Here is a 288,358-nt window from a genome sequence, read left to right as displayed (position 1 = left end):
TGTGTATATGTATGCATATGTGTATGTATATGGATATATATATTTACCCCCAAAAATATATGGGGATTGGAAATGATGCAGACAATTACATTGATGGAAGCAACAATCTTTCCGCAATACTAAGCTGATCCAGCCCTTAAAAAAGAAAGAAAAAGAAAAGCGAACATTACCCAACTTTTGGCTAGCTCTCTCTTATCGGGAACGTTACATCGATTAGCAAAAGCTTGCCAAGTTCATTTACTTCTGTTGAAACGGGACAAAACAAAGTCGACAAAAATTTCCATACACACAACAGCTGTTATATAGCGATATGAGGTGGCTATTATATAGCACTATCTGACAGATAGCTAGAGCTGAGGCTAGAGCTGAACTGGTTGTAGTAGCTACTACTAGCTACGTTAGCTAATTAATTACCTAAAGTTACATGTCAGTTACACTACTAGCTCAGCACTGGTAATAAACACAAGTTGTTGTTTTTTCTTCAGTTAAATCAAACAGCAGTTCCCTTGCCAGCTACATCAGTCAACTAAGAGTGGCCAGTTTCTCATCTACTTGCTTTTACAACTCGGAGAAAGAACTCAACACGTACACACTGACAGTAGCTACCTCTGTTCAACTTTCCCGTGCTTGTCCTAAGCCAGCTTTTCAGAAGCTTTACCTTCACACATTTGGGACTGACCAACAAGTATCCTGAGTTTAAGGTATGCTATGGCTATGCATGCACCCTCAAACTCACTAGGAATACACCAATCATACCACATACAAATGTACAAGGCTAGACGCACAAAACAATCAGCCTACACTTTTTAAAAAGAGAATGAGATATACAGAGTTAGCTCAAATATCCAAATGATTATCTTTATATTCAAGCATTAAGCATATCAAAAGTATCAAAAAACTTCACACATTCACTTAACTTGAACATAAGCTACAACAATGTAAGTAAGTATAATACAAAAGTCGAAAAAGCACTCCTCTACAAAAAAAATGTAGATTACAATGTTCACTCACTAGTGTCCATAAAGCAAACAGCACAAAAATAAACACATCTATACACTGAGTCAATGAAATTGAACATTGGGTACATAACTGCAAGTATAATACGAAAGTCCAAAAACCATGCCTCTGTACAAAAGCTTTGACTCACAGCAAATGTTCTTTCACCCTTGTCAGCCTGTTAAGAGTCATAGCATAGCTGCTTCAGAGTAAGCAGTAAGTAATTACCACTAGTAAACCAGTAGGTGGCGCAGTAACCCACTGCTCTCTGCCATCTTGTCAATGATGTCATCTTTGTCAAGTCCCATAAGAATCTCCTTCTCTGTTGCCATCAAAAGGAACCCTTCAAGGTTCTCTTGAGTGAGGGAGGTTCTTAGGTGGTTTTTCACGAATTTCAGGGTGGAAAAGGTCCTCTCACAAGCCACCTGAGTGATGGATAGGGTGAGAAGGAACTTGTAGCCCAAACCAATGATGTGATACGCATCTGTGAGCAGATTGTATTGAGACTGTAGAAGATAACAGCATATCAGGCAGTTTTTACATGTGGAACAACTTCTGCTCACCAACTCCACACTTTCATCAGGATCCTCAAAGCCTTCCCCTGATTCATCACTGGCGGCGGCGGCCCTGCTGTTGTGCTCCTCCAATGCTGACTGTTTCAGTCTTTCCCACTGTTGTGCAAGGCTGATCAGTTCAGCCTGCAATGCCTCAAAAGTGGCATGTTCATCACATTCCAGTAAGCATTTGCTGAGCTCCTTCATGGCTGTCTTTGGAAGGCCCTTTTTCTCTGTTCTCAGGAAAATGCTTCGGATTCATGCAGGAGACATCTGCACACAGCACTGCATTTGCTGCATAACGGCGGTGAATACCTTCAACAACAGTGTCCAGTACCACATTGTGAATCTTGATTTTATAATCCATGTCAGCATTAGCAATGGGCTCGTCTTGGGCTGCAATGGGCTGCCAACTCACCTGGTTCTCTTCTTTTTTTTTGTTCTCTTCCCTGGGAGAGCAGTCTGAGCTTCGGCATCACAGTCCTGCTGCTCCTCCAGAATGCCATTGGCCGACTCAACAAAGTCGTCTACACCCTCAAAGTCTTGGGCACACTTTCTCAGGTTATCCTTCATTCCCGTCACCAAGAGCTGTGCTGTTACGATATCCATGCCACTTGTTTGCAAGTATTTAGAGAGAGGGGACGTCTGCTCAAAAATCCAGAGAAAAACCTCAGCTGTAAGTATGGTTTCATTCTTTAGGAGAGCATCCTTGTACCCTTGGGCCTTGCTTCGGATGGCAGGTTTTATGTTCACATCCTTTTCAATTCTTTCCATATTGATGACCACATCCGTGTAAAGTGCATGGTCAGGCTTTCCAAACCTTCAAAATACTTTCCTCAAGGCCTCGTCTTTGGCCCACCAGCGTGTTTCACCAATTACATCAAACCGTCTGTGTCTCCTGTCCTCACTGGTTTCCTCCCATAGCTTCATGCTCTTGTAGGAATCTCGAATGAACACTGCAATGTCATTCAGTAGTGAGAAAAGGGATTCACTTGCCACAACAACCCCAGTCGTGTCAGTTAGCACAAGGTTGAGTACATGTGAGTAACACCATATGTGTATTTGGTTAGGAGACTATCCTGTGAGCAATACAGAGAAGCCCCTGTATTGTCCCTGCATATTATCTGCTCCATCTGTTGCATTACCAACACACTGTTTGATATCTATGTCCATCTTCTCAAGGGTCTCGTGGACAACATCAGTGACATATCACAGAACTACTGCACACTGGTCTTTGGATGTTAAATCATGTGTTGTGTCCATTTGTATTGAGAACATCCCTGCCTTTCTCACTTCAACAGCAATTGTCTGCTGAATCAACATTCTGATGACTTCAATTACTTTATTTGCTGTTGTTTTGGACATCATAGTTACCAAGGACCCTCTTCCTTTACTTTCCATCTGCTACTTGCTCTTCTCAATGCAATCACTAACATGCTCTTGTAGGCAGACATCATATTTGCTTAGCAACAATATACACTCAAGAAACTTGATTGACGGCCATGTTTTCCAAGTTATATGCAGCTTCGTGTCTGTGTCCTCTGTAGCTAAGCCTACATTTACCAATAACTACATCAAACACACGTTCCATGCCCTGCCTCCTCTTTCTGACCTGGTCTCATTGAACTGACATTTGCTTATCACTCAGAAGGGTACGGATGTCTGCTGGCTCTGAGGAAAAAGGCTTCTGCACTTTCTCTATGGGTCTTGCCTCTCTCATGTTCCTGTACTCTCTGATGGGCATGTTTCCAGGCCTGCATGTCTCCTTTGACAAATGCACTATCACTGGCTGAAGGTTTTGCGAATGCAAGACATACTGAGCAGAACAAGGAGTGAGTTACTTCATTGTATGTCAGCTATTTTCTGTTTGTGCCATCTTTGGAGGGGAATACATTGGGAATGACTCTTCGAGGGGTTTGTTTTGGGTGGTCCTGAAAAAATAAGTCAAAATCCTTGGACTGAGGACGGGCAAAATAATCAAATGGATTTTCAGTGCTTTCGCTGTCCCTTTCTATTTTCCCTGTCCTGGGCTCTGAACCTCTCTCTCTGCACATCTGGTTGCTCTGCAGAATGAGATTAACATTGTAAAAAACCTAAACTTAAACTTGTATTACTAGCGCAGTCATCGATTGTATGCCCCCTGATTACAGTCCTACTGATAATCTCATAAATAAAGCACATATTTTTTTATATTTTTTTTACCCCCTTTTCTCCCCAATTTTCGTGTTATCCAATTGCTAGTAATTACTATCTTGTCTCATCGCTACAACTCCCGTATGGGCTCGGGAGAGACGAAGGTCGAAAGCCATGCGTCCTCCGAAACACAACCCAACCAAAAATGGCTGCAACATATAAATAAGCACACCAATAGTGCAGTGATTGAGTCAAATCTAACCAATCCACTCTACTTGCTTTCAATGAATGTCAAAAAAACAACATAAAACTACATGTCAAATACATGAGCACAACAATGTGTAGCCATGTGCTGATGGTTTGATCCAAACCTAAAGCGAGCTGGAGATACATCAATCTAAACGAATGGAGAGGGAGCTGGTATTAAGAAAACACCAAAAACGTAGCACTTTGAACTGCTTCTTAACACAGCGCGCCTCCAACCCGGAAGCCAGCCGCACCAATGTGTCGGAGGAAACACCGTGCACCTGGCTCCCTTGGTTAGCACGCACTGCGCCCGGCCCACCACAGGAGTCGCTGGTGCGCGATGAGACAAGGATATCCCTACCGGCCAAACCCTCCCTAACCTGGACGACGCTAGGCCAATTATGCGTCGGGCGCGAACCCAGAGACTCTGGTGGCGCAGCTAGCGCTGCGATGCAGTGCCCTAGACCACTGCGCCACCCGGGAGGCCCAATAAAGCACATATTAATCTAAAATCATAGCCTACATGTTTAGGTTTGTGCTCTTAAGTTGTACCTGCTCTGAGTCTGACTCTGAACTGACCACCATCTCCAGTTCTGCAGGAGCACCTGAAGCTCTAGTGCTACTGCTGCTTCCTTCTCCACCTTTGCAAAGAAAATACTCTATTATCATACTCACTATCATTAGTGTATCAGTAGTCTACATTAATACAGCTCTGGAAAAAATTAAGAGTGATCTCTTAATTTGGAGTGGTCTCTGAATTTTTCCCAGAGCTGTATTTTATTGTAGTAACTTGTAATGCTGGTACTAATGATCTTTGTGTCATACAGGCTATTGTGTTATGTTCATGATGTATTATGGTTACGTTACTGTAGCCTGTTTCGCTGTACAGTGTATGTGCACTTTCCCTAGCTTATGTGGCATGAGTCATGATTGAATGCTGGCAAGTCCATAGTCTAGGTTTACTATTTTCTTACTAAAGGGACGTTTTTGTTTGTTTACACGCCAAGAGTGTGCAAAGCTGTCAAAGGCAAAGGGTGGCTACTTTGAATATATTTTGATTTGTTTAACACTTTTCTGGTTACTACATGATTCCATATGTGTTATTTGATAGTTTCGATGTCTTCACTATTATTCTACAATGTAGAAAATAGTAAAAATAAAGAAAAACCCTGGAATGAGTAGGTGTGTCCAAACTTTTGACTGGTACTGTATACAAGATGGCAGCTTCGCATCTAGTCCTTAGGAAACTGTGCAGTATTTCGTTTTTTATGTGTTATTTATTTATTACATTAGCCCAGAAAACCTTTAGTGTTATTACATACAACCGGGAAGAACTATTGGATATCAGAGAGATGTCAACTTACCAGCACAACCAGCACTACGACCAGAAATACGACTTTCCCAAAGCAGATCCTTTGTCTGCACCTCCCAGGGCATTTGAACTAATTCCAGAGGCCAACCCAAAACAACGCCGCCGGAGCGGTCTTCTAGTGAGGCTTCAGATGCGCACACACCACCCACTGCTCCCGAATATATTACTCACTAATGTCCAGTCCCTAGTTAATAAAGTCAACAAAATCTGGGCAAGAGTTGCTTTCCAAAGAGATATCCGGGATTGTAACATACTCTTTTGCACGGACACATGGCTAGCTGGGTACATGCTCTCGGAGTCCATACAGCCAATGGGATTTTCAGTGCATCGCACCGACAGGAATAAACATCTCTCCGGTAAGAAGAAGGGCGGGAGTGTATGTTTCATGATTAACGACTCATGGTGTAATTGGAACTCTGTCCTTTTGTTCACCTGACCTAGAATTCCTCACAATCAAATGCCGACCATATTATCTCCCAAGAGAACTCTCCTCGGTTATCGTCACCGCTATGTATATCCCCCCGCAAGCGCATACCAAGACGGCCATCAAGGAACTTAACTGCACTTTATGCAAACTGGAAACCATATATCCTGAGGCTGCATTTATTGTAGCTGAGGATTTTAACAAAGCTAATTTGAGAACAAGGCTACCTAAATTCTATCAGCATTTCAATAGTTGTACACTAGCGAGTAACACGCTCGACCATTTGCTACTCTAACTTCCACGATATATACAAAGCCCTCCCCCGTCCTCCTTTTGGCAAATCTGACCATGACTCCATCTTGTTGCTCCCATCCTATAGGCAGAAGCTAAAACAGGAAGCACCCGTGCTTAGGTCTATCCAACGCTGGTCTAACCAATCGGATTCCACGCTTCAAGATTGCTTCAATCACGTGGACTGGGATATGTTCCAGGTAGCCTCAGATAATAACATTGCCGTATACGCTGACTCAGTGAGCGGGTTTATAAGGAAGTGTATAGGAGATGTTGTACCCACTGTGACTATTAAAACCTTCCCTAACAAGAAACTGTGCATTCACGCAAAGCTGAAAGCGCATACCACCGTATTTATCATGGCAAGGCGACTGGAAATATGACTGAATACAAACATTGTAGTTATTCCCTCTGTAAGGCAATCAAACAAGCCAAGTGTCAGTCTAAAGACAAACTGGAGTCGCAATTCAACGGCTCAAACACGCAAGTGTCAGTCGAGAGACAAAGTGGAGTCGCAATTCAACGGCTCAAACACGAGACGTATGTGGCAGGGTGATACTGGGTACGTAGTAATCTTTACTATTATAGCTGTGTTTACTATAGTTCTGTTGCACTACTTTACAGTGCAGACAATAACTATCATAGTTTCCACTTACTATCCTGATTTTCTTTGGAAATGTGCTTTTCAGCTATATTACACTGCGATATTGTCCAGTGTATAGCTGGGTTTACTATAGTTATGTTACACTACTTTACAGTACAGACAGGAACTATCCTAGTTTCCCTTAGAAACTCACATAACAGCTAGATGACACTGCTGGTTCCAACAAAAAGAAACTACCATTTCCAGTATGGCATCAAGTGCAGGCTTATGCAACTGTAGGCCTAATAAAACATTAACTCACATCATCACTCTAACTCTATCATCACTATTTTGACGATTGATTAGTTACAGTTAATTTGGGATTGAAAAGATCTAGGCATATAAACCAAATGTGATCATTCACATATTCTCCTGACAAACAATTGGACTATAAATACATAACGTTACCAATTAGTTTACCCTGGCCAGTTGGGCAGGGTGCATAGGCTGTATGCAGCTGCTATTATTAGTAGCCTACAGTTGATCAGACTGAAACATTTTCTCATTTGCATCCCATACAGCACGTCAGATCTCTTTAGGTCTAGCCTGGGCTGCTGCAACATTTATGTAAAGAGTTTTTGCTTGTGTCTGTCTGTGTGTCTAAATACGGAAGGAAAGTGGAACAAAATGCACTACGTCAACCTATCTTTTTAATCTCACTTTTAAAGGATGATGCGATGGAAGCGATCAAATCATTCTGAATTGATTTCGACATCCCAGAGAAGACAGTAGAAACGTCCATATGTTTAGCAAGTAAAGCATCGTAACATGCATTACCTCTGAAAGCTCCTTGCAGTTGCCCTTGTTAGCTGAACTTTCCTCTCAAGGGGCCCCTAAGTAAAAGCCAACTTTTGCCGATAAGCTGCTTGTGACCTGGTTTATTCTTACCTTCTCGTTGTGTTGCGCAGTTTGAATAAACTGACGTTCGTCCTTTACGTGATCGATGCAGCTTTTTCTCAGAAACTTGAATCTGATGTGAGCAATGAAAGGGGTTCTTCCAAAAAAAATCCACTTTGTTGTTAGCATTAGCTAGCCATTCTGTCTGAGAAAACTGCAATCTGGTTGGTAGCTAGCTACTTGCTATTAAAGTTAGCAAGGTAAATTTAAATAAATTGCACTAACGACACAAAAATACAGATGGAAAAACAAAACTAAATATACACTGAACATAAATAAACAATATAAAATATTTTAATGAGTTAAGGTTCATATAAAGGAAATCCGTCAATTGAAATTAATTCATTAGTACCTAATCTATGGATTTCACATGACTGGGAATTCAGATATGCATCTGTTGGTCAAAGATATATATTTTTTTAAAGTAGGGGCATGGATCACAAAACCAGTCAGTATCTGGTGTGACCACCATTTGCCTCATGCAGTGCGACACATCTCCTTCACATAGACTTGATCAGGCTGTTGATTGAGGCCTGTGGAATGTTGTCCCACTCCTCTTCAATGGCTGTGCGAAGTTGCTGGATATTGGCGGGAACTAGAACACGCTGTCCAACACGACGATCCAGAGAATCCCAAACATGCTCAATGGGTGACATGTCTGGTGAGTATGCAGGCCATGGAAGAACATTTTCAGCTTCCAGGAATTGTTTACAGATTCTCGCGACATGGGGCCGTGCATTATCATGCTGAAACATAAGGATGATGGCAGTGGATGAATGGCACGACAATGAGCCTCAGGATCTCGTCACGGTATCTCTGTGCATTCAAATTGTTATCAATAAAATGCAATTGTGTTCGTTGTCCGTAGATTATGCCTGCCCATGCCATAACCCCACCGCCACCAGGGGCACTCTGTTAACAACTTTGACATTAGCAAACCGCTCGCCCACACAACGCTATATATGTGTCCTGCGGTTGGACATACTGCCAAATTCTCTAAAACAACGTTGGAGGTGGCTTATGTTAGAGAAATGAACATTGAATTCTCAGGCAACAGCTCTGGTGGACATTCCTGCAGTCAGCATGCCAATTGCACGCTCCCTTAACTTGAGCCATCTGTGACAAAACAGCATATTTTAGAGTGGCCTTTTATTGTACCCAGCACAAGGTACTCCTGTGCAATGACCATGCTGTTTAATCAGCTTCTTGATATGCCACACCTGTTAGGTGGATAGATTATCTAGGCAAAGGAGAAATGCTCACTATCAGGGATGTAAACAAATTTGTGTAAAACATTTCAGTGAAATATTTCTGGGATCTTTTACTTCAGCTGATGAAACATGGGATCAACACTTTACATGTTGCATTTAGATTTTTTTTCAGTGTATAATCTACCTTCTCAGTCTCCGGTAGATTGAAGAAACTAATTTGAATTGAAAAATATCCTAGAAATGCTCAACTATCACTCTTCACATTCAATCTTTATCGAATATGTCACCAATTCACCAAGCTTCTCAACACATAAAACTCCAATATTGCCCTGTGGCACAACACCAATCCACCACACTGTTCATTCTCTGATCCTAATCCTATGATAGGATGGACAACATTTCAGTTCATGTTGCAAAAGCTTGGATTTGGTTGGAGGACATCCTCCGGAAGTGGTCATAATTACCATGTAGATCTATGGAAGGGTGTAAGGCCTATGAGCCTCCTAGGTTTTGTATTTAAGTCAATGTAGCCAGAGGAGGATGGGAAAAGCTGTCCTCTGGCTACACCATGGTGCTAGCCATTACTGCAAAACAATAATGTTTCATTCTTTTTTTTTTAACCAGGGCATGCGCAGCTGGTCCAGTACCTTGCCACCGTGTACCCTTTGACTTCCACGTCAAGCCTAGAGACTGCCAAGATGGAGAAGATCGCTAGCTCGCTGAATACATTATTCAGACTCCTTCACTTCTTCCACATTTTGTTACGTTACAGCCTTATTGTAAAATGTATTCAATTGTTTTTTTCCTGATCAATCGACACAATACCCCATAATGACAAAGCAAAACTGTTTTTTAGAAAATGTTGAAAATGTATTTAAAAAAATATACAAAAAAATACCTAATTTACCTAGGTATTTAGACCCTTTGCTATGAGACTCAAAATTGAGCTCAGGGACATCCTGTTTCCATTGTTCATCCTTGAGATGTTTCTACAAATTGATTGGAGTCCACCTGTGGTAAATTCAATTGATTGGACAGGATTTGGGAAAGCACACAGCTGCCTATATAAGGTCCCACAGTTGACAGTACATGTCAGAGCAAAAACCAAGCCATGAGGTCGAAGGAATTGTCCGTAGAGCTCCGGGGACAGGATTGTGTCGAGGCACAGATCTGGGGAAGGGTTACAAAAAACATAACAGAAATTCTGCACCATTGAAGGTCCCCAAGAACACAGTGGCCTCCATCATTCTTAAATGGAATAAGCTTGGAACCACCAAGACTCCTCCTAGAGCTGGCCGCCCGGACAAACTGAGCAATCACGGGAAAAGGGCCTTTGTCAGGGAGGTGACCGAGAACCCGATGGTCACTCTGACAGAGCTCCAAAGTTCCTTTGTGGAGATGGGAGAAACTTCCAGAAGGTCAAAAATCTCTGCAGCACTCCACCAATCAGGCCTTTATGTTAGAGTGGCCAGACGAAAGCTACTCCTCAGTAAAAGGCACATGATAGCCCACTTGATAGCCCGTTTACCAAAAGGCATCTATAAGACTCTCAGACCATGATAAAGATTCTCTGGTCTGATGAAACCAAGGTTGAACTCTATGGCCTGATTGTCAAGCGTCACATCTGGAGGAAACCTGGCATCATCCCTAAAGTTAAGCATGGTGGTGGCAGCATCATGCTGTGGGGATGTTTTTCCAACATCAGGGACTGGGAAACTATTCAGGATCGAGGGACAGATGAGCAGAGCAAAGTACAAAGATATCCTTGATGAAAACCTGCTCCGGAGTGCTCAGAACCTCAGACTGGGGCAAAGGTTCACTTTCCAACAGGACAACAACCCTAAGCACACAGCCAAGACAATGCAGGAGTGGCTTCGGCGACAAGTCTCCGAATGTCCTTGAGTGACCCAACCAGAGCCTGGACTTGATCCCTATCCAACATCACTGGATACCTGAAAATAGCTGTACAGCGACGCTCCCCATCCAACCTGACAGTGCTTGAGCGGATCTGCAGTGAAGAACGGGAGAAATTCCCCAAATACAGGTGTGATAAGCTTGTATCGTCATACCCAAGAAGACGAGGCTAAAATCGCTGCTAAAGGTGCTTCATAAAAGTACTGAATAAAGGGTTAATTACTTATGTAATTGTGATATTTACATTTATTTATTTTTTGCAAAAATGTCTAAACCTGTTTTGGATTTGTCATTATGGGGTATTGTATGTAGATTGGAAAAACCATTTAAACCATTTTACAATAATGCTGTAACGTAACAACATGTGGAAAAAATTAAGGGGTCTTGAATACTTTCTGAATGCACTGTATACTCACACTATTTATCTGCCATTTTTAGGTTAATGATTAATTCACTCAGTTGTGCATATCTTTCATGCTCAGAGGGTTGTAAACATAGGGATATGGAAAGATCCTTGTAATGGACGTCTTTATGACAGCATGAGCAGCGCCATTGGGAGCAACTGTATCTCCATTTTGTAGTACAACATTTCTTCTCAATGGCCCTGCCCATGGTAAAACTGGTTTTGTTTCAAGTGCACCCTATATCTACATGTATGGTTATTAAAGACATCTGATTGCTCTTCAAACGGACCGCTTCAAATAACAGTGGACAGGACATTAACTTCGTTAAGTATTTATTCTATACAAAGAGAAAGAGGGACCATACATAAACGGTAAGCCACAATAGCACAACTAACACAATCATTCAGAACAGGAACCACAGGAACATATTTTGCATGTTGGTACAGAGTGCATTTCATTGGTATTTTCCTGCTTCCTCTTACTCCGTTCTTCAATCTAATTATCTAATTAATAGAGTCTAATGGGATGTAGCTAGATAGTTCAGTCATCCAGTTTGTTATTGAGGGTGTATATGAGGCTTTCCAATATGGGTCCACATTTTTTGTTGTTGCAGCAATTACACCTAGATTACAAAACGTTCTTATATTGATCGACAATATTTACATTTCTCAATGATAGCATATGCATTATCGCAGAATGGTATTTGTCACAGGCAGTGGTGGAACTAGAGATGTATACATGGGGTGGCCAAGGCTACTTCAGGGGGTCCATAGACCATGACAGAAAATTAGTGTGTAACCCTAACCTGGCATCTAAGGAGCATGAATGAATCCTATGATTGCTGATTAGAGGTAGAAGGGATAATTCACTTAACCCGGAGTTCTTCAATGTGACAGATAGTGTGGTCCAGAAGGGTTACTTCACTAGAATTCTTTAACATACTATGAATAGTCAGTGTCTCTACCTCGGAACTGCAGCTCAATTTCTTTCTTTCTTTCTCTCTCTCTCTCTCTATCTCTCTCTCTCTCTCTCTCTCTCACACATACTGTACTCACATACTGGAGAGACTTAGGTCACTCTGTTTTCATGAATATATATTCTGGGTCTATAAGTGTTGAACATCCAAAATATTTTCAGAAAATAAGCTCAAGCACCAATGAGATAAGATAGCATGGGTGTTACATAAACTGCATAGTTTATTTACAAAAAATGTAATTGACAAAAAAACACTGCAATTTGACATACAGTTGAAGTCGGATGTTTATGTACACCTTAGCCAAATACATTTAAACTCAGTTTTTCACAATTCCTGACATTTAATCCTAGTAAAAATGATCTGTTTTAGGTCAGTTCGGATCACCACTTTATTTTAAGAATGTGAAATGTCAGAAAAATAGTAGAGTGATTTATTTCAGCTTTTATTTCTTTCATCACATTCCCAGTGGCTCAGAAATGTACATACACTCAATTAGTATTTGGTAGCATTGCCATTAAATTGCTTAACTCTGGTCAAACGTTTCAGGTAGACTCCCACAAGCTTCCCACAATAGGTTGGGTGAATTTTGGCCCATTCCTCCTGAGAGAGCTGGTGTAACTGAGTCATGTTTGTAGGTCTCCTTGCTTGCACACACTTTTTCAGTTCTGCCCACAAATTTTCTATGGGATTGAGGTCAGGGCTTTGTGATGGCCACTCCAATACCTTTACTTTGTTGTTCTTAATCCATTTTGCCACAACTTTGAAAGTATGCTTGGGGTCATTGTCCATTTGGAAGACTCATTTGCAACCAAGCTTTAACTTCCTGACTGATGTCTTGAGATGTTGCTTCAATATATCCACATACTTTTCCTCCCTCATGATGCCATCTATTTTGTGAAGTGCACCAGTCCCTCCTGCAGCAAAGCACCCCCACAACATGATGCTGCCACCCCCGTGCGTCACTGTTGGGATGGTGTTCTTCGGCTTGCAAGCCTCCCCCTTTTTCCTCCAAACATAATGATGGTCATTATGGCCAAACAGTTATATTTTTGTTTCATCAAACCAGAGGACAATTCTCCAAAAAGTACGATCTTTGTCCCAATGTGCAGTTGCAAACCGTAGTCTGGCTTTTTTATGTCGGTTTTAGAGCAGTGGCTTCTTCCTTGCTGAGCGGCCTTTCAGGTTATGTCGATATAGGACTCGTTTTACTGTGAATATAGATACTTTTGTACCCGTTTCCTCCAGCATCTTCACAAGGTCCTTTGCTGTTGTTCTGGGATTGATTTGCACTTTTCACACCAAAGTACGTTCATCTCTAGGAGACAGAACGCGTCTCCTTCCTGAGCGGTATGATGGCTGCGTGGTCCCATGGTGTTTATACTTGCGTACTATTGTTTGTACAGATGAACGATGTACCTTCAGTTGTTTGGAAATTGCTCCCAATGATGAACCAGACTTGTGGTGGTCTACAATTATTTTTCTGAGGTCTTGGCTACTCAATCAAGGGTTTTTCTTCTGTATTTATACAGTGGGGAGAACAAGTATTTGATACACTGCCGATTTTGCAAGTTTTCCTACTTACAAAGCATGTAGAGGTCTGTAATTTTTATCATATGTACACATCAACTGTGAGAGACGGAATCTAAAACAAAAATCCAGAAAATCACATTGTATGATTTTTAAGTAATTAATTAGCATTTTATTGCATGACATAAGTATTTGATCACCTACCAACCAGTAAGAATTCCGGCTCTCACAGATCTGTTAGTTTTTCTTTAAGAAGCCCTCCTGTTCTCCACTCATTACCTGTATTAACTGCACCTGTTTGAACTCGTTACCTGTATAAAAGACACCTGTCCACACACTCAATCAAACAGACTCCAACCTCTCCACAATGGCCAAGACCAGAGAGCTGTGTAAGGACATCAGGGATAAAATTGTAGACCTGCACAAGGCTGGGATGGGCTACAGGACAATAGGCAAGCAGCTTGGTGAGAAGGCAACAACTGTTGGCGCAATTATTAGAAAATAGAAGAAAATAGAAGAAGTTCAAGATGATGGTCAATCACCCTCGGTCTGGGGCTCCATGCAAGATCTCACCTCGTGGGGCATCAATGATCATGAGGAAGGTGAGGGATCAGCCCAGAACTACACGGCAGGACCTGGTCAATGACCTGAAGAGAGCTGGGACCACAGTCTCAAAGAAAACCATTAGTAACACACTACGCCGTCATGGATTAAAATCCTGCAGCGCACACAAGGTCCCCCTGCTCAAGCAGGCGCATGTCCAGGCCCGTCTGAAGTTTGCCAATGACCATCTGGATGATCCAGAGGAGGAATGGGAGAAGGTCATGTGGTCTGATGATTCAAAAATAGAGCTTTTTGGTCTAAACTCCACTCGCCGTGTTTGGAGGAAGAAGAAGGATGAGTACAACCCCAAGAACACCATCCCAACCGTGAAGCATGGAGGTGGAAACATCATTCTTTGGGGATGCTTTTCTGCAAAGGGGACAGGACGACTGCACCGTATTAAGGGGAGGATGGATGGGGCCATGTATTGCGAGATCTTAGCCAACAACCTCCTTCCCTCAGTAAGAGCATTGATGATGGGTCGTGGCTGGGTCTTCCAGCATGACAACGACCCGAAACACACAGCCAGGGCAACTAAGGAGTGGCTCCTTAAGAAGTATCTCAAGGTCCTGGAGTGGCCTAGCCAGTCTCCAGACCTGAACCCAATAGAAAATCTTTGGAGGGAGCTGAAAGTCCGTATTGCCCAGCGACAGCCCCGAAACCTGAAGGATCTGGAGAAGGTCTGTATGGAGGAGTGGGCCAAAATCCCTGCTGCAGTGTGTGCAAACCTGGTCAAGAACTACAGGAAACATATGATCTCTGTAATTGCAAACAAAGGATTCTGTACCAAATATTAAGTTCTGCTTTTCTGATGTATCAAATACTTATGTCATGCAATAAAATGCAAATTAATTACTTAAAAATCATACAATGTGATTTTCGGGATTTTTGTTTTAGATTCCGTCTCTCACAGTTGAAGTGTACCTATGATAAAAATTACAGACCTCTACATGCTTTGTAAGTAGGAAAATTGGCAAAATCGGCAGTGTATCAAATACTTGTTCTCCCCACTGTATATATATTTCAATGGAGAATTTAGCATTCAAAAGTGACCAAAACATCAGCCAAGAAGCATAGGAAATGAGAAGTGGTCTGTGGTCACCACCTGCAGAATCACTCCTTTATTGGGGGTGTCTTGCTAATTGCCTATAATTTCCACCTTTTGTCTATTCCATTTGCACAACAGCATGTGAAATTTATTGTCAATCAGTGTTGCTTCCTAAGTGGACAGTTTGATTTCACAGAAGTGTGATTGACTTGGAGTTACATTGTGTTGTTTAAGTGTTCCCTTAATTTTTTTGAGCAGTGTATATATATAGCATTCAAAAGTTTCTACACACCTACTCAATCAAGGGTTTTTCTGTATTTTTACTATTTTCTACATTGTAGAATAATAGTAAATACATCAAAACTATGAAATAACACATATGGAACCATATGTGTTTGTGAATCAAAAATCAAAACATATTTGAGATCCTTTAAAGTAGCCGTCCTTTGCCTTGATGACAGCTTTGCACACTCTTGGCATTCTCTCAACCAGCTTCACTTGGATTGCTTTTCCAACAGTCTTGAAAGAGTTCCAACATATGCTGAGCACTTGTTGGCTGCTTTTCCTTCACTGTGGTCCAACTCATCCCAAACCATCTCAATTGGGTTGAGGTCAGTTGATTGTGGATGCCAGGTCATCTGATGCAGCACTCCATCACTTTCCTTCTTGGTCAAATAGCCCTTACACAGCCTGGTGTATGATAGTACCACTAAGCGCAAACCAGATGAGATGGCATATCGCTGCAGAATGCTGTGGTAACCATGCTGGTTAAGTGTGCCTTGAATTCTAAATAAATCACAGACAGTCACCAGCAAAGCACACCATCACACCTCCTCCTCCATGCTTCACGGTGGGAAACACAAATGCAGAGATCATCCGTTCACCTACTCTGCGTCTCACAAAGACACGGCGGTTGGAACAAAAAATCTCAAATTTGGACTCATCAGACCAAAGGACCGATTTCCACCAGTCTAATGTTCATTGCTCGTGTTTCTTAGCCCAAGCAAGTATCTTATTATTGGTGTCCTTCAGTGGTGGTTTCTTTGCAGCAATTCAACCATGAAGTCCTGATTCACGCAGTTTCCTCTAAACATTTCTGTTGAGATGTGTCTGTGAAGCATTTATTTGGGCTGCAATTTCTGAGGTAACTTTGGGTCTTCTTGCGACTGCACTTGAAGAAACTTTCAAAGTTCTTTAAATTTTCCGGAATGACTGACCTTCATGTCTTAAAGTAATGATGGACTGTCGTTTCTCTTTGCTTATTTGAGCTGCTCTTGCCATAATATGGACTTGGTCTTTTACCAAATAGGGCTATCTTCTGTATACCACCCCTACAGTACCTTGTCACAACACAACTGATTGGCTCAAACGCATTAAAAACCTCTAGCGAACCGCTAGCGGGACACCTTTCGACAACATCCGTGGAAATTGGAGCGAGCCAAATTCAAATGACAAAATAGTAATATTAAACATTCATGAACATACAAGTGTCTTACGTCATTTAGAAGCTTAACTTCTTGTTAATCCAACTGCGTTGTCAGATTTCAAAAAGGCTTTACGGCGAAAGCATACCATGCGATTATCTGAGGACAGCGCCACACATCAAAATACTTTTAGAACCAACACAAGCTTCACAAAAAATCACAAATAGCGATAAAATAAATCACTTACCTTTGAAGATCTTCCTCTGTTTGCAATCCCAGGGTTCCCAGCTACACAATGAATATTCGATAAAGTCCTTCTTTATATCCAAAAACGTCCGTTTAGTTGGCGCCATTGATTTCAGTAATCCACTCCTTCAACATGCATACAAAGGAATCCAAAAATCTACCGGTAAACATCATCCAAACAAGTCAAACAATGTTTCTATACAATCCTCAGGGACCCTAATATGTAAACAAATTATAATATTTCAGACGGAAAGAACGGTGTTCAATAGGAAAGGAAAATAACGAAGAGCTCGCCCTCATTCACAAGCGCCAAAAGCCTGTCATTACTGATGAGCACACCTTGGAAAAACTACAATTACTTGTTCGTTTCTCAAGAAACAAGCCTGAAACCCTGTATAAAGACCGTTGACATCTAGTGGAAGCCATAGGAACTGCAATCTGGGAACTATCTTTTGTATAGCCCATAGGCTTGCATTGAAAAGGCCTGTGACCTCTAAAACAACATTTCCCGGATGGATTTTCCTCGGGTTTTCGCCTGCCATATCAGTTCTGTTCTCCTCACAGACATTATTTTAACGGTTTTAGAAACTTCAGAGTGTTTTCTATCCAATGCTACCAATTATATGCATATCCTTGCTTCTGGGCCTGAGTAACAGGCAGTTTATTTTGGGCACGTCAGTCAGCTGGAAATTCAGGATACTGCCCCCTAGCCTTAAGAAGAAGGAAATAAATTCCACAAATTAACTTTTAACAAGGCACACATGTTAACTGAAATGCATTCCAGGTGACTACCTCATGAAGCTGGTTGAAAGAATGTCCGGAGTGTGCAAAGCTGTCATCAAGGAAAAGGTTGGCTACTTTGAAGAATCTCAAATATAAAATATATTTTGATTTGTTTCAATGTTTTTTTTAGTTACTACATGATTCCATGTGTGTTATTTCAACGTTTTGATATCTTCACTATTATTCCACAATGTAGAAAATAGTAAAAATAAAGAACAATCCTGGAATGAGTAGGTGTGTCCAAACTTTTGACTGGTACTCTCTCTCTCTCTCTGTCTGTCTCTCTGTCTGTGTGTGTGTGTGTGTGTATATATACAGTGGGGAGAACAAGTATTTGATACACTGCCAATTTTGCAGGTTTTCCTACTTACAAAACATGTAGAGGTCTGTAATTTTTATCATAGGTACACTTCAACTGTGAGAGACGGAATCTAAAACAAAAATCCAGAAAATCACATTGTATGATTTTTAAGTAATTAATTTGCATTTTATTGCATGACATAAGTATTTGATCACCTACCAACCAGTAAGAATTCCGGCTCTCACAGACCTGTTAGTTTTTCTTTAAGAAGCCCTCCTGTTCTCCACTCATTACCTGTATTAACTGCACCTGTTTGAACTCGTTACCTGTATAAAAGACACCTGTCCACACACTCAATCAAACAGACTCCAACCTCTCCACAATGGCCAAGACCAGAGAGCTGTGTAAGGACATCAGGGATAAAATTGTAGACCTGCACAAGGCTGGGATGGGCTACAGGACAATAGGCAAGCAGCTTGGTGAGAAGGCAACAACTGTTGGCGCAATTATTAGAAAATGGAAGAAGTTCAAGATGACGGTCAATCACCCTCGGTCTGGGGCTCCATGCAAGATCTCACCTCGTGGGGCATCAATGATCATGAGGAAGGTGAGGGATTAGCCCAGAACTACACGGCAGGACCTGGTCAATGACCTGAAGAGAGCTGGGACCACAGTCTCAAAGTAAACCATTAGTAACACACTACGCCGTCATAGATTAAAATCCTGCAGTGCACGCAAGGTCCCCCTGCTCAAGCCAGCGCATGTCCAGGCCCGTCTGAAAATTGCCAATGACCATCTGGATGATCCAGAGGAGGAATGGGAGAAGGTCATGTGGTCTGATGAGACAAAAATAGAGCTTTTTGGTCTAAACTCCACTCGCCGTGTTTGGAGGAAGAAGAAGGATGAGTACAACCCCAAGAACACCATCCCAACCGTGAAGCCTGGACGTGGAAACATCATTCTTTGGGGATGCTTTTCTGCAAAGGGGACAGGACGACTGCACCGTATTGAGGGGAGGATGGATGGGGCCATGTATCGCGAGATCTTGGCCAACAACCTCCTTCCCTCAGTAAAAGCATTGAAGATGGGTCGTGGCTGGGTCTTCCAGCATGACAACAACCCGAAACACACAGCCAGGGCAACTAAGGAGTGGCTCCGTAAGAAGCATCTCAAGGTCCTGGAGTGGCCTAGCCAGTCTCCAGACATGAACCCAATAGAAAATCTTTGGAGGGAGCTGAAAGTCCGTATTGCCCAGCGACAGCCCCGAAACCTGAAGGATCTGGAGAAGATCTGTATGGAGGAGTGGGCCAAAATCCCTGCTGCAGTGTGTGCAAACCTGGTCAAGAACTACAGGAAACGTATGATCTCTGTAATTGCAAACAAAGGCTTCTGTACCAAATATTAAGGTCTGCTTTTCGGATGTATCAAATACTTATGTCATGCAATAAAATGCAAATTAATTACTTAAAAATCATACAATGTGATTTTCTGGATTTTTGTTTAAGATTCCGCCTCTCACAGTTGAAGTGTACCTATGATAAAAATTACAGACCTCTACATGCTTTGTAAGTAGGAAAACCTGCAAAATCGGCAGTGTATCAAATACTTCTTCTCCCCACTGTATATATATATATATATATATATATATATATATATTACTACCCAACTTTAGCAGCCCAATTGTAACTGAACAGGATTTGAACCCAAGGTATCCTGTGCTCCACAAGACTGTTAGCCGCCTAAGCTGAAGTAATGCATATTTTCTAGATCTGCTCTACTTCTGCACATATGCGAACTGGCAAACTGTTAACAGCTTTTTTTGTGTCAACATCAGGGGAATTGACAGAGGACAGCACGATGTGGAGGAGCCTGTCCAAATATGTCTGTGTCTTCTTCCTGCTGTCCCTGTCAGGCCTATTTTTCCTGTTAAGCATCATCAACGTTCTGGAGGTAAGGGAAGCCATCTGCACTCATAACAAGTCCAACCTCCTTTATTGCCCCCGAGTGGCGCAGCAGTCTAAGGCACAGCATCTCAGTGCGTCTCAGTGCAAGAGGCGTCACTACATTCCCTGGTTCGAATCCAGGCTGTATCACATCTGGCCGTGATTGGGAGTCCCATAGGGCGATGCACAATAGGACCAGCGTCGTCCGGGTAGGCCGTCATTGTAAATAAGAATTTGTTATTAACTGACTTGCCTAGTTAAATAAAAATACAAAATTATAATAATATTCTTCCCACATTGCTTCCATCACCATCTACCTCCTTTACCTCTCGATGAGCCGTGCTGTTTAAGCCCAGTTTTCATTGAAATTAATGGGAGCATTGCACGCTCTGCAAAAGTTACACTTTATGCAGCATGCCTGTTAGTGACCTTTACTTTTCTCCTTAGCAGAATCTGAACTGCCAAACAGTGTCAACATTATACCAGCTCCAGAGCAGCGTCCACACAGCTTTCTTTTCAGAGGCCCCTTTTCCTCTGGACCGCAACCATAGCTACTGTGGCCTCCTGGGCCAGGAGCCCTCACCCGAGGAGGCTCTGGAAGAGCGTTACCTCCTGCAGTCCATCGCCTGGCCAGAGCCTACGCACCATTCTGAGAGCATGTCCCTGGACCACACCAGTGATCCTGCACACAGCTTTTTTGTGATCTTGCCAGCAAGGGGCAGGAGTGAGTGGTATGTGGGAGACCAGCTGGAGGCTTTTGTCCAGATGTACGATTTTCAGGGGCATCCCAAGAGCCATGGTGGAGACTTCTTGCTGGCCCGACTGCACTCCTCTGAATTGGAGGCAGGCGTTGCAGGACAGGTGCTGGACCACAGGAATGGGACCTACTCTGCCATTTTCCCATTACTATGGCAAGGGTCTGCACAGGTGGAGATGACACTGGTCCATCCAAGTGAGGCAGTTCATGTTCTACGACGGTTACGAGAGGAACGGCCCGACCGGGTTTTCTTTAAGAGTCTCTTCCGCTCTGTAAAACTGTCCCAGACAACTTTATGTAACTTGTGTCTGCCAACAAGCCAGAAGCCGCTGTGCAATTACACAGACGCCCACACGGAGGAGCCCTGGTACTGCTACAAGCCCAAGCTGCTGAGTTGTGACACACGGATCAACCATTCAAAGGGAGGCTATGTGAAAGATCTGCTCACCAACAAAGAGAAATTGCTCTTCCAGAGGTTAGTAAGGTGTACAGTATGTGAGTGAATGAGTGTAAAAGTGTGTTTCATTTAATCACAGACTTTGTTTCCGACATATCAGATTTCTTGTTACAGTGTATTTATTTAACATTAACTGCTGTGTATTTATTTATTTTTTTTCTCAGTGGTGTAAACATCAAAGTTCACATTCATCCTTCAGGGTCTGACAGTGTCACTGTGCTGCCTGAGAAAAAAGGTAGGCGAGCAAGGAGATGCTACAGTAAAACTGTGTGTTTATCGGTTTTGTACTTCCTTGCCAGCCTACCTGCTATCCAGCTAGCTGCTATTAACTGCCACGTGGCTGTATACTTCAACCCTGGAGAGGTTCTGCGTGTGCAGGATTGTATTCCATCCCACTACTGCATCTACAGTAATGTAAGGCAGGGAAGCGCCAGCACTTTTGTTTCCATTGTGTTGAGTACCTGCAAAGTGATGATGCTAGCTGGTGCATCATGCTTGTGTTCCTCTTTCAGACAAAGCAGACGTGGAGAGAAGCAGCATGAAGATGGAACCTACCAGAATCACTCCTTCCGGGTATTACTTCCAAGGGTCATGGCGAGCGCTGACTGGTGGTGTAATACGCCAGTTTAACGACACCTCTGCCATTACTCAGTGTCTGAAGGGCAAGGTGGTGTACATGTATGGAGACTCTACTGCCAGACAGTGGTTTGAGTACCTCAACGACTTATTACCAGGTGAGTGCTGTCTGCAAGAAATGTGACATCTCTCACTTTCTGCTGCCTCAAGTGCTTTCTAACTCTATCTTCTGTCTTTCCCACTCCCAACCCTCCACTCATATCCCTCCATTGTTGTCACAGAGCTGAAGCAGTTTAACCTTCACAGTCCTAAGAATGTGGGGCCCAACATGGCGGTGGACAGCATCCACAACACCCTTCTGAGGTACCGTTGTCACGGTCCTCCAATCCGCTTCACCAATGTCATCGCCAGTGAGATGCGCTATGTAGCTAACGAACTGGATGGCCTGACTGGTGGGTCGAACACTATGGTGTTTATTAGCATATGGTCCCATTTCAGCACCTTCCCTGTGCAGGTCTACATTCGCCGACTACGCCACATTCGGCGGGCGGTGGTGCGGCTTCTGGACCGGGCTCCGGGGACCATGGTGGTGTTGCGTTCAGCCAACCTCCAGGCCCTGGACCCGGAGGTGAGCCTGTACAATAGTGACTGGTACTCATTGCAGCTAGACGGGGTGCTCAGGGCCATGTTCAGGGGTCTGGATGTCTTGCTGATAGACGCCTGGGAGATGACCCTTGCCCACCACCTCCCCCATGCCCTCCACCCTCCCCCCATCATCATCAAGAACATGATAGATATTATCCTCTCTCGTATCTGCCCATGAAGAGCTAACAGATTCTGGGCTGGATTCTGTATCGCTTAAATATCACGGAAGATCCACGTAAGAATGTTGCCTTAATTTCCAATTGATCTCACATAGGCAGTGTTTATTGTGAATGCAGTCTCCTCAACCCTCGGGAACATTGCCATTAATTGTCAGTCGCGCTATAAAGCAGATCTTCAGCGCTACGGATTGAATAGAGCCCTGAGTGAAATTATATGTCAGATTTCTCCATTAGTCAACACGTATACATATTAAAAAATGTCTAGCAATTCAAATTTTACCTACCGAACGTTCTGTTGATTTATCTTTTTCCATGTCAGGCTGAATGACCTGTTATGAATGTTACTCTCTCAAAATGTGGCTTGGAATGTAAAGAATTACCTGCACATTTGTCTGTGAAGATTTGCCTTATTCTCAACTCCGGAGCATTTAACCAAACTCAAATGTTCAAACATATAACTAAGAGGGAAATCACACAAACGAATAGGTGCGTATCCTGAAACTGAGAAACAATAGAACACAAACTTCCAGACACATAAACACAAAAGTGTACATGTGCACACACACACGTGTGGGCACACACACAGACACAAACAGACAAAATAATAATAATAATGTAATGGGAATTTTAATGTTTGTGCTTTTCTTAAAACACATTTCGGTCTTCTATTCATGTGCTGTTCTATTAACCAATTTCTGTGTTCATGCAAGTAGCTGACTGTACAAATCCTCACTATCAGTAACTGGAATTTGACAGTACGCCAGACCATGTTTTGAGAACGAACAAAAGATATCTCAGTTTCAAGGTCTCAGCTTAGAGAGAAAGAAGCCTCGTGAGGTATTGGTCGGTCACATGAAAGAAACAAAACGGTAATGATTAATTAATTATGCTAAATCATGCAAATGTAACTTGTCTGTGTATAGCCGTATATAAGACAACTGCTGGGTTTGCCCAGGCAGAGCTCCTGATTGGCATGTGTACTATGGTGCATTGAGTTGGTTGGAACCTCTCCAGCACGCTGACAATAAACAATGATTAATTTAAGATTGACTTTGAGTGTCCTTGTGTAAGAATTTCCATGACAATAATAATAACAACAACAATTTAATACTAATAATATTCATCATCAGTGTTTTAATCAATTTAGCACTAGTATAGAAATAATAAAGAGAGAACAGAAAAGTAAACAAACGGTTTATTTGTTTTGTTGAGTAATCTCTCTCCCCTCAGACACCCCTCTGATTTACTTTGCCCTCCCTTCTTCCCTCCCCCTGACATTCAAGTATATCCCAATACTCAAGTCTTTCTTTCCTCATCGTATTTCCTTCTTCACCACTGTTAGATGCGAGCACAGGAAAGAGATCCACCAGTGCATTTCACCTGTCTAGGCCTGTCAGATCAGCTGTTGTGAAGGAAAGGAGACAAAGAAAGGAAACCAATTAAGTGTATTGGAACAAAGCCATCCAGTGGTTTCACAGCATTGAGTTGAGACTAGAGAGAGACCAACCTGTGTGGTGACATTTGCAGGTGTGTCAGTGTCACTGCTTCACCGTTGGTCCAAGAGAACACCACAGACCGACATCATTCTGCTGACATCTGTCTTTTTAAGGTTGTATGATTGTGTCTGTCTGTCACTGTGTACGTGTGGATCTATGTGTCTGTGTGTGATGAATTGTGGTGTGTGTGTCAGAAACCAAGGTTCTTTATGATCCAAAAAACCACAAACACTGCTCTACAGGACTGACACCAGCAACACACCTAGGATTGGAACATACATTTTAGGACTTGATATATTCCTAGTATTCACACCCCTTGACCTTTTCCACGTTTTGTTGTGGTACAGCAAATTTAAAATGTATTAAATGTAGATGTTGTGTCACTGGCCTACACACAATACCCTATAATGCCAAAGTGGAATCATGTTTTTTGAAATTTCTTGGGTCAGTAAGTATTCAAGCCCTTTGTTGTGGCAAGCCTAAATAAGTTAATGAGTAAAAATGTGCTTAACAAGTCACATAATATTTTGTGTGGACTCACTCTGTGTACAACAATAGTGTTTAACATGATTTTTTAATAACTACCTCATCTCTGTACCCGACACATACAATTATCTTTAAGGTACCTCAGTTGAGCAGTGAATTTCAAACACAGATTCAACCACAAAGACCAGGGAGGTTTTCCAATGCCTCGCAAAGAGCACCTATTGGTAGACTGGTAATAAAAAAATAGCAGACATTGAATATCCCTTTGAGCATGGTGAAGTTCTTAATTACACTTTGGATGGTGTATCAATACACTCAGTCACTAAAGATACAGGCGTCCTTCCTAACTCAGTTGCCTAACTCAGTTACCGCTTAGGAATTTCACCATAAATCCAAATATGACTTTAAATAGCTTTAAATATATGAGTTTAATAGCTGTGATAGGAGAAAACTGAGGATGAATCAACACCATTGTAGTTACTCCACAATACTAACCTAAATGACAGAGTGAAAAGAAGGAAGCCTTTTCCATAATAAAATATTCCAAAACATGCATCCTGTTTGCAAATCAAATGTTATTGGTCACATGCACATATTTAGCAGATGTTATTGTGGGTGTAGCAAAATGCTTGTGTTCTTAGCTCCAACATTGCAGTAGTATCTAACAATTCACAACAATACACAAATCTAAAAAGTAAAAGAATGGAATTAAGAAATATATAAATATTAGGAAGAGCAACGTCGGAGTGGCATTGACTAAAATACAGTAGAATAGAATACAGTATATGCAGTGGGCTCCAAAATGACTGGCACCCCTGACTAGCAATGCACAAACAATACTTTAAAAAATAATTATAGAGAGGAACTCAAAATACCAACATGTGAAAAGTACTGTACTTTATTAATGTTGCAATGAAACCAACCCAAATCATACAATTATTTAATACAACATTTCACCAAAATCAAGGTTTCATAATTATTGTCACTCCTCATTTAGTACTTAGTGCAACCACCTCTGTGAAGTACAACAGCTTGGAGTCTTTTCCTGTAATGTTTGACAAGGATAAAGAACACATTTGGAGGGATTTTGGACCATTCCTCTATGCAGATCCTTTCAGGATCCTTCACGTTGTTGGGTTTGCGCTTATCAACTGCCTTCCTCAACTCAGCTCACAGGTTTTTGATTGGATTGAGGTCCGGCGACTGAGATGGCCAAGGCAGAACATTGATTTTGTTGTCACTGAACCATTTCTGTGTAGATCCTGAGGTTTGATTTGGGTCATTGTCTTGTTGGAAAGTTCACCTACGACCTAGTCTCAGCCTTCTGGCAAAGGAAACTAGATTGTCAGACAAAATTGCCTGATACTTGGTGGAATTCATTATGCAATCAATCTTAAACAGTGCCCCTTGGACCTCTGGAATGAAAACAGCCCCAAGACATCACTGACCCACCACCATATTTCATATCTCTGTTTCGACGCCAAACATGCCGATGCTGTATCTGACCAAAACGTTCAATTTTGGTCTCTTCTGACCAGAGCACTTTCTTCTAGGCATAATTTAAATAACGTTTGGCAAACTCTAAGCGCTTGCGTCTGTGTCTTGGAGTCAGAAAGGGCTTTCTTCTGGCAACCCTTCTAAAGAACCTGTGGTTGTGGAGGTGGTGTCTGATGGTGCTTTTTGAAATCTGGTGACCCCAAGACGCGGTTGTGGAGGTAGTGTCTGATGGTGCTTTTTGAAACCTGGTGACCCCAAGACTCTTGGGGGTTTTGTTGCTTCTCTCACCATCCTCCTCCCTATCCTGGGGGTCAAAATGCATTTGTGTCCTCTACCCGTGAGGTTTTCAACTGTTCCATATCTTTTGAATTTTTAAATAATTTCCTTGACAGTGCTCAGTGGTATATTCAATCGTTTGTGGATCTTCTTGTAGCCATTACCAGATTTATGAAGGTCTACGACCATCTGTCTCTTTTGAACTCCCAGTTCTTTTGTTTTCTTCATGGTGTTGGATGACAAAGGGATATTGCATGTGTGTTACCTAATTTTTATATCCTAGTGGAACCGGAAGTGATGTAATGGCTCAATATAGTTCCTTAAGACTTTGATACATTTAAATAAGTGGAATTTAATTTCTGGTTGTAGATGCTATTTACACTAATCTTTAAGGTTGCCATTAATTATGAAACCTTGATTTGGAGGACATAGATTTTTTATTAAATCAATAAATGATTTTGATGGGTGTCACGCCCTGGCCTTAGTATTCTTTGTTTCCTTTATTATTTTAGTTAGGTCAGGGTGTGACATGGGGAATGTATGTGTTTTTGTATTGTCTAGGGTGGTTGTATGGTTTAGGGGGTTAAGTAGAGTAGATGGGTTTGTGTTTAGTGTAGGTGTCTAGCTGTGTCTATGGTTGCCTGAATGGTTCTCTATCAGAGACAGATGTCATTAATTGTCTCTGATTGGGAGCCATATTTAAGACAGCCATGGGCACTAGGTTAATGTGGGTAATTGTCTATGTTCTATGTTGCATGTGTGCACTTAGTTCGGTTTAGCTTCACGATCGTTTGTTTTGTTCATTTTGTAAGTGTTTGTTTTTTCCCTTCATTAAAAGAAGATGTATTTTCCACACGCTGCGTTTTGGTCCTCTCTTCCACGTCAAGACGATCGTGACAGAATTACCCACCAAACAAGGACCAAGCAGCGTGTCAAGCAACAGCGATCGCAGGATTACAGGAATTGGGAAGAAATTCTGTACAGCGGAGGACCCTGGGCACAACCGGGAGAATATCGCCGCCCCAAAGCTGAGCTGGAGGCAGCGAAAGCAGAGAGGCGCCGGTATGAGGAGGCAGCACGGCAGCGCGGCTGGAAGCCAGAGAGGCAGCCCCAGAAATTTCTTGGGTGGGGGCACTTGGAGCAGTCGGCGAAGTTGAGGGATGAGTCTGAGATTGTTGAGGAGTTATTGGACAGATTGGAGGAGAGTGAACGGAGGGGAGATTATGAGACATTCGAGGAGTTGTTGACGAAATTGGAGGAGAGTGAAGAGAGAGAGCTGTTGGTTTGGCAGAGTATGCACGGCATTCGCCCTGAGGAGCGTGTTGGCTGTCCGATGCCACCTGTGTCAGTTCCTCGTACTCAGCCTGAAACTTGTGTTAAAGTTCCGGAAGATTTGATGCCGGCTATACACACCAGGTCTCCAGTAAACCTTCACAACCCGGTGTGTCCTGTTCCTGCTTCTTGCACTCATCCTGAGGTGCGTGTTCTCAGCCCGGTACCACCAGTACCGGTACCACGCACCAGGCCTATAGCACCTCGACAGTCCAATACGCCCTGTTCCTCTTCCCCGCACTCGCCCTGAGGTGCGTGTCCTCGGCCCGGGGACACGGCCCGGGGACACCAGTGCCAACACCACGCACCAAGCTTCCTGTGCGTCTCCAGAGTCCAGTACGCCCTGTTCCTTCTCCCCGCACTAGCCTTGAGGTGCGTGTCTCCAGTCCGGTACCACCAGTTTCGGCACCACGCACCAAGCCTCCTGTGCGTCTTCAGAGTCCTGTACACACTGTTCCTTCTCCCCGCACTCGCTCTGAGGTGCGTGCGCTCAGCAAGGTACCACCAGTGCCGGTACCACGCACCAGGCCTACAGTGCGCCTCGAGAGTCCAGTGTGCCCTGTTCCTGCTTCCTGCACTAGCCCTGAGATGCGTGTCCCCAGCCCGGTACCACCAGTTCCGGCACCACGCACTAGGCCTAATGTGCGTCTCCAGGGTCCAGTACGCCCTGTTCCTTCTCCCCGCACTAGCCCTGAGATGCGTGTCTTCAGCCCGGTACCACCAGTGCCGACACCACGCACCAGGCATACAGTGCGCCTCAGCCGGCCAGAGCTGCCCGTCTGCCAAGCACCGTCTGAGCTGCCCGTCTGCCAAGCACCGTCTGAGCTGCCCGTCTGCCAAGCACCGTCTGAGCTGCCCGTCTGCCAAGCACCGTCTGAGCTGCCCGTCTGCCAAGCACCGTCTGAGCTGCCCGTCTGCCAAGCACCGTCTGAGCTGCCCGTCTGCCAAGCACCGTCTGAGCTGCCCGTCTGCCAAGCACCGTCTGAGCTGCCCGTCTGCCAAGCACCGTCTGAGCTGCCCGTCTGCCAAGCACCGTCTGAGCTGCCCGTCTGCCAAGCACCGTCTGAGCTGCCCGTCTGCCAAGCACCGTCTGAGCTGCCCGTCTGCCAAGCACCGTCTGAGCTGCCCGTCTGCCAAGCACCGTCTGAGCTGCCCGTCTGCCAAGCACCGTCTGAGCTGCCCGTCTGCCAAGCACCGTCTGAGCTGCCCGTCTGCCAAGCACCGTCTGAGCTGCCCGTCTGCCAAGCACCGTCTGAGCTGCCCGTCTGCCAAGCACCGTCTGAGCTGCCCGTCTGCCAAGCACCGTCAGAGCTGCCCGTCTGTCCCGAGCCGTCAGAGCTGCCCGTCTGTCCCGAGCCGTCAGAGCTGCCCGTCTGTCCCGAGCCGTCAGAGCTGCCCGTCTGTCCCGAGCCGTCAGAGCTGCCCGTCTGTCCCGAGCCGTCAGAGCTGCCCGTCTGTCCCGAGCCGTCAGAGCTGCCCGTCTGTCCCGAGCCGTCAGAGCTGCCCGTCTGTCCCGAGCCGTCAGAGCTGCCCGTCTGTCCCGAGCCGTCAGAGCTGCCCGTCTGTCCCGAGCCGTCAGAGCTGCCCGTCTGTCCCGAGCCGTCCGCCAGACAGGATCAGCCCGAGCCGCCCGCCAGCCACGAGCAGCCCGAGCCGCCCGCCAGCCACGAGCAGCCCGAGCCGCCCGCCAGCCACGAGCAGCCCGAGCCGCCAGCCAGCCACGAGCAGCCCGAGCCGCCAGCCAGCCACGAGCAGCCGGAGTCGCCAGCCAGCCACGAGCAGCCGGAGTCGCCAGCCAGCCACGAGCAGCCGGAGTCGTCAGCCAGCCACGAGCAGCCGGAGTCGCCAGCCAGCCACGAGCAGCCGGAGTCGCCAGCCAGCCACGAGCAGCCGGAGTCGCCAGCCAGCCACGAGCAGCCGGAGTCGCCAGCCAGCCACGAGCAGCCGGAGTCGCCAGCCAGCCACGAGCAGCCGGAGTCGCCAGCCAGCCACGAGCAGCCGGAGTCGCCAGCCAGCCACGAGCAGCCGGAGTCGCCAGCCAGCCACGAGCAGCCGGAGTCGCCAGCCAGCCAGCCACGAGCCGCCGGAGTCGCCAGCCACGAGCCGCCGGAGTCGCCAGCCACGAGCCGCCGGAGTCGCCAGCCACGAGCCGCCGGAGTCGCCAGCCAGCCAGCCACGAGCCGCCAGCCACGAGCCGCCGGAGTCGCCAGCCAGCCAGCCACGAGCCGCCGGAGTCGCCAGCCAGCCAGCCACGAGCCGCCGGAGTCGCCAGCCAGCCAGCCACGAGCCGCCGGAGTCGCCAGCCAGCCAGCCACGAGCCGCCGGAGTCGCCAGCCAGCCAGCCACGAGCCGCCGGAGTCGCCAGCCAGCCACGAGCTACCCCTCAGTCCGGTGGCGCCCTCTGGGATGGTCTTCAGTCCGGGACTTGCTACAAGGGTCGCCGCTCCAGAGGCGCCACCAAAGCGGGTATTGACAATGGTGGAGTGGGGGCCTCGTCCCGCGCCCGAGCCGCCGCCATGATAGGGGCCACCCCGGACCCTCCCCTTCTGTTTCAGGTTCTGCGGCCGGAGTCCGCACCTTTGGGGGGGGGGGGGGGGTACTGTCACGCCCTGGCCTTAGTATTCTTTGTTTCCTTTATTATTTTAGTTAGGTCAAGGTGTGACATGGGGAATGTATGTGTTTTTGTATTGTCTAGGGTGGTTGTATGGTTTAGGGGGTTAAGTAGAGTAGATGGGTTTGTGTTTAGTGTAGGTGTCTAGCTGTGTCTATGGTTGCCTGAATGATTCTCAATCAGAGACAGATGTCATTAATTGTCTCTGATTGGGAGCCATATTTAAGACAGCCATGGGCACTAGGTTAATGTGGGTAATTGTCTATGTTCTATGTTGCATGTGTGCACTTAGTTCGGTTTAGCTTCACGATCGTTTGTTTTGTTCATTTTGTAAGTGTTTGTTTTTTCCCTTCATTAAAAGAAGATGTATTTTCCACACGCTGCGTTTTGGTCCTCTCTTCCACGTCAAGACGATCGTGACAATGGGTTCCATTGAAACATGAATAAAGTACCATATTTCTCACATGTTGGTATTTTGAGTTTATGTCACGTTCTGACCTTAGTTCCTTTGTTTTGTCTTTTGTTTTAGTATGGTCAGGGCGTGAGTTGGGTGGGTTGTCTATGTTCGTTTTTCTATGATTTTCTATTTCTGTGTTTGGCCTGATATGGTTCTCAATCAGAGGCAGCTGTCAATCGTTGTCCCTGATTGGGAACCATATTTAGGTAGCCTGTTTTCTGTTGGGTTTTGTGGGTGGTTATTTTCAGTCTTTGTGTGTCTGCACCAGACAGAACTGTTTTCGGTTGTTTCTTTGTTGTTTTGTTATTCAGTGTTCAGTTTTTGATTATTATTAAATATCATGAACACTTACCACGCTGCACCTTGGTCCTCACCTTCTTCCACCGACGACAGCCGTTACAGTTTATCTCTATAATTAAATTGTTTATATTTTTAAAGCATTGTTTGTGCATTGCCAGTAAGGATTACCAGTAATTTTGGAGCCCACTGTACATATGAGATGAATAAAGCAGTATGTAAAAATTATTAAAGTGACTAGTGTTCCATTATTAATGTGGCCAGTGATTTCATGTCTATGTACAGTATATATGGCAACAGCCTCTAAGGTGCAGGGTTGAGTAACCGGGTGGTAGCCGGCTAGTGATGGCTATTTAACCGTCTGATGGCCTTAAGATAAAAGCTGTTTTGCAGTCTCTGTCTCAGCTTTGATGCAACTGTACTTACCTCGCCTTCTGGATGATAGCGAGGTGAACAGGCCATGGCTCGGGTGGTTGATGTCCTAGATGATCTTTTTGACCTTCCTGTGTCATCGGGTGCTGTAGGTGTCCTGGAGGTCAGGCAGTGTGCCCCCCGGTTATGATGGTTTGCACTTTCAGTTTTGCTCGAATGCTGCCATCTATCCACAGTTTCTGGTTTGGGTAGGTTTTAATAGTCACCGTTGGAACAACATCTCCTATACACTTCCTGATGAACTCAGTCACCGTGTCCGTGTTAGCGTCAATGTTATTCTCAGAGGCTACCCGGAACATATCCCACTTCGCATGATCAACTAAAGTAAAACTGCAAAAAATGTGACAAATAAATTTACTTTGTCGTGAATTCAAGGCGTTATTTTTAAGGCATATCCAACACAACACATTACTGAGTAACACTTTATATTTTAAAGCATGGTGGTGGATGCATCATTTTATGGGTATGCTTGTCATCTGCAAAGACTAGGGAGCTAAGCACAAGGCATCAACCTAGAGGAAAACCTGGTTCAGTCTGCTTTCCAGCAGACACTAGGAGACAAATTCACCTTTCAGCAGGACAAATATACACTGGAGTTGCTTACCAACACAACATTGAATGTTCCTGTGGCCCATTTACAGTTTTGACTTAAATCGTCTTGGAAATCTATGGCAAGACTTGAAAATGGCTGTCTAGCAATGATCAACAACCAACTTGACAGAGCTTGAAGAACTTTTTAAAGAGTAATGTGCAAATATTGTACAATCCAGGTGTGCAAAGCTCTTAGAGATTTACCCAGAAAGAATCACAGCTGCAACCGCTGCCAAAGGTGGTTCTAACATGTATGGACTCAGTGGGTTGAATACTTATCACATCAAGATATATTAGTGTTTTATTTTTCATAATTATTTGACAAATGTTAGAATTTTCACTTTGACATTAGAGTATTTTTTGTGTAGATAATTGATAAACAATTACAATTAAATCAATTTTAATCCCACTTTAAGCAATAAAATATTGAAAAATTCAAGGGGTGTGATTACATTCTAAAGACACTTTATGATTTTTATATATATATATATATATATATATAGCTATTGAGATTAATATAACGTATTAATGCCTCATGAGCTTAGTTTAACTGTTTTACCCCCCATCAGAACCCAGAATATAAACCATTATCATTGCAAACAAACACTGTATAGCTTCAAAACATGGTTAACGCTACCATTTTGATCAAACGTATGGTCAGTTCAGGCATCCATAACCCAGTTATGAATTTGAGAGTGGTTACAGTCTCATCCCTCAGCTGTTTACTAAAAAAATTGGTGGGGTGACTGCTTTGATTTGAAAAAAATCTCATATTGCCGATGGGTTAAATTAAATTGTCATAATCTAAATTCCAACTGTATAGTATTTAGTAGGACGATTAAAAGGTAACTGTACTGCCTCTTTCGGCCTTTCTTCTACCTTTACCATTTCGGAAAATGCTTAAACTGGGGGTGGTGTGTTTTGAGTGTGTCATCTCTACCAGGGCCGGTTTCCCAAAAGCATCTTAAGGCCCAGGACTGTCCATCAGTGTACTGGTATCAGTATAGACGGGTTGATTGTTTAGCAACAAAAGCGATGCGTGTGCAACTATGGGGCAAAACAGACAGGGTTGGCTTAGACTGTTGACAACATGTAAATTATATTTCAAATCCAGATTTTTATTGAAAACATAAATACATTTGCACAATGAGCACTTGTTGTCTCTCAAATACATTGTTACAGTTGTTGGTTAGCTAGCTAGCAAATTTCATCAATATTAGCATGGACATGACATCTGTCAAAACACCTAAAAACAAGACGTGGTATCAATAACAAGATAAAATTAGATGAAACAAACCACCAACGATTCCCTTCATGACAGCTTCTTGTCATTGTTGCTAGCTATCTGACCATTCAGAATCACACCAATGCATGCCTTCTGGCCACATCGATGCAGGTGCATCATTTTCATGACGTTGTCAGCCAACCCGTCTATCTGTAGCTGTTGTAATGATTTGATGGACAAAATTACATGTTTTTAACTTACAATAATAAATGCTTTTGAGCGAGAGTCGAGTGGCTCGTGTCTATTCTCTTCAAATGTTCTTATGATTTTTGGCTGCACCTATTGTCAGGAAACATTTGATACATTCACGCATGGTAAACTTTCATAATCATATTAAATTAAGTAAAAACAGTTGCTTCGACCACGTTCATGAGCATCACTGTCCTTGTCCTGAGTGACAGATTCACATTCACTCTAGCACAACACATTTTCGGCCCCTCCTCACATATTCTGAACACTGAACACAGAACACTGAATACACCCGGATGCCATCCAGCCGACATTTCCTAAGGCCTAAAGTAAGGACAAACGGGCCATATTCAGAAAGTAGGAGATACTATTTTGGATCAGGTCCTCCCATCCATGTAATTATAGAAATGTTGATCCATAAACCAAACCTGATCCCATATCACCACCATTACCCTGAAACGCTTTATGAATATGGGCCCAGGACTTAATTAATTTGTGACACTGAGAACCATCAGACTTCTCAACACGCACACACACCAAGTTAGTCTGGGACTGAATAAAGAGTCCTGTTGACATTCTTAACATACTCTTCTTGACTTTTTCATTGTATTTATCATAGACCTATTTTTGACCTTTAACTTGCACTGTACTCATGTAATGTACAGTATTTGCAAGGACATTGCATACAGAATTGCTATGTAAGATTTTATAGCTTGTGTGGTCTATGGTTCTGTCTGTTTGTGTGATATATAATAATATACAGATGGTCATCTGTGTCAAGATGTGATCAGGAGTAGATTTTTTTGTTGGCCTTTATTTAACCAGGCAAGTCATTGAGAACACATTATCTTTTACAAAAACACCCAGACCAAGAAGGCGCAATGAACCAACCGTACAGTAAGCAGACAACTGACAATTTACAGACAAAGTAGCTATAGTTTAGATCCCTGTAATATGGATACAAGGTTATAGTACGATGAGCCTATTAGTCAATACTTAATGCTTTCCTTGTACCTATGTTTGTCCTGTGTAACTTCATGCTTTTCTTTGGGTGGTGAAATCTGTTTTCCAATGGAGTAGGAAGTTACATCTTCAAGCGTGCACTACCACTCAATACTTTTTTTTATAAATATCTATTGTTTAACACTTACTGTGTAGGGTGCCATGGGGTAAGACGCCCCCCCTAAGATCAATGTCTAATTGATGAAAAAAAAGCAACATTTTGAAAATAAATTGTAGGTGGATGATGGCCATGTATAGGGTAAACAAGCTAAAAATGAAAATTGACAGATTTTTCTTTATTTAATAAAATACTTTTTTTTTAGGAAAGGGGCATTTTGCCCTAACCCCTGTTCTGACCCTAACCTAACCCTAACCCCTATTCTAATCCTAACCCTGTCCCCTATTTGAACTCTGAACCCTAACCATAATCCTAATCATGCTAACTGGGGGTTAGCTAGCTTTGCTAGCAGACATTAGCTTATGCTAACCATCTGGCTAGAATTTATTTCATCTCAGACTTTCTGCTTGTGAAGTTGCTAGTTAGCTAACTGGGCTAGCCAGTGCCTAAATTACAGTTAATGATCAACCATAAAGGGGTGGCCCCCTCAAGGGGGCGTATCCTACCTGTGCTTGTTCTGATTGTTATAGTGTTTTCAGTTGAATTTGGAATCTATCGTTTTAAAAATAAAAAATAAATGGCATTTTGCCAAAACTAAAAAATATGCCATGCAATGATGTGCTGCTACTTCTCCATTAACAATCAACAGCTAGCTTGTCAGAGATCACGTAAAATGATAATTTTATCAAAAACGACAGATTTCAGCACCCAAAGAAAAGCTCATAGTTACACAGGACAAACATAGGTACAAGGAAAGTGTTATTTTAAAGAATGGACATTTTTACAAGTAGGCCTACCAACTGATAGCTACTTGAGTCTTGATGTAGTCGGTGGTGGTACACTCCGCCAACACTCATTGCTACTCAACTCCATTTGGTTGGACATTTAGTTGGAGTTAAGTTTACTAAGCTACAGACAAAGCAGACAATTAGCCTGTTTTAAAATAACTTAACACATTTAGGAAATGTACATATTTACAAAATGGATTTGGTGCAGAATGTGTGCAGGTGTGTCAGTATCTTATTGCACTGCCATCACAAACTTTTAACATTCAATGTGTGAAGTTTGCATTTGAATCAATATATCAATCCTACACACCTAGTTCCAGTAGGCCTATTAGATTTTAGAAAATTGGCATTAGCCCATATGCATTGCATTTAGCTTTAACATTAGATATTGCTAACAGATGCACTCTACACACACATACATTTTAATGTTGTTATTTTGCAGTATTATTGACTTTGTATTGTAGATATGTTATGGTAGAGTAGGGTATAATAATGTGTTGTGTTATTTATTGTTTATTGTATGTAATTCTGATTGGACCCCAGGTAGAGTAGATGCTCCCATGCCAGCAGCTAATGGGGATCCGGGAAATAAATACAAATACAAAAACACTAACCTTAAAATACGACCAATAAACACATGTTTGTATTCATGAATTCTTATGAATTCAACAACAAGGAACAATTTTGACTTTGTGGCTGTAATAAACCACACAGCACGCAGGCGGAGTTATCTTTCTCGAAGAAGTCATTGATTGGGCCAAATGACGCGCGTCACATGAAAACAAACATGTCTGACTTCCGTTTTGGAGGGTCTACATAACGAATAAATCATTACATTTGATCGTATTTTAAGCTTGCAGAATGGTAAGTGTTACATGAAAGGATTGTGCATATGTTTGCCATGTTTACATTTGCTCATGTTTTGCTTGCCACGCATCCGATCACACCAAAACATGAAAGTAGCCAGTTAGCGAGCATACGATACGTTCAGTCAGTGGTGGCTAGCTAGCCAACGCGGTAGCTACGTAGTTGAAGCTTTTTCCATAAGGAGACCGCGTATTTTCTGACAAAGTCTCTGATTAAGTCCATGAGCCAGATCCCCAAATGTGGGCCAACGATGTCTCATAGTGATTTGTTGGAAAACATGTGAGCGGTGCAGCAGTGTTAGCTTTCCCATATGGATTTGACCCTATGACAAACCATGTCAGTATACAACAAGTTATTGCTCGGAAAGCTTAGATTCACAGCTAACGTAATCCATCAGACACATTTTCGTAAAGTTCAGTTCAACATAACTTTGACCTCTAGGGTACATAAGAATTACCTGTACAAATGGCTTTAAAAAGGAAGCCCTGATGCATGTTTTACTTTGTTTAACAACTAGTTATGACAGGTCATGAAAATACCTTTCAAATTATAACAGCTACAACTATTCTAAATAAAAATTGGCCATATTGTTCCATTTACATTAGCATGTTGGAAGCTTAACTATATAATTCCATGTAATGGAATTTGGTAATAGAGGCACCAAATTGCACACGCAAAGCTAGAAAAAGGTTTTAAAAAGATGTGTAGATACAGGGTCAAAACAGAATGCATGCATTAAACCCACAGAAGCCTTTTTCCAATATGACCACCAAACATCTCAATGGGGTCTTATTGGACAATTTCACATGACCATACCTGTATGAAATATAATTGTAGTATGCCCAAAAATATATAAAAATGTTTATAGTGATGTAGAATACACAACCACATGAGCCAGGTGTGCCAGATATAAATATGTTCAATTATTCACATAATTGTGGTAAGAATGTGGCCATAAAGCTGTCTGAATCGCTGATTTCTGATCAATAATGTCAATATGTCATCTTCAAACATGTAAAATTGACATGGTACATGTGAATAGTCATGTATGTGAACTGATTAATATTGTATACTATGTTATCCTATAAACTGTTTTCATAAAACAGGACTAGAAACGTGTAAAATTCCATAGGATAAGTTTTCACGTGATGATGATGAGAGCAGCAAACCATTATACGTAGTTACTCTAAATTAAGATGTTTTCTTACTATGGGGCCATAGCAGTAATATAATTTGCTTTAACAGGCCAACACTAGATTTGACTATAATGAACAAAAATATTAACGCAACATGTAAAGTGTTGATCCCATGTTTCATGAGCTGAAATAAAAGATCCCCGAAATGTTCCATACCCACAAAAAGCTTATTTCTCTCAAATGTTGTGTACACATTTGTTTACATCCCTTTTAGTGAGCATTTATTATTTTCCAAGGTAATCCATCCAGCTGACAGGAGTGGCATATCAATAAGCTGATTAAACAGCATGATCATTACACAGCTGCACCTTGTGCTGGGGACAATAAAAGGCCAATCTAAAATGTGCAGTTTTGTCACACAACATAATGCCACAGATATCTCAAGTTTTGCGGGAGCGTGCAATTGGCATGCTGACTGCAGGAATGTCCACCAGAGCTGTTGCCAGAGAATTGAATGTTAATTTCTCTACCATAAACTGCCTCCAAGAGCGTTTTAGAGAATTTTGCAGTACGTTCAACCAGCCTCGCAACCGCAGACCATGTGTAACCACGCCAGCCCAGGACCTCCACATCCAGGCTTCTTCACTTGCGGGATCGTCTGAGACCAGCCACCCGGACAGCTGATGAAACTGAGGTGTATTTATGTCTGCAATAAAGCCCTCTTTGTGGGGAAAAACTAATTCTGATTGGCTGGGCCTGGCTCCCAAGTGGGTGGGCCTATGCCCTCCCAGCCCACCCATTGCTGCGCCCCTGCCCATCATGTGAAATCCATAGATTAAGGCCTAATGAATTTATCTAAATTGACTGATTTCCATATATGAACTGTAACTCAGTAAAAACGTTGAAATTGTTGCATGTTGCGTTTTTATATTTTTGTTCAGTATACATTGTAATGGAATGTACAGGGCAGGTTTATATTCTTCATAATGAAAACAGCTACTAGGATAACACTGTATATTATTTTAATCAGCTCACATCTTTGACTATTCACATGTATACTACCATTCAAAAGTTTGGGGTCACTTAGAAATGTCCTTGTTTTTGAAAGAAAAGCAAAAAATGTTGTCCATTAAAATAACATCTAATTGTTCAGAAATACAGTGTAAACATTGTTGATGTTGTAAATGACTTTTGTAGCTGGAAACGACTGATTTTTAATGGAATATCTACATAGGCGTACAGGAGGCCCATTATCAGAAACCGTCACTCTAGTTTTCCAATGGCACGTTGTGTTAGCTAATCCAAGTTTATAATTTTAAAAGGCTAATTGATCATTAGAAAACCATTTTGTAATTATGTTAGCACAGCTGAAAATGAAGGTTTCGTATGTAACCACGGTTATGTGAGCTATATGGATCACTCCAATATATTGGTATCAATCCGCAGCGGAGGGATACACCCGAGGTGAGTATTTACAGATTTACTCCCGTGTACACCTGTGTCACGGCTGGTGGTCCGCCCCTATATATATATATAGACTCCATGGCCGCAACACGTTCTCTACATCATTTTGGAGGCACCTCTAGCACCGTAGAGGATTGGAGTGATCCATATAGCTCACATAACCGTGGTTGCATACATAACCTTTATGTTTCACTATATTGGATCACTCCAATATATTGGTATACACGTACCAGATTAGCTGGTGCTATAGGGACCTGGCCAGCCAGCGGCGAAGTTCCAGCGCGGGACCATGATGCAGGAGCCGTCAATGTGGAAGGGGGTCCCGGCACAGTCCCCGGAAGGGGAGGGGACGCCCAGGACCTCTGAACCAACCGCAGATGGAGGTGCCACATTTACCCAATAGTTCCAGAGCAAAAGTGCAAGAGGAAGCCCAGCTGGCTGTAGCACAGATCTCAGCGAGGGGCACTCCTCTCAATAGAGCCCAGGATGCAGCCACACCTCGTGTTGAATGTGCCACCACAGATCCCAGCACTGGCATGCCAGCCAGGCGGTATGCTGTCGTAATTGTGTCCACTATCCAGTGAGAGAGCCTCTGCTTTGATAGCCGAGCCCCAGGACTCTCTCACCATAGCAGACAAAGAGCTGGTCTGTTCTTACTGACCGTGTTCACTCCACATAGGCAGCCAGTGCCCTCACAGGGCCACCACTGCCGGTGGTCGTAAGCAGACAGGATAAAAGGGATTTTTACATGCCTCTCTGACAGAACCTTCAGGAGGAATGAAGGGTTGGGGTGGAGAGATATACTCCTCCCCCCAGGGTCCACCCGGTAGCACTCAGAACTTACCGAAAGAGCATGGAGCTCATCCACCCTCTAAAACAAAGAGAGAATAGAGAAGTGTTTCAGGGAGGCAGAATCCAACGGTTCGAAAGGTTGCTTTGCCAAAGCTGCCAAGACCACATCCAGATCCCAGCTCGCCAGTGAGCGTGTCCTAGCTGGACGCAGGCGACGAACCCCCTTCATAAACCTGGAGACCAAGGGATGGCGCCCCACTGGCCTGTCTATCCACCCCACATGGCAAGCAGATATAGCGGCCAAATACCCTCTCAATGTAGAGGCTGCCAAGCCCTCATCCAAGCGAGACTGCAGGTAGTTGAGGACATACTGCACCCCACATGACTTGGGCACAACCTCAATACCAGTGCACCAAGAGCAGAACAACCGCCAGTGCAACTGGTATGCCGCGGTTGTAGCCGGCACCCTTGCGCTCTGCATGGTGTTCATTACACCCTCCTGTAGTCCTAAAATGGATCATTGGTGCTGTTCAGTGGCCAAGTCCACAGACTGAGGAGATGTGACCTCGGATGCCGCAGAGTTCCACCCGCCTGAGACAGCAAGTCAGGTCTCGGGGGAAGTTGCCAAGTTGTCCCAGACAACAGAGACAGGAGAAGGCTGAACCAGGGTCGTTTGGGCCAGTATGTGCCACCAGAAGCAGATGATGCTCTGCCATCCTGGTCCTGTCCAGCACAGCCTGGAAAAGGGGGAATGCGTAAAGCTCCAGCCCTGTCCAATCGTGAGCCAGAGCATCCAAGCCTGGAGTCCCTCGTGGCTCCGACATGGAGTACCACAAGGGGCAGTGTGCATTGTCCAGGGAGGCAAACAGGTCCACCTGCGCCCTCCCAAACTTGTCCCACAGGTGCTGCATCACCTGGGGATATAGGCTCCAGTCCCAAGGTGACGGACCCTTCCTCGAGAGCATATCCGCTGCCACACTCAGGAGGTCAGGTACGCTAGACAGCCCTAAGCCCAAAGAAGGAGCTCCCGTGCTATAAGATTGAGGCGGTGGGACCTCAGTCCACCCTGATGGTTGATGTAAGCCAACACTGTGGTGTTGTTCATTCTCACCAGGACATGTCTTCCTTTCAGATGTGGAAGGAAAGACCGCAGGGCCAGCAGTACAGCTCAGAGCTCTAGTGTATTGATGTGCCTGCCGCTCCAAGGGGGTAGCCAACAGCCGCTGGCTAACCTGCCCTTGCTCACACCCACCCAGCCGATCTGGGAGGTGTCTGTGCTGACCAGCTCCCGGCGGCACATCCTCAGCATCTCCACCCAACCTGAGAGAAAGGAGTGACAGCGCCACCTCAACAATGCCCTGAGGCCCTGTGCGGTAACCTGCAGCTGGCGGTGACGGTGGCGCTTTGGGTGCAGCCAGTGGGAGTTGAACCACCGTTGAAGAGGCCGGAGATGGAGCAGGGCCAGGGGAATCTGCAACGAGGCCGCTGTCAGCAAGCCCAACAGGCGTTGGCAGTGGTTGAGGCAAGATAAGATCGCCTGAACCCTTCTGGTAGGCAGGCGTGCTCTCATAAGGACTGAGTCCAGTTCCATGCCAATGAAGGCCACCCTCTGGGTGGGCGTCAGATGACTCTTCTTGTCATTTACAGTAATGCCCAGCCCACCGATGTGGGTCAGGAGCATGTCTCTGTCTGACAGGACCTGGGTCCTGGTCGGGGCACAAATCAGCCAATCGTCCAAGTAATGCAGGATCAACAATCCTCGGGACGTGAGAGGTGCCAGGACAGCGTCCATGCACTTTGTGAAAGTGCGGTGTGCCAAGGAGAGGCCGAAGGGAAGAACCATGAATTCGTAAGCCGTCCCTTCGAAAGTGAATCAGAGGTACTGCTAATCAGCTGGGTGAACAGGAACATGGAAGTACGCATCCCTCAGGTCCAGCTCCACAAACCACTGGTCCCTAGACACGGCCTGCAACACGCGGCTGGGGTCAGCATGTGGAACCTCAGTACCTTCAAGTACCCATTGAGGTTGCGGAGGTTCAGAATCGGTCGAAACCCTCCGTCTCTTTTTGCAACCCCAAAGTAAGTGGAGTAGAACCTACCTAGTCGGAATTGGAGTCGGTACCCCTCGAGCATTGTGGACAACACCCAGGGGGACGACACACCTTCCTTCCACTTTGCCCTTTGAGACCTGGAGAAGCGCCGAGGCCAGGAAAGGGTGTGTCAGGAGTCCTGCCAGGGCCCACCTCTCTTCTTGCACCCCGAGCACCTGGGTCTCCCAGGCACGTCCCTATGGCGGTGGCGGTTGACACCATCACACCTCTCACAAAGTGAAGCCTTAAGCTCAACCAAGCCAACAAGGCCACGGAGCAGCGGTCCGACGCCCTGGGAGAGCTTATGTCATGATCCCCTTGGAGGAATAAGAACTCAGTGAGGGATAAATGACCCAGTACCTCTGCAAAAACCGGGGAAGAACAGGCTGTTGCTTCACCGCACGCTGTGTCCCTTCCCGCTGTCATCCCTTAGCAAGAAGGCAACTGGATTGGGCCAGCCAGAGATGGCACCGGGAGGTAACCACCTGCACCATGGCCTTCTAGGCAGAGTTCCTCTGTCCAGTGTCTGTGTTCTTTTGCCCATCCTAATCTTTTCTTTTTATTGGCCAGTCTGAGATAAGGTTCTTTCTTTGCAACTCTGCCTAGAAGGTCAGCATCCCGGAGTCGCCTCTTCACTGTTGACGTTGGAGTTTTGCGGGTACTATTTAATGAAGCTGCCAGTTGAGGACTTATGAGGCATCTGTTTCTCAAACTAGACACTCTACTGTACTTGTCCTCTTGCTCAGTTGTGCACCGGGGCCTCCCACTCCTCTTTCTATTCTGGTTAGAGCAAGTTTGCTCTGTTCTGTGAAGGGAGTAGTGCACAGCGTTGTACGAGATCTTTCGTTTCTTGGCAATTTCTCGCATGGAATAGCCTTCATTTCTCAGAACAAGAATCGACTGACAAGTTTCGGAAGAAAGGTCTTTGTTTCTGGCCATTTTGAGCCTGTAATCAAACCCACAACTGCTGAAGCTCCAGATACTCAACTAGTCTAAAGAAGGCCAGTTTTATTGCTTCTTTAATCAGGACAACCGTTTCAGCTTTGCTAACATAATTGCAAAAGGGTTTTTCTAATGATACATTTTTCTAATGATCGCCTTTTAAAATGATAAACTTGGATTAGCTAACACAACGTGCCATTGGAAAACAGGAGTCATGGTTGCTGATAATGGGCCTCTGTACGTCTATGTAGATATTCGATAAAAAATCTGCCGTTTCCAGCTACAATAGTCATTCACCTCATGAACAATGTCTACACTGTATTTCTGATCAATTAGATGTTATTTTAATGGACAAAAAAATTGCCTTTCATTCAAAAACAAGGACATTTCTAAGTGACCCTAAACTTTTGAACGGTAGTGTACATATCCATTTTACATGTTTAAAGAGGAAATATTACAATTATTGATCATAATATGTTCATAAATCAGCGATTCTGCCAGTCTCATGTATTCTACATCACTATGAAAATGTCTGGGCATACTACAATTATATTTCATACAGATATGGTCATGTGAAATTGTCAAATAACAACAACTTAAACATAAACAATGGAGTAGGCCTAATGGCTAAATCCTGTGTGGTCATGATAACAGTAGGCAGTTATACTATCCCATTAATTGAAGTATTCATACGTCATCTCCCCCCAAAACATTAATACGCTATACTATTTAATGCTTACAAATTACCAATGAGCTTCTGGAAATTATACAGATTCAGCTTTAACTTTCTGACTTTATCATTATGTAGGTTGTCGGAAACATCATCTTACGCTTGAGAGGGTCTCTGGAGTTCAAGTGCCAGTTGGACAGCACAGATGGTATGTACTGTAGAGGGAATTCTGCCTGTGATTTACATTTCCTCTGTTGGTTATGCTCGTAAAGTGTGTGTGTGTGTGTGTGTGTGTGTGTGTGTGTGTGTGTGTGTGTGTGTGTGCGAGAGAATCCAGAAACATTAGCCCTGAACTAATGGGTATTTCATTAAACTCAAGTGTAAAAGTCAGAAATGGTAGTTCTAACGTTCATGTTTTCCACTAGCGCATACTGTCGGCTATATAGCTGATTTATACTTTTTATAATTTTTATTTCACCTTTATTTAACTAGGTAGGCCAGTTGAAAACAAGTTCTCATTTACAACTGCGACCTGGCCAAGATAAAGCAAAGCAGTGCGACAAAAAACAACATCACAGAGTTAGACATGGGATAAACAAAAGTACAGTCAATAACAATAGAAAAATCTATATACAGTGTTTGCAAATGGAGTAAGGAGGTAAGGCAATAAATAGGCCATAGTAGCAAAGTAATTACAATTTAGCAAATTAACACTGGAGTGATAGATGTGCAGATGATGATGTGCAAGTAGAAATACTGGTGCGCAAAAGAGCAAAAAAAGTAAATAAAAACAATATGGGGATGAGGTAGGTAGTTTGATGGGCTATTTACAGATGGGCTGTGTACAGCTGCAGCGATCGGTGAGCTGCTCAGATAGCTGATGCTTAAAGTTAGTGAGGGAGGTATAAGTCTCCAGCTTCAGCGATTTTTGCAATTCGTTCCAGTCATTGGCAGCAGAGAACTGGAAGGAAAGGGGGCCGAAGGAGGTGTTGGTTTTGGGGATGACCAGTGAGATATACCTGCTGGAGCGCGTGCTACGGGTGGGTGTTGTTATGGTGACCAGTGAGCTGAGATAAAGCGGGGCTTTACCAAGCAAAGACTTATACAGTTGAAGTCGGAAGTTTAAATACACCTTAGCCAAATACATTTCAACTCAGTTTTTCACAATTCCTGACATTTAATCCTAGTAGAAATTCCCTGTCTTAGGTCAGTTAGGATCACAACTTTATTTTAGGAATGTGAAATGTCAGAATAATAGTAGAGAATGATTTATTTCAGCTTTTATTTCATTCATCACATTCCCAGTGGGTCAGAAGTTTACATACACTCACTTAGTATTTGGTAGCACTGCCTTTAAATTGTTTTACTTGGGTCAAATGTTTCGGGTAGCCTTCCACAAGCTTCCCACAATAAGTTGGGTGAATTTTGGCCCATTCCTCCTGACAGAGCTGGTGTAACTGAGTCAGGTTTGTAGGCCTCCTTGCTCGCACACACTTTTTCAGTTCTGTCCACACATTTTCCATGGGATTAAGGTCAGGGCTTTGTGATGGCCACTCCAATACCTTGATTTTGTTATCCTTAAGCCATTTTGCCACAACTTTTGAAGTATGCTTAGGGTCATTGTCCATTTGAAGACCCCATTTGCGACCAAGCTTTAACTTCCTGACTGATGTCTTGAGATGTTGCTTCAATATATCCACCTAATTTTCCTCCCTCATGATGCCAACTATTTTGTGAAGTGCACCAGTCCCTCCTGCAGTAAAGCACCCCCACAACATGATGCTGCCACCCCCGTGCTTCACGGTTGGGATGGTGTTCTTCGGCTTGCAAGCCTCCCCCTTTTCCCTCCAAACATAACGATGGTCATTATGGCCAAACAGTTATATTTTTGTTTCATCAGACCAGAGGATATTTCTCCAAAAAATACGATCTTTGTCCCCATGTGCAGTTGCAAACCGTAGTCTGGCTTTTTTATGTCGGTTTTGGAGCAGTGGCTTCTTCCTTGCTGAGCGGCCTTTCAGGTTATGTCGATTTAGGACTCGTTTTACTGTGGATATAGATACTTTTGTACCCGTTTCCTCCAGCATCTTCACAAGGTCCTTTACTGTTGTTCTAGGATTGATTTGCACTTTTTGCACCAAAGTACGTTCATCTCTAGGAGACAGAATGCGTCTCATTCCTGAGCGGTATGACGGCTGCGTGGCCCCATGGTGTTTATACTTGCGTACTATTGTTTGTACAGATGAACGTGGTACCTTCAGGCGTTTGGAAATTGCTCCTAAGGATTGAACCAGACTTGTGGAGGTCTACAATTTTTTTCTGAGGTCTTGGCTGATTTCTTTTGATTTTCCCATGATGTCAAGCAAAGAGGCAGTGAGTTTGAAGGTAGGCCTTGAAATACATCCACAGGTACACCTCCAATTGACTCAAATTATGTCAATTAGCCAATCAGAAGCTTCTAAAGCCATGACATAATTTTCTGGAATTCTCCAAGCTGTTTATAGGCACAGTGAACTTAGTGTATGTAAACTTCTGAGCCACTGGAATTGTGATACAGTGAATTATAAGTCAACAATTGTTGGAAAAATTACCTGTGTCATGCACAAAGTAGATGTCATAACCGACTTGCCAAAACTATAGTTTGTTAAGAAATTTGTGGAGTGGTTGTAAAACGAGTTTTAATGACTCCAACCTAAGTGTATGTAAACTTCTGACATCAACTGTATATACATACATACATACATACATACATACATACATACATACATACATACATACATACATACATACATACATACATACATACATACATACATACATACACACCCACTACCGTTCAAAAGTTTGGGGTCACTTAGAAATGTCCATTAAAATAACATCAAATTGATTGGAAATACAGTGTGGACATTGTTAATGTTGTAAATTACTTTTGTTGCTGGAAAAGGCAGATTTTTAATGGAATATCTACAAAGGCGTACAGAGGCCCATTATCAGCAACCATCACTCCTGTGTTCCAATGGCACGTTGTGTTAGCTAAATCCAAGTGTATCATTTTAAAAGGCTAATTGATCATTAGAAAAACCCTTTTTCAATTATGTTAGCAAAGCTGAAAACTGTGTTCCTGATTAAAGAAGCAATAAAACTGGCCTTTAGACTAGTTGAGTATCTGGAGCTTCAGCATTTGTGGGTTTGATTACAGGCTCAAAATGGCCAGAAACAAATAACTTTCTTCTGAAACTCGTCAGTCTATTCTTGTTCTGAGAAATGAAGGCTATTCCATGTGAGAAATTGCCAAGAAACTGAAGATCTGATACAACACTGTGTACTAATCCCTTCACAGATCTGCGCAAAACTTGCTCTAACCAGAATAGAAAGAGGAGTGGGAGGCCCCTGTGCACAACTGAGCAAGCTGACAAGTACATTAGTGTCTAGTTTGAGAAGCAGATGCCTCACAAGTCCTCAACTGGCAGCTTCATTAAATAGTACCCGCAAAACACTAGTCTCAACGTCAACAGTGATGAGGCGACTCCGGGATGCTGTGGGAGTTCCTCTGTCCAGTGTCTGTGTTCTTTTAACCATCTTAATTTATTTTTATTGGCCAGTCTGAGATATGGCTTTTTCTTTGCAGCTCTGCAAAGCTTGTTTTCTATTTGGCTGGCTACTCCATGTGCTTGTGGAAAACACTGATTTGGTATCAACAAGTACATTTGTTATTCAAATCTAAATACTACATGAAGCAGGAGGCCTCCTATAGGACACTAGCCTATAACCAGTCAGTTAGTGTTGGTATCTTTTGAAACCTTTGTTTTAAAATATGAGTACTACTTCATGTTTTGTGAAGTATGTATGATGTCTTATCTGTATCTTTATACACATTCACCATTGATTGCAAGGAAATCTGGTATCTCTGTTAATGGTCATATTGATTGTGTCTCTTGTGTCTTTACAGTACCACACGTACAAAAGGTCATCTCGAGGACTTTCGAGGCCCTCGGATCCCAGGTGAAAGCAGAATCGCTTGTTCTCAGTCTCTCTAGCAGTCCAGTTTTTCTTTGGCCTAACAAAGGAGGAAATGCAACAGCTGGAGAGATATCTCCGAACAGACCATGTAAAGATCTCCAACAGTTGATCCAGTAAGTCATCATACGTCACAATTTGGAGCCTCATGTTCTGGGAAAGTAGATTATAAGTGAAGTTGTTTTAGAGTCCACTATTTACCTGGTGTTGTCTTATATGGTAGTATGGTAATTAGATATTATTACTTAGTAACAGTAAGGTACCAAGTAGTTACGACTTATTTTGTGCAACTTAATGCATCAATTGCCTGCTATCTGTATGTCAGCCAACTACTGTAAGTTATTGGCCGAATTGCAGGTTTAGTGTCTCACATGATCATTGTGGAATAGAAACCAAAGTAAATGGAAAAAACCTCATCCTGTTTTAGGACAGATGACCAGGAAAGCAGTAGAAAAAAGTCTGCAAAAAAGGACTTAAAAAATCCAACAGCAGTAAGTGTGCTGCTTTTATACCTTAAAAATAGTATACGGACATGAACTACTTCCTGTAAATCACTTCGCCACACATTTTCATGCCACTGTGCCACTTGTTTGTCATTGAAAAGATAATTTTTTAGTGAGGTTTTTAGTTTTCCTGTACCTCATATGTATTTTGTTGTCTGTCTGTCTGTCTGTCTGTCTGTCTGTCTGTCTGTCTGTCTGTCTGTCTGTCTGTCTTTCTTTCTTTCTTTCTTGCTTGCTTGCAGGGTATCATAAACCTGACCCTGATGACCGAGGTGACAGAGCCAGGCGTCCACTCGGCACCCACCCTCCTGAGAGGAAGTAAGAAGCACCACCTCCTGCAAACGACTCTGCCCATGGACTGCGTGGTCAGTGTCCTTTCCAGCGAGAGCATCTCTGTGTATGTCATCCTCAATCACTCTAAAGGAAACAACATGATTTGGTTCCACGCAATTTCAATGAAATTAGACACAGGCTTTAGGAGAATAGAGTACATATTTTTATTATGTCAAACTATATCAAATGTCCAATACCAGAACGCTAAGGTAAACTGATAGATAAGTCAATCAATAACCACCAGAGATGTAGTTAGTTCACAAGACAATACAACCACAAACAGGGTGAAACAAACAAAAGAAACTCAGCCTGATATGATCTCAATTCAAACTTCCTTATTCGCAAGGGACAATTTGGTTGTTTAGTTAACCCAAAAATATTTTTAAGTTTAAACCTGGAAACCAGCTCATAATGTTCAACTGAATCAGGCTCTAAATCTTTTTGTCTGTTGTACATGCAGTGTCTGTGGGACCCTAGTGGGGGCGCTGTGCAGTCAGCTGGGTGACATGGAAAAGGTGGCTCTGCGGCACATGAAAGGGACGGCCCTGCTTATTCCCCAGCCGTTTCACTTCCTCCTTCCTGCCCCTGTGGGCCTGGTGACAGTGGTCTACCCAGCGGGTGTGCCCGACAGCCAGCTGGAGACGCGACGCAAGGCAAGGGAAGAATTCCAAACGGACCCCTAGCCCCTACTATGCTACTCCTAGTACTCTACACTTGTGTATATGTGAAATGCTATGATAGGTATTAAGCAATATGGTAGCAGTGGTGTACTTAAGTAAAATACTTTAAATATTTTGGGGGGGTTATCTGTACTTTACTATTTATATTTTTGACAACTTTTACTTCACTACATTCCTAAAGAAAATAGTGTACTTTATACTCCACACATTTTCCCTGACACCCAAAAGTACTCGTTACATTTTGAATGCTTAGCAAAACAGAAAATGGTCCAATTCACACACTTATCAAGAGAGCACCCCTGGTCATCCCTACTGCCTCTGATCTGGCGGACTCACTAAACACAAATGCTTCCTTTGTAAATGATGTCTGAGTGTTGGTGTGCCCTTGGCTATCCATATATTTAAAAATACAAGAAAATTGTGCCTACTGGTTTGCTTAATATAAGGAATTACTTTAATTTTGATACTTAAGTATATTTTAGCAATTACATTGACACTTAATTCTATTTAAAACCAAATACCTTTAGACTTTTACTCAAGTAGTATTTTACTGGGTGACTTTTACTTGAGTCATTTTCTATTAAAGTATCTTTACTTTTACTCAAGTATGACAATTGGTTACTTTTTCCTCCACTGTATAGTAGTAGCTCCACTATTTCCCTTGACAGGCTATGTGGAATATTGCTGTCCACTTATCTCATCTCTACAAAGAGGCAAAATGGACACCTAGCCCGTACCCCTAGACCAGGGTTCTCCAACCCCAGTCCTATTGAGCTTTTGCAGGCTTTCCCTCCAGCCCTGAAGTAACACCTGATTCAGCCTATCATCTGGCCCAGACTGAAGACCATGATTTATTGATTAAGTGTGTTATTGATGGGCTGGAAGAAAATCATGCCCATCCAGTTGTTCTCCCAGAGCTGGAGAACCTACCCTACCTACAGTATAGATCTGAAAGGATATGAGGTGTTCGAAAAATGTAAAATAACTATGTGAAATATTATATATTTCTTATTTTGAAATGCTCTGAGTGACTGTCTAGTATTAGAGAAATAAAGTTGTGTACAGTACATGTATTTGATATTGCCGTTTTATGTCTGTGTAGGAGCTGCACAGTCTGTTTGAGCTGCCAGACAACCGGCCATATCTGAGAAGAGCCAACGCTCTACATTTTCCTGATGAGCCCTACAAAGATGGCTACCTCCGAAACCCTCATGTCCACCTGATTCACCCCGCCCTGGAGAACGGCAAGGTTGGTCAGCGCAAACACACACACTGTCACACACACAGTGTCACACACAATGACATGCTCTTATCTGTTTCTCCCTTGTGCCAGCCTTACTTGGTCCAGGGGGTCTATAGCTACCACCACTATATGCAGGACCGCGTGGACGACAACGGCTGGGGTTGCGCCTACCGCTCCCTCCAGACCATCTGCTCCTGGTTCCAGCAGCAGGGCTACGTGGAGCGGGCTGTGCCCTCCCACAAGGAGATCCAACAGGTAGGACTATAGCCTTGGCTCTTGCTCAAACCCAAATTGACCCTTAGCCTCGAACCCCATATACATTCATGAGTGTTGGATAGGTGTAAGGTCTACAATGTGATTTGGGCAAACTATCTCTTATTATACAGAACTCTCTCTCTTTGGTAAAGCTGTGGCTCTAAACTTGTCTATTGAACATATTCCAATAATGTGAGACTGTGAATTCGAGCCAGCAGGTAGAGCCTGAGTCCATGGTAAATAAGAATTGATAGGTGATTACAATGGGAGTCTTTCTCCTTTCCCACAAGTTGGCCTATAACTCTTTGACTGGTAGATAGGGCTATTATAAAATGCATTGTTTTTAATCACATTTTTACTACTGTCAATAGGATTCTATAATTCATAGCCATGTCAGCTAATAGTACCATTCTTTTTTTGAGTGTATATGAAAATCACTTTACAATTAAATGATTGATTAAAAATCAAGTTAATTCTTGTTATTTTCTCCCCATCGCTGTCCCACAGGCCCTGGTGGAAGTTGGAGACAAGCAAGTGTCTTTTTTGGGCTCTCGCCAGTGGATCGGCTCCATCGAAGTCGCGGCTGTGCTGGATCAGTTGCTGGGGGTCACCTCCAAGATCATGTTTGTGAGGTGAGATGAGGTGTGTGCGTATGTGCCTGCATGGATGCATGTGTGTGCTTGTGCGTGTATGCGTCCATGTAAATTCACCAGTCAGGGCAATGCAGAATGTTTCAGGTAGTTGTGTTCCATATTACATACTTTTTTGCTTAGTTTTCACATCTAGTTGTGTGTTTGTGTGTCCTAAAGCCAAGGGTCTGAGCTGGCCTCCAAAGGCAGAGAACTGGCCAACCATTTCCTTTCTGAGGGAACTCCTATTATGATTGGTGAGTGAAAACTGAAACTATTACAATGTAGAGACAATGATGACAGACTAATATTATGCACAAATCCCTTGTAGTGATTGTACTGCAGATCTGTTCAAATGATAAGATCTGGGCCCTGTCCGATGAGTACTTGCTACAGTACCACAGTCATACATAGTTTCATATAAACAGCATCTATATTTATGTGGTCAAATAAATAGCTGAATGCTTTTGGTAAACATTTTGGTCGACTCCCCTCACACGTAAATACTTCCAGTTTTTAGGTTGTGTGTGCATTGCACAGGCAGTCACATTGTCTAGCTTAAACAAAGTTACTACAAACATTGCTTGAAATTGAATCTGTTAATTTAAACTATGCAGATTTGTAATTTCCTTCTATTTTGCTCCACACCAGGAGGGGGTGTCCTAGCACACACTATCCTCGGTGTGGCGTGGAGCGAGACCACGGGCCAGATCCGCTACCTCATCCTGGACCCACATTACACCGGGGCCGAGGACCTGCAAGTCATCACGGACAAGGTACCGGATGGTGTCATGGAATCCTGGGGCAATATGTATAAACTGTTTCAGAATAGGAGTGCTGATCTAGGATCAGATCCCCTCTGACCATGTAATCATATTAATTGTGATCTAAAAGGCAAAACTGATCCTAAATCAGCATTCCTACGCTGAGGCGCTTGAGACATCCAGGCCCTGGTCCCAAGTTAGTCCAAGGGCGAGTTAATTAAAATGAAAGTTCAAGCCAAAATGAACGTTTGTCTGATGTTTTCAGACCTCATCTTTTGTGTAGATCCAGCTGGATACTTCAATCCTGAGTGTGCCTATCTTTCTCATCAACATCTGATACACTACCACTTAAATGTACACTACATGACCAAAAGTATGTGGACATCTGCTCGTCGAACATCTCATATCAACATCATGGGCATTAATATGGAGTTGGTCCAATTCATCCCAAAGGTGTTTGATGGGGTTGAGATCAGGGCTCTGTGCAGGCCAGTTAAGTTCTTCCACACTGATCTCGACAAACCATTACTGTATAGACCTCGCTTTGTGCACAGGGGCATTGTCATGCTGAAACAGGAAAGGGCCTTCCCCAAACTGTTGCCACAAATTTGGAAGCACAGAATTATCTAGAATGTCATTGTATGCTGTTATGCGTTATGATTGCCCTTCACTGGAACTAAGGGGCCTAGTCTGAACCATGAAAAACAGCCCGACCATTGTTCCTCATCCACCAAACTTTACAGTTGGCACTATGCATTCGGGCAGGTAGCGTTGCCTTGCTCCTAGGTGTTTTCACTTCAAAATCACAGCACTTACAGCTGACTGGGGCAGCTCTAGCAGGGCAGAAATGTGATGAACTGACTTGTTTGAAAGCTGTCATCCTGAAAGTCTGAGCTCATTCTACTGCCAATGTTTGTCTATGGAGATTGTATACCTGTCAGCAACGGTTGTGGCTGAAATAGCCATATCCACTAATTTGAAGGGGGTGCCCATATACTTTTAGTGTATGTCCACTTGCCCACAAGCAGTTGTATATGTTTGGTGATGGGACAAATGAACACCCATAGGAAAAGTTGTATTGAACAAAATGCAGGAAGTGGAAGAAAATTATGTAAATCAAACTTAGAGGAAATGTACTTATTTAGTCAAACTTCAGTATCTAGAAGCGCTGTATAATTGTTGCAGTATATATTCTCAAAAACTGCAATCTATTTGCCCTTCTCTACATATGTTATGACATTTTGTGTGAGAAAACCCAAAATGGAGGTGTTGTCTTCTTTCCCCAGGGCTGGTGCGGATGGAAGGGCCCAGAGTTTTGGGACCAGAACGCCTACTACAACCTCTGTTTGCCTCAGAGACCAAAGACCATATGAGTGTGTGTAGGTTTCAATGTGTGTTGTGTACAGGCACCTGTCCAACAGTATTACAACAAATATCTGAAAATAAATGTCAAAACATCTGAGGTGAAGAAATGAATGACTTTTTATTTCAGCTTTCATCTGTGACTGTAATGACAGTCGGTATTCTGTTTTTACATCAACATGCCACCATTGTCTCATTCATGAAGAAGTGTCTGCTTTTTATTTCATTTAGTCAAACCTATACACACTCCCCTACATAATCTCAGCATTTTGGATTTGAGATAGTACAGAATGTCACTTTTTATTTGGGGGTATTTTCATACATATCTATTTTACCGTTTAGAAATTAAAGCACTTTATGTATTTAGTTCCCCCATTTGAAGGTGTCATAAGTATTTGGCCAAATTCACTTCTAGTGTATTATAGTAGTCAAAAGTTTAGATTTTGGTCCCATATTCCTAACACACAATGACTACATCAAGCATATGACTACATCAAGCATGTGACTACAGACTTGTTGGATGCATTTTCAGTATATTGTGCACAATATAAATTAACGGTAAATAATGTATTGTCATTGGAGTCACTCTTGTAAAAAAAATTGACACCTTCAAAATGGGGGGACTAGATGCTTAAATTGCTTTAATTTCTAAACAGTAAAACAGTATGAAAATACCCTCAAATAAAAGGTGACATTCTGTACGGTCAAAAATATGATCTCGCATCCAAAATGCTGGAGTATAGAGCCAAATTAAAAGATATAGCTTCACTGTCAATAAATACATAGGGGAGTGTACCTCAAAAGATTTGCACTGTAAACAAAGGACTGTGTAAAGTTGATATGTACATCTGAAACTGGTGTCCACAGAATCAGAAGGTCCCATATTGCATCTGAGCATGAAATGCACACAGTGGTTGTTTACTTGTGATGGCTAGGCCCGGAGCCTATGCTGAGCACGTGCACACCTCAAGACAGTGGAAAGATTTCAATTGCATACACCTCGCATCATCGTCTCATTCTCAAAACCCATTGGATGAGAGAGGTCCCTCCCCTCTGACCTTCTCCAATGGGTATTGAAAAAGCGGGGAGTAAGCAATTGAGATTCTCCAAGTGTTTAGCCCTCTGAACCAAAGTCTAGGCAATAGCAGCGGGAGCTAACAAGAGTCCTAAGTTCTCAAAGCAAGGTTACTCATCACATGAGCGTAGTTTTCCGAACCATCTCCGCAACACACGTCTGCCTCTGTCACTGCAGGAGAAGGATGCATTCTGCTCCTATCCAAGTTAACCAAGTTAAGTATACTTGCCAATCATTGGCACACAAATACATAGGAGACTCACAGACACACCCCAGTAAGTGGTTAGGAACAGAGACGGGTCTGGTGTCAGACACAGTAGTGGGGACTTCGTCATGCATGTCCTGTATTGGACTTGGCTGAGAAAGCGTTGTCCTCCTTTTCGAATTCTAGAGGTGCATTGTTAAAATCACCAGTCTCGAGCCCTCTTTCTGTCTTGGGCCCCGGTGGCAATGAGTGCCCTCTTCTGTCCTGCTACCTTACTGCTCTGGGCGCCAGTCAGCGGGCATGCTACGGCCCCGGCAGGCATCAGAGGAGTGCTGCTGCTCGTCAGAAGTCGCGTCATTCGGAGTGTGTTCAGGAATCGTCCGCACTCCTCGAATCCGTACGAACATGCCAAATCTTCAGCGGTTCTGCCCTCGTTGTTGCAAAGTCTGCTCAGGAAAAAACATTGGAAAGGTCACAGATTGTAAAATCAACTGGCTGCATGGAAACAGTTGCCAAAATATAATGGTTTAAACTCATTTGAACCAACTTCAGCTCAGGTAATGCCATCAGTGTGTAGAATTTTATTTACAAAATTAGCATCAGTCCGAAAATAGGTATTTCATAGCTTAATTGGTAGAGCATGGCGCTTATAACGTCAGGGTTGTGGGTTCAATTCCGAGGACCACCCATACGTAAAATGTATGCACGCATGACTAAGTTGGCTTTGGATAAAAGCATCTGGTAAATATTATATATCAACATCTATGCAACTGTTTAGCGTGTGTGAAAGTTGACACTCACCCAAGTTGGGCATCACTGGCAACGAGTACGCTGATGCATTCCAAACTGCCGGCCTTGGCGGCTTTGTGCATGGGCGTCTCCCCATTGTTGTCCTTCAGCAAATATGAAATAATTTGGGGTAAAGAGAAACAAGTAAATAAAGACTGGTGTTTTGGATCAGTTGAAATGAGAACCTGTAAAATGAGCTTTGCCTCTGTAATTTTCTGGATCTTGAGCAATGGATCTGGTCAATGTGTTTGTGATCCCTTATTGAAGTTACACTGCAGTTACTGTGTCCAAAATATTAGCCTACACTTTACTGCAGTGTCACGTAACATCTTGCAACTATTTTGGGATGAAGAATGATATATCAATTGAAAGCTCACATTTGATGTGTCATGTTGGCCTTTTATTTAGAGAAATATATGCAAAAGCATTGGGCAAACTTATTGTATTGTTGGCCCGTGGACCAATCCCCCTCCCACTCAGTCAGGGTCTCAACTTACTTTTGAGAGTTAGAATTGTAGAATACACAAAGTGCCATTTTGAAATGTGGTTGTGCATCAGCAGTCTAGCCAGCTATTTAAACTTGTAGTAATCATGGTTGAATTGCCAACCATGGGCCCCCATTTCACTCTCACTCAAATATCATATTAAAAACTGCAAACATCTCTCCACCCTATGGCAAAATAAGTAGAATTGCATAAAATTCATATGCCACATGGCAAATAATTTATCTTAGAGCCCCAAAAGGCTTGGGTGAATGTGTGTGTGTATGTTTGAGAGTATACTGCCCCGCGAGCCACTGCGGCCCACATCCCCATCAAAGTTGCCCATCCCTGCTAAATACAGACAAGTGAATCTACCTGCTGATTGGCATCAACTCCCGTTTGCAGTAGCCATAGCAAACAAAAGGCTTGTCCGCTGCATGCCGCCAAGTATGCAGGGGACTGTCCCAACACATTGCTTGAGTTGACAGCATCTCCGCCTTCGAATAAGTTACTAATACAGTCCAGCTGCATAATACAGGAAACAAAGAATAACATAGATTAACGCTAGCTACTAGTATATTCCATCTGCGCCTACTCTGTTATTCTGAAACGTGTGCGTAAAAAATGGTTTCCTTTTCATATGGACCAGTTGGTGTCACATGAACGTGAATTGCGTGATAAATTGCGTTGTAAATAAACATATAGCCTAGATATGATGACTATGCATATAATGTCAGAGTGATTTGTGAAGCAAAAATATGGCCACCTTCTAAACATAGCCTAATTAGAGTTAGCCTTGCCTACAGATAATTCAGCAAATGACAAACCATGTCGAAAACTTGGAAATGCCATTTTTATATAATTATGGCCTACCTTTCCTTACTCTAACTAAACAACAAAAATAACACAGTAATGCAATATTAAATACATTGTATAAACCTGCAATGCCAAAGTTATAGGCTAAATAGTCTATAATGTCAATGTTATAAAACACATAAACAGGGCGGGTTGGGTTAAATGCGGAAGACAACTGCCTAGGTATCCCCCTTTCCCTTACCTGTGAGTCGGAATCGAGCAGAAACATTATCAGATCTAAGTATCCCCACTAGAGGTTTTTAACTTATGCGCACACAGCCGTTCCTTCGATGTAAATAAACCTATACAGTTGGTTGAAAGAACACAAACACGAAAGCAGGCTGCAGCCTATGCTCAACTGACACGTGACATTGATAATTTGTTCATATCCTAGTAGGAACTAGGAAACTCGGAAATGTACGACTTTCTAACTGGTTGTAGTTATACACGTGCTGTGTTCGGATAGAAAGTCGTAAATGTCCGAGTTTTCTTGTTCCGACTAGCACTCGAACGCAACATTACCATGCGCGATGAGCATGGATTTAGCCCGGCGCATGTATCCATACAGGCAGGTCTACCAGAGAGGATGAGGTTGTGCGAAACAACACGTACGCACAGGCGGTTGTAAGGGCGGGCTTGCTGGCTCATGTCAATCTGCTGATCTGGGCTCGAGAGCTTTCTGTTTACTCTATATTAATCGGCAAGTCATTTTCAGAAACACTTTCGGGAATTTGACCATTTAATTTTTTTAGAAAATGTAATATTGTTGAATGTTTTGAAAGCAATGTCTATATTATTTAGAAAACGCAGAGGATCAAGGAGTGTGTGTCAAATGTGGAATGAGTTTGTTCCTTTCTCCATTTCTGATGTATTTTAATTTCCCCAATTTGCCATAGGCCATTGCATTAAATTAGTTTACAAAACACATATGCCCAAGGAATTTGACAATAATTTTTCACGATTTTCCCTGAATGCATTATATCGACTGATAATTCATGTGCTTGCTTCAGTAAGAACAACTGTTTCCCCCAATAATCAGTGGTGGAAAAAGCACCCAATTGTCATAAAGTAAAGATATTTTCTATTAAAGTAACTCAAGTAAAAGTGAAAGTCACCCAGTAAAATACTACTTGAGTAAAAGTCTAAAAGTATTTTGTTTTAAATATACTTAAGTATCAAAAGTAAACATAGAAATAATTTCAAATCCCTTGTTTTAAGCAAACCAGACAGCACCATTTTAGTTATTTTTATTGACTATGGATAGCCAGGGGACTCCAACACTCAGACATAATTTACAAATGAAGCATTTGTGCTTAGTGAGTCCGCCAGATCAGAGGCAGTAGAGATGACCAGGGATGTTCTCTTGAAAAGTGCATGCACTAGACCATTTTCCAGTCTTGCTAAGCATTCAACATGTAACGAGTACTTGTGTGTGTCAGGGAAAGTGTATTGAGCAAAAAGTACATTATTTTCATTAGGAATGTAGTGAGGTAAAAGTAGTCAAAAATGAAAATAAATTAAAGTACAGATACTTTTAAGTATTTTTACTTTACACCACTGCCAATAATGTACTGCACTGTAAAGGTGTTACTGTAACAGTAACTAAACATTTTTTTTTTTTAAATACCGTATTTATCCCACAAGGGTGAATGGTGTAGGCAGCAGTGCAAATAGGTAAAACAACATAACAATTAACATATGAAACGATCATAACAACTGCCAAATACCTTTAAAATGTCACCCTGCTCTGCAACTAGGGGCTTGATTCAATCCGTAGCACTGAAGATCTTCGCTACAGTATGATAGAAATGCAAAGGTCATGTTCCCACATTAGCAGAGACTGCATTCACTGTAAACACTGCAGCTCTGTGCTAAATCCGAAATTAGCTTCGCTATAACTCTGAAATTTGGCGATTCGGATTGAATCGAGCCCTAGGTATGCAACTCGTATGGAGACGTGTTAATAAGTATTCAACTCGTATGATGGCATGTGTTATGGGCATCAGCAAACAGATGAAGGAACTATCAGTTGTTATGGGCAATGCAGCACGAGTGCCCTACCCCCACAACTACACCTTATTTTAGCAGCCCATACCAATAGCCCTCCTACATCCTGCAATATAGCAGCCTTCATCACCTGGAGCCTACAAGCCCCAACCAAGCCGAAACACTGATACCGGGAGTCAGCCCAACTCACTCCCCGGTGAGACCCTCTACAACCTCCCAAGTTGAACTGACACAGCTGGTTCCAGCTCCTCAAACCGAGTCCCAGTCAATCCAGCCTGTCCGTCCAACTTCACCGATTGGGCCACTACCAGGTCTAGACCCAGCTCAGCCTGCCCAGTCACCTACACGACCTGGGCCACAGCTACATCTAGACCCAGGACAGCCAGCCCAGTCTATGCCACATCCTGGGCTACAGCTAGCCTTAGACCCAGCTCAGTTTGCCCAGTCACCCTCACGACCCGGGCCACAGTAACCTCGTCCCTAGGCTATTGCGCACAGTGCATATAAGCCTGGGATATCAACCAAAGTTGGCTTTACTGGGAGTGACTATAGAATTATATAGGAGTGACCTGCTGAGTAAAGTATATGTCATTATTTAATTTTTGCGAATCAAGCGACTGCGAGGCGTGGCTCTGTGCTTGTGGTGTGCTAGGGAGAGGGTTAGGGGGAAGGTGTTGTGGGAGATGATTCCTGATGACTCCTTGCTGTCCCCAGTCCACCTGGTCACGCTGCTGCTCCAGTTTTAACTGTTCTGCCTGTGGCTATGGAACCCTGACCTGTTCACTGGATGTGCTACCTTGTCCCAGACCTACTGTTTTGGACTCTCTCTCTACCGCACCTGCTGTATCTAACTCTGAATGATCGGCTATGAAAAGCCAATTGACATTTACTCCTGAGGTGCTGACCTGTTGGACCCTCTACAACCACTGTGATTATTATTATCTGACCCTGCTGGTCATCTATGAACGTTTGAACATCTTGGCCATGTTCTGTTATAATCTCCACCCGGCACAGCCAGAAGAAGATGGCCACCCCTCAGAGCCTGGTTCCTCTCTAGGTTTCTTCCTAGGTTCTGGCCTTTCAAGGGAGTTTTTCCTAGCCACCGTGCTTCTACACGTGCATTGCTTGCTGTTTGGGGTTTTAGGCTGGGTTTCTGTACAGCACTTTGTGACATCAGCTGATGTAAAAAGGGCTGTATAAATACATTTGATTGAAATTTGATTGATGATTGGTTGGTAGATTAAGCCGGTTAAGCCCATGCCTATGCGCCAGGTGTTTAGAACGGCTCTCTGTAATGGCTAACGAAGGCCAAGTTTGACACGTAGGTCCACCAGACTCTTTTGGGCGGAAGTGTCTGGGACCTGGATTCGGGCACAACTACCTCTAGACAACAGCTCAGCCAGCCCAGATACCTAACCGGCCTGTGCCACAGCCACAGCTGTATAGGGAATATGTATACAGTGTTATTTCATTATAACCATTGACAGGCAAGGTATATTTTACAGGTATTATTTTGATAACCTTTATGGTATACTGTTATGGTCCACATGCTTATGTGCATTTCTCCACTTGTTCTGTATAAACCTATACAAATGGTGTCAGATAGTCTTCTATAAAATTATGCTGGAAGGGATGGCTGGATCCTAACCAAATGTGCTATTTTGTGTGTTTTTTTGCATTGTTTGTAACATATTTTGTACATAATGTTTCTGCCACTGTCTCTTATGCTTCTGGAGCCTCTGGATATCAGAACAGCGATTACTCACCTTAAACTGGACAAAGATTTCTTCTTTAACGAGTCTGACGCGGAGGATATACTGCTGCTCCCGGACCAGGCTCAAATCCCTGTCATTCGCATGAAGATGAGACGCCGCAGATCTGGGTGCCTTGTGAGAATTAGTCGGGGTGTGGGTAACCCGCCTCTACCATCCGTACTATTGGCCAACGTGCAATCGTTGGAGAATTAACTGGATGAGCTCCATTCGAGACTATCCTACCACCGGGATATTAAACACTGTAATATCTTATGTTTCACTGAGTCGTGGCTGAACAACGACATGGATAATATACAGTTGGCTGGGTTTTCCATGCATCGGCAAGACAGAACAGCTACCTCCGGTAAAACGAGGGTGGTGGTCTGTGTCTATTTGTCAATAACAGCTGGTGCGCGATCTCTAATATTAAAGATGTCTCAAGGTTTTGCCCGCATGAGGTAGAGTACCTCATGATAAGCTGTAGACCATACATTTACAGAGAGTTTTCATCTATATTTTTCGTAGCTGTATATTTACCACCATAAACCGATGCTGGCACTAAGACTGCACTCAACGAGCTGTATAAGGCCATAAGTAAACAAGAAAATGCTCATCCAGAGGCGTCGCTCCTAGTGGGACTTTAATGCAGGAAACTTAAATCCTTTTTTACTTAATTTCTACCAGCAATCTTTATTGCACTCCACACTGCCCTTTCCCACCTGGACAAAAGGAACACCTACGTGAGAATGTTGTTCATTGACTACAGTTCAACGTTCAACAACATAGTGCCCTCTAAGCTCGTCACTAAACTAAGGACCCTGGGACTAAACACCTCCCTCTGCAACTGGATCCTGGACTTCCTGATGGGCCACCCCCAGGTGGTAAGGGTAGGCAACAACACATCTGCCACACTGATCCTCAACACAAGGCCCCTCAGGGGTGCGTGCTTAGCCTATTGGGAGGAGGTCAGAGACCTGGCAGTGTGGTGCCAGGACAACAACCTCTCCCTCAACGTGATCAAGACAAAGGAGCTGATCATGGACTACAGTCAAAGGAGGGTCGAGCACGCCCCGATTCACATCAACAGTGCTGTAGTGGAGTGGGTCGAGAGCTTCAAGTTCCTTGGTGTCCATATCACCAACAAACTATCATGGCCCAAACACACCAAGACAGTCGTGAAGAGGGCACGACAACACCTATTCCCCCTCAGGAGACTGAAAAGATTTGGCATGGATTCTCAAAAAGTTACAGTTATACAGCTGCACCATCGAGAGCATCCTGACTGGTTGCATCACCGCCTGGTATGGCAATTGCTCGGCATCCGACCGCAAGGCGCTACAGAGGGTAGTGCGTACGTCCCAGGACATCACCGGGGCCAAGCTTCCTGCCATCCAGGACCTCTTTACCGGGCGGTGTCAGAGGAAGGCCCTAAAAATTGTCAATGACTCCAAGACACCCTAGTCACAGACTGTTCTCTGCTACCACACAGCAATAGGTACCAGAGCGGCAAGACTATGTTCCAAAAGGCTCCTTAACAGCTTCTACCCCAAGCCATAAGAATGCTGAACAGTTAATCAAATGGCTACCCAGACTATTTGCATTGACCCCCATCCTTTTTTTACGCTGCTGGTACCCCTTGTATATAGCCTTACTTCTGTTGATTTAGTAAATATTTTCTTGACTCTTATTTTTTTAACTGCATTGTTGGTCAAGGGCTGGTAAGTAAGCATTTCATGGTATGGTCTACACCTGTTGTATTCGGCGCATGTGACAAATACAATTTGATTTGAGCTTGTTTTGTTAACACCGCCTCCTTCGTTATCCTTTAAGTTGACGTCATGTCTCTATCAAAGACAGTACAGTTTTAATATAGGCAGAAACTGTTTATCCAACAGAAATCCCTGATCACATTTGTAGGTGATGTCATGGCGACGCTGGCTAGCTAAGCTCATGCGCAGAAACATTGGACTGGTCGTCTTGCGCTGGCATGCGCATATGCAGACGGCCAAATCAACGGCACTCCTTTAATATAAAGTTGTTTTTGACGAAAATGAAAACGTGTCCGTTTGGTATGTTTCAAAGCCATTTGGCCTGTGTGTCCATAGCTCTGCGCTGCCACCTAGTGGCGCTTATATTCCATTTTTTTCAGTTTTTTCCTACTGGTGCATTTTTTACATTATTTATTTATTTTATTTAACTAGGCAAGTCAGTTAAGTAAGAACATTTTTTTTTACAATGACGGCCTACCCAGGCCAAACACTAACCCGGACAAGCCATACTGGCTGGCAACGTTCTTATTACTTGCTTGCTAGCTAGCAAACTACGCCTAACTGATAGTCAAGTCAAAATGTGCAAAATGTGCAAAATGAGCAAAGTAGCCGCATTTGCATTTGTTTAAGCGCCCTATTGGTGCAGTGGTCTAAGGCACTGTATCTCAGTGCTAGAGGCTTGATTCCAGGCTGTATCACAACCGGCTGTGATTGGGAATCCCATAGGGCGGCGCACAATTGGCCCAGCGTTGTCCGGGTTAGTGTTTGGCCGGACTCTGCCCGGAATCAAAATGAATGACTGCCCAGAATCGGCCCAATGTATTTTCCGTCTACCGGAATTCAGAGGACTTTGCCGTCATCAAAACAGAATCCACTCAGAAGCGGCCCGATGCTAATTTAAATAAATGTATACAAAATGACCCGATTTAGTCATTTTATTTGTATTTTTTGATCACAGAAACGATGAGAAAATATGGAAAAATAAATAATGAAATGTTAATTATATAAAGCAGCCCGTGTAATCATCTGCCAGAGAGTTGCTCCAATCGCCCCGAGCCCCAAGTAATACATTTGAGCCAGAACTCACTACAGAATTGGCCCGAGCTCAATCCCCGCATCCTAGCCATAAGTAATACTGCCGAAGGCGGCCCAGACTCGGGCCACATGACGTCGGCCGAGTCTGACTCTCAGCCAGAATCGGCCCAGATCAACTGTGCTAGCTGGGGTAGGCCGTCATTCTAAATAACAATGTGTTCTTAACTGACTTGCCTAGTTAAATAAAGGTTGAATTTAAAAAGAAATAAAAGCTGTTTTCTAGTGACATATATTTGGATACATTCATAACAATGAGCTAATGGCATAGAAAATGTGTTCACTCGTCAGGACACTGTTGTTCAGAGGAGCTAGCCAACAACACAGCTACAGTAACACAATCACTTCAAACTGAAGCTGGAAAGACTGCAAATTAGCTGTGTTTCGTTTTTACCTTTTTGAAACACTTTTTTTGTATATATATCCATAAAAATAATGGCAGCTGATTCATGATTTAGATTGGCTGAGAATCCCTGCCTCGTCCCAACTCCCGACATGTTCATTACTATGGGACAGCAGGAGATCGGATTTCAATATTGAAACAATGTTGCAAATGTAGGAGACAGACAAGGTTTATACAAATCTCTGCTGTTGAAAACAAAATGTTAGTTTAGAAGAAATGTGAGAATGTCTGGATGCTTTTTATATTTGAGATCAAGTTTATAAATTGCCTGGATGGGCAGATGAGACGGTGGATTACGCAGTCAGATGGAACAGAGTAAATTGGCATTTTAACATCATAGATTTAGCCGGTCACAATTTGTGCAATAGACACCGGCTGGAATCTGGTTTTAACCAATCAGCATTCAGGATTAGACCCACCTGTTGTATAATAATCTAGTTTTCTTGCATTCTGTTTTATTTGTTGTGATAGGCTCATGTTTTACCAGTATGGCGTACCCCCACTACTTATTTTGCCATTACTTTCCCCCCACCAGCTTAATTTCACTATTGGTATTTAATTTTGCCCTATTCAGTTGTCCTCAATAGGCATGAGCTCTGATGCCTGTTCATGGTTATTTTAGTGACAGAACTCAGGCCATCGTGATGGATGGGGTTAAGTCAGAATTTCTTTAAGTACATAGAGGTGTACCACAGGGGTTGATTTTGGGAACTGTTCTCGTCACTATTTATACGAACACCATTGGTCAATCTGCTAAAAATGTGTAAACTTCATCCAAATGCGGATGACAATATTATGTATGCTATTGCCCTGACTGTTGTGTAGCTCCCTCCAGTAACCACGAGCACAACCGTTCCTTGATTTTAACTGGCGGCTTTATTCTGTAGATTTAGTCAGAATTATCACCTTCCGTGAGAACTATAAAGTAAATGAAAAATACAGTTAAGCACACTCTTACAACCTTATCTTACGAGTGACTTATTAGCTTGGTATAACTCTGAAGTGCTTACATACATAAACAGTTTAGCCGGCGCTATAACAGTATTAGATTAAACACATGAATAAAGGAAAAATACCTCATTGGCTGCTTATTACAGAAGGGAGGAAATCAAACTTCACACTTATTATTCCTGGCATGAATTCACGCTTCATCCTTAATTATTATAACGTTACCATCCTAACATATACGCTTCAAACTTTATGAACTACACCCGATGACATGAAAACTTAGCTAACACAGCGCGGGATTGCCTTCCCTCCAAAAGTGTGTTGCTACAATAAGGATCCCCGTTACAACAGTTATTAGCTACGTAGTTCCGCTTGTCTTATCATTTCCCCGCACAGCGGACACGTAAACAATTCAAACACAAAACAACGACATAACCTGTAAGTCTAACTGTCAGTTACATGTTGATCTTGCTGTGTCAAAACTACAGTCAGATTGTATAGCTATGCAAGAATCCCTTGCTGATTTAAAATTTGTGCTTAAAACTTCTACTTGCTACCAAACCCGGATCCGGGAGCACCCCCCACAGTAAAAAAGCTGACTAGCATAGCCTAGCATAGCGTCACAAGTAAATACAAGCATCTAAATATCATTAAATCACAAGTCCAAGAAACCAGATGAAAGATACAGATCTTGTGAATCCAGCCATCATTTCTGATTTTTAAAATGTTTTACAGGGAAGACACAATATGTAAATCTATTAGCTAACCACGTTAGCAAAAGACACAACTTTTTTTACTCCACCATTTTTTTCCTGCATCAGTAGCTATCACTAATTCGACTAAATAAAGATATATATAGCCACTAACCAAGAAACAACTTCATAAGATGACAGTCTGATAACATATTTATGGTATAGGATATTTTTTTTTAGAAAAATGTGCATTTTTCAGGTATAAATCACAGTTGTACATTGCAGCTGCATTCTGAAATAGCGTTGGAAGCAGCCGGAATAATTACAGAGACCGACGTCAATTACCAAAATACTCATCCTAAAACATTTCAGAAAAATACACAGCATACAGCAATCGAAAGACACAGATCTTGTGAATCCAGACAATATTTCAGATTTTCTAAGTGTTTTACAGCGAAAACACAATATATCGTTATATTAGCATACCACATGAGCTAACATCACCCCAGCATTGAATCAATGCAAAAGGGGTGATAACGTTATCGCCACCAAAATATATAAATTTTTTCACTAACCTTCTCAGAATTCTTCAGATGACAGTCCTGTAACATCATATTACACAATGCATATAGAGTTTGTTCTAAAATGTGCATATTTAGCATCACAAATCTTGGTTATGCTATGTAATCTGTCAAAACATGGCATGCATTCGGGCCGGCGCCATCTTGGAAAGGCACCTATGATTACGATTATTTATCGATTAGATTGACTAAAAAAATACAGGTTGGACAGCTAATGAAAGATGCATTGGTTATTAATGCAACCGCTGATTTAGATTTTTTAAATTAACGTTACAAGACATACATTGTGAGTTACAGCCAGACTAGTGCCGCAAAAAAATGGCCGACAACTGCGTTAAAATTTTTCCACATAAATACGGAATAAAATCATAAATAACTCTTACTTTTGGACGAGCTTCCATCAGTATCTTGGGCAATGTGTCCTTTGTCCAAAAGTATCGTTGCTTTGTTGTAAAACGACCTCCTCAACTTCAGAACTAGCAGCTAACGATAGCTACTCGGCACACACATGCCCAAATCGTCAAACGCAATACTAAGGAAATTCAGAAAAATAGCAATATACTCGTATAAACTGATATAAATCGGTTTCAAATAACTTCGTTATGATGTTTCTAACACCTATATCGAATTAAATCACAGACGGATAGATCTTTGATCAATAACGAGAGCTTTTGAGCATGCGATTCTGATGTCCTCCCTTGCGTCCTGGCGAGCGTCAAAAAGATGGGTCATCTCACTCCATTCCCTTTTATAAACTCTGAGAACCACCTAGAGACACCATTCCACTTCTCATTGGTTACTGACATCCAGGGGAAGGCGGGTGCAGTTCATTTCGATCCATAGGGCATACACAGAGCTTAAAACTGATCCGAGATCAGAGACTATTTTTCAGAGCTTCGCATGTCCTGTCATGAGTTTCGCTGTAGAAAGAGTTCTGGTTCACCCACAGACATAATTCAAACGGTTTTAGAAACTAGAGATTGTTTTCTATCCAATAGTAATATTAATATGCATATTGTACGAGCAAGAATTGAGTATGAGGCAGTTTAATTTGGAGACGATATTTTCCAAAGTGGAAACAGCACCCCCTGTATTGACAAAATTAATAGGGGCAAAACGAAATACATGTTGTTTTTAAAGTCACCATTGGCCTCATGAGACTACACATTGTAAGGTTCTGTATTTATTTTCTTAGTCAACCTCGTGTTCTGTTTCTGTGTTCTTGAACGTAGCCCTGTCTTTCATTTTTGTTCATTGATTTCACCTGTGTTAGTTACTCACCTGGTCTCATCAGCTCCTTATTTAGTTCAGTTCATTCTGTTTGTGCCTTTGTGAGGTATTGTTCGTTTTGACTCTACTAAGCCTTTTCCTAGCTCGTTTGTGAGAACCAGTTATAGCCTTCAGTCCTAGTTTTGATTCACCTGCCAGTTTGACTACCTGCGTATGACCATTGCCTGCCTGTGACCACGATTCCTACCTTCTGCGAAGGCGAAATGAACACCTGCGCGTGAATCTACACCTTTTCCTCCCTGAGTATTCATTACATATGTAAAATGCAGTGGCGGTTCTAGCTTGTATGGTTCCCTGGGTGCTCAGGCACGTACTTCTGAGTGGGAGACCTTCCCAGGCAGTAGCCTGCCAAGCTCACAAACTAGAATCAGGGCGCCCACTCCGACAAGGTTAATTGACCCACAGTCCAACACGGTGACATGATATCATTGACGTGACGTGCAAATGAGCGATAGAAAACCGATCGCACAAATGTCCCCATTACCAAATAAATTGTACAGGCGCCCCCCGCAAGATGCCGCCTAGACCAAAATCCGCCACTGAATTCATGCAAGCATGATTAAGTCACTTTGGGTAAAAGTGTCTGCTAAATGGCATATTCAATTTGACAAATCAACATTGAGATGTCGCACACTTCTGAATAATATTCTGGGATCGGGTGATTATCCTGGAGGCTGGAAGGTTCGCAAAAAGTACTTTTCATCTAAAGGGTGTCAGGCTGGGATGTCCTTCAACCTGGAACAAGGGGGAAGAAATTAACCTCACTGCTCAAATTTTAGTGCTGGTTCAAGTTGCTGAAGCCACAACTATTTTTATTAACCGTTTTGCATATTTTTAGTCTTTGTCAAGTTGTTTACGGTAAGAGTAGAATGACTTAGCTGCTAATATTAACCAACCCCAAAGGTGCAACACAATAGGGGAAGGAAAAGTGTCAAGAGAAAGTTAGAGAACGTTAGCTAGACACTCCATGCAACTAGCTAGCAAAACAGAATTAACAACAGAATGCACAAATAACATGGCTGGCTAGATTGAACAGTAATGTTACACAGCTGCATTTCCTACGTTTTTCATCAGATGTGTTTTACCTCCAAACGAGTCGGGCAGGACTGTTTTCTCCTGCCAAGCCAATTCAATGAAGTGAAACGCAATCTGGTGCCCACTATAGTCCCTGAAAACAAATTGGGAAACAATTTGTTACATGTCTTTAGCTGACTTGCAAGTTCACCAATTCATGATTTAAAAACTGTCCGGTTCTTCACAATTGAACATTGCTGAATCTACAATCAGTTAGTTTAGCTGTTCATCCCTAAACTGCCAATAAGCAGGATGAGTTAAGTTATTCCTTATTCTTCTGGAAAATTTTATCCCAAGCGGGGACATCTGTCCGCCATTAATACAGAAATGTTTTTGCTGTGCTGCAAGCTGTTATGGGATAGCCTCCCCGGCGAAGGATACATGTGATTGGGATCGCAGAAAGTCCTGTCTAGAAATTCAGCCTCAAAAGGCATCAAGCATCCTTATTATCGCCAGCTGATGTCCATAAATCATAAATACACACTCATTTCAATAGCACAGTTTATCACAACCAGTATTGGTCACCTCATTACTGTTCCCCAAAATATGATGTCGGTGTCCTGCTTGCAACCAAAGTCTTTCAAGATGTGTTCGCCCTCTGGTTGGTATTGTCTTTGCAACAACTTAGTCCTTTTTGAAACTGAAATGTCACATGTACATAAGTATTCAGTAATCATGTAATGGTTGTTGTTGTATCGATTGGGAAATGGGGATACATTTTCATAATGGGAAATTAATTCATCAATATATATGGAGAAACAGAAGACCTGGCAAAAAAATCTGTTTGGTTTAAATTCCCCTGCTGCAACTGCATGGTATTTGCAACTATAACGAGTATGGACTGTAATCAATTAAGACATATCAATGCAGTTAAACAGGTTAATGTCAAATAATGAATTATGTTGGCTTACACTTCTGGCACTTCCAAGGCTGTTTATTACTGTCATGTCAATCAGGTCATATACTTAGGCTATTGTAACAAGGCATATGCCAGCATTGTAGGCCGACTGCCTCTGCCCAGAGGCACACTAGGCTTTAATGGCAACGGCCGTTAGAGTTCACTTTGCCACGAATGAGCCCTGGTTAGAGTCCCTGTTGCAGCTGTCACTTTCATCCGCTATATTGGTGGCAGCATTAGGATCACGTCCAGCTCTCGTCTACTTATGTGATCTAGTGGTGGGAAGCATTCTGTTTTTCAACATTGTGTAATTATATTGATATATCTAGTGAACTGTCACACCCTGATCTGATTCACCTGTCTTGTGCTTGTCTCCACCCCCTCCAGGTGTCTCCCATTTTCCCCATTATCCCCTGTGCATTTATACCTGCGTTTTCTGTTTGTCTGTTGCCAGTTCGTCTTGTCCGCCAAGTCCTACCAGCATGTTCCCGTGTTTCCTGTGATCTAGTTTTTGTTTTTCTTAGTCTTCCCAGTTCAAACCTTTCTGCCTGTCTTGACCCTGATCCTGCCTGTCGTCCTGTACCTGCCTGACTCTGATTTGGATTACGACCCTTTGCTTGCCTTGACTTACCTTTTTGTTTGCCCCTTGTACTACAATAAACTCGAACTATCCGCCTCCTATGTCTGCATCTGGGTCTTAGCCTGAGTCCTGATATGAACAATGGATGAGCAACAATGGACATGACGGATAGAAGTAGTCACTACAGGTGTGATCAAGCCTTACATCAAAGTTGCCTGAAGTTGAATGGAAAGTGCTATGCCCTGACCAGTTACTGTCTAATTTACATAAGTTAACTTACCAGTGTTGACCCTAAACAAACACATTCTACACATTTACAAACTACCTGTTTTAAAGTGTTCTTACAACCATGGTGTTATTTTGTTACTGAAGCTTATATGTAAAATAACCTGACAATGATCCACATCATATTGGTAGACAGAAAATGTGTGTTATGCAGGTAAACACAACTATCCTTTTGTTAGGATGCAAATCAGTAATATGAATCAGTTGATCCATCCTGTTCCGATCTAATGGATGTAGGATTTTCTACGGCCTAGAATCGAGGCCATTCCCCCCATTCATTAAGAATTTAGCTAGGCCCCTCTTGGTTCTCATTGGCAAAGACTGAACTAACTTTAGGGGTTATATGTTAGACTCTCCTATACCACAAAGAACAAGTCCATATTATGGCAAGAACAGCTCAAATAAGCAAAGAGAAATGGCAGTCCCTCATTACTTTAAGACATGAAGGTCAGTAAATACAGAAAATGTCAAGAACTTTGAAAGTTTCTTCAAGTGAAATCTCAAAAACCATCAAGCACTATGATGAAACTGGCTTTCATGAGGACCGCCACAGGTAAGGAAGACACAGAGTTCCCTCGGCTGCAGAGGACAAGTTCATTAGAGCTATTAGACCCAAAATTTCATCCCAAATAAATGCTTCACAGAGTTCAAGTAACAGACACATCTCAACATCAACTCTTCAGAGGAGACTGCATGAATCGGGCCTTCATGGTCAAATTGCTGCAAAGAATCCACTACTACAGGACACAAATAATAAGAGACTTTGTCGTGGAAATTCTAATCAAAAGGAAGAGAGACTGCAGATTCTTCTAAACAACAACTTTTTATTATAAGATTTGCAAATCTGTAGCTTGTTAACAATCCCTTCAACAGTGCAGCGTTACGAGCCCCAACGAACAAGAGTTGGGTCTCAGCTTTTAGAACCTTTTTCTACAGGGCAGTTTATCAGGTGTGTGAGAGCATGGTGGAAACATAGCTCACAATTACAAACTGATAATGTCCGTTTTTGTTACTCCTTTCTGCTGATAGAATTGTCGCTGCTGCTCAAGCTAGTCTCTGTTATCTTCATATCTCCACATAGCTGTGCCCTTGAAAGATACGAAAAGAACAGGATGGACCAAAAACTGTGGTCACTGAACAGAGGCAGAGTGGAATATTTTTGTTGTTTCAACCGCCGTGTATTTGTGAGACGCAGAGTAGATGAACGGATGATCTCCGCATGTTTGGTTCCCACCATGAAGCATGGAGGAGGAGGTGGGATGGTGGGGGGTGCTTTGCTGGTAACATTGTCTGTGATTTATTTAGAATTCAAGGCACACTTAACCAGTATGGCTACCACAGCATTCTGCAGCGATACGCCATCCCATCTGGTTTGCGCTTAGTGGGACTATCATTTGTTTTTCAACAGGACAATGACTCAAAACACACCTCCAGGCTGTGTAAGGGCTATTTGAACCAAGAAGGAGAGTGATGGAGTGCTGCATCAGATGACCTGGCTTCCATAATCACCAGACCTCAACCCAATTGAGATGGTTTTGGATGAGTTGGACCGCAGAGTGAAGAAAAAGCAGCCAACAAGTGCTCAGTATATGTGCAGACTCCTTCAAGACTGTTGGAAAAGCATTCCTCGTGAAGCTGGTTGAGAGAATACCAAGAGTGTGCAAAGCTGTCATCAAGGCAAAGGGTGGCCACTGAAGAATCTCAAATTAAAAAATATATTTTTAATTTGTTTAACACTTTTTTGGTAACTACATGATTCCATATGTGTTATTTCATAGTTTATTCTACAATGTAGAAAATAGTAAAAAAAAAAAAAAAAAAAAAACTTGAATGAGTAGGTCTGTCCAAAGTTTTGACTGGTACTGTATATAGGCACAGCAAGCATCTAAAGGCACAGAAGTAGAGTCTGGTGGAACAGAGCAGCTCACTATCCTAAATCAAAGGCAATAATTTTACATACAATTCTTTGTTGTCCTATAGACGGTGTAGCGTAGCCATAGAAACAATCCCCCCCAACCCCCACTCTGTGCCTCCCTGTTATTGTCATGCAAATGACATGACAGTGACGAGACACCGGTTGATATGGTTTATTCCAATAATTTTTTTTCCCTATGTAGGGTCGGGGCCCTTTTGTTTAAGCATGTTATTCCTGCGTCTAACCAGGTTATTAAAACCCTGTGTGACGAATGGCGATTTCAGACATCGAGACTCAAGCTACACTACGAGGAGAACAGTAGCTTTGAGATGCACCAAGGCATCAGGCTTATCCCAAGATGATTATTGCTTACTGGACAGTCTCATTGTTACTGCCTTTGCAGTTGAGCACTCTCATTTTTCTGTTAGATGGATGAGGATTGCGATTCCTGTTGAATGAACACTACTTATAAAATGTGTAGCCTTATTCATATTTTTAAATGCCTCAGAGTTATAAAAGCCCAATTTACCCTGAGTATGAAACACCAGACTAAATTGACCCAATCACGCATATAGTGTTGAGTCATCCGCATACAGACACACATTTGTTCACACTTTTTTGTAAGATTGAAGAGATGGCAAATAGGAGTGGAAATATCATTCCCTATCATCCTCAGTAATTTTACATTCAAGTTGTCAGACCCAGGTGGCTTCTCATTGTTGGTAGACCATAATCATTTTTTCACCTCTTCCACACTCACTTTACGGAATAAAAAATGACAATGCTTGTCTTTCATAATTTGGTCAGTTATACTTGGAAGTGTATGTTCAACGTTTGTTGCTGGCCTTTCATGCCTAAGTTTACTAATCTTGCGAATGAAAAAATAATTAAAATAGTTGGCAATATCAGTGAGTTTTGTGATAAATGAGCCATCTGATTCAATGATTTTTTATTTTTTTTCAATTGTATTTAACCAGGTAGGCTAGTTGAGAACAAGTTCTCATTTGCAACTGCGACCTGGCCAAGATAAAGCAAAGCAGTTCGACACATACAACACAGAGTTACACATGGAATAAACAAACATACAGTCAATAATACAGTTGAAAAAGTCTATATACAGCATGTGCAAATGAGGTAGGATAAGGGAGGTAAAGGCAATAAATAGGCCATGGTGGCGAAGTAATAACAGTATAGCTGTCACGATCGTTGGAATAAATGGACCAAGGCGCAGCGTGCGTAGAGTTCGACATGTTTTAATAAATGAAACTCACCAAAACAAATACAGAATCAAACGAAACGTGAAGTAATGGAGTGCTCACAGGCACTACACAAAAACAAGATCCCACAAACAACAGGTGGGAAAAGGCTGCCTAAATATGATCCCCAATCAGAGACAACGATAGACAGCTGCCTCTGATTGGGAACCATACCAGGCCAACATAGAAATACAAAAACTAGAGTACCCACCCTAGTCACACCCTGACCTAACCAAAATAGAGAATAACAAGGCTCTCTAAGGTCAGGGCGTGACAATAGCAATTAAACACTGGAATGGTAGATGTGCAGAAGATGAATGTGCAAGTAGAGATACTGGGATGCAATGGAGCAAGATAAATAAATAAATACAGTATCGTGATGAGGTAGTTGGATGGACTATTTACAGATGGGCTATGTACAGGTGCAGTGATCTGTGAGCTGCTCTGACAACTGGTGCTTAAAGCTAGTGCGGGAGATATGAGTCTCCAGCCTCAGTGTTTTTGCAGTTTGTTCCAGTCATTGGCAGCAGAGAACTGGAAGGAAAGGCGGCCAAAGGAAGAATTGGCTTTGGAGGTGACCAGTGAGATATACCTGCTGGAGCGCGTGCTACGGGTGGGTGCTGCTATCGTGACCAGTGAGCTGAGATAAGGCGGGGCTTTACCTAGCAGGGACTTGTAGATGACCTGGAGCCAGTGGGTTTGGCGACGAGTATGAAGCGAGGGCCAGCCAATGAGAGCGTACAGGTCGCAGTGGTGGGTAGTATATGGGGCTTTGGTGACAAAACATATGGTGATAGACTGCATCCAGTTTGCTGAGTTGAGTGTTGCAGGCTATTTTGTATGACATCGTCGAGGATCGGTAGGATGGTCAGTTTTACGAGGGTATGTTTGGCAGCATGAATGGAGGATGCTTTGTTACGAAATAGGAAGCCGATTCTAGATTTAATTTTGGATTGGAGATGCTTAATGTGAGTCTGGAAGGAGAGTTTAGAGTCTAACCAGACACCTAGGTATTTGTAGTTGTCCACATATTCTAAATCAGAACCGTCCAGAGTAGTGATGCTGGACGGGCGGGCAGGTGCGGGCAGCGATTGGTTGAAGAGCATGCATTTAGTTTTACTTGCATTTAAGAGCAGTTGGAGGTCACGGTAGGAGAGTTGTATGGCATTGAAGCTCGTCTGGAGGTTAGTTAACACAGTGTCCAAAGAAGGGCCAGAGGTATACAGAATGGTGTCGTCTGCGTAGAGGTGGATCAGAGAATCACCAGAAGCAAGAGCGACATCATTGATGTATACAGAGTCGACCCGAGAATTGAACCCTGTGGCACCCCCACAGAGACTGCCAGATGTTCGGACAACAGGCCCTCCGATTTGACACACTGAACTCTATCAGAGAAGTAGTTGGTGAACCAGGCAAGGCAATTATTTGAGAAACCAAGGCTGTTGAGTCTGCCGATAAGAATGTGGTGATTGACAGAGTCGAAAGCCTTATCGATGGCGGTTAGGATATCGTTTAGGACCTTGAGCGTGGCTGAGGTGCACCCATGACCAGCTCTGAAACCAGATTGCATAGCGGAGAAGGTACGGTGGGATTCGAAATGGTCGGTAATCTGTTTGTTAACTTGGCTTTTGAAGACCTTAGAAAGGCAGGGTAGGATAGATATAGGTCTGTAGCAGTTTGGGTCTAGAGTGTCTCCCCCTTTGAAGAGGGGGATGACCGCGGCAGCTTTCCAATCTCTGGAAATCTCAGACGATACAAAAGAGAGGTTGACCAGGCTAGTAATAGGGGTTGCAACAATTTTGGCAGATCATTTTAGAAAGAGTGTCCAGATTGTCTAGCCCGGCTGATTTGTAGGGGTCCAGATTTTGCAGCTCTTTCAGAACATCAACTATCTGGATTTGGGTGAAGGAGAAATGGGGGAGGCGAACCGCTCTGGAGCAACGAACCGCCCTTGCTGTCTCTGCCTGGCCGGTTTCCCTCTCTTTATGTTTAGTTTATGTGTCGGGGGGCTAGGGTCAGTTGGTTATATCTGGAGTACTTCTCCTGTCTTATCCGGTGTCCTGTGTGAATTTAAGTATGCTTTCTCTAATTCTCTCCTTCTCTCTTTCTTTCTCTCTCTCGGAGGACCTGAGCCCTAGGACCATGCGTCAGGACTACTGGGCATGATGACTCCTTGCTGTCCCCAGTCCACCTGGCCTTGCTGCTGTTCCAGTTTCAACTGTTCTGCCTGCGGCTATGGAACCCTGACCTGTCCACCGGACGTGCTACCTGTCCCAGACCTGCTGTTTTCAACTCTCTAGAGACCGCAGGAGCGGTAGAGATACTCTTAATGATCGGCTATGAAAAGCCAACTGACATTTACTCCTGAGGTGCTGACTTGCTACACCCTCGATAACACTGTGATTATTATTATTTGACCATGCTGGTCATTTATTAACATTTGAACATATTGGCCATGTTCTGTTATAATCTCCACCCGGCACAGCCAGAAGAGGACTGGCCACCCCTCATAGCCTGGTTCCTCTCTAGGTTTCTTCCTAGGTTTTGGCCTTTCTAGGGAGTTTTTCCTAGCCACCGTGCTTCTACACCTGCATTGCTTGCTGTTTGGGGTTTTAGGCTGGGTTTCTGTACAGCACTTTGAGATATTAGCTGATGTACGAAGGGCTTTATAAATACATTTGATTGATTGATGTCTACTTCTGATAAGCCGCTCAGTAAAACAATCAAAACAATCAAGCATCCCAGAAAAGTGCAAATAAAGGCTATGAGGGGTGGCCAGTCCTCTTCAGGCTATAACAGAACATGGACAAGATGTTCAAATGTTCATAGATGACCAGCAGGTTCAAATAATACACTGCAAAAAGTCAGCTCTCAAAAACAAGAAAAAAAAGCAATAAAATGAGGGAAACATTACTTAAAATAAGCAAAATTATCTGCCAACAGAACAGGAAAAGTTTAACTTGCCAAAATGTTTTAAACAAGTAAAATGATCTAGTCTCAAAGAACGCAGATATCTTAAACCTAGTGCGTTCAGACTAAAAACAAGTAATTTGTCTGGATACAAAGAAAAGATTTAAGAATAATTTTCTCAATATGTAGGAAAATGTAGCAAATCCTAGTGCCATCATCTTGAAATTCACACCCTGACCGTAGAGATCTTTTTATTCTGTTTGGTTGGTCAGGGTGTGACACGGGTGGGAAACTCTATGTTCTTTGTTTCTATGTTTTGGCTGGGTATGGTTCTCAATCAGAGACAGCTGCCTATCATTGTCTCTGATTGGGATTCATACTTAGGCAGCCTTTTTTCCTTTTGTATTTGTGGGTAGTTGTCTTTGTAAGTGGCATTATAGCCTAAGTACGCTTCACGGTCGTTTCCTTTGTTCTTTGTTTTGTTGGTGACATTTATCAAAATAAAAGAAATGTACACTCACCATGCTGCACCTTGGTCCGGTCATTTCCACAACGACAGCGATCGTGACAGAAATAAGGCTATATGTTTTGTCACGGCTTTCTAATTCCTCCTCCTCAGACGAGGAGAGGCGAGAAGGATCGGACCAATACGCGGAGTGGTTAGTGTCCATAATTTATTAGCATCGAACTGAACACTATAATGAAACAAAATAACAAATAGAAAACCGACAAACAGTCCCGTGTGGCACAACGACTACACGGAAGACAATCACCCACAAAACACAAGTGAAACCCAGGCTGCCTAAGTATGATTCTCAATCAGGGACAACGATTGACAGCTGTCTCTGATTGAGAATCATACCCGGCCGGACACAAACCTCCCAACACAGAAAATACCACATAGACAAACCCACCCAACTCACGCCCTGACCAACTAAATAAATACAAGAAAAAGGAAAACAGGTCAGGAACGTGACATGTTTAGTAAATATATCTTAAAACAAGTACAGCTACACTAAAAACAAGTACATTTGTCTGGATACAAAGAAAAGATTTAATAATTATTTTCTCAATATGTAGGAAAATGTGCTTAAATTTAGAAATAAGGCAATATGCCCAGGAATTTACAGAAAAATAGCATATTGTGCTTAAAATAAGTAATCCTGACTAAGACAAATGTACTTGTACTACTTCTAGAAATGAGATTGGCTTGCTCTAATTTCTTTTCACTTCTTTATTGAGGACTCAGTATATCCAGAGGCTGATATGGGCAGAACAAAGGATGCAAAAACAACAACAAAGGCCATTGGTGGTCAAGGTGAAAATGTAAGACCAATGGGAAGATAACAAACATAACAGTGCTTTAAACCTTCTTATAATAAACAACAAACGCCCTGCCTATTTATTAAAGGTTATCGGATCGGTTCTCGGATGGGCCAATACACACAGTTCTGTTATCGGGACTGGAAATTTAAAAATGGTATTGTGCAACCCTAGTCAGTAATTAACTTTTTCCACTCGATCATAGCCTTTTTCTATGAAGAAGTCATGTCCCGGTCATGGATGGCGTCCGAGAGGACTTCTGTCTGCAGCACAGAGAGGAGTGTCGCAATGCACTTGGGATATGTGAGGTGAAAGGCGTAATAACACGCCATGAGATACGTCACGCTGGCATAGATGTCCTCTTTTGGGAAGGTCACCACAGGCATGGTTCCAATGGCCAGTACGCAGTTGGTTTCGCAGACATTCACGACAGGGCTGAAGAGTGGTCTCGCCTGAAGAAAGGTATTGGGCTCTTCTCCAGACTGACACAAACACAAAGAGAAAAACAAATATGACCACAAAGACAATTTACACTCTTTGTATGTTATGGTTAAGTAATAAATTCTAATACATGCACAGCGTTATTTAAACAAAAATGAATCCGTTCATGGAATTCTCCATTGTCAACAGAACCAGTAATTACCTTTGTCCAGCAGCGGTGGCTTCATGACCTTTTTGAACACTCCATAAAACTGTGCCTTGTTGTAAAAGGTCCCCCAGCGGGTCTTCAGTTCAGGTATGAAGCGGGAGTTCCCTTGATCGAGGATCCGCCGGAGTTCATCCATAACCTGACACAGACAGACAGACAGTGTAAGACTCTGTCTATCTAGCTGGAGGCATAGGAAGCATTAGCCTGGTTACTACCAGACCGAATTCTAGCGAGCTCACTGTTTTACATTTGCACGAAGTAGTTTACCCCCGTCTCTGCTTATGGCTTCTCACGCTGCTCAGTTCCCACACCGCATCTCATTTGAGATTCGGTCTAGTGTTAACCAGGCTAAAGAAGCATAGGCCTACTTAAAATTAATACATTTGCTTACATGATCCAGTTCTCTGAAGCTTGAAGTATCTTGGTAGGCCTGTCCTGCTCCTTAGTAGCATCAGAGTCGATGAAGGCCCGTCTTGCTTGGAATTCAAGGTCCAGGAGCTGGGAAACATCCTTCTGGTTGGGTCTGGCCTTGGTTTTGTACATCTCCTGTAGAGTTGTATAATGTCTGGTCTGGTTCTGTAGGCTCTCAGTAGTTTCTGATGCCAGAAAACATAACAAACCCGACCAATTAACATTTAAAAATGTAGACTGAAATTAAGACCAGTGATTCCGCTGGTACTACCCCCCCCAAACCTCTCATTCCACAGGAAACACTGACGACTAAACAGTCACTTTGTTTCTAGTCCCTCATTTAGAGTAGTAGTAGAAGTTGCATTTATACAGAAACACTATCCACTATTTAAATGTGTGTACTTACCACCCAACTGTTCAACCTCTGGGGTGATGCATCTAGATTGTGGGGATCTCTCCAAGATCAGGGTTGAGGAGGTGGATTCATCAGTCTCATCAGTGGACATCTCCTGGCTGCTCTGAAATCTAAGGCTTCGTGGCCTCTTTCTTGAAGGAGTCGCTCCCTACTTCTTTTTGGGGGTTGTCACATTCTGAATCCTTTTCAAAAGCTGCTTCTTCACAGATTCCTAAAAAACAACAAATTGTTTGTGTTATAAATCACATTAAACAAAATCGAATCCAGAAATGAAACGATACAAGCAGACACATGTTGCCCTGATTGATCTGGATGAAGCACATCCCTCCTATTTTGAGTGTCAGATGTTTGCACTTTGGCTGCCAGGTTCCAACAGTGCTGCGTTTAGAAACATGTGTTGAATACCTGAGTAGTGACTTACCCACTCAGCTCCACTGGTTGTAGATCTGTCCCGCAGCATTGGGTAGTACTCTATGAGACGCTTCGCCATTACAGTGAGTTCACGGCTGCATGGATACTGGAAGTCATCCCCTGCTGCTCTCTTAACGGAAATCATGCTTGTTACTAGAGGTCGACCGATTAATCGGAATGGCAGATTAATTAGGGCCGATTTCAAGTTTTCATAACAATCGGAAATTGGTATTTTTGGACACCGATTTGGCCGTTTTTTTTTTTTACACCTTTACTTAATCTTTATTTAACTAGGCAAGTCAGTTAAGAACACATTCTTATTTTCAATGACGGCCTAGGAACGGTGGGTTAACTGCCTCGTTCAGGGGCAGAACGACAGATTTTTACCTTGTCAGCTCGGGGGATTCAATCTTGCAACCTTACAGTTAACTAGTCCAACGCTCGAACCACCTGATTACATTGCACTCCAAGAGGAGCCTGCCTGTTACGCGAATGCAGTAAGAAGCCAAGTTAAGTTGCTAGCTAGCATTAAACTTATCTTATAAAAAACAATCAATCAATCATAATCACTAGTTAACTACACATGGTTGATGATATTACTAGTTTATCTAGCTTATCCTGCGTTGCATATAATCAATGCGGTGCGTATCATTGCTCCAATGTGTACCTAACCATAAACATCAATGCCTTTCTTAAAATCAATACACAGAAGTATATATTTTTTAAACCTGCATATTTAGCTAAAAGAAATCCAGGTTAGCAGGCAATATTAACCAGGTGAAATTGTGTCACTTCTCTCAGTGTATATGCAACAGTTTGGGCCGCCTAATTTGCTAGAATTTTACGTAATTATGACATAACATTGAAGGTTGTGCAATGTAACAGGAATATTTAGACTTATGGATGCCACCCGTTAGATAAAATACGGAACGTTCCGTATTTCACTGAAAGAATAAACGTCTTGTTTTCGAGATTATAGTTTCCGGATTCTACCATATTAATGACCTAAGGCTCATATTTCTGTGTGTTATTATGTTATAACTAAGTCTATGATTTGATAGAGCAGTCTGACTGAGCGGTGGTAGGCAGCAGCACGCTCGTAAGCATTCATTCAAATAGCACTTTCCTGCGTTTTGCCAGAAGCTCTTCGCTGTGCTTCAAGCCTATCAACTCCCGAGATTAGGCGGGTGTAACCGATGTGAAATGGCTAGCTAGTTAGCGGGGTGCGCGCTAATAGCGTTTCAAACGTCACTCGCGCTGAGACTTGGAGTAGTTATTCCCCTTGCTCTGCATGGGTAATGTTGCTTCGAGGGAAGAGGGGGGGGCTGAAATCACAGGTCCCAGAGGTGCCTGGTCTACACAGGTCTGATTCTTGACCCTGTACAAGACATACATTTATTCAATGGTAATTATAAATAAAAAAGAACACCACACTGTAACAACAACCTAACAGCAAACACCAAAACAACTACATCTTTAGATACATGTATTGTAATGATGGCCAGGAAATGCTACTTTGATAAGAGGAAACACTGTCTGCATGGTTAGATGAAATGTCTCCCAAATGTCAAAATCTAACATTACCTCATTTTCACCATGAGTAAATCTCCAAATGGTTCTCCTTCTGAAGAAGTGCTCTGGCCCGAGAAAGATCACAGAAATCCTCCTTAGAGAGGCTGGGCAGCATGTCTGTGCTTATATTAGCAGCTGAAAAACACATTTAACCACATGGTAAATAGTTAAATAATTAGCAACTAAATCATAGTTTATAGACGCAAAGTGTCAGGTTGATATAGGTTATGAGACATTAGCATACTGCCTTCCCCTTCCAGTTAATGCAGGAATGATTTACCAAGCTAGCTAATGTTAGCTAACAAAATTAGACTACCAGTATATCATTAACGTTGACGTCAATTACTTTAATCCAAAAAATAGTGCAAGCTAATGAAACTAACGTTAAGGCTAAATTGTCTCCCATATTGAAAATCTTAGGTAGTTAATCTTTGCCTGCCTAGCTAAGATTGTAGACAATGACTGACACCATCGATAATTTAGCTCGCCATCTTTGACGCCCTTTCTATTTATTTTCTATTGTAAATAGAAAGAGTGCCAAAGCTAAATAATCGAAGGTGTCAGTCATTAGGGCACATTTACACCTCATCAACACTATTTCTGGCAATAAAGCACTCTCAATCTAACCAAAGTTCAAGTTTTTTCAACGAATGGCCGTTCGTGCAATTATTAACTGCTAACAGTCAACGTTACCTAGTTAAAATTAGCATGCTAACTTGGTTTGCCAACTTTCCAATTCAAATGAACGTAAGCTAATGTTAGCTTGCTAAGGAGAAAGGTAGACGGGTATAAACAAATTAACATTACCTTTTAATACTGCGGTTGATATATGATCCATGCCTAGATATGTGTCATCCATTCCATCTTCATTCGTGGTGTTGTTAGATGACTCAAATATTTGGACCGTCTTTTACTTTTTAGTTATAGGCTTCCCTTATTTATCTAGATAATGTGATGAACGTACGTCCATTAACGTACGTCCATTAAGCAATATCACACGAGAGGGAGTGCTGAATATCAGCAATGCTGTGATTCGGTCGTAGGTATGAGGCCGCAGATAATAATATTCAGTATAACAGCACGACCGCGAGTGTGATATTGCTTTTATACAACAGTTCTACAAGCGCAATTTATTAGTTAACAGTAATAAGCGACAACAGATTATGATGTGTTTATTTATTTAATGATTTATTTGGCTCGGCCAACACACATAGTTCCACAACTGGACTGGGACACATAGTTCCACAACTGGTCTGGGACTGGACTGTTGCCAAGCACCACATATACATTTTCCTACACACTAGCTTGCTACTGCTACTTTGTGTAGGTCTACACGTTACGGTCCTCTCCTGACGACCATTCATAATTTAACTAAAATGTTATTTGGGGAAATATGTTCATCTTTGCGGTGCGAAGTTTGTTACAATTTAAGATAGATAACGATCGTTAATGTAATTAACGGTTATTAGAACACCTGTAAATCGGAGTGATACATGTATAGTTAAAAGTCCCAGTGCTGTTGTACTCTACTCCAATCAAATTACTGGTCGTATTATAAATACTTGTGAACATCATTTTCAGTTCTTTCCGCCCTTTTCATCGAAAGCAGTGGGAATGTTTTACTTGCGTTTGCTTTTAGTAATGTGCTGCCATCCTGTTAGAAGGTAACAGATTATTTTATTACAATAGTTAAAATGGATTGTCATTGTGTTCCATTGTGTTATTCGCCCCCTAGTGGAACTTTCTGGTACTTAAAGACTGTACGCAAACACGAAGTAGAGAATTCGTTTTGCACGCATAGAAGCAGCTAAAAACAACGCTGGGTCTTTCAGTGTAGTTATTTCTTGTCACGCTTCAGCCTCGGAAAATATTTATTTGTAAATTCGATTCAAGCATTTAGGTAGTGATGATAATCTTGTTATTGATAGAGTTGCTTACATATCAATGTTGGTTGGTTGCATTTACTCACACAAATTGCAATGCCTTTCATGTATGCCGTCAGCTGTATTACTTTGCTCGTGCGTCATGCAAACGAATTGTAAAATATACAATACTGTAGTTGTTACTGTTTCTAGTGTAATATGCTTTGTTATTCTACAGAGATGGTTGTACATTATTAGAGTAATGAAAGGAGTTAGCCAATTACCATATGAGTAACAATTAACTATATGGTTTGGCATCATGCCAGATGTATGGTACCTTAGCACGTGCTTTGTATTCATGCAACTTCAAATGTATAATGTACAGCTACAGTATGTCGGTGTGAATTGAATACTAAAGTATATTATTTTGCAGTTTCACAACATAAACGTTTTGATTGCACCCGACCAGATGAACAGCTATCGGAGGAAAGCCAAGTACCACCGGAACAAGTAAGTAACGTTAGCTAGTTAGCATTTCTTTTTTGGTTCTCTGGATTTAAAAACAAATATTTAATGAACGGACGATACACGGACCAAAGTCATACTGTCTGTCCATAGGCTATTCGATAATTTTAGCGATAATGACTCTTATGGCTAAAGCTGGGTTAATGTGAAAATAATCAATGATAAATAGGAACAAAACACTTAAATAGCTCTATTGGTGAAACTAAATACAATTTCAAATAATAATCTGTTTCTTTGATGTGTGGTACACAGAACAACATTCAACCCGATCAGCTTCTAGCTAACTCCAGCATCACTGATAAGCAACTCCATACATCTGACTCAGAGGGGCATTGAGCAACATGGAGCTGTCACAATGCAACAAGTAAGTTACTCGGTTGGTGGCAATCTACTGAAATTGACCATATTTTAAGTACTTAGATTTACTAATAGCATTCATAGTCAGTCTTCGCAACCACTTCTCCTATCACAAACATTAGACTTGTCATGAACTAGTAATGTCCAGCCCGCACATGTCCTGACATGTGATCTTTGATGAAAATGTATTTTCATCAAATATACATTTGATGATCCTAAAAAAAAAATGGACATTGAATGTAGTATCCTGATACTACATTCAATGTCCATTTTTTTTTAGGATCAGACAACACATGCCACTGCTTTTGTGATAAATGCCAGAGCCAAGTATTGTCTCTCACAGGTAAGATGCTTTTTTCTGAACAGAGCACAGCATTTGGTTTGTTACATTATGCAGAGCATTTTGTAGTGGTTCAGTGATGGTTGAGTTCATTCTCAGTGCTAGGTTATCCACCTTACTATTGTTGATCCCTTATGTTAATGAATATGTCATAAGCAAATCTGAATATCTTAGGTATACATGGTGTGTTCCAACCTCCATGATTGATGACTTCCCCACCTCTCTCTCTCTCTCATTTTCAGAAAGGCGTGAATGACATTGTTGCTGGGGTACAGAAGTATCAATCATCACTATTGGACAACCTCAGGAAGCAGATGGAGGCAGTGCTAAAGAAGCATTCAGGATGCACATCAGGTCAACTTGAAAAAGATGCAATGGATATATTTGACAATTTCATTGACCCTTTTGCTGGTGTTGCAACAACATTTAGACAGGTCAGTGTTATTAAGTAGCAGTTTAGCTGTTTGGACGCAGAGGAAATTCCAATTGCTCGAACCATATGCAGGATGAAATGTGGAGGATCAAAATACATTTTAATCAAAGATCATAAAATCATTTATGTACCATTAGTCAAAAGTCTAGAACAGTTCTTATCACACCCAAGGATTTTGTCAATGGTTGAAAAGGGAACCCAGATGTGCAGGGAAAGTTTTTTTCATGACATTGTTGATGGTGCTCTTCTAAAATCACATCCCTTATTTTCAGAGAAACCAAAGGCATTGCAGATTGTTCTTTACACGGATGAAATAGAAATTTGTAATCCACTAGGATCCTTTGCATCAAAGAACAAGTTGTTAATGGTGTACTCCACCCTAGGAAATATAAATCCAAAACACAGGTCTAAACTGGCTGCTATCAGGCTACTTGCCATGGCTAGATCAGCAGACCTCCGTCAATCTGGTGTAGATGTAATATTGAATAGAATCATGGAAGATATGGATGCATTGTACAGTGGGGTTAAAATGCTAACTATTAACAGAGATAACTATATATGGTGCCATGGTGTCTCTGTGGAGACACCCTGGCACAACATGAACTAGCAGGGTTCAAAGAGGGTGTGGGCTTTGCCTACAATAAGTGCAGACACTGTGAGTGTTCTTTTGAGGACATGCAGTCACACTTCAATGAGGATGCATATACTAAAAGGACATTGGAGAAGCATGTCAGACAGTGTGAAGAAATAGAAAAGGTACAGACGGACTTGCTTCGCAACAGCCTGAGAACAACATATGGGATCAATAGAAGGAGCAAGTTAGTTGAATTCCCAGCCTTTGATATCATACAACAAACTCCGCAAGACATTATGCATGTCATTCTGGAGGGTATAGCCCCACTGGAAATCAAATGTGTTTTGAATCATCTTGTCGTGTCAGGACAGATTGATCTGGACTCTGTGAATTCTGCTATTCTTGGTTTCCCTTATTCCCCTCTAGATGTTAGAGATCGGCCATCCCCAATTTCTGTTAGTACATTAACGTCAAGTGATGGTAAACTAAAACAGTCATCTGGGCAAATGCTTGTCCTGCTAAGGATATTACCATTTGTTTTGGAGAGTTTGGAAGTCAATGCATATATACAACTGATAATTGAGCTAATAGAGATTGTACAGATAGTATTTGCACCTGTTCTTTCCATTGTGACTGTGTCTAGGTTGAAGTTACTCATTGAAAATAATTTGAAGCATTGGAATGGAGCTTTGTCCAGACTGCAATGTTACACCTAAACAGCATTATATGATACATTTGCCATCACAGATAAAGTCATTGGGGCCAATGGTTAGATACAGTGGGGAGAACAAGTATTTGATACACTGCCGATTTTGCAGGTTTTCCTACTTACAAAGCATGTAGAGGTCTGTAATTTTTATCATAGGTACACTTCAACTGTGAGAGACGGAATCTAAAACAAAAATCCAGAAAATCATATTGTATGATTTTTAAATAATTAATTTGCATTTTATTGCATGACATAAGTATTTGATCACCTACCAACCAGTAAGAATTCCGGCTCTCACAGACCTGTTAGTTTTTCTTTAAGAAGCCCTCCTGTTCTCCACTCATTACCTGTATTAACTGCACCTGTTTGAACTCGTTACCTGTATAAAAGACACCTGTCCACACACAATCAAACAGATTCCAACCTCTCCACAATGGCCAAGACCAGAGAGCTGTGTAAGGACATCAGGGATATAATTGTAGACCTGCACAAGGCTGGGATGGGCTACAGGACAATAGGCAAGCAGCTTGGTGAGAAGGAAACAACTGTTGGCGCAATTATTAGAAAATGGAAGAAGTTCAAGATGACGGTCAATCACCCTCGGTCTGGGGCTCCATGCAAGATTTCACCTCGTGGGGCATCAATGATCATGAGGAAGGTGAGGGATCAGCCCAGAACTACACGGCAGGACCTGGTCAATGACCTGAAGAGAGCTGGGACCACAGTCTCAAAGAAAACCATTAGTAACACACTACGCCGTCATGGATTAAAATCCTGCAGCGCACGCAAGGTCCCCCTGCTTAAGCCAGTGCATGTCCAGGCCTGTCTGAAGTTTGCCAATGACCATCTGGATGATCCAGAGGAGGAATGGGAGAAGGTCATGTGGTCTGATGAGACAAAAATAGAGCTTTTTGGTCTAACTCCACTCGCCGTGTTTGGAGGAAGAAGAAGTATGAGTACAACCCCAAGAACACCATCCCAACCGTGAAGCATGGAGGTGGAAACATCATTCTTTGGGGATGCTTTTCTGCAAAGGGGACAGGACGACTGCACCGTATTGAGGGGAGGATGGATGGGGCCATGTATCGCGAGATCTTGGCCAACAACCTCCTTCCCTCAGTAAGAGCATTGAAGATGGGTCGTGGCTGGGTCTTCCAGCATGACAACGACCCGAAACACACAGCCAGGGCAACTAAGGAGTGGCTCCGTAAGAAGCATCTCAAGGTCCTGGAGTGGCCTAGCCAGTCTCCAGACCTGAACCCAATAGAAAATCTTTGGAGGGAGCTGAAAGTCCGTATTGCCCAGCGACAGCCCCGAAACCTGAAGGATCTGGAGAAGATCTGTAGGGAGGAGTGGGCCAAAATCCCTGCTGCAGTGTGTGCAAACCTAGTCAAGAACTACAGGAAACGTATGATCTCTGTAATTGCAAACAAAGGTTTCTGTACCAAATATTAAGTTCTGCTTTTCTGATGTATCAAATACTTATGTCATGCAATAAAATGCAAATTAATTACTTAAAAATCATACAATGTGATTTTCTGGATTTTTGTTTTAGATTCCGTCTCTCATAGTTGAAGTGTACCTATGATAATAATTACAGACCTCTACATGCTTTGTAAGTAGGAAAACCTGCAAAATCGGCAGTGTATCAAATACTTGTTCTCCCCACTGTATATGCGTATGCGGTCTGAGTCTAAACATTTTCTTTAAACAATGTGCTTCCAAGCTCAATTTTACAAATATTTGTAAGTCTTTGATCAATCAGAACAAAATATATAAAAGCTGCCAAAATGTTGACAGTTCAATGCACCCAATTTTTTCAAATGAAAGGGAGATGGGACCTGTATCAGAGGTTAAAGATCTACAATATTTACGTGGAAAATTGAGGGACATCCTAGGTTTCAATGAAGTAAACCATGCTGTGTAAGTCAAATGGCTTGTAATAAATTCTAATAAATACATAACTCAGAAGTCCATGATTGTAATGGGTGCGTGCTGGTGGCAGGGAAGTCAGGCGCAGGAGAGTGAACTTGGTATAAACGGAGCAGTTTAATAAAAATTCAAAAACTCCGGAAACCAACATATATATATAAGAGGGTGCAAAATCCGTCGCACACCAGAACATAACTAGCACCAATACATACAACAAACAATCACCGACAAGGACATGAGGGGAAACAGGGGGTTATATACACAACATGTAATTTATGGGATTGGAACCAGGTGTGATGGAAGACAAGACAAAACCAATGGAAAATGGATCAGTGATGGCTAGAAGGTCGGTGCCGTCGACCGCCAAACAAGGAGAGGGACCGACTTCGGCGGAAGTCGTGACAATGATCTTTGCCAAAGTACTGAATGGTAATATGCCAGAATTTGGACTGGTCAAAAACATATTTCTTGTTGATTCTAGGCTTTATTGTTTGGAATATCAACCATTTCAAACTATATGCTTTGATAGAAACGTCATGGCTTATCAAGTTGAGGTCCCACACCTTGCACAGGCCACTGAGTTAGTGGATGCTGAAAAGCTGGTTGATTTGACCTCTTATTACAGAATTAGCAACAAGAGCCAAACTTATGTACAAGTCAAATACCATCTTGGGGATGTAATAGAATTGTACAACAGTTCAAATTACTCATAGTGTGTTCCCCAGATATGAAAAGTGTACTGTCTTTGTTCTGTACTGTATTTTGTCTACATGATTGCTGTGCTGTGTGTAAGATTGACAATAAAAGAGTGAATTCCATTTGGTCATTATCTGTTCTTAATATGTGAAGAGATGAAAAGGATAAGATACTTGAAATAAGAAATTCTGACTTTGACAAAGCAGTTTTGTGCTTGTCAGTGTTGATCAAACAGCTTTATAATTCTGGTAATTCTAGTTTCGAGCATTAAATTACTCAGAACCAGTAATACAATCTCAGTAACAAGTTATATTATCTTATTAAGATAATTAAGGACAAAAAAGCTTGAAACAAGTTAAATGCTCCAACATAAAAACTGGCTGATAAGAAGAAATATCTTGTCAGACAAAAAACAAGCATATATTGCCTTGATTTAAGATATTTAATCTTACTTAGATTTAAATTTTTGCAGTGTAATAATCACAGTGGTTGTAGAAGGTGCAACAGGTCAGCACCTCAGGAGTAAATGTCAGTTGGCTTTCATAGCCGATCATTCAGAGTATCTCTACTGCTCCTGCTGTCTCTAGAGAGTTGAAAACAGCAGGTCTGGGACAGGTAGCACGTCCAGTGAACAGGTCAGGGTTCCATAGCCGCAGGCAGAACAGTTGAAACTGGAGCAGCAGCATGACCAGGTGGACTGGGAACAGCAAGGAGTCATCAGGCCAGGTAGTCCTGAGGCATGGTCCTCAAAGAGAAAGAAAGAAAGAGAGAAAAATAGAGAGAGAATTAGAGAGAGCATACTTAAATTCACACAGGACACCGGATAAGACAGGAGAAATACTTCAGATATAACAGACTGACCCTAGCCCCTCGACACATAAACTATTGCAGCATAAATACTGGAGGCTGAGACAGGAGGGGTCGGGAGAAACTGCGGCCCCGTCCGACGATACCCCCGCACAGGGCCAAACAGGCAGGATATAACCCCACCCACTTTGCCAAAGCACAGCCCCCACACCACTAGAGGGATATCTCCAACCACCAATTTACCATCCTGAGACAAGGCCGAGTATAGCGCATGAAGATCTCCCCCACGGCACAACTCAAGGGGGGGCGCCAACCAGGACAGGAAGATCATGTCAGTGACACACCCCTCCTAGGGATGGCATGGAAGAGCACCAGTAAACCAGTGACTCAGCCCCTGTAATAGGGTTTGAGGCAGATAATCCCAGTGGAGAGAGGGGACATGACAGTGATATTTATGTTTGAGCTGATAGTGGAGGGTGAGCTGCACACAGCCAACTTCCTATTAGGGCACACCACCTCAGTGCTAACAGTATAACTCTGGTTCATAGACACATGCTTACTGCATGCAATTGCTATAGGATCAATAGAGGCATTCAAGGGGCTTCCAATGCTCCTGGGATTATGTACATTTTCTGCAGCACTACGACAACTCAGCGACACAAAAGTAGGGATTATCTGAGCAGGGCTTGCTTCATTGATAAGTCATTGTCTCAACGCAGCCTTGAAATGTGTGGAAAGAGTCCAGGAGCCAAGATGATTTGGATGGACTTTGTCATGCCTGTAGAGCATCTTCTGTTTCCAGAAGGTGTCAAAGTTATCTATAAAAGGTATGCCAACAGAATGGCAGTAGTCTTTAAACCAGATATGAAGTGCTAAGGGCCTCCTGAACCTTTCGTATCCGCGACCCAGCGACGGCACGGGACCAGAGATAATTGGATGCTTTTCAGAGCCTTGGAATGGCAAGCCAGACAAAATTAAACAGGCCTATTTATCTAATGAATATGAATTCGGAGGGCAGAAATATTAAATAGTTCTTTAATAAATATATTTTTATTAAATATTAAAGCATTAGACCTCTCACTAAAGGCTTACATCATACAAAGCTATACTCAAATCCAAACTGTTTCTCTAGCAGATTAGTAAAAATGTCACCCTGTGTTGGAAAGGGCCTTTTTCCCTTTATTCAGATTACAACCTCTCACTTTCGGTATTTGAAAATGAAATGATCTCCAAAATATAGCTATTTTTAAAACAAGCGGACGGGGGATTTCTGTTTAATCCTCCAAAGACAGAACAAATATTACAACAATTTACATTGTCTAATTCTCTGTATGTTAATAATAATTAATTTTATATTGTAAAGTGGTTTCTTGCATCATACAACACAATACAATGCAATTTACAGTCGCCTATTTGGTACATCATGTTACAGACCAAGTAAAAAAGTATTAATATCAAGCCCTTCATAATGTAAAAACGTTTTTAAAAGTCTCATGCAATGTAGGCCTGCGTTGAACACCACATATAGGCTACTGTAGGCTATATCATAGAAACCAAAAGCTATTTCCATGTGAAAATGTTATGGGATTTGCTCCATTAGTTTTGTTGGTAGGCCTACATTATGCTCAGATAGACAGTAGCCAATAGGCTATTGTGGCTAAAACTGTAAATTCTCACAATGTTCAAGTTTCTGCTCACAAGACCTAAAATTTGCTCAGTGCCCCCCAAAATTGTAGGGAGCATTGGTCACAGCTCTATCGCAATTGTCAGCTGTTGTTAGAATGCATTAGATGGACAGTAACAGTCAGTCAGATTAGGCTCCAGATAAAACACTGGTTGATGTTGTCAAGCATATTCAGTTCATATCCATATTGTTAATATTCTTTTTGTGATTTAAATTAAGACCCCATCCCCAGAAGCGTATTCCAGCAGGCTATTGGACAATACAAGCAATTTTTACCTCTAAATAACCTCACTATTCATGTTGAATAAATTAGAATGTCAATTTCAACTAAGCAAATTGCTAAATCGTTCAGTTTACATCTTGCCTACATCTTGCCTAGGCTACTGTAGACTATCTGAAATTAGATGTAGGCCTATCAGGGGCTATAGGCTACCTGCATTTAGCTAAGCAAACCAATGGCAAAGTTGAATTGCAATCATAAACCAAGATTTGAGTCAGTAGCCTATGTCTATAGAAATGACAAGCCAATCTAGCAAATAGGCCATTTATAACGGGTTGTATGTAGTCTTAACATCTGGGACCTCCTGTCAAATTTATGCCAAAAGTAGACAGAGTTAAATCGACATCCATTTATAGAAATGATCTGGACTGAATTATCTTTTCTCTTGCAACATATTCAAATTCCTTTATTACTTTAGCTAACTCGCAATACTTATTATTTTGATGGAAACCCGATCATAACGTCATTACAAGTTACTTAGAAGATATTCCTTCTTAATTTGCTCGATTAATTTATGGAAAAACAGTTTATTGTGTTTAATGTGTCAAGTACTCTCTTGCTGCGCAAAAACAATTGGGATAGTTTTCAGGCCTTGGGTGTAGTTTTAGGGTCATTGGGCTAGAAATTTTGATAACCTGGCAACCCTGCCCACAGCGTCTAGTCTTCCGGAAAGCCACACTAAAAAGAAGACGTTGCTTAGTTACAGTAGCTATTCAACCCACACATATTTAGTCTAGCTTCGTTTCATGTAACGTTAGCAAACTACTTTCAATATGCCATTTAAAGTAACGTTACATGGAGACTGCTTGGTTATAACGGCATAGACTAAAAAACAAAGCTAGCTAATTAACCAACTGATTTGTCTTGAGTCATACATTTAGCGTGCATGCCAGGTAAGATCGTAAAAAAAACATGGCTAGTGTGCTTTATTGTAGCTAACGTTAGCTAGCTAGGTTAGGTGGCTGACGTTAGCAGAGCTTTCTTGATAGGATCAGCCGATGTGATTCGGTCTTTTGTAGGATACTGACTTGATAACGTTACAGTAAAGTTAACTGTCTGTCTTTATGCTAACTAGCTAACTTCCATTTGAGATGTGGATGTTTTACTTGAGTTAGCTAACGTTACTAGCTTTCCCATCAATCAAGGCTACACTGAAGCGTTATATGCAGTGTCCTGTAGTCAAATAAATTACTGAATGCAGAATGCCCAAGCAGAATTCCTTGGGTAACGTCACTTTGGGTACTGACTGTAAAAGTGTCAGTCTTTCTACTAGCTAGGTAACGTTAACTACTAGCTAGCTTAACAGTAACGTTAACTAGCTAACGTCAGTGATATCAAGGAACTTCCACACCTTGCTAACGTACACCTATTAACTGTTTTACTAGAGTTAGCTAGCTCTTCAATTAGAAATGTGGATGTTTTACGTTGATCAATAAAACTTGCAATTAAGTGCTAGATGCATTGTCCTGTGGTCAAATAAAATAGCTAAATGCCTTTGGCATTGGGTACTGTAAAAGTGCTTTTTAGACTTCCTTCACAGTTAGCTAGCTACTGTAGCTGACATTATGTAGGTAGCTAGATTGTGTGTACGAAGCCGTTTGTCAACAAATACAATGCATATAGCCTAAACATTGCTAATGCTGGTTTGATTAAATATGTCAATCATTGATGATTGGAGGGTCACCTACAGGCTACCGTTTCGAATTTAAATGAAGTATTAACCAGCTGAGAGTATCGAATATATTTTTTTTTAAATGTCCCCTTATCTCTCTCCAGTTCTCGACCAGAGTGCTGAGGGAGACAACTGTTATGTACAGCCCCAAAGAACTGGAGGGCGAGGTGGATCACTCGTTTTTCGACAGCGACGCTGATTGTGACAGCATCGGCAAAGAGCAAGGGAAGAGTGAAAGAAAGAGTGAAATAAGCTCTGAGGCTAGAAAGGAGCCAGACATCCAGCCGGAGGCTACACAGACAGAGCGGCGTAGTGGTACACAGAGGTCCGGTGGTGGTACTAGGGACCCTAGTCCTGCAGGAGTAATATTTCAACCGAGGACAGAGGAGAAGGGTCATGGCTTTGAGGCCGAAGACAGGAGGAGCAGGTCTTCTAGCATATCGTCCAATAAATCAGAGGTAGGCATGCTAATGGTGACGCTATTTGGTGAATGTTCTGTAAGAAAAGCATGAACAAGGATAGTCTGATGAAAATAACCACTGTCATCTTTTACCATTTCCATTGTGACTTTCCCCAACAACTTTAGCCAGGGTAAAGGTGAAGTCACAAGGAAAGGGCAACAAGTACTTTATTATAAAATCAGAATGCACCCTATCTGTAACCGATTTACAGTGCACATGCAGGCATAACAGCATGCAGGAGTAATAACTTGTAGTAGGCAAGTTGCAGGGCTCCCGAGGGGCGCAGCGGTCTAAGGCACTGCATCTCAGTGCTAGAAGCATTACTACAGACCCTGGTTCGATTCCAGGCTGTATCACAACCAGCCGTGATTGGGAGTCCCATAGGGCTGCGCACAATTGGCCCAGCGTCATCCGGTTTAGGGTTTGGCCGAGAGAGGCCGTTATTGTAAATAAGAATTTGTTCCTAACTGACTTGCCTAGTTAAATAAAGGTTAAATGAAAACATTTTAAAAGTCTGTGGCTTCCTCATTCTACTTTACGCCACAGGGTGGCATTATGTCACTCAATACAACTGCCCAGGCGTGGGGTACATTGGAATTGAGGCCTAATCAAAATCAATGTCAAGGAAGCATAATTATTTGAAAAAAAATACATGATTTAATCCTAAAAATGTCCATTAGAATTCCAATTGTTTTTATACAATACAGTACAGATTTAAAAGAAACAGTAGTCAAATCAAATGCAATCCTCATCATTCATGTTCTTAGTGATAATCATTTCAATAACACATCCATCAAAAGCTTGAGAACTGCTCCATGACCAGGGAGCTGAGTAAAACAAATGTCAAACCATGGTCTGTTGTAATATCTGTAGTAGTTGTAAACTATATTCACTTACCTGTCTATTCGGAGGTGAAGGACGGCAGCGGTGCAGAGGAGGTATCTAGCATCCACTCCAAGAGCTCCAGCGACATCCGCACAGCGTCATCGGCAGAGGAGCAGGAAGAAGGCGCCGATGATGATGAAGATGGCTATCATCAGAGTCAAGATGAAAGCGAGGAAGAGTCAGGGAGGCCACTGGGTCAAAGGTTCAAAGATTTATTTTCCTGATTATTTAGAAATCCCATATTTCCTTCTCAACATTTAAATCAGGCATACAATTTCTTATCTTCGTGTATTTATTATTTTATGTATTTATTATTTGTAAGTGACTATTGAGATTATAAATGTCTTTCCCAAAGGAGGCCTGGCCAAGATAGCAGCAAACAAGCATGTAACATTATGCAGGAGTGTCAAACTCATTTCGTGGAGGGCAGTGTCTGCTAGTTTTTGTTATTTCCTTTCAATTTGTGTCCATTTAAGACCTAAACAACCAGGTGAGCGGAGTTCCTAACTAATCAGTAACTTTAACTGCTGGTGCATTTTGGACTTATAACCCCTTTTAATTTTTTTTTTGTTTGAGCTAAAGACTTCTGAGTTGGACCGTTGGATGTGTTTATTTCGTCTGCATCCGTAGATACCAATACTGAATCAAAGAGGTGCGGGTGGCTGCCTTAGTTGACATCCACATCATCGGCGCCCGGGGAGCAGTTGTTGTTGGGGGTTAACTGCCTTGCTCATTAGTCTGTGATCAACGGAGGCTGAGCTAGAGCAGTGTTTGTGAGACAAGGGTGGATCCTCAAGGAGCCCGGGCCGGGTCTTACAAAAACGTCTGTAGAGTCCTAATGGTTTGAGCTACAAACTATTAAAAGATATCTACTCTGAGACTCTCACGAACATGCACATGTAACATGTTTTGCTTTATGATGTTCACAAGTTACATGAGTTGTTAGGTAAGGGGTTCTTCTACATAGAAGATCATAGGAAATCCCAGGACATAGTGTCTATAATACTGTAATAAGGTCACATAGTTGCTGTCACAAACTCCAAACTCCACACAGTTGTCACTGACTAGTTGGATATTCATTTGCTTCTGAGACTTGTTTTTTTTATTGACATTTTCAATAAATAAAACTCGTGAATGCAACTGTTTATTTCAAATTGTTTTGTGTTCTACTTGTAGCCCTGGTTGTCCTACAATGGTAAAACACTTCATTATGAGGCTAATTTTAGGGGCTGGACATGCAGATATATGAAAGTTGGATAAATGGATTGGAAATGGAAATGGAGCCAATTTTAGATGGGGCCTCAGGACTGATAGGGTTAATTGATCAAGTACAAGGGAGGAGTGAAAACCTGCACACACTTGCCATCCGTGGAATGATTTTGACACCTGTGCATTACAGACATCAAATCAACAGTATAGTGTTCCAATATGCAGGCAAAGCATTTGCATCCTCTGTTTACCAGGTTGTGTTCTTATCTAGACTGCCATGTCATTCAGTTGGATGGCTAAGCCTTTGTTTCGTGACTTTATATTTTGTTAACCCAAGGTTGATACCCGGACCTATTGGGACACAACATGGCATTCCCAAGAAGCCTGTCAGGAAGCTCCGCCACAGGAGCTTGTCCCCGTCTTCCACTTCATCCGAGTCGGAGACGGATGAGAGCTACAGCAGTGGGGAGAGCTGCTCCTCCGAGCCCTCTCACTCTGTGGACATGGTAGGATTATAACTTGTTCTTGTCTAACTGGCTTAGGCTAGTCATTCTCAATCCTGCTCCTGGAGAGAGCTGCCGTACTGCCCAGCTTTGTACGCATACCCAATGGTTACTTCAAGGAAGGGACGAAAGCAGGATGCATTTTAAGAGTATTCGCACAGGGTCCAGCTATTTGTCCCAGCTCAGCAGTGAAACACCTGGGTTGAATTCACTACGAACCAAACGGGCTGAAATGGGGAGGGACCTAATAAGAAACACGTTTTTGTAGCAAAATGTTTCACTACGGTTTGCACTAATGAAGATGAGGAAGGTAAGGGGGTCTTCTATATAGAATATCATAGAAGTCCCAGGACATAGTGTGTATAATAAGCTCACATAGTTGCTGTCACAAACTCCACACAGTTGTAACTGACTAGTTGGACATTAATTTGCCACTGAGCCTTATTTTTTTCACAATCTGTTGATAAGTTGAATCAGGTGTGATGGCACTAAGCTGGGACAAAAACCTGCAGTACTCAACTGGCACAGGAGTACTGAGAATCACTGCTAACTGTATGTCAATCTGCATAACAGTCTGGAAAAGGGCTTCAGCATCTGCTAAATGACTCAAATGTAAATGTAGGCACTGTTATGGTCGCAGTTGTTCAGTTGTTCAGCAGGAGTTAAGACACTCTTAAAATCCAGAATTTATCTCGTTTTAACATTTAAAACAACTCCCTGAATGCATCTTATTCTTCCTTCAGGTGCATACCGGATGCCCAGAGCCCTCTCCCAAGCCCGGTCTCCCAACCCACCAGACATCCATGCCCTCCTCCCCCAGATGGAGGCCCCCCAGGCTGGGCTCGGCAGCGCCCAGAGAGATGCCTCACACCACCGCCACCCTTGAAGAAGAGGAGGACACCGTGACTGATGTGACCCCACTGTCCACCCCCGACGTCAGCCCGGCCCAGTCCCTGGACCTGGGAGTGGGGAGGGTGGTGGTGGAGGAGGAGGGTGTGGGGCCTGGGGGTGTGGGTGTCAGGCAGCGGCAGCAGCATAGAGGGACAGAGGGGAGCGCTCCCACTGGTAACCTCAGCAGCATACCCCAGGAGGAGGAAGGGGGCTCCTGGAACCCAGATGTAGAAGAAGGTGAGGTGGGGAGAAGCAGGGGCTGAGGTGTGTGTGCGGGCGGGCGGGGGGGGTCAGTCCAGGAGGACAGGAGCTATCTGAGAAAGTGGCGGTTTACATATGTTTTTATAAATATTTTCATTGACATGCAGATGCTCCATTTGTAACAAATCAGACAGCTAACTAACAAAATGTTTATCTGCTGCTTCCTCCTCTGTCATCTCTCCCTCCTCTCTCTCTGAAGCTTTCCTCAGTCGCCTGGGGAGTGGCCTGGCCATCGACTGTCCCAGTGGAGGCAGGAACAGGAAGAATTACTCCTTTAGCAACGACGAGGTGCGGCAGATTGACCGGGAGAACCAGAGGCTGCTGCGCCAGCTGTCGCGCCCCTCGCCCCACTCGAGACCGGGTAGTACGGGGGGCACCAGCACCACCAGTAGCTCCCGGAGGAGGTCCAACGGAGGAGGAGGGGGTCCGCCCCCTGTCCGCCTCTACCACAGCGCCCTCAACAGGCAGCGCGAGCAGCAGCGCATCGAGAAGGAGAACCTGGTGAGTGTTCTTCTCTTTTTGTGTGTGTAACTTATCTTTTGTCATTGGGTGTTTGGCTTTATTGTTTCAAAGTTACATTGTGTTTATTGGGATTTTTGTTTATTCCAAGCTCAAATGAGTCAAATGAAATCAAATGAGTATTCAAATGAGTACTCAAATGAGTATTTGCCCCCTTTCTGATTTTTCTATATTTTTTAAGTTAAAGGTGGCACAACCAGTTTTTGAGTGTAAGGGGGCAATTACTTTTTCACACAGGGGATTTAGGTGTTGCATAACTTTGTTTATGAAATAAATGAAATAGGTATGTAATTGTTGTGTTATTTGTTCACTCGGGTTCCCTTTATCTAATATTAGGATTTGGTTGAAGATCTGATAACGTTAGCATCAAACGTATACAACAGTAGAGAAAATTAGAAAGTGGGCATATACTTTTTCACAGCACTGTAGCTGCGCCATCAGGGGCATATTATTGTATATTATGGTTAGAAGATCGCTATGAACTTGGCGCTTGGCTTCACCCTGTGATGTACGTTGCTGCAGCAAAAGCATTTTGAAAAACTAACTCTTTACTGCCCAGAACTGTTCCATGTTATGTACAGACTAAAAGTTCTACGTCCTTAAATGAGGCCTTGCTGGCTAAACCCAAAGTCTCAAACAATCCTTCAAAGGACAATATTTCTGTGAATTTTCCAGAAAACATATGTAATGGACATTTTGGTTCCTTTTTCACACAAACTGCTGCCTGCGTGCACACACTTTTAGTCCGAAAACTATAATCCTCTACTTGTGAGGCAGTGGAGGCTCCTCAGAGGATGAAGGGAGGACCATCCTCCTCAGTGAATTTCATAAAAATATTAATGGTAAAACATTAAATAAGTTATCCTTTTTAGATTAAACTATACTAAATATAATCACGTCACAAAATAATTGATTAAAACATACTATTTTCCAAAGAAGGTCTACATTAGCCTCAACAGCACTCTGTAGGGTAGCAACATGATGTAGCTGGAGAACAGCTGACATGTTGTCAACCCGATCAGAGAATTAATCTAGTACTGAAAGCATAAGCTACAGCTAGCTAGCACTGCAGTGTATAACATGTGGTGAGTAATTGACTCAGAGAGAGAGAAAGACAATAGTTTAACAGTTTTGAACAAATACATTTCTTCCAAACTGAAGGAGAAGCAAGAGAGAAATATACAGTGCATTTGGAAAGTATTCAGACCACTTCACTTTTTCCACATTTGGTTACGTTACAGCATTATTCTAACATTGATTAAATTATTGTTTTCCCTCCTCAATCTACACACAATCCTACATAATGACAAAGCGAAAGCAGGTTTTTAGAAATTTTTACAAATGTATTACAAAAAAAACTGAAATACATTATTTACAGTATTCAGAACCTTTGCTATGAGACTCGGAATTAAGCTCAGGTGCATCCTGTTTCCATTTATCATCCTTGAGATGTTTTGACAACTTGATTGGAGTCCACCTGAGGTAAATTCAATTGATTGAACATGATTTGGAAAGGCACACACCTGTCTATATAATGTTCCACAGTTCACAGTGCATGTCAGAGCAAAAACCAAGCCATGAGTTCGAAGGAATTGTCTGTAGAGGTCCGAGACAGGATTGTGTCGAGACACAGATTTCGGGGAAGGGTACCAAAAAATGTCTGCAGCATTGAAGGTCCCCAAAAACACAGTGGCCTCACTGAACCCCCAAGACTCTTCCTAGAGCTGGCCGCCCAGCCAAACTGAGCAACCGGGGGAGAAGGGCCTTGGTCAGGGAGGTCACCAAGAACCCGATAGTCACTGTGACAGAGCTCTAGTGTTCCTCTGTGGTGAGGACTCCACCAATCAGGCCTTTATGGTAGAGTGGCCAGACGGAAGCCACTCAGAAAAAGGCACATGACAGCCTGCTTGGAGTTCGCCAAAGGCACCTAAAGGACTCTCAAACAAGGTTCTCTGGTCTGATAAAACCAATATTGAACTCTTTGGCTGGAATGCCAAGCGTCACGTCTGGAGGAAACCTGGCACCATCCCTATCGTGAAGCATGGTGTTGGCAGCATCATGCTGTGGGGATGTTTTTCACCGGCAGGGACTGGGAGACTAATCAGGATCGAGGCGAAGATGAACAGAGCAAAGTACCAAGAGATCCTAATGAAAACCTGCTCCAGAGGTTCACCTTCCAACAGGACAACGACCCTAAGAACACAGCCAAGACAATGCAGGAGTGGCTTCGAAACAAGTCTCTGGATGTGCTTGAGGGGCCCAGCGAGAGCCCGAACTTGAACCCAATCTAACTTCTCTGGAGAGACCTGAAAATAGCTGTGCAGAGACACTCCCCATCCAACCTGACAGAGCTTGAGAGGATCTGCAGAGAAGAATGGGAGAAACTCCCCAAATACAGGTGTGCCGAGCTTGTAGCTTCATACCCAAGAAGACTCAAGGCTGTAATCACTGCCAAATGTGCTTCAACAAGTACTGAGTAATAGGTCTGAATACTTATGTAAATGTCATACTTCATTTATTTATTTTTGCAAACATTTCTAAAAACCTGTTTTTGCTTTGTCATTATGTGTACTGTGTGAAGATTGATGAGGGGGAAAAAAACAATTGAATCCATTTCAGAATAAGGCTGTAACGTAACAATGTGGAAAAAGTCAAGGGTTCTGAATACTTTTCGAATGCATATAGCCTACTTCTTATCCTTGGTAATTCTGTTTTCCAAGACAGGATTGTATCAAGGCACAGACCTGGGGAAGGGTACTAAAAAAATGTCTGCAGCATTGAAGGTCCCCAAGAACAGTGGCCTCCATCATTCTTAAATGGGTGGAAGTTTGGAACCACCAAGACTCTTCCTAGAGCTGACTGCCCGTCCATACTGAGCAATCGGGGGAGAAGGGCCTTGGTCAGGGAGGTGACTAAGAACCCAAGGGTCACTCTGACAGAGCTCCAGAGTTCCTCTGTGGAGGTGGGAGAACCTTCCAGAAGGACAACCATCTCCGCAGCACTCCACCAATCAAGTGGCCAGATGGAAGCCACTCCTCAGTAAAAGGCACATGACAGCCCGCTTGGAGTTTGCCAAAAGGCACCTAAAGAAACAAGATTCTCTGGTCTGATGGAACCAAGATGGAACTCTTTGGTCTGAATGCCAAGCGTCACATCTGGAGGAAACCTGGCACCATCCCTACGGTGAAGCATGGTGGTGGCAGCATCATGCTGTGGGGATGTTTTTTCAGCGGCACGTACTGGGAGGATCTAGGCAAAGATTTCAAAGGTGCTTCAACAAAGTACTGAGTAAAGGGTCTGAATACTTTTTTATTTTTAATACATTTGCAAAAAAAAGTTTTGCCTGTTTTGGCTTGTCATTATGTGGTATTGTGTGTATATTGATGAGGGGGAAAAAACAATTGAACAATGTTTTAAAAAGTCACTATGTTAAATTTAGCTCACAAAAATACGTGTTTTAGTAGATCGTTGAGAAATATTATATGTATTTAGCCAAAGATACATATCAGAATTTTGCCTTACTCAAGTCTCTTTCGAAATGCTATACTACTTTTAACAGCAAAAATTAAACAAAACTAAGATAATTTTGTCTTCCTTTCATATTTTACTGTATCCATTTTTTTTTTAAAGTGCGACTCCGGTGGGACTCGAACCCACAACCTTTGAATCACCTCACATTCACAAGCCTAGAAGTCCAATGCGCTATCCATTGCGCCACGGAGCCACCTGTTGCACGTGTGTGAAACTGAATCTTTTGGTGTGTGTGTGTGTGTGTGTGTGTGTGTGTGTGTGTGTGTGTGTGTGTGTGTGTGTGTGTGTGTGTGTGTGTGGAGGGAGTATGCTGTCTGAGAGCACAGGCCGGTCAGTGAAAGCAGACACAGTACGGCCATAGAGAGACGGTAGCAGGTGGCAGTGGACACAACAGTGGTGGCAGCACAGATTGACATTATATAGAGTTCAAGGCCAACCCCAACCTCTACTCCAACAGCCCTGCACTAAGAGAGATTTGTATTAGTATTTATTATAGATCCCCATTAGCTGCTGCCATTGCAGCAGCTACTCTTCCTGGGGTCCAGCAAAATGAAGGCAGTTTATACAATGAGAATTGTTTTAAACACTGTAAATGTTTAATTTAAAGGTTTTATGGTACAGATTACTATATTTAAAATAGGAGAGTCACGCCTATTCCTTCCTAGCGCTCATACAATTTTGGGGTTGGATCTTGTCTTAAACTGGTTTAGCACCTAATCTGCTGCTCTCCATACTTTATTTGAAGTATGGAAATATTAAACACAATCATGCACTGAGACATAAAAAAAGCATTCCATTAAAATAATCTTTGCTTAGGTGGTCACTGGTCACTAATGGAAAGTACAATCTAGTAAACCTCACATAGGGTGACGTGTCGATGCAGAAAGGGGCATCTTCACAATTGCACTGTTCAATAATATGGATTTGGTGTAATTGAGGGATTTAAGTATTGGGAGCAGCATAGTCTCTCTTGACTCTAGCACTGCTTTTAAAGGGATAGTTAAACTAATTTACATATTTAGATACAATGCCTTCAGATAGTATAAATAGCCCTTGACTTATTCCATATTTTGTTGTTAGTTTGAATTCAAAATTTATTAAATAGCTTTTTTTTCTCACCCATCTACACACAATACCCCGTAATGAAAAAGTGAAAACATGTTTAATTTTTTTTTGCTTTACATAAGTATTCACACCCCTGAGTTAATACATGTTAGAATCCCCTTTGGCAGTGATTACAGCTGTGAGTCTTTCTGGGTAAGTATCTAAGACCTTTGCACACCTGGATTGTACAATATTTGCCCATTTATTCTTTTCAAAATTCTTTAAACTCAAATTGGTTGTTGATCATTGCTAGACAACCATTTCCAAGTCTTGCCATAGATTTTCAAGCAGATTTAAGTCAGAAATGTAATTCCCCAACTCAGAAACATAGTTAGGTCCATAAATATTTGGACATTGACCAAGTTATCATTTTTTTAGCTGTCTATCACAGCACATTGGAGTTTAAATTAAATAATGAATATGAGCTGAAAGTGCAGACTTTCAGCTTTAATTTGAGGGTATATACATCCAAATCGGGTGAACGGTGTAGGAATTACAGTACTTTTATATGTGGACCAAAAGTAATTGGATAATTGGCTGCTCATCTGTTCCATTGCTAGGTGTGTGTTATTCCCTCATTAGTTCATTTACAAGTTAGCAGGTAAAAAGTCTAGAGATTTTAAGTGTAAATAATAACTTCACCATGCTCAAAAGTATATTCAAATCAAAATTAAATTGTATTTGTCACATTGAATTTAATTTATTTTGGGAAACAGACATATACAACAAAATGGACAATGTGGACCCAGTGGATATCACTTGAAAGTATTAATTAAAACACTTGTTTCCAAAGTGGTTCTCAATGGTAAAAACGAAAACGTATATAATGATTTAAAAGGCAAGACAAAATTACAAACAACCATAAATAAATTAATTTATATTGACATCCTGAAAAGTGGCACTATTCACTGCACTTCTCCCTAACCTTAAAAATCAACCATATTCATTTCACACTAAAACAATCTATTAATTGCAAATCATACCGATCCTTCAAATAAATACATCTGACCAGCAGTAGGGGGCAGTGTAGTGTTTTTTTCTTACTTAGACAATGTCCAAATGAAAACCTTTGCCTGCTTTTTAAAGCTATTTTTACTTTTTCTTTGCTTGATCTCCAAGGGAAGGGTATTCCATAGACAAATGACTCGCAGTACTGTTTACTCTTGGGATTTTACAAGACATAAGACTAGATCTGGTATTGTGACTGTGTTGGTTATAGAGTAGACCATATCAATGTGGTTTTTCATGTAACCTGGGGCACATTTAATAAGATGTCAAACATACGGGTCCCGTGTGGCTCAGTTGGTAGAGCATGGCGCTTGCAACGCCAGGGTTGTGGGTTCATTCCCCACGGGGGGACCAGGAATTAATATGTATGAACTTTCCAATTTGTAAGTCGCTCTGGATAAGAGCGTCTGCTAAATGACTTAAATGTAAAATATGATTAAGTTTAAGTTGGTCCACTCTGGACTCGAAAGGCAACAAGCCCACCTCCTGGAACTCCTGTACCCCCATGTGGGTCCTAGGGGGGACATTCAGCATATACCTGATAACATTATTTTGCATGACCTGCATTCTCTTTTTCAGCTTTTTGATAGCCCACTATACCAAGCAGAGCAGACATAATCAAAATGACACTGAATCAAGGTTGAGACGAGCAGTTTCTTAACTTTAGTGTTAAAATATCTAGTGTTACGATATAAACATTTCAATTTGTTCACCATTTTAGAAAGGATTTTAGCAGCAATCAGGTCTCTAGAAAGGGATTGATCTAGGGACACACCAAGATAAGATACTTGTTTTAGATTCAATCTCCTTGCCTGCACAGTTTACCGTTATCTTGTCAACCCTAAGCAATCTACGTTTTGTTACAAACAAAATCGATTCAGTTTTTCCCAAATTGAGTGACAATTTGTTGTCAGACCACCAATCTCTAACAAAATGCAATTCTTTACTCAGGGTCTCCTCAATGTAAACTGTATCCTTCCCTGATACCAGTATGGCTGAATCATCAGCATAAAGCAAGAGTTTGCACGTTACTGTATCTGGCATATCATTAACGTATATTAAATAAAATAAGAGAGGACCTAAAATTGATCCCTGCGGTACTCCACAGGATATTTCTTTGGCCTCTGACAGAACTTCACCAACATTACATACGTATGTTCTGTTGGTCAGATAAGACTGAAACCAATTCACTGCTACATAATTTAGACCCATGCATTTCAGTTTCATCAGGAGAATATCATGGTCCACAGTGTCAAAAGCGTTCTACAAGTCTAACATGACCATACCTGTATAGGTCCCCTTCTCACTTTCCTGCTTAATGTGGTCAAAAAGGTGGATAAGTATCAGTGGAATGAGCTGTTCTAAAACCAGATTGTAGTTCATAAAGAAGTTTGTGCTCAAGAAGGTATCCCTCAAGTTGATTAAAAACTTATCTCTCAACAACTTTGTATAAGGTTTTGAGGATTGACACAGGCCTGTAAGTTATTACATTTGTTTTACTGCTCTTCTTGTGGAGTGGAACCACCCGGGCTGTTTTGAGATCCTTGGGAAATGTACCACTACTAATAGAAAGGTTTACAAAATGCGTTATCATTTTAGCGGTGACACAAGCACTATCCTTTATGAATCTTGCACGGAGGTTATCCAGCCCAGTTGCGTTGTTTGTGCTCATTAAGCATAGTAGATTGGAAACTTTGTCCTCTGTTACCATGCACAGCTCAAACAAATAATTTGTGATACCTCTGCTATGGTAAAATTTGTTAATGAAAGACTAGCCATAGTGTCCAGAGCAGGTGGGTAACTTCTTAACCAGAGATGAGGCTATAGTGGTAAAAAAAATGGTCTGGTCATGACATAAAATATCATCAATATCCAGGCCAATACTACAGGATTTTACCTTATGGGGAGGTTTTGAGCCAATGTCCTTTAAAAGTTTCCACAGTTTACGAGGCTGATGTAAGTTGTCATTAACGACGTCTATATAATGTTGGGATTTGGCCTTATCCATTTTGTATCTTCCCTGGTTTCTGCAGTTAATATAACCATCATAAACTTGTTGTAGAGTTGTCCTTCTGCATCTGAATCTGGACCCTTTTCTTTATGAGGTCTAAGATCTCAGAAGTGATCCATTTCCCTGACTACTGTTTGATTTGAATTTGTTTCGTCGGAGCCAGAGAGTCTAGTGCAGACAGAAACAGATCTTTTAAAAAGATGCCAAGCTTGATCAACATCATCACAGTTTAGTACATGAGACGTTCTCTTGATCTGATACAATAATCAAATCCAAAGTTGATTTACTGTCAGTACAAACCCGTGTTGGCTCAACAATCAGTTGTTTTAGTCCAAATAACTGATTAAAGTTATACAGGGCATTTACTAGTGTACTTCTCTGGGGTGATAACAGCGATTTTTTATTTATTTATTTGTAATAATGACAATTACAACAATACCGAATGAACACTTATTTTAACTTAATATAATACATCAATAAAATCAATTTAGCCTCTAATAAATAATGAAACATGTTCAATTTGGTTTAAATAATGCAAAAACAAAGTGTTGGAGAAGAAAGTAAAAGTGCAATATGTGCCATGTAAGAAAGCTAACGTTTAAGTTAAGTCTAAATATTTCTGTTACATTGCACAACCTTCAATGTTATGTCATAATTACGTAAAATTCTGGCAAATTAGATCGCAATTAGCCAGGCGGCCCGAACTGTTGCATATACCCTGACTCTGCGTGCAATGAAAGCAAGTGAGGTGACACAATTTCACCTGGTTAATATTGCCTGCTAACCTGGATTTCTTTTAGCTAAATATGCAGGTTTAAAAATATGTACTTCTGTGTATTGATTTTAAGAAAGGCATTGATGTTTATGGTTAGGTACACGTTGGAGCAACGACAGTCCTTTTTCGCGAATGCGCACTGCATCGGTTATATGCAATGCAGGACATGCTAGATAAACTAGAAATATCATCAACCATGTGTAGTTATAACTAGTGATTATGATTGATTGATTGTTTTTTATTAGATAAGTTTAATGCTAGCTAGCAACTTACCATGGCTTCTTACTGCATTCGCGTAACAGGCAGGCTCCTCGTGAGGCAGATGGTTAGAGCGTTGGACTAGTTAACCGTAAGGTTGCAAGATTGAATCCCTGAGCTGACAAGGTAAAAATCTGTCGTTCTGCCCCTGAACAAGGCAGTTAACCCACTGTTCCTATGCCGTCATTGAAAATAAGAATGTGTTCTTAACTGACTTGCCTCGTTAAATAAAGGTGTAAGTTTCCTGTGTACCTTTACATTTACATTTACATTTAAGTCATTTAGCAGACGCTCTTATCCAGAGCGACTTACAAATTGGTGCATTCACCTTATGATATCCAGTGGAACAGCCACTTTACAATAGTGCATCTAACTCTTTTAAGGGGGAGGGAGGGGTTAGAAGGATTACTTTATCCTATCCTAGGTATTCCTTAAAGAGGTGGGGTTTCAGGTGTCTCCGGAAGGTGGTGATTGACTCCGCTGACCTGGCGTCGTGAGGGAGTTTGTTCCACCATTGGGGTGCCAGAGCAGCGAACAGTTTTGACTGGGCTGAGCGGGAACTGTACTTCCTCAGAGGTAGGGAGGCGAGCAGGCCAGAGGTGGATGAACGCAGTGCCCTTGTTTGGGTGTAGGGCCTGATCAGAGCCTGAAGGTACGGAGGTGCCGTTCCCCTCACAGCTCCGTAGGCAAGCACCATGGTCTTGTAGCGGATGCGAGCTTCAACTGGAAGCCAGTGGAGAGAGCGGAGGAGCGGGGTGACGTGAGAGAACTTGGGAAGGTTGAACACCAGACGGGCTGCGGCGTTCTGGATGAGTTGTAGGGGTTTAATAGCACAGGCAGGGAGCCCAGCCAACAGCGAGTACCTTCCCCCAAGCGGCTCAGCTGTTCCCGTTGGGAAGGTGGTATCAGGTGCCGGTAAAGTTGTTCATGGCCGAAGTTCACAATATGAAAGGGGAGATTTCCATCCACGTCTTTCGGTGTAGGTGGAACGGGAGTTTGGGATATCTCCTTGTTTGAATTGTAGAATAAATCATAAATGCCAAAGCAAAACTTCTGGCTAGAGCCATAATAGTGTTGCTGTGATAAAATATTTAATTTGAAGAATTTATATGCACTGTATGTTTGTTAGCTAGCTAGTCAACCAGTTTTAGAGGAATTATTCCATAATTTGAAACAACTAACTGCCAATGTGCCAACATTTCATTTAAACAATGCATGCAATCCACAGCCATGGCAATCCATGGCTAAAATCAGTTGATGAAAAGACCTAGACAAGTTGAATACAACAGGTAGACCTTGCCGTTAAATGCTTACTAGCCGTTAACCAACAATGCAGTTCAAGAAATAGAGTTAAGAAAATGTTTACTAAATAAACTAAAGTAAAAAATTAAATAAATTAGCACAATAAAATAACAATACCGAGGCTATATACAGGGGGTACCGGTACCGAGTCAATGTGCAGGGGTACAGGTTAGTCGAGGTAATTTGTACATGTAGGTAGGGGTTAAGTGACTATGCATAGATAATAAACAGCGAGAAGCAGAAGTTTAAAACAAAGGAGGGGGGAGGGTTGATGTAAATAGTCTTTGTGGCCATTTGATTAATTGTTCAGTAGTCTTATGGCTTGAGGGTAGAAGCTGTTAAGGAGCCTTTTGGACCTAGACTTGGTGCTCAGGTACCGCTTGCCGTTCGGGAGCAGAGAGAACACTCTATGACTTGGGTGACTGGAGTCTTTGAAAATGTTTTGGATCCTGGACTTCCAGACGGGCTGCCCCCTGGTGGTGAGGGTAGGTAGTAAAACATCCGCCATGCTGATCCTCAACACAGTGGCCCCTCAGGGGTGCATGCTCAGTCCCCTCCTGTACTCCCTGTTCACTCATGACTGCACGGCCAGGCACGACTCCAACACCATCATTAAGCTTGCCGATGACACAACAGTGTCACCAACAACAACGAGACAACCTATAAAGAGGAGGTCAGAGACCTGGCCATGTGGGGCCAGGACAACAACTTCTCCCTCAACGTGATCAAGACAAAGGAGATGATTGTGGGCTACAGGAAAAAGAAGTCCGAGCATGCCCCCATTCTCATCGATTGGGCTGGAGTGGAGCAGGTTGAGAGCTTCAGGTTCCTTGGTGTCCACATCACCAACGAACTAACATGGTCCAAGCACACCAAGACAGTCATGAAGAGGGCACGACAAAGCCTATTCCCCCTCAGGAAACTGAAAAGATTTGGCATGGGTCCTCAGATCCTCAAAAGGTTTTACAGCTACAGCTGCACCATCGAGAGCATCCTGACTTGACCACGCAGTTGTGAGTGAACAGTGAGTACAGGAGGGGACTGAGCACGCTGATGATCAGCGTGGCAGATGTGTTGTTGCCTACCCTTACCTCCTGGGAGGCGGCCCGTCAGGAAGTCCAGGGTCCAGATGCAGAGGGAGGTTTTTAGTCCCAGGGTCCTTAGCTTAGTGATGAGCTTTTTGGGCACTGTGATGTTGAACGCTGAGCTGTAGTCAATGAACAGCATTCTCACATTCCTTTTGTCCATGTGGGAAAGGGCAGTGTGGAGTGCGATTGAAATTGTGTCATCTGTGGCTCTGTTGGGGCGGTATGCGAATTGGAGTGGGTCTAGTGTTTCCGTAATGATGGTGTTGATGTGAGCCATGACCAGCCTTTCAAAGCACTTCATGGCTACCAACGTGAGTGCTACAGGGCGGGAGTAATTTTAGGCAGGTTACCTTTGCTTTCTTGGGCACAGGGACTATGATGGTCTGCTTGAAACATGTTGGGATTACAGACTTGGTCAGGGAGAGTTTGAAAATGTCAGTGAAGACACTTGCCAGTTGGTCCACGCATGCTCTGAGTATACGTCCAGGTAATCAGTGGCCCCATGGCCTTGTGAATGTTGACCTGTTTAAAGGTCTTGCTCACATCGGCTACGGAGAGCATGATCATACAGTCTTCCAGGACAACTGGTGCTCTCATGCATGCTTCAGTGTTGCTTGTTTGCTAGTTTGCAAGCCCTGCCACATTATATATTTTTATTTTTACCCGTCTACCAATAGGTGCTGTTCTTTGCAATGCATTGGAAAACCTCCCTGGTCTTTGTGGTCAACTTAAAATTCACTGCTCAACTGAGGGACTTTACAGATAATTGCATGTGTGGGGTACAGAGATGACGTAGTCATTAAAAAACCACGTCAAACACTATTATTGCACACACAGTGAGACCATGCAACTTATTATGTGACTCCTGAACTTATTTAGGCTTGCCATAACAAAGGGTCTGAATACTTAATGACTGAAGACATTTCAGCTTAAATTTTTTTATTCATTTGTAAAAAATATTCTGGAATTTATCTCAAAATGCTCATTGTTTGCAGTGATTAGATAAAGTTTGTCATCCTATATGTCAGAAAGTCACCCTTTTATCTCCAAAACTCGCACTGTTATTGTGCAATGAGCAGTGCTGGCTGGGACAGGCTGTACAGTACTGTAGATGTCTTGCAGTGCTCCCTTTAGCTCTTTCTTGCTCTCTCTCTCTTAACTCATCAAGAGGGGGAGGAGAGTTTCTCTCCCTCCCTCTATTCTTAGTGTTGTAATTGAATATACCGTGTGATGTATATACACCTCTCACATAAACTCACACACACACACACACACACACACACACACACACACACACACACACACACACACTCTGTCTCTCCATTGACAGATGGAACATTTGTCCAGCATTGGAGTTGTTCAGGGTAGTTGACTGTCCTTCTCACTCATTGTACACAATATAGTTTGAGAGAAGGTATCACTTTATGTGTAGAATCCCAAGTAGATGGTTTGTAGATGTTCAATTACCATCAACAACATTTCAACTAACAATCCACTAACAATAGCAGTAACCCTGACCTTAACCTAACCCTTATTCTAACCCTAGCTTTAGCAAGCAGTTGCATATCAACAGATAGTTTGACCATCTGTAGATCATAACTTGGGACTATCCAAAGTGTGACCTGAGAGAAATATGAATACCTTGTTCTTACCTGGCTCTATGCATATTTTATGATATTGTTATACACACTGTCTGAGAGATTGTATTGGTTTACACAAAACATTTTATATATATTTTCTAGCAAGGGGTTTAGATATAGTACAGGTCAGTTCTGCCTCCAATGAAATATGGGGGACCATTCTTAACCTTTCCCCTATTTCCATTCCTAGTTCTTCCTGACGGTCTCACTTACTGAGATTTCCTCTCCATAGGGTTTGTTGGTGGTAGTGTGACTGCATGTGACATTTTGAGCTGCTGGCTGAGCACTGGTTATTTTTACTCTCAATGGACCACGTTTTTACCTCTGCTTTTCATGGCTCACTATCCTCTCCCAGTTTCATTAAGGTCTCTGGTGGTAATGGCCTTGGAAACGTTTCTGTTTCTACATGAACTGTCTACTGACAGTGTATGAGAAGTCATATTAGATAGTTGAAATGTATAAAAAAATGCCATATGATCTTGCCACAATGACCCAATTTTTTTTGTTTTGGTAATGTGTTTGGCTAATACTTTAGTTTAATTTCCACTTTTATTTATCCAGTTTCTCATTGAAATAAAATATTTTTGCACTCATTGAAATATAATCTATTTGCAAGAGATCTAGCTATTGAACATGATCGGAGGGGTCAAGTAGTTTTAATTAGTGTGGACTGTGTCTAAGGAAGAGTTCATGTGAACTCATGCCATGTACTTCCAATAAGGTCAAGGTCATGGCTAAGGGCCAACCAACCAGTTAAATTAGGGAGAGGGGCCCAAAGCCATAAGTCAGCAAAGCGTTTCTCTTGTGTAATGTCAGAAGGAATGGTAAAGGGGTGTGGGGGGGGGGGGGGTTATGACATCATAGAACCTCATCTGCATGCTCATCTTATTGACCGGATTTAACCAAATCCATCTCTGAATGAACTACTGCGCAGCATAAGTTGAATAGTACTCTTTCTCTTTCTCTTACTCACTCACTCACTGACTCACTCACTCTCACACATACAAAAGCTGTGCAGTAGACATACGGTGTTCACAGTTAATGTACATATGTTGTGTTTTTAACTAACTACCAGCGCACATACTTTGCGGCTGTCGCAAATCAAAACATGTCCAGATACCGTCATCTTTTGTCAATCGTGTGTTACAGGTAGAGTCAGCGATATGACGTAGATGCAGAAAGTAAACAGCATAGTGGTTCAATTTTCGCAACAACTTAGCGCGTTGAAGCGCGAGGATCAACTTCGCCGCTGTTTTGGTGCCCTGGCTCATCTCAATATCTGCAGTGCTGCTCGTGGCAACATCATTTCGCTGAGTCTGCCTTTAAAGGGGCAATCAACAGTTGCTATATCCATTTTTTGACTTATAGTGCATTTGGAAAGTATTCAGACACCTTGACTATTTCCACATTTTGTTACGTTACAGCCTTATTTTTAAATCCTCATCAATCTACAGATAATACCCCAAAATGACAAAGGAAATACAGGTTTTTAGAAATTTTTGCAAATGTATAAAAAAAGAAAGAAATATCACACCTGTATTTGGGGAGTTTCTCCCAATTTTATCTGCAGATCCTCTCAAACTCTGTCAGCTATTTTCAGGTCTCTCCAGAGATGTTGGATCGGGTTCAAGTCCGGGCTCTGGCTGGGCCAAACAAGGACATTCAGAGACTTGTCCCGAAGCCACTCCTGCGCTGTCTTGGCTGTTTGCTGAGGGTCGTTGTCCTGTTGGAAGATGAACCTTCATCCCAGTCTGAGGTCCTGAGTGCTCTGGAGCAGGTTTTCGTCAAGGATCTCTCTGTACTTTGCTCCTTTCATCTTTCCCTCGATCTTGACAGTCCCGGGTGCTGAAAAACCACCACCATGCTTCACCGTAGGGATGGTGCCAGGTTTCTTCCAGACGTGATGCTTGGCATTCAGGCCAAAGAGTTTAATCTTGGTTTCATCAGACCAGAGAATCTTGTTTCTCATGGTCGGAGTGTCCTTTAGGTGCCTTTTGAAAAACTCCAAGCGGGCTGTCATGTGCCTTTTACTGAAAAGTGGCTTCCGTCTGGCCACTCTACCATAAAGGCCTGATTGGTGGAGTGCTGCAGAGATGGTTGTCCTTCTGGAAGGTTATCCCATCTGCACAGAGGAACTCTGGAGCTCTGTCAGATTGACCATCGGGTTCTTGGTCATCTCCCTGACCACGGCCCTTCTGCCCCAATTGCTCAGTTTGGTCAGGCGGTCAGCTCTAGGAAGTGTCTTGCTCGTTCCAAACTTCTTCCATTTAAGAATGATGGTGGATACTGTGTTCTTGGGGACCTTCAATGCTGCAGACATTTTTTGATACCTTTCCCCAGATCTGTGCATCAACAGAATCCTGTCTCGGAGCTCTATGGACAATTCCGTTTTTGCTCTGACATGCACTGTCAACTGTGGAACCTTATATAGACAGATGTGTGCCTTTTACAAATAATGTCTAATCAGTTGAATTTACCACCGTTGGATTCCAAGTTGTAGAAACATCTCAAGGATGATCAATGGAAACAGGATGCACCTGAGCTCAATTTCGAGTCTCATAGCAAAGGGTCTGAATACTTAAATAAGGTATTTCTGCTTTTAGTTTATTTTATACATTTGCAAAAGGAAATCTGAACCTGTTTTCACTTTTTCATTGTGGGGTGTTGTGTGTAGATTGAGGGAAAACAATAATTTAATACATTTTAGAATAAGGCTGTAACATGGAATGTGGAAGAAGTCAAGGGGTCTGAATACTTACCGAAGGCACTGTATATACCCATTAATTCTTGAAGAATATTACTTATATTTGCCTCATGAGCTTAGTTCAACTTTCATACCCCATCAGAACCCTAAATATGGGCCTCCCGAGTGGTGCAGTGGTCTAAGGCCACTAGAGATTGGTTCGAGTCCAGGCTCGGTCACAGCCGGCCGCGACCTGGAGACCCATGGGGCGGCACGCAATTGGCCCAGCGTCGACCGGGTTAGGGGAGGGTTTGGCCGGCAGGGATGTTCTTGTCCCATAGCACACTAGCAACTCCTGTGGCGGGCCGGGTACAATGCACATTGACACGGTCGCCAGGTGTACGGTGTTTCCTCCGACACATTGGTGCGGCTGGCTTCCGGGTTAAGCAGGCGTTATGTCAAGAAGCAGCTTGGCTGGGTTGTTTTTCGGAGGACGCACAGCTCTCGACCTTCGCCTCTCCCGAGTCCGTACGGGACTTGCAGCGATGGGACAAGACTGTAACTACCAATTGGGGAGAAAAAGGGGTACAAAAAATTTCATAAACAAACCCAAAATATAAGCTTGTTTTAAACACTGTTTTGCATTAAAAAAAACATGTTTAAAACTATAAGTTCTGTATCATGGATGGTCAGTCCTTGCATCCATAACTCTGTCTTTGAATTTGAGAGTGGTTATATTTCTACAGACAATTCATGAACATGCACCTGTGGAACGGTTGTTAAGACACGAACAGCTTACAGATGGTAGGCAATTAAGGTCACAGTTATGAAAACTTAGGACACTAAAAAGGCCTTTCTACTGACTCTGAAAAACACCAAAAGAAAGATGGCCAGGGTCCCTGCTCATCTGCGTGAACGTGCCTTAGGCATGCTGCAAGGAGGCATGAGGACTGCAGATGTGGCCAGGGCAATAAATTGCAATGTCTGTACTGTGAGACGCCTAAGACAGCGCTACAGGGAGACAGGACAGACAGCTGATCATCCTCGCAGTGGCAGACCACATGTAACAGCACCTGCACAGGATCGGTACATCCGAACATCACACCTGTGGGTCAGGTACAGGATGGCAACAACAACTACCCGAGTTACACCAGGAACGGACAATCCCACCATCAGTGCTGAGAGAGGCTGGACTGAGGGCTTGTAGGCCTGTTGTAAGGCATGTCCTCACCAGACATCACCGGCAACAACGTTGCTTATGGGCACAAACCCACCATCGCTGGACCAGACAGGACTAGGAAAAAGTGCTCTTCACTGACGAGTTGCGGTTTTGTCTCACCAGGGGTGATGGTCCGATTCGCGTTTATCGTCGAAGGAATGAGCGTTACATCGAGGCCTGTATTCTGGAGCGGGATCGATTTGGAGGTGGAGGGCCCGTCATGGTCTGGGGCGGTGTGTCACAGCATCATTGGACTGAGCTTGTTGTCATTGCAGGCAATCTCAACGCTGTGCGTTACAGGGGAGACATCCTCCTCCCTCATGTGGTACCCTTCCTGCAGGCTCATCCTGACATGACCCTCCAGCATGACAATGCCACCAGCCATACTGCTCGTTCTGTGCGTGATTCCCTGCATGACAGGAATGTCAGTGTTCTGCCATGGCCAGCGAAGAGCCCGGATCTCAATCCCAAAGAGCACGTCTGGACCTGTTGGATCGGAGGGTGAGGGCTAGGGCCATGCCTCCCAGAAATGTCTGGGAACTTGCTGGTGCCTTGGTGGAAGAGTGGGGTAACATCTCACAGCAAGAACTGGCAAATCTGGTGCAGTCCATGAGGAGGAGATGTACTGGAGTACTTAATGCAGCTGGTGGCCACACCAGATACTGACTGTTACTTTTGATTTTGACCCCCCCTTTGTTCAGGGATACTTTATTCCATTTCTGTTAGTCACATGTCTGTGGAACTTGTTTAGTTTATATCTCAGTTGTTGAATCTTGTTATGTTCATACAAATATTTACACATGTTAAGTGTGCTGAAAATAAACGCAGTTGACAGCGAGAGGACATTTCTTTTTTTGCTGAGTTTATAATAGTAATGGCTCATGTCCAGTGGATTTGTAAGGCTTGTTCCCTTTGACACTGTTGACAGATCCATTTTGTTTAACTGAAGTGTGCTAATGATATTACGGGTGTGCAGCATGCCTGCAGCTGCCTACTCTATCAATGACACTGGGCTGGCATAATCAAAATAGACAAAGTGGTCTGTATGTCATTTTTTGTGCACAATTTCACAATATTTACCTTTTTGAAAAACTATTAGCTTATACTGTACAGTCGTGGCCAAAAGTTTTGAGAATGACACAAATATTAATTTTCACAAAGTCTGCTGCCTCAGTTTGTATGATGGCAATTTACATATACTCCAGAATGTTATGAAGAGTGATCAGATGAATTGCAATTAATTGCAAAGTCCCTCTTTGCCATGCAAATGAACTGAATCCCCAAAAAACATTTACACTGCATTTCAGCCCTGCCACAAATGTACTAGTTGACATCATGTCAGTGATTCTCTCGTTAACACAGGTGTGAGTGTTGATGAGGACAAGGCTGGAGATCACTCTGTCATGCTGATTAAGTTCGAACAACAGACTGGAAGCTTCAAAAGGAGGGTGGTGCTTGGAATCATTGTTCTTCCTCTGTCAACCATGGTTACCTGCGAGGAAACACGTGCCGTCATCATTGCTTTGCACAAAAACGGCTTCACAGGCAAGGACATTGCTGCCGGTAAGATTGCACCTAAATCAACCAGTTATCGGATCATCAAGATCTTCAAGGAGAGCGGTTCAATTGTTGTGAAGAAGGCTTCAGGGCGCCCAAGAAAGTCCAGCAAGCGCCAGGACCGTCTCCTAAAGTTGATTCAGCTGCAGGATCGGGGCACCACCAGTACAGAGCTTGCTCAGGAATGGCAGCAGGCAGGTGTGAGTGCATCTGCACGCACAGTGAGGCGAAGGCTTTTGGAGGATGGCCTGGTGTCAAGAAGGGCAGCAAAGAAGCCACTTCTCTCCAGGAAAAATATCAAGGACAGACTGATATTCTGCAAAAGGTACAGGGATTGGACTGCTAAGGGCTGGGGTAAAGTCATTTTCTCTGATTGTTTCGGGCATCCGGAATAAGCTTGTCCGGAGAAGACGAGGTGAGCGCTACCATCAGTCCTGTGTCATGCCAACAGTAAAGCATCCTGAGAATATTCTGGGGTGGGGTTGCTTCTCAGCCAAGGGAGTGGGCTCACTCACAATTTTGCCTAAGAACACAGCCATGAATAAAGAATGGTACCAACACATCCTCCGAGAGCAACTTCTCCCAACCATCTAGGAACAGTTTGGTGACGAACAATGTATTTTCCAGCATGATGGAGCACCTTGCCATAAGGCAAAAGTGATAACTAAGTGGCTCGGGGAACAAAACATTGATATTTTGGGTCCATGGCAAGGAAACTCCCCAGACCTTAATCCCATTGAGAACTTGTGGTCAATCCTCAAGAGGCGTGTGGACAAACAAAATCCCACAAATTCTGACAAACTCCAAGCATTGATTATGCAAGAATGGGCTGCCATCAGTCAGGATGTGGCCCAGAAGTTAATTGACAGCATTATTGCAAATATTGACTCTGCATCAACTTCATGTAATTGGCAATAAAAGCCTTTGACACTTATGAAATGCTTGTAAATATACGTCAGTGTTCCATAGTAACATCTGACAAAAATATCTAAAGACTCTGAAGCAGCAAACTTTGTGGAAATTAATATTTGTGTCATTCTCAGAACTTTTGGCCACGACTGTATACCATTCGGTACCAGACAGTTACCAATGGTGTTGAATTATTTGCAGTACCTAAAGGTATCCATTGCTAGACACACAATTATATTATGATTTTCAGGTCAAATCTGGAAAAAGAATGTAAAATAGTGTTTTATGCTCTGCCAGTGTTTGAAAATGTTGATGGGCACCTACATAATGGCTTCATAACCCTCACCGTATTAATAGAGCAGTTAATAGGCATTTCATAGTTGCATACGTCACCTTATGACAACGACCGCAAGTTAATATTGTAGTTATGTCTTGCAATTGGTGTATGCACTGCGATATGTATAGGTTATGAATGTCTTAGGATGACATTATACAGGTACCTTTCATGGAAATTGTTACCACCATTTCTCACCAGGCTTTCCTGCGGAGGCTAGAGTCAGTGAGGCCCACCCGGGGCATGAAGAGGGCAGAGCAGCTGGCAGACTACCAGCGCCAGGCCGGATACCTGGGCATCGCCACCTCGCTCTCAGCCATGGACAGATCGCCCTCCAAGATGGAGCGGTCCTCCAGCAGAACGTCACCAGGTCACCTCTCTGAAGAACTGATGCTCAATAGCTCTCAATAGCCCAAAGACAATACTTATTTCTGTCATTCATTAAGAGAGACTAAATTGGCATCTTTTATTTTTGTTCTTTTAAAGGATCACTTTACTCAAAACATATTTTGGTATTTTTTCCATTAGTCCACTGTTAATATAATCCCTTTTTTTTTTTTGCATGTAATGTTTTCGAGATCATAAGAACTGAGCACTTCCACTGTAGCCAGGGCAAACTAATTTTCATGATTTCAAAAATAAATCATAGCATTCAGTAGTTTTTACATGATGAAGTAGAATCATGATGAGAAATAATATTAAATGTATATTCCTAAAACATAAGTTGGAAATGATACTGTTGCTGCTTCCTGTATTTTTTATATATACTATATACTGTAGCCGAGTGTCACCGGTTTTAAATGTCCAAATTCATAATCAATATGCTGAAATAAGTTGTGATATGTTGAAGACCAAAACATACATATTACTCCCTACTGTATGCACACGTGTCACACTTGTGTTCAGATTACTTGTATTTTGCTAAATTAGTAACTGCTCACGCATAGGGCTGTGGCGTCACAAAATTTTGTCAGCCGGTGATTGTCAAGCAAATAACTGCCGGTCTCATGGTAATTGACCATTAATTAACATAAACACATGTAGCATCTTCTGGCTTCAACACATAAGCCTGCAAGCCACTGATGCAGACCTTTGGAGCATCTACATTTTATAGAGTCTAATAAATCCATGTAATATAGCCTACACCATCACAATAAATCCATTATTTATTTTAGACAGGTCTAAAGAAACATGATATGAAGAAAATGTAGTCTATTTCAGAAGAACAGAATAGCATACTCTGAGTTGTCCTTATGTTTGGTACTGATCTGGCTATGCCATATGGCTGTGGGCTACACTAGTTCATTTAGCAGACAAGATTTGCTTAGAATTCCATGGAATTCTTTTATAGGGTTTTATGGTATTAAGAATACAATTGAATAAAATAAAATAAATATTTTCTCCAAACGATTTGAGTGAATGCGCACGTGGCAATTCTGTGGTGAGCGGTTAACAAAGAAACAGGTACTCCTGCTTAATTTAGAGTTTTATCTATGTAACTTTAGTTGTGATACAAGCGTTGGGCTATATGTTTTGATTTTTAATACTTTCTAAGGCTACATGATGCGACTCTAATGATGATTTGAAAAAAGTTGCATGAAAGGCATGAGCTCTGCTTAGTTTTTTGTGCAGGCTGTACACACTTTATCAGTCTCTCATTCACAATTTGACAAGCACTTGATAATGCCTCAAATTTCCCGGCGGCATCCCCTTTGTGTGACCGTACTGCGTACTGTACTGAAAGTGGCTGCTGATATGCACACTTTGTTTTTTTTATGAACAAATATTAAAATATAGTTTCTGAGTGAGACATCTGTGTTTAAAATGCACAAAATTGTAACAAATACTCACAGCTGTTTTTTTGTTTCCCTTTTTCCCACCCCACAAATGTCAAATGTGATGTACTGTTGTACTCGAATGTACATAGCCCATATATTTTTACATTGAGGGAGTTAAATTTGGGAGAAGGTAGTACATCATATGTGTAGTATAGTAATACTAGTATGTAATTAATGTAGTAGCAATAGTATGTAAATCAGTAGTACTATTGACACATGTTGTCTTGTTGTTTCATCATATGTGTAGTATAGTAATACTAGCATATAATTAATGTAGTAGGAATAGTATGTAAATCAGTAGTAGTATTGACCCCTATTGTCTTGTTTTTTTCTTCAGGAAAGAGCCCCAGGCCTGGCAGTACGAACCACAACCACCATAGTGCCAGGGCATCATCTGCCATCGCTACCACCTCCACACCCCTACCCAGGCACGCCAGTACGGCAGCGTCCCGAGCAGCATGGTCCTGAGAGCTGTGCTCAGGGAGGAGCCCCATTCCCCAACTCCCCCACCCCTTCCAAGTCCTTACCTATAAGTCAATAGTTGCCCCTAAACACTGATCCGAAGTCAGTTTGACATTCTTCCCCCAGATGGTTAAGTTGAGGTTGTTAGGAGTGTCCCACACAATGAAGGATCTGTGTCAGAGATGTGTGAAGCCAGAAATTGGTCACACTTTGTCCAAACTAAATCTCCATTGTGCTCTGATCATGCACTTGTCCAGTGATTCTGTTTTAGCCCTCAATACTAATAAATAAAGGGATCTGACACTGATTGTCTGTTTCCCAGATTTAGACTAAGCCTAAAATAACTTTCAATTGAGTTTTTCCTTGGAGCATACTTTTTAGTCCAGGAGTAGTAGGCTTCATTTAGGTCCGGAAAACCAGTCCTAAATGATGTAAGAATGATATTGTGTTGCCGTTATACAACCAGTCTCATAAAACTGCTTCACTATTGCTTCCCAGGACCAAGGCTAGCTGCTATAAAGTATTGTGAACTGTGCTTCTGTTGTAATGGAAGATATAGCCTGGCTATAGCCTGGATATAGGTAATATGGTTCAGCTATAAAAAAAAAAAACATTCCTTTGTCAGCTTAGCAGGTGGTGCTTATCAATATGCTTAGTGAATAGAGTAAGCACAAAGTATTCCATGCTGTATTTGCACTCTTGTGAAATATGTTCAAGTGGAACTTTTCTGCAATTTTTCTGTAATTGTTCTTACATTATGATGAATAATGAGAGAGATATATCTTTGTGGTCTAGTAAAGCTTTTTTAGAATATTATGGGAGAATTAGTCATATTTTTTTTTTATTGTGATCCTGTGCAAATTTCTTGACGTTTTCCAATAAAGCTGCTTGTTGCGCGCACCACTCATGTCTGTCCGTGGTCAAATGAGCTCAAACAATGTCCACAGGACTTTTCCACTTGTGGCAGCTGTCTTTTGTAGGCCAGTTAGCTGCATACCATCCACGTGGCAACAAAGACTGCCAATGCAGACACACTTAACAGGCAGCAAATCTGGCATGTTGTGGACATGAATAATTATCACCCACAATGACATAATGTCACACACGCACACACGATGGCTACAACAGCGGCAGGGAAAATAGGCCAGTGATTGGCTGTGTCATGGTCAGAAGTCCAACACGTGAGTGACATGTTAGCTGCCAGGGATGACTGACCCAGCACTATAAGTCATCAACAGAGAAAAGAACAAGGAAAATATTAACTTGTAGTTAATTAGTACTATAAGCTTACTCAAATAAATTGGTTTATGAGGGTTGGCACAGGAAAAGTTATACATTTGTATGTTGGTATTGCAAACATCAAGTTTGTTGGCCTTTTTTATGTCATTTATAGTAATGTGTATGTATAGCCTAGTAAAACCTGAAGTTTGAGAAAATGGGAGTAATATTACATTTGTATTGTATCTGTTATGTACATAACAAATACTATGAAGCATGGCAGCTGATGAGACACTGATATGATTCCCATCTAGGCTGGCTCCCAATAGAAGGATCTCTATAGCAGCCCAAGAAAATGGGATGGATGATATTTCTAACCCTATAATAGACCAAGTCAGAGCCTGAAACTAGTAACCCTTGCCTAAATGTTTTGATGTATTATGTTATACTGTATAATATGTTATATATTGTATACATTACAATATTTCAATAAAACTAATATGAATGACAAAGGAATGCACCAAAGCAGAGGGCTTAGTAGGTATTTTCATCTTTATTCTTATTAAAATAATGTTTATTGTGGTATGAGATATGACACAACACAGGAACGTAAGGCCCTTGGAAGACAGCAGCTGCTGTGAAGAGTACATTCATTTGACTTACTATGAGAGAAAGAAATAACTGAGGAGAGTGGATGAATCTTTGTTAGCAGTAGGCATGTAATTAAATGGAAAAATCCCTTTTCTGGACCAGTTTGACAGTCAACTGGCAGGCCTGGATGTGCGTTTTTCTGTACATCTTGGGTAAGATATATACAGGTTTCAGAGTCGGTGCGTTGCTCACATGAACAAATACACTGTGGCGAGAAGGATAACTAGCAACCAACTCCTGGGCTGGCTCAATAGAATACACATCTACCCCGATAATTCACCCAAGCTGTTATCATTATGTGATCCAATTAAGACATGTGGTGAAGGGTTTCCTAGGGAGTTGTGAATGTTTATGTGTACTTCTTGATCTCGTCGTAGAGCACCAAGACGAAGGCGCCGCCCATGCCTCGGATCACGTTGGACCAGGCCCCCTTGAAGAAGGCTTTGCCTCCCTCATTCTTGGCGATCTTCTTCCAGCAGTCGATTGTGCCAGTGTACATGATGTCCGCTATTGAAATCGACACATTGATCATTAAAATGCGAAATATAGGCCTACTGTAGGCAACTCAATGACAATTGCCATGCCTAATGTGCGCGTGCATAAAACCAATGGAATATTTCCATGGATAATTATTATTATTTTTTACCTTTATTTAACTAGGCAAGTCAGTTAAGAACATATTCTTATTTACAATGACGGTCATTCATTGATATGATTCAACGAGTAGGCCTACAACTATCTCACCTGATTTGCGTCCTGACTGCATCATCATACGACGTCTGACGGTGTCAAATGGGTATGAAATAATACCGGCGACTGCGGTGACGCTCTGGGCAATCATCCAGCTGACGAAGATGTGCGTGTTCTTGGGGTCGGGCAGCATACCTAGACGATGACATAGAGCAACATAATTGGGATTCTGCGCCTATTTTTTGTAAAATACAATACTTTAAACAACGTCCCAATTGCAAACAGCTACTTAGATTTATGATTTGACTTTAGCTCATGCTCCTCACCCTTGGCTGTGTCATAGACTCCAAAGTAAGCAGCTCTGTAGATGATGATGCCCTGGACAGACACGTTGAATCCCTGGTACAGGCCCTTGATACCGTCGGCTTTGTAGATTTTGCTGAGACAGCTGCCAAGACCGCTGAACTCTCTCTCAGCTCCGCTTTTTCCGATGTCGGCCGCGAGCCTGGTTCTGGCGAAGTCAAGTGGGTAAACGAAGCAAAGAGAGGTGGCACCGGCCGCGCCACCGGATGCCAGGTTACCGGCGAACCAACGCCAGAACTGTGTCTTCTGGTCCACTCCTCCAAGGAAGATCTTCTTGTACTTGTCCTTGAAAGCGAAGTTGAGGGCTTGGGTGGGGAAGTAACGAATCACATTGGCCAGGTTGCCTCTCCAGAAGGAGATAAAGCCTTGCTCTTTGGGAATCCTCCTGACGCAGTCCATGATCCCTTTGTACTGCATTTCCTTTGTGATTTGTTGGCTGGCATGTTGGACCTGGAGAGCAGAACAACAGAAGACAATACATTTTTCAATTTAGCCTCAATTCAGTAAGCCCCCCAAAAAAGCATGTCAATCGGATTTTATCATTGTACTTTAGGCCTACTTTGTGTTACGCAACTGAAGTTTGTCTTATAGCAAGAGCGTAACAATATTGAGTTTGTTGTTGGGACAAATTCCTAATTCACTTTAGTTCAATGATACTCACGGGTTTGTAGGAATGCATGTGTGCAATTTCTGTTATAATGAGCTATTCTCAGCGCTGTTGTATACTGGCCATTGCTTCATGTCACTTGAGCACAGTCTGTGTGTATTGGGTTGCATGCGTCTGGATAAATTTAGCTGTAGCCTAAACCAAATATCGCCGCTCTTATATTCAAACGAGTATCGACATTTTGGCCTAATTAATTATCATCCTATTAATCGAAACATAGCATTACGTGTACTTGAAATCAACATTGAAATATAAGAACGCATCAAATAAATTAACGTTATGTTATTCAAAATTCATTTTTCTTTTATGACCTGAAATTCATATGATTCGGTTTCTGTTCTGAACGAAAGGCCAAATCCTGAGTCCTATCGAATCCAATTAGAAAGCTCAATACCACCTTGGACAGCGACAAGTCATGTGCGTAAGAAACGTCTCCAAAGCGCTTTTCGCATGTCTTTCTTCATGAAAACCATTTGCCAAATGAATCTAATTGTATTACAATCTTACTCAATGGATTACCAATAATATATTAACTTTATGACAGAGACTGGAAAACAATTATTCTCACTCAGTCTTACCTGGAGCAACAACTTTACTCTCTCAATTGGAGCAACAGCTGTCTTGGAGATGGCAGCAGCAATGCCACCAGCCAAAAAGTCCTTAATGAAGCTAACCACCGCGTCCGACATGTTTTCAAGTTCCTCCTCGTGGAGTAGAGGTCAGACCCTAAATGTTCCAGACAGTCCTCACCAAGACACCCTCAAAGAAACCCAACGCCCTTCCAAGTGGACGAAGCGCCCCCATCCCGCCTAATATATCTGGGCTATATATCGCGAGAATTTGGGGGTGATGGATATGCAGACGGTCGAACAGATTGGCGAGGCTAAATAAATATCCTAGGTTAAGTTTCGAATCTTAGCCATGTCTATTAAATAAAGTGTAATAGAACATTTCGGGACTTTTAAAGGGCAAATTCAAGTAATTTTCCAATTACACAGTGGTGTTAGATAATAATTCGTATTCTGCTATTTAATAACATCACAACATCACAGCTATTTATCATTATTTATGCACTATTTATTCTTTAGGCCAAAGTTTTATCGCAGTTTAGGGTGGGCACCATGATACAGTGTGCAATTAACACATGGGTAGGCTAGCTTAGCTTTTTTATGTATCTTCATAATTCAATATAGGTCTTATTGTTCTGATAAAATGTGATTTAAGAGGTTAGGCCTGGCAATTAGGCCATCAAAATGCACACATTAACAGCGAGGGCGAGAGGGTGACATTGTTGCTGGTATGCATGCGACTTTAAATACTTTAACTTAGCTTGCCAACTTTTTAACATTGTGATGTTATTAATGATGTGGTGAGGATTTGCTTCATAGCCTGACCTGTAGCCTATGATGCGTTTTGAAGAGCCGGAAGCGCGCGCGTCTCCATTTAACAGAATGTCAATGTGACCTACAGCGCAGAAGTAGGTTATATGTGCTGATTATGGCCTTCTTTGTAATTATCATTAATTGTCAATGGAATTGTATTTTTCATATCTTCAGGCCTGTTCCTGCTAACAACGTAGGCTATTTAGGACAAGCTTTCACCCCTGGAACGAATGTATTCCTCCGTTTTGTATGCATTAGGCCAAAACCTTCAGCAAAACATGTTACAGTAGGTTCGTCGTTTTGACCATTTCTAACCTGTTGTTCCAGCTTTGAAAACAGACTCATATTCTTGCATTTCTCACACACAGGAAAGCATGTTTGATCGTTGCTTGGATACAGCCGAATATAGTCTCTTGCAGAACATTATGTAGCTTGTGACTTAACCAACACAATAGTAACCTATGAAAACAAAACATAAGCCCTGTAATTAAATGTACAAAAGGACCTGGAGTTGCTGCCAAAGACCCGCGTTGCGCCCACACCATTCACTCTCCACTTGGTTGCTGAGACAGTAACAGTCGAATTCAATCAAACTCTATTTTATTGCTATTTCTGGATGTCAAAACACAATCATTCTGTTTGCACAACAATAATGCATCAATAATGTACCTAAAATACTTTTTTTTAAACCAAAGAGATGTTAACGTATACACCTATAGCCTACTTGCTGTCTATAGTCTGTACTGTGTGGGAAGAATATAGCCTACTATTTTACTATAGGGTTTTCCTATACTTACAACCCTGATTACCGGGTTAATTATAAAATATCTGCACCAAGACCATTGCTTTGCCCTTTCACCTGTGACAAATACTAATGTAGGTGAATTCCAGCCGGATCCCATTGATAACTAATAATCTAATGAGTCTGTGTGGTTATAGAAGCCCACCTTGTTTCAAATTCCAGGCACAACGTTAATAGCCTATACATGCTCCTCGTGTCAGCCTTTCCATGAGACCTATGGCTGCAGCGCGGAGATCAAGAGATCCTGCACGAATAGGTCATGTGTGCGCGCAGGGGGCGTTAATTAGCCTACAAATGCGTCGCTCCGTCCTCGACTTGCATAGGAGCTTGACTTGTGCCCTGTTGGAATGGGACCAAATCCTACACGCACGTGCCAGCCCATTGCAATAGGCTAATTGCGCAAATTACGCAAATGGGTGGTGGGATTTATTATCACTATATGATTACAGTTATGCAACGAGTAATGCGAGTAATGCTCTCACATTTCCCTGGTTTTGCTGCACATTGATTTTAGCAGTTGTTTGCAGGCTGCATAGCAACTGCCATCAGTGCATTGCATTTTGACAGGCAGCAATACATATAATAGGCTATTGAAACCCACTCAAATAACTTTAAATGGGGCGAATGCTATAGGCCTACTTTAAAACAAGTATAATTAAGGTTGCATGTAGGTTACATTTCCCACAGTTCGGAAAATGTGTCTTAAAAAAATGAAATACCCTTACATTGATTACTTTTTGGAAATCCAACCAGTTTTCCACGTTGATTCAACTTCATCACATTGCATTTTTTTATTTAATTTTTTAGAAATGACATGTAAACAACGTTGATTCAACCAGCTTTTGCGCAGTGGGGTATTTCAGCTGTGAGACTATCAATTTGTCAAGTTGCACACATAAAAATACCACATAAAACCAAGAACAACACCATTGTTCTTTGAGTTGACAACTCCACCCCACCATTTACCACCGCACCAAATAAACTTTGGTGGAGAGGGCTGGAGTGCTTTCTGTTGTCTGTAGCAACCGCGCACCTATAGCCTATTCTGCAAAACCAATTCGAGTTGGAGACGAGGCACAAAAAGTTGACCTTTGCCGTCGTATGCAGTGAAGGAACTTCAGCATAGAGTAGCATAAGCTATCGGAGGAAGCATTAATAACGAATAGGCTGACGAAATAATAACGAATATAATTAAATAGGATTATTTTATGCTATCATCACCATGTGACATTTGCGACCGTTTTTATCCTGAAGTATGACAGATACAATGTCTAGACTGTCCTCGGTTGCTTCTCTTCGACTACCAGCCATTCAGCACCCGTTATCAATACTCAGAGACCCAGAAACCCTCTCTCTCAGAGGCTACTCCAGAGATTACGCTGGGAGTGACGAAGTTGTACCGCCGCTGTTGCGGGATGGGGGCCTCGACTTTGTTTTCCGAGGTCAAAACACAAGAAGAACCACAGGTTATCCGTATGACAATTCTCCGCCGAAGCAGAGCCGTTTCAGCCTGGTCTCGCAGCCAATCCCCGAAGGAGTCGAAGTCTCAGTAGCCCTTGATCCGGTTAAACCACGGCTGCCCATCTTTGGTGAGTAGCCTATTGCAATGTGATCTCTAGCTAAACGAATAATATGATGGAGAAATACTGCGCAACAAAGTTGAATAGTCTCTCTCTCACACACACACACACACACACACACACACACACACACACACACACACACACACACACACACACACACACACACACACACACACACACACACACACACACACACACACACACACACACGTGCGCGAATTCCTTTCAGTATCATAAACAGCACCAGACCAGTTTCTCTGGTCCAAATCTCCACGCGGTGGCGCCCTTCTACAAAAAAATGTGCGACGTTTGGCCAGGTGCTTCTGCTATTGGAGTTGGTAATTGTTGATTATCTTGGGAGGAATTTATTTTTAAAAAAGTGGATATGATCAGTGGTGGGAAAAGTACTCCGTTTTCATACTTGAGTAAAAGTAAAGATACCTTAATAGAAAATAACTCAAGTAAAAGTGAAAGTCAACCAGTAAAGTACAACTTGAGTAAAATTCTAAAAGTATTTGGTTTTCAATATACTTAAGTATCAAAAGTAAATGGATTTGCTGAAATGTACTTTAGCATCAAAAGTACAAGTAAAATTATTAACCATTTCAAATTCCTTATATTAAGCAAACCAGATGGCACAATTATATATATATATATATATATATATATATTTACTGATAGCCAGGGACACACCCAACACTAAGACATTATTTACAAACAAAACATTTGTGTTTAGTAAGTCTGCCAGATCAGAGGCAATAGGGATGACCAGAGATGTTCTCTTGATAAGTTTGGGAATTGGACCATTTTCCTGTCAAAATGTAACAAGTACTTTTGGGTGTCAGGGAAAATGTATGGAGTAAAAAGTACATTCTTTTCTTTTGGAATGTAGGGAAGTAAAAGTAAAAGTTGGCAAAAATCTAAATAGCTAAGTAAAGTACAGATACCCCAAAAAACAACTTAAGTAGTGCTTTAAAGTATTTTTACTTAAGTACTTTTTACACCACTAGATATGATAGACTACTAGGTCAAATCTCTTCGAATATGGCAAATGTAAAGTAAAACTCAATGTCTAGTGTTATTACAAATTCCATGAACTGCTGGATTGCAGGATTGGGATAAAGTTCCAATTCAATAATAGGAAAAAAGGGCAACTATTTTCAATAACTTCTCAATAAACTGAAAGGAATAGTAGAATATATTCATAAATTCAAATTACTCCCTGAACTGACTTCAAAATGGTAGATTTTTTACACCTATCCCATCAGATCGACTAGCCTAAATGCAATCCACAATGACTTTGTGACTGTGTGCACTAAACAGGAGAATGCCGATACCCAGAAATAATTATAATTAATGTGTTTAAATTAGGACTGGTGAACTGCAATGCAATTAAACAGAGTTTGCACTTATCAGGAGTGGTCATGATCCTGGTATGCTGTGAATGTGGTTGTGCTTTGGATAGGTCAGCGGGTGGCACCAGAGAGCAGGGGGAGCCGAGTCACCAGCATAACCAGTACCAGCATCACCAGTCAAACCAGTACCGTCAGCCAAACCAATACCAGCAGAACCAGTATCCTTACCAGAACTACTACCGCAGCCTCCTGCCCCGAGGCCCAGCTCAGGATCCAAGTGGACCAGGTACTGTCCATCCCTCTTTCCGCCTCTCTCCTTTCATCTGTTTTTTGGTCTCTTTTTCCCCTCTTTTCACTACATTTCACTCCATCTGACATCTCCTATTCAACTTCTCTCCATTTTTCAAGGGTGCTTATTCCTGTTCAACACTCAACGGAATGCTTGATTTAGGTCTAAGTCTGACCATTTGATCCGTATTATATATTCCAAGACCACAGACAGCTTCTTAGCTATGAGCTCGACAACAGCAGGATTGTGCAGGAAGTCAGACAGTGTTGCCCGCCTTCCACATCAAAGTCAGTCTCGTTCTTAGTTTAAATAACAGACACAGATATGATGTGGAGTTGGGGTCCGGAGTAACGAAAGGGGGTTCAGTGGGGTCCTTGGACCATGCTGAGGGAAAACCCATAGGTACCCAGAGAACCTCATCCCCATTGGTCAAGAATGGTTAACACAGCATACCCAGGGAGGAGAGGCGGGAGAGGTAGAGATTAGCATTTTGAGTGTGAGTGTGTTATGGCTGAGATCTGCAGATGTCAGACAGGCATAGCTGACCAGGTTTAGCTCTGTCTGGAACCAAGTGTTTTTCTTTATTTTTACTATTTTCTACATTGTAGAATAATAGTGAAGACAAAGCACAAATGCGCCCACGTAGGCATGCAAGTGCGCACACACACATACAGTTCAGTCGTACATAATATGCTGTACACTCATGCACAATGCAGTGTTCAGAGTACACCTACTGTGTGCACACATAGAGACACACACACCAAGGCAAACATAAAAATGCACAGACAGTCAGGGATACTGCCTGTCAAAAGGGATCCACAACAGTTATCTTAATACCCAAACCCCCTCCCTTGCTATTCCTTAGATCAGAAGAAGTCCCTTGATAATAGAGACGATGAACGTCAGTCAAAGTCCTAACCTACCAGCAGGAAGGGCTAGCCTGCCTATGACATCAGCATAGTTCCTAGTGGACGTCACTTAGCTTCCTCTGTTTTGTTGGATGTGAGATGTTGAGTCATTATTGTTTTGACATGGTCAAAGCTGTCAAAATGAATTTTTACGAAATGTTTCATGTTCTGATGGTTAATTGGTGTATTGAATGAACTAACAAAGTGAATGAACAACTGACCAAATGAATTAACAAATGAATGCACTGAATAGACTGAGGGAGCTATAGTTACTGCATTGATATCTTTGTGTTCTACCTCCAGCTTGAGCACGAGCTAAGGCAGAACATTCAATTGTTAGGACACTTGAACCTTCAACGAATGTTCAAGAACAACCATCCGGATGGAAAAGCACTGGCCAACAGGTTAAGCTTTGACTAACACGCACGCGTGCACACACACACACACACACACACACACACACACACACACACACACACACACACACACACACACACACACACACACACACACACACACACACACACACACACACACACACACACACACACACACACACACTTAAAACAATTATATTATCTACACAAAATCTTCTCCCTATACATTAACACCTACAGACACACAGCTACAGGATGTCCTTTATCCTATATGGTTTCTTGATCCCTCCCCTCTCTCTTGTCTATGCTCACAGAGATGTGTTGCTGATGATCCTCACCAAGTTTCTGGGCAGATTCATCACACTGCAGCAGTACAGCCAGTTGCTGCTCCGGTTAGTACATCAACCAAACTTAATAAATATCACATTTTAATAATATAGTGCATTCAAATGCATTTGTTGCAAAGTGCTGGGTAAAAGGGTCAGCGAGGTTGACAGTATAAAGAACAAACATAATAGAAGTCTTGACTCTATAGGGCGGCAGGTAGCCTAGCGGGTAGAGCGTTGGGGCAGTAACCGAAAGTTCGCTGGTTCGAATACCCGAGCTGACACGGTGGAAAATGTGACGATGTGCCCTTGAGAAAGGCACTTGACTCTAATTTGCTCCCTTACAGAAAGACAGAATAAACTCCTACTATGGCTGACTGTTTGAAACAACACATTTCACTGTACCTATCTGGTAGTACCAGTCAAAAGTTTGGACACACCTACTCATTCAAGTGTTTTTCTTTATTTTTACTATTTTCTACATTGTAGAATAATAGTGAAGACATCATAACTATGAAATAACACATATGGAAACATGTAGTAACCAAATAAGTGTTAAACAAATCAAAACATATATACAATTAGCTGTTCTTGCCATAATATGGATTTGGTCATTTACCTAATAGGGCATTTATTTTAAATTGCATTTATTTGGGCTGCAATTTCTGAAGCTGGTAACTCTAATGAACTTATCCTCTGCAGCAGAAGTAACTCTAGGTCTTCCTTTCCTGTGGTTTATGGTTTTTGCGACTGCACTTGAAGAAACTTTCAAAGTTCTTGAAATGTTCTGTGTTGACTGACCTTCATGTCTCAAAGTAATGATGGACTGTCGTTTCTCTTTGCTTATTTGAACTGTTCTTGACATAATATGGACTTGGTCTTTTACCAAATAGGTCTATCTTCTGTATACCACCCCTACCTTGTCACAACACAACTGATTGGCTCAAATGCATTAAGAAGGGAAGAAATTCCACATATTAACTGTTAACAAGGCACACCTGTTAATTGAAATCCATTCCAGGTGACTATCTCATGAAGCTGGTTGACAGAATGCCAAGAGTGTGCAAGGCTGTCATCAAGGCAAAGGGTGGCTACTTTGAAGAATCTCAAATATAAAATATATTTTGATTTGTTTAACACTTTTTTTGGTTACTACATGATTCAATATGTGTTATTTCATAGTTTTGATGTCTTTACTATTATTCTATGTAGAAAATAGTAAAAAAAAAAAAAAAAAAAAAACTTGAATGAGTAGGTGTGTCCAAACTTTTGACTGGTACTATATATATATATTTGTTTTGTCTAGCACACTCCTTTTCTAAAATCTGACCATGTGTGATGATGTTTGGTTTGATTCACTGAAACAAAACATGAACTAGCCTACAATGAACTTGCCATGTGTAATAGAGTCATCTAAAAACAAAACCAATGAACCTGGGTTGTGGTCAATTCAATTTCAACTAAATTCATAACTCAAAACTCCTCATAGAAAACCATGAATAATTCTTAAATTTGATCAAATCTAAAATAATCTCAATTCATCCCTGCAGTTAACTCCATCACTGGACTGAACCATACAGTAAAACATAACCTTTTTGAATCCTCCAGACTGCATTTGTCGAAGAAGGCAGCGATTAGCTTTGAGGAGCTGTGGGAGGCCATAAGAGAGTCTGGAGCAGGTGGACCAGCCGCTTGGTTTAATCCCACCCAGGACCCCAGCACAGCCCCACTCCTTGCTCCAGCTAAAGTCACAGCCTCCCAGACCCTATCCCTATTGCGGGGACAGGCCCAGAACAGGTAAGTCTGGATTGAGGACACCCATCCCCTAAATATTGTGAAACGATGCCGGATTCAAAACTTTGAATTTTCCAATTTAAATGATTATCCAAAATTCTTGCAACCAATATAATGTTATATATATTGGGGATACAACCATCCCAGCTCTGAAGATTTTGCTGTGAAGAGACAGAATCATTCGAATATTTGTTTTGGTACTGTCCATATGTAGCTTGTTTTTGGTTCCAGTTCCCGGAATGGCTGAAGAATTGCAACATTTACCTGGAGCTAACTCTGCAAATAGCAATGCTGGGGGATTTGAAAAGTCATAGTCAATTGATCAACAATATAATAATACTTTTAGAAAAACATTTTATCTTTAATTTACAATCTGTAGAAGCTATGAGAATAGAAAGGTAAAATGTATATAGTATGTAAAAGATGGAAGTAGAAGCCTAGCTGTTGTTGTCCATTAGTTTACTCCATTAGGGGAGGGGTGGTAGGGTTAGGAGAACATAAGAAAGGAAAATGTATAAATACATTTTATATTCTAAAATTGATGGAATTATGTTTTTTTCCTCACCAATCTAAACACAATGCCCCATAATAACATAACAAAAACAGGTTTTTAGAAATAAAAAAAAAGGAAATACCTTATTTACATAAGTATTCAGACCCTTTGCCACGAGACTCGAAATTGAGCTCAGGTGCATCCTGTTTCCATTGATCATCCTTGAGATGTTTCCACAACTTGATTGGAGTCCACCTGAGGTAAATTCATTAGATTGGATTTGGAAAGGCACACACCTGTCTATATAAGGTCACACAGTTAACAGGGCATGTCAGAGCAGAAACCAAGCCATGAGGTCGAAGGAATTGTCCGTAGAGCTCCGAGACAGGATTGTGTCGAGGCACAGATCTGGGGAAAGGTACCAAAAAATGTCTGCAGCATTGAAGGTCACCATGAACACAGCGGCCGCCATCATTCTTAAATGGAAGAAGTTTGGAACCACCAAGAGTCTTCCTAGAGCTGGCCGTCCGGCCAAACTGAGCAATTGGGGACAAGGGCCGTGGTCAGGGAGGTGACCAAGAACCCGATGGTCACTCTGACAGAGCTCCAGAGTTCCTTTGTGGAGGAGGGACAACCTTCCAGAAGGACCATCTCTGCAGCACTCCACCAATCAGGCCTTTATGGTATAGTGGCCAGACGGAAGCCACTCCTCAGTAAAAGGCACGTGACGGCTGCTTGGAGTTTGCCAAAAGGCACCCAAAGGACACTCAGACCATGAGAAACAAGATTCTCTGGTCTGATGAAACCAAGATTGAAATCTTTGGCCTGAATGCCAAGCGTTACGTCTAGAGGAAAACAGGCACCGCTCATCACCTGGCCAATACCATCTCTACGGTGAAGCATGGTGGTGGCAGCATCATGCTGTGGGATGTTTTTCAGCGCAGGGACTGGAAGACTAGTCAGGATTGAGGGAAAGATGAATGGTGCTCCACAGCGCTCACAGCGCTTAGGACCTCAAACTGGTGTGACGCTCCCCATCCAACCTGACAGATCTTGAGATGATCTGCAGAGAAGAATGAGAGAAATTCCCCAAATACAGGTGGGCCAAGCCTGTAGTGTTGTACCCAAGAAGACTTGAGGTGTAAAGGGTGCGTGCTGGTGGCAGGGAAGTCAGGCGCAGGAGAGTGAACTTGGTATAAACGGAGCAGTTTAATAAAAATTCAAAAACTCCGGAAACCAACATATATAAAATAAAATAAGAGGGTGCAAAACCCGTCACACACCAGAACATTACTAGCACCAATACATACAACAAACAATCACCGACAAGGACATGAGGGGAAACAGAGGGTTAAATACACAACATGTAATTTATGGGATTGGAACCAGGTGTGATGGAAGACAAGACAAAACCAATGGAAAATGAAAAATGGATCAGTGATGGCTAGAAGGTCGGTGACGTCAACCGCCGAACACCGCCCGAACAAGGAGAGGGACCGACTTCGGCGGAAGTTGTGACATGAGGCTGTAATCGCTGCCAAAGGTATTTCCACAAACTACTGAGTAAACAGTCTGAATACTTATGTAAATGTCATATTTCAGTTTTTTATTTTTAATACATTTGCAAACATTTAAAAAATCTTGTTACTTTGTCATTACGGGGTATTCTGTGTAGATTGATGAGGGGAAAAAACTATTTAATAAATTTTAGAATAAGGTTATAACGTAACAAAATGTGGAAAAGGTCTAGGGTTCTAAATACTTTCCAAATGCACTGATATATATATATATATATATATATATATATATAAAAAATATATATGGGGATTGGAAATTATGCAGACACTTACATTGATGGAAGCTACAATCTAAATGAAATGTTAAAGGTGATCTATCCCCCAATTTTGTGGTTTGTTTTATAAGTATAAATATTGTAAGTCATGCTATGCTTGTGCCGGGGTTGTACTTCAGACTTTAAGGAAAGTGTGAGTGTGTTATGGCTGAGATCTGCAAGTGTCAGACAGGTAGAGCAGATGGTTAAGTTAGCATCTCTATTGCCTTTTGAGAGCTGAAGTACTGTCGCCCCCCAGCCTAGAAATGCCTTGGCAATGCAGTGTCTAAATTCCAACATAGTGAAATCGTGATATTGGTTGTGACAGATACTGTACCACAACCCCAAAAACTACATTACTAGACCATCAGTTCTGAAATCTCTGGGTCAAAGAAGGCTGGGGATTGACTAACCCTGGAAAGATAACTCTAGACAAAAGGCAGGCTTAGGGTGAGTTAGCTACAAAGCTTTCGGGAAACTCACCCCCTGGATAGTTAGATTCAAACAATGCAGATCCAAAACGGCCCTTTCTGTTTTAAGTTAATGCTGACGCAATTCTCTCGCTTTAGAGCAATCTCAGTTCAAACTTGGTAGGATGCTTTAAACACTGGGCACATTCATACTCCCTTTCTATCGACAGAGGAGCCCAAAACCACAGGACTCAGGGGAAAGGAGATTATTTAAGTATTTACCTCTTCTCTTTGGTGCCATTGTCGGGGTGTCAAATGGTGTGTGTGTGTATATGTGTGAGTGTGTGTGGGTGGGTGTGTGCGCATGCGCAAGAGACAGTTTGTCATCAGCAGCTCTCGACCGGGGAGGTATGTGTCTCCCCTGTCAGGGCAAACTGGCAAACCGGCTGTGGTGGACAGACAGACAAACACACAGACACACACATAAACACATTCCAGCAGAGGCTGAGAAGGCCTGAGAGCCACCAGTTCAGAAATCCCCGTGACCAATTAGGAAGACCTGGAGACTCCTAGTCAGTTGGAGCAAAGAGAAGGGGAGAGGGGGAGTGAGAGACAGGGGGTGGGTGGGAGAGGGAGAGAAAGAGGGAAGAGTGAGGGAAAGAGAGCAGGAGGGGATTGAAAGGGAGGGAATACAAGAGAAAGAGGGACCAAAAAAAGAACAGCATGAAAAAGAGGCAGTCGTGTAAAGTAACTAAGTAGTAACTAAGTACTACTTAAGTCGTTTTTGGGAATAAGTGTACTCTACTTTACTATTTACATTTTTGACAACTTTTACTTTTACTCCAACAAATTAGAAAAAAATATATGTAATTTTGCTCCCATACATTTTCCCTGACACCCGAAAGTACCAGTTACATATCAAATGGTCAGGCAGGACAGCAATATGGTCCACTTTAAAAACCTATCAATATAACACGTTGTCATCCCTACTGACTCTGATCTGGCAGACTCACTAAGCAGAAATAAGGTGCTTGTAAATTATGTCTGAGTGTTGGAGTGTGCCCCTGGCTGTCCTTACATTTAAAAAACAAGAAAAATGTGCAGTCTGGTTTGCTTAATAAAAGGAATTTTATTTACTTTCACCTTTTACTTTTACTCAAGTATGACAATTGAGTACTTTTTCCACCACTGTACTTAAGTACATTTAAAACCAGATACGTTTAGACTTTTACACAAGTAGTATTTTACTGTGACTTTCACACAATTTTACTTGAGTCATCTTTACTTGAGGTATCTTTACTTATATTCAAGAATGACAATTGAGTACGTTTTCCACCACTGAAAGGAGGAGAGAGAAAGTAAGAGGGTGGAGAGAAATGGAACTCAGGAATAGAGAGGAGTTAGAGGGACAGATAAAACGGTGAGAGCAAGAGAAAAGGGTGAGGGAGAGAAAGAAAGAAAAACTCAGGAAAAGAGAGGAGTGAGAAGCACAGAAAGGATGAGAGAGAGAGAGAAAAGAAAGAGAGAGGGAGGGAGAGTCAAATGGTTGTGAACTCTTTAATCCCATTACCCCTTACTGATGTGTCTGATTGACAGGACTTTTTGCTCGCTTTCCATAAGGCTTTCACCCGCAGGCGTCCTAGTATTGTTATCTTTTGAAAATGTCTGTTAGTCAGTCACACTAGCAACCACCCTGTGGACACTAGGCTACATTTATAAAGTAAGTAAAAGTAACTAGCCTTGCACAAGCCTAGGCATTTGTGCGAGCCAGAATGGCTCATTGGAAATGGAAACTATCTGTTTATGTAGCGTGAGGCAGCTTGATGTACAAGTACACCCCCTGGACAGAACACTAGTCTATCGCAGGGCCTTACCCCCAATCCATCTCCTTAACATTTACAAAGTATTAGTGTCAAATTTCCCCAAAATCTACTTTTTGGTCACCACATATGAAGTCTATGCAAGTCTAAAAATGATTGAATATTTGGATATGACTACTTAATTGGAGTGACATTTGGAAAACAAAGAAGCAGTCTTTGTTAATAGAGATCGTACTGTATATCTGCAATATGAATGCAACCAAGAATCTGCAATGTTTGGTGCCTAAATAGTCATCATGAATCCAAACACACACACAGTATGTATATGTATTTGAATGTCACAGAAACATTTTCACTTTCCTTAGCTGAATGCTAGACCAAAGATAGCTAGACAAGAGCATCTGCTTACAGCTGACTAAAATGTAAATGATGTGGATCTCCCCACCACAGGTTCCTGGAGGTCATAGAGTCACGTCCCACAGAGCTAGACCTACAGAGGACCAGTTTGATTGTAGCTCCAGAGCTGAAGAGATGTCTTGCACAGTTGGGCCTCAACTTAGAGGACCGGGAGTTTGAGAAGCTTTGGAAGAAGTGTGTTTTCCCCCTCAAAATCTCTCTCTATATATGTATAAGTAATTTATGAATAATACGATGTGGTACATAAGTAATGATGATTTTTGAAACGTTAAACATTATCTACTGCATTTTCTGCATTTAAGTATGTGCATCAGAGTTGAAGTCAAATCAAATTGAAGTCAAATCAAATTTCCCTAAAAAAGCTGAAAAGGTGAAGTAATTTATTGAAAATGTAAAACAATAAATATATACAGTTGAAGTCGGGAGTTTACATACACTTTAGCCAAATACATTTAAACTCAGTTTTTCACAATTCCTGACATTTAATCCTCGTAAAAATTCCCTGTCTTAGGTCAGTTAGGATCACCACTTTATTTTAAGAATGTGAAATGTCAGAATAATAGTAGAGAGAATGATTTATTTCAGTTTTTATTTCTTTCATCACATTCCCAGTGGGTCAGAAGTTTATATACACTCAATTAGTATTTGGTAGCATTTCTTTTAAATTGTTTAACTTGGGTCAAACATTTTGGGTAGCCTTCCACAAGCTTCCCACAATAAGTTGGGTGAATTTTGGCCCATTCCTCCTGACAGAGCTGGTGTAACTGAATCAGGTTTGTAGGCTTCCTTGCTCGCACACACTTTTCCAGTTCTGCCCACACATCTTCTATGGGATTGAGATCAGGGCTTTGTGATGGCCACTCCAATATCTTGACTTTGTTGTCCTTAAGCCATTTTGCCATAACTTTGGAAGTATACTTGGGGTCATTGTCCATTTGGAAGACCCATTTGCGACCAAGCTTTAACTTCCTGACTGATGTCTTGAGATGTTGCTTCAATATATCCACATACTTTTCCTCCCTCATGATGCCATCTATTTTGTGAAGTGCACCAGTCCCTCCTGCAGCAAAGCAACCCCACAACATGATGTTGCCTCCCCCGTGCTTCACGGTTGGGATGGTGTTCTTCGGCTTGCAAGACTCCCCCTTTTTCCTCCAAACATAACGATGGTCATTATGGCCAAACAATTATATTCTTGTTTCATCAGACCAGAGGACATTTCTCAAAAAAGTACAATCTTTGACCCCATGTGCAGTTGCAAACCGTAGTCTGGCTTTTTTATGATGGTTTTGGAGCAGTGGCTTCTTCCTTGCTGAGCGGCCTTTCAGGTTATGTAGATATAGGACTCGTTTTACTGTGGATATAGATACTTTTGTACCCGTTTCCTCCAGCATCTTCACAAGGTCCTTCCTTTGCTGTTGTTCTGGGATTGATTTGCACTTTTTGCACCAAAGTACATTAATCTCTAGGAGACAGAACGCGTCTCCTTCCTGAGCAGTATGACGGCTGCGTGGTTCCATGGTGTTTATACTTGTGTACTATTGTTTGTACAGATGAACGTGGTACCTTCAGGCGTTCGGAAATTGCTCCCAAGGATCAACCAGACTTGTGGATTTCTAAAAAAAATTCAGAGGTCTTGGGTGATTTCTTTTGATTTTCCCATGATGTCAAGCAAAGAGGCACTGAATTTGAAGGTAGGCCTGGAAATAAATCCACAGGTACACCTCCAATTGACTCAAATTATGTCAATTAGCCTATCAGAAGCTTCTAAAGTCATGACATTATTTTCTGGAATTTTCCAAGCTGTTTAAATTCACTGTCTACTTAGTGTATGTAAACTTCTGACCCACTGTAATTGTGATACCATGAATTATAAGTGAAATAATCTGTCTGTAAACAATTGTTGGAAAAATTACTTGTGTCATGCACAAAGTAGATGTCCTAACCGACTTGCCAAAACTATAGTTTGTTAACACATTTGTGGAGTGGTTGAAAAATTAGTTTTAATGTCTCCAACCTAAGTGTATGTAAACTTCTGACTTTAACTGTATATATAGTACCAGTCAAAAGTTTGGTCCCACCTACTTATTCTAGTGTTTTTTTGTTTTTTTTAACTTTTTCTACAGTGTAGAATATATATTTGAGATTCTTCAACGTAGCCACCCTTTGCCTTGATGACAGCTTTGCACACTCCTGGCATTCTCTCAACCAGCTTAATGAGGTAGTCACCTGGAATGCATTTCAATTAACAGGTGTGCCATGTTAAAAGTTAATTTGTGTATTTTTTTCCTTCTTAATGCGTTTGAGTCAATCAGTTACTCAAATAAGCAAAGATAAACATAAGTCCATCATTACTTTGAGACATGAAGGTCAGTCAATCCGGAACATTTCAAGAACTTTGAAAGTTTCTTCAAGTGCAGTCGCAAAAACCATAAAGTGCTATTATGAAACTGGCTCACATGAGGACCGTCACAGGAAAGGAAGACCTAGAGTTACCTCTGCTGCAGAGGATAAGTTCATTAGAGTTTCCAGCTTCAGAAATTGCAGCCCAAATAAATGCTTCATGGAGTTCAAGTAACAGACACCTCAACATCAACTGTTTAGAGGAGACTGCGTGAATTAGGTCTTCATGGTCGAATTGCTGCAAAGAAACCACTATTAAAGGACACCAATAATAAGAAGAGACTTGATTGGGCCAAGAAACACCAGCAATGGACATTAGACAGGTGGAAATCTGTCCTTTGGTTTGATGAGTCCAAATTTGAGATTTTTGGTTCCAACCGCCGTGTCTTTGTGAGACGCAGAGTAGGTGAATGGATGATCGCCGCATGTGTGGTTCCCACCGTGAAGCATGGAGGAGGAGGTGGGATGGTGGGGGGTGCTTTGCTGGTGACACTGTCTGTGATTTATTTACAATTCAAGGCACACTTAACCAGCATGGCTACCACAGCATTCTGCAGCAATACGCCATCCCATCTGGTTTGCACTTAGTGGGACTATCAATTGTTTTTCAACAGGACAATGACCCAACACACTTCATGCTGTATAAGAGCTATTTGACCAAGAAGGAGATTGATGGAGCGCTGCATCAGATGACCTGGCCTCCATAATCACCCGACCTCAACCCAATTGAGAGGGTTTGGGATGAGTTGAACCGCAGAGTGAAGGAAAAGCAGCCAACAAGTGCTCAGAATATGTGCAAACTCCTTCAAGACTGTTGGAAAAGCTTTCCAGGTGAAGATAGTTTAGATAATGCCAAGAGTGTGCAAAGCTGTCATCAAGGCAAAGGGTGGCTACTTTGAAGAATTTAAAATCTAAACTATATTTGTATTTGTTTAACACTTTTTTGGTTACTACATGATTCAATATGAGTTATTTCATAGTTTTGATGTCTTCACTATTATTCTACAATGTAGAAAATAGTAAAAATAAAGAAAAACCCTTGAATGAGTAGGTGTGTCCCAACTTTTGACTGGTACTGTATATATTCAAACCACTTCATATACTGAGTGACTTCAATTCCAATGTTCACCATATACATGTATGCATGTTCAGTATTTCCTTTATGTATTCATGTACTGTCTGTGTGCATTGTATGAGGAAAACTGTAGTGGTACACCTCATTGTATGATTTTAGAAAAATATGTTGATGAACAGATTTGACAGCGAAGGACTTGGAGCCGTGAAAGTGAGAGGTTTGCTAAGGAAACTTGGACTGAGCCAGAGAAAGACCTCAGACACCAATGATAATAATGATCATCAAGTTTCATCTTCTATCAATGGTGAAGACACCAAAGGTAAGAACAAAGGAAAGACATTCTGCATCTCTTCATATTACATCAGAAACGGTATGAGTCAAAAGATGTGATGCTGTTCACCACATTTGGTAATGTCTCTTATTTTGTTGTTACTTAAACTTCAGTATTTACTAAAGTTTTGACTGAAGTATTACGTTTTTGCATAAACTTAAAGATGCAGTCCGGGATCTTAAGCACAACAAATTCGTAACATATTTTACTAATTGAATTCATAACATATCATATGAATTGCACACACACACAGACAATTTTTTGTTGTTGTAGACGTAACATATCAGACGAAATGGATTACATTGTATACAATTGGATGACGTAGTACACAAAAAACGGGAACCCGTTTTGGCTCGTGAGCACCACTTTCAAAACTGCTGTCTGAAATTATACAAAAGTTCTGGAGCATCACTTTAAGTATTACGTTTTTAAGTAAGTATTAACTATTGCATGTACAAACATCTGTCAACGTTTCAGTGGGTTGGAGCATGGCTCTTGCAACACCAGGGTTGTGCCTTTGAATCCCGTAGTGTAACACACTTAATGTAGGTGGCCCTTTCGTATGTTGCATGGATAGAAGCATCTGCTAAATGACCATATTATCAGTACTATTATCAAACATTACATCGAGAGAAAAAACAGTTAGTGATTGCTGTGACCAAGAGTTACCTATAGAGGGCACTGTAGTATCATACCAGTCAAAGGCACCTCACCCTTATAAAATACTGCACAGTTCTACATCTTTAATCCATTCAAAGTCCCCTAAATTAATATGTATCATTTTAAGTGATTGATGTTGGATATTCTTCTAATCTGAGTACCTCATAACCCCTATGATATTGAAGCTGTTACTCTCCAAGGTATGACTGGGTTAATATGCAATCCACAGTTGGGAAATAAGGGGCAATTTCCCCTGACATTAAAGGTGCAATTTGTAGGTTTTCCACATGCAAACAAGCCTTATTGTCTTAAATAATTATTCATTAATAAATTCTTTAATTAATTTATTAGTTAAGTTTAGGTACATGTAAATTCTTCAAATTTCGAGGGCCATGTGTCCGTAGCTGAAATGATAATTTCTGCGTGCCAGTGGGGCATTTTACAGTTTGCTCATTGATACTAAACCACTATTTTTCCTTTACACATCATGGCCTTATACTTTCAGCCAGACCCAGGGCCCTGTCGAAGTCGGAGGAGGAGCGTGGGGTATCCATCGCCATGGAGAAGTGGCTGAAGGACAAGTTTAGGGAGGGCGTCCAGAGAATGAAATCCCAGTTTGACCAACTGGATCCAGACCAGACCTGCAAGGTGAGTCTGTTGACAGCTAGGGATTGGAGACAGGTGAAGATTCAATATTGTTTCACTTTTAGTCAAACTATTGGCTTGGTATTGAACTGAAGAAAGAAATAAAGAAATTCAAACTATTTAAACTAGGTCTGTGTGTTTGCCGGGACATTTGTCTAGGTGGGCCTGGAGGAGTTCCTGCAGGTGCTGAAGATCTTTGGCCTGAATCTAAAAAGGGAGCATGTGGGCTTGTTTTTGGCTCGCTGTGGCCTGGGACTCAACAAGACAGGTGTGATCCATTACCCAGAGTTCCTCCGCATGTTTCAGGACCGCAGCGAGGAAGGGGTCACACACAGGATCCTATCCAACCCACAACACAGGTCAGAGGTCACAGCCAGACAGTTACAATCCAATGGGCAAAACTGGTTGTATCCTTGAAGTTTTTTTGTGACATTCTTGTCCAGTTGTAAACTGTTTTTTATTTATTTAACTAGGCAAGTCAGTTAAGAACAAATTCTTATTTACAATGACGGCCTACACCGGCCAAACCCGGACGACTGGGCCAGTTGTGCACCGCCCTATGGGTCTCCCAATCACAGCCGGTTGTCATACAGCCTGGATTCAAACCAGGGGGTTTGAATGCTTCACGTACAGTCGTGGCCAAAACTTTTGAGAATGACACAAATATTTTTATTTTCACAAAGTCTGCTGCCTCAGTTTGTATGATGGCAATTTGCATATACTCCAGAATGTTATGAGGAGTGATCAGATGAATTGCAATTAATTGCAAAGTCCCTCTTTGCCATGCAAATGAACTAAATCCCCAAAAACATTTCCACTGCAATTCAGCCCTGCCACAATAGGACCAGCTGACATCATGTCAGTGATTATCTCGTTAACACAGGTGTGAGTGTTGACGAGGACAAGGCTGGAGATCACTCTGTCATGCTGATTGAGTTCGAACAACAGACTGGAAGCTTCAAAAGGAGGGTGGTACTTGGAATCATTGTTCTTCCTCTGTCAACCATGGTTACCTACAAGGAAACAAGTGCCGTCATCATTGCTTTGCACAAAAAGGGCTTCACCGGCAAGGATATTGCTGCCAGTAAGATTGCACCTAAATCAACCATTTATCGGATCATCAAGAACTTTAAGGAGAGCGGTTCAATTGTTGTGAAGAAGGCTTCAGGGCGCCCATGAAAGTCCAGCAAGCGCCAGGACTGTCTCCTAAAGTTGATTCAGCTGCGGGATCGGGGCACCACCAGTACAGAGCTTGCTCAGGAATGGCAGCAGGCAGGTGTGAGTGCATCTGCACGCACAGTGAGGCGAAGACTTTTGGAGGATGGCCTGGTGTCAAGAAGGGCAGCAAAGAAGCCACTTCTCTCCAGGAAAAACATCAGGGACAGACTGATATTCTATAAAAGGTACAGGGATTGGACTGCTGAGGACTGGGGTAAAGTCATTTTTTCTGATGAATCCCCTTTCAGATTGTTTGGGGCATCCGGAAAAAAGCTTGTCCGGAGAAGACAAGGTGAGCGCTACCATCAGTCCTGTGTCATGCCAACAGTAAAGCATCCTGAGACCATTCATCTGTGGGGTTGCTTCTCAGCCAAGGGAGTGGGCTCACTCACAATTTTGCCTAAGAACACAGCCATGAATAAAGAATGGTACCAACACATCATCCGAGAGCAACTTCTCCCAACCATCCAGGAACAGTTTGGTGACGAACAATGCCTTTTCCAGCATGATGGAGCACCTTGCCTTAAGGCAAAAGTGATAACTAAGTGGCTCGGGGAACAAACATCGATATTTTGGGTCCATGGCCAGGAAATTCCAAAGACCTTAATCCCATTGAGAACTTGTGGTCAATCCTCAAGAGGTGGGTGGACAAACAAAACCCCACAAATTCTGACAAACTCCAAGCATTGATTATGCAAGAATGGGCTGCCATCAGTCAGGATGTGGCCCAGAAGTTAATTGACAGCATGCCAGGGCGGATTGCAGAGGTCTTGAAAAAGAAGGGTCAAAATATTTTGGGTGCAAATATTGCAAATATTGACTCTGCATCAACTTCATGTAATTGTCAATAAAAGCCTTTAACACTTATGAAATGCTTGTAATTATACTTGAGTGTTCCATAGTAACATCTGACAAAAATATCTAAAGACACTGAAGCAGCAAACTTTGTGGAAATTAATATTTGTGTCATTCTCCAAACTTTTGGCCACGACTGTATTATTAGCGACCACAGAATGTCTTTACCTGGTTGCAATCTGTTTATGTGACATCTCATTATCCAGAAAAACAGTTTACACCCTTCAGTGATGTCATTATTAGGCTACGCACTAACCCACTGACTGGTTCAATGGAACTGGTTTGTTCTTGTTTGTGGATGTGTGATTTGATTTTGTATTTCGTCCTCATGCCCTGAGGGGACTTAATCAAAGTTACAGATTGTATCTTTTACATGTAGTTTAGAGTTCGAGTTACGAAGGCTTCTGGAAGTGCACCCTTGAGCTGCGACTCTTAAAATGTTACAGTAACACGTGCCCAGAGTACTCCCGCTCACATCTAGCCTTCCTCTGTGCCACACTTATCAATTTATGCTTAAATGTTTAAAAGGCAGCAGAGGTTTACACTATGCTAGCTAGTAGGGTATTCAGAGGCTAATGTATTACTTTCCTGATTAAGGACCCTAAATTGGATAAAGTGGGACCAGCAAACATTAGCACAGATTAACTTAGTTTAGTTTACAGTCCCTTTCCCGGGGATGAGTTACCACGACGATAGCATACAGAAGTCAGCCGTCCTATGTCGGAGGTTATCTCTACCCAGATTAAGCGAAGTGTGTGTGTGCGTGCGTGTGTATGTGTGTGTTTGGGGGGCTGCTTGACATAAGACTTGTGAACAGGACTTGATGGGTGGGTTTTACATATCATTGTGTACTTTGGGCTTTGGGGTATTTACGTTGGGTTGTTGAACCCTGTAAACTGGAGTTAGGGATCTATGGTCACAACACAAGTACACTGAATAGAAACATAAACGCAACATGCAACAATTTCTAAAATGTTACTGAGCTACAGTTCATATAAGGAAATCTATCTTGTGTGACCACCATTTGCCTCATGCAGTGTGACACACCTCCTTCGCATAGAGTTGATCAGGCTGTTGATAGGGGCCTGTGATAGTGGCCCGGACATTTTCAGCTTCCAGGAAATGTGTACAGATCCTTGCATTATCATGCTGAAACATGAGGTGATCGCGGCATATAAATGGCACGACAATGGGCCTCAGGATCTCGTCATGGTATCGCTGTCCAATCAAATTGCCATCGATAAAAGGCAATTGTGTTTGTTGTCCGTAACCTATTTACATTTTAGTCATTTAGCAGATGCTCTTACCCAGAGCAACTTACAGGCGCAATTAGGGTTAAGTGCCTTGCTCAAGAGAACATCGACAGATTTTTCACCTAGTCGCAACGTTGACATCAGCAAACCACTCGCCCATACGACGCCATCTACAGTTGACACCGGAATTTAAACCCGTGAAGAGCACACTTCGATGCCAGTGGCCATCGAAGGTGATCGTTTGCCCACTGACGTTAGTTACAATGCCGAACTGCAGTCAGGCCAAGACCCTGGTGAGGACAACGAGAACGCAGATGAGTTTCCATGAGATGGTTTCTAACAGTTTGTACAGAAATTCTTTGATTGTGCAAACCCACAGTTTCATCAGCTGTCTGGGTTGCTAGTGTCAGACGATGTGGAGGTCCCGGGCTGGCGTGGTTACACGTGGTCTGCGGTTGTCGGTCCGGTTGGACATAGTGGCAAATTCTCTAAACTTATGTTGGAGAAGGCTTATGGTAGATAAATTAATATTCAATTATCTGGCAACAGCTCTGATGGACATTCCTGCAGTTAGCATGCCAATTGCATGCTCCCTCAACTTGAGACATCTATGGTATTGTGTTGTGTGACAAAACTGCACATTTCATAGTGGTCTTTTATTGTCCCCAGCACAAGGTGCACCTGTGTAATGATCAGCTTCTTGATATGCCACACCTTTCAGGTGGATGGATTATCTTGGCAAAGGATACATGTTCACTAACAGGGATGTAAACAAATTTGTGTACAACATTTGAGAGATATACGCTTTTTGTGCATATGGAACATTTCTGGGATATTTTATTTCAGCTCATGAAACATGGGACCAACACTTTACATGTTGCATTTATATTTTTGTTCAGTATAGTTTGTCATCATGTTTCATTGGCACATTAACCCTGCAGGTGTGCCTTTATGCTGCATTTGAGTACAGCCATCAGGCTACTGAACAGTGGGAACTAGTGACAATACATAGAGAACAACTCTGTATATGACGAGATGTATTGAAATTATGTGTGTTAAGATGTGTTGTATGCCGTGAACATGTGTCAAATTATGTTGTGTTTGTCTTAGTCCTGTAACTAGTGTGCCCACTATCTTGTGTTGAATATTGCATCATGTATCGCATCATATCGGATATCATATTGTATATCCCATACCATAAACTGGGTAGTTTGGGTCCTGGTTGCTGATTGGCTGAAAGAGCATTTTTTTCAGCTGTGTGTATATCAAACAATATACCACGGTTATGATGCAAAAGTACTTCTATACTGTTCTTTTTATGTCAGTAACCAGTTTATAAAAGCAATAAGGCACCTTGGAGGTTTGTGGTAGTATATGGCAAAGAGGAGTGCCTGGATACAGCACTTAGCTAAGTGCTGTATCCAGGCACTCCATTCGTTCATTTTGGTACAGTGCGTCAACTTCTCTGATTATCAGTTGTTTTCAAACACAAAGCATACCGGTATTACATTTTTGAAATGTCATAAACTATAAAACAGAATATATTTGCAGAACCAAAATGCCGTACTGTTTATGCAAGAACGGGTATTCGGACAAGGCCAATGTCTTCTTCTTAACACAGGTTTCATCATATCCAGGGGAGCATCAGCCACGCATCCACAGTCACCATGGTGGAGGCTAAACTGGCTCGACTCTTCCAGTCAGAGTACCTCGCTCTGTTAGAAATGTTTCAGTAAGTATAGAGTCACATGGTGACTCAACAAATAGCAAATATGAGCATATTGTAGCAGCTAGATTCACTACATGACTAAAAGTACGTGGACACCTGCTCGTTGAACATCTCATTCCAAAATCATGGACATTAGTATGGAGTTTGCTGTTATAACAGCCTCCAGTCTTCTGGGAAGACCTTCCAATAGATGTTGGAACATTGCCGCGGGGACCATTCAGTCACAAGAGCATTAGTGCGTTCAGACACTGATGTTGGCAGATTAGGCCTGGCTTGCAGTCATTCATCCCAAAGGTGTTCGTTGGGGTTTAGGTCAGGGCTCAATCAGTCAAGACAGTCACGTTCTTCCACACCGATCTCAACAAACCATTTCGGTATGGATCTCGCTTTGTGCACAGGGGCATTATCATGCTGAAACAGGAAAAGGCCTTCCCCAAACTATTGCCACAAAGTTGGAAGCATAGAATGTCATTGTATGCTTTAGCGTTAAGCTTTCCCTTCACTGGAACTACGGGGCCTAGCCCGACCCATGAAAAACAGCCCCAGGTAGGGTTGTGGCTGTCACAAATGTTCGTCAGCTGGTGATTTTCAAGCAAATAACTGTTGGTCTCACGGTAATTGACAGTTAATTAATATAAACACATTTAGCATCTGGATGCTTCCACACATAGCCTACAAGCCACTGATGCAGACCTTTGGAACATCTACATTTTAAAAAGTCTAATAAATCCATGCTATATAGCCTACACCACAATAAATCCATTATTTATTTTAGACAGGTCTAAAGAAGCATAATATGAAGAAAATGTATTCTATTTCAGAAGTACAGAAAAGCATACTCTGAGCTGTCCTTATGTTAGGTCCTGGGGCCGGATTCACAAAACCTTCTTAAGAAGAAATTTCTTCTTAAGTGCCATTTTTTCCTTAACTATAGTCTTAAGAAGAAAGTTACGAAACATTGCTATTCCTCAATAAAATTATTGGAAATGTTCTTAACAAGGTTTTTCCTAAGTTTCTCCATAAGAAATAAAGAAAGAAGGAATGGGATTCATGAAAATAATGCTTTAGAATTTCTTCTTGGAAATGTACTTAACTTTAGGACAGCTAAACCCTTGTCTTGAGACGAATGGATACTTTTGTGACCATAAACATTTTCTTGCGCCACAGACAGAGTTGGCTACCGGATATTTAAATACAGCAAGAATACAAATTAAACACGCATTATCTAGCTAGCTAGTAATTTACAATATACTACCATATTCTAGAAGTGTTAAAAAGCTAGCGCTATGTTGTCAATTTGCAAAGAAGAACTAGGCTAGCTTAGCTAACATTTACGTTGTTAGCTATGTTGGCTATAATGTCTTTACACTTTAGCTAGCTAACGTAGCTAATTAACTTACCGGTCGCACAGTCCCTCTACCACCATCTCTATGATGGACGACACCTTCTCCTCCAGCAGGTCCTCATGAATGGTCTCTCAGCTCCCTTCTTCTTAGCAGCCGACTTGATGTCGGACCACTTCCTTTTTACGGCGTCACTGTCTCTTGCCATACCCCCAACGGCAGAGACAGACTTGGCCACTCTCGTCCATCCTTTCTTTTTGGTCTCTGCAGTGACCCCACAGTTATCAAGTCTCCCCAACAGCAACCTTTTCCTGGGTGCTAAACTCAGCAAAAAAAGAAACGTTCTCTCGCTGTCAACTGCGTTTATTTTCAGCAAACAGCGTGTTTGCTGTTTGCTGAAAAGTGTAATATTTGTATGAACATGACAAGATTCAACAACTGAGACATAAATTGAACAAGTTCCACAGACATGTGACTAACAGAAATGGAATAATGTGTCCCTGAACAAAGGGGAGTCAAAATCAAAAGTAACAGTCAGTATCTGGTGTGGCCACCAGATGCATTAAGTACTGCAGTGCATCTCCTCCTCATGGACTGCACCAGATTTGCCAGTTCTTGCTGTGAGATGCTACCCCACTCTTCCACCAAGGCACCTGCAAGTTCCCGGACATTTCTGGGGGGAATGGCCCTAGCCCTCACCCTCCGATCCAAGATGTGCTCAATGGGATTGAGATGCGGAATCTTCGCTGGCCATGGCAGAACACTGACATTCTTGTCTTGTAGGAAATCATGCACAGAACGAGCAGTATGGCTGGTGGCATTGTCATGCTGGAGGGTCATGTCAGGATGAGCCTGCAGGATGAGCCTGAAGGGTACCACATGAGGGAGGAGGATGTCTTCCCTGTAACACACAGCGTTGAGATTGCCTGCAATGACAACAAGCTCAGTCCGATGATGCTGTGACACACCGCCCCAGACCATGACGTACCCTCCACCTCCAAATCGATCCCGCTCCAGAGTACAGGCCTCGATGTAACGCTCATTCCTTCGACGATAAACAACGTTGTTGCCGGTGAAGTCTGGTGAGGACCTGCCTTACAACAGGCCTACAAGCCCTCAGTCCAGCCTCTCTCAGCCTCTTCCGGACAGTCTGAGCACTGATGGAGGGATTGTGCGTTCCTGGTGTAACTCGGGCAGTTGTTGTTGCCATCCTGTACCTGTCCCGCAGGTGTGATATTTGGATGTACCGATCCTGTGCAGGTGTTGTTACACGTGGTCTGCCACTGCGAGGATGATCAGCTGTCTGTCCTGTCTCCCTGTACCGCTGTCTTAGGCATCTCACAGTACGGACATTGCAATTTATTGCCCTAGCCACATCTGCAGTCCTCATGCCTCCTTGCAGCATGCCTAAGGCACTTTCCCGCAGATGATCAGGGACCCTGGGCATCTTTCTTTTGGTGTTTTTCAGAGTCAGTAGAAAGGCCTCTTTAGTGTCCTAAGTTTTCATAACTGTGACCTTAATTGTCTACCGTCTGTAAACTGTAAACGACCGTTCCACAGGTGCACGTTCATTAATTGTTTATGGTTCATTGAACACGCATGGGAAACAGTGTTTAAACCCTTTACCATGAAGATCTGTGAAGTTATTTGGATTTTTACAAATTATATTTTAAAGACAGGGTCCTGAGAGAGGGACGTTTCTTTTTTTGCTGGGTTTATTTCATCCACCATCACTTCAATCTCTTTTCCTGGTAATCCATTTAGATTTTGATATAGCTAGTCTGATGTCTATAATGTGTGAAAAATAACAAAATAACCAAATCCGATCATCCCTGTCACATAGGCTTATTTATTGGTTTCAAGCACGTCACTAATGTCAATGCAACATAAGAAGATATTTACGTAGTTCTTAAGAAAGATATTTACGAAGTTCCTAAGAAAACTACGAATTCCTAAGAACATTTTGAAGAATTGCATTTACGAACTATCTTATAAATGTATGAACTTCCTATTTTTTTCCTTAACTTCTTTGGGGTAGGGGGCAGTATTTTCACGTCCGGATGAAAAGCGTGCCCAGAGTAAACTGCCTGCTACTCAGGGCCAGATCCTAGGATATGCATATTATTAGTAGATTTGGATAGAAAACACTCTGAAGTTTCTAAAACTGTTGAATGATGTCTGTGAGTATAACACAACTCATATGGCAGGCAAAAACCTGAGAAAAAATCAAACCAGGAAGTGGGAAATCTGAGGTTTGTAGGTTTTCAACTCTTTGCTTATCCAAGATACAGTGGCAATTGGGTCATGTTGCACTTCCTAAGGCTTCCACTAGATGTCAACAGTCGTTAGAACCTTGTTTGATGCTTCTACTGTGAAGTGGGGGCGAAGGAGAGGAGATTGAGTAAGGTCTCTCCCAGAGTGCCACGAGCTGACCATGCGCTGACCATGCCGTTCATGTAAGAGTTAGCTGCGTTCCATCGCATTTCTGAAGACAAAGGAATTCTCCGGTTGGAACATTATTGAAGATTTATGTTAAAAACAACCTAAAGATTGATTCTAAACATCGTTTGACATGTTTCTACGAGCTGTAACAGAACTTTTTGGACTTTTCGTCCGTACTTTCCGGTGGACTTGCACGCGCGTCGTGAGTTTATATTGTGTACTGAACGCGCAAACAACAAGGAGGAATTTGGACATAAATTATGGACATTATCGAACAAAACAAATATTTATTGTGGAACTGGGATTCCTGGGAGTGCATTCTGATGAAGAGTATCAAAGGTAAGTGAATATTTATAATGCTATTTCTGACTTATGTTGACTCCAACATGGCGGATATCTCTTTGGGTTGATTTGTTGTCTGAGCGCCGTACTCAGATTATTGCATGGTTTGCTTTTTCTGTGAAGTTTTTTTTAAATCTGACACATCGGTTGCGTTAAGGAGAAGTTTATGTAAAGTACCATGTAAAACACTTGTATCTTTTATCAATGTTTATTATGAGTATTTCTGTAAATTGATGTGGCTCTCTGCAAAATCACCGGATGTTTTGGAACTACTGAACATAACGCGCCAATGTAAACTGAGATTTTTGGATATAAATATGAACTTTACCGAACAAAACATACATGTATTGTGTAACATGAAGTACTATGAGTGTCATCTGATGAAGGTCATCAAAGGTTAGTGATTAATTGTATCTATATTTCTGCTTTTTGTGACTCCTCTCTTTGGCTGGAAATATAGCTGTGTTTTTCTGTGAATAGGCACTCACCTAACATAATCGTTTGGTTTGCTTTCGTCGTAAAGCCTATTTGAAATCGGACACTGTGCTGGATTTACAACAAGTGTATCTTTAAAATGGTGTAAAATACTTGTATGTTTGAGGAATTTTAATTATGGGATTTCTGTTGTTTTGAATTTGGCACCCTGCACTTTCACTGGCTGTTGACGAGGTGAGACGCTACCATCCCACATACCCTAGAGGTTAAGAAACTTCTTACGTTTTTTCGTAAGTAATATTTTGTGAATCCGGACCCTGATCTGGCTATGCCAAATGACTATGGGCTACACTAGTTCATTTAGCAGACAAAATTTGCTTAAAATTCATTGGCATTCATTTATAGTATGACGAATACAATTATACAAATCAGAATAAAATATAAATATTTTCTTCAAATGATTTGAGGGAGTGCGCACATGCGGCTATTTTGTGTTGAGCAGTTAACAAAGAAATAGGTACTCCAATATTGTTAATTTAGAGTTATTCATTTTACTTTAGTGGTTCTACAATCGTTGGGCTATATGTTTTGATTTTCAATACATTGTAAGGCTGCATGATGCAACTCTAATGATGATTTATTTTAAAGTCGCTTGAAAGTCATGAGCTCTGCTTTGTTTTTTTGTGCAGGCTGTACACACTTCATTAGTCTCTCATTCACAATTTGACAAGCATTTGATAATGCCTCGAATTTCACGGCGGCATCCCCTTTGTGCCCATAATGCACCCCAAAATAATCCATGCCTTTTGCAGCCAGTGACCGTTTTTCCCTTGCTGTGTTGTACCCTTCTCCTTGAGTGCTGCACGCTTTTAAGCACCTCTCATTCACATGGATCTCCATCAAGTGATCTGGTCTTTCTCACAGGCTACAAGTGAAGACAGACACATCGAGGATGCCTGTGTTGCAGCTAGTGTTAGGGGAAGACGGTGTTGTCAGTGGAGAAGGCACTGTGACCAAACTGCGTGCGTCTTTACCCAATTCCGAGGTGCATATTGAAGATATTGGAAGAACTGTCCATAGTACAAAAGTCAACCAATTCTATTCAGTGCAAGAAATAAATATTCAAAAAACATATTAATACAAATTAATACAACCACTAACATCAAAAACATTTTTACGCAATGTGGCTGACGTAACAGATCAGAACGTTTAGCTTAAAATGTTGATAAACTATTAGGCTATTTCTTCACATTATTGTAAGCGCAGCAATGCGCACATGGCAGTCGGCTATAAGGGCAAACGTTCCATTAGTGGGAAAACACCATTATCAAAAGTGACTGCAAATGTGATTATGCATGTAATGCTTTTATTATAAAGGTGCATTTTTATGGGGAAAATGATCTTCCCCAAACTTGAAACTCACACGCTGTTTATGTCTGCCAGTTAGGCTCTAAACCCCTTGTAAAGAGGATTAATGCTATTTGGCCACTTTAGTTGTGATACAAACCATATCAAAACATATATGCATATGGGCTAGGCTACATGACGTGTGCGACTATGATTCGAAAAATTAACACAAAAAAAGGCAGTTTCTTATGCTAGGCATCATTCAGTGAAAGGCTAATATTGTCACCCATCAGACTATTCTTGACTTAATATTGTCTTTACATATACTAAATAATATATGTGTGACATTTGTTTTGATTTAGAATGGACCATTATCATGCACCTGTCTCGAAACAGGGGCAGTGGAAAAAATTTATTTCATCTATGCACTTTAAAAGCGAATGGAGAACACTTTTCCTGTGGTTCATTTTCATGCCAGCCAGGTAGGCTATACTCCTGTTGTAAAGATAAACAATGTGCTTAATATTAGGAAAGTTGAGAAATAAATATAGTAGGACTAGCCTATAGAAAGCTGATGGGATCCTCCTATTTTTAGTAGAGGCCATCAATTGTATAGCCTATAGGAATGCTGCGCAACATGAGCTCATGGGCTCTCATGAAGTGTTTGATTTTCGAACATATCTTCATTGATGTCAGAGCGATTAGACTAGAGGGACAATAGAGTGCTGAGTACCAGGCAGTTAGCAAGTTTAGTAGGCTACTAATGACCATCAGCAGCATCATAGTTTGGAGAAGCCTAATTACGGTGACAAAACCGTCATGTGGAATATGACTGCCTTCATGACTCTTGACCGCTGGTGTGGCCTTAATACGATCACCGCAACAGTCCTAGCCCCAGACCATTATTCCCCCTCCACCAAACTTTATAGTTGGCACTATAAATTCGGGGCAGATAGCGTTCTCCTGGCATCCGCCAAACCCAGATTCGTCCATCGGACTGCCAGATGGTGAAGCCTAATTCATCACTCCAGAGAACGCGCTTCCACTGCTCGAGAGTCCAATGGCGGTGAGCTTTACATCACTCCAGCCAACACTTGGCATTGCACTTGGTGGTCTTAGGCTTATGTGTGCGGCAGCTCGGCCAAGGTAACCCATTTCATGAAGCTCCCTACGAACAGTTCTTGTGCTGGCATTGCTTCCAGAGGAAGTTTGGAACTCGCTAGTGAGTTACAACCAGGGACAGGCGATTTTGTTTTACGAGCTTCAGTACTAGGTAGGCCCATTGTGACCCACCACTTCACAGCTGAGCCGTTGCTGCTCCTAGACATTTCCACTTCACAATATCAGCACTTACAATTGGCCGGGGTAACTCTAGCAGGGCGGAAATATGACAAACTGACTTGTTGGAAAGGTGGCATCCTATGACGATGCCATGTTTAATACACCTGTCAGCAACGGGTGTGGCTGAAATAGCCGAATCCACTAATTCGAAGGGGTGTCCACATACTTTTGTATAGATAGTGTATGGTCATCTCAGTTGGTTCCTGTCTTTCTTTATTTCTCTCTCTGTCTCTCTCTTTCAATGTGCTTTCCAACAGTTCATTCAACAGAACATAATGGGGAAAGCGATACATTTTATAGTTTCAGATATACACTGAGTATACAAAACATTAAGAACACCTGCTCTTTCCATGACATAGACTAACCAGGTGAATCCAGGTGAAATATATGATCCCTTATTGATGTCACTTGTTAAATCAACTTCAATCAGTGTAGATGAAGGGGAGAAGACAGGTTAATAAAGAAGGATTTCTAAACCTTGAGACAATTGAGACATGGATTGTGTATGTGTGCCATTCAGGGAGAATGGGGAAGACAAAAGATTTAAGTGCTTTGAACAGGGTATGGTAGTAGGTACCAGGAGCACCGGTTCGTGTCAAGAACTGCAACGCTGCTGGGTTTTGCACACTCAACAGTTTCCAGTGTGTATCAAGAATGGCCCACCACTCAAAGGACATCCAGCCAACTTGATACAACTGTGGGAAGCATTGGAATCAACATGGGCCATTATCCCCGTGAAACGCTTTTGACACGTTCTAGAGTCCATTCCCGGACGAATTGAGGCTGTTCTGAGGGCAAGGGGATGCAACTCAATATTAGTAAGGTGTTCTTAATGTTTGGTATACTCAGTGTAGAATAGTTTTGAGAATGAGGCTTTGATTCTAGCCCTTCTGTGCAGCAGTGAATATAGACATACCAACTCTGCTCTTTCTCTCAGTGTTGTGTTTTAGTGAACCAAGCCTCCTCTTTACCCCTTTTCACTACCTTTCTCTACATTTCGTGTCTCAATATGATTGGGGTCACACGCAGGCTTTTGCCTGGTCAGAGGTCATAAACTCCTACATTTCACCATAGTCATACATCATTAAGAGCAAGCCCTTAAAGTGTATAGTACCTCTTCACTTCAGGAAATGAACCAGCCTATGTCCGCTGTTCCTTGCTGCTTTTCAATAGAAAACAACCTCTCCAAACTCAAACAACCTCTCCAAACTCAAAGCCCAAGCTGTCCTAATGCAAAAAAAAAAACGTAACTGACCCAGTCCCAAACGTTTGTGATTATCTTGAACTGTGAACTGTGAATACATACGTACTTGGCACAAATGTTGAGTGGAGTTCAACATGGAGGTCAGTGAAATAATACATCTGTCTCATTAACATTTGTCCTGGTCTTATTGAGGTGTTTTGTCTCTCCTACAGGAGCATTGATAAATGCCACAGGAGGGTGGTGAGCCAGGAGGAGTTTCGAGCAGCGATTGAGAGCAGGTATTTTGTCCCTCTCCTGTTCCTATCGTATGTTTTGGCTTTGTTGTATTGAGGTGCCCTTTTTAGACCATCCTTGGATTGTCCAGCTAATTTAATTTGAAGTGCATTGTTGTTTCACATACAGTACCAGTCAAAAGTTTGGACACACCTACTCATTCCAGGATTTTTCTTTATTTTTACTATTTTCTTGGCCAATTGTGCGTCTCCTCATGGGTCTCCCGGGCGCGGCCAGCTGCGACACAGTCCGGGATCGAGCCTGGATCTGTAGTGACGCCTCAAACACTGGAGTGCCTTTCTCTACATTTCGTGTCTCAATATGATTGGGGTCACACGCAGGCTTTTGCCTGGTCAGAGGTCATAAACTCCTACATTTCACCATAGTCAATATGTGCCACTCTTTTATAAAAAAAAATATTTCACTGTGTAAATTCACTGCAGTATTAGGCCTAATATTTAGCTAATGAATGGGTTGCATACTGTCTTCACGGTTCTCTTTGAAATTAGCACCCTGCCTCTCAACTGCCTCTCAGCTACAGCTATTCACCTTAGCTCTTGAAGTCCCAGGAAAAGCTAGATTACAATAGCTTGTTGTAGGCTACACTTCATTTTATTTACTACTGCTAGCATATTGAGGAGAGATTCCAGCTTGATCTTGCTTGCTAAATGTACACGATATGAGTAGCCTGCTAATGTACCTTTCTGGACCTTGTAAACTGTCGAGAATAGACCCATAACTGATCCAAATGGTTACATAACCAGGCCTAGGCTGTTATTTCCGCATGAAGCATTCAAAACAGGACGTTTGAGCGGGAAGAATCTAATTAGCTTACATCACTGCAGTTTACAGCCCTAGACAATATTTGTGTACTCTCTTGATAACAAAACATTCCTCATTGCATTATGTTGTTGTAGCCTAGGTAGAATAATTGTCTTGTCTCAAAACGTAGGCCTAATCAATAGTGGAGTTTTGCCTATCTGGGACTCCAGAGCGCAGCCTGGAAGAACGCACAAATCTGCCATTTAATATTTTTGTTACTTTTTTTTCTTACACTTTGACGGATCAATATTTATAGCCCTACTATTTATCTAATGAATGGCCTAATATGTAGCTGATATTTAGCTTCTTACTTCGAATATACATCTGTAGCCTCTCTCTTCTAGCTGTTCCTGTGCGCACTATAGGCAACGCAAGCCTCTACGCTATTCCTCTTCACGTGAAATCGCAGGAAAATCTATAGGCTACAAAAGCTTTAGGACATATCTTTTTAGCCTTTTTATACTAGGCCTTTTCGTGGCGAGAAGCAGGCTTGCTCTTGCTAATTGCTGAATGTGAAATAGGCCTAGGCCAAACGAACTGTCGGGGAAAGTTAAGGAGCTTTGGTGTGATCACTGGCAAGTGATGAGAACATTGTAGCATTAATGCAGGGACTGCCAGAGAGAAAGCACAGCGAAAAATAAGAACCAAACGAATTGACAATCATTAGAAAAAATGGAAATCATGATGACATAATGTAAAAGATGGCTAAACAGCGTTTGTTGTTGATTTGCTACATTTATTGAGTTAAGAAAAAAATTCATTACATGTACATTGAATAATTATTTGCAGTTGTCACTATGACAATGAACATAACCTGAAGCACTGAATGGTCTGTGTTACCACCGATATACAAGTTTTCTCTCTGAAAAATGTAGTTAATTTAATCTGATTGTCATAAGGTTCCATGACTTTGTCCACACAGGGCATCTGAACACACAAAATACATTTTAATGACTTTCATTACATTTTGGGTGTTTTACACCTGTGGTATTCCTGTCAAAATGACTGGTCATTAGATATGAACGGGTGAGACTACAATTAGTGAATAAAATTGAGTTCAGGCACTTGCCCATTCATCAGATGGACACACTTCCTCTCCCAGACCTCCACACACACACACACACACACACACACACACACACACACACACACAAACACACACACACACACACACACACACACACACACACACACACACACACACACACACACACACACACACACACACACACCTCACTCCCCTTCTTGGCTTCCATGGCAACCCCCACGGGAACCTTCCCCAATAGAATCTTTCCCCCATGGTAAACACACCTGTTGGCATTCTCTCAAACAATCGCAACATTGTTTCAATAATATATAGAACTTTTCTCGCAGCTCTGGTATACAAGGCTTTTTGGAAGTCTTGCTCACAATTCATTCTGTGGCAGCACAATGACCAAACGATAACTGTGTGTGAGGCTCTTGATCATATCTTTGATCATGACACTGGTGAGGAGGTGAGAGTCCTTGTTAAACTTTGACACAAAGTAGTCTGTGATAAATAGCACAATATGTTTCATCTGAGTATTTGTTATTGTCAAAATAATCCATACATTATGCTTTTTTTTACTCAAAAACGAGTTGTATGAGCTCAGGTCAATGAGGCCTACAGGCCATAAATAGCAAATAGAAGTTCAAACTTGTAATGTTCACAAGAACATAAGTTGATAAAAAAGATCTAACACAACATTAGGTGATAATATATGTATTGTTATGGATTTATAATCGGCTATAATGGGGCGGTCATTTTGTACCGGGAACACAGATTTGATGAACATGAAACGAACACAACAGCAGAGCAACAGAGGGTTAATATGCCTACAGCGTACAGTAGGATGCGTTAATCAGTTGACTGACAGGTGTAGGCCTACTGCAGAATGATAAATGGCAAAGGTCCGCTGGTGTGGATGCTCGCCAACGTTTATAGTTATGGATAATTTGTCGTTATAGTTATCGTTATAGTTATCATCCTTGGTGTGGATGGCCCTTTAGGCTATACCTTTTAAACTTTAAGCATTTACAGGCATTGGTTTTACTAGAAGATATCTCAAAGATATAGGCTTAACTATCTCACTATGTAAACTTCTTCCGCTATCATTAATACAAATTATTTCAGCCAGATGAGCAAGCACACGACGCTTCTACTGAAACTTCCATTTCTAGTTGAATTTGTTTAATTTGATTACATTACACCTATGTTGTAATTATATCTGAACGATACATTTATTTTTTGCTTAAATGATTGTGAAAGATGTCATCAATGATCACACCTTTGATGGGATAAAAATGATGGAAATGTGAAATCAGTGTAACGTACTGTAATTTACAGTACTGTAGCATATTACATTCAAATGGCAATTTTGAAACATGTTTCTTTCATTTTCTTGCTATTGGATTAACCCGTGTTGTTGAAATAACTAAATTGAGAAGATATCATTATTTTGTGTTTAGGTGATTAAATCGAGGATCTCATGGTATTCCACAGTAAACTTATATTTTGGATCAATGGTTGTGATGTCTCCAAACAAAGATTCATGCACAATAAGGTTTTGAACATACAACTTGCTGCGTTACAAGTGTTACCAGTTTGGAGTTTTGTAAATAGTTTTGAAAATTCACAACATACTTGTGAAAATAGCCCCAAAGCGATTGAAAAAAACAGTATATGTCCTCATGTAGACTAGATGAAGGTGTCTTCGTCTATATAACCCTCAACCATCCAGATATGTTGTTTAGAAAATGCCAAATTAATCTGTGCTAAATTAGTTTGCCTCTATGTGTATTTCTCCGGTTGACTAGTTTGAGGTGTACTGCATGTGTGCGTGTGTATATACTGTATATGTGTGTGTCTGCCTGCGTGTGAGTGTATGAGCATATATTTGTGTGTGACATCGTTGTGCACCATTAATCCTCTGATTGAGAGAGGATGTGTCCATCTCAATGTGATGGCTGGAGAGAGAGCTGATTGACCCTTGACCCGGCTGTGTGGGGCGAGGAGGGGGCCTTGTCAGAGGGCTAATGACCAGCGGCTGCTCAGGGGCATTGTGGGCCATGGCTAAGTGACTGGGCCGGATGACCACCCTCTGTTCTGACCCAATGCCTCTCTTTTGTCCCCGCTCCAACCCTTTTCTTGCACCGTTAACCCCTCTGGACACAAACATACACACACACCCTCTCTAGATTCGGCCTGGAGGTCGCGGAACCTGAGTTTGAACAGCTGCTGGACAGGCTGCCCCTGGACAAGGACGGAAATGTCCAGTACCCTGTCTTCATGGCCGCTTTCGACACAAGGTAATCCCCCCCGACTCACCCCCACCCCTTCTCTCCTTGACCACTCCACCATCCCTTCACTGGCGTTACCTTGCCGCCCCCTTTCTCTCTCTCTCTCTCTCTCTTTCTCACTCTTTCACTCTCTCTCTCTCTTTTACTTTCTGATTCTCTCTCTTCAGTGAAATCTCTTCACTCTGCTCCCTGAATGCAGCTTTAAAATGTAGTACGTCTTCACCCATTTCTTTTTATTTGTTGTTAATTAGCTCTGTCTCCATTTTCGGCACGTGTTGTAAACCTCCCCTAAACCAGCGATTCTCAACTGGTGGACCCACATTTTGGATGTGGGAGGTTTTGAATGGGTTGCGAGTGTCTGCGTAAAAATAGGACAAATACTACAGTCGGAACTTAAATGACTAGGTATAAAATGTGTATAAATGATACTGAACCTATATTTTAAAATTATTTATTCTCTCAACTATTTTGTGGTCTCAAAGCAGTGAGCTTAACATTCTTCATCGAGAATATGGGCAAAATGTAATTATTGACAATGTAAAAGGTGGGACTATTGTTCCCTTGTAATATAATTTGTACATTTACTATCAATATAGGATTAAACAAAGTTTCCAGATTGCATTTTTGCAACAACAAAAAAATCACGCTGCAAATATTGGATTGTGACTGAGACAACCTGGTTCAATTTGGGTCCTGAGGCAAAACCAGTTGAGAACTACTGCCCTAAACCACTATTATATAGAAATGGTGAAGTAAAGGGTTAAGGCTCTACAATTAACTAACATAGATCCTCTTTTAGTTATTGGTCTTGCACACTCATTTAGAAATCCTAAGTCTTGAATCAATCCTAGGAAAATCATATCTTAAAGTAATGTCAAATGAAGTACAATAGTAGCCAGTAAAGTTTTATGGAGAGGTTTATGGTCCAGTACTGTTCATTTATATTTATATATAATCATCCTCCATAACCTTTCAAACCTCAAAATAAACTAATATTGCTCTTCTTGCTTGGTTCTTTTTTTGGGGTTCATAATGGAATACGGAATAGAACCTTTTTTGTATTTTACATTCCTGTGAAACATTTTAATTCAAAGGATAATCATATAGAATAAAAAAATATATATGTTTAAACATATTTTGTACAAATTCAACTTGGAAAACTTGGAAAAAAACATTGGAGTTGTATGTATTCCCACCGCTGTAGCTTATTGTTTTTGTTTGCATCCTGAAACATTGCTGACATTGACAACTTTCAGAATAATATTCCACACTCAATTATTTGTTTTGATTCTCACATTTTTTAATATTCCTTTTAGACTGCAGAAGGCCAGTCAAAACATTTATTTTATTTCACCAAGTAATGTCTTGAATGTGGATTTGGATTCATAGTATTCAGCGTTTTTATATTGCCCTGTGTTTTAGGCTCTAAGAATCACAAACTACTTGGTAGTGTGTTTTCCTGGAAGAAGAACATGATTTATGAAAAATGTTATCTACGGTATAATAATCTTTATCTGTTTTATGACAAGAAGTCATTTAGATCCTTTTTATATTCTATATGATCATATTTCACAGGGTTGGGAAGTTGTCAGTCCTTTGTACAGATGTAGGATCTTAATTTGACCTATATTGTCACAGAAAGATAATCCTGCAGATTTGAACATTTAGTCCATAATGTTCCTCGATTGGTGTCTAGGCTATTAGCTGGCCGAAATAGGCTACATGAATGTGCAATACTGTTTATATAGCTATGTGTTAGTATGGGTTTTCAGTGAATTTGTTTAAATCACAAAATATACTCAGCAAAAAAGGAGTGAACAAATTAAGATCCCACATCTATAGATATCAATTGAATTCAGAGCAATTTTACTATAGATTAAATCCTGATATTACAGAAATAGTTAAGTATGTTATTATTTTCAAATATATAATTTTTCATCATTTATTCACTTATTCTCAAGTTGTTCCTATTCACTTGACACAAAGTTAGGATTGAAGATATATAGGTCAACAAGGTTAAACGTGATGGGCGAGTGAGAGGACAGCATCTTATGCACGTGAACCCCCAAGTTGCCTCGCACCATCCAATGAATGGCCAACAAAAACCATCCCAGTGTAAACGTTTCTTAAATTGAACAGGGTAATGAATTTTAAACTGCTATAGTAACTGCTCCCAGACATGTGGTTTTAGTGTGTGAGCGTGGGTGGGTGTGTGTGGTTCGGATTTGTGGATGTGTCTGTGTCTCTGTGTGTGTGTGTGTATGAATGTGTGAATGTGTGTGTGTGTGTGTGTGTGTGTGTGTGTGTGTGTGTGTGTGTGTGTGTGTGTGTGTGTGTGTGTGTGTGTGTGTGTGTGTGTGTGTGTGTGTGTGTGTGTGTGTGTGTGTGTGTGTGTATGTGTGTGTATGCACATGTGTGTGTGTGTGTGTGTGTATGGGATAAAGACCTAGAAAACCAGCCTGGCTTAGTTGACAGGTGACAAGGGTTATTTTGAATGGGGATTTTGTAATACCAACAGTGTGGAAAGGCCTGGGTACCAAGGGAGCCCTGAAAAGAGAGAAAGAAAACTTTTATGCTAGCAAAGGAGGAGAGAAAAGCCACCCGAGACTCCGGGGGACTTAGGATCTCCCTAATCAAACTGCTCCACTGTCTAGCGTGCTCATTTTTATTCAAACCGGAGAAAAAGCTAAATAATTTCAATCGGATTGATCCCCTGTGTCAGTGCCTGTGTGGTATTTTCACTCCCTTTTCTTCCTGTTTGTCCTCAACTTTGACATATCAGTCAGGCAGGGCCCTGGGCTGTCCATACAGAGGCCTGCTCCAGAGGCGGCTGAATGTTTGAAACGTTGGATAAATGGTTTTGGAATTAACGTCAGCTAATAACAGACCATACCCTTTTGGTTTGTGACACAAAACACAGTGAGAATAATTAACAAACTTAACTTATGTTCAGACAACTACTCCAAACAACTCATGTTCTCATTTCCCTATGGTATCGAGTACAAACCTAATCAATCTCAAACAACAACTGAGACAACAACAACAATGTAGTTCAATATACGCCAGCCAATCAGTGTGCCTGTTGTGTTTCTTCTTTGGTATTACATACACTCGCAAAGGCCATCCTTTTCAGTCCTGAGTGACATGTTTTGGATGGAAAGCAGATAACATATCAACCAGCATGAGACAAGATTCCCCTAGGTGCAGATAAAGGATCAGCCTCCCTCCCCCAATCCTAACCTTAACCAATAGTGTTGATTCACTAATATAATCTGATCCTAATTGTATTATTATTTAAAGGTTGATTTATTGATTGATTTTATTTGACAGTAAAAAATATATATACATACACACACACAGTACATACATTTAAAAAACATGGAATAACACAATAAAGTCAATTACTTATTTCCATTGTGGCCCCTTAAAGTGCATGGTGAAACACATTACATAGATACAGGAATTGATACATTATAGATACAGACATGAACATGGCTTCAGTCATCAGCCAGCTTTTGACATATGTATATCTTTTTTTATCTGGTTGGTATGGCTTTAAGTTGTTGTAGTAGTTTGTTCCACTCAACAGCAGCACTATATAGAAAAGTGTTCTTACCGGATAGTCTTACATTTGAAACAGTCAATATCAGAGTCTCTGGTGAACATCTCATAATAAAAGTAAAATCATTGGATAGGTAAGCTACATGGGAGCTGTGTCGGTAATAATTATGTGGACCAGACCAAGTTAAATTAATACAACCCTTTACTCTACAGATTTCCAGCCTAGCAGATTAAATTGCTCAACCTCCAGATTAGTACATAGAGTGAGTTTAAAGGTAGCGAAATGACGTAACACTTCACTCTCACACAGTCACTGCGCATGTGCACAGGCTAACTTCACACTGTGTACAGCGTGGTAGCCACGGGACCAAAACAGCGGAAGAGTTCAGCCTCGCACTTCAACGCTCATAGTTTTTGCAGAAATGAACCCACTATGCTGTTTACTTTCTTACTTTATATCTACCTCATATTGCTGAAACAAAACAAGCTTGTTTTGACTGGTCTGTAGTTTATTCTTTAGATGTTCGGGGATGCTGGTGAACCATGACGTGCACACATAGTCAAAGTGACACTGAACTAGCGCACCTGACAGAGTCTTTAGGATGTAGCCATCAAGACATTTTGAAAGCATGATTAAAAGTATGATTTTGGCATGAATTTGGCATGAAGCATGAATTTGGCCTGCAAGGTACAACTTTGGGTAACACTTTTTGACAAAAGGTTGCTATCTGTCGTATTTGCTGAAAAATGAATGCTTTAGAATTTTCCACACTTAGATCAGTTTCAACAGTGATTGGGTTAATGAGAGGCCGTAAGAGGGTGTGAAGGAGTAATTGGGATTTAAAGGACTTTAAACACCGCTGATGTGACATAGGCCCGTTGAACGGGTGGAGGCATTTACTCAGGCATACAGAGGCCACTCTCTGGCTCCTGGAATCCCCCCAAGAAAGATGCAGCCAACAACAAAAAAAGATGTCATCCTTATCCTCCGTCTCTTAGGTGGCGGCCATTACTGCTTAAACAGGCTCCGATTAAATCATCCAGTGTTTGTGTGGTCTTCCTGGTAAGGAGGAGAGGAGGGGAGAGGGAGGGAACGGGAAAACGTTCGGCTCCAGCTCAGATCCATGTGTGGGAACCACAGGGGGAGAAATCCACGCCAGGACACTTTGTCCCCCCCCCCACCGCCTCCCCCCATCCCTTTTTCTCTCTGTCCATTTTTGGGGTTTTCATTTTTTATTCATAGGGTGATAGGGGTGGAGGGAAGGGTGTTGTGGAGAGCAAGGAGGCAGAGGTGTGTGTGCGAGTGTGTGTGTAGGAGTGAGTGAGCGAGCGAGCGACCGTGTGCGTGTGCATATACGGATGTGTGTGTGTGTGCATGCAAACATGTATTGATGGTTGGGGCAATAGCAGTACAACTTGGTTTTAGGCCTCGGACCAGGGCCTATGGTAACAATAACAATGGCCACAGTGTTGTTGAGGGAGTTGCGTCCAGGACTTTCGGACATTCTTCCCATGTGAGTATAATCACTACTGGGAGGTAGCTCCATTAAGGATTACCATCTCATTAATAGTATCCATGACTTTTGTTCAAAGGCTACTTGTTGTAATGTTGCCTTGTGGATGACGCCTAATCCTCTGAGCCTGCAGCTGTAGGGAAGGAGAGGGGTATATCCAATCTCTCTCTCTCTCTCTCTCCCTCTCTCTCTCTCTCGCACACACTCTCTCTCACACTCTCTCACACACTCTCACACACTCTCTCACACGCACAGGGCATCTCCCAGTACGTCCCGGACGGCCTGGCGGGGATCAGGCCCCCTGAAAGACAGATACAAACAACAGTCAAATACAGAGTTCCCCCCTTTTCGGAGAAAAAGAAACATCCATTCTGAACTTCCACCCACCCTGATCCCCTCCGTAAAGCCAAAGCCTAGCCACCCTCCCCGTCCTCCCCCCAGTTACTCCCCTTCGCCCCCCAGTCCCCTGTCCCAGCGCTCCTGGCTCTCGTCCTCCCATTCAGGCCTCCCTTCTCCGACATGCACGGCACTCCTCTCAGATGGTGGGCCAGATTAGGAGTCGAACAATACAGTTTTCAATGTAAAATGTGCATCTAGTTAGGCTCTTTTTTATCCCTCCATCTCTACTCTTTTACCCTGGGATGGGATAGAGAAAGGGAATAAGATGACTATTCACCAAGTTATCTCTGGGTGTCTTGTCTCGGCAAACGATGGAGATTTCTCTTTATCTCTCTCTCACTCTGTTTTTCAGTTCGACGTTATTTACCACAGTGCAGAGGGAGCAGCAAGAATTTCAGTATCTCAGTTTTTATCTGTTTTGAAGTAATTTCTCTCAGCTTTGTATACGTACTGTATATGTATCTGTATTTACAGTGCATTCGGAAAGTATTCACTTTTTCAAAATATGTCCACATTGTTGCATTACAGCTTTATTTTAAAATTGATTAAATAGATTTTCCCTCATCAATCTACACACAATACCCCATAATGACAAAGCAAAAACAGTTTTTTTTCAAATGTTTGTAAATTTAGTATTCAGACCCTTTACCCAGTACTTTGTTGAAGCATCTTTGGCAGCGATTACAGCCTTGAGTCTTCTTGGATATGACGCTACAAGCTCGGCACACCTGTATTCGGGGAGTTTCTCCCATTCTTCTCTGCAGATTCTCTCAAGCTCTGTCAGGTCAGATGGGGAGAGTCGCTGCAAAGCTATTTTCAGGTCTCTCCAGAGATGTTCGATTGGGTTCAAGTCCGGGCTCTGGCTAGGCTACTCAAGGACATTCAGAGACTTGTCCCGAAGCCACTCCTGCATTGTCTTGGCTGTGTGCTTAGGGTCGTTGTCCCATTGGAAGGTGAACCTTCGCCCCAGTCTGAGGTCCTGAGCGCTCTGCAGCAGGTTTTCATCAAGGATCTCTCTGTACTTTGCTCCATTCATCTTTCCCTCGATCCTGACTAGTCTCCCAGGCCCTGCCACTGAAAAACATCCCCACAGCATGATGCTACCACCACCATGCCTCACCTTAGGGATGGTGCCAGGTTTCCTCCAGACGTGACGCTTGGCATTCAGGCCAAAGAGTTTCTATCTTGGTTTCATCAGACCATAAGATTGTCATGCTTATACACACACAAACATACATATAACTCACAAATGATGTATGCAAGTCAATTTTGATCAAGCCTGTTTGCCCCTAAAGAACTCTCAGACCTTCTTTCTCATGGTCTGAGAGTCCTTTGGGGGCCTTCTGGCAAACTCCAAGCGGGCTGTCATGTGCTTTTTACTGAGGAGTGGCTTATGTCTGGCCACTCTACCATAAAGGCCTGATCGGTGGAGTGCTGCAGAGATGGTTGTCCTTCTGGAAGGTTCTCCCATCTCCACAGAGGAACTCTGGAGCTCTGTCAGAGTGACCATCGTGTCCTTGGTCCCCTCCCTGGCCAAGGCCCTTCTCCCCTGATTGCTTAGTTTGGCAAGGTGGCCAGCTCTAGGAAGAGTCTTGGTGGTTCCAAACTTCTTCAATTTAAGAATGATGGAGGCCACTGTGTTCTTGGGGACCTTCAATGCTTCATAAATTGTTGGTACCCTACCCCAGATCTGTGCCTCGACACAATCCTGTCTCGGAGCTCTACGGACAATTCCTTTGATCTCATGGCTTGTTTTTGCTCTGACATGCACTGTCAACTGTGGGACCCTATATAGACAGGTGTGTGCCTTTCCAAATCATGTCCAATCAATTGAATTCACCACAGGTGGACTCCAATCAAATTGTAGAAACATTTCAATGATGATCAATGGAAACAGGATGCACCTAAACTAAATTTTGAGTCTCATAGCAAAGGGTCTGAATACTTATATAAAGAAGTTATTTCTGTTTGGTATTATTAATACATTTGCAAAAATGTCTAAACCTGTTTTTCACTTTGTCATTATGGGGTATTGTGTGTAGACTTTTTAAATTTTTTATTCATTTTAGAAAAAGGCTGTAACGTAACAAAATGTGGAAAAAGTCAAAGGGTCTGAATACTTTCCGAATGCACTGTATACTAGTACATACAGTACATGGAGCCAGGATTCCTAGTAGCACTCATAATGCAGCCTTTTTACTAGCAGTAAAAAGCAGCTTCCTAAATCTTCTATCTTCCATTGTTCAAAAAGTGAAAAGTATAATATTTTTTACCTCGCTGATTGTTGGACCCAGTTGTACTCCAATAGAAGGCCATCAAATGTATTTACTTAAATGAGTGAATATTTATTTGGCCTTCATTCAACTTTATATGGTTATATAGATTTCCTGTGTAAATTGAAGTGAGTTGCTATACAGTATTGTATATACATCTTTTTTTTCAGTTTGCTTGTTTTTTAACATATTGTTATTGGTCGTACTTGTGGTATTATTGTTGGCCGGGCTCTCTTGAGTGTTTCAGTTGTAGTCGTAGTGTTTTTTTCCCCCCTGCTACTTGTGACGCCATCTCCTCTGACCCCCTGACCCCAATAATACCCCAGGGCCCAGCCTCTGACATCACAATGACCCCTGTGCCATGGAAATGGTCACCCCATGCTGGGCTGGGTTGTACAACAGTAGCTGTGTCCCAAAAAGCACACTCCCTTGATAAGTGCTTCTGAAGACTACTTAGATACTAACAATAATATATGCCATTTTGCAGATGCTTTTATCCAAAGCAACTTACAGTCGTGCGTGCATACATTTGACGTATGGGTGGTCCCAGGAATCATACCCACTACCTTGGCGTTACCAGCGCCATGCTCTGCCAACTGAGTTAGAAAGGACCAAGTAACTTGGCAGAGGGCACTGCCAACCCAGCACTGCCCTCTCAGATGCCCTCCAATAATGGCCTCTCAAGCCCTTGTTTGTTTTGCCCCCCCAAAATATACACTTTTTGTTACATAGACAGAAAGCAGACTTGTTTTGTGGACTGGGTGTCCTAATTTATGAAAAGCCTTGTTAGATACCCTAGGAAAAGCAAAGACAGACAGACAGACAGACAGACAGACAGACAGACAGACAGACAGACAGACAGACAGACAGACAGACAGATCCTTTGCATATTGATCAGATCAACCAGAGAGTGTAGTTTAATAGTGCAAAAGATGTAGGAAAAATTTGCAAATGGCTAAATAGATTGTTTTGCGTTTGCGTACATCTACTTGCGAGTGTTTATGTAAAAGAGATGCTTCAGAAACACGCTTGATGAGTAACCTGACACCTTAAGACTTGTGTTGGCTTACCAAGATAATGTCTAGGCTTTAGTTCTGTGGGCTATCACAGTATTGTGACGGCAGGAGACCCGGGTGTGTGCGTTCCTGCATGCGTGTCTGTGCTGACTTGTGTTCTTGCCTGATCCTGCTGTGCTGTTGTTGGTGCCCTGGTGTCTGACCTGGATGCCCCACTGTGATGGCCACCGTGGGGTTACAAGGTTACCTAACCCCCTCAGCCTTTTCCGTTCACACTCTCCACACCTCTTCCTCAGTCCCTCATCCCTCTCTATCCTGGGCCGCACACAACACATCACTCTTACAACTACACTAGAGAATGCTCTTTAATTGGCTCTTTTTTTTAAAGAAAATAAACAAGATGTTTTTTTTATCTAATATTACTACTTGCATGAATTACTTGATGTTGAATAGAGTTCGATGTAGTCATGGCTTTATGTAGTATTGTGCGCCTCCCATGGTCTGTTCTGGATTTAGGGATTGTGAAGATACCTCTGGTGGCATGTCTTGTGGGGTATGCATGGGTGTCCGAGTTGTATGCCAGTAGTTCAAACAGACAGCTTGGTGCATTTAACATGTCAATACCTCTCACATATACAAGTAGTGATGAAGTCAATCTCTCCTCCACTTTAAGCCAGGTGAGATTGACATGCACATTATTAATGTTAGCTCCCTGTGTGCATCCAAGGGCCAGCTGTGCTGCCCTGTTCTGAGCAAATTGCAATTTTCCTAAGTCCCTCTTTGTGTCACCTGACCACACGACTGAACAGTAGTCCAGCTGCGACAAAACTAGGGCCTGTAGGACCTACCTTGTTAATAGTGCTGTTGAGAATGCAGAGCAGTGCTTTATTATGGACAGACTTCACCCCATCCAAGCTACTGTTGTATCAATATGTTTTGACCATGATAGTTTACAATCCAGGGTTACACCAAGCAGTTTAGTCTCCTCAACTTTCTCAATTTCCACATTATTGAGGTTTAGGGTTTCGTGAACGATTTGTCTCAAATACATACAGTGGGGAGAACAAGTATTTGATACACTGCCGATTTTGCAGGTTTTCCTACTTACAAAGCATGTAGAGGTCTGTAAGTTTTATCATAGGTACACTTCAACTGTGAGAGACGGAATCTAAAACAAGAATCCAGAAAATCACATTGTATGATTTTTAAGTAATTAATTTGCATTTTATTGCATGACATAAGTATTTGATCACCTACCAACCAGTAAGAATTCCAGCTCTCACAGACCTGTTCGTTTTTCTTTAAGAAGCCCTCCTGTTCTCCACTCATTACCTGTATTAACTGCACCTGTTTGAACTCGTTACCTGTATAAAAGACACCTGTCCACACACTCAATCAAACAGACTCCAACCTCTCCACAATGGCCAAAACCAGAGAGCTGTGTAAGGACATCAGGGATAAAATTGTAGACCTGCACAAGGCTGGGATGGTGTCAGGACCCGGTGCGAGAAACAGTCACTAAATCGGCAGAACCCAGAAGATGAGGCAGACACAGCAGTACTAGAGATGGTGGTTTAATAAAAAAAATAGATAACTTCCAAAATACAAAGAAAATCCACAAAGTGGTAAAAACAGCAAGGGAAAAAACAAACCTAAAAGACTAATACAAAATACAAAAGAACAAAACCAGAGAACCTCTGGAAAATCCAACAAGAGAAAAATATATGTTCACAACAAGGCTTGGGCTGGGGCTGGGTGCTAACATACAAACACTGAGCAAGGAACTAAGGAACACACAGGGATTAAATACTAACAAGGGAACGACATACAGGTACAAACAATAATAGAGCAAGGGAAAAACAAAAGGTACAAAAAAGGTGCAATGGGGACATCTAGTGACAAAAAACCAGAACAGTCCTGGCCAAAACCTGACAGAATCCCCCTCCTAGGAACGGCTCCTGACGTTCCTACCAGCCTTCTCAGGGTGGAGGGCCCTGAACTGACGAATGAGGTCAGGGTCCAGTATGTCCTTGGCAGGAACCCAGGAGCGCTCCTCGGGACCGTAGCCTTCCCAGTCCACCAGATACTGCCAGGACCGCTGCACCCGGCGGGAGTCCAGTATCCGGTGGACGGTATAAGCCGACTGGCCTCCGATGACACGGGGCGGAGGTCTGCCTGCCGGAATAAGGGGAGAAAAAACAACAGGTTTTAATAAAGAAATGTGAAATGTGGGATTGATTTTAAGGGATCTGGGTAAGTGCAGGCGAAAAGTAACGGGATTGACTCTCCTGGCAATCTTAAAGGGTCCGATGAATCTCTGGGACAGCTTGCGAGACTCCACCCGTAGCGGTAAGTTTTTTGTTGAGAGCCATACTCTCTGGCCGGGGTACAGGGTAGGACCGGGACGGCGACGTCTGTTGGCTTGTCGTTGGTACTGCTGAGAGGAACGCAGAAGATTAAGACGGGCCTTCTTCCACGTAAGCCGACAGCGTCTGATGAACCTCGAGGGTGAAGGCACTCTGACTTCTGCCTCCTGGTCCGGGAACAATAGAGGAGCATAGCCAAACTGACACTCGTGCGGGGATATACCAGTGGAGGAGGAGCACAAGGTGTTGTGCGCGTACTCAGCCCAAACAATGAAGGATGACCATGTGGATGGGTTGTTGGAAACCATACATCTGAGGGTGGTTTCCAGCTCCTGATTCATCCTCTCAGTTTGGCCGTTGGACTCCGGATGGTACCCTGAAGATAAACTGTCCGTGGCCCCTATGAGTTGGCAGAAGGCCTTCCAAAACCTTGAGGCGAACTGGGGACCTCTGTCGGAAACCATATCTTGCGGGATGCCAAAGACTCGGAACACATGGTTAATCACCAACTCAGCTGTTTCCTTGGCAGAAGGTAATTTGGTCAAGGGAACAAACCTGGCCGCCTTAGAAAACCTGTCGATGATGACTAGGATCGTAGTATTACCATGGGACGGAGGAAGGCCAGTAATAAAGTCCAGCGAGATATGGGACCAGGGTCGGTGGGGAATAGATAAAGGGTGAAGGAGTCCTTGAGGGCGGAGGTGAGAAGATTTGCCCTGGCAGCACACGGAACAGGCCTTGACGAAAGTGGCAACGTCTTCTTTTATGGTGGGCCACCAGAACTTACGCTGGATGAACTCCAAGATGCGACCTACGCCCGGGTGACAGGTGAGGCGAGAGGAGTGCCCCCACAGAAGGACTTGGGACCTTGCTGCCTTGGGAACAAACAACCGATTAGCAGGACCTCCTCCAGGGCCCGGTTCGATGGCTTGAGCTTGTTTCACGGTATCCTCCACTTGCCACGAGATCGGAGCCACGATCTTAGCGGCAGGAAGAACAGTCATGTCAGTATCTTCTCGAATGGCAGGAGAGTAGACTCGTGACAAGGCATCCGGTTTGAGATTCTTCGACCCGGGTCTATAGGTGAGAATAAACTGGAATCGGCTGAAGAAAAGAGACCATCGAGCTTGTCTGGAGTTCAACCGCTTCGCCTGCTGGATATACTCCAGATTTTTGTGGTCCGTAAGCACTTGAAACGGTTGAGAAGCCCCCTCGAGCCAGTGTCTCCATTCCTTCAATGCCATCTTAACCGCTAGGAGTTCACGATCCCCCACATCGTAATTCCTCTCGGCCGGGGTAAGCCGGTGAGAGAAGAAGGCGCAAGGATGAAGCCTCTTGTCTTCACCCCTCTGAGACAGGACAGCTCCAACACCAACCTCTGATGCGTCTACCTCCACCACAAAAGGTTCATCCGCCGTCGGTAGTGTCAGGATGGGAGCAGAGAGGATGCGCTGCTTGAGTCCTTGGAAGGCCGTCTCAGCTTCTCTTCCCCACAGAAACCTTGTGTTGCCACCCTTGGTTAAAGCTGAGAGAGGGGCTGCCACCGAGCTGAAGTTCTTGATGAACTTGCGGTAGAAGTTAGTGAAGCCCAGGAAACGCTGAACTTCCTTAACGGACTTGGGGGTGGGCCAATCTGCTACCGCCCCTACCTTCTTGGGGTCCATCTGGACTCGACCGGGTTCCACTACAAATCCCAGGAACTGTACTCGAGAGGAATGGAATTCACACTTTTCCGGCTTAACGTACAAATGGCTGTCTAGGAGGCGTTTGAGCACTTGTCTGACATGCTTAGTGTGTTCTTGAAGGGAGCTCGAAAAGATGAGGATGTCATCCAAGTAAACAAACACGAAAATGTTAAGCATATCCCTAAGCACATCGTTTATGAGCGCTTGGAACACAGCCGGGGCGTTGGTCAGGCCGAAGGGCATCACCAAGTATTCGTAGTGACCAGTAGGCGTGTTGAAAGCGGTCTTCCACTCGTCACCGGGTTTGATCCGCACAAGATGGTATGCGTTCCGCAGGTCAAGCTTAGTGAAGACCACTGCTTCCTGGAGCAGCTCAAAGGCTGTGGCCATAAGGGGTAGCGGGTAGCGGTTACGGACGGTTATGGCATTAAGTCCCCGGTAGTCGATGCAAGGACGTAATCCCCCGTCTTTTTTGGCCACAAAGAAAAACCCTGCTCCCGCCGGCGAGGTGGATGGACGCATGAGGCCTGCTGCCAGAGCGTCCTTGATGTAGGTATCCATAGCAGCTCGTTCGGGAGGAGATAGGGAAAAGATCCGACCCCTGGGGGGGCAGGTGCCCGGAAACAGGTCGATGGGGCAATCGTAAGGTCTATGGGGTGGTAGTTTGGTGGCCCTCTGTTTGCTAAATACCGGTTTGAGGTCATGGTAACACTCGGGAACTCGGGACAGGTCGATGGATTCTAGAGACTCGGGAGGGGAACTCGGGGAACTTGGGAAGATACAAGTGGCTTGGCACGTAGGACCCCACTGCTTGATAGTGCCCACAGACCAGTCGATGTGAGGGTTATGGCTGTGAAGCCAGGGGTATCCAAGGACGAGAGGGAACTCGGAACACGAGGTCAGATGAAAGTTCATCACTTCCTGGTGTTGGGAAACTGAAAGACGCAAGGGGGTAGTGACACGAGTGACAAGTCCAGATCCCAAAGGGCTTCCATCCAACGTAGTAACCCTTATGGGGTCACTTAGAGGTTCAGAGGGAACGCCATTCTCCTTCGCCCAGACACCATCCATGAAGTTACCTGCGGCTCCAGAGTCTACCAAGGCTTGAAGGGGAAGCTCGTGGTTGTTCCAGGAAAGGGTAACTGGAATGAGCAGGCGGGAGTTGGATGGATGGGAGGAGGTTATGTTTCCCGTTACAGTCCTCCCAGGCCTGCACGGGAGAGTGCGTTTTCCCTGGAGCCCGGGACACGTGGAGAGGAAATGGCCCGGTTTGCCGCAATATAGACAGCATCGCTCCCTCATCCGGCGGTCTCTCTCAGCCTGGGAGATGCGTCCAACCTGCATGGGTTCCGGTGGAGTCAGCGGGGATAAAGGTGGAGACTCGGAGCTGGGACCGATAGGAGCTAGGGTGAGAGATCTACGGTTGAGCTCTCTCTCTCTCAGACGCTGGTCTATGCGTGAAGCCAACTTGATCAGGGACTCGAGGTTGTCCGGTGGTTCCCGAGTGGCCAGTTCATCTTGGATGGTGTCGGAAAGACCCTTCAAAAAGCACACTGAGCGCCTCGTCATTCCAGCCACTCGCTGCTGCCACCGTGCGGAACTGGATGGCATAGTCCGTCATGCTGCGCCGACCTTGGCGGAGAGTCAGGAGCTGTTTGGCTGAGTCAGGACCGCTGGTAGGACCTTGAAACACTCGCTTGAATTCATCAGCAAAGGTAGAGTAGCTGGCACAGCAGGGACTTTGGGCATCCCACACAGCAGTAGCCCAGGCTAGGGCTTTTTCCGACAGCAGGGTGATGATATATGCTATCTTGGACCGGTCGGTGGGAAATGACGAGGGTTGCAGCTCGAAGGAGAGAGAACATTGGGTGAAAAACCCCTTACAACCACTCGGATCACCTGAGAACCGTTGGGGAGGCGGCAGACAAGGTTCAGCCAGGGGGTTAACTGCCACGGGCACTTGAATCTGATGAACTGGAGCAGAAGCGGTTGCAGGAGAAAGTTGATCAGAAATCTGCTTTATGGAAGTCATCATCTCCGACAGAAGTTGAGAATGTCCAGCCATTAAGGCCTCTTGCTGAACCAGAGCAGCTTCGTGACGTTGGACAGTCCCCTCGTGGTGGGACAGCATGGGAAAAAAGTCCTGGGTACTGGCTGCCTCTGGGTTCATTTTAATGGCTCAGTGTTTCTGTCAGGACCCGGTGCGAGAAACAGTCACTAAATCGGCAGAACCCAGAAGATGAGGCAGACACAGCAGTACTAGAGATGGTGGTTTAATAAAAAAAATAGATAACTTCCAAAATACAAAGAAAATCCACAAAGTGGTAAAAACAGCAAGGGAAAAAACAAACCTAAAAGACTAATCCAAAATACAAAAGAACAAAACCAGAGAACCTCTGGAAAATCCAACAAGAGAAAAATATATGTTCACAACAAGGCTTGGGCTGGGGCTGGGTGCTAACATACAAACACTGAGCAAGGAACTAAGGAACACACAGGGATTAAATACTAACAAGGGAACGACATACAGGTGCAAACAATAATAGAGCAAGGGAAAAACAAAAGGTACAAAAAAGGTGCAATGGGGACATCTAGTGACAAAAAAACAGAACAGTCCTGGCCAAAACCTGACAGATGGGCTACAGGACAATAGGCAAGCAGCTTGGTGAGAAGGCAACAACTGTTGGCGCAATTATTAGAAAATGGAAGAAGTTCAAGATGATGGTCAATCACCCTCGGTCTGGGGCTCCATGCAAGATCTCACTTCGTGGGGCATCAATGATCATGAGGAAGGTGAGGGATCAGCCCAGAACTACACGGCAGGACCTGGTCAATGACCTGAAGAGAGCTGGGACCACAGTCTCAAAGAAAACCATTAGTAACACACTACGCCGTCATGGATTAAAATCCTGCAGCGCACGCAAGGTTCCCCTGCTCAAGCCAGTGCATTTCCAGGCCCGTCTGAAGTTTGCCAATGACCATCTGGATGATCCAGAGGAGGAATGGGAGAAGGTCATGTGGTCTGATGAGACAAAAATAGCGCTTTTTGGTCTAAACTCCACTCGCCGTGTTTGGAGGAAGAAGAAGGATGAGTACAACCCCAAGAACACCATCCCAACCGTGAAGCATGGAGGTGGAAACATCATTCTTTGGGGATGCTTTTCTGCAAAGGGGACAGGACGACTGCACCGTATTGAGGGGAGGATGGATGGGGCCATGTATCGCGAGATCTTGGCCAACAACCTCCTTCCCTCAGTAAGAGCATTGAAGATGGGTCGTGGCTGGGTCTTCCAGCATGACAACGACCCGAAACACACAGCCAGGGCAACTAAGGAGTGGCTCCGTAAGAAGCATCTCAAGGTCCTGGAGTGGCCTAGCCAGTCTCCAGACCTGAACCCAATAGAAAATCTTTGGAGGGAGCTGAAAGTCTGTATTGCCCAGCGACAGCCCCGAAACCTGAAGGATCTGGAGAAGGTCTGTATGGAGGAGTGGGCCAAAATCCCTGCTGCAGTGTCTGCAAACCTGGTCAAGAACTACAGGAAACGTATGATCTCTGTAATTGCAAACAAAGGTTTCTGTACCAAATATTAAGTTCTGCTTTTCTGATGTATCAAATACTTATGTCATGCAATAAAATGCAAATGAATTACTTAAAAATCATACAATGTGATTTTCTGGATTTTTGTTTTAGATTCCGTCTCTCACAGTTGAAGTGTACCTATGATAAAAATTACAGACCTCTACATGCTTTGTAAGTAGGAAAACCTGCAAAATCGGCAGTGTATCAAATACTTGTTCTCCCCACTGTAACTTTTAGTTTTTGAAATATTTATCACTAACTTATTCCTTGCCACCCATTCTGAAACTAACTGCAGCTCTTTGTTAAGTGTTGCAGTCATTTCAGTCGATGTAGTAGCTGACGTGTATAGTGTCATCCGCATACATAGACACACTGGCTTTATTCAAAGGGAGAGGCTGGGAGAGGCTTCCATTAAAGAACACCCTCTGTGTTCTGTTAGACAGGTAACTCTTTATCCACAGTATAGCAGGGGGTGTAAAGCCATAACACATACGTTTTTCCAGCAACAGACAATAATCGATAATGTCAAAAGCCGCACTGAAGTCTAAAAAAACAGCCCCCACAATCTTTTTATCATCCATTTCTCTCAGCCAATCATCAGTAATGTGTGTAAGTGCTGTGCTTGTTGAATGTCCTTCCCTGTAAGCGTGCTGAAATTCTGATTGTTTACTGTAAAATAGCATTGTATCTGGTCAAACACTATTTAAAAAAAAAGTTTACTAAGGATTGGTAACAGGCTGATTGGGGGCTTTACTCTTCTTAGGTAGGCAAATAACTTTTGCTTCCCTCCAGGCCAGAGGGCACACACTTTCTAGTACGCCTAAATTGAAGATATGGCAAGCAGCAGTGGCAATATCGTCCACTATTATCCTCAGTAATTTTCCATCCAAGTTGTCAGACCCCAGTGGCTTGTCATTGTTGATAGACAACAACAATTTTTTCACCTCTTCCACACTTACTTTACAGAATTCTAAATACGGGAGGCGGATAGTACAGTTCTCAGATGATTTATTAGAAACACGGGGCAGGCAAAGGGCAGGCAGAGGTTCGTGATCAGGTCAGAGTCAGGCAGGTACAGGACGGCAGGCAGGCTTGGGGTTAAGGGTGGAGACAAGCACAAAGACAGGTGAAACAGATCAGGGTGTGACAGCTTGTCTTTCATAATTTGGTCAGATATACTTGGATGTGCAGTGTCAGCGTTTGTTGGTGGCATGTCATGCCTAAGTTTGCTAATTATGCCAATGAAAAATTCATTCAAGTAGTTGACAATATCAGTGGGTGTTGTGATGAATGATCCATCTGATTCAATGAATGATGGAGCGGAGTTTGCCTTTTTGCCCAAAATTTTATTTATGGTGCTGTCTGCTTTTTTACTATTATTTATGTAATTTATCTTTGTTTCATAGTGTAGTTTCTTCTTGTTTTTATTCAGTTTAGTCACATGATATCTCAATTTGCAGTACGTTTGCAAATCGGTTGTACAGCCAGACCTATGTGCATGCTTATTAGTAACTGGGATAAGCAATTTCATAAATGTGTCAAGTGCAACGTTTGGTTGCTCGTCATTACACACAACGGACCAACAAATATTCTTCACATCAACAACATAAGACTCACTACAAAACGTATTGTATGACTTCTTATTCACTATATTAGGTCCAGCCTTTGGAGCTTTGGTTTTCCTAGATATGGCTACTATTGTGATCACTACATGCAATGTGTGCCCTCTGGATACTGCTTTCAAACTAATTTCTGCAGCATTAGTAAAGATGTGATCAATACATGTTGATGATTTCATTCATGTGTTGTTTGTAACGACCCTGGTAGGTTGCAGGCACTAGTTACAGTTTGAAGCTTTATCTTGAGTGGGCAGCCTGATGAAAGCCAGTCAATATTTAAATCACCCAGAAAATATACCTATCTATTGATATCACATACATTATCAAACATTTCACACATGTTATCCAGATGCTGACTGTTAGCACTTGGTGGTCTATAGCAGCTTCCCACCAAAATGAGCTTTAACTGAGGAAGATTAACATGTAGCCATATTACTTCAACAGTATTTAACATGAGCTACTCTAAGATTTACAGGAATGTGGTTTCTGTCTTTTCTGTAGATCTTATAACCATGTATCTGTAATGCCATTACATCGCATTTATAAGACAACCAACCAAGCAGCTGGTTTCTACACGATGAGATCGTGCCGGTGTGGTGCCCTCCCTGAAAGCCAAGAGAGGATACATCTGTGCTGTGACAGACTGTCTAGACACGTTGGGACGAATATCCTGCCTTGCTTTGCTGTGCGGTGGAAGTTGGGGGTCGATATCTGCGCTGCGACATAACGTCTAGATGCGCTGGGCTTCCTAGCCCAGGATATCCCCCACCGGGTGGACTCGCCACCGGTGATTGGCGGATCTACTGGGCCCGCTGCTGCTTCACTGTGAGGTAGCCTACTGCAAGGTGACTGGGCGCAATGTCCAGATCCACACACTGGGCGAAATCCCTGTCAGCACATTCCTGCTGCGGCTGTTCAACGCGATGGCGTTCTAACACGGAACCCAAACCGGCTGCGCGCGTGCGCCATCGTGCATAAATTTATTTTGTCCAACTACACCAAACGCGATCACGACAAGCAGGTTAAAATATCAAAACAAACTCTGAACCAATGACATTAATTTGGGGACAGGTCGAAAGCATTAAACATTTATGGCAATTTAGTTAGCTTTGTCCTATTTAGCTAGCTTGCTGTTGCTAGCTAATTTGTCCTGGGATATAAACATTAGGTTGTTATTTTACCTGAAATGCACAAGGTCCTCTACTCCGACAATTAATCCACAGATAAAATGTACACCGAATTCCTTTCTCATCATCTCTCCTCCTTCCTCAGGCTTCTTTTTTACTTTGGACTGTATATAGCGGTTGGCAACCAACTTTATTGTGCTCAGTTCATCTTTCAATCACCCACATGGGTATATGCTCCTAAACACCATTGAGGATATGGCACGTGGTTATATGCACCTAAAAACCAATGAGGAGATTGGAGAGGCCGGACTTGCAGCACATAGAACCTATTTCTATTTTAGCGCCTGGCCACGCAGATGCTCGCTGAGGCGCATGAGCAGTGTGGGTGCAATGATTGAATAACATGTATGTGTACATTTATTTTGCAGCGCGAGCGGTGCGGTCAGCATGTAAGACAACAACGCGCTCAGGCACACACTTGGTTTCTAACTCTACTAGACCTGTAGGCTACAGCTGAACATTTTAATTTGTTTTCTTTTTGTTTTAGTGAGTTGTTGGATTAGTGGTTAAAATTGATATTTTTGTACAAATGGTTTTAATTGCTGCCTACATGGGTTGTGGCTCATTGCATAGTCTCAGCAATCAAAACCAATCTCATCTCTTTACCGCAGAGATACCGTTAAACCCTACTTTGACTGATGGTATATCAGCTTTTATCTTTCAGAGGGATCTCATTGTGTTACCATTTGACTCTTACTGTGACATGCTCATAAAACTTTCTCATCTACAAGGTTTGGTCTGGCTAAAAAAATGTGTTTGTTGTTTCAGATGACTGTAGCTTGGATTATTTTAAATAATCTAAGTGCAGCGAGATTTTAGGAAGCAACAAATCAAGGTGTTTCATTATTCTTCTGCTTTTGGTGTCAGGAAACATTCATCCAAAACCAATAAATTATTTTAAGAACTAGATCAGGGTTGGGACTGATGCATATTAATGTAAGGAAGCTGATGCTGAAAATGGTCATTAAAGTCTGGGTTCACACTGCTGACCAAGATGTCTTAGTTCTGTCTGACACCTGGCTTCAGAAATCTAAATCAGTCTATCGGCTTGGATGGTTATAATGTTTATCCATGTGACCGATGAAGTAAGGGGGTAGGTATAGCTATCTATATTAAAATTAGATATGTGGTTAGTGAACTAAGGTCTTTATCTAGTTTTTAGCATTGAACATGCAGTTATTGAAAGCTGTGAACTTAGAATTAATAGGATGTTATGGACCTCCATCTGCAAAAGTAGAATCCCTGGATTCTCTGGCTGAACTAATGCATGGTTGGGGGAAAAATTAAATGGTACTCATGGGTGATTTAAAGAGAACTGTGCAATAAGAGAACTGTGCAATACATTGAATTTTACTCATATTATAAATGCAGTCATAAGACTCAATTCAAAAGACATCTCTAAGTCAAGACGATGTTATTCTAACTAACAATCCACATAAATACTCGGCCGATGGTATTTTCCCTAATGATTTAAGTGATCATTGTGCAGTTGCTTGCAGTAGAGACACCAAAATCCAACATTTTACACAGTTCTGTGAGCTGACATTCCTGCATGAACTTTATGCATGCAACTTGGATAGGATTACGCTTATTCCAGATATCGAAGAGGCATTCTCCTATTTTCATTCCATGTGTTTCTACTATCTGTGATAAACACGCCCCTCTCAAAAAGTACCGGTTAAGAGGTAGAGACAATCTCTGGTTTACAGGGGAATTATCTGATTTGATCCATGAACAAAATACACAATGGGCCAAAGCCAGAAAGGGTAATTCCCGGGCTGAATGTCAGTTATTCAGGGCACTGAGAAATAAGTGCACTTTTTTATTTACGGAAATGCAAATCTAGCTTCGATTAGGAATCTACCAAGTCAAACCTCAATAACCTGACGAAATTATCGAAAACCATTAAATCCATGAATGCTAACACAAACTCCTCTGGTCTTCTGCTGAAATTGACCTCAAATTCAATGGAAGTGACAGACAAGAATAAACTGTTGACATGTTTAATGAGCTTTTATTTGATAATGAAGTCCTTCCTAACATCTCGAATGAGGCAGTGAATCAAATCAAATCGTATATGTCACATGCGCCGAATACAACAGGTGTAGACCTTACTTACAAGCCCTTAACCAACAATGCAGTTTTAAGAAACACATTATGGTTAAGAACGTATTTACTAAATAAACTGAAGTAAACAATACATTTAAAAAAATAAAATAAGGAAATAGAAAAATAACAATAAAAAAAAATAATAACGAGGCTATAGACAGGGTCAATGTGCAGGGGCACAGGTTAGTCGAGGTAATTGAGGTAATATGTACATGTAGGTAGAGGTAAAGTGACTATGCATAGAAAATAGACAGAGAGTAGCAGCAGCGTAAAAACATTACATCGCATTTATAAGATGGCGGCAGGGCAGTTTCGCTGAGCGTGTTGTGTTACACTGTTTGTTTAAAGTTTTTATTACTTAGCAAAGCCATTATAGGTTGCGAAAGTTGTCATTAAACAACAGGTAAATGGGGGTTAGCTGTAGCCATTTGGTTAGCTGTTCAGGAGTCTTATGGCTTAGAGGTAGAAGCTGTTAAAAAGTATTTTGGACCTAGACTTGGTGCTCCAGTACCGCTTGCCGTGTGGTAGCAGAGAGAACAGTCTATGACTAGGGTGGCGGAAGTCTTTGGCAATTTTTAGGGCCTTCCTCTGACACCGCCTGGTATAGAGGTCCTGGATGGCAGGAAGCTTGGCCCCAGTGATGTACTGGGCCAAACGCACTACCCTCTGTAGTGCTTTGTGGCCGGAGGCCGAGCATTTGCTATACCAGGCGGTGATGCATCCAGTCAGGATGCTCTCGATGGTGCAGCTGAAGAACTTTTTGAGGATCTGAGGACCAATACCAAATGTCTCCGGAGGGGGAATAGGCATTGTCGTGCCCTCTTCACAACTGTCTTGGTGTGTTTTGACCATGACAGTTCATTGGTGATGTGGACACCAAGGAAGTTGAAGCTCTCAACCTGCTCCACTACTGCACCGTCGATGAGAATGGGGGCGTGCTCGGCCCTCCTTTTTCTGTAGTCCACGATCATCTCCTTTGTCTTGATCATGTTGAGGGAGAGGTTGTTGTCCTGGCACCACACTGCCAGGTCTTTGACCTCCTCCCTATTTTATTTTTACATGTTTTATTTCACCTTTATTTAACCAGGTAGGCTAGTTGAGAACAAGTTCTCCTTTGCAACTGCGACCTGGTCAAGATAAAGCAAAGCAGTTCGACACATACAACAACACAGAGTTACACATCAAATAAACAAATATACAGTCAATAATACAGTAGAAAAAGTCTATATACAGTATGTGCAAATGAGGTAGGATAAGGGAGGTAAAGGCAATAAATAGGCCATGGTGGCGAAGTAATTACAATATAGCAATTAAACACTGGAATGGTAGATGTGCAGAAGATGAATGTGCAAGTAGAGATACTGGGGTGCAAAGGAGCAAGATAAATAAATAAATACAGTATGGGATGAGGTAGTTGGATGGGCTATTTACAGATGGTGTCACGGTTTTCTAAAATAGAACCCAGAAGCAGACTAGGACAAGGAGAGTAGGACGAAGGTGAGTATTTATTTACAAGTTTAAACGTAGAAAGATCCAGGTGGCGGAGCGGACAGCGGAGGTGAGTTGATGGGAGTGAATAGGCAGATCCAAGGGAGTAACAGAAGCCACCGACAACCAGGCAGGGATGGGGTGAGTGTTCCGGGTGAATGACTGTAGACAGAACAAACGGAGGTAAGTTCAAGGCAAGCAAGACGTACAAAACAACAAAACAAACTCTATCAAACTGGAGGCTGATACGCTGGCACAACATACTGTTCATGGCTAACGATCCGGCAGGGAATGGATGTCAGGTCAGAGCTTATGAAGTGGAGGGGTGATGATCAGGACCAGGTGTGCAGATAGCTGATGGGATACAGGTGCGGGTAATCAGAGATCTCCCAACTAGCTACGTCGCCCGGCAACCAGACAGGGTGCGTTCCAGGACACCGGAAAAACAATCCAGGACAGAACACAGGCAAAAACAGACTCAGGAAGCGGGATTCGTGACAGATGGGCTATGTACAGGTGCAGTGATCTGTGAGCTGCTCTGACAACTGGTGCTTAAAGCTTGTGAGGGAGATAAGAGTCTCCAACTTTCGTGATTTTTGCAGTTCGTTCCAGTCATTGGCAGCAGAGAACTGGAAGGAGAGGCGGCCAAAGGAAGAATTGGCTTTGGGGGTGACCAGTGAGATATACCTGCTGGAGTGCGTGCTACGGATGGGTTCTGCTATGGTGACCAGTGAGCTGAGATAAGGCAGGGCTTTACCTAGCAGAGACTTGTAGATGACCTGGAGCCAGTGGGTTTGGCGACGAGTATGAAGCGAGGGCCAGCCAATGAGAGCGTACAGGTCGCAGTGGTGGGTAGTATATGGGGCTTTGGTGACAAAACGGATGGCACTGTGATAGACTGCATCCAATTTCTTGAGTAGAGTGTTGGAGGCTATTTTGTAAATAACATCGCCGAAGTCGAGGATCGGTAGGATGGTCAGTTTTACGAGGGTATGTTTGGCAGCACGAGTGAAGGATGCTTTGTTGCAAAATAGGAAGCCGATTCTAGATTTAATTTTGGATTAGAGATGCTTAATGTGAGTCTGGAAGGAGAGTTTACAGTCTAACCAGACACCTAGGTATTTGTAGTTGTCCACATATTCTAAATCAGAACCGTCCAGAGTAGTGATGCTGGACGGGCGGGCAAGTGCGGGCAGCGATCAGTCGAAGAGCATGCATTTAGTTTTACTTGCATTTAAGAGCAGTTGGAGGCCACAGAAGGAGAGTTGTATGGCATTGAAGCTCGTCTGGAGGTTAGTTAACACAGTGTCCAAAGAAGGGTCAGAGGTATACAGAATGGTGTTGTCTGCAATAAGGTGGATCAAAGAATCACCAGCAGCAAGAGCCACATCATTGATGTATACAGAGAAGAGAGTCGGCCCGGGAATTGAGCCCTGTGGCACCCCCATAGAGACTGCCAGAGGTCCGGACTACAGGCCCTCCGATTTGACACACTGAACTCTATGAGAGAAGTAGTTGGTGAACCAGGCAAGGCAATCATTTGAGAAACCAAGGCTGTTGAGTCTGCCGATAAGAATGTTGTGATTGACAGAGTCGAAAGTCTTGGCCAGGTCAATGAATACGGCTGCACAGTATTGTCTCTTATCGATGGCGGTTATGATATCGTTTAGGACCTTGAGCGTGGCTGAGGTGCACCCATGACCAGCTCTGAAACCAGATTGCATAGCGGAGAAGGTACGGTGGGATTCGAAATGGTCGGTAATCTGTTAATTAACTTGGCTTTCGAAGACCTTAGAAAGGCAGGGTAGGATAGATATAGGTCTGTAGCAGTTTGGGTCTAGAGTGTCTCCCACTTTGAAGAGGGGGATGACCACGGCAGCTTTCCAATCTATGGGAATCTCAGACGATACGAAAGAGAGGTTGAACAGGTTAGTAATAGGGGTTGCAACAATTTAGGCAGATCATTTTAGAAAGAGAGTGTCCAGATTGTCTAGCCCGGCGGATTTGTAGGGGTCCAGATTTTGCAGCTCTTTCAGAACATCAGCTATTTGGATTTGTGTGAAGGAGAAATGGGGGAGGCTTGGGCGAGTTGCTGTGGGGGTTGCAGGGCTGTTGATCAGGGTAGGGTTAGCCAGGTGGAACGCATGGCCAGCCGTAGAAAAATGCTTATTGAAATTCTCAGTTATAGTGGATTTATCGGTGGTGACAGTGTTTCCTAGCTTCAGTGCAGTGGGCAGCTGGGAGGAGGTGCTCTTATTCTCCATGGACTTTACAGTGTCCCAGAACGTTTTTGAGTTTGTGCTACAGGATGCAAATTTCTGCTTGAAAAAGCTGGCCTTAGCTTTCCTAACTGCCTGTGTGTATTTGTTCCTAACTTCCCTGAAAAGTTGCATATCACGGGGGCTATTCAATGCTAATGCAGAACGCCACAGGATGTTTTTGTGCTGGTCAAGGGCAGTCAGGTCTGGAGAGAACCAAGGGCTATATCTGTTCCTGGTTCTACATTTTTTGAATGGGGCATGCTTATTTAAGATGGTGAGGAAGGCACTTTTAAAGAACAACCCGGCATCCTCTACTGACGGGATGAGGTTAATATCCTTCCGGGATACCCGGGCCAGGTCAATTAGAAAGGCCTGCTCGCTGAAGTGTTTTAGGGAGCGTTTGACAGTGATGAGGGGTGGTCGTTTGACTGCAGACCCATTCCGGGAGCAGGCAATGAGGCAGTGATCGCTGAGATCTTGGTTGAAAACAGCAAAGGTGTATTTAGAGGGCAAGTTGGTTCAGATGACATCTATGAGGGTGCCTGTGTTTACAGCTTTTGGGTTGTACCTGGTAGGTTCATTGATCATTTGTGTGAGATTGAGGGCATCAAGCTTAGATTGTAGGATGGGCGGGGTGTTAAGCATGTCCCAGTTTAGGTCACCTAGCAGCACGAGCTCTGAAGATAGATGGGGGGCAATCAGTTCACATATGGTGTACAGAGCACAGCTGGGGGCAGAGGGTGGTCTATAGCAAGCGGCAACAGTGAGAGACTTGTTTCTGGAAAGGTGGATAGTAAACTCTGCAGGCTATCTCTGCAGTAGATTGCAACCCCGTCCCTTTGGCAGTTCTATCTTGTCGGAAAATGTTATAGTTAGTGATGGAAATTTCAGGGTTATTGGTGGTCTTCCTAAGCCAGGATTCAGACACGGCTAGGACATCCGGGTTGGCAGAGTGTGCTAAAACAGAATAATCCGGCCTCTGCCGTGTCTTGAAGTAGATTGCGAGGTCAGATCCACAGAACTCACCTGAGAAGAGGGCTGCTGAGACACCGGCTGCGTGCAGGCCACAACAGGCAAAGGGACAGAGGTCTGATCCAGAGAGCAAGGCCCAGCGGAGGGGGGCCGCTGTGGTCCAGGATGTGCCCAGGCAGTTGATTGACTAGGACAGGGAGCGGTAGCTGGAGGGGCATCCACAGCCATGGAGGGAACACCCAAGTCCCCGGCAGAAGACAGCTGGTACAGGGGCTCCAAGCAATTTGAAGGTCTTAAGTCCGGACGCAGGGGAAGAAGGCAGACACGCCGAGAACGAATTTTCTCCTTCTTTCTGGGTCCGACACGCATCCATTTACGTTCACCTGGAGTCGAAAAATGAGCAGCCATTCTCTGGTTCATGCTAATAGAGGGGTGCAGTGGTGGAAATTGATCAAAGTCCAGGAAGGTTCCATTATGATCCTCTTGGATGTTTTGATTCCTATAGTCTCATAGATTCTGCACATCCCCACATTTGAATTTTCATAACATTTAGTGTAAGAGAAAGATCCCAGTTAGCACATTTGGCTTTTTGGAAGTTGTTAGATCGTATGTTTTTGGTTTGACATTGGTTATGGGAATGAAGCCATACATTTCCTGACCGGTAAAATGTATTTAAAACGTTCTGAGAAGAGAGGTGAACATTTAGCCTGTTCTGGGAAAATCTATTTTTAGGTTGCAGGTGGGTTCTGCAAACATTTTACTCTGGTTCCTTGAACGTTTTCCAGGGATGTTTTATTAAAGCTCTGAGAACGAAGATTATAGGTTATTTGGAGGTTTCTTAATAACTTCCTTGAAACTGAATGAATGTTTCAATAATACTTTTAATAACACTGCTAGCTTATTTTGTGTTAACTTTTTTGTACTCCAAGCACAGATAGGATATGTGGAAATTCATTTCCTTAGACATTAATCATGCAAACACATATTTTTTTTATTTTGAAACGATATCAGTGGGATTCAAATCTATAATCTTCTGTTCCCTATCCATGGAATTAGTCCACTGCACCACCAGGATGGAGCCAGCATGCTATGTTTTTTTACACATATAAAGCTGTTCATTTTAGACTATTCAGACAGACCCTATTTTAAAGGAAACAAACACTAATTAAGATCAGGTGTGGCCAATTAGTGGGTGCAGACAACACACCTGAACACACTTAACAAGATAGAGGATAGAGAGAGTTTTGTTGATGCTAAGAACGGAAGGTATGTAAATGTTTTTAACCCCGAGTCTAAGCCCTGTCTAAGCTGGGGGAGGGTTATACTAAGCTAAATGGAATTGTTTTAAGAAGGATCCTTTAGCTATTAGATTTTTTAGTTTAAGACCCCTTGAAGTATAAAATAGAATATCTAAAGAAATTATTTGATAAAAAAAATATTTTGGGCCTTACTGCTATTAACCCATACAAACACATTGAATAACATATTCACAACATGGAACAAAAACATCAAAAGAAAGTTGTTCTGAAGTTTAAGAAAGATCAGGAAACGTTTAAAAAATGTATTTAACCCCTTATTTTTGGGACTAAACAGTGTCCATATATACAGTTTATTCATTAATTTTTTTCAACTGGTACCAGGGGACCTTCAGACAAGTCTTGTGAGGCCTGTGGACATCCTAGAACAAAACATGTATGAGTTTGTGAGAGTCTCACCTTACCACAGAGGGATAATATTAGTGTGTAGCCCAAACTGTTCAGACGCTACAGAGAGAAGTTGGAATATTGGCTGTACTGACTTCAGATGAGTCCTAAGATGCTTGTGGGGGTCGAAGAGCAAAACAGAGACACCATCGTGTTCGCGAGAGTCTCATCTTTACATAGAGGGGTAATAGTAGGCAAAACCGTTTGGACTCTACAGACGATTTCCGGGATGTCTCATGGTTTGACAAACACGGTTCTAGCTCTGTCACATTTTACCGCAAATGCGAAGGTGTTATCTCTAGCTTAAACTGATAGATTTTTATGGGTATTTTTGTATTATGCTATTGTATTCACCCTTAGGTTAAATAGCATTCATAGAACGTTCTCTGAACGTTACAGAAGTTTTCTTGTGGTTTTTATGGAAAGTTTTCTTAACGTTCTGGAAAAATTTGAGAACATGACTAAGTAGAACCATTAGGAAACCTGTAGGAAACGCTATGCTGAAGTACCAAAATGTCTTAATGTTCTGTCAATTCTCACCAAGCTCGAAGAAATATATGGTTCTTAGAATGTTATGTGCTAGCTTGGATATGTCTGTAGTTGTGTGGAGCGGAATGCATAGTGTGAGTGGAATGCAGATCTGAGTTGAAATAGTCTAGCAAACACTTTAGGTGCGTTTGATTTGGCCTACCCGGCGCACTGGGTTTGCACTTTCGGGATCTTTCTATTGATAAAGTTAAATCAAGCGTGCCTAAATTATTTTAAAGAAAACCAATTCATTTCAACCCTGATCTGGTAGAATGAAATAGTGGATTGGCTTTTGTAAATTTCCAGCCTCTGCTTCAGACCTGTAGTTTAGTGGGAGTGTCACCTACGGCCCCATGTTGGTGTAAAGAATGTCCCCCCTCACCACACTTTACACAATAAACACACACACACACACACACACACACACACACACACACACACACACACACACACACACACACACACACACACACACACACACACACACACAGGTTATTGATTCAGTCATTCAGTTACTTGTGATAAAGTCCTCAACCCAACTAGCCTGTCAGCTCATATTTCAGCTTTGTTTTTTACGCCTGATTGGTTTTGTCCCGATTGGTCTCCTGATTGTGACCTCTGGCGCGTGACCTTTAAAACCTACAGTCGTCCCCAACACTGGCTCTGACACTGGCCCCGGCCCACAGCCAAAGGAGCCAAAGGCAGAGGAGTGGCTGGGCCATTTCTCCAGACAAAAGCTGGGCGGCAGGGGTGGCTGGGAGGACACACCAGCCCAGCCCCTCATGAGTCCAGCCAAGCGGACAGGGAGCAAATTAGGACCAGTGGTTTTTGTCTGCCCTTTCTTTTGGCTCCCTTACAGGGTTGACTGGCATGTCAAGTTTGTCAGGTGCCCTCAAACTGTTTGACCACATCACACGTCCTTTCAGGCTGCCTCAAAGCGTTTCATGTCTTCGTCCCTGATTCGTGTTGTCGCTTTGCGTATGTGCCTCGTTGGGCCACTGAAGCATATGTGTAGAAAAGGTGCAGGCTTGGGGGCCCCGACACAAAGCAACCCCTGCTTTTATTAAGAGACTCACTGCACTGCTACATTCTCCTGCCCTTTAAGACATTCTTCAAGCGACCTTTTCAAGTGAGAAAAATCTCCCAGAGCACAAAACAGTGCAATTGAGACTGAAATAATCTCTCTGTTAATTGAATTCCAGGAGAGGAGTTCCCAGCCTTTTCGAGGCAAGTCCTGCTGGATATTTGGGGCGTACAAACGAAGAACAGGAGGGGCTAAACGTGCAACTCGTGAATGAGGAGAGTGGGATTCTGGGACGGGGACGGAGTGTGGCACAGGTATATTGACTTTTCCTCATATCTTATTATGTTTTGCATATTAAAGACGCAATACTTTATGTAGAAATAATGCCGCCATTATCTAGTTCCTAAAGTTCTATCATCTTCGCCTAATTTCAGTTTGTGACAAAACAATGTACAGGTAACTACCAAGATAAAGGAAACACCAACATAAAGCGTCTTAATAGGGTGTTGGGCCACCACGAGCTACCAGAACAGATTCAATACACTTTGGGATAGATTCTGGAACTCTATTGGAGGGACGCAACACCATTCTTCCACAAGAAATTCCATAATTTGGTGTTTTGTTGATGGTGGTGGAAAACGCCGTCTTAGGCACTGCTCCAGAATCTCCCATAATGGTTCAATTGCATTGAGATCTGGGCCCAGATTCACAAAACCTTCTTAAGAAGAAATTTCTTCTTAACTGCCATTTTTTCCTTAACTGTAGACTTTAAAAAAAAGTTAAGCAAAGTTGCTATACCTCAAAAAAGTTATTGGAAATATTCTTGCGCTATTTTTTATGTTCTCCTTAGATTCTTGAAAATAATGTTTTTAGATTTGGTCTTAATTCCAATATAGCTAAACCCTTTTCTTAAACTCAATGAGTGAAGTGAAAAATACTTCCCTATTTATTTTGCTCAAAATCTAAAAGGTCCAACCTAGATTCAAGCCAATCTCTTAGGTAGTTGAACATGGTATTACTCCAACCTCGTGAAAGTGACAAACTGATAAATTTTTGTCAAAAACAACTTTATATCGAGGGAGTGCCATTGATTTTGACGACCTGGGCCCAGATTCACGAAACACTTCTTATGCAGAAACTTAAGAATGTTCTTTAGATAAAAATAAGAAGTTCATAACATAGTTCGTTAGTGCAATTCCTCAACAATATCTTAAGATTTAATGATTTTCTTCCGAGCTTCTCAAATATCTTCTTACAGATCTTCTTAAGATGTTTTTTGCTAGGCAACCGTTTTTGCTATCTAGCTAGCAATGGCAATCGTGTTAGCATATTTCTTACTGAGATTATCGTTCTAAAACATGTTCTTGGGTTGAAAGTAATTTTCAGATGGGGTTTGTGAGTGAATTAAACATGTTCAATTGCTTTCATGTGCTTTTTCTCTCACTGCCCTGAGTTTAAGACAAGGGTTTAGCTATCTTGGAATTAACAACATTATACAACTTTATTTTCAAGAATCAAATTTCTTCTTAACTTTATGCTTAAGGATAAACATAAGAAATAGCGCAAGAAAATGTCCAATAACCTTTTTGAGGAATAGCAACTTTGCTTAACTTTCCTCTTAAGTCTATAGTTAAGAGATCTCAGCCCTGGTGACTGAGATGGCCATGGCATAGGGTTTACATAATTTTCATGCTCATCAAACCATTCAGTGACCACTCGTGGACAGGGGCATTGTCATCCCATGGGGGCATAGCCATGGTAGCCAAAATAATGGCGTGCCCAGTATTTTTATTGATGGCCCTAAGCATGATGAGATGTTAATTGCTTAATTAACTCAGGAACCACACCTGTTTTCAATATATTTTGTATCCCTCATTTACAAAAGTGTTTCCATTATTTTGGCAGTTACGTGTATAGTGTAAAGCAGTGGTCACCAACCTGTCGATCCTTTCTGTAAAAAAAACAAAGGTAAAGCATATTTTTTGTTTTGCGCTGTTGACTGAAAGGTGCACTTGATTCAGCAGTTCTAACCTGCCGGGAAGGATTTTTCAACCATTTCATGTGTCTGAAGGTAGGATTCCGCCAACCCGGCAGGCCCAGAGAGCAAATCAAGTGCACCTATAGGCCTACCGCTGGCTAATCAGATAGTTCAAATGAACATGTCTGCACAGTTCCCTTGAGCTATAGACTGTAAAAAGAAGCCTTGAATGCAGAGCAAAGTTTATACTGTGAGATTTAACCCCCTTTAACCCCCTTTTCTCCCCAATTTTTTCGTGGTATCCAATCGCTGGTAATTACTATCTTGTCTCATCGCTACAACTCCCGTACGGGCTCGGGAGAGACGAAGGTCGAAAGCCATGCGTCCTCCGAAGCACAACCCAACCAAGCCGCACTGCTTCTTAACACAGCGCGCCTCCAACCCGGAAGCCAGCCACACCAATGTGTCGGAGGAAAACTTTGTTCAACACTTTTGTAATCCATAAAATGCGCATTCTCCCTACTTCCACTCACGCTACAACCAGCACTGCAGCTGCAATGAAGGAGTATAACAAAGTGTTCTGATAAGCTTGCATTGTTACTATTAGCGGCTTGTGTCTTTTTTAATATCAAGGAATATTTCACTTTCTTTGGTCATAGGAATAACAACATGAATTGGTGCATGAGGCAGAAATAATGCAGTGTGACTTGAGTTTGCCATCAGCTGGAAGACCGTGTCCCCTTTTCTCAGAGGAGGGAGGGAGAGTGGATGGACTGTGAGTCGGGTCACTTGGGTGAGAGGCAGCCTCACCGCTACTCACTCCCTCCCCTCAGACTGACCATCAGATGCAGGCCATCAGTCCAGCACAAAAAAGAAGCAAATTCTAAGAAGAACAACATTGGCAGTGCAATTCAAGCATAGCTAATATGCATGTATTGGGATAATGTATTGGGCCTATGGCCTACTGCACAAACATAACTGTTTTTAATTGGTTAATGTTGCATAGCTTACGTTTTTTTAAAGTCATGCTAAAGAAAAATCTGAGCGAAAGATCTCGGCTTGCATTTTCACTCAGAAAGTAAAAAGACGCAAAACCGGAACAGGAAGCATAGAAATAATGTTCTTCAGACTTGCCTTCAATGACAATGACAGATCTGTAACACACATTTCTATATGAATTTGGTCAGTTCACCCACAAAGCTACATTCTGGACTTTTAAAGGAAAGATTCACCCATTTTGAATGTTGTGTCATATTTGTGCAACTCTGAGCGATGTACTATCGATTCCCGGGGTCTTTTCATGTGTATCTGATCGATTCGTCATTAATGATTTTCCCTCATATGATGCATAACGTGCCATTCCGGCTGTATTTCTGCCTGCTTGAGCAGCTTTCCTACTTGCAGAGTCAAAATAAGAGCTTATGTTATGTATTATTATTATTATTATCAGCAGTAAAGGTAGTAGTAGTAGTAGCTGTACTACAATCTAAGAAAAAAAGGGTCTATCTCGAACCTAAATCGGTTCTTTGGCTGTCCCCGTAGGAGAAGCCTTTAAAGAACCCTTTTTGGTTCCAGGTAAAACCCTGATGGGTTCCATGTCGGACCCTTTCCACAGAGGGTTCTACATGGAACCCAAAAGGGTTCTCCTATGGGGACAGCCGAAGAACCCTTTTGGAACTGTTTTTTTCTAAGAGTTTTGTTGTTGTTGTATTATTATTAATAGTAGTAGTAGTAATAATAAAATGAGTTGTTGTTAATGAATGTGATACTGTAGATGTCATATGTTTTGCCAGATTCATAAGTTGACACTATTGACATCCATAGAATTCCATTGTGAATTTTAAGAGTGTATGGTGTAAATGCCAGATGTGGCACATTTGTCTCTTTTCAATAGCTGTTCCAGATCATCAAGGCCCTGGTGAAGAACCACTACCAGGCAGCAGAGCGAGTCTTTGAGAAGCTGGATGAGAAGAACACCAAACGTCTCAGTCAAGAGACCTTCTACCAGCTTCTAAAGAGGTACATTCTGCCTGTTTCGCAAATGGCACCCTATTCCCTATAAACTGCACTATATTTGACCAAAGTAGTAGACTATGTAAGAAATAGGATGCTATTTGTGACACATCCCTTGTCTTTCTCATAAATCATGTTAATTATCACAAAAACAAAATGATCATTATATCAACGTACAGTATATACTGTATGCGAATTTACATTAACATATATTCACACACAGTGGTGTAAAGTACTTAAGTAAAAATACTTTAAAATACTACTTAAGTTGTTTTTTAGGGTATCTGTACTTTACTTTACTATTTATATTTTTGACAACTTTTACTTTTACTCCACTACATTCCTAAAGAAATAATGTACTTTTTACTCCTTACATTGTCCCTGACACCCAAAAGTACTAGTTACATTTTGAATTCTTAGCAGGACAGGAAAATTGTCTAATTCACACACTTATGAAGAGACAATCTCTGGTCATCCCTACTGCCTCTGATCTGGCAGACTCACTAAACACTAATGCTTCGTTTGTAAATTATGTCTGAGTGTTGAAGGAATTTGAAATGATTTATACTTTTACTTTTGATACTTAAGTATATTTTAGCGATTACATTTACTTTTGATACTTAAGTACATTTAAACCAAATACTTTTAGGCTTTTACTCAAGTAGTATTTTACTGGGTGACTTTTACTTGAGTCATTTTCTTTTAAGTTATCTTTACTTTTACTCAAGTATGACAATTGGGTACTTTTCCCAACACTGTTCACACACAGTTTCAATTCACTGGTAAAGGGATGATGCCATAAATGTGACGGTAAAGACCCATGAATCACAACAAACACAGATCATTCCTAAAATGTGAAATGTTTCTCTGAATCGCTTATACTGTTTTTCTTCACTGTAAAATAAAATAAAAATGTAACTGTTTAAATGTCTAAGTTTGCTGGACTAAAACATGTTGAGCTGACATGGAATACTTTACTAACCGAGGCAGTTTGTTCACTTTAAGCTGGATTTAAAAAATGATGTTGTGTGAACTTACTGTAGGTATTGAAGTTTGACTTTGCAACTACAGTAGCTGAGTCAACCGCACAATGTGTTTAGTTTGCAGAACTAATTTAGACCCTCAACTTCGCTGCAACTGAAAATATTGTGTTTTGTTATCTAAAGTAATCATTTGCCATTTGACAGACATGATTTTCATCTTTATTTCCACAGAACTGAGTAATAGTAATAGTACTTCTAAATTAGTTTTAATTAATAATTTTTTACCTTTAAAATATGAATAATTGATTGGTGTTTAGATATAATGATATTATAGTCTATAACAAAAAGGCTTTTAATCTGAACATTTTCCCCGACAGAATAATACTATTCTTCAGGCAATGTCTTGGGAAATTACTCAAAATGCATTATATGCCCCCAGTTCCTGTGAGTATTTCTCAATGGTGTCACAGAGTTATGGAATGCATACTGCCTCTTTGTCTTACCACCGTGTCAAATCAACTGATTCATCTTTAGTACTTCTCAGATGTCACACAACCCTGTCTCTCCTCGTGACACAAGTGCCCCTTGTTGTGGCGCCACATGATAACCAAAGCCACCCTCGCGATACTCACACAGTCATACGCACTGATCTGAGGGTCGCTTTGGAGACCTTTTGTCCACAAAAACAATGGCCATCAGAAGCAGCACTTTCTCCTGGCAAATGATGCCTTAATTGTGGGAGTTAACAAGTCTGCTCTTTTTTTCCCATGAATAACAAAGCATTTACTGTGATTTTGTTTTTCTTGAGAGCACAGGCAGACAATTTTCTATGGCGTATTGCACGCTTGTTTTGGTGTTCCCATGTCATGCTCTGTTCTGCATTGGGCTCCATGTCTATCAGAATCCCACTACCAAAGAAAAGTGACAAAGACTGAGAGACTGGGGATACCTTTTCAAAGTTTGGGGAACATTTTGAAAAAATGTATTGTTCATTTATCTGAGTCTTCTTTTGACCCTTTCCCACTTGTTTTCTCCTTTATATCGTTTCCCTCCTTTATCTGTCTATTCATTTTTTGGCTGGAATATCCCAGTGGCTGCCCTAAATAGAGGTAGTGTTGAATAGAACATCTCCATGGATTTGCATAATCTCGGGCATTGGGGTTCTCAGTGCGGGTGAGCACATTGAGGGTCGTGCCAACCTCGAAAAGGTAAACCCTTCATCCCTTGGCAGGGGGGACACTCACCCTACCCTTCCAGAGTCTTAGTACAACAACTTAGTAGTCAGAATCCAGCAGGTCCACAGCTAATATACCACATCTAGCCAGTTAAAATGTTCCCTTCCGAGATACTCCCGCTATCTGTAATATTTTCCACTCAATCCATTTTTTTTTTTAAATGTTATATATATATTTTAGGCTTTGTCATTTGAAAACATTTTATATCTCACATATATCCATCTACATGGGTTATATAAAAATCGAATAACAAAAATAGTTAAATTATCAGGGTCAAATCTGTTTCTCTTCAAAGGACTTCTTTACTCATCAATAACATATTCTCAGGGAGCTGAGAGGCAGGCAGTATAACGGTGTAGACGTTTTTTTATAATTTTTTTTACATTTCTTACAGACCCATTCATGTCTGCTCTCTTACAGTGCTTCCCATTCTTTGGCCTCCGGTCGATGCCAACAAGGCCTAAGATAGCTGCTTGCTCTCTGATGGGAAACTGTTGCTTATGTGCTGGGTTGGCTGCCAAGTTTTGGCATTGTTATTGGTGAAGTGGGGAGTGGGGGGATGGGTGGGTGGGTGGGGGGGGTTTGGGCAAGCAAAAAGGGGGCCCTTAAACCCTGTGAGATAGTAGTTATTCATCTATATGTAGTGGGAATTGTCCCCCTCTTCTTTCTCCATCCCTTTCTCCCCCTTTTCTCACTCTCTTGTTCTTTCTCTCCCTCTCGCTCTGTCTCTCTCTTTTCATCTTTTCATCCTGCAGATTTGACATCCACCCCGAAGTGAGCCGGGGGGAGATCCGACATCTTTGGGTCACTTTGATTACCAACCAGGACAGGACGCTGGATTTCTTGCAGCTTGCGCGCCACTTTGGCTACTCTCCCAAGTCCTCGTGCTTTCCCAACGCCAAGCGCAGCCCCCCGAAGAAAGGGGATGAGAATCTCCGGCAGTGCTCCAGAAAGCTCCACTGTGTGTCTGACATACTTGCAGATGGAGTGCGTGCCAAGGTAGGGATAAGGGGGCAGGGGTGGGAAGATAAGAGCGGGGGTAGAGGGGACTTACAAAGCAAACAAGGGTAAGCCCCTATCGCCTTCAACACACACACACACACAACACTGTGCTACCCGCGTCTGTCTAATGGGACCTCAATTGCGAGCTTGTTTAAGGTTACAGCATCGTGCGTGTGTGTGTGTGTGTGTGTGTGTGTGTGTGTGTGTGTGTGTGTGTGTGTGTGTGTGTGTGTGTGTGTGTGTGTGTGTGTGTGTGTGTGTGTGTGTGTGTGTGTGTGTGTGTGTGTGTGTGTGTGTGTGTGTGTGTGTGTGTGTGTGTTAGGGGGACTGTTGGCTGTTGGGTGGGTATGAGAACAGGGGGCCATGGAAGTTCACTAGGGGGACTTGCTGCTCACACTCACCCAGCAGAGAGAGCATTGTCCTTCACGTGGGAGAACCAGAGGACCTCCACTGCTGTCTCCCTACCACCATATCCCCACTCATGTGAGCTTGGAGGGGGAGGCCACTCAGCTTTGGTGCAACTCTCAGAGAACCTCCCAACTGCCCCTTCCCTTCTACCTTCCCTGTGATCATGATAATAATAATCATCCCACTTTAAACAAAGCACAACTTTTAAGGATTAACGAAGCCTTTATAACCCCTTTTTTAAAGGATTGTGGAATTCCACTTACATATTTTCCAGATTTGAAATGACAGAGGAGGATACAGATTGTACAAACAGATTGAAAGGTTGGAGCTGGGTTTGAACCTCGATCTCTGGTGGAGAGAGTGATATAGCCGACATATGTGTCTTGAGCCAGGAGATTTACAACTAGACCACCGGCTCTGTACACCATAAACCATTTATAAGACCTGCTGTATGTAGATGCTTCCAAAATCTTTGGAAGCAAATATCATTTCGTATAGTCTCAGTTGGTACTAGATAGAACGTGGCCACCGCCCCAGTCTGTGGGGAAAACAACCTGTGGTTACCTATGTTACCCCATTGGCTCAGGAAAAAAATATATTGTTGTCTGCTTGTTTTAGTCAATTACAAAACTACATTTAAGTAAAGTACAGCATGTCTAAAGATTACTTTCCAACATTGCCTGCTCCCAGGCTTTATCACTACTTAGAAAAACATAATATTGTAGGGCTTCCCTCATGCCCCTTTTAATTTTTACTTGAGTCACTTTCTATTTAGGTATCTTTACTTTTACTCAAGTATGACATTTGGGTACTTTTTCCACCACTGCAAAGACGACTTGGCTCTGTTATGGAGAACACTCTCCATTGAGCTAGTAATTCCTTTCTTTACTTTCTGGATCTTAGGGAAAAGGCAGAGAGCTATCTGGTACTCTCGAGTCCATAAAGCTTTTGACTTTTCCTCGTCCCATTTTTTACTGTGATTAGCTACTGCCTGCTCTGCCTCCCCATCTTATGGGAGCGAGCAGGTGAGGAGCTTACTTCGCTCTTGACAACCCTCCTCCATGGAGCAGGGCCAAGACATACAGTACCAGTTACATAGCTGTCCTACTGCCCAGGATTATATACAGTATATACAGTACCAGTCAAAAGTTTGGACACACCTACTCATTCAAGGGTTTTTCTTTATTTTTCCTATTTTCTACATTGTAGAATAATAGTGAAGACATCAAAACTATGAAATAACACATATGGAATCATGTAGTAACCAAAGAAGTGTCAAACAAATCCAAATATGTTTTATATTTGAGATTCTTCAAATCCGCCACCCTTTGCCTTGATGATAGCTTAATACAGTCTTGGCATTCTCTCAACTCGCTTCACCTGGAATGCTTTCCCAACAGTCTTGAAGGAGTTCCCACATATGCTGAGCACTTTTTGATTGCTTTTCCTTTACTTTGCATTCCAACTCATCCCAAACCATCTCAATTGGGTTGAGGTAGGTGATTTTGGAGGCCAGGTCATCTGATGCGGCACTCCATCACTCTCCTTCTTGGTCAAATAGCCCTTACACAGCCTGGAAGTGTGTTGAGTCATTGTCCTGTTGAAAAACAAATCACAGTCCCACTAAGCGCAAACCAGATGGGATGGTGTATCGCTGCAGAATGCTGTGGTAGCCATGCTGGTTAAGTGTGCATTGAATTCTAAATAAATCACAGACAGTGTCACCAGCAAAGCACCCCCACACCATCACACCTCCTCCTCCATGCTTCACGGTGGTAACCACACATGCGGAGATCATCCGTTCACCTACTCTGCGTCTCACAAAGAAATGGCAGTTGGAACCAAAAATTTCAAGTTTGGACATCAGACCAAAGGAAAGATTTCCACCGGTCTAATGTCCATTGCTGGTGTTTCAAGCAAGTCTCTTATTCTTATTGTTGTCCTTTTTATAGTGTTTTTTTTACCTGCAATACCAGCTATTTTACCATGAAGGCCTGATTCACGCAGTCTCCTCTGAAAAGTTGATGTTGAGATGTGTCTGTTACTTGAACTCTGTGAAACATTTATTTTACCTGCAATTTTTGAGGCTGGTAACTCTAACAAACGTATCCTCTGCAGCAGAGGTAACTCTGGGTCTTCCTTTCCTGTGGCGGTCCTCATGAGAGCCAGTTTCATCATAGTGCTTGATGGTTTTTGCGACTGCACTTGAAGAAACTTTCAAAGTTCTTTACATTTTCCGCATTGACTGATCTTCATGTCTTAAAGTAATGTTGGACTGTCATTTCTATTTATTTATTTGAGCTGTTCTTGCCATTATATGGACTTGATTTTTTACCAAATAGGGCTATCTTCTGTATACCTCCCCTACCTTGTCACAACACAATTGATTGGCTCAAACGCATTAAGAAGGAAAGAAATTCAACAAATACATTTTTAACAAGGCATACTTGTTCATTTAAATGCATTCCAGGTGACTACCTCATGAAGCTCGTTGAGAGAATTCCAAGAGTGTGCAAAGCTGTCATAAAGGGTGGCTACTTTAAACAATCTCAAATATACATATATTTAGATTTGTTTAACAGTTTTTTGATTACTACATGATTCCATATGTGTTATTTCATAGTTTTGATGTCTTCACTATTATTCTACAATGTAGAAAATAGGAAAAATAAAGAAAAATCCTAGAATGAGTAGGTGTGTCCAAACATTTGACTGGTACTGTATGTATATATACACTACCGTTCAAAAGTTTGGGGTTACTTAGACATTTCCTTTTTTTTTAAAGAAGGAAAGAAAGAAGAAAGACATTCTACTTGTCCTCTTGCTCAGTTGTGCACCGGTGCCTCCCACTTCTCTTTCTATTCTGGTTAGAGCCAGTTTGCGCTGTTTTGTGAAGGGAGTGGTACACAGCATTGTATGAGATCTTCAGTTTCTTGGCAATTTCTCGTATGGAATAGCCTTCATTTCTCAGAACAAGAATAGACTGACGAGTTTCAGAACAAAGTTATTTGTTTCTGGCCATTTTGAGCCTGTAATCGAACCCACAGATGCTGATGCTCAAGGTACTCAACTAGTCTAAAGAAGGACAGTTTTATTGCTTCTTTAATCAGGACAACAGTTTTCAGCTGTGCTAACATAATTGCACAAGGGTTTTCTAATGATCAATTAACATTTTAAAATGATAAACTTGGATTAGCTAACACAACGTGCCATTGGAACACAGGAGTGATGGTTGCTGATAATGAGCCTCTGTACGCCTATGTAGATATTCCATAAAGATCAGCTGTTTCCAGCTACAATAGTCATTTACAACATTAACAATGTCTACACTGTATTTCTGATCTTATTTGAATGGACAATTTTTTTTGCTTTTCTTTCAAAAACAAGGACATTTCTAAGTAACCCCAAACTTTTGAACGGTAGTGTCCAATATATATTGCCTGACATCTTAGGTCATGGCGCTAGATGCTGTGTCCTGAGAAAGCCCACTTTCAGCATCTATCCAGACTGACTTGCTGCAGCCTGGTATAAGCGATGGCCCTATGAGAGCCCTGGGAGACCACATCCCAAAAGACCGTGCCCATGCCGTTTGGGGTGGAAGAGCTGACACACCCAGGAAAAAATGGGTGATGCTGTATGCATTCTCTCTTCCACCCCATTCTTTAGAAACTAAATCCACTAAACTGGATTATTTACTAAGTGACAGAAGCCAATCCATTTATCTAAAAAATTGCATTTCAAATGACTGACTTGCGACATTAACTGCTCTCAACATGTGCAAGAGGTGGCTCAGGGATTAGCCACTACATACATAGAATTTCCCCATCAGCTGGTGTGCGGTTAAATTGGGGGACAGACTAATTGAGCCTTTCCTCTGATTTAAATTCACACCAGACTTCTATGCTAACTTGGCTGAGTTTAGACATGCAGCCCAATTCTAGTCTTTTTTTCACAAATTGGTCTTTAGACTAATCAGATCTGAAAAAGATCTGATGTGATTGGTCAAAAGACCAATTAGTGGAAAAAAGATCAGAATTGACTGCATAATACATGACCAGTGACCCTTGACCCAACATATAGTGCCCTCCAGTTTACAAAACAAGTTCAAACATCCCTAGACATACAACATATACCGAACACATTAAATGACATAGCAAGGTAAGCCAAAACGGTTCCTACAAGGTAGGCTATAAGATATATGAAAACCATTGCATGTGGTATATACAGTAGAGTGTAGTACTGGTATAAATAGATGACAGCTTTGCAGTTTATGGTGATCATATCGAAAACAAAAGTTTATTTGAATTGTCACTTCAGCAAACTGTCCTGATTAAAAGACAGCAAAGGTATTTATAAGGAACTACTGTGACATACAATATATATACAAAAGTATGTGGACACATTTTTAAATGAGTGGTTTCGGCTATTTCAGCCACATCCGTTGCTGACAGGTGTATAAAATTGAGCACACAGCCATGCAATCTCCATAGACAAACGTTGGCAGTAGAATGGCCTTACTGAATGCCACCTTTGCAACGAGGCAGGCCATTACATTTCTGCCCTGCTAGAGCTGCCCCAGTCAACTGTAAGTGCTGTTATTGTGAAGGGTAAACGTCTAGGAGCAACGGTTCAGCCGCGAAATTGTAGGCCACACAAGCTCACAGAACGGGACCGCCAAGTGTTGAAGCACACAGCGCGTAAAAAATCGTCTGTCCTCGGTTGCAACACTCACTACCGAATTCCAAACTGCCTCTGGAAGCAATGTCGGCACAATAACTACTCGTCAAGAGCTTCGTGAAATGGGTTTCCATGGCTGAGCAGCTGCACACATGCCTAAGATCACAATTCGCAATGCCAAGCGTCGGCTGGAGTGGTGTAAAGCGCGCCGCCATTGGACTCTGGAGCAGTGGAAACGCGTTCTCTGGAGTGATGAATCACGCTTCACCCTCTGGCATCTGGCTTCACCATCGGACGAATTTGGGTTTGGCGTATGCCAGGAGAAAGCTACTTGCCCCAATGCATAGTTGCAAACTATAACGTCTGGTGGAGGACGAATAATGGTCTGGGGCTGTTTTTCATGGGTTGGGCTAGGCCTCTTACTTCCAGTGAAGGGAAATATTAACGACACAGTATACAATGACATTCTAGACGATTCTGTGCTTCCAACTTTGTGGCAACAGTTTGGGGAAGGCCCTTTCCTGTTTCAGCATGACAATGCCCCTGTGCACAAAGCGAGGTCCATAAAGAAATGGTTTGTCAAGATTGATGTGGAAGAACTTGACTGGCCTGCACAGAGCCCTGACCTCAACCCCAACATCAGTGCCCGACCTCACCATTGCACTTGTGGCTGAATGGAAGTAAGTCCCCTCAGCAATGTTCCAACATCTAGTGGAAAGCCTTCCCAGAAGAGTGGAGGCTGTTGTAGCAGCAAAGGGGGGACCAACTCCATATTAAAGCCCATGATTTTGGAATGAGATGTTCAACGAGCAGGTATCAGCATACTATTGGTAATTTAGTGTATCATTAATGATAAATAAAACAAACAAGTTGAAAAAGATTTCATCAAGTAATTTCAACACCAACTCAAAATATAAAATGTATTTTATATCTTGTCATTCTGATATATTCAAATCATAAAGCCAATATTTTCATTTCACAGGCTAGAGTATACTGTGCACATACAGTTGAAGTCGGAAGTTTACATACACTTAGGTCGGAGTCATTAAAACTCATTTTTTTCAACCACCACAAATTTCTTGTTAACAAACTATAGTTTTGGCAAGTCGGTTAGGACATTTACTTTGTGCATGACACAAGTAATATTTCCAACAATTGTTTACAGACAGATTATTTCCCTTATAATTCACTGTATCACAATTCCAGTGGGTCAGAAGTTTATATACACTAAGTAGACTGTGCCTTTAAAGAGCTTGGGAAATTATGTCATGGTTTTAGAAGCTTCTGATAGGCTAATTGGCATAATTTGAGTCAATTTGAGGTGTACCTGTGCATGTATTTCAAGGCCTCCCTTCAAATTCATGGGAAAATCAAAAGAAATCAGCCAAGACCTCAGGAAAAAAATTGTAGACCTCCACAAGTCTGGTTGATCCTTGGGAGCAATTTCCAAATGCCTGACGGTACCACGTTCATCTGTACAAACAATAGTATGCAAGTATAAACACCATGGGACCACGCAGCTGTCATACCGCTCAGGAAGGAGACGCGTTCTATCTCCTAGAGATGAACATACTTTGGTGCGAAAAGTGCAAATCAATCCCAGAACAACAGCAAAGGACCTTGTGAAGATGTTGGAGGAAACAGGTACAAAAGTATCTATATCCACAGTAAAACGAGTCCTATATCGACATAACCTGAAAGGCCGCTCAGCAAGGAAGAAGCCACTGCTCCAAAACCGCCATTAAAAAAAGCCAGACTACGGTTTGCAAATGCACATGGGGACAAAGATCGTACTTTTTTGAGAAATGTCCTCTGGTCTGATGAAACAAAAATAGAACTGTTTTGCCAAAAATGACCATCGTTATGTTTAGAGGAAAAAGAGGGAGGCTTGCAAGCCGAAGAACCCATCCCAACCGTGAAGCACGGGGTGGCAGCATCATGTTGTGGGGGTGCTTTGCTGCAGGAGGGACTGGTGCACGTCACATCATGAGAAAGGAAAATGATGTGGATATATTGAAGCAACATCTCAAGACATCAGTCAGGAAGTTAAAGCGTGGTCGCAAATGGGTCTTCCAAATGGACAATGACCCCAAGCATACTTCCAAAGTTGTGGCAAAATGGCTTAAGGACAACAAAGTCAAGGTATTAGAGTGGCCATCACAAAGCCCTGATCTCAAACCCATAGAACATTTGTGGGCCGAACTTAAAAAGCAGTTGCGAACAAGGAGGCCTACAAACCTGACTCAGTTACACCAGGTCTGTCAGGAAGAATGGGCCAAAATTCACTCAACTTATTGTGGGAAGCTTGTGGAAGGTTACTCAAAACGTTTGACCCGTTAAACAATTTAAAGGCAATGCTACCAAATACTAATTTAGTGTATGTACACTTCTGACCCACTGGGAATGTGATGAAAGAAATAAAAACTGAGATAAATCATTCTCTCTACTATTATTCTGACATTTCACATTCTTAAAATAAAGTTGTGATCCTAACTGACCTAAGACAGGACATTTTTTACTAGGATTAAATGTCAGGAATTGTGAAAAACTGCGTTTAAATGTATTTGGCTAAGGTGTACTGTATGTAAATGTCCGACTGTGTAATCTTGGCATTTCAAATCACATTACCAGCTTCAATTAAGCCATTTCATACCAATTTGAATTGCTTGAGGAAAGTGACTGGATGGGTGTAGCTCTTATCAGAGATCAACTACAACGGGGTATGATTGCATTTCAGAAATACAAGTGCAGTGACCCTTCTATGACCTAAACGAGCGCAGTGGGGTCTCATGATGGCATGATGACCCTCTACTAAAATTCCTCTCGACCGGTGCTGAGGAGACAGGGATTGATAAGACCTTCATTGCCCATGTGTATAGATTTGGGAATCTGTCTTTGCTTTTAGCCCAGAAGATGAGTGCAGCATCTGTGTCAATGTCTTGGATGACATCAAAGTATTTGCTTATCTGAGTAGAGATGCTTGCATCCTGGGCTGAGTAGCACTGGTTCCTGTGAGTTTGATAACGGGTTAGGAGCCAAGGAAATTTGATTGGGGGAGAATCCTTGGATCGATCGGTGCCAGCTACCAAATCCAGTGACGTTTCCCCATCCACTATGGTCTCGGCTTCAGTGATCAAGGTGTCTGGAAAAAATAAAGGAACAAAACAAACATAATTGATTAGGCTATCACAGATCTTTCCCTAATCTCATTTCGCTTGTAAGATTTTATGCACATTGATAGCTTGCTAGCAAACATCCTCGCCTATTGATTTATTATAGTAGCAGACTAACAGGATGCAGCAGCAATCTAAAAGATCAGACCGAAACATGCTGTGAGAAGTGATCGGGTAAATTATGAAGTGAGTGAACTGAGACAGCTTGCGTGAAATATGAAGCCAGTGAACGGTGACAGCTTTGCTTTATCCAATCAGAGCAGCAGGACCAACGTACAGCCCGCCTGGGTACCAACGCCCAGCAGCGCATTTGTCTTGGCCCCTTAAATTAGGTGGGAAAACAGGTAAACAGGCTCTCAATACTTTGCTGTTTGTGATTTTAAAACTCTGACAACTGGGCAATTAGGAAAAGTCAGGGAAGGAGGAGGACTTTGCTTTAAAAAAGGCAGATTTATTTTAATTACAAAATCAAACCGCAGGGCCTATGGCGGTTCTAGTGTAAGGTCCTTTTATGGCCCAGAAAGTGATCAAGTTTAAGCAGAACTGTTGTGTCGTCTCTAAGTGGAACACGTCGCTTACGCCCAATCTCTAAGCCTTTAGTTCCTCCTGAGACGTGTCTATTGTGCTTAAGATCCTTTCACAGCAGCTACTAGCCGCTGAAAAATGTGGAGATGTAATATTCCTCCATCTTTAGCTTTTCTACTGCCCTTGGCGTCCCTAAGCGTATGTGTGGACTGTGTTAGCCGCTGTTCACATCTGCAGTCTGCCCAGGGTTAATCTACCTAACCCCATCTTTGGCCCAGGTCAACTTTTTCTAATTGTCGCCATTATTTCCCTCCCTCTACACTGGCCTAGGTGGAGCTGTCATTGGATGAGTTGCGAGAGGAGTTCGAGGAGTTGGATCCTTATAGGACGGGGTTTGTGAGCCAGAAGGAGTTCCAGGAAGTGCTGAAAGGTCTGTGTGCGCACCTCGATGACTACGAGTGGGAGATGCTGGCTCGAAAGTTTGACATCAACAGGGATGGAAGGTGGGTGAATTGCCAGGAATTCTGACTAGTTGACATACAGGATGGCCTATCCCTGTTTAAGTTTTTTACACAAACCTAACATTTTTGCACAAACCTAAAATTGCTTCTAGAATCAGAGGGTGGATCTGGAACCATCAGACTGATGTTCCATCTGATTGTGCCTCAGCTACATTCCTCAAGTGGCTATGGCCAATGGTTTTGATCCTTATAACGTGAATAAGCAGCAACACTCCATCCTCAGGGTTTCCTTCGTTGAGTTCCTGAGGCCCTTTGGGAGACGGAAACAGCCGTGGAGGCATGGATCCAACATGGCCGGCATACTGCAGTTCCATAACGAAACAGAGGATCTGTCTGCAGAGAAAGGCTCTTCCTTGTGTGACCAAGTACCACTGAGCTCAAGACTAAGGAAGAAGGTACACTGACTAACTTTTAACCAGTGTGTTCTACCATAGATTTAGGATATTTCAATCCACTTCCATATCCTCATAGACTACAAGATCTAGTTAAACCCCATTCTGCATGATGAAAACCTTACACTGATTCAATTTCATAATGAGCTTTATCGAATAATTGCTGCTAAAAGAAAATTATAACACTCCTTTGGAAAAAGTTAGTTATGCAAGACTTCTTGAATGAGAACCATTATTAGTATTGGTTCTTTTTTCTGAACAATTGTTTTTATTGAGTCACATAAGCAGAACGATTAATAAGAATTACACTACAGTTTTATTAATGTTTTGAGTTGAAAACCTCCCCATCTCCCCATGACACCCTCCACCCAGCTTCAGCGGCAGGGCAAGATTCTGCGTCGGGCCTTCCGCAGGCTGGACAGCTCTGCCAGCGGCTACCTCTCCCCAGGCGAGTTCCGAGCGGCTCTGCGGCTGTGTGACGTACCCTTGGACCCGGAGGAGTACTACCATGTCTTGGCCGGGCTGGACCGAGACCTGGCAGGCCGGGTGGCCTATCGCCGGCTGATCCAGGACATACGCAAGAAAAGAACCTCTGGGACTAGAGTAAAGTAAAGAGTCATCCTCATCCCTCACCCAGCAAGCAAAGTTTGGCATGGGACGTCATAATGACGTCATTTCCGGGTTGAAATTGGTTTTTCTGGTTGATGTGACGTCAGATTAAACAACCAATTTAAGACGTATTTTCCTGGTCACTAAAAAGATGTCTAAATAATGTCCTTTTACAATCGCCTTACAACCTGACCGTGATGTTACAAAATATGCCTGCTGGGCAAATCAGCAGGGGCAATTTGCTTTGCATTAGGTTGTCAAAATGACATACAAACAACATTTAGACATCAAATCAAATGTATTGGTCACATACACATGTTTAGCAGATGTTATTGCGGGTGTAGCGAAATGCTGTACATGACTGTATTTATTTAAGTGTCACTCCACAATAATACAACCCAGCTAGCACATAATATTTTTGGTGAAAGTGTGGCTGTCCTATGGTTATTTTGCATACAACCTTCCCACAACATTCTGGGAATGGTGCAGGATACCCAGCTAGCACATAACATTCTGAGAATTATGTTATGGATTAAAAACAATGTTCTTCTGTGAGAATTTCAGTACTTCAGCATAACGTTTTCTATAGGTTTCCTCATTGTTCTATTTAAAGTAATGTTCTCAGGATGTTCAGAGAAATTTAAAAAACAACGTTCTTCTGTGGGAATTTCAGTACTTCAGCGTAACATTTTCTGCAGGTTTCTTCATGGTTCTATTTAAAGTCATGTTCTCAGAACATTCAGAGAATGTTAAGAAACAATGTTGTTGCTAGGACTTTCTGGCAGTGGTCTGAGTGGAAGGGGAAAACTGAAAACTAGCTGTTATTGACAGAGAGGTCTGGAACTCTCGTTCTTATTAGTCCATTAACTAATTTACCGCCTGGTGATGTCACCAGGCACTCCAGAAATTCATCACACAAAAACAGGCTGAAATTTCAAGCAATCTTTTCAAACACCTCTCACACTAAAAGGGCATTATCATAATTTTCATGATTTCACAATATTATTACAATGTCATAGTGTGGAAATATATACAGTGCCTTCTGAAAGTATTTACACCCCTTGACTTTTTCCACATTTTGTTGTGTTACAGTCTGAATTAAAAATGGAATAAATTGAGATTTTGTTTCACTAGTCTACACACAATACCCCATAATGTCAAAGTGGGATTTTGTTTGTAGATTTTTTATATTTTTTATAAAACATTTAAAGCTGAAATGTCATGAGGCAATCAATAAGTATTCAACCCCTTTGTTATGGCAAGCCTAAATAAATGTAGGAGTAAAAATGTGCTTAACAAATCGCAAAATAAGTTGCATGGACTCATTCTGTGTTCAATAATAGTGGTTAACATGATTTTTTAATAACTACCCCATCGTTGTACCCCACACATACAATTATCTGTAAATGTCCCTCAATCGAGTAGTACATTTCAAGCACAGATTCAACCGCAAAGACCAGGGATATTTTTCAACACCTCGCAAAGGACACCGATTGGTAGTGTAAAAATAAAAAAGCAGATGCTAAATATCCCTTTGAGCATGGTGAAGTTATGAATTAGGATTTGGATAGTGTATCAACAGGCGTCCTTCCTAACTCAGTTTACAGAGAAGAAGGAAACTGCTCAGAGATTTCACCATGAGGCCAATAGTGTAACGGGCTTCCTCCTTCTCCTCATCCGAAGAGGAGTAGCAGGGATTTGACCAAAATGCAGCGGGTTGTGAATACATATTGATTTAATAGACAAAACGGAAAAACACGACAAACACTTGAATAATTACAAAACAAATAAACGAATGTAGACAGACCTGGACACGAACTTACATACAACGTGAAGAACGCATGAACCAGGAAAACAGACTACATAAAACGAACTAACTAACAAAAACCGGAACAGTCCCGTGTGGCGTAACATACAGACACTGACACAGGAGACAACCACCCACAACGAACACTGTGAAACAACCTACCTAAATATGACTCTCAATTAGAGGAACGCCAAACACCTGCCTCTAATTGAGAGCCATACCAGGCAACCCTTAAACCAACATAGAAACAGACAACATAGAATGCCCACCCAAACTCACGTCCTGACCAACTAACACATACAACAAACTAACATAAATAGGTCAGGAACGTGACAAATAGTCACTTTAAAACAGTTACAGAGTTAAAAGGCTCTGATAGGAGAAAATTGAGGATGGATCAACAACATTGTAGTTACTCCAAAATGCTAACCTAAATGACAGAGTGAAAAGAAGGAAGCCTGTACAGAAAAAAATATTCCAAAACAAGCATTCTGTTTGCAATAAGGCACTAAAGTAAAACTGCAAAACGTGGCAAAGAAATACATTTTTTGTCCTGAATAGAAAGTGTTATGTTTGGAGCAAATCCAACACAACACATCACTAAGTACCACTCTTCATATTTTCAAGCATAGTGGTGGCTGCATCATGTTATGGGTATGCTTGTCATCGGCAAGGAATATGACTTGATCCCCAACTCCTTGACAGAGCTTGAATATTTTTATTTTAATAATGGACAATCCAGGTGTACAAAGCTGTTAGAGACTTATCCATGAAGACTCACACCTCTAATCACTGCCAAACGTGTTTCTAACATGTATTTACTCAGGGGGGTGAACACTTATCTAATCAAGGTACATCAGTGTTTTATTTTTTTATTAATCTTTAAAATGTCAAAAGGCACTTGCACATCTGAGATATCCTTGCCGCAGGTGGATGAATATGTATGAACTTTCCAAATTGTAAGTCGCTCTGGATAAGAGCGTCAGCTAAATGACTTAAATGTAAATGTAAAGGTGCATGGCAACAACTGAATAACATCCATTGATAAAGATGAGCAACTTCCATGTCTAAAAACATGTTTTAGAAATGTTTGGAAATGTATTGAAAATGTAATACAGAAATATCTAATTTACATAATTATTCACACCCCTAAGTCAATACATGTTAGAATCACATTTGGCAGTGATTACAGCTGTGAGTCTTTGGATTGTACATGGATTGTACAATATTTGCTCATTTGCACAAAAATGATTCAAGCTCTGTCAAGTTGGTTGTTGATGATTGCTAGACAGGCGTTTCGAAGTCTTGCCATAGATTTTCAAGCCGATTAAAGTCAAAACTGTAACTAGGCCACTCAACACTCTTCAATGTCGTCTTGGTAAGCAATTCAAATGTATATTTGGCCTTGTGTTTTAGGTTATTGTCCTGCTGAAAGATGAATTTGTCTGCCAGTGTCTGTTGGAAAGCAGACTGAACCAGGTTTTCCTCTAGGATTTTGCCTGTGCTTAGCTTAATTCCATTTATTTTTATCCTGAAAAACTCCCCAGACTTTGCAGTTGTCAAGCATAACCATATCATGATGCAGCCACCACCATGCTTGAAAATAAGGAGGCAGTTCCTCAGTGACGTGTTGTGTTGGATTTTCCCAAACATAAGGCTTTGCATTTAGGCCAAAACGTGTATTTCTTAGCCATTTCTTTTGCAGTATTTTGCAGTATTGAACATGCAGGATGCATGTTTTGGAATATTTTTATTCTGTATATTTGTATAATTTTTTTCACTCTGTCATTGAGGTCATTATTGTGGAGTCACTACAATGTTGTTGATCTGTCCACAGTTTTCTCCTGTCACAGCCATTGAACTCTGTAGCTGTTTTAAAATCAACTCAGGGATGTCACCATGAGGGCAATGTTTCCTTCCTGTCCTGCAGCTCAGTTCAGAAGGACAAATGTATCTCATGTGTCTGTGTGGTTTAGTACATCCTCCACAGCATAACTATTATCTTGACCATTCTTAAAGAGATATTCAATGTCTGATTTGTTATTTTTACCCATCTACCAATCACTGCCCTTCTTTATGAGGCTTTTCCCTGGTCTTTGTAGTTGAATCTGTGCTTCAAGTTCAATATTTGACTGAGGGACCTTACAGATAGATGTGGTATGTATGGGTGACAGAGGAAGCGGTAGTCCTTAAAAAATAATTTCAACCTCTATTATTTCACACAGAGTGTGTAGATCAATGACCCCAAAAAATCACAATTCAATCTATATCAATCCCACTTTGTAATGCAACAAAATGTGAAAAAAGACTTACAATACCCATTGTATCTGTTTCACTGTTTAGAAATGAAAGCACTATGTATCTACTCCCCCCAGTCAGAAGTATTTGGACAAATTCACTTAAAGTCTATTAAAGTAGTCAAAAACATAGTATTTGGTCCCATATTCATAATTTGTTCATGATTATCCATAAGTGTTCAGAAACATCTTATATTCTTATTTACAATAAAAGTGACGCCAAAATGATACAATACATTATTCACCATTCAGTTCCTATTGGGCAAAACATTATCCAAAACACAATTAAAACAAACTTCAAATGCATCCAACAAGTTTGTAGAGTCAAACGTTTGATGTAGTCATTGCGTGCTAGGAATATGGGACCAAATACTTAACTTTTGACTGCTTTAATACACTATTAGTGAATTTTTCCAAATACAAATAATTCTTCAAATGAGGGCACTAGATACATAGTGTTTTCATTTTCAGCGATAAACAGATATGTATGAAAATACCCTCATATGAAACATTTGATCTCAAATTGAAAATGCTTGAGGATAGAGCCAAATGTAAAAAAAAAAAAAATTGCTTCACTGTTCAAATAAATGAGGAGGGGAGCGTATATATTTCAGCCGGATCACCCGTGATTACAAGTCAGTATTTGACGTTGGGAGATGACGCGGAAACCGGCCACAAGGGGCAACAGTGTTATCTTCAAGTAGGTTTCGATTTTGTTATGGCGTTGTGTCTGCCTCTGATTCCAAAGGTTGCAAGTTTGAATCCAGTAATAGAATGTTGTTTTTCATATTTTTTGTTTTAAGCCTATCGCAAACCTTAACCGTTACCTTAACCATTCAGAGTTAATGCATAACCTTAAGAATTTGGAGTTAATGCCTGAACTTAACACTAACCTTAACATTTCAGAGTTAATGCCTTAACTTATTCTTATACACTTCGAAATTTGACGTTTGGAACAAATTTGAAATTTGACATTTGAGAATCATGAATGAACTTCTAATTCTGATGTGAGACTGTGAGAGCTAGAAGCTACATATATGAGTGAGAAGGTTAGACACTAAAATATCATACCCCAACCAAAAAAAGGCCAACCTCCCATGTAAGAATCTGCCTCTGATTCCGAAGGTTGCAAGTTTGAATCCAGCGATAGAAAGTCGTTTTTTATATTTTTGTTTAAGCCTATCCAAAACCTAAACTCTTACTTGTCTCCCGAGTGGTGCAGCAGTCTAAGGAACTGCATAGGCCGTCATTGTAAATAAGAATTTGTTCCTAACTGACTTGCCTAGTTAAATTAAGGTTAAATAAAAATACTTTTAACGATTGAGACTGTGAGATCTGGTAGATATACAGTACCAGTCAAAAGTTTGGGCACACTTACTCATTCAAGGGTTTTTCTTTATTTTGACTATTTTCTACATTGTAGAATAATAGTGAAGACATCAAAACTATGACCTTTTTTAAATTTTATTTAAAATAACACATGGAATCATGTAGTAACCAAAAAAGTATTAAACAAATCCAAATATATTTTATATTTGACATTCTTCAAAGTAGCCACCCTTTGCCTTGATGACAGCTTTGCACACTCTTGGCATTCTCTCAACCAGCTTCATGAGGTAGTCACCTGGAATGCATTTCAATTAACAGGTGTGCCTTGTTAATTTGTGGAATTTCTTTCCTTCTTAATGCATTTGAGCCAGTCAGTTGTGTTGTGACAAGGTAGGGGTGATATACAGAAAATAGCCCTGAACAGATGATCTCCGCTTGTGTGGTTCCCACTGTGAAGCATGGAGGAGGTGTGATGGTGTGGGGTGCTCTGCTGGTGACACTGTCATTGATTTATTTAGATTTAAATTTAACCAGCATGGCCACCACAGCATTCTGCAGCGATACACCATCCCATCTGGTTTGCGCTTAGTAGGACTATCCTTTGCTTTTCAACAAGACAATGACCCAACACACCTCCAGGCTGTGTAAGGGCTATTTGACCAAGAAGGAGAGTGATTGAGTGCTGCATCAGATGATCTAGCTGCCACAATCACCTGACCTCAACCCATTTGAAATGGTTTGGGATGAGTTGGACTGCAGAGTGAAGGAAAAGCAGCCAACAAGTGCTCAGCATATGTGGGAACTCCTTCGGGACTGTTGGGAAAGCATTCCAGGTGAAGCTGGTTGAGAGGATGCCAAGAGTGTGCAAAGCTGTCATCAAGGCAAAGGGTGGCTACTTTGAAGAATCTAAAATATATATGGATTTGTTTAACACTTTTTTGGTTATTATATAATTCCGTATCTGTTATTTCATAGTTTTGATGTCTTTACTATTATTCTACAATGTAGAAAATAGTAAAAAATAAAGAAAGACCCTTGACTGAGTAGGTGTGTCCAAACTTTGACTGGTGCTGTACATGTGAGTGAGAAAGATATCAAATATCCCCCCACCCCCCCAACAATGCTAACCTCCCCTGTTATTGTAATGGTGAGAGGTTAGCATGTCTTGGGGGTATGATATTTCTGCATCTGTAGCTTTCTCACTCATCATTATTCACGATTCATTCAGGACTATCCGTAATCATGGTGTAGAAGTGTTTAGAAACATATTCCATTCTTGTTCACGATAAAAGTGACTCCAAAATGACATAATACATTATTTACTATTCATTAGTATTAATCTGAAAAACAAACAAAAAATACAGCAATTGTTTGTGGTACCAAATATGAAACATTTGACTACTTTAATACACATGGAAATGAATTTGTGCCAATACTTTTGGTTCCCTAAAATGGGGGGACTATGTACAAAATGTGCTATAATTTCTAAACGGTTAACCTGATATGGATGAAGAAAATACTCTCAAATTAAAGCTGACTGTCTTTGTATCATTTCAAATCCTGTGCTGGAGTCCAGAGCCAAAACGACAAATAATATGTCACTGTCCCAATGCTTTTGGTGCTCATATGTAACAAACTCTCCATGTGCTTTACACTTGTATATTCCTTTACGCTAAAATCCGTTCAAAGTAGTATTTTGTTCAGTTTCAACATTCCTGTAAAGAGGGAACTTTGAAAGAGTGGATTGTGAAATTTCAGTGTGTGATATTAATACAAAAGATAAACATTCTCTAACCAGTGAGACATTCAAAGCTCACTCATTGAGATCAGTTTACATAACAATAAATGTTTTTTGGGGGGATCCTTTGTTTCTGTGTTCAATTTATTATTATTCATGGTGAGTGCTGTTGCTAAATCTTACTCATCTGGCTGAAAAGGGAGTCTTTTTTTCTCCGCTAAACTCTGTTTTTAGAGCACGGATTTAAACCAATATTGGGGCTGTTGGGACCAAAGTATTCTTTCAAAAGCCCTCCTCTTTTATCTTATTATCACTTTTCCATCTGCGTGGGCACTTTGTCTTTCTTCCACTTTTGGTCAGTAGCTGGCGAAGCGATGAACGTTGTCCATTTATCCATCCTCTAGTCCACACAAGGACACCTGCAGACCCCTCACTCTCTTTGCTTTAACTCGCACCCATGGGACACTCTGACTAATTAGTGTGTGTGTGTGTGTGTGTGTGTGTGTGTGTGTGTGTGTGTGTGTGTGTGTGTGTGTGTGTGTGTGTGTGTGTGTGTGTGTGTGTGTGTGTGTGTGTGTGTGTGTGTGTGTGTGTGTGTGTGTGTGTGTGTGAGAAAGTGTACTTGTTGGTGGAAGCAGGAAAGGAGAATGGTAGCAGGGCTCCCTGACCTGGGCAGAAGAGGGGAGAGGGCCTGGGGGAGAGGGGCCTGGGGTGCCCAGCAAGCAGCTTTAGTCCTTCCCTTCTACAGAGAACACTTTGATTTCATGGGGGTGATTATTTTTCTTCCGAATCACTCAAGGATGAAGCCCAAGGAACCAGAGATTGTCCTCCCATTCAGGCCCACCACAATGGGGCAACCCTAGCAAAAACCACTATGAGTTTCTCACTTTCTTTTTTACCTCTCTTTTCTCACCGCTCTTTTGGAAAGCAATACCATACAACTTACTTAAAGAAAGAGTGAAGGGACAGGGGTTGGGGAGGAGATTAGTTGAGTTATTGAGAGACAAGGGAAGAGCATTTAAGGCACAAGCTGGACAAAATCAGCTCCCTACTGGTCCGAAGACATTTTATTTTCTATGTGAGGGAAAGTCAGAGGCCCTGCCACAATTGAGTTCTCAGAGTCTAGCTAAAAGTTTTTCCAAATTGAAATGGGTCCAAATATTTTTAAAAGAAGGCTGAAATGGTCTAAATTTAAATTGAAGGTTCGAAGATTTTTTAAAGAATGGCAATAGGGCTGAAAATTGACAACATTTTCATGGACCATGGTCGAGGCAAGAGCACTTTTTTAGTTGGCTTGCAAATCCCTAGGTTGATTTTATCTCTCTGCGGATAAAATGGTTGGGCAAGAGCACTGTCCTCCTCCAATGTTGGATCAACAATGCACACTATGGCTCACTGACAATTGATAAAATTGTATGGAAATGAAGGGCAACTTTTAAACCAAGGTGGCCCTCATCTTGTTCTCGGAACTGCAAACCTTAATCCGACCCACAATGATGAATAGTCTACCCTAATTTGCCTAAATATATGGAAATTATGCAACCTGCCTATGCCCGAAAGTGTGTGAGAACTCTCATATTTCATCTGTAATCCTTGAAAATCCCATCATGAAGAATCCCCAAATCATAATCTTAAAAAACATTTGCATTACTGGTGTTGTGGAACATTTTCACTTCATTGTCAGAATACATCAAGTTACCTCTTTATTTCTTACTGGCATGAAGAACTGATCTTTTCCCTACTAACAATATTTCACCCATTATAACCATGAATAACAGTGTTATAACAGTGTAGATACAGACATGGATTGATATTTGTGACAAAAGACTGTTGTTGGTAATTGAAAGCTCATTGATAAACTTTAGCTTGGTTGAGGGAGCGAGGGGTGAATGGGAGCTAACATGCAAGCTTGTTTAAGTTAGGGGCTTAAAGCATGGAGTTGCCCCCCTTCCCAGAAACCCCTGTTTCTCATGATGTTAACAGACAGAGATGAACCCTTCCCTAGAAGAACCTCCTCTTTGAGAGAGAATGTCGACAAATCGTGTTTGTCATTTGAATGATATTTAAATATAGCTGGAAGTGCCCCTAGAAACCATTGCTTCTCTCTATGTTGAAACAAGGAGATTAATCCTTTCCTTTAGCCCTCAACCCTCTCTGGGTGTGAGAGAGAGTGTCGCAAAATTGTATTTGTTATTTGCAATCTATTTAAATATAGGTGGAGAAAACTAGGGAGAGTGCAACCTTGCATGATGGTAAAGGGCCAAGGGCCTCAGCATATCATACAATGCCATGCAAATTGGCCACTTGGTGGAGCTATAACAATTTATTTAAAATGGAAACTTTGAAAGGTCAGTCACCTCACCCCATCTGTGTGACATAGTCCTGGAATTTGGTACTCATTTCCCTCTCCTCACAGGCAACACATTTGCCTCAAGGACCCATAAAGTCCACCATGATGGATTTCTAGATGAAACTTTGTATATAGCATCTATGGACCAAGCTCTCTCAAGGCAATATTATATAGCACACATCCTAAGGGATATGAGTCTAGCTAATTTGTCAATTAAAGTATGGCTCAGCTTGGCCGCATGGTGACATTATTGGACAGGGAAAATCATTCATGCAGATTCATTGGCTTATTGCTGCCATATTGTTTGAGCAAAAGTGTTGGAAAATGTTGTGTTTGAAGATGTGCATCCATAGATAGCAGCAGTGCCTTCAGAAAGTATTCACACCCCTTGACTTTTTACACATTTTGTTGTGTTACAGCCTGAATTTCAAATATATTTTTTTATGCCACTGATCTACACACAATACCACATAATATCGAAGTGGAATTATGTTTTTAGTCAAATTAAAAACTGAAATGTCTTGAATCAACAATTATTCACTACAAGAGTCAATACAAGAGTCCTTCCTAACTCAGTTGACGGAGAGGAAGGAAACCACTCAGGGATTTCACCATGAGGCCAATGGTGATCGTTGACAAAAAAATACAATTAAATCCATTTTAATCCCACTTTGTAACACAACAAAATGTGGAAAAAATAAAGGGGTGTGAATACTTTCTGAAGGCACTGTACATACCAAATGTGGTGCTGACTGGTGTAGTGGTTCTGGGAGAAGAAGACTTTTAAAGTAGTCAACATCATTAAAAACAGTCCAAAATATGCATATTGCATGATCTGTTTCATTTGGAGTTCTGATATTTGGCAAGCGTGATAAGGAGCACAGATTTAGCTCATTTTAGGGTGGTGTGTCTAATTTGTCCTGATGGTGGCACATTGGGCCCACAGCTTGAAACCCGGCATTGCTGCTTGCAGCTATATTTTGTTATTTGCATTTGATTTAAATATAGGTGGAGAAAACTAGGGATGGATGGGTGGTGCACTGTGAATGTGCACCATTATTAATGGATCACCCAGGAAAGAAGCTTACTGTCAATCATGGTGTTGGAGTTCAACACACCATTGCATAAAATGACACTTATTCCAATCTCCTATTCTGATCGATAATATGATCAGCTTGTTAATTTGTGTTTAACCAAGAAGAAGTGCACAATAACTTATTGACTCCATCTTAAAAATGTGTAACCCGGGGCCTCCCGGGTGGCGCAGTATGAAATTTAAGAGTGAAAATTACAAACTTCAGAAGTGTTTTTAAATCTCAAATACACTACAAGTGTTTGTAATCCTGCAACAGGGTGGTCAGTTTTAGGTCGTACTTCACCCAGAAGGGTGCCAAAACGTTAGTTCAGCAATGAGTTATAATGAATAATATGTATTTGGGTGTGTGTGACTTTCTTAATTTTTTCAGTTTTCAATAGCCATTAAAAATCTTAAATTCATAGAAAAGCAACCTCCAGCATGTTTATGCCGGTACTAATGCTTTAATAAGTAAGAGGAGTAACTGATGAGGAAGAGGAAAGAAACGGTCTGATGAGGAAGAGGAGAGTAGCCTAACTGTCAACCTCAACATATAATTCATATTTGAGTTAACAAGAGTTCATTCTTCACAGAAGAAGAGAAGTCCCAGTTTAGTGAGTTAGTTCAGTGTTTATTTAATTGTAAGTGTCCTAAGGTCCTATCGACACATGATACTACTAGCCTATAGAGGTTAAAGACCAGTGGACCACGGTTGCTTGTCAACTAGCATCTTACTGGCAATTAAATAGGCCACAATCCGTGTCCACTAACATTGCTATACGCTCCAAAAATGCTAGGATATTCTGGAACTTGCTAAATAACCAGTTAAAGGACGTTATATATATTTCTTAATTCCATTATTTCACTTTTAGATTTCTATGTATTGTTGTGAATTATTATATGCTACTGCACTGTTGCAGCTTGTAACACAAGCATTTCGCTACACCCGCAATAAACATCTTCTAAATGTGTGCATGTGACCTATAAAATGTGATTTCATTTGATTAAAAACGGTTTGAATAAAAGGACCACACCCTTGGTTAGTTGAAAATAAGCTGTGAAAAAAAGTTAACTAGCCTATCCCTTTAAGAAATAAAAATATATATATTTTTGTAGAAATGGGCAGAGTTCTTCTGTAATAAATGATTTAGAATAATGAACAATTAGGCCTATTCATAATCAATAGACCAACGCTATTATACCATCAGGTTTTTAGGGAGGTTTTCACCAATTGATGAACAATGTGCGTTATAACACCACAAGAAAACAACAAACTGTGGGAAATACACATTTACTTTTCTATAAAAAAAGATGTATTGTACAGTATACAATATCCACAATCTTTAAGTATTTATTATGAACACATATATAAATAAAGACAACACAAAATGGTAACCGGATTCTATTTACAACGCGTGTTGCGTACTGTGCAAACTGAACGCATTCGCGTGCGGGTGGCCGTTGAAAAAGTTGAAGTAGTGATGGTCAAGTCCTTGCACTGGTGACAGGTAGCCACCATGGTGCTGTTGCGTCGGCGCGGAAAGCGGCACCGTTGGATACGAGATGGTCGGGCTGCGCGCCGTGCTGTGCCAAGAGAAGTGTCCGGGTGGGCTCTGCTGAAACACGGAGTCGTTGGGGCTGTGGCTCTGGAGTGACTCCGGGGAGGAGTGCAACTGGCACAGATAATCTGCCTGGTCTGGCAATGCGCCCATGGAGCCGAACACCGGCTCGGTGGCGACCCGGGACTTGGACTGAAGAAAGGCCAGGATCCTTGCGTACTTGATGTCTTTGGTCTCAACCCTCTCCTCCGTGGTCAGGTAGTGCACTAGGTTCTTCATGCACTCGTGGTAGCCGTAGTGGAAGTAGTTGGCGAACTCCCCCAGTAGCTCACCTAAAAGGAATCCGAAGAAGTGGACGATTAGAAAACACACAGAAACTTCAATATTCTTTAGGCTATTACATTCAAATGTGAGGATATATTTACGATATAGACTACAGTGATGATGATTGATATTCCGACGATAAATATGTCAACGAGACAGCCGGAATGGAGTCAAGGAAGGTGGAACAGGATACGGATGCGCTCTGGGTGAGAACCCCGGGTCTGTGCGCTTTGGAGCGGACAGGAAAACGCACCCTTTTCTCTGCCCCGGGGGAAGTCTGCAGAGTGCAGCGCTCGTAGATACTGAACTGTCATCTCCAGAATCTCGGCCTTCTCCAGCTTTCCAGAGTTCTATCATCAGAAAAAATAAGAAAAAAAAGATATTAGAAAAATAATATTACGTCGTTTAAATACACAAAATCAAACAGATGGCAGACATTATGTAGGCTACGCTATTTGTCACGCATAGCAAGGATTTAATGCAATGAGTAGGCTGAATAAGACATATATTTAGCCAATATAAAACGTCGAATAAGATCATTTAGGCAATTGTTTATGAATTGTGAATACGATTATTTAATTGTAAAACTGTACTGTATGCTACCTGTTTCGCGCGCGCCATTGGCACGGTTTTCCCCAGTTCGTTTAGGCAGCGGTTGATGCGATCTCGTCTTCTTTTTTCTATCACTTTATGGGAGATGGGAGTTCTCTGTTGAAAAATAACAACGCAAATGATTAGACAAACAAACATAATCAACAGTAGGCCATGTCTAAAGTGTATAGCTCTGGAAACCTAGAACAAAAAGCTGATTGAAACTAGAATGAAGACGAAACTACTTGGAAACAAAACGGCAAAGAGACGCATAGCCTTGCCTAGCCACCTTGGTGCGCTTTGGTGCACTAGAGCGCAACAGCGCTAGCGAGCATCACATGGACCAAGGCAGGTGCCAAGGCTCAAATACAACCATGGAGTATGGCACACATGTGCTTCGAACCGTCAATTATACTATTGCAGTGACAACTTCATCCACTTTTCTTCTTTAAATTAATTATTTACATTTTTGTCGTTTTTGCTAACTCAAATGTGTACTATATTGGTTACGTTTTCGCTTAAGTGCGCAAAAGCACAGTAGGCTATCCCATCAATTTTCATGGACCCACATTTCGCCTTTGACTACACATAGACATAATGATGGTACATTATGAGTACCAAAGTAAATTATTGTAATACATTTTAAAATAACGACTAGAAAAGGCCACGGTTTTCGAGTAGGTTTCCAACCCAGAGCGCAGAAGGTTGAGCGCCTACCTTGCGATCCTTCATCTTGGATGCCATCCTTTAGCAAAGTGCCGATAAAGTTCTAATTCAAAATAGTAATGCCGTGAGGCAGTTTGGATGTGTTCCTTAGCTTGTAGACTAGGTAGACTGAGAGGTGAGCTGAGAAGCTGCCCCTTATAAAGCGATCATCCGAGGGACTCCAGCATTCATGGTCTAAATTATTCCGTAGGATTAAAGAGCAAGCTTCTAGTAAATGTGTGCATTTAGGATCAGTTAAAGAACAAGTAAAAAGTCTGAAGCCATCGGCTAGCAGGGGGGCAGACTTGCTTTGTTCATCCACGTGGCTGTTCAAAAGACATGCACGTGATTACTTTTAGAATATTATTTGCATAGTAACAACCCAGGCGGGAAATGTGAATTGAGCGTTGGGTTCGCCTGATCCGACCAGGCGCAGTGCGCGCACTGAAAACAAAGCCGCCGAAAAAAGACCCCTCTTTCTTCCAACTCGCGTTTCTCACACGATCGCCTGTTTACAAATCCCAGCAAGCGAACTTAACTTCCATCCAAGCCCTGTCTGAGTTTTAAGGCCTGTCCAGTGCCATTAGAGTAATTAAGTAAGCCTTTAATAGGCTGTTCCGCCAAGTTCAAGGGAGATCTTTTGGAGACGGAGTCCCCCGTTTGTTCTCCTCGTTTCTCACACGACTTGGTGACACGTCCATCTTTTATGAGAGATGGCAAGCTTTTTGTTTACATTCTTTATTTCGTGGGAGTCCTAGGCAGGTGTGTGATGGGCCTGGCACACGAGCGTCGCCTGCGTACCGGCCGGCGTCTCCAGCAGTCTTCGGCACACGAGGGTTACCCACCACCGAGGACTCTTTGGAGAGGCTCAATTTGTATCCTATTATCCTATAAGAAAATGTCTATTGAGTCGAGTGAATAGTTTCATTGGCCTAAATTGTAATAATGCTGTGAAAGAAAAGGGAGAAATAAAGAAGAATGCAGCTGGTGTGAACGTGCATTATCCCCATCACCTGCGTCAGGGGTAGCCTGGAGACCCCTATTAATTTGCCTAATTTCGGTCAACTTAACAAACTTTGGGAGAAATTATTCTGGTATTGTTGTGAAGGGTGAAGCTTTCTGATCGAATTAAGAGCATGTTTTGATCCGGTAAACGTCATTAGAAAGAAAGAAACAATCGCGTTTAAAGGGGCCTGGGTAATGCGCCAAGTGGAGACGCCAAAGCGCAAACTTCACAAAGGAGCCTAGTAAATACCACAGGGTACTTTTGTACCCTCACATTGCTCAAGTTTTCCCCAACAAAGGGCATTATTTTATACTTGAATACATTTCGTACAACAATTGTCTATTTTCTTCAAACATATTTTCACAGCAAGTTTAACAACAGGTTTATTGTGTACGCTCCGTCTCACAGATTCAGCCTTGGGTCTCATGCGCCAAAACCGTTTGCTCGTCTGCTTTTTTTCATCAGTACGTTTTAATCTTGAAAGTTTCGCCGTGTTTCATATAATTGATCCGGTGTGCAACTTTGGAGAGAAAAAAAGAAATAAAAGAAATGGAGATTAAATAAAATATAAAGGATCCCAGGACTTCTAAAGTGTTGGAGACTTTTATAGCACCACGAGAGAAAGGCGCTGTTGAACAGGACTGGGGCATTAAATCCCATTACTTATATTGTGGATTTTTAACACGTCTTTATACATGTGGTCTTTGAAATAAGAACAACAACGTTTTTATGACTTTTTATGAAGTTTTATAGTGTGATTATTTTCTGTCGAAAGTCTAAAACGAGACTTTAGGAACTATAAACGTTGGTTAAAGACGATGCGTCATAGAGTTTTCTTACCGATCATTGACACATTTTATAACTATATTTAATTTTTTCAAACGTTAAATTACATGTTTTCTAATCACTGTGGTAAAAATCGAGTTATGAGTTTGCTAAATGATTTGTTATTGTCATTTGTACGATTTACATAGATGTAAAACAGTCATGGTGCGCTGGTGGATGTTTGGGCACTAGACTACTGCGTCTCCATGCTATATACTCCATATACCATAATGCTCCATACTATACACATTTTAAATGTTCAGATCAAGTGGGATGTTTAAAATAATGATAAATATGTTTTCATATGGCGTTATATTTTCAGTATTCTAACCACAATAAAAGAACTATCATATTCAGTCATCTGATGTATGAAGCCTAATTATTTATTAATACCATAAAATACAATAATTTAAGGGGAGCTCAGATTATATATTAGGTTCTGCATTAAACAAAAATAATAAGTGCATAAGAGCTGATCAAGTCCATGACAAACTCTAATATGTATTTATTTTGCAATAAATAAAAGAAAATGTAAGCACCAAATGCCTTATATAGGTCATGTAAAATCTACCTGGTCTCAGAGCATTTCATTATATTCTGTATGTAAATCAGAGACACACCATTTAGTATGATATGTTACGTTTTGTATGGGATGTATTCATTTTTGGATGTCCATTACCCAGTTCATATGATATATTATGAATTACAATTCATATTATATGTTACAAATTAGAAAAAGGTATATGTTAAGAATTTGCAAAACGTACAATATGTTTCAAATTTGGCTAGGTGGCTAACAATAATGTTAGCTAGGCTAGGGGTTAGGGTTAGGGTTAAGGTTAAGGTTAGGGTTAGTTTAGGAGTTTGGTTAAAGGGTTAGGGAAAGTGTTAGCTAAAAGGGTTATGGTTAGGGTTAGGGGAAGTATTAGCTAAGGTTAGGGTTAGGGGAAGGGTTAGCTAAAAGGGTTAAGGTTAGGGGAAGGGTTAGCTAACATGCTAAGTAGTTTGAAAGTAGCTAAAAAGTAGTAAGTAGTCAAAAAGTTGCTAACATGCTAAAGTTGTCTGTGATGAGATTCGAACTCGCAACCTTTGGGTTGCTTGATGTTCACATTACATGCTCACCCATCCACCCTGACCAACCATCCTACTTTTGTTTTTGTGTTAAGTAACCATCTGTCTTATGTAACCATTCAAAACTTAACATATCATACTAATTTGAGGGTCCCAGATTTACATTCACTATGTTACGTCTAGTCTGTGAGACCAGGCTGGTAAAATATGACAATAGATTATTATCTGAGCAATATAATACCACCGACAGCAAACACATAGTATTTTCTTAAGAAAATGCACAGTTATTCATTAGGAGTTGAGTCATATTAATTTTCAATCAAGGGAAGCGAAGTGGGCGGGGGACCATTGGGCGATGCAAGCATGGGCGAGAGGGAGTGAAGCTGGCGGAACCAAAGTTGGAGAAAACTGAACTTTATGCAAATAATCAGAGACATAGTTGTGCTATTGACCAATCAAAGCTCACTATAGCTTCCAGCCCCTACTAGCCTAAGTGGAGTTGCCATTTTAAACCTAGCTTCCTTTTCCTCTGAAAACCACATGTAGAAACTCTGCTCAGGCGTTTCTCTTACGCCTGCTACGTTAGGTTAAACCCCTACTGGATTAACTGTTGATACCTAACACTACCTAGTATACTTGCTAGCACCCACATAAGGGCAAAGCTATCATGGTTATCCAAATGTTCACTGAAAGTTAACATGAGTAGGGTTGATCCAAGCTTAAACAGTTTAGGTGCAATGGCAGGTTAGAGTGGGTGAAAGGAAGAAAAGATCTAGGCTACCTAACAGCCTGAATCCATGTAAAACAAAATCATATTGGCAGCGGTTGCATCCCACTGGGCACAGATGTCAGTTGAACGTCCAGTTTTGATTTAAATTTGGTTGTTGTTAACTAACGTGAATTCAGCAAAAAATGTCATACTGTCATTGGATTTAGGTTAAAAGTTGGGTGAAAAAAATCCCATAAATCCCATAATAAGTTGCATAGACTAACTATGTGTGCAATAATAGTGTTTAACATGATTTTTTAATGACTACCTCATCTCTGTACCCCACACATACAATTATCTTTAAGGTCCTTCAGTTGAGCAATGATTTCCAAACACAGATACAACCACAAGGACCAGGGGAGGTGTTCCAATGTGTCATAAAGAAGGGTACCTATTGGTAAAAAGGTTAAAAAAATAAGGATAAAAAAATATATATATATCCCTTTAACCGTGGTAAAGTTATTAATTAGACTTTGGATGGTGTATCAATACACCGAGTCACTACAAAGATACAGGCGTCCTTCCTAACTCAGTTGCCGGAGAAGAAGGTAACCGCTCAGGGATTTCCTTCCTCTCCGGCAAACAGTTGTAGAGTTTAATGGCTGTGATAGAAGAAAACTGAGGATGGCTCAACAACATTGTAGTTTCTCCACAATACTAACCTAATTGAAAGAGTAAAAAGGAAGAAGTCTGTACATAATACAAATATTCCAAAACATGCATCCTGTTTGCAACAAGGCACTAAAGTAATACTTCAAAAAATGTGGTAAAGCAATTATTTCTTTCCTGAATACAGTGTTATGTTTTGGGCAAATCCAATGCAACACATTACTGATTACCACGCTCCATATTCTCAAGCATATTTTTCATAAATGTAATCGTTACCACACTCCATATTCTCAAGCATATTTTTCATAAATGTAATCGTTACGGACTGAACAAACGGAATGGCTTATCCTAGAGGAAAACCTGGTTCAGTCTGCTATCCAGCAGACACTGGGAGATGATTCTCCTTTCAACAGGACAATAACCTAAAACACAAGGCCAAATACACACTGAAGTTGCTTACTAAGAACAGTGAATATTCCTAAGCAGCAGAGTTACAGTTTTGACTTAAATCTGATTGAAAATGTATGGCAAGACCTGAGAATGGTTGTCGAGCAATGGAGCTTGAAGAATTTTGAAAAGAATAATGGGCAAATGTTGCACAATTCAGTTGTGAATAGTGCTTAGAGATTTACCCAGAAAGACTCACACCTGTAATAGCTGCCCAAGGTGATTCTAACATGTATTGACTCAGGGCGTTGAATACTTATCTAATGAAGATATATTATTGTTTTATTTTTCATAAATGTTTAAGGCACTGTATCATAATCCCCCTGCATAACGTTATTATTGAATATTCCAGCAAGTACCATCACGTAAAATGAGAATCAACCAATGTTTCTCACTAAGTACAATTTAACATACTAATCAAACGAATGTACTAAACCATTTTTATTTTCTTTCATTACAATAATATTCTACTTATATAGGTTAAAAACCTAATTCTAAGAACTGCGTAGGCATATGAGGTAGTCAATATGTTTTCAACCTATTTCTGAAATTATTAGTTGTACGTATAAGAATGATTCTTACAAAACAAAAAAAATTCCAGTCCTTATGGTAATGAAGTGTCAACCACTGGACGCTGTGTTGTCATGCACTGCGCTGTGACCCGCAATGACCTATCGTGAGTCCCAGACACCAATCCTTTAGCTTCTCGCGCCACCCTGAGTCTGATCTGCCTCAGTTCACACGCTCACCATTGTGTGTGAAAATCAAATAAATAAAGAATACAAAAATAAATAATACATGGTGAAAATAATGATGGTTGATGCAAATCATCAATGTTATCATATTAATGTTTTTTTTTCAATCACTTTGGCACATTTTTTAGATGTATGTGGTACTAAATTAAAAAAACTAAGTACAAAACTCTAAACTGATAACAATTGTAATGCCCATATCTTTTGATTGCGCATTCTTTGCGTTTTCACACAGTTTTCCCCCTGAGTCATTCATGCAAAATCAAGGTATTCTGTGAAATACCATGAGAACATTTTGTTTAGTCACCAATCCATCAGATAATGAATGATAGGCTCACCATTTAGTCATTTTAACTAGGCTACGATGTAAATGTTTTTTCAATGGCTTTGGTGCTATTTTCAGAAGTATGCCTATGTGGGGAATTTTCAAAACTCCAAACTGGTAACCCTTGTAAAACAGCAAGCCTTGTATTCAAAACATGTTATGGTGTATTCATATTGTTTGGAGACATCTTTCACCACACAACCTTTGATCCAAAATATAAGTTTACTGTGAAATACCATGAGAACCTTGATTTAATCACCAAAACACAACATAAGGATATCTTCTCAATTGAGTCCTTTTAACAACCATTTAATCCAATAGCAAAAAATGTGTGTTTAAAAATTGCCCTTTGAATATAATATGCTACAGTACTGTAAATTACAGTACATTACACTGTTTTCACATTACACAATTGCACTACCCATAAACATTTCCTGAAAATCAAATTTCCATAATTTCTATGCCATGTGTGATCAAAGGTGTGATCACTGAAGATATCATTCACAATCAGTGATGCAACAAAATAAATGTATTGTTCAAATACACTGCTCAAAAAAATAAAGGGAACACTTAAACAACACAATGTAACTCCAAGTCAATCATATGAGTACTGTAATCAAATGAAACAAATTTAAGCCTGACAAGCCTGTCTTGAGGATTAGCAACACCGGAGGGTTTGATTTATTTTTAGGGCAGCCATATTCTACAGGCAGAACGCGGTCCAGATCCGAACCCAGAATGGGGTAAATGCGGACTGCGGGTTTCCCGACTTTAACAATTGTATTTATTTTTTAGGAACTCAGTTGGGCTTTCAATTTAATGCAGTTTGGGATTGCATGGGTCGCAAGGTGGGGCTTGGTAACTAAACCGATAAATTACAATATCCATACCTTTGCCACCTAGGAAATTTGTGGCAAAGGTATCTTCTCAAATAGTAGTTGAGTACCCCTTGGTATAGGGGATGCATTTGTTACATACTATACAGTAGACTACATCTCTGATTTGTAAATATATATAAATATTTTACTTACTGTGAAGTAAAATCCTAATAGTTATCATCATAATCAAAATGTGCTTACAGTTTTGAAACATAAGGACACATCGACAGATTTTTCACATTGTCGCCTCCGGTATTCAAACCATCAACTTTTCAGTTACTGGCCCAATGTTCTAACCACGAGGCTACTGCTGCCTGTAACCCCCTTGGGCCTTGTCTCAGGATGATAAGTTGGTGGTTGAAGATATCCCTCTAGTGGTGTGGGGGCTGTGCTTGGCAAAGTGGGTGGGGTTATATCCTGCCTGTTTGGCCCTGTCCGGGGGTATTGTCGGACGAGGCCACAGTGTCTCCCGACCCCTCCTGTCTCAGCCTCCAGTATTTATGCTGCAGTAGTTTATGTGTCAGGGGCTAGGGGCAGTCTGTTATATCTGGAGTATTTCTCCTGTCTTATCCGGTGTCCTGTGTGAATTTAAGTATGTTCTCTCTAATTCTCTCTCTCTCTCTTTCTCTCTTTCTCTCTTTCTTTCTTTCTTTCTTTCTTTCTTTCTTTCTTTCTTTCTTTCTTTCTTTGTTTCTTTCTTTCTTTCTTTCTTTCTTTCTCTCTCTCGGAGGACCTGAGCCCTAGGACCATGCCTCAGGATTACCTGACCTGATGACTCCTTAATGTCCCCAGTCCCCCTGGCTGGGCTGCTGCTCCAGTTTCAAATGTTCTGCCTGGGGCTATGGAACCCTGACCTGTTCACCGGACGTACTACCTGTCCCAGACCTGCTGTTTTCAACTCTCTAGAGACAGCAGGAGCAGTAGAGATACTCTGAATGATCGGCTATGAAAAGCCAACTAACATTTACTCCTGAGGTGCTGACCTGTTGCACCCTCGACAACCACTGTTATTATTATTATTTGACCCTGCTGGTCATCTATGAACATTTTAACATCTTGGCCATGTTCTGTTATAATCTCCACCCGGCACAGCCAGAAGAGGACTGGCCAACCCTCATAGCTTGGTCCTCTCTAGGTTTCTTCCTAGGTTCTGGCCTTTCTAGGGAGTTTTTCCTAGCCACCGTGATTCTACACCTGCATTGCTTGCTGTTTGGGGTTTTAGGCTGGGTTTCTGTACAGCACTTTGTGACATCAGCTTATGTAAGAAGTGCTTTATAAATACATTTGATTGATTTGATTGATTGTAATGGCAGGTTGTGAGCAAGTTGAGAAATATGTGTCTTACAGTTTCATTATCCTTATACAGTACATATGTAGGACAAATCATCAGAAATAGGGTTATTGGCTACTATGAAAACTTAGGACAGTTATGTATTCCATTTCTGCCGCATGCAACATTGTGCTAGATCACCTTTTCCACATGACTTGTAAACTGATGCTGTATCCCCTGCTTGAAATGAATCAGCTTACAGTGTATCATTGACATTTAGATAATGAGTGGGATATATTATTAAATACAACCCAGGTATTTCCGTTGTGCATTGTACAAACACAACACTATAATTCATAATGGTAGCAACAACACTCTAAGAAATGTGGTGTTCTACAAGGGTTCTTCCAAGATCATTAAAGTTTGAGAGACCTTAGGGTTCTTGGCACTGAAAATTACCCCCAAAAGGTTCTTCAAGAACCCCATAGGAGGTGGGGTTCATTGAGGAACCTCCTTAGTTGGTGGGGGTTCTTGCAGGAACCCAACCACCCAACTGAAACATTTGGATTTGAATATGAAAGGAGAGCAGGCCCAGACACTTAACTGAAAAATGTAAAGATCTCCTCAATTTAAGGTAAAGTTTGTCCCTTATATGATCTAAATTGATATTGTTTTATGATGATACCATCTTTTCATATTTGTGCAAATCTTTGTAAAACAAAAAATTGACAAATTTCAATGGATATCAATCAACAGAGGTAAGAATATGTATGCTATAAGAATATGTTGAAGGCTAGCTGTATTGGGTAGAGGTGACTGAACTGCTCACTTTTGTGTCTGTCTGCAGGTATACAGAGGAGGCATACAAAGGTATGTCAATTGGTATTGGTATGTACCATCCTTCTCCCTTACCTCTTCAATGAAAATCCCATAGGCCTCTACATTACGGACAAGGTATGTGCATGAAAACCATTATCAAAACAGTTTTTTTCATTCACTACAAAAACCAAGCTATCGTCGTGTGCATATTCTGTCGTGTGCATGTTTTGTTAATTAAACATCTGTACTATTTTTTGGGATTCACAGACTTCACCCTCCCTACACCTCTGATGGATATATGTCACGGCTGTCGTATGAATAATTGGACCGAGGCGCAGCGTGAGTAGAGTTTCACATTTTAATGATAGTGAAATTTCCAAAACAACAAAGATATAACAATCGTGAAATACATATCGCACATAGGCACTCATACAAAACAATATCCCACATCGCAGGTGGGAAAAAAAGACACACTAAGTATGATCCCCAATTAGAGGTAACGATCATCAGCTGCCTCCAATTGGGAACCATACACACACACCAACATAGAAATATAATACCTAGAAACCCCCTTAGTCACGCCCTGACCTAAAACACCATAGAGAACCCCGAGGGCGTGACAACATAACAGGAAACTTGTTCATCACCATACAATGCAAACTCATTCTGGCTATGGATATGGAGAACATCAACACATTAACATGTCACTAAAATCATTATTAACACTGACAACTAAAATATTGTATTACTGCTATGCATATTAATAATAATACTAATAGGGCAGGGGGGATAGTTCAAAAACGAACCCCAAAAGGTTCTTCTAAATGTTTTTTGAGGATCCATTAAAAGGGGTTCTTTGAAGAACCCATTTAAAGGGTTATTTGAATAACTTATAGGGGTTATTCCCACAGTTTCGATTTGAAGAACCCCTAAAGGATACTCCAGGAACCTTTTCTTTTTAGAGTGTAGAGTGAATCTTTCCACTTTGTCCTATTGAAGCACACTGGTGGATGGAGAATAATGATGTAGTACTTACAGCCACATCCATATATTCATGTCAAATTGATACATTTATGAGGTCAACATATAGAAATGTACAGTGTTCAGCAGTTATCTACTATACGTTAACTAAGCACTATTTCATTTGAGTTGAGTAGTTTTCCATTTTGAGCAGTTTGATTAGGTGATAATTGTATTGTTAACAAATGACAAGAAAATAATATTAAAAGTAAAGTGAATATTGCATTTTGAAAGGCAGATACTTTGATTGAATATGTATACTATCCAAATTGAAAGAGTGATTTTGTGCAATGAACAAGTGACTTTGTAAATGTATTTGTTTTACTCAGTCAAAATGTGCTTATAGTTTTGAAACATAAGCCATTTTGAGAATCTACTTAGATTTTTTTGCTTAGAGTTAAAATGTACAACATACTTGCACCAAAGTGTTGATACATTTTTTATCAGAAAAAAAAGCCTATTTTGTAGCCTACAGATGTCAGATCTTAATATGACCCATTTTGTCGCAGGAGGAAAACAATCCTGCTGCAGGGGGATTTGAATGAATATTGAATATTTAGAATCGCCAACAGGGGCCAATTAGAAATTATGTTTGCACTACCGTACCTATGGGTCTATGGTTTAAAACAATTCTAGCATTCACATATTTATGAATTTTATGCATTTTATTGCAATACCGAATAAAGTAATATGAAGTCAGCCATTCAAATAGATACTCTTCAGATTGACAATGAAATAATGACTAAATGATCCTCTATAGTTTAATCTTTAGATTAGAACCTTTTGTCTTTGACATTTCATTGAATAAACATAACTGATAGTCTGACATCAATGATTTGCTGAGTCTCACTTTGATGGGTCTTACTCTAGAGTGCGCCATTGGTCTGGTCACATTAAATAATGAGCAAAACATATAATGGGGTTCATCATTTTATCAAATAACAGTTTTCCATAATCAAACATTTATGGTTCGAAAGAAAGGCAAAGCTTTCCAATTATGTAAAATTAAAAGCCTGTAATTGAACTTAAAAAAGTTGATTGATAAAACACTTTGTACTATTGATGATGTACCTGTATGAAAGAAGCAAATGCTGTTAGGGTTATTCTTGGATATGAAATATTGTTATTACAGTATGAACAGATTCCAGTTATGACCACAATAGGAAGCATACATACATTGTAGACATTTTACTCTGTCATCTGTGTGGCCATGCACGCCTCCAACTCAATCATCAAGTTTGCAGACGACACTACAGTGGTAGGCTTGATTACCAACAAAGATGAGACGGCCTACAGGGAGGAGGTGAGGGCCCTCGGAGTGTGGTGTCAGGAAAATAACCTCATACTCACCGAAAACACTCACAAACTTTTACAGATGCACAATCGAGAGCATCCTGTCGGGCTGTATCACCGCCTGGTACGGAAACTGCTCCGCCCACAACCGTAAGGCTCTCCAGAGGGTAGTGAGGTCTGCACAACGCATCACCGGGGGAAAACGATCTGCCCTCCAGGACCTACACCACCCGATGTCACAGGAAGGCCAAAAAGATCATCAAGGACAACAACCACCCGAGCCACTGCCTGTTCACCCTGCTATCATCCAGAAGACGAGGTCAGTACAGGTGCATCAAAGCTGGGACCGAGAGACTGAAAAACAGCTTCTATCTCAAGGCCATCAGACTGTTAAACAGCCATTATTAACATTGAGTGACTGCTGCCAACATACAGACTCAAATCTCTAGCCACTTTAATAATAAAAAATTGGATGTAATAAATGTATCACTAGTCACTTTAAACAATGTCACTTTATATAATGTTTACATACCCTACATTACTCATCGCATATGTATGTACTGTACTCTATACCATCTACTGCATCTTGCCTATGCCACACGGCCATCGCTCATCAATATATTTATATGTACATATTCTTATTAATTCCTTTACACTTGTGTGTATAAGGTAGTTGTTGTGAAATTGTTATATTACTCGTTAGATATTACTGTACAGTCGGAACTAGAAGCAGAAGCATTTCGCTACACTCGCATTAACATCTGCTAACCATGTGTATGTGACCAATAACATTTGATTTGATTTGATTTGAAGGCAGACCTTGGTGGTGGATGAGTTGAGTTGACACCCATTCAGTTCAAAGTGCATTGAGCACCTCGTGGAAAAGCACTATAGAAATCCAATCCATTATGTTCATAATTATTGTTTGTCATCAGCTTAAAGGGGTAGAACATGTAGACCTACTGTCAGGGATGGCCCCCACATCAGCCCATTTTTCCCCCTTGTAATATTAACCTGAACTGCTCCATGGCAAGTCCATTCAACCTACTGTTTTTCCAAAGTGGGAAAACGTGAGAGATGGGATGTAGTGGTGGGTTGCTTTATGACTTTGCGGTTGTGGCTGCAGACTGGGTTCTGCACAGAACTATTGGCCAGATTTACCCAAGTTTGCACTAGATGCCATATTGGCACCTGTTTCTTTCAGTAATGGATAAAACCCCAAAAACAAATAACAATTATGAAACTGTCTTCATCTACACTATGACTACACATCTACACACATACACGTATTCTTTCTCAAAACTTTTATTTGCTATTCATGTACTGTCCTTTACGTTCGGTCCTCTGCAGCTGGTAGTTGGTAGAGCATGGCTTTTGCAACACCAGGATAGTGGGTTTAATTCCTGGGTTCTCCCATACGTAAAAATTGTATGCACGCATTACTGTAAAACTGCTAAATGGCATATATTATTATTATATTATTTCATAAAACAGGTGGACATGGAACATCCTTTTCTCAGACAAACAGTGTTGTACACAGATTGTACACACATTTTTTTAAACAAAAGAGTTAAAGCTTTTTAATCGGCCTTTAATGTACATATTTGGACAATAGTACGTTTTTTACTTTACATTCATTCCCCATCATTGGGATCAGCCACTGGCTTGGTTGAGGCACCTGCTTGGGATGTTGTTGACCAATCCTAGGGAATGTCACCAGCTCCCTCAGATTTCTCTGTGCTCTTTTGTTGAATGCTTGCTTCCATGAGTCGACACGCCACAATTGCTCTATTGAATTGGAGATCTGGACACTGATGGCCGGTCAAGAACAAGAACAAGTTTGTGTTCCTTTATGCCATTTATCAAATGGGATTGAATGTGTTTGATGATGTATATGTTGGTTTGTCAATATGTGATCAAACTTTGGATTCTTTTCAGGGAGCTTTTTGGGACAATAGAAGCACAGGTTTAGGGCACAAGGCTAAAGGGATTTTTAAAAAGGATTTTAAAGCGACATTAAAGCATAAATTAATCCTCTAAATGTTAGTTGTCACCATCAGATCACAGAGGACAGTGTGTGAGTAACTTGACTGCTGACTGACAATCTTAATATTAGTTGGTTGGATGAAGTTAAGTTAGGCTAGACAGCATAAGAAATTGAGCAGTTGGTTTCATACAATGTCCTTTACATACTGTAGGCTATAATGTCCTTTACCCTGGTGGAATATCATAGTTTGTCCGTATGAGAAAATTAATGGATGTCTGATAATGTGGCAAAACTGTGTTGTCAAAAACAACAAAAAATGTAATAAAATCCTAGGCTACATGAATTGCTCTGTTAAAGATTGTATTGAAATTGAATTTGGAACAAAATTGAACTTGTCGGAACAAACTTGCATCCGAAGCATCTTTAATAAACCAATAGAAGTTGTTTGAGCAAATTTGATCTGCAACTCTTTCGGTGATTAAATATTTATTGAATAATGTGACGTAAATAAAGTGTGATGGAATGTGCAAAAAATGGACGCGTACGTAACGTTCAATAAAAATTGTCCAATGAAAACACGCCTTTGAAATGCATGGGGAAAATATTAGACAGCATCACTGATTGGCCAAGCAGCTGCTTTACAAGAGAGATCCACTGTTGAGCGCTACATCCTCTTTAAAGATTGTGAATGGTTCACGCCTAGGAGGCTGCCTGACACAGGTTTGTTGGATGTTTAACTTTATGCTTTGCCTGTTCAATTATATTATTCCAAGTTTGTGCTCAATAACTATGTAAAAATAAGAAATACATTATTGTTTGTTTGTTTGCGCAATAACTGGGTCATTAAAAAAACAACAGTCGCTCAGTTTTCAAAAGGCGTAACGTTAGATGTCTGATGGTGGATTAACTCGTTTTAAATGTAGATAATATCCATCATATTATCAATACAGATTACGTGCACATCGCTGGCTGGATAGACTACGTATTTTAAGACGTAGGCCTATACAAAAACAATATTTATATTTTACAGGCGTTCCCTATTTCGTAGCATGCTCGGTGAATCAACACGTAGTCATAAAAATAGCTATCTGCTGTATACATTTTTCTTCCTGTAAACTATATATCAACTTCTTGCGACCGCAAACTGTAAAGACGAAATTTCTAAGGCAGTCTAGTGGAAGAGATTGAATAAAAAGGTCGTAAACTGAAAGGAGATACTACGTTTGTGAGACACTCAACTTTGTTTAGAAACGTTTATTATCGTGATGCGCGCTTTTAGGACTTGTGAAAGGATCCCGAATGACGCCATTGTTAGTTAATTCGCTAATATTGTAATATAAGTTTAAAAGGAGACAATGTATCCATTGTCAAACTCGTGTTGTGCCATCCCCGCCTTGTCATTTGCCTCGAGACAGTTTGCTGAGTTACTATCAGTGATTCTCGAAAAATATTCATAGGTTAATTTGTATACTTTTTAAAACTTTTATTTAAACAAGCAATATAAAATACAATATTTCCATTAGTAAAACAAAAGCGATAGGCTACTCCGATGCATAGAGAAAACAATTCAAATACTTTTGATTATTTTGGAATTAACAGTAACTTTCTTTATCATGTTTCATTTTAAAGTGAAATTGGGATACCCATTTAAGTGATCGTGCAAGGTTCTGTTGAAATTGCAATTTAGCAATTTATTTTCAAAGAGTAGCTCAAAGCCTATTAATGCTGCATTAGGCCTACTCAGGGTTTCAGTCTTAGTGACCTTCTCAAATGAAGGTTTCTTTTTTTCTTTCGCTAAACAGTTAATTCCTAAGCATTATTAAGCTTAGTACAGGTGGCAAGGTTTAGACCTGTTGGTGTTACTAAGTCTTCAATGTTCTTTGCCAGAAAGCTGTAATGCACACTTTCTTAACCCTGCCCAGGCCAGTCCAGGGTGGCTTCAAGTTCACAGCTATTTCAAAGACATACACTTGCTACCAATGGTTGTAGCCTACTTATTAGGCCCAAGTTCAAATAATGACAGGTGCCATTTAAACTTGGTTTGGTAGAACACCTGAACATTTGACATCATAAGCTAGGCCTATACCTGGCTCATTGTGGTACAGCAGACAACCGCATTAGAGGAATTGTGTGGAATGTTGCCTGGAGTCTGTTTTTACATTTACATTTACATTTAAGTCATTTAGCAGACGCTCTTATCCAGAGCGACTTACAAATTGGTGCATTCACCTTATGATATCCAGTGGAACAACCACTTTACAATAGTGCATCTAACTCTTTTAAGGGGGGGGGTGTTAGAAGGATTACTTTATCCTATCCTAGGTATTCCTTAAAGAGGTGGGGTTTCAGGTGTCTCCGGAAGGAGATTTTTGACATTGACTCACTGTCTGAGTGTGCTGCTTTTAACCAGCTCTCCTGTTGACAATATTCTTGCGATGCGAACCCTTTTTTCCACTGGATTGGTCTGCCATGTGCTTATATGGCGTAGCATTGTTCATATACTACAAAGGAGATAGTATTTTCTCAGTGTATTACAGTACCGCTGTTTTTTTTTTTTTTTTTTTATAGGTGAAAGGTGAATGTCTCTTATTGATAGTTGACTACAACCCCCAGGGGCAGTGTGTTCCCGAAAATCTGGAGTAGTCCGCATAATTAAAAAAGTTGCCAGTAGTAGCATGAATTCATGCCTCTTTGAATTCAGATATGAAGTGATGTGTTGACTGACAACCATGTGGCAACTTCTACAGAAGATCTTCTCATGCCTTTTACGATATATTACAAAGGGATTCTGGTTTGTATTTGTATGTTACAGATGTTACATCTCTCCAAATGTGCCACAAAAGAGATCCGGAAACATATTTTTTTATGTCCGTATGCATGAAGTAGGAGATGGACTACAAGATGGACCACACTGTGTCAATTTATACATTTTTTTATTATCAAAGGCGGAAATCCTCAGGAAGTTTAGGCCTTCTTGTTGCTTAATCTTCAATCTAACTGCAGTTAGCGGTCTAAAGTTAGACTTGACAGATTTTAAATCTACAATTGCTACATCCATTTGTGGACTTAAATTGAGATGTAATAATAACAACAACGCAAGCCTATGGATACACTTTCCTACTCATTCACTTAACAAGTGTAAATATTTGTATGATCATAACAAGATTCAACAACTGAGACACAAACTGAACAAGTTCCACAGATGTTTGACTAACAGAAATGGAGTAATGTGTCCCTGAACAAAGGGGGTGTGAAAATCAAAAGTAACAGTCAATATCTGGTGTGGCCACCAGCTGCATTAAGTACTGCAGTGCATCTCCTACTCATGGGCTGCACCAGATTTGCTAGTTCTTGCTGTGAGATGTTACCCCACTCTTCCACCAAGGCACCTGCAAGTTCCCAGACATTTCTTGGGGGGAATGGCCCTAGCCCTCACCCTCCGATCCAACAGGTACCAGACGTGCTAAATGGGATTGAGATCCGAGCTATTCGCTGGCCATTGCAGAACACTGACATTCCTGTCTTGCAGGAAATCACGCACAGAACGAGCAGTATGGCTGGTGGCATTGTCATGCTGGAGGGTCCTGTCAGGATGAGCCTGCAGTAAGGGTACCACATGAGGGAGGAGGCTGTCTTCCCTGTAACGCACAGCGTTGAGATTGCCTGTAATGACAACAAGCTCAGTCCGATGATGCTGTGAAACACCGCCCCAGACCATGACGGACCCTCCACCTCCAAATCGATCCAGCTCCAGAGTACAGGCCTCGGTGTAACGCTCATTCCTTTGATGATAAACGCGAATCCGACCATCACCCCTGGTGAGACAAAACCGCAACTCGTCAGTGAAGAGCACTTTTTGCCAGTCCTGTCTGGTCCAGCGACGGGTTTGTGCCCATAGGCGACATTGTTGCCGGGGATGTCTGGTGAGGACCTGCCTTACAACAGGCCTACAAAGCCCTCAGTCCAGCCTCTCTCAGCCTATTGCGGACAGTCTGAGCACTGATGGAGGGATTGTGCGTTCCTGGTGTAACTCGGGCAGTTTTTGCCATTCTGTACCTGTCCCGTAGGTGTGATGTACTGATCCTCTGCAGGTGTTGTTACACCGGGTCTGCCACTGCGAGGACGATCAGCTGTCCGTCCTGTCTCCCTGTAGCGCAGTCTTAGGCATTTCACAGTACGGACATTGCAATTTATTGCCCTAGCCACATCTGCAGTCCTCATGCCTCCTTGCAGCATGCCTAATGCACGTTCACGCAGATGAGCAGGGACCCTGGGCATCTTTCTTTTGGTGTTTTTCAGAGTCAGTAGAAAGGCCTCTTTAGTGTCCTAATTTTTCATAACTGTGACCTTAATTGTCTACCGTCTGTAAACTGTAAATGACCGTTCCACAGGTGCATGTTCATTAATTGTTTATGGTTCATTGAACATGCATGGGAAACGGTGTTTAAACCCTTTACACCTTTACAATGAAGATCTGTGATGTTATTTGGATTTTTACGAATTCTTTGAAAGACAGGGTTCTGAAAAAGGGACGCATCTTTTTCTTATCTCATTTCCATTCTTTTCACTTGTGAATGATGCCCAGCATGTGCAGTAAGGCAACTTTTTCAAATCATAGTCACACACATCATGTAGCCTAGCCCATATGCCTATATGTTTTGATTAGGTTGGTATCTAACTAAACGGGACAAATAGCTCCAAACGTAGCCTATAGTCCTAGGTCCCCTGGAACACCGTTAGAGAACACAGCCTACAGAGCCTAGTGAAACGTGTTCTTATAAGCCCAGTCACTGCACAAACACATGTGAAAACTGAGCCATTACAATGATAACTAGATGATACCAAAAACTATTTGTCCAATCTACTTAAGCTAAATATGTGGCTGCTCATGGTTCTGATTTTTGTGCAAGTAGAAAAAACATGTTGACTCACTCTACTTGTAGAGAAATGCCAATGCCATCCTCTTTCATGTTGACAACATGGTCTATGATTGTCATACAGGACACGCCTTTATATTTTGTTGTCCTAGGCTACCTATCTAAAATACTTGCTCGCTAGCCTAATTTCCTTTCATGGGCAACGTTAACTAGCTAACATTAGCCTTCTACATTTAGCTACATTTTGAACTTCCATCCTCTCAGTCCAGGGACACAATGTATGAATTTATGGTTTTGATCCGTAATCATTGGCTATTACGGAGAATAAAGTAAAACCACAAGTCCAAATCCCTATCTCCATCCATGGTTAATTTAGGAATGGGACAATTTTAGCTAGCCAGCCACCAGAAGACAATTCAACGAGATGCAACAATTCCAAGTTGTTTCTGTCAATTAAATATTTCTCTCAATGTGATGGTAGTGAAGCCAAATCCCAAACATTTTTGGGGGGAAGCCTGGCTTTTTTTGCATGGCTTATTTCTTTGCATCGGGAAAAATATGGCTTTTCTTTATAAAAAGACATTTCATGCAATTCTACTACACTTTATATGACTGGAGACACTAGCAGAATCTTTTTTAAATGACAAATTACAGGGTAGCCTACTCTGCTGACACAGACAAATGGCTCAATAAGAACTATGTTGTCCATATAATAGGCCTACAAGAAAGGGAGAGACAAAGTATATGATGTCCCTCTAAATAGGATGAGGAAATAATTCCCCCCCCAAAATAGTAAGTAGCACTGACCCAACAATGATGATAAATAGTGAATGTGCGCACTCACCTGGGATATTGCCGATGCTCTCCGCTGGTGCCAATAAGATGGGCTATACTGTTGTTCGCTCGGTTAAATTGAGAATTTTGATAACTAAAAGACAGATGAGTCGCCTCATTGTCTTCTCTTTACAGCATTTACTTTCCAAACCATGTTTTCCTGCAATTTGTATTATGAAATATTGCGATATGCCTGGCTTGGCCTCTCTACTTTTCAGACAGTCGCAATTTAACAATAACCTTCCCAAATTACGTCTGCTGCATTTCCTTCCGACTATGCAATACGATTTACAATCAAATGATTTTCTGTGGCCAAATCATGCTTTAGTAGCCTATTTTGAATGATTATTTTTTTTAACTTTTGTATAGACGAGAGTAGGCTATATATTTTTGGCAATTTTAATTCAATGTACTTTAGCAAAAGCTTCCCCTAGCCTTATGGATGCACTGCCTATGCTTGCATATTAATAACAACCTCATTCGCTATTTGAGTACAGGCTATGGATAACTTTTGTTGTTGTTGTAGGCCATTCTAAATAAAATAAATGGTTCCATCCATAGGCTATATGTAAAGACCAGATTAAATTAAGAATAGTCTGATCGGTGAGAATTATCAAGTGCTTGTTAAATTGTGAATGAGAGACTGAAGTGTGTGCAGCCTGCGTAAGAAGCAGAGCTCATGCCTTTCATTACTTTTTTCAGAAGGAGGAACTGTTTCATTGTTAATTGCTCAACACTCCATTGGAAATCTTTGGAGAAAATATCAGTCTATGTTCATTTGTATTCCTCATACTGTAAAATAATGCCACATAATTCTAAGCAAACTTTGTCTGCTAAATTAACTAGTGTAGCCCACAGCCATATGGAACAGCCAGATCAGGGCCTAACATAAGGTAAACTCAGAATATTCTGTTCTTCTGAAATGGGCTACATTTTCTATGTCATGTTTCTTTAGAACTGTCTAAAATAAATAATGGATTTATTGTGATGTAGGCTATATAAAATGGATATATTAGACTTTTTAAAATATAGATGTTCCTACGGTCTGCATCAGTGGTTTGAAGACTCTGTGGAAGCCAGGAGATGCTAAACGTGTTTGTTAATTAACGGTCAGTTACTTTGAGACCGACAGGTTCATGACCCTCTTTCCATTTAACCAGCATCCTCACCCAAAGAGCACTGACCGACACCGGGTGGACGTATATTTTTTTAAACTCCAGGTGTCATGTCATAGCTGACACCTCACTCTTTCTGCAGACATTTTTTATTCTTAATTCAGAGCAGATATTTAAGAGTTTATGGAAAACGTGGTCACCTAAAGGGGATTTTACTGAAATTCTGTTACCAAACTTTGTACCTGCACAGTACTTCCAATAAATGTGTTTTTGTAAATATGTCTGAAAATTGTTAAGTAGTCCTTGTGCATAGAGTTGTATGGTTCGTTACTTTTAAATGATATATTTTTTTTGCCATAGATATTAAGTGAGTTGCAATGCCGTTACCGTGGAATTGCCTGTCAGTAACACGGGTCTTATTGGCTCTTAATAACCAACCATGCTATTTTGTTAGTTTTTTTGCGTTGTTCGTATCTTGTTTTGTACATAGTGTTGCTGCTACCGTCTCTTATGACTGAAAAGAGCTTCTGGAAATCAGAACTGCGATGGCTCACCTAAAACTGGACCAAGAGTTCTTCTTCAATGAGTCAGAGGGGAAGGATATAATACAGACACCAGGCCCATATCCCCGTTATTCGCTGGAGAAGGAAACGCAGATTTCATGGAAAGAGATCAGGGTGCCTTGTGCAGATCAGGCGATGAGTGGCTAATCTGCCTTTGCCTTCCATCCTGCTAGCTAATGTTCAATTGCTGGAAAATAAATGGGACAAGCTGAAAGCATGTTTATCCTACCAACGGGACATAAAAAACGGTAATATCTTATGTTTCATCGAGTCGTGGCTGAACGACGACATTAAGAACATACAGCTGGCGGGTTATACACACTCGACAAAACAGCAGCCTCTGGTAAGACACGGGGCAGGGGCCTATGCATTTATTTAAACACAGAGATGTGTTCAAGCTCTCCCTCGATTCTTCTGATGGCATTGAGGAGTACACCACATCAGTCACTGGCTTTATCAATAATTACATCGATGACGTTGTCCCCACAGTGACTGTACGTACCCCAACCAGAAGCCATGGATTACAGGCAACATTCGCACTGAGCTAAAGGGTAGAGCTGCCGCTCCGACACTCGTCGAATGTAGCAGGGCCTGCAAACTATTACAGACTACAAAAGAAAACGCAGCCGAGAGCTGCCCAGTGACACGAGCCTACCAGATGAGTTAAATATGCTCGCCTCGAGGCAAGTAACACGGAAACATGCATGAGAGCATCAGCTGTTCCGGACGACTGTGTGATCACGCTCTCCACAGCCGATGTGAGTAAGACCTTTTAAACAAGTCAACATTCACAAGGCCGCAGGGTCAGACAGATTACCAGGACGTGTACTCTGAGCATGCACTGACCAACCTGGCAAGTGTCTTCACTGACATTTTCAACCTCTCCCTGTGAGTCTGTAATACTAACTTCAAGCAGACCACCATAGTCCCAGTGCCCAAGAACACTAAGGTAACCTGCCTAAATGACTACCAAATCATAGCACTCACGTCGGTAGCTATGAAATGCTTTGAATGGCTGGTCATGGCTCAAATCAACATCATTATTCCAGAAACCCTAGAACCACTCCAATTTGCATACTGCACCAGCAGATCCGCAGATGATGCCGTCTGTATTGCACTCCACACTGCCGTTTCACACCTGGACAAAAGGAACACTTATGTGAGAATGCTAATTCATTGACTACATCGCAGCGTTCAACACCATAGTGCCCTCAAAGCTCATCACTAAACTAAGGACCTCAGGACTAAACACCTCCCTCTGCAACTGGATCCTGGACTTCCTGACAGGCTGCCCCAAGGTGGTAAGGGTAGGTAACAACACATCCGCCAAGCTGATCCTCAGCACGGGGGCCTTTCAGGGGTGCGTGCTCAGTCCCCTCCTGTACTCCCTGTTCACTCATGACTGCACGGCCAGGCACAACTCCAACACTATCATTACGTTTTCTGATGACAACCGTGGTAGTCCTGATCGCCGACAACGATGAGACAGCCTATAGGGAGGAGGTCAGAGACCTGACCGTGTGGTGCAAGGGCAACAACCTCTCCCTCAACGTGATCAAGACAAAGGAGATGATTGTGAACTACAGGAAAAGGAGGACCGAGCCCGCCCCCATTCTCATCGACGGGGCTGTAGTGGAGCAGATTGAGCGCTTCAAGTTCATTGGCATCCACGTCACCAACAAACTAACATGGTCCAAGCACACAAAGACGGTTGTGAAGAGGGCACGACAAAACCTAATCCACATCAGGAGACTGAAAAGATTTGGCATGGTTCCTCAGATCCTCAAAAGGTTCTAGAGCATCCTGACTGGTTGCATCACTGCCTGGTATGGCAACTGCTCGGCCTCCGACTGCAAGGCACTCCAGAGGGTAGTGCGTAGGACCAGTACATCACCGGGGCCAAGCTTCCTGCCATCCAGGACCTCTGTACCAGGCTGTGTCAGAGGAAGGCCCTAAAAATTGTCAAAGACTCCAGCCACCCTAGTCATTAACTGTTCTCTCTGCTACTGCATGGGAAGCGGTAACGGAGCGCCAGGTCCAAGAGGCTCCTAAATAGTTTCTACCCCCAAGCCGTAAGACTCCTGAACAACTAATCAAATGGCCAGCCAGACTATTTGCATCCCCCCCACCTCTGGAATGCTGCTGCTATTATTATCGCTGTTATTATCTATGCATAGTCTTAAAGTGAATATCTACATGTAGGGCTGGGCGATATGACTATATAATATATATATTTATCGTGTGACGATAAAATGTCTATGGTATCATATTATGCTCTATCGTTTATTTCGTTGTTGTAAATCACACTCTTTACAGCAATATTTCTTGTCAATTGGACTACCCTTTGCATTCTTTCACAAAAAAACATGGAGGAGAGTGAATGTGACACAGAGTACGGCGACACGGAGCTCGTACCTAAGAGGGGCTACTTTGGTCAGATGGACGTGGTTTGGGTGTGAAGTCTGACACGGACCAGAAAACCGTCCTCTGCAAAATATTCCTCATGCCGGTACCGACAACGGGCTCAAACACCACTAACATCTTTTACCACCTACGCAAGATTCATGTGAAACAGTACGGAGAGAGTCTACGGATGAGACTCACAAAAGTACAGTCGAATGCTCAACACAAACCCCCCAACTCTGTTGCAGGAGGCTTTTGCCCACGGCACACCCTATGGCAAAGAATCACGAAGATGGAATGAGAACAGCTGCCGTTACAACTTACATCTGCAAAGACATGGCCCCAATTTACATGGTCGAGAAACGGGGGTTTCGTGAATTGGCGCTAACACCCGACCCAATGTACCAAATGCAAATTGATATGTGACACATTAATGCCAAAATAACACACAAAACAGGCAAGCCCACCCCCCCCCCCTAAAAAAAGTGTGTGTATATATATATATCTATCTATCTTTTATTTGCAGATTTTTATACATTCGTATTCTGTTCCATGCTTAATTGAAAATTTGCACCAAGGTTCTAAATAAAAGGAGAAAGAATCAAATATGAGAAAGTACCTTTTTACATGTTGAGTATAATTCAAAAGGTAGTAAGAAGTAGGCCTTTACATGTGGTAATTTTATATAAACTATTTATTCATTGAATTTACATAATGTGCAATATCGTAATATGTATCGTTATCGGGATATGAAATGACCTATATCGTGATATGAGATTTTGGCCATATTGCCCTGCCTACATGCACATATTACCTTTACACCGGTGCCCCCGCACATTGACTCTGTACCGGTTCCCCCTGTATATAGCACCGCTATTGTTATTTACTGCTGCTCTTTAATAATTAGTTATTCTTATGTCTTATTTTTAGGTGTTTTCTTGAACGGCGTTGTTGGGTAAGGGCTTGTAAGTAAGCCTTTCACTAAGGTCTACAGCTGTTGTATTCGGCGCATGTGACAAATACCATTTGATTTAATTTGCTGCGATGAACACAGACCAATTGCTCTAGTTTACAAACTTGTGATTGTGATTATCATGTGGAGGATTCTTGTCCTGTCAGCTTTGAAGTACAATGACAGCATTCATCCCAAACCATTCAAGTTAATCTGGAAATGGAGGCTTGTGGTGTGGAGAAAAAAACTCTTGGTCCTCTCTCGTCTCGAATGTTCGGCGTCTCTCACATGAGAATCTAGCACTTTCCGCTTCAGATTACGGAGCTCTCTCTCTCCTGTTCTCTCTCCCTCCCTTCTCACACCACTCTGTGGAACAGGGCCAAGGGTGCACTGCCTCTCCACCGTGACCTGCCTGCTCCGCTCGTCTTTGGCGGGGGTTACTAACGGCCAAAGCCCTCAGGCCACAGCAAGTCAGTGAGCCTTTATTTATACAACACTTCTACCAAGGCTCTGACCACGGCCTGGTCAAACAGGAAATCGGCACTCGGGCAGGGGTGAGCTGTAAGGTATTAGCGCGTCATTGGCGAGAACCCTATTCCGTTGAGTGTAATTTTAGAGCTTACCTGCTTACCTCTGTCTCTGTAAACGGCTAAATGGGCTAAAGCTGAGGAGATTAAGGGTGTTTAATGCTTTCCATTGATAGTTAGATGCTAAATGGATATTAGTCCAAATTGTTTTGAGTTTGTAGCATTTCGGTGTGAAAGCGTGGTGATTTTAAATTGTTTGCGAAGAAAATCAATAGTCCCTAAAAAAAAAAAGATGATAATGTATAGCCACAGTGGGATCGGAGTGCTGTAACGAACTGTTGATATAAAAATATGTATGAATGTGATTTATAAATATAACATTTGGGGTTTAGGCCTAATGGTTCTTCACCACTGGATGACAATTTATCCTGTAACACGAAGTCTTTTTGAACCGAGGTATGAACCGAACCGTGACGCATGGATTTACTAAACCTTTGCACCCCTACATTTTATTTGAATGTTAAGACAGCAGGTTTGGCGCTTTGTGTTTGATGTTACATGTAGAGAGATGCGTACAGAGCTATTCTCTTATGGATCATGGTTATGAATGGCTTTTTGACAAACGCACATGCAGTTTGAAATTGAACTAGGTTTGGGTCTGATTTTATAAAGTATGACTTTGAAATTGTCCTCTACCATGTTTTTAGGATTCATAGCCCAGACTCAGATTCTTAGGTGCAATCTGTAAATGTAATTTCCAATTAAAAGTGCTGACCCTGGTTTTGTTTGTAAATGGGTGTGATGGGTCTTGGCAAATAAAGGGATTCTACTATCTGTGGTTGAATCTGCAGTGTGTTGGTGGGAGCCTCATGGAAACTTGGCAGGTTAGGTAAGCCTGGTCCCACATCTGTTTGTGCTATATGGCTACAGTTAGGTGTGAGAATGACCATAGGAGTTGGCAAGATGGCACAAACAGATCTGTGACCGGCCTATGGCTAGTTTTGAAGCCATTTTAGCAGACTACTGTCTTTCGGTCCTGTTGACCGGGAGGCTGCAGTCACCGAGCCATGCCTGCAGTGCGGACAACCTTCCCTCACATTCACCCCTCCCCAATGTCCCATCTCTCTATGACCCTGTACAGTGTGGTCGTGACCCAGCACATTTGATTTCCTCTCGGGTCACCTGCTGTCCTCATGAATGCTGCTCTCCCCATCAAAGTCACTTTTGTGTCCAAAGCGGAGTGGGGATTGAGGGTGAAAGATGAGGCTGTGTCCGTGCAGGGCTAATTATAGAAGGATGGATCACTTTGCAGTTACCTCCCCACCCCCTACAGTCATTCCACAACTAGCCACCTCAGTCACACTAGTCTAGATTGACCTCCCTGCTCCCTTGCAGTGAAATAAATCTATTATGCTTCCCCCAACGTGTGTGTGTCTCGTATGTTAACAACTTTGTATGTATAGAATAACGATCCCCCTGCCCCTTTACTACAACATCCTCCAGAGCTATTTGTAGCTAATGCTGTTGAATTATCAATGAGGCATCAGCGCTTAACAAATCACAACACGCACGCACACACAGCCTATTCAATAACTGAATAGTGCATGGCGGTTTTGAGGGGTTTTTCTGTATGCCAAAGGTTGTTGCACTAGGCTAGAGTATCCATACTGTGCTAATTCAGGAGAGAATCAATATGCTACAGGGATGGTGCTGCTGATTTTCTCCAATTTATGGGAATTTTCACATCACTGAGACTGGAAGCCTGTTGGCTTTGGTCCTGAGAATTCAAGGTGGATTCAAGAGGGGCTTTTCAGGAAGGTGCAACGTTACAGAATTGCATCTTCCTGAATGTTCCTGGATGTTCTATCTCAGTGACCTCTATTTGAATTAGATTTATGTCTGCAATTGCCAGGTTCAGAAAGTCCCACTTCAATGAATACACTGTACATCTAGAAGTGGAGTTGCTGGTATTGTGACAGTGTAAGCCCTCTGGGCATTTCTAACTGTAAACAATTGAAACTGAGCTAGCACGCTGCTTTCATACACCTATAGCAGTTTAAATCCCTAGTCTTCTAAAGAATTCCCTTGACTTTAGCTTTAGAGGATGTGTTTCTGGACCAGGCCTTGGAATGGGCTAGGCATTGTATCTGAAGCAGGCCTAAGAGTGGGTAGGGGCTATCGGTTGTATCTGGAACAGGCTTAGGAGTGGGAAAGGTTTAAAAGCCTGGCTTCAGTACTTGGGCTAGTGTGCTTAATACAGATCCCAGTCGTCAAGCTGACAATCTCTGGGGCTTTCACTTCCTTGAAGTCTAACACTCTTAACCTGAATAGACTGGAGTGTCTTGTTTGCGTGCCTTTTCAGACCTGGGTTTCAAATACATTAAACATAATTTCTGTGCCGGTTTGAGCCTGTCTGGTTCGATAAACCAGTAGAAAAGTCCCAACTTCAAATCCCGCCCCATCTGGCACTCCAGGTAGACTCAATCAAATGCTCAAAATTGTTAATATATTTGAACCCCGGTGTGGTACCTGTCTATTGGTCTGTCTCAGGGGTAGGGGAGTTGACTTGGTTCAGAATAAGCTCATTCCTGGACCTAATCATGTTCAATGGAGACTTTCCTTTAAATGCTATTTGTGTCTTTGTTTGTGACTGGGTGTGAGATGGAAACACTTGAGGTAAACCGTTCAATATTTTTATTCTCTTTTTTAGTAAGACATACTGTACATTTCCATCTCTTTAATGCATTATAAGCATTTTTGTCTTATACACTGCATAATGCACCACAATGCATGATATAGGCGCTCATTGTTGCTTCATAGGAAGTGTTACCATTTCAAGTCTTCAATCTCCTTTTCAGATATGGGAAGTCACGCTTTCTTTTTTCTTTCTTTTTATATATACAGATCATCAAGCATATTTACTTATCGATCTATCATCTTAGTCCTGGTGTCATTGGTGACGTCATCTGGCTTCACTGCCCCGTGTTTTTCTAGAGTTTCTAGAAAGAGCTTTCTCTGAATTGTGTACGTTATAGCAAACTCATAGCTTTTATGACAAGGGGAAGCCATTGTCTACAGCCAAACTAAGCTACACTGAACAAAAATATAAATGCAACAATTTCAAAGATGTCAGAGTTAAATTTTGTATAAGGAAATCAGTCAATTGAAATAAATTCATTAGGCCCTGATCTATGGATTTCACATCACTGGGAATACAGATATGCATCTGTTTGTCACAGATACATAAAAAATATTATAATAATCAGAAAACCAGTCCGTATCTGGTGTGACCACCATTTGCCTCATGCAGTGTGACACCTCTCCTTCGCATAGAGTTGATCAGGCTGTTTATTGTGGCCTGTGGAATGTTGTCCCACTCCTTCAATGGCTGTGCGAAGTTGCTGGATGTTGGGGCCTCCCGAGTAGCACAGCTGTCTAAGGCGCTGCATCGCAGTGCTTGAGGCGTCACTACAGACCTGAGTTTGATCCCAGGCTGTGTCACTGCCGCCCGTGACCTGGAGGTTCATGAGGCGGGACACAATTGGCCCAGTGTCGTCCGGTTTAGGGGAGGGTTTGGCCGGCCAGGATTTCCTTGTCCCCTCGCGCTCTAGTGACTCCTTGTGGAGGGTCGGGTGCCTGCAAGCTGACTTTGTCTGCAATGTTTCCTCTGTCACATTGGTGCGGCTGGCATCCAGGTTAAGCGAGCAGTGTGTCAAGAAGCAGTGCGGCTTGGCAGGGTTGTTTCGGAGGACTCATGGCTATCGACCTTCGCCTTCCCCGAGTCCATAGGGGAGTTGCAGCGACGGGACAAGACTGTAACTACCAATTTGCTATCACAAAATCAGGGAGAAAAAGGTAAAAAATAAACTGTTGCTGGATATTGGCAGGAACTGGAACATGCTGTCGTACAGGACATTTTCAGCTTCCTGGATTTGTGTACAGATTCTTGCAACATGGGGCCATGCATTATGTTGAAACATGAGGTGATGGTGGCGAATGAATGGCACAACAATGGGCCTCAGGATCTCGTAGCTTATGCCTGCCCATACCAACACCATGGGACACTCTGTTCACAACGTTGACATCAGCAAACTGCTTGCCCACTTGACGCCATACATGCTATCTGCCAGGTACAGTTGAAACCGGTATTAAACTGTGAAGAGCACACTTCTCCAGCATGCCAGTGGCCATCGAAGTCTGTTCTTCGGCGTCATAACAGTCTGGTCGAGACCCTGCTGAGGACGATGAGCACTCACATGAGCTTCCCTGAGACGGTTTCTGACATTTTGTGTGGAAATTATTTTGTGAAAACCCAGTTTGTCAGCTGTCCGAGTGGCTGGTCTCAGATGATCCCACAGGTGAAGAAGCCAGATGTGGTGTGGCTGGCCTGGTTACACGTGGTTTGCGGTTTTTGAGGCGGGGCTGTGTCGCAGCCAGCCGTGATTGGGAGAACCATGAGGCGACGTGTAATTGCTCCAGTGTCGTCCGGGTTAGGGAGGGTTTGGCCGGCCGGGATGTCCTTGTCACATCGTGCTCTAGCGACTCCTGTGGCGGGCCGGGCGCATGCACGCTGACACGGTTGCAAGGTGTACGGTATTTCCTCCGACACATTGGTGTGGCTGGCTTCCGGGTTAAGCGTCAAGAAGCAGTGCGGCTTGGCGGGGTTGTGTTTCGGAGAACGCACAGCTCTCGACCTTCACCTTTCCAGAGTCCCATTGCTGCAACTCCCATATGGACAAGACTGTAACTACCAATTGGCTATGACGAAAAAGGGGGTAAAAAAATTATGGAGGCGGCTTATGGTAGAGAAGTGAACCTTGAATTCTCTGGCAACAGCTCTGGTGAACATTCCTGCAGTCAGCATGCCAATTGCACGCTCCCTCAATTTGAGATCTGTGGCATTGTGTTGTGACAAAACTGCACATCTTATTGTCCCCAGCACAAGGTGCTGTGTAATGATTATGCTGTTTAATCAGCATCTTGATATTCTGCACCTGCGAGATGGATGGATTATCTTGGCAAAGGCTGCTCAGTAACAGGGATTTAAATTTGTGTGTAAAATTGGAGAGAAATTAAAGCTTTGCGCATGGAACAATTCTGGGATCTTTTAATTCAGCTCATTAAACATGGGACTAACACTTTACATGTTGTGTTTTATATTTTTGTTCAGTATAGTTGATCCTTCTCTTGTCAATCCCCTACAGTTATCCTGTATGAATACTTTTTTGCATTGTATTCAAAACTTGTGCAGGGCACCAACAAGTAGCCTACCATTTAACAACCTGAATTTTACAATTTTATACTTTGAACATGGCTCAGGTTAACCACTCTTCTATGTTCGTTTTCATAAGTAAAAGTAGCTAGTAAGTTATACTCCATATTTTATTAACATCACACATCATATCCAGGAGATCTGCAAGAATGTTTCTGTATAAACCTAGATCGTCTGACTCATGCACTTGACTTGAAATGACTGAACCACATACCATTTTCTAGCTGTTGACAGCACTGTATTCTGTGCGTTCTGTGGTCAAACAGACCAGCTGGATTGTGACCCCCACCCCCCCCTCAGTTTTTTCCAATGTCTTCAGTTTTCTGTCTGAGTGGGGTGACTGGTGGGTGAGCGCTGCCATTGGCCCATCATCCTCCCAGGCCAATTATGGAGGGGCTGGCTGGAGGGGGAGAAGCAGTGGAGGGTTACCTTTAGCCTGGAAACGAGTCACAGCCAAGCCATGTGATGCCTGTGGCATGTCCCTTTTCCCTGCTCTCCCCGGCCAGCTGACTGAGGCGCGCACACATGTGTCTTACGTGTGTGTGTGTGTGGTATACATGCATACACAGACGCTTGTATGCACATACCACACACTTAGGAGAGTGGGCAGGTTGGTATGGAAATAAAGATAAGAGGGGGGCTGAGAGGGAAATGGCAATGGTTTTAAGTATAGCGAGCATTCGGCTGTGGTAGTTACCCTAGTCTTAAGAATTCCACCATTTTGTTTGACCTAAGCAGTTTTCCATATCTGGAGGTTGTTCAGTAAAAACAGCAACATTTACCCTCTGTACCTCTTCCTTGTTATAATCTCTAATGTCCCTGGCAGTGTGTTTGCGTCATGCTACCAGCTATTCCCGCGAATGGTCTACCCCGGGGCCTGTTTACGTGAGATTAGATTTTTCTTCATTAACATGTTTCAGATGTGATGGCTCTGCCATTAGCAACATTAGCATCCTGGACTAAATCTTCAATTACTATGATTGGGATCTATTGGAGCTTTTATGGTTAGGGCTGGCACGGTAATTCTATAATCGTGTAACCGACGATAATGGATGAAGACATCATGAAAATTAAAATGTTTTAATACATTAATTTTAGAAATTATATTAGTCGAAGTTTACATACACCTTAGCCTAATACATTTCAACTCAGTTTTTCGCAATTCCTGACATTTAATCCTAGTAAAAATTCCCTGTTTTAGGTCTGTTAGGATCACCATTTTTATTTTAAGAATGTGAAATGTCAGAATAATAGTAGTGATTTTATTTGAGCTTTTATTTATTTCGTCACATTCCCTATGGGTCAGAAGTTTAAATACACTCAATTAGTATTTGATAGCATTGCCTTTAAATTGTTTAACTTGGGTCAAACGTTTTGGGTAGCCTTCCACAAGCTACCACATTTTGGCCCATTCCTCATGACTGTAACTGAGTCAGGTTTGTAGGTCTCCTTGCTCGCACACGCTTTTTCAGTTCTGCCCACAAATTTTCTATAGGATTGAGATCAGGGCTTTTCCCTCCAAACATAACGATGGTCGTTATTGCCAAACAGTTCTATTTTTGTTTCATCAGACCAGAGGACATTTCTCCAAAAAAGTAAGTTGGTTGCTTCGACAATACCCCGCCCCTGAAGCAGCAGCACATGCAGTCAGGATTGAAGGAGAGGAGAATGTATTTAATTTAAAATATATATTTTTTATAACGATGGTCACTTCAAAACTTCCATGGCAGTCACAGCCCTATTCGTGGTTCTAACACAGACCGGCACACGCTTTTCAATGACTGCCTCCTTGAGCGGAACGCCAATGAGTGGCTCAGAAGAGCGTCAGCGCCTCATGCGCCTGCTGTTTTGAAAGGGGGGGTTACTTTAGCCTGGAAACTGTTATTCATAGTTGTGAGAACTAAAAGGTCTACAGTAGCTCAGTCCCCTCTGGGAGCAATTGCTACTACTTCAGGGATACAAGGTAAAGACTAACTGCTCTGCATCAGTAGAGGTACCTATCTCCCTTTTTTTTGTGGCTATTTTTCAATGATTGTCACAATGTGAATATCATTTAATTTTTTTTCTCTGACAGAAATGTGAACAAAGTCAAAATCATATTTTGAATATGTTCTTAGGCTAAAATGTGACTGCCACCGTTCTTGGAAGTCAAAATTGAGCCATCTCCCTGTCTAACTAACCATTCTCAGTCATCAATAGTGGCAGGCAGTCTAGGGGCAAAGAGCATAGGGTGACCTATTCACTCTTTGCTGTTTCTCTCTACCTCTCACTCTGATCTCTGTAATTGTGCCAAGACAGGATGAAGCACCTTTGAGACTGTAGTGCAGTTTCCCAATGGTAACAAACCTCTGTCCTGCAAAGAAGTGCTTTTTAAGAACAAACAGGATCATCAAAAAATATTCTGTCACAATTGAAGGGAAATGAGAGTAGAAGTGTAGTCGTCTTTAGATTTAAAGATCTGGAGACCAGATGCTGCTGGAATTGGTGTTGGAGGGCCAGTAGGAGGCACCCTTTCCTCTGGTCTAAAAAAATATCCCAATCCCCCAGGACAGTGATTGGGAACATTGCCCTGTGTAGGGTGCTGTCTTTCGGAGGGGTTGTTAAACGGATGTTCTGACTCTCTGTGGTCACTAAAGATTCCATGACACTTATCGTAAGAGTAGGGGTGTTAACCTCGGTGTCCTGGCTAAATTTCCAATCTGGCCTTCATACCATCATGGCCACCTAATCATCCACAGCTTACAATTGGCTCATTCATCCCTCTCCCCTGTAGCTATTCCCCAGGTCGTTGCTGTAAATGAGAATGTGTTCTCAGTCAACTTACTGGTAAAGTAAAATAGAAAAGTAATGCAACTTTCAGTTTGGCTGAATGTTGTTGTATTGACAGAGTTGTTGACATTGAACATGTTGTGAGGTGACTGTCCTTCACAGACTGTGACCTATGACGGTCACACTGGTCTCCATGTGGAGAGTGAGTGACTAGAGCCTCAGGGCCTTGTACTATAAACTTCTTCCTTAAGGTAATACTGTTCAAAAAATTATATTTTTTGTATTTTCATTGTTGGACATAAGACTGTTAACAACACCAGGAAATCAATTTTAATTTAGGAAATATGTTCCCAATTATTCCCATGCGTTATAGATGTTTGAAATGTTTTAGTGAAATATATCTGTTTGTGCTTCTTGTGGTCAATTTGCAGTCTACAAATTATTTTGTTTTTATGCTCCGGCACCCCGACCAGCCGCTCAAGAAACAATCGGCCCGCGGCTGATTATTGTTGACAATCCCTGCTGTAGAAAGTACCCACGCAGTTGTCACATGTTGCCTTATACCCTGGACTATCAATCCACCCCCTTTGCTTGGATCAATTAAACCGTGCTGGATCATGAGATTAATGCTGACTTCAAGGAAGTGTTTATACAGGGCTCTGGCCTGGTGTGCAGGGAAGAGGGGATTCCAGTGAGCTCACTATCAAAGCACTCCAAACAGGAAATGTCACCACGTCTTACTTCCTCACTAAAATGAGATGTGCCATGTGCGGGTGTCCTGATATCATGACGGAAACCTGTGTTCAGGATTGGTTTATGGAATGTTTAGAGTGTCAGTTTGACTCCCCTAAGGCGTTCATTATGTTTGCAAGTCAAGTGTATGGTGATGGGGAAAATAATATAATACAAGGAGCTATGAGGCCTCCCAAGTGACAAAGTTGTCTAAGGCACTGCAGTGCTACTGTAGCTGTGCCACTAGAGATCCTGCTTCAAGTCCAGGCTCTGTCACAGCCGGCTGTGACCGGGAGACCCATGGGGCGGCACACAATTTGGCCCAGCGTCATCCAGGTTAGGGGAGGGTTTGGCCGGCAGAGAAGTTCTTGTCCCATTGCACACCAGCGACTCCTGTGGCTGACATTGTCGCCAGGTGTACGGTGTTTCCAACACATTGGTGGGGCTGGCTTCCGGGATAAAAGTGGGCATTGTGTCAAGAAGCAGTGCGGCTTGGCTGGGTTGTGTTTCGGAGGACCCACGGCTCTCGACCTTCGCCTCTCCCGAGTCGTACGGGAGTTTCAGCGACAGGACAAGATTGTAACTACCAATTGGCTACCACGAAATTGGAGAGAAAAAGGGGTAAAATCACACAGGAAGCGGCGCAGGTCCTAATCCAGGCACTTGTCATCTCCCGTCTGGATTACTGCAACTCGCTGTTGGCTGGGCTCCCTGCCTGTGCCATTAAACCCCTACAACTCATCCAGAACGCCGCAGCCCGTCTGGTGTTCAACCTTCCCAAGTTCTCTCACGTCACCCCGCTCCTCCGCTCTCTCCACTGGCTTCCAGTTGAAGCTCGCATCCGCTACCCTACCTCTGAGGAAGTACAGTTCCCGCTCAGCCCAGTCAAAACTGTTCGCTGCTCTGGCACCCCAATGGTGGAACAAACTCCCTCACGACGCCAGGTCAGCGGAGTCAATCACCACCTTCCGGAGACACCTGAAACCCCACCTCTTTAAGGAATACCTAGGAGAGGGAAAAGGAATCCTTCTAACCCCCCCCCCCCCCCCCCCCCCCCTTAAGAGTTAGATGCACTATTGTAAAGTGGTTGTTCCACTGGATATCATAAGGTGAATGCACCAATTTGTAAGTCGCTCTGGATAAGAGCGTCTGCTAAATGACTTAAATGTAAATGTGTTGCGCTAAACCCTTTCTCTCCAATCTTGTTTACGTTTTTCATGAAATGTGTAGCTCTGTCTCAATGTTCTGGAGTGATTTCCTCGTCATTTCCGTCAGCTGCACTGGTGTAAGATTGTATGCGATGAAGGAAGCCTACTATTACTGTCGCTTTAAGCCGTCTACTTATTATAGGTGAGTGCAGGCAAAGGAAAGGAAGCCATTTGAGAGTAATGGGACCAACCAATTTCAGTGTTACCTACTATAATGTTTCTAGAACCAAGGGGATAAGATGGGTACAAACAATGTTGGTAATAAATGTAGCTCCACCCTCAACCAAAGCTCCTTGCAGTAAAACATGTCACCTCAAATGTGCTCAGTCCTCAGTGTGCGGGGTCGGCGAATGGAACCGGGCACTAGTCCTCCTTTGGCTATTATTGCTTTCCCCTATGCAGTTCTTTCATGTCTTTACATATTGAGGAGGTAGTTAGGTGCTAGGGGAGATGGAAATGTAACTTTTCAAAGACTACTGATATGTGTTGCACTAAATGTTTGTTCTCCTCTCTCTCTCTCTCTCTCTCTACAACAGAGAGAAGATGCAGGCCCAGGAGCTCCTGAGACAGCTGCGGATCCCAGAGATGGAGGATGTGCGCCAGTACATGCACAGCCTGCCCACCAACATGCTGATGGGTGTGGGTGCCCTTGCCGCCCTCACCACCTACTGGTACGCCACGCGGCCCAAGGCCCTCAAGCCGCCCTGCGACCTCAACATGCAGTCAGTGGCCATGGTGGTAAGGGATAGTTTTCGTTACTTTTATTTCTTTATGTTCAAATCCTAGTTTGCCCCTTTTTTAATGTTCCAGCACAAGTCCAAAGAGCATAGGTTTCCTTCGTTTCTGAGACAACTTGTGTAACAGCATAGGAGGAAGTGATGAGGAAATAATGGCTGGATTTGTCAACAAAAAAAGTTACATGTGACAAAAGACAACTGTCTATAGATGCATCAGTCTTCATTACTGTATGGCATTGTACTTGTCCACAGTAAGTTATTATTGTGTACATTTCTGAAGAGTGTTGTAATGTTTACATTTACATTTACATTTAAGTCATTTAGCAGACGCTCTTATCCAGAGCGACTTACAAATTGGTGCATTCACCTTATGATATCCAGTGGAACAACCACTTTACAATAGTGCATCTATTGTTAATGTTAACTTGGTTTAAGGCGGTTCAAAAGTTCAGACAGTTAATATGGGTGTTTGGACAATGTGTCCCATGTATTTTTAGTACTGTAGCCTTTGGTCTCTGTTTGCACAGGTTAATATACAGGTTTATTTTATTAACAACACTTTGAAGTGTTGGACCAGATTTTTCTCTTTCTACTTTCAAAATATTATATCCCAGTAACAGAGTAGGAGGCCAGACAACAAGTGTGCTTGTCTGAGCATGTAGTCCAAGACTATTTACATTTGAGTGAGTCACTGATTGTGTGTGTGCACTAGTACAGATTGAAGCATCTTAAGGGACTCCCCCGATTTCAATTGGATACCGAGTAAGTCTCTGTATTTATCTTGCTTAAGAAGTGAGATTAATGGGTGTGTGTGAGTGAGTGCACACACCCCGGTGTTGGCAGTGGGAGGACTTGAGAAAGCTGTTCCTGCTCTGGCCTACGTAAACACGAGAAGTTCTTTGCTGTGCCAGCACTGCATTCCTACAGTCCTCATCTGTTATTTTATGTGTGTGTCGAAGACAATGAAAATGTGTAATAGAATTGCGTTGTGTGGTGTAATGGAAAACACTTGTGTCTTCGTTTTCTCAGCCAGCCCTCTATTCAACGTACAATACAAAGTCATTATGCAGACACATACTCATATCATGATTCATTACTAATGGTAAATACTGGGGTGGAGGCAGTCTTCCCTTCTAGCATCTGCTGCCTGTTTTTCTAAGTGAAGTTTGAAAAGGTAAAAGGTCTGTCTTTGTCGTCTTTGAGAAGATGTAGCAGTGGTTTGAACACACATACACAAACCCTAATGATATACAGTTCTCAAAGCTGGTCACAGGAGGACCAGAGTAGGGTGGAGTTACACTCTAGACACTGATCTTGGGTCAGTTTAGCATTTTCCCTACAAATGTTTAAGGTTAGGATTGGGTGATCCTAGATCTGTACCTTGAGGAAACTTCACCCAGAGCGGAGAATCAGAGACCACAATAATGTAACTGGGCCTGTCAGCATGGGCCCCTTTGTCACCATGACAACCATCTAGGCTGTGTTCCATTCCAGAGAATTAGCCACCCCTCCTCACTCACCCCCCCTCTGTCCTTGTTCACTCCACTTCACCCAGCTACAACATGCCTCTTCTCTGCCGCCCTTCACTCTCACTCATTCACTGTGAGTGGAAGGTGACCAGTTTCTCTAACCTCAGCCACCCCAGGTAGCCTAGGTTACACTAGCTTTACCCTAGCTTTATTTAGTCATTTCAGATCATCAAAGGGAGAGTGAGCTAGGGTAGGAAACAACTTTCTGCAATGAAAAGCAGGCTTGTTTTGTCTAGTAAATCTGTGGCCAACTTCACAGAGCACATGGCAGTTTAGTAGAGTATTTGTTTTTGCTCTGTGGTTGACGGCTGCAGAAACAGATTGGCCATAGGGCAGTTAAGACAAATGCCAGATGGACTGGTCCATCTTAAACCCGTGGACATTTGTAAATATATATTTTGCATAGAACTATGCTAATTTGGTTAATAATGGGGGCCCAAAGAAGAAATACACAAAAAATGGGCCAAAGTATCTGGGCAAATTTTGGGTCCTTGGAGGGAAATGATTGAGGAGCAGGTATTGATAGAGAGAGAGAGAGAGAGAAGGAGTTTTTGACGTACACGCTGTACAGTTGCCCCACCCTCATTAATCAAAACAAATACTTGTTGTGTTCCTTAACCTTTTATTTAACTAAATAAAACATTTAAAGAAGAAAAAAAAGAGTATACTGATTTTTGAAATGCACTACGTAACCAAAAGTATGTGGACACCTTGTTGAACATTTCATTGCAAAATCATGGGCATAAATATGGAGTTGGTTCCCCCTTAGTCTCCATTCTTCTGGGAAGAATTTCCACAAAATCTTGGAACATTGCTGCGGGGACTTGCTTCCATTCAGCCATGAGCATTAGTGAGGTTGGTCACTGATGTTGGGAGATTAGGCCCGACTCGCAGTCGGCATTCCAATTCATCTCGAAGGTGTTTGATGGGGTTGAGGTCAGGGCTCTGTGCAGGCCAATCAAGTTCTTCCACACCGATCTCGACAAACCATTTCAGTATGGAGCATGCTTTGTGCACTGGGGCATTGTCATGCTGAAACCGGAAAGGGTCTTCCCCAACTGTTGCCACAAAGTTGGAAGCACAGAATCGTCTAGAACAGGGGTGTCAAACTCATTCCACGGAGGGCCTAGTGTCTGCAGGTTTTTGGTTTTTCCTTTCAATAAAGCCCTAGACAACCAGGTGTGGGGAGTTCCTAACTAATTAGTGATGTTAATTCATCAATCAAGTACAAGGGAGGAGCGAAAACCCGCAGACACTCGGCCCCCCGTGGAATGAGTTTGACACCTGTGGTCTAGAATGTCATTGTATGCTGTAGCATTAACATTTCCCTTCACTGGAACTAAGGGGCCAGGCCCAAACCATGAAAAGCAACCCCAGACCATTATTCCTCCTCCACCAAACTTTACAGTTGGCACTCTGCATTCGGGCAAGTAGCGGTCTCCTGGCATACGCCGAAACCAGATTTGTCCGTCAGACTGCCAGATGAGTGATTCCAGAGAACGCGTTTCCACTGCTCCAGAGTCAAATGGCGGTGAGCTTACACCACTCCAGCCGACGCTTGGTATTGCGCATGGTGATCTTAGGCTTGTGTGCGACTGCTCGGCCATGGAAACCCATTTCATGAAGCTACCGACAAACAGTTCTTGTGCTGGTGTTGCTTCCAGAAGCAGTTTGGAACTTGGTAGTGAGTGTTGCAACCGAGGACAGACAATGTTTTTGCGCTTCAGCATTCGCCGGTCCCGTTCTGCGAGCTTGTGACCTTCCATTTTGCGGCTGAGCTGTTGTTGAACCTAGGAATTTCCACTTGACAATAACAGCACTTAGTTGGCCGGGCCAGCTCTAGTAGGACAGTAATGTAACTGACTTGTTGGAAAGGTGGCACCCTAGGACAGTGCCAAGTTGAATGTCACTGAGCTCTTCAGTAAGGCCATTGTACTGCCAATGTTTGGCTATGGATATTGCATGGCTGTGTGCTTGATTTTTTAAATTCACATATTAGCAATGGGTGTGGCTGAAATGGCCAAATCCACAATTTTGAAGGGGTGTCCACATACGTGTGTGCGTATAGTGCCTTCGGAAAATATTCAGACCCCTTGACTTTTTCCACATCTTGTTTCGTTACAGCCTTATTTTAATATGGATTATAAAAAAATCCTCAGCAATCTACACAATACCTCATAATGACATTGAGAATAGGTTTTTATAAATTGTTGCTAAATAATTACAAAAAATATATATTTTTACGTAAGTTTTCAGACCCTTTTCTATGGGACTTGCAATTTGATATCCGGTGGATCCTGTTTCCATTGATCATCCTTGATGTTTCTACAACTTGATTGGAGTCCACCTGTGGTAAATTCAATTGCTTGGACATGATTTGGAAAGGCACACACCTGTCTATATAAGGTCCCATAGTTGACAGTGCATGTCAGCGCAAAAACCAAGCCATGATGTCGAAGGAATTGTCCGTAGAGCTACGAGACAGGGTTGTGTCGAGACACAGATCTGGGGATGGGTACCAAAAAATGTCTGCAGTATTGAAGCCCCCAAGAACACAGTGGGCTCATCATTCTTAAATGGAAGACCAAGAGCTGGCCGCCCAGCCAAACTGAGCAATTGGGGGTGAAGGGCCTTGGTCAGGGAGGTCACTCTGACAGAGGACTAGAGTTCGTCTGCAGCGCTCCACCAATCAGGCCTTTATGGTAGAGTGGCCAGACGAAGCCACTCCTCAATAAAAAGCACATGACAGCCTGCTTGGAGTTTGCCAGAAGGCACCTCAAGACTTTCAGACCATGAGAAACAAAATGTTCTGTTCTGATGAAACCAAGATTGGGAGACTAGTCAGGATCAAGGGACAGCTGAACAGAGCAAAGTACAGAGATCCTTGATGAAAACCTGCTCAGGAACACAGACTGGGGCGAAGGTTCACCTTCCAACAGGACAATTACCCTAAGCACACAGCCAAGACAACGCAGGAGTGGCTTTGGGACAAGTCTCAATGTCCTTGATTTGCCCAGCCAGAGCCTGGTCTTGAACCTCTCTGTAGAAACCTGAAAATAGCTGTGCAGCGACGCTCCCCATCCAACCTGACACAGCTTGAGAGGCTCTGCAGAAAAGAATGGGACAATCTTCCCAAATACAGGTGTGCCAAGCTTGTAGCGTCATATCCAAGAAGACTCGAGGCTGTAGTTGCTGCCAAAGGTGCTTCACCAAAGTACTGCGTAAAGCGTCTGAATAGTAATATTTCATTTTTTTTTATTTGTTATAAATTTACACTTTTTTGCTTTGTCATTATGGGTATTGTGTGTAGATTTATGGGGGAATTCATTTTTATTTTATTTTTTTTAGAATAAGGCATAAGAAAATGTGAAAAGTCGAGGGGTCTGAATACTTTCCGAATGCACTGTATAATGTATGTTCAAAGATTCATCCACCCAGGACTTATCCATCAACATTGAGGAACAAGTCACAGGCTTCATTAGGAAATGTGTTGGTTATACCCACAATAACAATCCGGACATCATACCCCAACCAAAATCCCTGAATAAATGAAGATATCTGTACAATGCTGAGAGCTCGTTCTGCAGGGGTCAATGTCAGCAGAACGAACCCCAATGACTCGGTGGCATGTGACTCGTACAAGGCAAGCAGTTAAGAGCTCTGTAAATCTATTAGGGATGCAAAAAGACAACACATATGTTCGACAGCTAACTCTTGTTGCATGTGGTAAGGACTACAGACTACAAAAGCAAATCCATCTGTGCGGTTCCCATAGAAGCCTCCCTCCCAGACAAGCTTAACAGTCTATGGTCGATTTTGAGGCAGAAAATACAGAGCCATCCAGGAAGACTCTCACTGCTCCGGATGTCCAGGTGCTTTTGTTCACCGAGGCTGACGTGAGAAACTCTCGAATTAATGAAGAAATACTCAGTCGTCTGCCCAGATGGCATCCCTGGCCAGTGTGTGCTGACCAGCTTCTCGGACATCTTCAACCTGTCCCAGGCTGTAGTGCCCACCAACTTTAAGGAGGCAACCATTTTCCCGGTGCCCAAAGAAAAACAAGGTGACATGCCCAAGACTCTCGCCCCGTTGCACTCACCTCGGTCGTCATGAAGTGCTTCGAGTGGCTGGTCATGGCCCACATCAAGGCCAGAATGCCAGGTACACTCCAATTTGCCTACCACTCCAACAGATCCACAGAAGATGCCTTTTTCATCGCTATTTACACGACCATAACACATCTGGGCAAGATGAACTCCTATGTGAGAATGTAGTTCATTGACTACAGTTCAGCATTCAACACTATTGTTCCCACCAAGCTCAGAACCCTGGGTCTGGACACCACCCTCTGCAACTGGATCCTGGACTTCCTGACCGGCAGGCAGACCACAAGCTGTAAGGATCGGCAACAATACCTCCTTCACGCTGACCCTTGAAGCAGCGGCCCACCAGGGGTGTGTTCTCAGTCCTCTGCTGTTCACCCTCAACTGCGTGGGTTTGCACGACACCAATTCCATCATCAAGTTTGCTGACGACACCATGGTTGTAGGCCTGAACCAACAACAAATCAGCCTATAGGGAGGAGGTGAGCTGGCATTGTGGTGTCATGACACCAACCTCTCCCTCAACGTCAGCAAAACAAAGGAGTTTATTCTTGACTTCAGGAAGCAGAGGAGGAAACATGCCCCAATCCACATCAACGGGACTGCAGTAGAGTCATATGTTTTTAAGTTCCTCGGCGTCCACATCACCGAGTACTTGCCATGGGCCAATAACACCTTTACTCTATGCGAGAGGGCGCAACAGCGTCTCTCCTTCCTAAGGCAGCTAAAGAAATTTGGCATGCCCCCCTGGGTCCTCCAAATACTACCGCGGCACCATTTTAACATACTGACAGGTTGCACCATGGCCTGGTACAGGAATTGCTCCGTCCACGAGTGCAAGGCCCTCCAGAGGGTGATGAAGACGGCCCAGTACATCACTGGGACCGTGCTCCCACTCATCCAGGACATCTACTCAAAACGGTGCATGAGGAAGGCACTCGCATCGAGGACCCCACAAGCTTACTGTCGGGTAGACTGTATCGGAGCATGAGGTCTGGTCCCAACAGGCTCAGAAGCTCTACAAGCCAGCAGACTGCTGAACACTTGAACTGGACTGACCATCTGCTCTGATTATTCGCAACTTATCACACATGCGCTCACTCGTGTCCACAAACACACGAGTCCCCCCCCCCCCCCCTTTTGCCCTCAGAACAGCCTCAGTTTGTTGGGGCAGGGACTACAAGGTGTGGAAAGCGTTCCACAGGACTGCTGGCTCATGTTGACTCCAATACTTCCCACAGTTGGCTGGATGTCCTTTGGGTGGCGGACCATTCTTGATACACACAGGAAACTGTTGAGTGTGGAAAAACCCAGCAGCATTGCAGTTCTTGACACAAATCGATACGCCTGGCACCCTGTTCAAAGGCACTTAAATATTTTGTCCTGGCAATTCAACCTCTAAATGGCACACATGCACAATCCATGTCTCCGTTGTCTCAAGGCTTAAAAATCCTTCTTTTAACCTGTCTCCTCCCCTTCATCTACACTGATTTTAAGTGAATTTAATAAGTAAGGGATCATAGCGTTTACCTGGTCAGTCTGTTATGGAAAGAGCAGGTGTTAATGTTTTTGTATGCTCCATTCATGCTGTTTATATTCATGCTACACTCACAGATCACAACTACTGCTACCAGGCTCTATTTATACTGATCAATTTATATACTTGCCCCATCCTTCTCCAATACACATGTAAATATTGGACTAAAATGTGCCTTCCTGTATTATACTTTCTGTTTATATTCTTATCTTTTGTTATTGTTGACTTGTTGAAGGAACCTGCAAGTAAGCATTTCGTTAGATGATGGGAACATGGGTTCCCATACATTTCCCAGACTAATAAAATGTGAACCCATGCTAACATGGGTCCTAACATACCTGTTGTTTTGCACTAAAGCTGTAGCCAAGTAAATAACCTGAAAGCTGTTCTGATTCTCTTGCTCCATAGAATACTTTTTACGTATCCATAAGAAAGGTTGTGTGTGTGTGTGTGTGACCGAACTGCCATTTATAAATATGACACACAACCACGATGATCAAGTTTCTGTCTCTTTGTGTGTGTGTCTGTCTCAAGTCAGCCTGAATTGTCTCATTGTGACCGAAATAGGATCTGGGGAATGCCTTTGTATGTTTGGCTTATTTCAACAAGCTACATAAAAGCGATTCCTGAGTGTAGCAGCTAGTCCACTTGCAAAATTTTAACACAAGGTTTACACACAGAGCATGACACTATTTACTCTCTATTTCAGTTAAGACATGAGACATTTGTTCATGGTTGGTTTGAATGCAGGAGGTTAAGTGGAATTATGAAATGTGTATTCAAAATCTTGGTAAAAATATTTCCTGCCTTTTTTTCAGACTAACATTCTTTATTTTTTTATAACCATTGTTTTTGGGATACACACAGTAAGCAAGCATTTTCTTCCTGCCCAGCAGTAACACTTTCATTTCAATCGATCCAGCCCTTGATTCATTGAATCAGGTGTGTTCATACGGTGTTGAACAAAAGCCGGCACATCCTGTGGGCCCCAGGACCAAGATTGAGTAAAACTGCTCTAATTGAGTGATGGGCAATGAATCTTCCCCCTGCAAGGACTGGTGTGGATGCATGCCTTTGTTCCAGCCAATCAGTTACTATTCTACTAATCACATAACCACAATCTTCAATTAAGAATTTGGTTATTTGAATTAGGTGTGTTGCTGCTTGGCTTGTACAGAATTCTGTTCTCACACCAGCCCTCACAGTGTAAGACTGTCCTGTCAACCCCAGTTCTAAGTGGATCAGTTATTTCACTGGCACATACTGTACACCTGGGTCCTGTTTTAGTAGGGCACACTGTAGCAAAATGTTTTTTTGCGATTTGCATTTCAAAATGTTCTTAAGACCCAACTTAACTATGTCTCTCTCCTCATAGGGTGACGGTTACGTCAGGCGGTCCATTCTGAATAACGACGATGAGCACATGACACACTACTACAGTGACGCGCGGACCATGTACGAAGTATTCCTCCGAGGCATGCGGGTGTCCAGTGAGTACTCTTCCACAAACAAATCAACAAACACAACCATTTCTTTTTTTGAGGGGGGGGTGGGTATATTTTTTACCTTTTCTTTATTTAGTTGAGGTGTAGACTCAAAGGACAACAGGCATGCAGCAACAGACAAGTCAGTCTTAATAGTAAGCAACCTTATTAGTAAATCAATATTTTGAGAGTTCATTTGAGTAATATACAGTTGAGGGAGATGTATGTTACGCTGATGAAAATAGTCTGTGTATATATTGCAAAAACATGGCAAGGTAAACCACAACACAATGATTTGGTGATGGTAATGTACCTAATTCAATTGCCATCACCACATTCCATATTATACAGTTATCATAGTCAGAATTTAGGGTTTCTTAACTTTTTCGTTAAAGTTGTTCTACTAAAACTGTTTGTCTGCATCATGCTATTATTTTCAGCAGCACACTATTGGGATGTGTGCATTATTCTCTGCTAGAATGGTGCAATCCTGCCGACCTATGGTTGTAACCAGACCTAGGTTCAAATACTATTTGAAATCTTTCAAATACTTTTAGCCTTAGCTTTTGTCTGCCTGGAGCGCCAGATGGAAGGATTTGCACGTGTGCATTCTATTGGGTCCATTGTGCCAGGCAAGCTCAATCAAGCACCGACAAAAATAAGTTTGAATAGTATTTTTACCCTGGTCTGGTTCTAACTGACTTTTGGCTTATCATAAAATCATTGGTATTCAATCATTGTATTGGTCGCGTACACAGATTTGCACGTTATCGCAGGTGCAGCAAAATGCTTTTGTTCTGAGGGACAACACTGGAGTAATAATGAGCAATGCAAACAAAATTCTACAACTTTTGTATTAAGTTGTGAGAAGAATATCGTGTAAGGACCGTGGTTTTCCATCAGTAAGCATATAGAGAACTGCAGTGAGTTTGTTGTCGTCACAAGGGCACTCACTGTCTTTTACTTTCCAGATGATGGGCCCTGTCTAGGATCACGAAAACCCAACCAGCCTTACGAGTGGCTGTCATACCGAGAGGTGAGCTATACTGCCATAATTTTTTTAGATGGAAAACGTAGTTCCAGTTGATTTCTCTTTGCGCAACGGACTTTAGACATTTTACAGCTAATTTGCTTAATTAGTATGTTCTTCAGTCAGTTTGAACAATTAAATAGGATATGAATAGGATATATACGCCATTAACAATTGAGAGATTTGCTTAGTGCCCATCTTTATATAGATGTTTTACTTTTTTATCTTTGTAATTCATAACAATGAATTCCCTCAAACCGGTATGGATCATATGATTGTTCAAATGGGGAAAAGTAAGAGTGTCTTTGCTATTTGTTTTGTGAAGGTTGCAGACAAAGCCGAGTGCATTGGCTCGGCTCTCCTCCACCGGGGGCACTCCCAGACTGGAGACAAGCATATCGGCATCTTTTCCCAGAACAGGCCAGAGGTAAGAGGAATGAGCAGCAACAATTCTTTCTCTCCCTCTTTCTTGCACACTTTTGCTTTCACTTGTGCGCACATCCCCTTTTACATATTGCCTTATTGTAAGGCAGGTCCTCACCAGACATCACTGGCAACAACGTCGCCTATGGGCACAAACCCACCGTCGCTGGATCAGACAGGAGTGCTCTTCACTGATGAGTCGTAGTTTTGTCTCACCAGGGGTGATGGTCGGATTCGCGTTTATCGTCGAAGGAATGAGCGTTACACCGAGGCCTATACTCTGGAGCGGGATCGAGGTGGAGGGTCTGTCATGGTCTGGGGCGGTGTGTCACAGCATCATCGGACTGAGCTTGTTGTCATTTCAGGCAATCAACGCTGTGCGTTACAGGGGAGACATCCTCCTCCCTCATGTGGTACCCTTCCTGCAGGCTCATCCTGACAGGACCCTCCAGCATGACAATGCCACCACGCACAGAACGAGCAGTATGACTGATTTCCTGCAAGACAGGAGGTGTTCTGCCATGGCCAGTGAGGAGCCCGGATCTAAATCCCATTGAGCACGTCTGGGACCTGTTGGATCGAAGGGTGAGGGCTAGGGTCATTCCCCCCCCAAATGGCTGGGAACTTGCAGGTGCCTTGGTGGAAGAGTGGGGTAACATCTCACAGCAAGAACTGGCAAATCTGGTGCAGTCCATGAGGAGGAGATGCACTGCAGTACACTGCAGTATTTGGTGTGATTTTGACCCTCTCGTGCCCCCCCCCCCCTTTGTTCAGGGACACATTATTCCATTTCTGTTAGTCACATGTCTGTGGAAGCTGTTTAGTTTGTCTGAATCTTGTTATGTTCATATAAATACTTAGACATGTTAAGTTTGCTGAAAATAAATGCAGTTGACAGTGAGGACGTTTCTTTTTTTGCTGATTTTAGTATATACTTTTAGCAAGAACTATTTCGGACCTGGCGTCAAACCTTGATACAATTTTACCCCTGTACTGATGTTACCATGTCCTCTCTTTCAGTGGACCATTTCAGAGCTGGCCTGTTACACATACTCCCTGGTGTGTGTACCACTGTATGACACGCTAGGCCTCGAGGCCATTGAATACATCATCGACCAAGGTATGTCACAGGGCAACCGCAAACACCATTTGGAACAAGGTCACAAAAGTGTGGACTGATATCCAAAATCCACCCCTAGACTTTTCCTTAGAAATATAATTGCTAGAACAGGAAAAGCCCCTTAGTCTATGGCAATTTTACTCATGGGTACCACACACACAATATTCTATATTACGGCAGTTATTTAGAGCTGAATGGGTTAGATGGATTCAAGTAATATGGTAGAAGTTCCAATTCAGAAAGCAAGGTGGGGCTATTACCATAGTTCTTACACCTATTGAATCCTTCCAGATCTACATGTGCTAAGGGGCTACAGTAGCTACATTCCACACTGGCAACATGTCTGTCTTGGCTTCCTCACCAGCTGTAGAATGAACTAGTATCAACCAGCAGACACGGCGGCCCTCAAATATTTGTTTTTGATATAGAAGTTATTTCAAACATTACTTTAGTTTGTCATATAAACTTATGAAGCATTATGATGCACTGAAATCTCACAATAACACTGAAAACGTAAAAGAGATGTAATCTGCATAAACTGTCATTAGATGACAAGTCATGGTTATTTCACTACTGTAGGCATTACAAGAACATTCAATTAATGTGTAACTAAATTCATTTCTCAGGACAAAAGACAGGACTATACCTCGCACCCTTACGACTGTCACGGAACATAAAAAAATAAGTTGACCATAAAAGGCAATAAATAACCCAGTGCCATCCCATGTTTTCAGCCGCCGTCTCTACAGTGATCTGCGACTTGGCGGAGAAAGCGCGGCTCATCCTGGACTGCGTGAGCGGCAAGGAGCACACATTGAAGACCATCATGCTCATGGAGGCCTTTGATGAGGAGCTGGTGGCCCGCGGGCAGCAGAGCGGCATCGAGATCCTTAGCCTGAAGGATGTGGAGGTAAGTTCTAAAATGTAATGTACTTCTATGTTTACAGTATTCATGTTTAGCCAAGGCTCTTATCCAGAGGCTCATTGAGAAAACCAGCTTGTTCGCGCAGGGTCCTCATTTTGATCTGTTCTCTAGTTTTGTTTTGTTTGGTTATGCATATCCCAGATATATGTTTTCTTATGTTAGAGAGCTAAAGTTTCAATGCGGGAAAAATGTAACTGAATTTCGTGTCATGTTTTCTTTACTGTTTCTTTGTCACCCTCAGGCTGTTGGCAAGGCCCACCACCACCAGCCATTGGTGAGTAGGAATGTACAAATCCATATTGCGGTTCATTCAAACAGTGGTGATTTTAATGAATCCCAAAGAAACAAATAATATAAGTAGTAGGTTATTACTCTGTCTTTTTACTATGTTATTTGTTTGAATATCTGGTATGTCTGTACTGTTAAAATAACGTGCTACTAGTTCTCTCTTAAATCTCTTTGTGGTCTGCTATAGCCCCCAACACCAGAGGACCTGGCACTCATCTGCTTCACTAGTGGAACCACAGGTGTGTGTGCATTAATTCTGCTTTCATGTCATTACTCTGTATTTCAGAATTTGCATATCCCACATTAAACAATCAAATGTATTTTATAAAGCTTTTTTTTTTTACATCGGTAGTTGTCACAAATTGCTTTACAGCTTCTACCCCCAGGGCATAAGACTGCTGAACAATTAATTAAATGGCCACCCGGACTATTTGCATTGAACCCCCCCACCCCTTTGTTTTACACTGCTGCTACTCGCTGTTTATTATCTATGCATAGTCACTTTACCCATACCTACATGTACAAATTACCAGTGGTGGAAAAAATTACCCAATCCTACTTGAGTAAAAGTCTAAAAGTATTTGGTTTTCAATATACTTAAGTATCAAAAAACATGTAATTGATCAAATATACTTAAGTATCAAAACTATTAATAATTTCAAATTCCTTATATTAAGCAAACCAGACACAACCATGTTCTTGTTTTTTTTAAAGTGATTTACAGATAGCCAGGGGCACGCTCCAACGTTTAGACATAATTTACAAATAAATGATAAGATTGTGAATTGGACCATTTTCATGTCCTGCTAAGCATTCAAAACGTAACAAGTGCTTTTGGTTGTCAGGGAAAATGTAAGGAGTAAAAAGTACATTTTTTTTAGGAATTTAGTAAGTAAAAGTTGTCAAATATAAATAGTGAAGTACAGATATGACCAAGTAAAAATACTACACCACTGCAAATTACCTCGACTAACCTGTACCCCTGCCCATTGACTCGTTACCGGTACCCCCTGTATATAGCCTCGTTATTACTTTTTATTTATTTAGTAAATATTTTCTTAATTCTATTTCTTGAACTGCATTGTTGGTTAAGGGCTTGTAAGTAAGCATTTCACGGTAAGGTTGTATTCGGCGCATGTGACAAATAAAATATGAATTAATTTGAGATACCCATCCTAAAACCCCATAGAATAAGCAATGCAGAGGTAGAAGAACTGGACCGGGGAAAACTCATTGGAAGGCAGGAACAGGAAGAAACCTAGAGGGGTGACCAGTCCTCTTCTCGCTGTACCGGGTAGAGATTTAAGAGTACCATTAAGGCCTGATATGTTAAAAGGTTCATAGGGGACCAGCAGGGTCAGAGAATAACCACAAAATGCTATAGAGCGTTCAAACACTTCAAGACTCTAAGGTCAGGCTTTTCATAGTCAGGGATTCAAAGTAGGGAGAGTAGACATTTTAAAAGTATGAACAGTCTTATTTCAAAAGCAACACAGTAGAAAAATAGGCCAGTACGCTGACATGTATAATGTAATACAAATAGTATGATAGTCAAGTGTGAAGGAACACTCACTGACATACTGTGTACATGCATGATCAGGAGGATGTGTGTTACACTTGGACCCTCGTGACAAGAATGATCCTGTTGATAAACTACTAATCCATTGTTTCCATGAATGGAGACTCTCCCACACACATATGAATTACTGACTCTTTTTATTAGTGATATTGTGTACTGAAAACATGAAGCATCTAACCTTCAAGATTTAATAAATGGTCACTTGTTTTCTTTTACTCCCAGGAAACCCAAAGGGTGGAATGCTTACACATGGCAATGTTATTGCCAATTGTGCTGCTTTCATCAAGATAACAGAGGTAAACTAACCACCCATTTGATTAATTTGTTCCTTGAATGGCTTATCAAAGGAAGTATAAGCATTGTAAATATCAAAAGAAATATAGGTATCGTGAAGTGTTTTCTTATAACAGTAAGTAGAATTTATTCAACCTGGTAACAATAGAAAACAAGTTCTTATTTGCAATAACAAACCTGGCTTAAAAACAGCAATTTTTATCTTAACATTTTCCTCTGCTTAGATGGGCAAGTAAAACAAAATGGGCACTTATTATGCTTAGTCATGTTAATATGTACTGTTGTATTCCACAATGTGTGGAAAGCTGCTATTTTCCAAGCCTTCTTTGCACTTCCTTACCCACCCCCCTGCTAAATGCCCTTTAAAATCCAGTCAGTTATTTTTTTCTCTCGCTCTTGTTCCTCAATCTTCATGTTGACTTTGACTTTCCTGTCTGTCCTCTCCTATCGTTCCCTTTTTTTTCCCTTCTTTCCCTTCCATATCTTTTTCCGCGCTGTCTACTCAGAGCGTAATCAAGCCCAGCACTAAGGATGTGCTCATCTCCTTCCTGCCATTGGCCCACATGTTTGAGAGGGTTTTTGAGGTAATGCAGTGCCTGACGCGGGTGGGTGTGTGTCTTCCGCAGGTGCACTGCATGCTGAACCTCCACGACATTCACATGTCCTACTTACCTCTAGCACACATGTTTGAGAGGGTAGTGGAGGTACGTACTGAAACTGACAGAATGACGAGAAGCAGGAACCCCTTGTTTCCTTTCACCCTTGTTAAAACTGAGACTGCAAGGATTGACCATCCATGATATCAACATTTTGAGTTTTAACCTTGTTTTGTGGCTATATAATGTTTTGTTTACATTTTCTTTGTTTATAAACATTGGAGTAAAATAAGTGTATATTTTGGATTCTGATGGGGTATGACAGTTGGACTAAGCTCATCAGGCTTAAGTTACATTCTTCAAGAATCATTGTGCGTGTTTGTGTGTATAGATAAATATAATTAATTTAAAAGGCCAAAAATGGATGTAGCAATTGCAGATTGCCCCTTTTTTAATACAGTTAATGTCAAATAATTGAGCTTGATTTAGTTTGCCCGCTACCATGGAACCAATGGAATAGTCAAAAAAGTGCAAACTCAAAGCTAGATCACCTAAACTTTATTGGAACATATTTGACACGTGTACTTGACAGTTAACGGACACTTCCTTTTTCGTCTGCCTCCTTCTCACACCTCCACCCTTCTCCAGGGAGTGATCCTGGTGCACGGTGCTCGGATTGGCTACTTTCAGGGGGACATTCGGCTCCTGATGGACGACCTGAAGACCCTGCAGCCAACAGTCTTCCCTGTCGTGCCCCGCCTGCTCAACCGCATGTTTGACAAGGTCAGATATACTGTAGACCCTGAGGGATGTTTTCAACAATAATATGACCGGATCATTTAGTACCAGTAGCTGGATTTATTTTAATGGGACATGCATAAAAGACGAATTCAAAAATGTCTTAAAATAGTTGTACATGTGTATTGAAACCTTATTTAAAGCGTGGGTGTGGGCAATGGTATGAAAACCAAGACGCTTCATAAACATTGCAAAGGTGGGTTGGACTGAATTTGACCACAAAGGTTTCAAATAGCTCAGTGGCCTAGATTGCTTTGCGGTTTGATATGTTGTTGAATACTCCTTCTTTGGAGAAGGGGTGGTAGGTAGCCCAGAGGTCAGACAGGTGGACCAGTAGCTGGACAGGCACTGGTTCAAATCCTGGGCTGGGCTATAAAAGAGCAAACTGAACTGTCAACCAATGGGCTGGTGCTTTCCAGATTGTTGCTATCCAGCCACTCCAGTTTTGCCCTTGATGAAGGCACAAGGTTGGGAGCTGGGCATAAGACCAATATCCTTTGCAAGATAAATAAGATTATTTTCTGTCTCTCCTTCAAAGATCTTCGGACAGGCCAACACGCCACTGAAAAGATGGCTGCTGGTTTTTGCCTCCAGGAGGAAGCATGCGGAGATGATGAATGGCATAGTCAGGAAGGACAGCTTGTGGGACAAGCTCATCTTCCAAAAAGTCCAGGTACCCATGGATAGGCACCTGATGGTCGTGCTAGAAAGGATGATGTTTACTTTAATGTTGCAACTTATATGAGCCAAGTTTAGGTTTCGGGTTCTGGGTGAGGGTTAAGGTTAGGAACGGCAGGTACCCTAGTGGTTAGTGTTGGGCCAGTAGCCGAAAGGTTGCTGGATCGAATCCCCGAGCTGACAAGGTAAATATCTGTCAAATAAAGGTTAAATAAAAAAATAGAAAATTGGATTGTGGGTATCATAAAGATGAGGGTTAATGGTAAAAACAATTGGTGGTAAGTGCCACACATTAGCAATTTTCATCATGGCAAATTTGTATGAAGCATTATAATGCCACCCTTAAAAGGATTAGCCCCTTTTAAAAAAAATTTCGCCTGAAATGACATACACAAATCTAACTGCCTGAAGCAAGGATATGCATATTCTTGGTAACATTTGAAAGGAAACACTTTGAAGTTTATGGAAATGTGAAGGGAATGTAAGAGAATAACACATTAGATCTGGTAAAAGATAATACAAAGAAAAACGTTTTTTCTATTTTTTTGTACCATCTTTGAAATGCAAGAAAGGCCATAATGTATTATTCCAGCCCAGGTGCAATTTAGATTTTGGCCACTAGATGACATCAGTGTATGGCGAAAGTTTTAGACTGATCCAATGAACCATTGCATTTCTGTTCAAAATGTTGTATCAAGACTGCACAAATGTGCCTAATTTGTTTATTAATAACTTTTCATGTTCAAAATTGTGCACTCTCCTCAAACAATAGCATGGTATTCTTTCACTGAAATAGATACTAAAAATTGGACAGTGCAGTTAGATTAACAAGAATTGAATCTGTCTGCCAATATCAGATATGTCTATGTACTGAGAAATGTTCTTGTTACTTACAACTTCATGCTAATGGCATTCGCCTATGTTAGCTCAACCGTCCCGTGGAAGGGACACCGATCCCGAAGAAGTTTGATTGTTTCCAACATCGTCCCCTATTGAATACCCCCACAGACCCCAAAATCGAAATATACTTTTATCTTAAGGTTGTGTCTGTCTATTGCAGTGATTCTCGATTGGTTTTGCCTCTGGACCCATATTGCACTAAAACTATACTGAAAAAATATATAGATGCAAAAATGTCATTGATTTTACTGAGTTACAGTTCAGATAAAGAAATCAGTCAATTTAAATAAATTCATTATGCCCTAATCTATGGATTTCACATGACTGGGCAAGGGCACAGCCATGGTTCGGCCTGATAAGGCATAGGCCCAGCCAATCAGAATTATTTTTTCTCTACAAAAGGGCATTATTATAGACCGACGCAGCCACTCAGACGAACCCGCAGGGGAAGAAGTCAGATGTGGCGGTTCTGGGCTGGTGTTACAAGTGGTCTGCGGTTGTGAGTCTGGTTGGACGTACTGCCAAATCCTCTAAAACAACGTTGGATGCGGCTTATGGTAGAGAATTAACATTAATTGGACATTTCTCCAGTCAGCATGCCAATTGCATGCACCCTCAACTACATATTTTAGTGGCCTTTTATTGTCCTCGGCACAAGGTGGACCTGTGTAATGATCATGCTGTTTTAATCAGCTTCTTGATAAGCCACACCTGTCAGGTGGATGGATTATCTTGGCAAAGGGGAAATGCTCTCAACTTGAGAGAGAGAAGCTTAATGTGTGTATGGAACATTTCTGGGTTCTTTTATCTCCGCTCATGAAACATGGGACCAACACTTTACATGTTATGTTTTTATATTTTTTTTCTGTCTGTTTTAAATGCTGTATTGATATTAAATGTAGAAATGTCATGACATGGGGACAACATTCCCACCACTTTCATTGATAGTAATTACTTTTTGCCCATATTCTTGATCAGTGACGATTTTAGCATGTAAATCTTGGTGGGGCAGACTCCCCACAATTGAATGCTTGGCAGCAAAGCCGCTACACAACACAACACTAAACAATGCATTAATTGCACTATAATGGTGAAAAACAGTGCCCACAAACTGTTAGGGCCTACACAAAGCTGTCCCAACAGTAGTCCCAAAGCCAGGTGTAGTAGCAGTGGTAAGGTTGTCTTGAACTCACTGAAGTCTGAAATTTCCAGGTTTCCAGTTGTTTTGAATGCAGCAGAAGTCATGCTGGATTGACAGTATGGCCAATGTTGAATGTTTATCCCTTTAAGCTTGGAAAAGAGACTCTTAAACCCAGACTTGGCCCACACACCAACTCCACTGAATAGCAGGCTAGTGACTGCTTAGCAGATGCTTGCAGTTAGCCACTAATTCCTTCCTAACCACTCATTGTTGAATTTGCGATTTTCAGCTTGTTGTGTAATGTTTATGGCCGATGAGCACCAATTCGCTTTATCAATCATTTCTCTTCATATGACAAGGTTGAAAAGGATTTGCCAGTAGATTGTCGACTTGATTCATTCATGATGATCAGTCCAATCATAGCTACAGTAGATATAACGTGATTTGACGTAAATATATCTGTGGCCAATGACCTTTTGCCTTCTTGGATGGACACTTGTAATATAACTATGGCAGCACCCAAGGGGCTTGAATTTTCGAGCACTCCCCTTAGATTTTGCGGTGATGTAGTGTCCCTATGAGTGACAGAACACTAAGCCAATCACGTGGCAACTAGAGAACATTACCAACCCCTACGCTCAGTATTTTCCGCTGGCTGCCACACCACCACAGATAGCAAAAAAGAGACCATGTTTCTATGCGGCTTTATTAACTCAATGATTTTTTTTAATGTTATTTGCTGACATATCAAATGTGCCGAATACAACAAGTGTAGACCTTACAGTGAAATGCTTACTTACAAGCCCTTAACCAACAATACAGTTTTAAGAAAAATACCTAAATAAAAAATAAGATGTGAATATAAAAGTAACAAATAATTAAAGCGCAGCAGTAAAATAACAATAGCGAGGCTATATACAGGGGGTACCGGTACGGAGTCAATGTGCGGGGGCACCGGTTAATTGAGGTAATATGTACAGTTGTGGCCAAAAGTTTTGAGAATGACACAAATATTCATTTTCAGTCTGCTGCCTCAGTTTGTATGATGGCAATTTGCATATACTGCATACATATACTGCATATACAGTGAATTGCAATTAATTTCAAAGTCCCTCTTTGCCATGCAAATGAACTGAATCCCCAAAAACATTTCCACTGCATTTCAGCTCTGCCACAAAAGGACCAGCTGACATCATGTCAGTGATTCTCTCGTTAACACAGGTGTGAGTGTTGACGAGGACAGGGCTGGAGATAACTCATGCTGATTGAGTTCGAATAACAGACTGGAAGCTTCAAAAGGAGGGTGGTGCTTGGAATCATTGTTCTTCCTCTGTCAGCCATGGTTACCTGCAAGGAAACACGTGCTGTCATCATTGCTTTGCACAAAAAGGGCTTCACCGGCAAGGATATTGCTGCCAGTAAGATTGCACCTAAATCAACCATTTATCAGATCATCAAGAACGTCAAGGAGAGCGGTTCAATTGTTGTGAAGAAGGCTTCAGGGCGCCCAAGAAAGTCCAGCAAGCGTCAGGACCGTCTCCTAAAGTTGATTCAGCTGCGGGATCAGGGCACCACCAGTACAGAGCTTGCTCAGGAATGGCAGCAGGCAGGTGTGAGTGCATCTGCACGCACAGTGAGGCGAAGACTTTTGGAGGATGGCCTGGTGTCAAGAAGGTCAGCAAAGAAGCCACTTCTCTCCAGGAAAAACATCAGGGACAGACTGATATTCTGCAAAAGGTACAGGGATTGGACTGCTGAGGACTGGGGTAAAGTCATTTTCTCTGAATCCCCTTTCCGATTTGTTTGGGGCATCTGGAAAAAAGCTTGTCCGGAGAAGACAAGGTGAGCGCTACCATCAGTCCTGTGTCATGCCAACAGTAAAGCATCCTGGTACCATTCATGTGTTGTTGCTTCTCAGCCAATGGAGTGGGCTCACTCACAATTTTGCCTAAGAACACAGCCATGAATAAAGAATGGTACCAACACATTCTCCCAACCATCCAGGAACAGTTTCGTGACGAACAATGCCTTTTCCAGCATGATGGAGCACCTTGCCATAAGGCAAAAGTGATAACTAAGTGGCTCTGGGAACATATTTTGGGTCCATGGCCAGGAAACTCCCGAGACCTTAATCCCATTGAGAACTTGTGGTCAATCCCCAAGAGGTGGGTGGACAAACAAAACCCCACAAATTCTGACAAACTCCAAGCATTGATTATGCAAGAATGGGCTGCCATCAGTCAAGATGTGGCCCAGAAGTTAATTGACAGCATGCCAGGGCAGATTGCAGAGGTCTTGAAAAAGAAGGGTCAAAACTGCAAATATTGACTCAACTTCATGTAATTGTCAATAAAAGCCTTTGACACTTATGAAATGCTTGTAATTATACTTCAGTATTCCATAGTAACATCTGACAAAGACACTGAAGCAGCAAACCTTGTGGAAATTAATATTTGTGTCATTCTCAACTTTTGTCCACGACTGTACATGTAGGTAGAGGTATTAAAGTTTAAAAATGTTTTAACACTTAACAAATTCTTATTTACAATGACAGCCTACCGGGGAACAGTGGGTTAACTGCCTTGTTCAGGGGCAGAACGACAGATTTTTATCTTGTCAGCCTGGGGATTCGATCCAGCAACCTTTCGGTTACTGGCCAAATGTCTAACCACGGCTACCTGCCACCCCAAAACTAGGGATGGTTTCTGGGATAATGGTGTTGATGTGAGCCATGTACCAGCATTTCAAAGCACTTCATGCTACAGATGTGAGTGCTACAGGTCGGTAGTCATTTAGGCAGGTTACCTTAGTGTTCTTTGGCACAAGGACTACAGTGGTCTGCTTGAAACATGTTGGTATTAGACGCAATCAGGGACTGGTTGAAAATGTCAGTGAAAGCACTTGCCAGTTGGTCAGCGTATGCTCTGACTACACGTTCTGGTAATCCGTCTGGCCCTGCGGCCTTGTGAATGTCGACCTGTTTAAAAGTCTTACATCGGCTGCGGAGAGTGTGATCACACAGTCGTTCGGAACATCTGATGTTCTCATGCATGTTTCAGTGTTACTTGCCTTATAGCGAGCATGGAAGTAATGCTGACACACATTAATGCCAAAATAACATGTAATACAAGCAACAATAAAATAACTGGTAGGCTTCAAAACTGGTCGTCACTGTCGTTGAAGGTTAATAAACTCACTGGTTTGAGACCAGAAAATCAACCAAAAATGGCACTGCTTATAGCTCTATATTAAATTGTTATTGAAAAAATTGTTCAGAGATTAAATTATTTAAAATTGTAATTTCATTATTTCTACACACCTGGTTTAAGTTCAGACTGGAGTATATTTTTTCTCTCCATTAATCACCCCCCCAAAATAAATATAATTACTCAGACACGTGTGACCCAAATTTGAGAATCGCTGTTCTATTGTGTGAGGTACAACCATGGATGTCAATAACGTCTTTCCTCCTTTGTGTTCTCCAGAACAGTCTCGGGGGTCGTGTGAGGCTGATGATCACAGGAGCGGCCCCAGTGTCTCCAACCGTCCTGACCTTCATTCGGGCCGCTCTTGGCTGCCAGGTGAGACTTCCCTTCATGAATTCACAAATTAAACGACAGGTGCAAGAAAGGATCAACTCCCTCTAATCCATGCTTCCACCAATCCAATGCTTATAAATGCGTGGGGAGGAGTGCACAATTGCAACCTTTCTCAGATAATTTGGATGCAGAGCCTGGTTGCGTTCCAATTCTCTAATCTTCTAAAGAGGTATGTGCACTCATTCACTCCCTCATGCCTTTAAAAGCATTGTTTGGATTGGTGCAAGCATGGCTGGAAGGAGTTTCCCCCATATTCATCACACCTTTTTAAATCCGTCAGGGGGAGTTTACAGGTAGAGAATTGGAATCTAGCCCGTCTCATAGGTAGAGAATCGGAGTATAGCCCATCTCATACCCTAGAGAAGCAGGTCCCTCTTTGACCTTTCCTGTTTGTTCAACAGGATTTGCCTTAGAAAGATTGGCAATAATGTTCTCTTTCTATCAGTCAAAACAATCACTTCATGCTTGGGAATCAACCTCACACCCAACCAGGCTGCTGCGGTGCCGAAAGATAGATGATACTAGCATGAGAAACACAAGTTACTTAATTACAATGCTTTCAAATAAATGTCTGCTGCTTCTACTTGACAGTTTTACGAAGGCTATGGTCAGACTGAGTGCACAGCCGGGTGCACCATGTCCATGCCTGGGGACTGGACAGCAGGTAATGCACACATTCAAGCGTTACCGAAGCATTCAATTGCTACCACATCGCACAATGCATACCACCACATGTTTAATCCAACAAACAAGTCACACTAATGGCTCTACACTCTGATTCTACAATGAACAGTTTTACTTCTGTGTCTTGTGTGGCTCACTGGAACCTTCATGAAACCTTATGAGACCATGTTGGCATTATGAAAGAACAGCCAAATAAAGTTTTACTGGAATGTGACAACTCATCTCTTTTTGCCCAGGTCATGTGGGGGCTCCACTGCCCTGCAACTATGTAAAGCTGGTGGACGTGACTGAGATGAACTACTTTGCTGCCAATGGGGAAGGAGAGGTGAGGTGTTTAGACCAATGGAAGTCCCACCTCGGTCTCAAATTGCTCACTGTCCCTCCCCCTTGGCCCTAACTAGTCGATGTTAGCATATCTGAAGGGTCTGGATAGGTATAAGCACTACAGTGGTAAAGCTTCCACCATACTGATCTGCAAACATTGAAGAATAAGGGCCAAGCCCAGTGGTAGGGTTTTAATACATGCGGTAAAGAGATGTTTGCAGTTTGACAAAACAATGTAAACACCATGGAAATTCCACACATGGGGCCCCCGTGTTGATAGATCAGAATCTCCTCATTAACACCCATCAAAATTAGCCTGTCAACTCCAATACATGTTCATGTCATCGTCACCAATCAACTGCATTACACTTAAAAACGACTTCATATACCACCATCGATCTCTATATGGCTAACTATGCTACCAGCTTATCTGAACAGGAGTTTTCATTTAGCAGACAGACACTTTTGTATATATAGTATGTGGACACACCTTCAAATGAGTGGATTCAGCTATTTCAGTCACACCTGTTGCTGACGGGTGTATAAAATCGAGCACACAGCCATGCAATCTCCACAGCCAAACATTGGCAGGACAATGGCCTTACTGAAGGGCTCCGTGACTTTCAACATGGCACCGTGATAGAATGCCACCTTTCCAACAAGTCAGTTTGTAAAGCTTCTGCTCTGCTAAAGCTGCCCCAGTCAACTGTAAGTGCTGTTATTGTGAAATGGAAACGTCTAGGAGCAACAACGGCTCAGCCGTGAAGTGGTAGGCCACACAAGCTCACATATTGGGAGTGCCGAAGCATGCAGTGCGTAAAATTGTCTGTTGGTTGCAACACTCACTACCGAGTTCCAAGATGCCTCCGGAAGCAACATCAGCACAAGAACTGTTCGTCGGGAGCTTCGTGAAATGGGTTTCTCTATGGCCGAGCAGCCGCACACATGACTAAGGTCACCATGCTCAATGCCAAGCGTCGGCTGGAGTGGTGTAAAGCTCACTGCCATTAGACTCTGGAGCAGTGGAAACTCATTCTCTGGAGTGATGAATCACGATTCACCATCTAGCAGTCCGACGGATGTATCTGGGTTTGGCGGATGCCAGGAGAACGCTACCTCCCCCAATGCATTTGGTGGAGGAGGAATAATGGGGCTGTTTTTTATGGTTTGGGTTAAGCCCCTTAATTCCAGTGAAGGAAAATCTTAATGCTACAGCATACAATGACATTCTAGACGATGCTGTGCTTCCAACTTTGTATCAACAGTTTGGGGAAGGCCTTTTCCTGTTTCAGCATGACAATGCCCCCGTGCACAAAGCGAGGTCCATACAGAAATGGTTTGTCGTGATCGGTGTGGAAAAACTTGACTGGCCTGCACAGAGCCCTGACCTCAACCCCATCAAACACGTTTGGGATGAATTGAAAGGCCCACTGCAACCAGGCCTAATCGCTCAACATCAGTGCCCGACCTCACGAATGCTCTTGTGGCTGAATGGAAGCAATACTCCGCAGCAATGTTCCAACATCTAGTGGAAAGCCTTCCCAGAAGAGTGAAGGCTGTTATAGCAGCAAAGGGGGATCAACTCCATATTAATGCACATGATTTTGGAATGAGATGTTTGACTAGCAGGTGTCCATATACTTTTGGTCATGTAGTGGAATTTTCTAAACCCTAAAGAGACAACTTCTAAACATTATGCAGCCAAATCAGATTTTAGTAACCACATTATGGGCCTGCTAGAACATAGAAATATATATGAATATCCACGTTGTTAGATAAGCTTTTTTGAATGGGCGCCAATGACTGTGTCCTTGGTCTCCCTTCCATTGATCTCTTTACCGCGTGTATTGGGACCGACTGGGGTGGGGGTTTTCCCAGCTTGCTTTGATACTTCACAATTGAATCATTAGCCTTTTGAGGAGGTGGGTGTTTATCCTGGTCCCATGTTTGTATTTGATGTGTATATATAATTCTGCTTCTTCACAGGTGTGTGTGAAAGGACCAAACGTATTCAAGGGCTACCTGAATGACCCGGAGAAGACAAAGGAGGCCTTGGATCAGGATGGCTGGCTCCACACCGGAGACATTGGGAAGTGGCTGCCTGTAAGTACTGTCAACTCTACATTCAGCTAGCTCTGTGTTTCCCAATTCTGATCCTGGAGACCCAAAGGGTTCCACCTTCTTTTGGCATGATGATGACTTGATTAGTTGAATCAACTGTTAGTGCTATGGCAAAAACAAAAATGTGCACCCCTTTGGGTCCCCAGGGCCAAGATTGGGAAACATTGAGCTAGCCTATAAGGCGGGGATGGAAAATTGTCCTCTGGTGGGGCTTGCACGGTGACCATTTGTGCCAGAATTTTTATTTATTTTTAACTTTATTTAACTAGGCAAGTCAGAACAAATTCTTATTTTCAATGACCGCCTAGGAACAGTGGGTTAACTGCCTTTTTCAAGGGCAGAACGACAGATTTTTTTACCTTGTCAGCTCGGGGATTTGATCATGCAACCTTTCGGTTACTAGTCCAACACTCTAACCACTAGGCTACCTGACGCCCCAGAATGCCCAAGAATACTCACCACACATCGGGTGGAGAGGTGAGGAGTGAAATATGCCAGTTAGGAATAAGGGGGATGATTAGGTGGCCATGATGAAATGGGGCCAGGTTGGGAGTTTAGCCATGACAATGGGGCTAACACCCCTACTCTTATGATAATTGCAATGGGATTTTTAATGACCACAGAGGGTCAGGACACCTGTTTATTGTCCCATCCAAAAGATGGCACACTACGCAGGGCAATGTCCCCTTCACTGCTCTGGGGCATTGGGATCTCCTTAGCCCTCCAACACCACTGCCAGCAGCATCTGGTATCCCATCCAGGGAGTGACCAGGACCGACCCTGCTTAACTGATGATTATGATGAAATAAGTACCAGGCAAAAGAGATCAGCAGACATTGGGCCTCAATCTATGACTGACTAAGAGCGGGAATGTAGTAATGGGGCAAAATCTGATGTAGTTAACTTAGTAGTGATTAAGTTTGTTTACTCTACTTTCAGAATGGCATTCTGAAGATCGTGGACAGGAAGAAGCACATCTTCAAGCTGGCTCAAGGAGAGTACATTGCCCCGGAGAAGGTCGAGAACATCTACATCCGGAGCGACCCGGTGGCCCAGATCTTTGTCCATGGCGATAGCTTGCAGGTTTGTGACAAACCAAATCGTGTGTGTGCGCGTCCGCATGTGTGCCAAGTCTTCTGCTGTGCGTGTTTCTATTGAAGCACTTTGTTTGTGGTTGGGTATGTACATGCATAATGTTGGTTGTGGATATGTGCACCATCTAATTGAAACTTGTTTGGGTGACACTTATGACTTTCATATATAAGCCACTGCTTGTAAATATTGATACATTTGTAAATTCGTATAAATGCTTATGGAATTGTAAAAAGCTAAATGTTTTAAAATGTCTTGTTTGACACAGGCATGCCTGGTGGGCATTGTGGTGCCTGATCCAGACTTCTTACCAGGATGGGCAAAGAAGAAGGGCATCGAGGGTTCTTATTTGGAGATGTGTGCAAGCAAGGTTAGCTAGCTTCAATGGTATGGCAGATTTACCTGACGGTGTATTCAGTGGCTGATTTCCACAGTCCATGCTAGCATACCTCTTACACTTCAACAAGTGTTTTCCTCAGCAAAATGTCACTGAAGCTTGCAGAGCCTCTACAGTAACTAATGGTCCAAACACAACAAGGCAGTCATGAAGAGGGCATGACAACGCCTTTTCCCCCTCAGGAGACTGAAAAAATATGGCATGGGTCCCCAGATCCTGAAAGTTCTACAGCTGCACCATTGAGAGCATTCTGACCGGTTGCATCACCACTTGGTATGGCAACTTTTCGGCATCCGACCATAAAGCCTTACAGAGGGTAGTGCGTATGGCCCAGTACATCACTGGGGCCAAGCTTCCTGCCATCCAGGACCTACTGTATATACTAGACGGTGTCAGAGGAACGCCCAAAAAATGAATGGTCAGACTCCAGTCACCCAAGTCATAGACTGTTGTCTCTACTACCGTAGGGCAAGCAGTACCAAGTCTAGGTCCAAAAGGCTCTTTAACAGCTTCTACCCCCAAGCCATAAGTCTGCTGAACAATTAATCAAATGGCCACCCCCCCCCTTGTTTTTACACTGCTGTTACACTCTTCTTATTACCTATGCATAGTCACTTTACCCCTACCTACATGTACAAATTACCTTGACTAACATGTACCCCCGCAGATTGACACGGTACCGATACCCCCTGTATATAGCCTTGTTATTGTTACTTTTTATTTTATTTCTTCAGTTTATTTAGTAAATATTTTCTTAACTCTTAACTTATTGAACTGCGTTGTTGGTTAAGAGCTTGAATGTAAGCATTTCACAGTAAGGTCTGCACCTGTTGTATTTGGCGCATGTGACAAATAAGATTTGTGTGTAAAGCCTTAGAATGAAGCAATGTATTGGGCATGCTAGTGTGGATATCGGAACAGAGCCAATCTCATCTCAAACACTCATCACAGTTTTTGTTTGTACTGAAAGTGCTCCATATAGAAAATGTGACTTCTGATTAGACATTAGTCTAATGATAGACTAATGAACAAAATACTGAAAGATAGTTTGAGTGAACTATCCCTTTTTAAGTACAGCCATTAAGATGTATTGTCTACACTGCCTTGTCTGAAGTGCCTATCTTTCCAGGAGTTGAAAAATGCCATTCTGATGGACATTCTGAGGCTGGGGAAAGAAGGGGGGCTGAAGTCTTTTGAGCAGGTGAGGAATCCTTCCTAACGCTCCACACATTCCTTAGGCACCATTTAGACACGATAACACTCACAAGTGATGTTGGTTCCAAATTGTGCATGATTATAATGCTGCCTCTAGCCCAGAGTACTCTTGGAGAAAAAAACGAAACAACATTTGCATCTCAATGGGACTCGGCTTGTTAAATAAAAGCTAAACGCATAATAAGCTGAACAATGAATAACATTCTGTCTCGTGCAGGTGAGAGATATCTCGCTGCACACGGAGATGTTCTCCGTCCAGAACGGCCTCCTGACGCCCACGCTAAAGGCCAAGAGGACCGACCTCCGTAGTCACTTCCGAGAGCAGATTGACCTGCTCTATGCCAAGATCAAGATGTGAACCCCAGGTAGAGGGGAAAGGGAAGCAGAGGGTGACAATCTGGAAACCATAGCCCGCTCCCCTTGACTGTAATTCTCATCTACGGTGACGGTTGTGGCCCTCTCTTGTCTACTGTGACAGTGTCTTTGGTCCCCTTGCGCTGTAGAAGAGATGGAGTGTGTGAGAGAGTGAGTCTGTTATGTTAGAGACCGGGATTCAAACAAACGTAGGTAGACCCATGCACTGTGATTAGACTTTTTTAAAGGTGATTTCCCAGAGATCACGTTCGCCATAAACGCAGCGCATGTCAGCGCAGTCACTTTAAGAAGTAGATTGCAGTGCACAGGTCGTTTATCTACATTTGTTTATATCTAGGCCATAGTGAAAGGGGGAGAGGTTCATGCCTTATTGTCCATGTGACTCTCTGTTAACTATTCCTGTCAGCCATTTCAAGTGCCGATTGAGTCGCCTGTTAGGAGTTTCTCGACTATCTCACAGTCGGTAATCCCTCAATTGTCAGTTTCAATTAACCAGTTTTTACTAATCATCTAAGTTCTGACAAACTAGTTTTATTCTCTTTTTGTTTGTATATCTGCTTTTTTATGTTTCAAGACCACACCCATGCAGACAGTCTTTCAACAACTGAAATGAGACAAATCACCATACGCAACATATTAATTAGTACTGTCTTGTTCAACTTGAGAAATACAGTAGCTATTTATAGAAGTCTAATGTTTGTTTCTTTTAATTTAAGTTGATATTTAATATAATTGATGAATGTTACTGTAAATAGTGTATCTGTAGAAAAAAGCCACGAGGACTTCAATGGGTCACGGTTGATACAGTTCTTTCTTTTTGCTGCATTTCCTTGTTTTTCAATGTTGTACTGTCAGGCCTTGTCTAAACCTTTCTGAACCTTCCATAACTATTTAAGCACAAGACAAGTAGGAAAATGTCCATTCAGAAAGGTGTTATGATCTTATGAATGGCACAAAAGCCTGGCAAAGGAAATAAGCCTCCCACACAGCAGGGATAAAAGACTGCATGTGCAATACCAGAATGAAAACACACAACCTAAAGTGCCACCAATGTCTCTGCTCTCACACAGAAACATTTATTGCGTAAGTGTCCTTTTAAAACTAGTGGCCTCAATGTGTCAAAATGCACACGCAGGGACCTATCCTATCCATAGAAAACATAGTCCTGTCGGCCAAGGGATACCTGGGTCATATTCAGCAGGCAACAATCAGGAGCCTAGCTTTCCAATTCTCTCACCGAAACGTGCGCTCCCCCCCCCCCCCCCCCATGGATGTAAAATAAATAATTGGGTGTAAAATGGTGCAAGGTCTTTCTAGATAGCCCATGCTTACACAAATCCAATGCTTTTTAAATGTTCAAACGGTGGTGGTGAAACTGACTTTTGTCCAATTGGAATGCACACTCACCATCTGTTTTGAATATGTTTTCTCCCATTTGATGCCTAATGAAGGATAACCTGATCATTCTCCAGGGTAAGCTGGCCAGTACCAAGCCATGGTTCGCTGGCCCCTTGAGTTAGCTTTTTTTGGACAAAAATAGTGACTTATTTGTGTTAGGCCTAACCATCATTTACCTCTATATAAGGAACCACATTATAGACATTTCAGTCTACTTTGAGATCTAACACAGAAAAAAAGGGTCCTTTATGAATTCAGGTTATTTAACAATGAATTAAGTACTCATGATGCACATTGACCTGTTTGTTAACATTGTTCTGTACATGATTGGGTTTATCTGCTTGATCATGTTTCGAGACACCATCACAGATGGCCAATACTAGGAACTTGAGCTCTCCTTAAATCGACAGTGTTCGGTTTCAATGTGTTTTGTACAGGAGTAAAATTCATACCTTTCATTTACTCCACTGTACCAAATAAACCTGTTTGTCCTACTGTAGCTCTTTGCTTCATTGTACTTTTTTTGTTGTATACAGACATTCTTTGAGATGTACACAATATGATGAAACTGATTTCAGTCATCACAAAAAACGTTAAACTTTATTCATTATTGGTTTATTTAGATTCCCAAGAGCTTTTTTCAGAAGCATCTGCTACTCTTCCTGGGGTCCACAAAAAACACAGAACATGACAAGTAACAAAGCACTGATAAAGGACAGTCACAAAAAATATAAAATATATATATATATATATACATACAGTGGGGAGAAGAAGTATTTGATACACTGCCGATTTTGCACGTTTTCCTACTTACAAAGCATGTAGAGGTCTGTAATTTTTATCATAGGTACACTTCAACTGTGAGAGACGGAATCTAAAACAAAAATCCAGAAAATCACATTGTATGATTTTTTTTAAAGTAATTAATTTGCATGACATAAGTATTTGATACATCAGAAAAGCAGAACTTAATATTTAGTACAGAAACTTTTGTTTGCAATTAGAGAATACGTTTCCTGTAGTTCTTGACCAGGTTTGCACACACTGCAGCAGGGATTTTGGCCCACTCCTCCATACAGACCTTCTCCAGATCCTTCAGGTTTCGGGGCTGTCGCTGGGCAATACGGACTTTCAGCTCCCTCCAAAGATTTTCTATTGGGTTCAGGTCTGGAGACTGGCTAGGCCACTCCAGGACCTTGAGATGCTTCTTACGGAGCCACTCCTTAGTTGCACTGGCTGTGTGTTTAGGGTCGTTGTCATGCTGGAAGATCCAGCCACGACCCATCTTCAATGCTCTTACTGAGGGAAGGAGGTTGTTGGCCAAGATCTCGCGATAAATGGCCCCATCCATCCTCCCCTCAATACGGTGCAGTCGTCCTGTCCCTTTTGCAGAAAAGCATCCCCAAAGAAGAATTTTCACCTCCATGCTTCACGGTTGGGATGGTGTTCTTGGGGTTGTACTCATCCTTTTTCTTCCTCCAAACACGGCGAGTGGAGTTTAGACCAAAAAGCTCTATTTTTGTCTCATCAGACCACATGACCTTCTCCCATTCCTCGTCTGGATCATCCAGATGGTCATTGGCAAACTTCAGATGGGCCTGGACATGGGCTGGCTTGAGCAGGGGGACCTTGCGTGCGCTGCAGGATTTTAATCCATGACGGCGTAGTGTGTTACTAATGGTTTTCTTTGAGACTGTGGTCCCAGCTCTCTTCAGGTCATTGACCAGGTCCTGCCGTGTAGTTCTGGGCTGATCCCTCACCTTCCTCATGATCATTGATGCCCCACGAGGTGAGATCTTGCATGGAGCCCCAGACCGAGAGTGATTGACCATCATCTTGAACTTCTTCCATTTTCTAATAATTGTGCCAACAGTTGTTGCCTTCACCAAGCTGCTTGCCTATTGTCCTGTAGCCCATCCCAGCCTTGTGCAGGTCTACAATTTTACCCCTGATGTCCTTACACAGCTCTCTGGTCTTGGCCATTGTGGAGAGGTTGGAGTCTGTTTGAGTGTGTGGACAGGTGTCTTTTATACAGGTAATGAGTGGAGAACAGGAGGGCTTCTTAAAGAAAACCTAACAGGTCTGTGAGAGCTGGAATTCTTACTGGTTGGTAGGTGATCAAATACTTATGTCATGCAATAAAATGCAAATTAATTACTTAAAAATTATACAATGTGATTTTCTGGATTTTTGTTTTAGATTCCGTCTCTCACAGTTGAAGTGTACCTATGGTAAAAAATTACAGACCTCTAACATGCTTTGTAAGTAGGAAAATCGGCAGTGTATCAAATACTTCTTCTCCCCACTGTATATACAAACAATACATCTAAAAAATGTTGTCGCCTCATAGTCCCCTCTGTTCCATGAGATCTTTAATCCATTTCCTAAAGGTAATTTTGATATTTGCTTGAGTAATTGTAATTGGGAGTTCCATGCAATCATGGCTCTGTATAATGTGCGTTGCTGTGAATTAGTTTTGGACTTCGGGACTGTGAAGAGACGCCTGGTGGCATGTCTTGTGGGATATGTATTGGTGTCTAAGCTGAATGTTATTGATAATGCATACAATCCTGGAATTTTCATTTGCAGTAATATTTCTCAAACTAGAAGAGAAGCAGTTCATCTATCATGAACCCTCAACCAGGATAGACTGGCGTGCATCTTATGTATGTGCTGCTCTGTTTTGAGCCAGCTGCAGCTTTGCTAGGTCTTTCTTTGCCGCACTTCACCATATTACCGGACGGACAGTAATCAAGGTGGGACAAGCCTTAACAACTTGTACAGTTGATTTTTGTATAAACATTTTTTTTATTTTTATAACATACACCATTTCCCCATCTTCACAACTTTGTCAATATGACTTAATAATTGACCATCCAATGTTATACCTAGGAGCTCGCTTCTTCAACCTACTCAGGTTGAAGAAGCACAACTCCAGTTGAGGTTTAGGTCTTACTGTTTTGAAGCAAATAAAATTATTTTAGTTTTTGATGTATTTAAGACTAGTTTATTATAAACCACCCATTCTGATACTAACTCTTTATTTAGAATTTCAGTGAGCTCACTGGCTTTTGAGTGCTGACATGTTAAGTGTGGAATCATCCGCATAGTCATTTTAGCTTCGTGTAAGACCTGTGGCAAATCATTTGTAAAAATAGAGAAGTGTAACGGACCAAGGCAACTGCCCTGAGGGACACTGCACTGTACATATCTGACGTTAGAGAAACAGCCATTGAACACTGGGTTCTATTGGCTAAATAACTATCCAACCATGTGATTGCAAAGTCATAGCAAGCGAGTTTCTTCAATAACAATTTATGATCAATCATAGAGGCTACACTGAAATCTAACAATACAGCTCCAACTATCATCTCATTATCCATTTATTTTAACCAATCTTTCATCTTAGTCAATGCAGTACTAGTTGAGTGCCCTACTCTATATGCATGCTGAAATTCAGTAAACTTGTTCTCTGAAGAATGACCTTGTGTGGCTCAGTTGGTAGAGCAGGGCACTTGCAACGCCTGGATTGTGGGTTCGATTTGCACGAGTGACCAGTACAA

At 42.1% G+C, this 288,358-nt stretch overlaps 8 protein-coding genes, 2 long non-coding RNA genes and 1 other non-coding gene across 17 annotated transcripts; 6 read left to right on the top strand and 5 right to left on the bottom strand.

The window, feature by feature from the left end:
* The first annotated feature begins 19,840 nt into the window (after positions 1–19,840).
* On the top strand, positions 19,841–23,570 carry LOC139577859 (NXPE family member 3-like). The gene is made up of 5 exons (XM_071405005.1): positions 19,841–19,943; positions 20,387–21,168; positions 21,315–21,385; positions 21,663–21,884; positions 22,008–23,570. The coding sequence occupies exons 1-5, from the start codon at positions 19,851–19,853 to the stop codon at positions 22,547–22,549; spliced, it is 1,710 nt and encodes a 569-aa protein (XP_071261106.1). The 5' UTR covers positions 19,841–19,850; the 3' UTR covers positions 22,550–23,570.
* A 12,573-nt stretch (positions 23,571–36,143) lies between these two features.
* On the top strand, positions 36,144–53,254 carry ufsp2 (ufm1-specific peptidase 2). The gene is made up of 12 exons (XM_071406946.1): positions 36,144–36,271; positions 43,507–43,576; positions 47,318–47,501; positions 47,813–47,876; positions 48,131–48,285; positions 48,682–48,874; positions 50,004–50,150; positions 50,235–50,399; positions 50,907–51,031; positions 51,209–51,285; positions 51,680–51,804; positions 53,079–53,254. The coding sequence occupies exons 1-12, from the start codon at positions 36,269–36,271 to the stop codon at positions 53,163–53,165; spliced, it is 1,395 nt and encodes a 464-aa protein (XP_071263047.1). The 5' UTR covers positions 36,144–36,268; the 3' UTR covers positions 53,166–53,254.
* Positions 53,255–53,256: 2 nt separating this feature from the next.
* Positions 53,257–57,145, bottom strand: ankrd37 (ankyrin repeat domain 37). The gene is made up of 4 exons (XM_071406947.1): positions 56,763–57,145; positions 56,081–56,230; positions 55,236–55,327; positions 53,257–54,880 (listed from the first exon to the last, which is right to left on the bottom strand). The coding sequence occupies exons 1-4, from the start codon at positions 56,787–56,789 to the stop codon at positions 54,637–54,639; spliced, it is 513 nt and encodes a 170-aa protein (XP_071263048.1). The 5' UTR covers positions 56,790–57,145; the 3' UTR covers positions 53,257–54,636.
* Positions 57,146–64,442: 7,297 nt separating this feature from the next.
* Positions 64,443–64,829, bottom strand: LOC139577858 (uncharacterized). The gene is made up of 2 exons (XR_011675444.1): positions 64,662–64,829; positions 64,443–64,503 (listed from the first exon to the last, which is right to left on the bottom strand). It is a non-coding gene; the product is annotated as an uncharacterized lncRNA (long non-coding RNA).
* A 17,496-nt stretch (positions 64,830–82,325) lies between these two features.
* On the top strand, positions 82,326–84,448 carry LOC139578873 (uncharacterized). Its single transcript, XR_011675633.1, has 4 exons — positions 82,326–82,459; positions 83,091–83,167; positions 83,435–83,546; positions 84,122–84,448. It is a non-coding gene; the product is annotated as an uncharacterized lncRNA (long non-coding RNA).
* Positions 84,449–91,664: 7,216 nt separating this feature from the next.
* Positions 91,665–120,017, top strand: cfap97 (cilia and flagella associated protein 97). 2 transcript variants are annotated; one of them, XM_071406980.1, is made up of 8 exons: positions 91,665–91,887; positions 92,771–93,124; positions 94,039–94,214; positions 95,559–95,727; positions 96,468–96,852; positions 97,076–97,377; positions 117,016–117,184; positions 118,990–120,017. In XM_071406980.1, the coding sequence occupies exons 2-8, from the start codon at positions 92,804–92,806 to the stop codon at positions 119,118–119,120; spliced, it is 1,653 nt and encodes a 550-aa protein (XP_071263081.1). In that variant the 5' UTR covers positions 91,665–91,887; positions 92,771–92,803; the 3' UTR covers positions 119,121–120,017. The 2 variants fall into 2 exon arrangements, with proteins under 2 accessions (XP_071263081.1, XP_071263083.1); XM_071406982.1 differs by lacking the exon at positions 117,016–117,184.
* On the bottom strand, positions 101,028–101,119 carry trnar-ucu (transfer RNA arginine (anticodon UCU)). Its single transcript is given in 2 exon segments — positions 101,028–101,063; positions 101,083–101,119. It is a non-coding gene; the product is annotated as a tRNA-Arg (tRNA).
* Positions 120,018–120,866: 849 nt separating the features above from the next.
* On the bottom strand, positions 120,867–123,514 carry slc25a4 (solute carrier family 25 member 4). Its single transcript, XM_071406983.1, has 4 exons — positions 123,282–123,514; positions 122,000–122,486; positions 121,728–121,868; positions 120,867–121,490 (listed from the first exon to the last, which is right to left on the bottom strand). Exons 1-4 carry the CDS (start codon positions 123,390–123,392, stop codon positions 121,333–121,335), a joined length of 897 nt encoding a protein of 298 aa, XP_071263084.1. The 5' UTR covers positions 123,393–123,514; the 3' UTR covers positions 120,867–121,332.
* Positions 123,515–129,009: 5,495 nt separating this feature from the next.
* On the top strand, positions 129,010–212,613 carry LOC139579709 (EF-hand calcium-binding domain-containing protein 6). Its single transcript, XM_071408538.1, has 17 exons — positions 129,010–129,015; positions 129,326–129,426; positions 129,714–129,791; positions 131,334–131,522; positions 136,524–136,664; positions 140,148–140,287; positions 141,465–141,607; positions 141,764–141,963; positions 146,552–146,662; positions 155,326–155,391; positions 159,428–159,538; positions 188,993–189,128; positions 192,687–192,811; positions 195,779–196,022; positions 205,139–205,311; positions 205,553–205,724; positions 206,094–212,613. The coding sequence occupies exons 1-17, from the start codon at positions 129,010–129,012 to the stop codon at positions 206,331–206,333; spliced, it is 2,376 nt and encodes a 791-aa protein (XP_071264639.1). The 3' UTR covers positions 206,334–212,613.
* Positions 212,614–218,259: 5,646 nt separating this feature from the next.
* helt (helt bHLH transcription factor) lies at positions 218,260–220,246 on the bottom strand. Its single transcript, XM_071406945.1, has 4 exons — positions 220,118–220,246; positions 219,413–219,517; positions 219,063–219,159; positions 218,260–218,817 (listed from the first exon to the last, which is right to left on the bottom strand). The coding sequence occupies exons 1-4, from the start codon at positions 220,142–220,144 to the stop codon at positions 218,333–218,335; spliced, it is 714 nt and encodes a 237-aa protein (XP_071263046.1). The 5' UTR covers positions 220,145–220,246; the 3' UTR covers positions 218,260–218,332.
* An 11,145-nt stretch (positions 220,247–231,391) lies between these two features.
* On the top strand, positions 231,392–285,294 carry acsl1a (acyl-CoA synthetase long chain family member 1a). Of its 6 annotated transcripts, none has more exons than XM_071406934.1 (21): positions 231,392–231,508; positions 254,965–255,166; positions 263,710–263,824; positions 264,790–264,854; positions 265,174–265,275; positions 266,292–266,391; positions 267,126–267,301; positions 267,558–267,590; positions 267,792–267,843; positions 269,406–269,479; positions 270,104–270,181; positions 270,722–270,856; positions 271,410–271,544; positions 277,076–277,171; positions 277,781–277,853; positions 278,110–278,198; positions 280,184–280,300; positions 281,258–281,401; positions 281,679–281,780; positions 282,937–283,008; positions 283,240–285,294. In XM_071406934.1, exons 1-21 carry the CDS (start codon positions 231,423–231,425, stop codon positions 283,378–283,380), a joined length of 2,187 nt encoding a protein of 728 aa, XP_071263035.1. In that variant the 5' UTR covers positions 231,392–231,422; the 3' UTR covers positions 283,381–285,294. The 6 variants fall into 6 exon arrangements, with proteins under 6 accessions (XP_071263035.1, XP_071263038.1, XP_071263037.1 ...); XM_071406937.1 differs by lacking the exon at positions 231,392–231,508 and adding an exon at positions 232,937–233,027; XM_071406936.1 differs by lacking the exon at positions 231,392–231,508 and adding an exon at positions 233,775–233,896.
* The last annotated feature ends 3,064 nt before the right edge of the window (positions 285,295–288,358 follow it).

The sequence above is a fragment of the Salvelinus alpinus genome, chromosome 6 (genome assembly GCF_045679555.1).
Source record: "Salvelinus alpinus chromosome 6, SLU_Salpinus.1, whole genome shotgun sequence".
Taxonomy (NCBI): domain Eukaryota; kingdom Metazoa; phylum Chordata; class Actinopteri; order Salmoniformes; family Salmonidae; genus Salvelinus; species Salvelinus alpinus.
This window is presented reverse-complemented; position numbering and strand designations above follow the sequence as displayed.

Bases quoted from the DNA above. Each gene is read 5' to 3' on its own strand.
- ankrd37 (XM_071406947.1), bottom strand. From the start codon at position 56,789: ATGTTTCTGCTCGATTCCGACTCACAG. The intron at 55,328-56,080 runs GTAGATTCACTT...TATTTGCTGAAG, and splicing joins GAGTTGATGCCAATCAGCAG to GACAACAATGGGGAGACGCC. The intron at 54,881-55,235 runs GTGAGTGTCAAC...TTTCCTGAGCAG, and splicing joins GCCAGTGATGCCCAACTTGG to ACTTTGCAACAACGAGGGCA.
- cfap97 (XM_071406980.1), top strand. From the start codon at position 92,804: ATGTACAGCCCCAAAGAACTGGAGGGCGAGGTGGATCACTCGTTTTTC. The intron at 93,125-94,038 runs GTAGGCATGCTA...GTCTATTCGGAG, and splicing joins TATCGTCCAATAAATCAGAG to GTGAAGGACGGCAGCGGTGC. The intron at 95,728-96,467 runs GTAGGATTATAA...TTCTTCCTTCAG, and splicing joins CCTCTCACTCTGTGGACATG to GTGCATACCGGATGCCCAGA.
- helt (XM_071406945.1), bottom strand. From the start codon at position 220,144: ATGGCATCCAAGATGAAGGATCGCAAG. The intron at 219,518-220,117 runs GTAGGCGCTCAA...ATTTTTCAACAG, and splicing joins CCAAGATGAAGGATCGCAAG to AGAACTCCCATCTCCCATAA. The intron at 218,818-219,062 runs GTGCGTTTTCCT...GATTCCTTTTAG, and splicing joins CCCCCGGGGCAGAGAAAAGG to GTGAGCTACTGGGGGAGTTC.
- slc25a4 (XM_071406983.1), bottom strand. From the start codon at position 123,392: ATGTCGGACGCGGTGGTTAGCTTCATTAAGGACTTTTTGGCTGGTGGC. The intron at 121,869-121,999 runs GTGAGGAGCATG...GTCATCGTCTAG, and splicing joins AGTCTATGACACAGCCAAGG to GTATGCTGCCCGACCCCAAG. The intron at 121,491-121,727 runs GTGAGATAGTTG...CGATTTCAATAG, and splicing joins GCAGTCAGGACGCAAATCAG to CGGACATCATGTACACTGGC.
- ufsp2 (XM_071406946.1), top strand. The intron at 48,286-48,681 runs GTATGTCATCCT...TTGTACATGCAG, and splicing joins TCCAGCGAGAGCATCTCTGT to TGTCTGTGGGACCCTAGTGG. The intron at 51,032-51,208 runs GTGAGATGAGGT...TGTGTCCTAAAG, and splicing joins TCCAAGATCATGTTTGTGAG to CCAAGGGTCTGAGCTGGCCT.
- acsl1a (XM_071406934.1), top strand. From the start codon at position 231,423: ATGTCACAGGAAGGCCAAAAAGATCATCAAGGACAACAACCACCCGAG. The intron at 277,172-277,780 runs GTGAGACTTCCC...TCTACTTGACAG, and splicing joins GGGCCGCTCTTGGCTGCCAG to TTTTACGAAGGCTATGGTCA. The intron at 281,402-281,678 runs GTTTGTGACAAA...TGTTTGACACAG, and splicing joins TCCATGGCGATAGCTTGCAG to GCATGCCTGGTGGGCATTGT.
- LOC139577859 (XM_071405005.1), top strand. From the start codon at position 19,851: ATGTGGAGGAGCCTGTCCAAATATGTCTGTGTCTTCTTCCTGCTGTCC. The intron at 19,944-20,386 runs GTAAGGGAAGCC...TCTCCTTAGCAG, and splicing joins GCATCATCAACGTTCTGGAG to AATCTGAACTGCCAAACAGT. The intron at 21,386-21,662 runs GTAGGCGAGCAA...TTCCTCTTTCAG, and splicing joins TGTGCTGCCTGAGAAAAAAG to ACAAAGCAGACGTGGAGAGA.
- LOC139579709 (XM_071408538.1), top strand. The intron at 141,608-141,763 runs GTGAGTCTGTTG...ACATTTGTCTAG, and splicing joins ATCCAGACCAGACCTGCAAG to GTGGGCCTGGAGGAGTTCCT. The intron at 189,129-192,686 runs GTATATTGACTT...TCTTTTCAATAG, and splicing joins GGGGACGGAGTGTGGCACAG to CTGTTCCAGATCATCAAGGC.